Genomic DNA, 237,292 nt, shown 5'->3' on the forward strand with positions numbered 1-237,292 from the left:
TTCCCTTACAGATAAGTTACCACCTCTTCTGTGGCTAAAGCCTTTTTGGAAAAGATTGCCCCAACCTCAAACTTCAAAATATTTGAGCAACCCATTTTACTCATCAGGCACTTCAACAAGTCTGCACTGTCTGGCCAGTTCTACAGCACTTTCATTGCACTTACCACCCTCAATGCTCTCGTTTAGTCGAACACACTAACGGCATTATTAAGACTCAATTGACAAAATTTGTAGAGGCCCTCCAAATACCTTGGCCAAAAGCATTGCCATTGGTCCTTCTAAATCTCACATCTACCCCTTTTGGAATTTATAAACTCTCACCCTTTAAGAGTCACAGGACTCTCAAGGCACTTGGCTCTTCTGAACCACAACTAATAAAAGAAGAGATAGCCCAATAATGCAAAGGCCAAATTGCTTCTATTAAAAATAACAATGTTTTGGTAGAGCAATCTTTCCACAGTGCACTCTCAGGAAGTGAAGACCTTAACCATCACACTTTGTAACCTGGAGATTTCATCTATTAGAAAATACGCCTCCAGAAGAACTCTCTTCAACCTCAATGGAAAGCCCCCTATCAGGTAATACTACCCAACCAATGTGCCGCCAAACTCCAGGGGACACTTGGATTCACGTGACATATCCAAAGAAAGCACCAAACCCTGACTGGACAGCACATCATCTGGTGACCCAAAAGTAAAGATTTCCCAGAACTGAAGCAGATGACATCTGATGAGACAGCTTTCCAAGGATATCCAAACCAGGCCTGTTGGAAATTTGTCTGCCACACCTTTGTTGATGACATAACACTTCAGATGATCTTCAATGTCTAAGATCTTGATGACATATGGACTTTAGATAAAAAGTGCCTGAGAGTTCTTTCTCCTACTCCTCCTTGTTACTCAAATGTGACCTCAATAGTTTTCCAATCTGTGCATTTTCCCCTCCAACAAGGGACACTTCACCCAGGAAAGGCCCTTCCTGGCTTTAAGGGACAGAAAGCTGCTGAAATTGGAAAACCTGACTCTTGATGAGTGATGCATTCAGAGAAAGACCTTGATCAAAAGGAGAAAATGTAAAAATTAATAAACAGAAACCTCAATTATAACAGAGTTAGGAGGCAAGAAGAGCGAGCTCTCATGCCCTATGAGACAACAGAGCCCAACAGGAAGAAGAAAGAGCTCCTCTTCTTGCTTGGCAAGAGCTCAGCCAATAAAAAGCCATGATACTTCAAATTCTCAATTCCTCCATTGAACTCTTTGTTTACCATAGCCCTTTAAATTTCCTTTCCCTGGGCTTCCCTGGTGGCACAGTGGTTAAGAATCTGCCTGCCAATACAAGGGACACGGGTTCGAGCCCTGGTCCGGGAAGATCCCACATGCCATGGGGCAACTAAGCCCGTGTGCCACAACTACTGAGCCTGTGCTCTAGAGCCCGTGAGCCACAACCACTGAGCCCGTGTGCTGCAACTACTGAAGCCCGCACGCTCTAGGGCTCGTGCTCTGCAACAAGAGAAGCCACCACAATGAGAAGCCCACGCACCGCAACGAAGTGTAGCTCCCACTCGCTGCAACTAGAGAAAGTCCGCGCGCAGCAACAAAGACCCAAAGCAGCCAATAAATAAACAAATAAATAGAAAATAAATAAATAAATAAATAAATTTCCTTTCCCCGCTATAAAAGAAGTCTTCTCTCTCTGTTGTGCAGGACTTGCATGTGGCTCACCGTCGTTGCAGACTCTGAATTACAGTTCTTTGCTTATCCTGAATAAACCCATTTTTGCTAGAGAATTAACTTGCAGTCTATTTGTTTAAGGTCAACAAAGGGCAAAACAGATCTCTATTAGCACAATCTTACATCAAATTATTATATAGATTGTTCGTGATTATTTGTTTACTAGAGAAGCAGTATTTACTAGTAGCAATAGTCAACACAGATTCTTTCCAAACAAGTCATGCCAGAATAACCTCATCAACCTCATTTCCTTTTTATAATAGGTCAGCAGAATATTACATGTCTCTAGAAATGTAACTGAAATAAATTTGAAATTGACAAAAGCTAACTGCAACAAGATGATTTAAAAACAGGTAAATGTTAGGCCTTGCATTTAGACTCACTCAGTCAAATGAAACAGAACAATGGGAAGTTCAGATGAAAAACTCAAGGCTTTCAGACAACCACAGCTCAACTGAAATAAAATAATGATGAGTCCACTTAACGCAATAAATTCTAGATATCATTAATAAAAATGATGTCCAGGGATTTCCCTGGTGGCGCAGTGGTTAAGAATCTGCCTGCCAATGCAGGGTACACAGGTTCAAGCCCTGGTCCGGGAAGATCCCACATGCTGCGGAGCAACTAAGCCCGTGCACCACAACTACTGAGCCTGTGCTCTAGAGCCCGCGAGCCACAACTACTGAGTCTGCGTGCCACAGCTACTGAAGCCCGCGTGCCTAGCAACACGCGCAGCAACAAAGACCCAACACAGCCAAAAATAAAAATATATTAATTAAAATTTTTTTAAAAAAATGATGTCCACATCATGAAATGTAATAGGTTCCATTCTCTACATTTAGTCAGACCCACCTGCAGACTGACACCTTTTTAAAAGGAACACTAGAAAAATACAGTAACTAGAAACTTTGGGCAAGCTATTTAAACGCTCTGTATATCAACTTCCTCATTTATAAAATAAAGAGAACAGACTAGCTGCTAAAACTTCTTTCAACACTAAATTCTAAGAATCACTACCTTAAACCCTTAAACTTTTCTACATCTAATACACAATGTCTAATTTTTCGACCCTTCTATTTAACCTGTAAACTAAAGAAAATAATAATGAACTTGAGTATGCAGGCGTGTGAGAAGCAGCACAGGGCACTCTGGAGCCAGCCTGCCTTGGCTTGATTTCTAGCTCTGCCATTTATGTATGACCTTAGGCATCCATCAAGCCATTTAACTTGTTGATGCATTTCAAAGTAAACTGCAGACATCAGTATATTTCCCCCTAAATGCTTCTGGATCCTTATTACTTCTTAAATTAGTGCTATTTGAGCCCTCTTCCCAGGCCCTAAAAATAACGCCCATCTGGCAGCCCTACTGTGATGCTCCAACATCTGTTACACTCTTAACACCTACTGCTTCTGTTCTCCCAAGTAAAATGGCAAATCCAGGCTGATGACACATCAGAAGGCCTACAGCACTTGGCAATTTAATACACTGTACTGTGTAATAATTAAGAAGACAGTTTTGGAGGCAAATGCCTGAATATAAATCTGGACTGACACTTCCAAGCATGTGATCTTGCACAGTTTACATAACCTCTTTGTGTCTCCCTTTCCTCATCTATGACAGACGGTTCAACAATAATTACTCATAAGATTGTTGGGAGGATTAAATGAAATACTTAAAGTACTTAGAACAAAATCTGACACACAGTAAGCACTCAATGTTACCTGTAATATTACTATCTATGATAATCATTATTAGATGTTTAATACATAAGGTCCTATGAGAGCAGAGTTTCTGCGAAGGGGGATAGCAAAGGATGAAGTTCGACAAAGGGGATTATGACCAGAATCTGTGGATTCGGTTTGGCTTTGAAGGGGGGATGGGGTGCAACCATCAAACCTCTAGGATGAAAAAAAAAAAATCTCTAGGATGCAAGAATGCAAATAAAACAGTCAAGAACCAGCTACCCACCTCCCCCTGCTGTTTCTGCTTTTCGCCTTCCAACTCCATTAGGAAGTAGTTATTTCGCTTCGTGGCTCAGGTCGCTCCTTTGATTTTGTGGCCCCGCTAAACCGGCCTACAAAAATCTTCCGTTACTTACTATTAATTAATACCGTGCAGGAGAGTGGAGATTAGTCCTGGGGAAAGAAACCCAAGCGCCACAGAAGCCGAGCGGGCTGACCGCAGTGCGGGCGCGGAAGCACCACCGCCCGGAGTCGCCTCTCGCGTCGGCCTCCCCACCACAAACACACCCCCACGGCGCGCCCTCCGCCACCAGCCACCCCACGGCCAGCAGCGAAGGCGCCCCTCACACTTGAGACCCCTCCGCGCTCCCAGACCCGCAGGAGGCGGCCACAGGAGCTCCGCCGCCTTCCTTCCCTCCTCCGTCGGAGGCCTGCTCCGGCGCCTCTCCCCTCTTTGGTCCACACAAGCCTACAGGCTGTCGCAGCCTCACAAGCCTCCCCCTCCAGGGACGCACCAGAGAGGTTCCGAAGGAAGCTGCGCCACCAGCCAGGAGGAACCGGGGTAGACAGCGCTCCCTCAACGCCAGAGCGGCTCAAGGTTCCCGCCTCGGCGCTGCCAATTGCGGACGAGCCCATCGCGCGTGCGCACTACCTTCCGCAGATTCCCCGACCAGCTCGACTCTGATTGGACGACCTTATCGAATCACTGCGCAAGCGCTTTTGCGTTTCTCCTTGAGCTCTTCCAAGTTTGCTTCGGGATTATGGTTCAATTCGAAAAATATTTATTTGCTGCCTACGGTCAGACATGATGTTCATGCTGAGGCTACAGACCACATCCTAGGACAGATGAGGCGTATTTCTTAAATCTGAGAACATCTACATGGATATGTTTGTGCAGTTTGATGGTCCGTCTGCATTGTAAAAATATAAAAATATAATGGATTTTTACCATATAGCTCCTAAATTATGCCGCATTTTAGGAATGAGGTAATTTCAACGACTTTGTTAATATGTTCCTTTTAGGTACCCAGCCGAAGTAAGTGAACTGACGTTTTAAAATTGGTCCAACACCTTTTAATATGGTGACTAGTTAGAAATACATAGGTCGTGGGCCCTTTAATGTAACAGTATCCCCAAACCAGGTCACCGTCTGTTAATATGTAGAAAAATATTCCGGTTTGAACACTTAAAAACGTGTGAATACAATAATTTTCATCATTTAGCATGATTTTCAAAAGCCATTAACTCTAAAAATACGTGAAGAATTACAGTATTAAATCTTACCAAATTGTAGTAGAGTAGCTTTTTTATATAATAAATTGTTATAATTTTTTGGACTTTATTTTGGTAAAATCAGTGAGGAAGTGGTAGCTGAAGCAGAGTGAGTTCAGAGAATAGTAGATGAGGTCAAAGAGATAACAAGGAGGGGGAAAATCATGTAGAAACTTGTGGCTTTTATTCTGAAATGGGAGGGTTTTGAGCTGTTAGGAGACTGTTTACATAATTGAGACGAGAAACAATGGTGGCTTAGCCCGGGTGGCTGCAGCAGAGGCGGTAACATTTGGAGTCAAGATATGTTTTGAAGGTAGAAGCCAGATCAGAGGTAGAGTGTGAGAGAAAAAGAGCAGATAAGAATGACTAAGGTTTTTGGCCTGAGAAACTAGAACCATGGAGTTGCCATTTATTGAGAAAAAGAAAATAGCAGAGGAGTAGTTACCATGAAGGGAATATCTAGAGCTCAATGTGGGTACATCAAATTTGAGGTGCTTACTAGGCAATGGTGGAGATGTCAAGATGCAAATCTGGGGCATCACAGGAGAGGTCTAGGTTGGAAATTTAGAGGAATCAGCATGTAGAGGTGCTATTTAAAGCCATGACCCCAAGAACAAAAACTTTTAAAAACAGACAAATAAAATAAAGCCATGACTCTGAATGAGAACAAGAAAGTGAATATAGTTTAAAAAAAAAAAAAAAAAAATCAATCCTGGGGAATTCCCTAGCGGTCCAGTGGTTAGGACTCAGCGCGTTCACTGCAGTGTCCTGGGTTCAAACCCTGTTCGGGGAACTAAGATACCTCAAGCCATGAGGCGCAGCCAAAAATAAATAAAAAATAAAAAATCTTCATCTAGGCAATTCTATGGATACAGATATCTTTGGAAAAAAAACATTTTGGTAAACTTTAGTTCCTTTCCTTTAATCATTAATTAAATACTAAAGTGTTATCACAATTAAATACTTTTTATAAGGACATTATACTGTGTCCTCAGGTTCAGTTAACTTTAGAACTACTGAAAGTAAAAGTTTCTGTAACTTTAAATTTTGAATTAACATTTGTTAATTGGGTTTTGATAATGTTGGCTAATTGATTAACCAACACCAACATCAGAGCTGAATGTTTCTCCTAGGGGGAATGGAGAGGAGAAAAAGAATTTGAATTCCTCCTTTTCGTGAGATTACCCTTCTTTTTTCAGTTGTGTTTATTCCACTTGTCTCTTAGCCACTACATTTCATCAATTTTGGACTGCTACTTTTTACTTCAACTGTTCAATAAATATCTGTAATAACATCTCTTATGATTCATACTCTACAGTACACACATTCTGAATCCTATTTTTTAAATTTATTTTTTACTGAAGTATAGTTGAATTACAACTATGTGTTAATTACTGCTGTACAGCAAAGTGACCCAGTTATATTACATATATACATTCTTTTTCATATTATTTTCCATTATGGTTTATCACCTGAATCCTATTTTATACTTAAGAATATATGAGAAAACAGAGGCCCACTGATAATTTAATTTGTTCATATCACATAGCAAGTTAATGAATAGGAAAGTCAGGACTAGTGCCTAGCCTTTTTCATTCCTAATTTTTATGCTTTTTCATCAAAATGAGTTTTGGAGATACAGTTATTGAACAGCTTTTTAAAATTTCACATGCTTATGGAGCAGCTTTGGATATTTGTTTTACATGACTTTGGCTTACAAGTGAATTCTTTCTGATTCCTTATTTAACTTAAAGAAAACAATGATTCCAGAGGACCCTAAATTGTTCTAGCAGAGCCAGGTGAAATGTTTAGTCAGAGTAAGTAGCAATTGTACTGTTCCAGGTTTACCAGAACATTGAAAAGCTTCATCCCTAAACAACTTAAAGCAGCTGCAGACTTAAGGGGGTCCATTAGGCCTGCTTTAGTTCAAACCTTTACCAAAATACTCCCAAAGCCTCTCTTTAGCAAACAAAGAGAACTTCACTGAGGAATAATATACAGTTTGTCAACACAAATCATTTTTTAAGATTTATTAACTTGAAGGACTTCCCTGGTGGTCCAGTGCCTAAGACTCCACGCTCCCAATGCAGGTGGAACTAGATCCCACATGCTGCAACTAAAAGTTCACATGCCACAACTGAGAATTCGCATGCCACAACTGAAGATCCTATGTGCCACAACTAAGACCCAGCACAGCCAAAAAAATAAATAAATAAATATTTTTAAAAAAAGATTTACTAACTTGAAAAAATTTTAAGAATTTTCTTTGGCTATTTTAGTCTTCTCCTTTGCTTTAGTCTTTGCTATTTTAGTCTTCTCCTTGCAATTCAGCATTATATTTTTCCAAATTAATACCTCAAAACATTATTCCATTTAAAACCCTTAGGGAATTCCCTGGTGGTCCAGTGTTTAGGACTTGGCACTTTCACTGCCGTGGTGTGGGGTTCAGTCTCTCTGGTCAGGGAACTAAGATCCCGCGTGTGGCTTGGCCAAAAACAAAACAAAACAAAATAAAAACCCAAGAATACATAATATGATAAACATACTAACCAGAATAGGGTCATTAAAAAACTACACTTTGAGGATACTTAGGCAGCATGAAACAATGCAGCATATTTAAGAACATCTTAGATATGAAAGAAGCAGATATAAGAACTTAGAACACAACAATCAGAAATGGAATTTCCAAAGCAGTCGGTAATCACAAAAAACACAACTAGATTCTGCAGTTACAATCTAGGACCACAAACCCAAAGGCAATCTTTATATGTAAACTATTGGCAAGAGGAGGGCTTTGGCGCACATAGCTTTTAGCAATCTCTTCTCTGTTCCCCACAAATTGAACATATTTCTTACTTCTCAGTCATGCTGCAAATAGCATTATGAATTCTGCGTACCTTCCCACAAATTCACACTCCAATATAATTGCCATGACAAAAGTTATAAAATCTTTCAAATTGCCAAATCTAGGGCATCTTTTCATCTTCACCTTTTGTGATCATTTGGAGCATGTGGCACTACTTACCACCCCTAAACCTCAGGTCTCTTGAGCTGCTTCAGTTCTGCTTTACTGACATGCTAACTTATTCCTCATCCTGCTCAAGCACCTGCCCGTCTCTTTTCCCACTAGAAAGTACTTTCAAACCAGTAACTGCTTCGTATAATTTTATGCCATCATGGCCTAATATAATTCTAGAGGTATTAGAGTGTCTTAGAAATATCTTTTCTATTTGATCCTTCCATTTCCATCACCACTATCTTAGCTGAGGACATTACTTTTCATCTAGGTCACTGGATCCAAACCTGGCTGATGAATCTCCTGAGAAGTTTTTAAAAATAGATTTGTAGCCCCTGGAAGTTGGATATTTTTTAACTTTTTATTCTATATTGGAGTATAGCTGATTAACAATGTGTTAGTTTCAGGTGTACAGCAAAGTGATTCAGTTATACATATACATGTATCTATTCTTTTTCAAAATCTTTTCCCATTTAGGTTGTTATGTAATATTGAGCAGAGTTCCCTGTGTTATACAGTAAGCCTTGTTGGTTATCCATTTTAAATATAGCAGTGTGTACATATCAATCCCAAACTCCCTAACTATTCCTCCCCCACCATCCCTGTAAGCATAAGTTCATTCTCTAAGTCTCTCTTTCTGTTTTGTAAATAAGTTCATTTGTATCATTTCTTTTTTGCATATAAGCCATATCATATGATACTGCTCTTTCTCTGACTTACTTCACTCAGTATCACAATCTCTAGGGTCCATCCATGTTGCTGAAAATGGCGTTATTTCATTCTTTAATGGCTGAGTAATATTCCACTGTATATATGTACCACATCTTCTTTATCCATTCCTCTGTCTGGAACCTGAATTTTTAATGACCTCCCCAGATGATTCCTAAATTTGAAATCCATTGATATACAAACTTTGGGGGGCATCAAACTTTAGCACAGTCGCTTGCAGGACTTGTCAAAGCACACATTGCTAGGCCCCACCTCCAGTTTCTTACATCTGGGGTGGTGCTTAAGAATATGCACATCTAATATATTCCCAGCTGATGCTGGGCTGCTGGGCTGAGAACCATTCTTTGAGGATCACTGATTTATCAACAGATCTTTGCTGTAATTGCTTAATTGCTCTTCCTGACTCAGACTCTTCCCTCTCTAATCTGTCCTCCCTGCTGCACCAGAGGAAGAGTGTTTCTAAAGCAGATGATTACGAGTTAATTTATGGAAAACACCTTTTATAGTGACTGGCTAGTAGTAGATCCTCATAAAAATGTACCAAATTTTAAAATGTCATTCAAATTAACAACAACCAAACTTTAGTTACTCCCTATGGCTTATATAGCAAATAATAAGACCTTTAATAATTTTCATAATTTAGGCCTAATCTCCAAGTACACCTTCCCTCCATTTCCTCTACTCCCACCCCTGCATTCTACACTGGCCAAAGTAGACTACTCACTGTTTTCTGCATTTTCATACCGTCTACAACCTTTTATATTTTAAAGTATAAATACTATATTTTAAAAATACTACCACATGCCCCAGAGTATCCTGGAAATTCTTAGAAAGTGGACTATTTTCACTTACAATCTATGTCTATAAGACCATTATAAAATAGTGCCCCCAAACTAAAAATCTCCCTAAAAAAACACATCTAAATTGTCTGGTAGAGCTATAAATTAGTATAATTCTACTAACTTACATGTTATTTCTCAAGCAGGCACTAATTCCAATGACTTCAGAAATAATTTATCAAGTACGTCATATATGGTATACATTTTTCCAGGCCAACATTTGAACCAATATTGCTCTACATATTTTTTTAAAAATCAAATATAGACTTTAATCTCCAAAATTCAGTGAGGTAGGAATAGCAGAGAGATTTGGCTCCAAAGTACTTCTCTACAGTATCACGTCCTATCACAAACTTACTCGGTAAATTTTACCATCTCAAATGAAAATAAGTTTTTATAGTAATCAAGTTCCAATTTCTAAAACTGATCTTATCTTCGGGCTGGAACCCTCTGGCCACATTTTGCCCTGCACATTTGCTTGGCTCATATAATGTTTTAAATTATTTAATTTCAATTGCCATACTTGAAAACTGATTACACATCAACAATCCAGATTTTTGGCTTCTTTTTAAGAGTCGAAATCACATCCATTAGGATGGATATTATTAAAATAAACAAAAAGAAAATAAGTGTTGGTGAGGATGTGGAGAAATTAGAATTCTTATTGGTAGAAATGCAAAATGGTGCAGGCACTATGGAAAACAGTATGGCGATTCCTAAAAAACTTATAAAAGGAACTACCACATGATGCAGCATTCCTGTTTCTGTGTATGTTCCCAAAAGAATTCAAAGTAGGGTCTTGAGCAGATATTTGTATATCCATGCTCATAACAGCACTATTCATAATAGCCAAAAAGTAGAAGCAACTCAAATGTCTATTGACAGATGAACGAGCAAAATGTGGTATATACATACAATGGAATATTATTCAGCCTTATAAGGAAGGAAATTTTGACATATGTTACAGAATAGATGAATCTTGAGGACATCACGTCATCAAATTCAGAGACAGAAAGTAGAATGGTGGGTGCCAGTGACTGGAGGAAGAGGGGATGGGGAAGTTGTTGCTTAATGGTTATAGTTTCAGATGTGAAAGATGAAAAAGTTCATGAGGTTGGTTGCACAACAATGTAAATATACTAAACACTACTGAACTGTAGACTAAAAAATGGTTAAGATGGTAAATTTTGTGGTTTTTTAACCACAAATAAAATTTTTTTTAATTTTAAAACTTAAAACAGTAAAAACAAATTTTTTTAGAAGATGCATCAGCATTGTATCTGTCCGTTTTCCAACATATCAATCAGCTGAAGCAGAAGAGTAGTTTAACACTGTAAGCCCTCTCCAGGGCCACCAGCTCCAACTCTCCAAGTTTTCTCCCTCATACCAAGGCCAAAGTGTCAACGGCCAACTCTTCCGCGGTTTTCACTGCCTATTCTCTCATTTCTGTTACTTTCAAGGCCATTGCTAGTACTTGAGTTTGCATCCTTTTCTCTGGCTCATGAATTTACAGAATGTTTATAAGATCTTGCTCATTACTTCCCAACCTGTCCTTTGAATTTAAAAATACAAATCACATGCATATTTTTTCCATCCTAACTAGCCTTTATAAAAAAACCATTTCAAAGATGTTATTTATGGTCTAACAATATAATTATAATGTCAAGTCTTTTCTTTTTTTCCTTCGGTTATTTTAAATATACACTTACTTTAAAAACTCCACAATAAAACCAGTTTGAAATGTACTAGTTGGATTAATCAAGCACTCCAAGTTGTTCCGTATTCATACACTCACCTATTTACTTTAAAAAAAAACTTGTTTACATGATTGTTTTCTCTATTAGATATGAGCTTCTTGAGGGCAGAAATTGCATCTTATTCATCCTTATATTCCCAAGGCTGTACTACGGTATACGGAACACGATACTTAGAAGACTTACTCTCGTTCCTACATTCTCTGTCTCTCTGTTTTTGCAATTTTTTTGCACTAAGCAATAAAACTAAACTGGACCTGGTACTGCTTCACACACCCTGATGACTACCATTGCTCTTAAATGAAGCACAGCAATATTTCAGAGCATTTTTTTCTTTGGGACTTCCCTGGTGGCGCAGGGGTTAAGAGTCCGTCTGCCAATGCAGGGGATATGGGTTCAATCCCTAGTCCGGGAAGATCCCACATGCCGCGGAGCAACTAACCCCGTGCACCACAACTACTGAGCCTGCGCTCTAGAGCCCGCGTGCCGCAACTGCTGTAGCCCGTGTGCCTAAAGCCCATGCTCTGCAACGAGAAGCCACCGCAATGAGAAGCCCACGCACTGCAACGAAGACTAGCCCCCACTCAATGCAACTAGAGAAAGCCCACGCACAGCAAGGAAGACCCAACACAGCCAAAAATTAAATTAATTAATTAATTAATAAAGCAATCATTTTTTTAAAAAAAATAGATCATTCTATCAACTCCTTGTGTTATAGATTAAATAAAGTTTTATTCGCAAAGGTATTCTGAGTTTTACATTAATCTCTAAACACCACTTAAAACTTTTCCTGAAATCTCTTGCGTAAAAAAGTTTTGCAAATAATACATATACCTATTCTACCAAAGTACTCATGAAACTGATGTTTATTTTTGAAGGTGTGTGGCCTTACATGCACATCTAAATGCATATGACAGCAACCACCCCCCAGTACCTATCTGGCTCACCTCTGAAATGACTAAAACAGACTGGTAGGTCTTTGGAATTCCATTTCCATAGAATAAATTAATCTGATCTCTAATGCCATTCAACCTAAAAAGTAGCTTCTTAGCTCTCCATGATGCAAAGGAGAACTAAAGAATTAGGAGCTAGCCAACCTGGTTTTAAATCCTGTTTCTATCGCTTTTGAGTAAAGCTCCTCAACTTTCTCCATCTGTGAAGTTAGGATAATACCTCTTTTGCTGGACTGAGTGATATATGCCTGGTATTAATTTGCTTCTACATTAATAATTTATTACTTTGGCTGGCCTGAATTACTGGGTGCTAACCTAACAAACAAGCAGAAATGGCTCTCTGATATTTCTGAGCTTATATTCAACCTAAAGCTTAAAAAAGAAACATATCTATATATGGCCATATATTCTTATTAAGAAATATAATTATTTAAACAATTATTTTTACATATATTGTGTCAGACATTAAGGACAAACTTCAAATTCTATCTACTGTGAAAAATGCATATTTAGAGAAAATGAGCATATTAGTTACAGGATTAGAAAGGGTTTAGGTTACCTTGGGTTTTTGAGGCCATTAGTTATGAAAAGATTTCTGTTACCTTCCACTTAAATACCAGAATCTTTAGAACTGAGCTTTTCCTCAAGGTTTTCCTAGCAAACAAACTTTCTATTCACTCACAAACAGTTCAACAAAACAGCATTATAAAGGGATGGAATGAGACTCATATACTCCTTTGTTGTTTAAGAGAACTCTATATAGGCTCAGTGTGTTAAGATATCTCTTGGGGAAAACATGACTATTTTCTCAAAGTATAAACTTCATTTCTGCATATAAAGTACAGAGTTTATTAGATGTTTCTGATTTCCAAAATAACAGTATTAGGATATGCCTCATTTTAGGCTTTAAAAAACTGCATAATAAAATAGTGTAAGTAGGTATAAAGCTAAAGCACAAAGCACGTATGTATTTCTTTCTAGCATAAAGGAGAAGAGTGTCATGTTTCTTTCTGAACAGCTAAAAGGTTCCCAAAATTGTGCACTAGGTCACCCTAGTAAATTAACACGAGTGCCATATGACATTTTAAATTTTTGAGAACACATCTGTTGGACACAACACAAAATGCTAGCTCGAGGTAGTTTACATTTTCAGTATTAGATAGCATTATATTCCTTCCCATGGCAGTGTATCTTTGCAAAACTGGATTTTCAGCAGTTGAAGTAAGTACTATGCAAAAAGCATAGTGGAACAGGAATACTGGCAGTGTTCAAGCTGATTCCAAGGTCTGAGAAGTTGTGCAGCAACCACCATTACTTGTTAAATTCTTATTAAGTTGTTTGGACCAAATTGCTTAATAAATGGAATCATTAGGCATTTCTTTTGGCCTAGGTGTATTGTGAAAAGACTACTGAAACAGTAAAGGGCAACATGAGCTGAGAAAGTATTGGGGACGTCTGTGGTATACGCAAGAAATACACTAAAACAAAAACGTTATTTCACTGTTCATTTTCTACCTAAGAGATTTTCTAAATAGTCATGTAAGAAGGGGAAAAAATATATACAAACATACAAAGTTTCGATTTTTATTGAAATCTTGTGTTAGGTATCAAACAAAATTTGCTTTCTTCAGATAAAAATATTCTCTCAGATGTATCCAGATAACTGCTAAGTCTAAATTGGTCCTCCAATGTCTTGTTTTATTTTTACTGTCCTCATGAAATGTTCATATACACTTAGGATGTTCCCCAAAAAATTTTTATCGTGTAAAGGACCGTACATGACGACCTCTACCACTGCCTCCACTAACAAACTTTCCTCTTGAGCCTCCACTGCCGCTATTTGCACTTGCCCAGGAAGGCCCCAGTCCCCCACGACCTCTGGAAGCACGGTCACGAGGACTTGGGCGATAGCCTATAAAAGAAAAGAATATAATTTTCAGTTGCAACATCCTTTCCTTTCCCATTACATAAATACTAATCTACACCACCGAGCTCAAACCAAGACAGGGATTACTGTTTGCTCCTTTAAAACCCAAGTGCAAGTTCTGTGAATGTGCTGAAGACCACTGGGTTGTCCACTTTAAATAGGTAAATTGTCTAAACATAAGAATTACATCTCAAATAAAGCTGTTATTTTAAAAATGTCCATTTGGGACTTCCCTGGTAGTCCAATGGTTAAGAATCTGCACTTTCACTGCAGGGGCACAGGTTTGATCCCCGGTAGGGGAACTAAGATCCCGCATGGTGTGTGGTGCAGCCAAAAAACCAAAAAATTTGCATTTGAAACCAAAAGCTACATCTGACCAGAATTTTGGACTTGACATAGGAATGTTTTAGGGGGGAAAAAAAGGTTATATGCTTACATACACAAGACAATACTGTAAACAAAAACAGAATACAGTGGACCCTTGAACAACTCAAGGGTTAATCCAAGTATAATTTATAATTGGCCCTCATATCCAGAGGTTCCTCTGCAACCTCGATTTCAACCAACCATGGATCCTATTTATTGTTAAAAATATCCCCATATAAGTGGACAACCCTTGCAGTTCACACCTTCATTGTTCAAGAGTCAACTTGTATACTCTATGAAGACATCTCGGTTTACTTTGGTCAAAAAGGTACCTTAAGGAATGATTTTCCTTCTTTATTGAACTATAAAAAAACAGCACATCAACATGGAACTACTCATTATACACACACTGTTCAGAATCTAAAATTCTGAGTATTTATACAGAAGATGTACACTGGGCACTCACTCACAGAAATAAAATTAAATTGACTTTAGAATTATATGTCTACATTCTAAAATATTCTCTCCCAAAATGAGAATATATGACATTCAACAATCTGAAAAGGATTCACCTCCCTCTCTCTCAGAATTATCAAGTAAGAACGTGTACCTGTAGAACTAAGTGGTCGTAATGGTGGAAGAGGGCCCCTGTTAAAATTGCTCTGGCCTCCACGACTTTCATTGTAAGTTCCTCGGGGAGTATTCTGAGCACTCCAACTGGAGCCTCTTGTTCCCTCCCGACGACTGTAGTTTCCTAAACATAGGCAACATGATCAAAATCTACTTTTTCCACAACTTCAACTGGATTAAGGAAGATATGACATGTTTTTCTTAATTTTCAAAAGCAACGGAAGAGAAACTATGAAATTTTGTACATGGAATAAAGGTAGAGGGGCAGCATCGTATGTAGTCAGAAGCAGAGGCTCTGGAGCCAGACTGCCAGGGTTCAAATACTGGTTCTGCCACTTAAATTTTATGTGTCCTGGTCAGGTAACTGACAAGTTTTCTCTTCTATTAAGTGGGGCTACTAAAAGAACCTATCTCATGGGGTTGATAAGAGTATTACATGCAAAGTGCTTAAAACAGTTCCTAACAAAGTTGTGTGTTTATTATTAATGTAAACACCTTTTCTCTTTTGCTCCCACCCTCTTAACTCAGAAGCATGAAAACATGTCATCAATCCACTAGTAAAATATAATTTCTGTAAGTTTATATTTTAGAACTCAGATTCTAAAATCTTGAAAAATTTAAAACAGATTAAATATAACATTAGGAAGCAAGTAGATAAGAGAATCAATGGTGAACTACACAGAACAATCCTAAGGGAACTGTTGATAAATACAACTGTGAAAATAATGTATGGAGTATGCATATTATTCAGAAAGGATAAACACAATTCTCAACGTAAAAAGGAAAATAATTAGCCAATACTTCTTTTAAAATCATCACTAAATATGCAATTAATCAAAAGTTAAATTAAAAAATGATTTTTTCCTATACAATAAAGGACTTTGCAAATAGTACCATTGGCCTAGAGCCAGATTAACTCTAGTAATAGAAAAATACTTTATCTGAATTGCTTCTATTCAAATCACGTCTATTCAATATTCTAATATTAGAATAATTCATTAGAAAACATACATAATTCATTACCTTTTGAAGCAGGTGGTGTAAAAAACCTATTCTGACTGTGAAAAGCACCCCGTCCTCCCCGATTGCCTGAAAATCCACCCCGAGAAGAAATCTTCTGAGATACTTTGAGTGGCCGTTTTGGTGGGGGTATTCCATCTTGAGGGACCACTTCTTTACTTTCGGCTGCAACAAAGTCATCCACATGCATAGATGGTGGTCTGCTTGTGTTCTGTTTTCTCTGACGAAAAATATCATGGGGTCGTATACCCTGTCCAAATCCTCCTCTGCCCCTTCCTCTTGGTGGTGGCACAACATGGGCTCGTTTGGCAGGTTCAATGTATTCAGATTTTCCACTATGAAAACAAAAATACTGCATGAAAACTTTCTCCTTTACACATTTCCAGTGAAAATATAAGCCAATCTTTGCAATACTGAAAACTACATATCAATTATTTCTTATCCCAATTTTGTTAAATTTGCAAATATCTCTATGACTTTCCAGGGAAATACAACAAAACTAGCTAAGAATGGTACTCACATTTTATTGATATGACTAACAATTTTTTTAAATAATCCAGTTTGCTCTTTTTCAAACCTTCTGAACTGTCATTAAGCACAACAATATAATAAGTGTACCAGGTATGTCCTGGCCAAATTACTATCTTTTAAAAACCTCAAAACAATATTCATGACTCAAGTATTATGTCAGCTTCCTTTCTCCTTTAATAGTCATGTGTCTATGAAAACACATTAAAATAAATAAGCTTACTCGACCCCAACCAAGATCTTTATTAAAAGAAATTTTACCTTGAAGTTATAAAGGTCTCATTCTTGTGCTTCCCAAGTTTGAACCCTTTAGTAGTCTTGGTTCTTCCTGGAGATGATGGTTCCGACAAAAACGAGCGCTCTAATTCCGAGTGCAAGTCAAAGTCACTACAACATTTTTCAGAGAGCTCAATCAAGTCAACCTTTACCTGCAGTCATAAAAATGAAACAAAATGAAAGATATATCTTAAATGTAACTGTTAATGTGACATTACACTTTAAATGTACTATTAATATATCATTTGATTACAGGGATTCTTATCTCCTATAAACTATATTTGAGTCTCATAATAAATAAATTATAGGTCCTTCATCGTTTCAAAAAGCAACACCATTGGTAGTTTTTAAAAAAATACCTTAGGAATTCAGCTGCTTTCACTTGAGGGTGGGGTGGGTAGCACTCCTCCTCACAGAAGGGCTATTAGTCTGGGAGACCTCTGCTGCCTGACAAGGATCTCAGCATTTCTCTATATAAAGTAACAATGGAGTATCTCCAGAACTTTTCCAAAATAATCTGAAAATAACATACTCCACAAGCCTTGTATAGTCACTACATATTATAAAAGGATTCTGTGCCACAGATCTCCTAGTTTTATGAATTTAATGAGGTTCCAACCTAAGCCAACTTTCAGAAGAATGAAAATTATGTTTAAGTGTTATTCAAATTAATCAAACCTAAAAGACCAAAAATTTCCCTAAACCCCAAAAGGTCATAACCATCATCTCAAGACAGCTGTGATTCAACATAGTTAGAACACAAATATTTTCAACCTGTGATGCCAAATATGGTAGCCCCTAATTACGAGTGCCTACTTAAATTTAAATTAATTAAATCAAAATAAAATTCAGTTCCTTAGTCATATTAGCAACATTTATTTCATTGCTCAAAAGTCACATGGGGCTAGTGGCTAACTGGACAGGGCAGATTACAGAACATTTCTCTCACTACAGTTCTAAAGAATCACTGAACAACTTACACTAAAGAAAAAAACTTGTTTAATGCAATTTTAATTCAATTGCATGTGATATTTTAAAGAAGGAAAAGGAGTCCTCAATACACCAAATACACCTTAAATGTGAAGCAAATCATTCTTTTAGCTTTATTGTACATAATGAATATTAGCATTTTTTGGACCAGGGAATATCCAAATATATTTCTTTCTTGGAGTATCCACTCTTCTTCTGGAGTACCCTTCCTCTTGATTTACAAATAAATCTGATGTTATCAAAAAAATATATATTTTTTTAAATCAAGAAAAAACAATATATGGTACAATAAGATGTGACTGAAATCATCCTCCCTATGAGAATCATTAAACAGACTGCATTAAAAGCTTTAACTATACTTTTACCTATTCAGTATTACGTTAAAGAATGTCAATTTGGATTCATACTATATTATTTTAACAAATATATTTTTTACATTTCCCCAAATTAAGAGCAGATACCACAACAGAGCAGATTCCTCCCCTTAAACCCAAATATAGGAATTAATTATAATTTTGTGGAATACTATTCTATACCCTACAAATATAAGAAACCAAAGTGCTTCAGAGTACTTATGCAAAAATGTGATTTTCCACTCATTCTCAAATATACAGATCACTAACTAGAAAGAGGCAAAATAGGTAGCATAAAAAAACGAAGAGTCCTGGACACCATTAAGTGGGCAACTGACATAAAAATAATGCAGTACTAGTCCCGAGACAGACTTTTAACAGTCATATAATATGTAATCTACTTTAGTCCTAACAATATGCAAAGAAACAAAAAATCAGCAGAATTTTTTCCTAAATATTTAGTAATAAAATTACTTATACCAAATCCAGATCTGTATCAATCTCTTCAGCCTGAAATGGAGTGAACCACATAGATTTCAACTGATCATCCATGACATCAGCTAGCACATATGCAGTTCTAGAATAGAGAAAGTATTTTTTAAAAAGCAGAATTCCAAAATTAAATATTTTAGCTTAACTTCTAAGTAAAACATGTGAACAGCACAATTAAAAATATTACCCTCTAAAAGTATTAGTAAGATTAGCACTTAAAAAGACTCCTTCGAGAAGCTATTTAAGAATTAAGTGTCCTTAAAAATCAGTAACTTGGAAATTAATCCTGTTGTGACAAATTTTGATCTTTCAATAAAATAAAACAGAGCCCTGGCTTTATTCCCAAAAAGCCAAGTTTATAACACTGTACCAATGTGTAATTTTTCTAAATTTAGAGAATAATTCCATCATACTAAATATTCATTCTGCTCTAAAAGGACAGTGCTCCAAAGATCAAGAGGCATATCCTCTAGACCAGGGATCAGTAAACTATGACCCCCCATTCTGCCAGCCTGTTTTTGTACAGCCTGCAAGCTAGGAATGGTTTGCACATTTTTAAAGCTTTTTTAAAAAAACAAAAGAAACAAGCAAAAAGCTATAGAAGTATATGCAACAGAGACTGAATGTGGCCTGCAAAGTCTAGATTTTTTATTATCTAGCCCTTAGAGAAAAATAAGTTGCTGGCCCTCTCTAGATCCCAGCCATTAAATATACAATATCTATTCAACCACAAAACATTGCTTGTTTTACCTATTGTTAAATAGATTCTGGAGAGATTCTGGAGCTGAAAGTACTGGTTCTACATCCTGGTCACCAAGAGGTAAAGGATCACCGGATGACTCCAGCATCTGCTTAAGTCCAACCACATTGTCCAACAAAGAATCCAGATTGTCATCATCTTTTGAATGCTCCTAGATACAAACAAAAGCAGAATAAGAAGGTGGAGGTAAAACCTGAACATTTATGCCCATCATCTACTGACTCTTTAGTAGAAAAGGTGGTATTATTTCACTACTAAGAAATTTGGAACACCATCAAGAAATTATCAACTTAACATTAAACATATTAAAATAAAACAAACACCAAAAACGACTGTTGTTATTTCTAAAGAGTGGTAGCAGGGGGCACCCTGCATTCAAACAATAGATAATTCAAAAAGTACTGCCTTCATGTACTCCTTAAAATTCATAATAGTATGGGGACTTCCCTGGTGGCACAGTGGTTAAGAATCCGCCTGCCAATGCAAGGAACACGGATTCAATCCCTGGTCCGGGAAGATCCCACATGCCGTGGAGCAACTAAGCCCATGTGCCACCAACTACTGAGCCCATGCGCCGCAACTACTGAAGCCCGCGTGCCTAGAGCCCGTGCTCCCCAACAAGAGAAACCACCACAATGAGAAGCCCACGCACCACAACGAAGAGTAGCCCCCGCTCGCCGCAACTAGAGAAAGCCCGCGCACAGCAACGAATACCCAATGCAGCCAAAAATAAAACATAACAAAATTTTTTTAAAAATTCATAACAGTATGGAAGACTTCACTCCAAATTATTAATTCAGAGTATAAATACCCAACTGAGAGTTCACTATTTTAAAAAGTCACTAAGAAAACTTGTACAAGTCAAACTGAGAAGAAAATATGTCTTGGGAATGAGCTCTTCTTATTTTGTTTTGTTTTGTTTTTTTACCAAAACAAGCTTCTCTAGTTCAAGGAACAAATTTTCTGGACTTTCTTCTTTGCTTTGTAGAAGCTGTTTTAACTCTGCAGCATTAATACTCATCGTCCGTGATGGATGAGCTCCCTCTACTTCCATGAGACCACTATCATCTCCACAACATCCCTGTAAATGTCACACACAAGTTAAATTTGAGAGCAGAGAAATTTGCAAAATGCTTCCAAACTTACTCAGATATTTAAGACTGCTGCAATCTTCCCCTCAATGTTTTGTTTTTACATCAGTATGAATGGCTAGTTTTAAGAATGCCAGCTCAAGGCTGAAACAAGTTTTCTTTGAGTTAAGACTCACAAAATAAATAGGTAAACACTTGTATTCAAATTACTGGCACCAAGATTTCTCAACAAAAATATCCAATGACAAATACACTGGCACTTGCAGGAAACTTAATACATTAATTGATACTCAAGTTAATAAAATGCCTGCTATAACAGAGAACTAATGGAAGCTGAATTTGTTTTTTTCTGGAGATAAGGCAAACAACTAAAGAAAACAGTAACTATCATATTTAAGACTATGTGCAGTCATACAGAAAGTTAACATTTTCTGCTTTAAAAAGTATGCCACATAATAAAATGAATATGGGAATGGTGAAAAAAATTCACCAGGCAAAACAAATCTCAGTTCATGACAATAAATCCATCCATATTGTCACATATGAAAGAACACTTTAGTTTCAAATCTTCAGAACACAGCCCTGTTTTAAATGGCTCAACATGAATATTGGTCCTACCAATACAGATGTAAGAGTCAGTATTTTTAAATTAACAGTAACAATTAAAATTTGTTTGTAACTCCTACCATTTGTCCTATAACTGGACACATTTTGGTGAAAACTAAATGAAAATTGTTCTTCACAGATTCCCAATCAAACTGATACTGTGCTTGAAGCACACTTGTTCCTTTCAGAAAACACTAGACTGAGGAAGTCATTTACACTGTACTAAGGAAGAGGACATACAGTTTTAATAAGAAATTCAATAAACCATTATGTCTACAAGGGTTTTAACTGCTCTGTTTGGAGGTAGCAATGAAGACTAGGTTGACGATGGTCTACTTCATGTTTTATTTTTAAAAAATTAAGTTAAATGGGTTAAAAGCAATCAAAATGCACTAACAGACTGTGAAGAGTTATCTTTAAAGGAACTGTCCCCTACATGTTGTTAAAATGTATGAATTACAGACTAAATTTATTTTATTGAAATAAGTATATTAACCAGAATACAAATTATCAAGGCATCTATCTGACTTCTTTCCTCACTCTTAGTTATTCTTACCACTTTAACCAGAGGTGGGAAGTTCAGTTTAGCTGAATCAGAAAGTATTATAATGATTATTATTTTTAAAGGTCAGGGAAAACAGAAGAAAATAATCAGTTTTTTAAAAGAGAGGGGAAAAACTATAAACTAATTAAAATATTTGGAATGATGTAAAATTTTCATCTCTCTCTACTACCTTGCTTTTTCATTATTATAAACAGAAAACAGTTTTAAACAACATAAAACGCATTTTAAATTCTAATCTACCTACTTGCTATTAGAAGTAGTCTTAGAAAATCTAAGGTCAAATTTAGCACAATTTGATGTTTTCTATATATACATTACTGTGAGAAGTGATAAAAGAATTTTTAAGGAGATTTTTTAAGCTACAAAGTTATTTCAGAAAAATGAAAATTCTATCAAATTTGTTTGTGATACCATTTCAAATCTCCTTAATCATTTGTCAAACGCTTCAACTATTAAACCATACAAGACACTGTACAATTACACTGGGAAAAAGCTAGTAAGACATGGTCTCTGACCTAAGTGACCTAACAGTCAGATAGTGGAGTAGGAAATGGTAAATAGGCATATAAATGATCTATAAAAAGAAATCATTCAATAACATGCTGTGAAGTGTACAGAAAGAAAAGTAATATCAAAAGGCTTCACAAATTGGGATGCATTAAAATAGGCACTACAGATAGGCACTATAAATAGGCATAGTTTGACCAGGGAGGGAGGGAGGGAGGGAGGAAGAGAGGGAGAGGGACAGGGAGAGGGAGAGGGAGAGGGAGGGGGGCGGGGAGAGAGGGAGGGAGAGAGAGAGAGAGAGAGAGAGTGAGAGAGAGAGAGAGAGAGAGAACAACAAACTAAGAGAAGCATGGCCAAGGAGATACATATAGTAGATGAGACTTACGGACGATGGCTCCCAGTAAGGGAGAAGTGTTTGCAAAGGTAGCTTTTTGGCCATACAGTGAATAGTCTTGAATGCCATGCTAAAAAGTTTGGGATTTATTCTACAGATATGAAAAGGTATTGTAGGGCAGAGTGATATGATCTGATGTCTGCTTTAGGAAGTTATGAACTCACACAGAACTATTCAGAATGTACCAAAGAAGTAAATGTTTGGAAGGAAACTGGAGAGAAGGCTGATACAGTACTCTGCAAGAAAATATCAATAAACAGCTAAGAGTTATACAAAAACTGAATATAAATTCTGGAGTGGAAAAGTACAACGAATGAAACAAAAAATTCACTAGAGGGACTTCCCTGGCAGTTCAGTGGTTAAGACTTTGCCTTCCAATGCAGGGGGTGTGGGTTCGATCCCTGGTTAGGGAGCTAAGATCCCACATGCCTCTTGGCCAAACAACCAAAACATGAAACAGAAGCATTATTGTAACAAATTCAATAAAGACTTGAAAACTGGTCCACGTCAAAAAAAAATCTTTTTAAAAATATACATTCATTCATTCATTCGTTTATTTATTTATTTATTTGGCTGTGTCAAGATCTTTAGCTGCGGCATGCAAACTCTTAGTTGCAGCATGTGGAATCTAGTTCCCTGACTAGGGATCAGACTCTGGCCCCCTGCACTGGGAGCATGGGGTCTTAGCCACTGGACCACCAAGGATGGGCCTTCCCCCAAAAAAAATCTTAAAAAAAAAAAATACACTAGAGGGGCTCAACAGCAGATTTGAGCTGGCAAAAAAAAAAGAATCAGCGAACTTGAATAGGGTCAACTAAGATTATCCATTTTAAGGAACAGAAAGAAAAAAGAATGAAGAACAAGCATAGCCTCAGAGACTTGTGAGGTACCATCAAGAGCACCAACACACACATAATAAAGAGTCTCAGAAGAAGAAGAAAGAAAGAGTCAGAAAAAAATATCAAAAGAAATAATGACTGAAAACTACCCAAATATGATGAAAACATTACACTTTCAAGAGGATCAACAAACTCCAAGTACAATGAACTCAAAGAGATCCACTCTTAGACACATCATAATCAAACTGTCAAAAGCCAAAAAAAAAAAAGAGAGAATCTTGAAAGCAGTAAGAGAGAGGTGACTCAACTAATAAAATATTAACAACTGATTTATTGTCAGAAACCACGGAAGGCAGAATGCAGTAGGAAAACATATTCAAAGTGCTGAAAGAAAAACACTATCAACAAAGAATTCTATAACTGACAAAACTATCCTTCAAAAATGAGGGAGAAATAAAGACATTCTCAATTCTTTTTTTTAAGTGAGAGAGAATCCGTCACTAGCAAACCTACTCTACAAAAAATACTAAAGGGAGTCCTGCTCGGTGACATGAAAGGACATTAGACAGTAACCTGAACCCACATGAAGAAACAGTGTGTCAGTAAAGGCTAGGTAAAAGGCAGTATAAATGTATTTTTGTTTGTAACTCTCTTCTTCTCCTATCTGAATTAAAAGACAACAGAATAAAGCAATAATAATAAAACCGTGAAGATGGGCTCACAATGTATAAAAATGTTAATTAGTATGATAACAGCACAAGGGAAGGGAACAAAGCTATATTGTAGCAGTTTTTGTATACTACTGAAATTATGTTGGGATTAATCAGAAAGAGACTATTAAATTAAGGTGTTAAATGTAGTATCCAGGGCAACCACTAAGAAAATAACTTTTTTAAAAAAGGTAAGAGAAAAAGGAAATTAAAACAGCACAGTAGAAAACATCTGTTTAAAGCAAAAAAAAAAAAAAGAGATAAAGAAAAACAAAAAGATATGTAGGAAGTAAAGAGCAAAACAGCAGACATAAATCCTACCTATCAATAATTAAACATAAATGGTTTGAATATACCAATCAAAAGGGAAAAATTGGCAGAATGTAAAAAAACAAAACAAAACATGATCCAACTATGCTGTCTATAAGAGACACACTTTAGATTATAAAATACAAATAGGCTGTACGTAAAAGGGCATGAAAAAATATACCATACAAACAACCAAAATAAAGCTAGAGTGGCTATACCAATAATACAAAATAAATGTTTAGACGAAAGCTATTACTAGAGACAAAGAAGGACATTTTATAACAACAAAAGGGTTGATCCATCAGGAAGATATAACAATTATGAACATATATGCACCTGACAATAGAGCCCGGAGATGCATGAAACAAAAACTGACAGAAGTAAAAGGAGAAAGAGACAATTCAACAATAGTTGGAGACTTCAGTACCTCACTTTCAGCAGTGGATAGGACAACTAGACAGAAAAGCAACAAGGAAACAGAAGGCTTTAACAACTATAAACCAATACTCCTAACAGACCTGTATAGAACATTCCTCCAAATGGCAGCAGAAGACACCTTCCTCTCAACTGCACATGAAACATTCTCCAGGATAGAAAATACCCCTAGGTTGTAAAAGTAGCCTCAATAAATTTAAATGGATTGAAATCATACAAAGTATGGTCTTTGGCCACAATGGAATAAAACCAGAAGTCAATTACAGGAGGAAATTTGGGAAATTCACAATTATGTGGAAATTAAACACACTCTTAAATAACGAAGGGGCCAAAGAAGAAGAAAAATTAGAAAATATTTGGAGATGAACAAAACCAAAAACATGACATACCAAAGGCAGTGCACAGAGGGAAATTTATAGCTGTAAATACTTATATTAATAATGAAGAAAGATCTCAAATCAATAACCTAACCTTCCAAGTTAAGAAACTAGCAAAAGAAGAGTAAACTAACCCCAAAGCAAGTAAAAGGAAGGAAACAATAAAGATTAAAGCAGAAATAAATAAAATAGAGACTAGAAAATAGAAGAAAACCAAAGAAATCAAAATGTGGTTATTTAGAAAGATCAACAAAACTGACAAACCTTCAGCTAGACTAACAAAAGGGGAGAAAAAAGGAGAGAAGACTTAAATTATTAAAATCAAGAATGAAAAAAGTGCCATCATTAACAACCTTACAGACATAAAAAAAGTTTATAAGGAAATATTATAAACATTTGTGTACCATCAAGTTAGTCATGTAGTTGAATGAAGAGAAACAAATTCTTAAAAAGACACAAACTACTGAAACTGACTCAAGAAGATACAGAAAATCTGAACAGATTTATAAGTAAAGCTATTTAATTAGTATCAAAAACACTTTCCACAAAGAAAAGCTCAGGTGGCTTTATTGATGATTTCTACCAAATGTTTAAAGAATTAACAACAATCCTTCACAAACTTCCAAAAAATAAAAGAGGAGAGAATACTTCCTATCTCACTCTACATAGGCCAAAGATATCACAAGAAAGCTACATACCTATATCCCTATTGAATATAGACCCCAAATTCCTCAATAAAGTAAAGCAAACTGAATCTAGCAACATATCAAAAAGATAGTACACAACGAACAAGTGGTATTTATTCCAGCAATACAAGGTCAGTTCAACATGTAAAAGGCAATCAATGTAAAATATAATACAGAGAAAAACAACATGATCATTTATTTCAATAGACACAGAGAAAGTATTTAATATCCAACATCCTTTCATGATAAAAACACTCAGTGAACTAGGAATAGAAGGGAATTTCTTTGACCTGATAAAGGATATCTATGAGTAACCATAGCTAACATCGTATTTAATGGTGAAAGATTGAAAGCCTTCCCCCTAAGATTAGGAACAAGACAAAGAGGTCAACTCTTGCTACTTTTATTCAACATGCAATGGAGGTTCTTGCTAGGACAATAAAGCAAGAAAAAGAAATAAAAGGTATCCAAATTGGAAAGGAAGAAGTTAGACTATGGCTATTTGCAGATGACATCCTTGTATTTAGAAAAGTCTAAGGAAACCACTAAAAACACTTTCAGAACTAATAAACAAGTTCAGCAAGGTTTCAGGACACAATATCAATATATGGAAATCAATTGCATTTCTAAACACTAGCAAAGAACATTCAGAAATGAAATTAAGGAACAATTCCATTTACAACAGCATTTTTTAAATTCCCAATTTAATTAGAGGCATAAACTTAACAAAAGAGGTACAAGACTTATACATTGAAAATTACGAAACATCATAGAAATATAGACAACCTAAATAAATGGAAAGCCATGCCATGTTCATGAATATGAAAACTTAATAGTACTAAGACAGTTATATTTCCAAAATTGACCTACAGACTCAATACAATCCCTATCAAAATCCCAGCAGTCTTTTTGCAGAAATTGACATAGAGATGGAAAAGGAGATTAGTGGTTGCCAGGAGCTAGGGGAAAGAAGGAATGGAGAGTTTCTGTTAATGGGCACACAGAGCTTCTTTGTGGAGTTATGAAAACATTCTGAAATTAGATAGTGGTGATGGCTGCACAATTCTATGAGTATACTAAAAACCACCAAATTGTTTAAAAGGGTGAATTTTATGGGATGTTATGAAAATGTTGAGCAAAAAGGAGAAACCAAGGTAACAGCAGTGAAATACAACATAAGGAATGAAGTATGAAAGGTTTTGTGAATGAAACTGACAAGAATGAGCAGCTGCTGAAGATGGTGAACAAAAGGGGGAAAGCTAGCCAGTGTTCATGGTTTCTAACTTGAAGGTCAGGAAAGATCAATGGTATAAAAGCAGGGCACATGAAAGATGAACCAAGTTCACGGGGAAAGGTAACAAATTTGATTTTTGATATTCAGAGATTCTATCCACTAGAACGCAAGGGTAGACAGGAGAGGGAAACACAGAAGAGGGAAAAGGAATCAGGCAGGTTATTAAAAGGGGTAAGATCTACCTCATAGATAGAAATGAAGTGATACAGGGGTACATTTTCCTCTGATTAAGGAAGAACACAACAGAGCAGAAAGAACAGGGAAAGAACCTAAGGGAGAGGGAAAGAATTTAGAAATTAAACAGGGTGGCATTGATCTTCTCAATGAAGGAAGTAAGAAAAGCAAATGCATTGATGAGGGATGAATAAAAGCATTAATTAGCAGTCCTGAGGGCCCAGAAGAACCTGGACAGCATGAATGAACACTGGTTAGTGGTTTCTGATTAGAAACTGTTTAACTGATGACATGTTTAAGAAAACTGTCCTGCAACAGGCATGGGTCACGCTCTCACTGGCTCCCTTTCTGCCACCATCTTGGTTCCACGTTCCCCGCACAAAATGCCTGGTGAAGCCACAGAAACCATCCCTGCTACAGAGCAGAGTTGCCACAGTCCCAGGGTGAGACAGGGTCTGGAACAGAATCTGATAGTGATGAATCAGTACCAGAGCTTGAGGAACAGGATTCTACACAGGCAACCACACAACAAGCCCAGCTGGCAGCAGCAGCTGAAATCAATGACGAACCAGTCAGTAAAGCAAAACAGAGCCAGAGTGAAAAGAAGGCACAGAAGGATATGTCCAAACTGAATCTTCGACAGGTTACAGGGGTTACTAGAGTCACTATCCGGAAATCTAAGAATATCCTTTTTGTCATCACAAAACCAGAAGTATACAAGAGCCCAGCTTCAGATACCTACCTAGTTTTGGGGGAAGCCAAGATCGAGGATTTACCTCAGCAAGCACAGTTAGCAGCTGCTGAGAAATTCAAAGTTCAAGGTGAAGCTGTCTCAAACATTCAAGAAAACACACAGACTCCAACTGTACAAGAGGAGAGTGAAGAGGAAGAGATTGATGAAACAGGTGCGGAAGTTAAGGACACAGAACTGGTCATGTCACAAGCAAATGTGTCAAGAGCAAAGGCAGTCCGAGCCCTGAAGAACAACAGTAATGATACTGTAAATGCGATTATGAAATTAACAATGTAACCATCTGAAAAGAGGGCCTTTTTTTGGTGTTTCAAAAGAGTAACTGCAGCTGGGTTGGAAATCTGTACTGTTTTTATCATTAATAAAGTTATGGCTTCTTGTTGGATGAAAAAAAAGAAAAAGAAAAAATAATCTGTCATACTGATTTATTAACATGTCACTTAGCATCTGGTAAAACTATTAAGTGGCCTTCCATCAAGTAAGACACTAAAATCTCTTTAGAGTAGCTACAGTCCTCCTGTTAAGTATACCAATCTTTCAGAATCAAAGCATCTGGTAAATTTAATCACTTTAATAAACTACATGACACAGAACAAACAATAATTTGCCAATAAAATTGGCACAACAATAACTACAAACACAACAGGCAGCCAAGAAGGGCTTACTGGAGGAAATATTCTCAATATAAATTGTATGCCTAAGAGAAATATACTAAACAGTAAATTTAATTTTTTCTTATGAAATCATCACATACATTTATTTTGGTAATACTGTACTAAACAGGTCCTCTATAACTCTTTCTAAACAGAAATCTTAATTATGAGCTGCATTTCTTAAATCAATGTTGACAGAATATCAAACCCATAGGATGTTAACAGCCACACACACACACATACACATACACACAGACGCACAAGTATTCTGCAGGCAATACATTTGGACAAAACTGGATTAAATTGCAGTAAAGCAAGTTTCTATTCATCCAGGGCCTTTTAGAGCTTTTAATATACTACTGTGCAGTTGAGCTCCATCTGGGGAGACATTTCCAAACTTATGTGACACTTTTTAAAGGCAGGCCTATTAAGTGGCTTCTAGAATTGTGTCCACAATATATACCACAATTTTGATAAATACTAATGAGAGAAATTTTTAATTAGATTTTAACAATAAGATTTTAAAGCTGGGGAAATAATCTTTAATTCGTATCTATGATGGATCCAAAATACTCCAGTATAATAAACTTTACATTCACCCCAAAAATCACAACATCCAAAACAGAGCCAGTAAATGTACAATTAAGTGTCAGTAAGTAAATACTTGATTAAGAGACTGATAAAACTTGACTATTCTGAGTGACCCTAGCAAGGTAACTCAATATAAAGAATTAGGTAAAAAAATAAATGCACTATAGGTAGTATTTTTCACTCTTTTAAGAAAATGCAAATCATAGAGTATTCACAAATTAATAATGATGCCTAATAAATTAGAGTTCAATAAATTCTACTCTTAAACATCTACTTTTTTGATAAATCAAAACCCCGTACTTATAGTGGGGTGAGGACATAGAAAAAAACAGTACTGTTAGTTCCAAGTTCCAAAAAACGTTATTCCAAGATATTTTTGAACCCAAGCGATTTTTTTAACATATGTAAAAGTTTATAAGAAATACCAAATACATATATATACTTACCATTGTATCAGAATTAAGAATTTGTCTCATAAATTCCAAAAATGAAGATGCAAGTTCACCTGTGTCTTTACTAAATGTGCTGACCACTCGTTTCAGTAAACTATGCAGAGCATTACTGTTTTTCCTTAAAGCACTGTAAATAAAGAAAATAGGCAATTTCTTAAAATTTGAGCATATAAATCTAGTATAAGAAATGAACTATCTCGGGACTTCCCTGGTGGCACAGTGGTTAAGAATCCACCTGCCAGTGCAGGGAATGCGGGTTCGAGCCCTGGTCTGGGAAGATCCCACATGCCATCGAGCAGCTGAGCTCGTGTGCCACAACTACTGAGTCTGCGCTCTAGAGCCCGTGAGCCACAACTTCTGAGCCCGTGTGCCACAACTACTGAAGCCCGCACACCTAGAGCCCATGCTCCGCAACAAGAGAAGCCACCGCAATGAGAAGCTCGTGCACTGCAACAGAGTAGCCACCATTTGCCGCAACTAGAGAAAGTCCACGCACAGCAACAAAGACCCAATGCAGCCAAAAATAAACAATAAATTAATTAATTTTTAAAAAATGAACTATATCAGTTCAGACAGCCTAAAATTTAGTAAAATTAAAATTTTACATTTCAAGAATGTAAAAAAGTACTTTGGTGTATCTGTCACACAAACCATTTAACAAAGCATTTTTTATAGTTGATATCTCCTTTTAAAGAAGATAAACTTCAAAAGCACTGAAAGAACAAATTTCCCCCAATAATAAAGCTATAAAACTTAGCAAAATAAACTTGCAGGTTCCCTTTTTTACACTTTTTATAACCTGAGGATTTCTCTAACGTGAGGTTATAGCTGTCTCAAAAGCCTGACCAGAAAACCTAACTTATGTAACTACAAAGAATAATTATCTTTATGACATTGTAATCTGACAGAAAGAAATCAAGGGTACAGAGTAGGCGTCAGCAAACTTTCTATGTAAAGAGCCTGATGATAAATATTCTAGGCTTTACGGGGTTATACACAACTCAATCTGTTTCTCTCTACACAAAACATCAGTCTCAGTTCACAACTACTCAACTGCTGATGTAGTGGGAAAGCAGCTGCAGACAACACATAAATACTGGCTATGTTCCAAGAAAGGCTGGATTTGGCCTGTGGCCCACAATTTACCAACCCCTGATATAAAGAGATTTCAGCATAAGAAACAATCATATGTATTCAAAATCATGACAATATACAGTCCTGCTAAAATTATCCTATGCATTTACACAGTTCATAGTTGATCAAAAGAAAATTTCAAGACTTGGGTAAAGCAATACAAAAGAGAGAAAGAAGACTCGTGCTCTTGAGAACTTTATAAAATAATGAAATGGACAAGGCACAACCAACAGGAATGAGATTAAATACAGAGATAATACAATTAATGGAAAAAGCAAAGGTTCAAAATTGGACTACACCAATTACTAGCCTCTACTTATAACCTTAAGAAAGTGAACCTTACTTAGACGGTCTATCAAAAACTGGGGTCCACTACACACCTTTTAGAATGTCTACAATAAAAAAAAAAAAAACTAGCAATACCAAAATCTGGCATTTTGTTGCTCAACTTACACAGAAGTTGTCTATAAAAGGGTAGCACACTGGACTGCTGGGGTGATGCAGATAGCTCTGCATGGAAATGAGATGCTAGACACATGACTCTACACATTTGTCAAAATCCACAGAACTGTATATCATAAAACATGGGTGAGGTTACAAAGAAAGGGGGAAAGCTAGAATCAACCTTCTGATACTGTATTAGAATCAAAGTATCTGTATGGACTCATTTTAAAAAATACATACATACAGGCACTTCCCTGGTGGTCCAGTGGCTAAGATTCCATGCTCCCAATGCAGGGAGGGGGCCCAGGTTCGATCCCTGGTCAGGGAACTAGATCCCACACACTGCAACTAAGAGTTCACATGCCGCAACTAAAGACCCCGAATCCCACAACTAGACTCCACATGCCTCAACTAAAAGATTCCACATGCCGCAACTAAAGATACCGCAACTAAAGATGCTGCAACTAAGACCCAGCGCAGGCAGGCAGGCAGGCAGGCAGGCAGGCAGGCAGGCAGAAAGACAGACAGACAGACAGACAGACAGACAGATAGATACATAGATAGATAGATACATAGATAGATAGATACATAGATAGATAAATGGAAAGATATTTTTAAAAAGTACATACATAAAATAAGTAGATGAAAAAATAAACGTAGATTTGTGTATACACATGATTTAGGACACATATATATTTCCCAGCTCTAGCCAACAAGAAGAACCAAAATCAGTAACATTAAGTTGAACAACAAAATAAAATAACAATAGTGTTCAATTATACAAGAAAAAATAGTCCACGAATCCATATTGACATACCCAAATAAGTAAATAAATGAGGGAAAAGTGATGAATTCTTTCTTACAGAAGGACAATTAAATGAGAAAGGAATGAGAAAAATAGGAAATCACTATTAGAACACCACAGTAATAACTGCCACATGCCAAGATTCACTGATGGATAGTAAAATGAGTGGACGAAAGTTTTAAGTAGACATAGGACATTTACATAGTCTCAAAGTATATTCTTCAAAATGTTTAGTACTTAAAAACGGAAAATTAGTAAGTTTACTGTGCAGAATCCTGGCAGACAGCACCTCAGTCAAGTGATCGAGGTTAATATCGTCACTAATACATGACGTATTTCCTGATATGATGTACTCAGAAAGGTACATTGCCTCTGTAGTATCCTTCTCAATAAAGCATAATCTCAATCTAATTATGAGAAAACATCAGACAAAACTAAATTGAGGGACATTCTACAAGCGCTCTCCAAAAATGTCAAGGTCATGAAAAATGAGGATACAGGAGACAAAGGATACATTAAAACTAAAAGCAATGTAGGATCCTATCTTGGATCCTGAAACAGAAAAAGAACATTACTAGAAAAACTGGTAAAACCTAAATAAATTCTGTATTTTAGTTAATAGTATTATGCCAAGCTTAGTTTCTTAGTTTTGGTAAATATTCAATGGTTATATAAGACATCAACATAAGGGTAAGTTGGATGAAGGGTATATCTGAACTCTGTACTATTATTTTTGTAATTCTTCTTAACGTCTAAAATTATCTCAAAAAATTTTTTTTCTTGAGTGGGGCCTTCTTCAGGACTAGATGAAAAGTATATAGTGATCTGTTTATTTTAAAAGCCAGATCATACTACACCTCTGCTCAAAACCTTACAATGGCCCTTATAAATAACTCTAGAGGCCCTTGATGATCTGCCCTCCCCACACCCACCCATTACTTCTCTGACCCTAGGCCCTATCATTTTTCTCCTTGCTTACTCACTTTAGGAGCAACCACCATGGCCTCAAGGCCTTTTCTCAGACAAGTTAGGCATGCTATTTGCAATTGCTCTCCCCCAGGATATTAACATGTTTCACTCACCTCCCTCAGTTCTTTGTTCAAGGGCTACCTTCTCTGAGGACTTCCCTGATCACCTCCCCATACTTCAAATGACAACTCTCACCCTCACTTTGGCACTCACTATCCCTCTGCCCTACTTTATGTTTTTCTGTAACATACTATGTATTTTATTTACATGTTTAGCATCTGTCTACCTCTAATAGAATGAAAGCATCAAGAAGACAGGGATTTTTTTTTCTTTTTAATTAAATCCCCAGCACCTAGAACAGTGTCTGGCCCAGAGAAGAGGGCATTCAATAAATATTTGTGGACTAAATGACTTGTATTCCTTCATAATGTCTACTATGAACCAGGTTCTAGGTGCTGGTGGGAGTACAGTCAAGAAAACAGTCCCTGTCCTTGTGCAGCTTACGTTCTAGTGAGGGAGACAACCAAATAAGCAATACGTCTACATAATGTAATGTCAAACAGTATAAATACAGTGAAAAATATAAGGGGAATAAGGAATGGGGACACAAAGGATAGGCTATTTTAGACAGGCATTTAGACAGGAAATATATTGATACAGATACCTGAGTGAAGTGAGGAAATAAGTCCTAGAAGAATCTAGGGGAAAAGCATTTAGGAAAAAAAAAAGTCTGGAGGTAGGAACGAGCCTGAAAGGGAGCAAAACTGAGGATAAAAGAGCTATGAGATAAGTCAAAGAGATAAGCAAGGGTCAGACTGTATAGAGGCTTAAAGATCATTATAGAGTTTGAATTTTATTTGCAGTGCAACAGGCAGCCCTAAGAAGGATTTAAGCAAAACAATGACACGTATATTGTTTTAAGTTTAAAAAGATCAGTCTGAGTGCTAAGAAAATGTATTTTAGGGGGACAATAGTTGAAGTAAGAAGAGAAGATTGGAGACTACTGCAATGGGTCATGAAAGAAAAGAGTGGACTGGATAGGGGTGGTAACTATGGAGGTGGAGAAGGGTCATCAGATTGAGGAGGTATTTTGGAAACATAATGAACCGGACTTACTGATGGACTGGATGTAGGGAGTGAGGAAAAGAGAAGAATCAAGAATCTTGAAGTTTAACATTTACCAGGACAAGCAGGACAGACACATGTTTGAAGCAAGAATATCAAGAGCTCTGCTTTAGGTTCAGTTTGGATGCCCATTAGATAGCCAAGTAGAGATGTCAAACAGATACATGGGTTACTTGGAGCTTAGCAGAAAGATCAGAGCTAAAGAAAGAAAAGGGAATAGGTTATGATGACTTACATGAATCTAGCAGAGCCAACGACATCACATATCATGCTACGGCACAGGTATGCAAAGGGTATTTGTGAGAGCACCTAACCCAGCTAGGAATGGAGGAATCAAGGAAAGCTTTTTGGTTTTCTTGTATGTGTAATGTATGAGTCGTAAAGGATATAGAGTAAATATCCAGGCAATAGGAAAAAGGACATTCAAGAAGTAAAATTTAAAGACTTTTTGGTGAGAGACTGGGAGGTGGTGGGAGGGAGAACTTGGATGTTCAGGAGGTGCCATCAACTGAGAGAGAATACAGGAGAATAGACAGACTAAGCAGGTGGAAAAGGTAGCAGCCAGCACCAAGCACAGTAGCTGGAACATAAGTTTTCAACCAATGTTATAAGAATTAATGAGAGGTACAAATACATGTTTCCTAATCCTTTCTATCTCATAATTCTACATACTTCTACAAATTCCAAGGAAAACTATGTAGTAGCCAGCTATCTCCCTAGTGAAGAAAAAGATGAGGGCATGGACAGAGAGACGGGAGCAGAAATTACACTGGAGAGACTGAGCAGCATGAGATTTACATCATTTCAAACAAATTTCATCTCAGCCATTCCTCTAGAGAATAAAAAACACAGAATCAGCACTTTCAGCTTTAGGGTCCATAATATCACACTACCGTCATCTTTGAAGAACTACAAGTGAATATACCAACAAAACAAATATCTTAGAGCATGAATTAATAACCCTGGAACAATAAGATTTCCTTGTTAAATACTGCAAGATGCCCACATTAATATGTCTATCTATTCAATTTATATTTTTAATCCTAAAGATTTTATTACTAGCACTTTTCATTGCTAATGAATCTTTTCCATAAATACGAAATTTCTGCACATGAAAGAAATCATACCTTCAACCTTCTACAACAGCTATGAATTAATATGGGGGGATTTAAATACAAGAGTATATAAAATTAGATAAAGCATTACCTTTTTAAGTGAAATAATCCATAATCATGCTCTGCAAGAAACATCATTGTTCTGACACATGTCAGTAAACAGTTGTAACTACTCTCAGAGTTAGCTAGCACAGCCAGGAGACAGTCACAGATTGAGGCCATCAATTCTTTGTTTGGTAGAGAATTGGAGAGCTGCTCCAGTTCAGAAATAGAACCTTCAGAAGAGTTTGGCAAAATTAGTGCAATGTCCTGTGAGGGAGGAGGGGAGTTGGGAAAAAACAATTTTTTTAAATGATTGTCACTATCACTTAGCGTTTTTATTTCTGAAATACACAGCAATTAGTAATTATCAAAATACTATGGTTACTGTCCCATCCCAAACATATATTCAAACACATTAAGAACAAAGGAGTTGTTTTGTCCTTCTATAAAGGTTAATACAAGGATACACACCTAAAGAAATAAAGACAAATATGTTGTTTCACAGTATTTTTACTTTATGAGACCGATGCCTTACCACTTGGCAACTGCGCCTGACTCACGGTATTCTTATTTTAAAAGAACATCTCTTTGAAAAATTTTTCCTTCTGGATTACACTGAGTGTAATTTCTATCTTCAGATGGTTAGGTTAGTACTTTTGGTACTAAAATATTTTAAATTACTATATTATTCATTCATTTGAATATTTTTAAATTTATAAAGAAAGCATCCGAGAAATAAATTTTAATAAATATATCCATATTTGAATTTAAAACATCACAAAAAGAAATGGATGGAGCAAAAAAAAAACATTCAGGCACAGTCTTCCAATATTTTCCTGTAGTTTTCATATATGTTTAAAATTCAAGTTTTTCAATGTCAGCAAGTTTACCTAAAAATAACTAAAAACTCACACTACTCTTTTTATAGAAGTAAAGCAGACATTACAGAAACATTTTTAAGTACGTGTTATCACCTTTAATCACTTCAACACACTGGAAACAAGTATTCAACTTGGGTTAGAACTATAAAACAAAGCTTGAACAAAATGGAAATATAGTAAGGTGAGGCCAGCCAAGAATGAGGTTTAAGTGATCAGGGCAGCTAGGATGCTAAAGCGTAACTCATCACAGTCATACAACCCACCGTGAATTATATTAACAAACACCAGTTGACTGCACATTCTGAGGTATAAAGACTTAAAATAAGCCTTTTTACCAGGTCCAAAACTATTTTCTACCAGATCCCCTTTTTGTGAAAACAAGTCACACCAAAAATGTTCCTTCTTGAATGTCAAATGTAACCAAACTGGATTTTGGTTAGCTAGAAAAAGGTAATCTTCCATGATGGGATCCTATTAAAATATTCTGCCTGGAAAAATCACATTTGATTGATTTAGATAGTAGGAGCATTTTGACAAGCTAAAATGCCATTAGACATAGAAATCTCCAAATATCGCAATAACAATGGGCTCTAAAAGTTAAAACAATTCTCATTAACTCATGGAACTATAAACTGGAAGTCAATAATATAAACAGCAGGAAGAAATACTACTACTTTTAGTCAACGTCTTTATAGATGTTTATAGCACAGTAGTCTGAAACACACCAAAATGTAGTAGCAGCCTGTGACGCCTTCAAAAGTTGTCCAGGGACTTCCCTGGCGGTCCAGTGGTTAAGACTCCATGCTTCCAATGCAGGGGGCACGGGTTTGATCCCTGGTCAGGGAACTAAGATCCCACATGCCATGGGGTGCAGCCAAAAAAGATTTTTTAAAAAATTGTCCAAACAAGAAATCATGGTATTAATTCGACCAATCACAAAACTACAATATTCAAGAGTGAATTGGTGTATAATATAATTAGAAGGAAAATGAACATACTAGACATAACCAACCCCAAAGAATACAAGGGCACGTAAAGTAAATATCCAAAGACAGTGTCTCATAAAGAAAATGAAAAGAGCTATTCAGAGAAACCTGTGAAGTACAAAGTCAAAGAAAGTTATATAGCACCAAATCATTTTATTGTTGGTTCACTGGTCAAATTTATCTCCCTAAACAACAGTAAGAGTAATGAAACAGATGTGATCTCTTTGTTAACAGCCAAGATTTACATCAAGAGAAGCTTTTAAAAAACACATACACACACAAAGAATTTATAAAAATAACTATAAATACCTGATCACAGAGAGACTGCAAAATGGATGTGATAAATTCAACACACTGTTGGCGAATAACACTGTCTCCAGGAGACCGCACCAAAGCCAACAGATCCTGGAATATTTCTGCATATCTTTCATCACCTTTAATAGTTCCATTAATTAGATGCAAAATAGCTAATTTACAAGCTTTGTGTGAAGCCAGAGCATCAAGAAGAGCAAGCAACCTGGTGGTTTGGCTAGTATACTGTTTTTCTTTATCTTCTGAAGTGCTGAAATAAAATCAACACATTTAGTAAACAAAATTCTTGATTTTAAGGCATTATTTAATAATTTGTTTTTCAACACATATCAACTTACACAAATCTTATATAAAAAAACTTCATTCCTTGGGTATGACAACTTCTCTGGAATTTTACAATTACTATAAAATTTTGTAAATTCAGGGTTTTTTTTTTTTTTTTTTTCAGGTTTTTAATAATGTATTTTCTTAAATCAGAGTACTTCATAGCTCACCTTTCAAACACCCCAAATCTTGAAACACTTCAAGATATCTTGCACATGAAATAATGAAATAAAGTTTCCTAATTAAAATTAATCTATATATATTCATGTGTCTGTGTGTCTGTATATATGTATATGTGTATATTTATATGTACACATATTATCTGAGCACACTAAACCCTGGTTTCCAAATTCTAAGTTAAGAAAAAATGAATGTGTCAAAAATAACTTGAGGAAAAAAATTTTTAATGCAAAATGAAAATACCTTTGCATGTCTTCTACAATCAAATCCAACACAGTTCTCATAATCAGAAGTGCAGTTGGTGAGGCAAGGTCAGACAATTGAACACAAATACGCCGTAACATATGTTGAATGGGCTGGCAGGTTGTGCCAGAGAAAGAGCGAACTATTTCTTGGAGCAACTTTGCTTGAACATGAAGGTGCATGCTCCACAATTTTCGGGTGTTGAGTGCCACTGATATATCATGTGACTCAATAACCTGTTAAAAAAGTATAATGTGTGTGTACATAGATTTTTTTAAATATTTATTTATAGTCACAAAAACTGTTCAGGAAGAACTGTTATGAAAAGAACATCTTTACTGCATGCTTAAAACATTTAATTTTCTGTTATACAATTAAACATTTGCTTGAATTCAATGCATCTAAAAAATCTTATTGTTCTCAGGTTAGCAGTCAGTAGAGCAGAGTCCATTGGTGAAGCAACCTAGTTAACGGCAAATTCTAACACATGATAAAGGTGGGGGGAAAGGATTTAAAAATAACAAAAGTACAAGTATACATAACAGCATAATAAAATTCACATTAACAAAAATTTATTTAAAATGTTACTCCCATATTTCCTTAATGACCAACTTGCTTCAGTTTTATCTCACCCTCATCCAGTTATCTTATGTCTTTCTTAGGGGAAGGAGATGAGGGTTTTTTAAACAAAATCACTGGCTTTTTAAAAAGTGTTATTGCAGTCATTTATAAGATGCATGTTATATGGAAGTGATACCTGAGTTGTTTGCATGGGTAATGGTAGAGGCAGCAGCTCTGAAAGGAGTATGAGTCCAGAAAAAAATCCTTCAGGAACCTTCAAGATCGAAGAAAGAACTTCTTTTAACATTAAAGACCAAGTATTGTTGGCCAGAGTCTCTTCTGAGATTGTGAGCTTTTCATTAACTCCTTGTGTAAAAGTCAGTAATATATCAATGATATCATTCTGAATTTTCTGTTCATCACTATCCAAACGACCTGAGAGAGGGATAGAGCACAGGAGCATGTGTAAAGTCACAAGTGCTGAAGGGACACGCATGTCCTTAAACTCAAAGGATCCACCTCTCAGGAGTTCCGTTAACATAGTTTTAAGAAGAGTAAGTGTGCAGCGAGCCATTGAAATAGTAGTAACTCTGTGAAGGGTAGTCCCCATGTTGACATGGAGTCTCCAAGGCTGAGTCAGAATACTGTTCAATTTTTGCAGCACCCGAATAAAGGTGTCCATTCCTTCAGCAGAAAAAAGCTGAATGACAGCAAGATTCCATTTCAGGTCTTTCTGTTGACCTTTATATAAATAAGGGAGAAAAAAAAAAAAACTCTAATTACTTACATATTAATCATTGGTTAAGATTTTGAATATTTTATTTAATAAATGATATTTATACTAGGCCTAAAAAACAGTAGTTTTTAAGTATAGTAGCCACATTACCTTCAACAGGAGGTGGTGGACATGCCACATTACAGAGAACACGCAAGGCAGTTGTAAGGCCAACTCCTTCTGGGGTCATCAAGTTATCAATATTCTTCAAAAATAAAAATAAACAGAAAGTTTAATTTCTTGGTACCTATCAGGCCCAGAGAAGGTATTAGTTAAAAATATGAGTTTCAAGTTAAGTGCTTACATCATTTTAAACTTCTTAACTAAATTTAAAACATGAATAAGGCTAATGAAGTTTATAAAGGTTATATAATCTTTGGCATATGTTGTACCATATATGACATTTTGAACATAAAATGAGTAATTGCAAACACAAGTATATTAAAAAGTACTGACTAAAACAAAGGCTACATACAGATTATGTATGAAACTCTCTGGATTAAGAATTTAAAATAGCTCCTTTTTGGATACTCTTACTATACATCCTCTTTCCCAAAAAGGAAGAAATGACTCTGATTTTACAAAGCCCTGTGGGTACTAAAGCTCTTTGAAAACTGAGGAAGCATGACGGAATGTTTTAACACTACATAACATACATTTTAAAAAATGCAGATACCACAAGAATCTAGTTATGATGGCCATTTGGGGCATGGCTAGAGGAAAAAGAAATACAGTTGCCTATGTCCTTAGCACCTGCCCACGCTATGCTTCCTGGCAACAAATAGTTATGTTTAAGTTGCTTTATTTTTGTAGTTTCCAAGGAGCAGCATACAGATGGTTAAAAAAACTTAAAAGAAATAGCACTTTAAAATGTTACTATTTCAGCTTCTAAACCTCAGAGGAGAAACCTAAAAATAAGAAAATCCTTTTCCTCATATGTTTCCCATCTTAGGTTATCTTTTCCTCTAATTTCTTCCTTGCTGCCTTTCAATAATTCACAAATTACATAAGGCAGCAGGGAGCCACAGAGTGAAGTTTCAGTCTTAGATCAACTGTCTTTAGTACATCTTAGAATGAGAGTCATTTATAATAACCATAATTAATGGGACAAGGATTTACATAAAAATTAAAACTCTTAATTACAGCATGTAATTCAAATTTCTAGTACTGAACTTTTTATTGGTTAAATACTTTAAGTGAAACCATCTGATATTTATTGGATACTTTATATATTCTCCTAACCATGCACAAGTACCCTAAATACCTGACCATCTAAATTTACAGGACACGACTGTACTTCCGCTAAATAAAAGACCGAACATAATGAAAAACTCTAGATATCATCTGAGGCATAAAGAACAGAAGAATATGATGGCATTATAGGAGGAAAAAGTACTCTTAGGGGAGATGGAGGAAAAAGAGAAGAGAGACAAGTTAGTGAAGAAAAATCTGAAGCAGATAAAACCCAAATAGCTCTTTGTTGGTGGGTCAAGACAGCAACAGATTAGATAATACATGTACATTACTTCAATAACACACTGCAGCTCCAAGACCAAGGTGGTTTACACACACAGACACACACACACACACATACACAACACATATAGCTTATCTGTTAAATGAAAAAGGAGATAACTCAAGGTCCATTCTGCCCCTCCAGTTTAAAACTTTTTATGCATCTATGAGCACTTTTAGCCCTTCCTCCTATGATACACATTGGATCAGCTAAGGAGCAAAGAAAACTTTTCAAACTTCCAAAACTAACAATGCAATGATTTTAATGAATTTTTTCATTATGAATTACTTGAAGTGTATATGAATTTTTCAACTGTAATATTATGAATTATATGATTTTCAACTCTCATTAATCACTTCAATTGCAGATTTAACCGTACCAAATTAACAGAACTAGTCCCCATTGCAATTATCTGGTACTGACTCTACCAATTTTCAAGTACAAATTTTGAGGGAAATTCTTTTCCACTAAAGTTTAACTATCATTATATGTTACATTATCATAGCATTTAACTTTAAAACACTTTGTAAATGTGATCAAAATGGTAGGTGATATTATTCCTATTTGAGAGGGAAAAAAGTAGGACAGAAGCTGGTAATAGAAAGCAATAAGGTTGTGTGCATCTGTGTTCATGTATACACACAATTACATACCCATCTATACCCAGTACCAATCTATACCCACAAGACTAGTAAATCAATCAAGTACACTTAACTGCATTACCTATACAAGTGATTTAAAACAGTATTACTAAATACTACCACACAGTTCTATAAAATCAAGGCACTTTTAAGTTTTACTTACCTGTTTAACATATTCAATTAGGTTTGGGATGCAGTTAATCTCAAATCTAAGGTTTTTCAGAGGTTCAAGCCACTTGCCAAGTTCTTAAAAACAAAAACAGTAATTCATAATATAATATTTTAAAATAAAAGCCTTTATAACAAAGCCTTTAAAACAAGGGAGGTAAAGGTATTCTTTTCCTGAGAAAAACCATGGTTTTAGATTATCAGATCCATGTTCACTTCAATAAACTAAATTCTATACAGGAATGAACTTATGTCTAATTATTTAAACAAGCTTCAAAATGAAATGTAATGTCCTACTATAATGGCTTAGAAATAAAACAACCCAATCCAAAAATGGGCAGAAGACCTAAACAGACATTTCTCCAAAGAAGATACACAGATTGCCAACAAACACATGAAAGGATGCTCAACATCACTAATCAGTAGAGAAATGCAAATCAAAACTACAATGAGGTATCACCTCACACCAGTCAGAATGGCCATCATCAAAAAGTCTACAAACAATAAATGCTGGAGAGGGTGTGGAGAAAAGGGAATCCTCTTGCACTGTTGGTGGGAATGTAAACTGATACAGCCACTATAGAGAACAGTATGGAGGTTCCTTAAAAACCTAAAAATAGAACTACCATATGACCCAGCAATCCCACTACTGGGCATATACCCTGAGAAAACCATAATTCAAAAAGAGTCATGTACCACAATGTTCATTGCAGCTCTATTTACAATAGCCAGGACATGGAAGCAACCTAAGTGTCCATCAACAGATGAATGGATAAAGAAGATGTGGCACATACATACAATGGAATATTACTCAGTCATAAAAAGAAACAAAATTGAGTTATTTGTAGTGAGGTGGATGGACCTAGTCTGTCATACAGAGTGAAGTAAGTCAGAAAGAGAAAAACAAATACAGTATGCTAACACATATATATGGAATCTAAAAAAAAAAAAAAAAATGGTCATGAAGAACCTAGGGGCAAGACAGGAATAAAGACACAGACCTACCAGAGAATGGACTTGAGGATACAGGGAGGGGGAAGGGTAAGCTGGGACAAAGTGAGACAGTGGCATGGACATATATACACTACCAAACGTAAAACAGATAGCTAGTGGGAAGCAGCCGCATAGCACAGGGAGATCAGCTCGGTGCTTTGTGACCACCTAGAGGGCTGGGATAGGGAGGGTGGGAGGGAGGGAGACGCAAGAGGGAAGAGATATGGGGACATGTGTATATGTATAACTGATTCACTTTGTTATAAAGTAGAAACTAACACACCATTGTAAAGCAATTATACTCCAGTAAAGATGTTAAAAAAAAAAAATATATATATATATATAAAAAAAAAAAAGAGGTTACCGCCCTTAGTTTTTTGGTTTCTGAAAACTTAAACGTTTACATGGTTAAACCATCTAACTATACTGAATATTTTTGCAGCAATCAACTTACATTAAAAAAGAATTATAAAATTGACCATTCATAAACCAATATAATAACATAATGTTTATTCACCTAATGCTGCCACTGATTCCCACACCCCCAAAAAAGCATACACAAAATGTATTCATTTCTAACAGGATCAAACCCATGGGGGGACATTTGCTGAGTGCCTTTTCCCTTATCATGAATTTTAAATTTTATCAATTTCCTAATTTGCCTTTACAAAGTTAAAAGTAATCACTATCGCCCCAAAACTAATAACAGCAAGCTTTGTTTATAAAAGAAACACATGAAATATACCATTTACTGCAACCGAACTCAAAACTCTCCTAGAAGCTATGCCATAAAACCTATACTTTATCACCAAAAATGTTTTTAGAAAAGCATTCTCACGTAATAAGTTCTAGACACTTTATAGGAATGACTGACGGAAACTGCAAATAGTAGTCACCCTTCCTTGGTACTACAATCCTGAGGATTACAACTGTTTACATCTGAGTATTTTCCTACGCATTTTTAAATTAACTCTTTCATATATGTAGAATATACAGTGCTCAAATGAAAGATATAAGGAATAATAAAACAAATACTAGTGTACCCATCACACAGAAAATGTAGTAAAGCATTAATAATACCTTTGAAGATGCTGCATACCCTCCTTTTATAAAGGCATACTTCGGGGGGAAAAAAATCTATTTTCAATATAGAAAGTTGAGTGCAGTACCCAACTTTTACTGGTGGTATCGCACATAAAATTTAGGATTAAAAAGAAAAGAGGCCTGGGACTTCCCTGGCGGTCCAGGGCCAGTGGTTAAAACTCTGCACTTCCACTGCAGGGGGCACAGGTTCAATCCCTGGTTGGGGAACTAAGATCCCGCATGCCATGCAGTGCGGCCAAAACAAAAAAGAAGGAAAGAAAAGAGGCCACATGCTATCATAACATTTACTCAATGTTATCAAATTTTCTACTTGGCAAGGTCAGAAAGCCAAGAACCAAAATAAAATAATAAAAAATTGTAATTAAATACCTTAAACTTTTCAAGACTGCCCACATAAGGTTTGCCATAAAAATGGATTTCTAAGTTGTACTTAGAACAGTGTTGTACTTAGAAATACATATATAGAAAACACACACACATGCAAACTATACACAAAACTGAACTTCTGAGTTCATCTTTAATTCTACTTTGATTAGGAACTTCAACCACCCACAAATTTCCATGGCTTTTCAGAAAAAGGTACTTTGAACAATTTCCTAAAAATCTTTTTAAGAACACCATATAAAATACCTCCATAAAAGGTATCTTAACTTTCAGAAAGTTAAAAACAGGGTATTACCAGGTATATAATCAAAACATGATAAAGTACTAACAACAGATATTCAAAGGCTTTTTTTCTTCACATATCATAAATGCTTAAAATAACTTCAAGTACCATACCTTGCAATTTAGCATTATTTTCATCTGCTTTACAAAGCTTCAAGAGAGATGCTGCATGCTGTTCTAGCATTTGGACATCACTGGAAGACTGAACCACCACCAAAATAAGTATGCATGCATAATTATAAGCTACTGACTTCTTAGACTTGGAATCACTGAAACAAAATAAGGTTTTAAAGTTTTTGAAATGAAAATAAATTTTTAGGAACAATTTTTAACATTTTTTTCTACTTGGTTTTAAAGGGATCAAGGAATTTCACAATGAAACATGACTGACTTCCTGAAAACGGGAAATCGCATTTTAAAGTTTCACCTTCAATTCACCTGACACCACTACTTAAAAGTATGTAATAACAAAGCGCATGCATCAAAATGGAAAGTGAAATTCTATTAAGAAATAAGATCAGAACAATGAAATATTAATAAGTGTACTTCGTTAGCAATGAAAGATTAGGAAGTACACTTCATCGGTCTCCTTTAAAATGGTTGTTCACTCTGGATAAATAGGAACAAGTGTGACGAATCAACCTACCACCATGATTATTCAGACTTCCACTACAGAGCTGTTAATATACAGCTAGGCATAGAAGTCACTGTTGTTTGCCTTTTATAGGTCCCCCCAAAAGATCCATCACTCAAGGAGTCATATCAAGATCCCGATGCAAAGGATGCCACTGCTTTGTATGGCATGAACCAGGAAGAGCATGTTTCTCTTCTCATACACTAAAACCCTCTGCCCTATAGGGCAAGTTCTTGAAAACTACTGTCATTCTCAATCCCCCTCATCCAGTCAAAACACTTCTGAAATCCGAGCACCATGAATAGCTTAGAAGGTGAGGGCAGAAGACAGCAAGATAGTCCTCATGACTCTTAAGGTATACGTATATTCCTGTACCTTAGGATTTCCCTCCACAAAAATTAGCAGGAGTACTACAGCTGCAATCTTTGTTAACACCGTGGGGAAACTGGAAGAAGCTGCTATTTCATTTCTTTATAGCCACATCTTAGAGATTTCATCATTCTAATCCTTAATTAAGAAGTTATGTGTTATGTCAAAAAATTACAGTTTTTATTTTCAAAACACATTCTTTCAAGAAACTACCCCATTAGTGATGTAGTTTTCCAATAAAATAGAAAATTTAAGGATTAAGCATAAAGTTACCCTAAGGCTTCTTTGGAATAGTACTCCATTAGAGTAATAAGACTTTGGAGATTTTTCTCAAGACTGAAAACATGGCCAACAGCTGATCTTCCCACAGGATTAAAAGTAATCAAGTAAAGATTGTGAAGAGTTCCCAAGAGATCTGAATGGTCAGTTTCTTCACTGGCTGTACAACGCTGAAAATGGCTGAACAGTTCTGTAATACACTGCAAAGTTTGTGTTGAGTCCTGTAGCCACAAGGCAAATGCATCATCAATAACACCATCAGACTGGAGACCGTCTTCTTCATCTTGATCATAAAGGTGACACAGAGCTCGGATCAACAAATTTGTTGCTTCATATTCTGACATAAAAAAAAGAAGACCCTTTTGTGACTGTGCAAGAAACTTTAAAACATCTTTTGTGGCTTGCAGCACACCAGGGTGTGCACTTGTTACTGGAATTGACAAAAGCAAGGTAACCAACTCCAGGAAGTGATGACTGTGAAGATACCTGTAGAAGAAGTAATAAAATATATGTTAAGTCAGTGTAAAACATTCTTCATTTATTCAGTATTCATTAGACAGGAGAGAGGTAAAAAATTTAATGGCAATAATCCTTATCTTCAGCAATATACTGCTTTAACTAAAATAGTACTGTAAGTAGCAAGTCTTCTATACACTAGGCCAAACAGAAGTGAAAGTTCTATAAGGCTTTTTCCTAGCATTCAAAGGATGTTTAATAAGTAACTGTGACAAGTTTTCTCTTTCCAGAATCAACCACGACTTTAAGATCTGGGACTTCCTTCCAGGCCACTTATCAAATGCTCCTTCCTTTTAACCATGGTCCTACTTGACCCATGGCATATCAGTATATCTGAATTAGTATATCTAGGGAGAATATAGTACATATACTATAAAAAACTTATAGTATATTCAGATTTACTATAGGTAGTATATCTGAATTAGTACCACTAGGGGAAAAAAACCTCAAATTATCAATATTCAGTATTTAATAAAATAGACTCTTTAATCAAATCCAAGAACCAGTTTTTTTTTTTTTAATTTATTTTATTTTATTTATTTTATTTATGGCTGTGTTAGGTCCTCGCTTCTATGCGAGGGCTCTCTCCAATTGCGGCAAGTGCGGGCCACTCTTCATCGCGGTGCGCGGGCCTCTCACTATCGCGGCCTCTCTTGCTGCAGAGCACAGGCTCCAGACGCGCAGGCTCAGTAATTGTGGCTCACGGGCCCAGCTGCTCCGCGGCATGTGGGATCTTCCCAGACCAGGGCCCGAACCCCTGTCCCCTGCATTGGCAGGCAGACTCTCAACCACTGCGCCACCAGGGAAGCCCCCAAGAACCAGTTTTTAGTACACGTAGTTTTAGTAGAAAAAGTCTGAATTTACCTAACACCCCTAAATAGACCCAACTGCTACTGACAGAGTACTTTCACTGTCCTAAAAATACTCTGTGCTCCATCTATTCATCCCTCCCTCCCTCCCAATCCCTGGCAATCACTGTCTCCACAGCTGTGCCTTTTCCAGAATGTCATATAGTTGTAATCACATAGCATAAAATTGCCTCTTCAATCATACTTCTGCTTAAACTCAGGCTTCTGTATCATGATAAAAACACCTCCACTAACTTCTTACCACAAAAGTAAACATTATTATGCTCTAAGAGCATCCTTAAGCACCTCATGGAACGTTCAGAAAATAGTTAACATGGCAGGCCTCAGAATGTTTATTCTTAGAAAGGCCTGCTGGCAAGGTTGGCCCTTGGCTGGCCTCTGGGGACTTGGATTTTGGGAGGGTTTCCGCCCACCAACTGGAAAGAATACTCACTGCACCTAAACTGTTTATGCAAATAATATGGTTTACGCTGAACACCTGCTTTCCTTCTGGGAGTCTGGAATTCTGATACATGCTAGGTACTGGGTGCCTACATGGCTATCCCCCAATAATAAGCTTGGATGCTGAGATTCCAGTGAGCTTCCTCAGTACGTAACATTTCACACGTGTCACAATTTGTTGCTGGGGGACTTAAGCGGGTCCTCTGTGCCTAAATGAGGAAAGGACTCTGGAAGTTTATGACTCGTTTCCCCAGGCTTCGTCCCATGTACCCCTTCCCTTTGCTGATCGTGTTTTGTATCCTTTTGATATAATAAATCGTGGTCGTGATTACAACACAGTCCTGTGACTCCATCTAGCAAATCTCGGGGGTTATCTTGAAGACCCCAACATGGGACATTAGAGCCTTGCCGTCACTTCAAACTAATCCTTCCAAAATGTAATTATTTCTCCTTTCAAAATTCACTCTCCCTCCTAATTTACCAGTTTCTGTCCATAAAACCACAGTTCCAATAATTACCTTGGCTAGAAACATCAAAGCTCCTTCTTACTTTCTCTTACTAGGTTCAGTTGCCAAGTCCTAGTAATGCTTTTTCACAAACTCTCAATATTAGCACAATATTTGTCTTCCCATTTTCTGTAAATGCCACTATATCAGGCCAAGTACTTAGCACAACACCTACCACCTAGAATCTTCAGACAGGCTTATCTACCTAATAACTCCAATTTCTCTTCCACTGTAATATATCTTGTAACTATAATATAATCTTAGAACACTACTTTGATCATACCAGATCTGTTACTCCAAAATATTCGAGATCTTCCCACATTCTAAAAACAAAATCCCTGGGAATTCCCTGGCAGTCCAGTGATTAGGACTCGGTGCTCTCACTGCCAGGGGCCCGGGTTTGATCCCTGGTCAGGGAACTAAGATCCCACAATCTATGCAGTGCAGCCAAAACAAATAAATTAAAAAAAAAAAATCCAAATTCCTTAGTGCACAGCATTCAAAGCCCTTTATTTCCTAAAGTCTGATACCCAAACATACCTCCTCCAATTATGGGGAGAAAAACAAGACTTAGTAGGCCATTAATTACTAGTTTCCCCTCAATGACTATTTGAGAGCATCACCCTTTTCTGACACTCAGTCATCCTCAGTGCATGACTTCAATTCCTACTTTATCAAAAATAGGATCAGTGAGAAGTGCCTTGTCTCCTCTACTGTCTCCACACTACAAAGATATCTGTATTTGTATACATATAAGGTTTCCTTTCTCTTGTTCAAAGCCAAACTCCTACTTTGTACTCTTGACCTCATCTCCTACCAGACCTTGCTTTAGCAATTACCATCTTACACGCCTGTAAGAACTCAAACTAAGGCAAGATCTGATATTTTCAGCTAAAAATAGGAATGGATAGGTACAGATTTTAGAATGGACAAGTACTGATTTTCTGTTAATGCACTATGTTCCAAAGCAAGGCAAAAAATACTCACAGAAATAAGGAATAAAATAATAAAAATGCAATTTTTGCATTTAGTTAAAAAATTATTTACAGGCAAAATGCCAAAAAAGAAACTCAAAAATTAAAACAAAATTTAAAAAATCTACTGTGGGTACCTAATAATGGCAAAACTGTACCAATAGATAACTAGAGAGTTAGACGGCAGAAACAAGTGGTAATTAAACCTTTAATATATCTTTAACCAGGTAATCTACAATGTATTACAGTGATAAGGTACAAAGAGGTTTACACTGAAAAGCTCTCTCCTTCCTGTTCCATGCTCTTTGTACCACCTTCCCAGAAGCCACTCAGCGGTTTCTCATTTATTCTTGCTCACAGACATGCTTATATAAGCACTGTTGTTGATTATTACTATCTTTAACTTAAGTTGCTATTACAACTTTAAGTATTAACTAAATATAGCTCACCCATAGTAACATACTTCTCAGTTCCACTACTACTTATTTTAAAATATCAAGTATCCTTGACCTACAGACAGAGTAAAAAAAAAAACCAACCACATAAAATTGCCTCTAATGACTGGTAAAATGTATTTCCCAAAGCCAAGAATGTCTTACCTAAAGAGAACAGGGTACGGATCATCCCTCTCTGGTGGTCCAGTAATACGTGCCATCGTTGGGAAAGACTTAACAGGAGGTTGGATCATTGTATGAGGTGCAGTTTCCATTAAATGAAAAACTTCCTCTAAGAGGTTAATAAGCTTTTCTATTTCCCCTTCACTTATATTTGAGGATTCCAAAAGATCCATATCCAATGAAGCCTCTACCTCATTTTCATATTCTGGGTTTGTTCTCTCAAGTCCAGTATCTGTATCATGATCAGGTTCACTGTGGTTAGGAACAGAAGAAGTCTTCTCTGCTAAATGGTCACCAAGTCTTTTAATCTCTGACAAAATTTCATAGAAATGGCATTTCTGAAGAATAGCTGAACCAGCAGTGACAACCCTCACAGTCTGATCTAAAAGTATGAGCTCCAGCAGTTTTTGATAGCCACTTTTTTCACTCTGCCTACTTCTTAAAAATGCTTCCATTCCTTCTGTCATACTAATGACACTGTCCAAAGCTTTAAATGCATTTAACTTAAGGGAAGATGAGACATGGTCAGCAAACAGGAGCTCAAATAATCCACTGATCACTCCTGCTTGCAGCAGTCCCATGACTCCTTGGGCCCCACATTCTGCTAGTGAGGATACTAATTTGGTCCCAGCTTTGAGCTGTCGGACATTTAAGGCAATGGGTTGGCGAAGGGCTACTTGTAAATTTAAAGCTTGCATGGTCCAGTCTATCAACTGGCCAAGGGCGTCTTGTTTTGTGTTTTTCAATTGCAAATAACTTAATCCTTTTATTATTAAACTTGGAATTTCTTCTAAAGCTGTTACCCATTTTGCACCTCTATCTTCTTGATACAAATCCAACAGTTCAGTTAACTTCACTGAGGCTTCTACTGCCCCTGAATTTTCTTTATCTGGACCTTGATCCTTCATTCTACTGATTTCAATTTCAAAAGTAGTCTTGTATGGACAGCTGAAGTATAAAAGTGGTACAAGCTCCCTGTCATATGGATCATACGTCATAGGAGGAACTGAAGCTAAGTCTTCAGCAGTGTATTCGACATCAAAGTTTGGATACTTAAATGTTTCACGTTCCAAGTCAGCAATTCCGTCTTCATCACTGGAAATTTGTTCATAACCATCATCCCCTGAAAATCAGTTTGAATAATATTTAGTTGTTACATCATTGTTGTTTAATGCAGAACAATCTGGTTTGTCAAAAAAATCATTTAATAGTGTGGCAAAAAATAAAAATTAATGATTTCCTCAACAAAATTAATTTCTGCCCCAATATCTTATCAACAATTACTAACATTTTATAGTTTCTAATAGAATAATTATGGAGAAACTTCATAAGTGAAGTCTTCTATTATATCTGTTCAGCTTTACAACTAACTCTGCTACAGATCTTTTCCTCACAAAATTAAATTAGAAATGCCTCAAAAAACAAACCAAAAATACCTCTCTCAGGAGGAAAGAAATTAAGCTTGCCCTCATGAGAGAGTATTTTTAAGATGGAAAAAATAAATTGATGGGCCAAAATTATTAAATTAACTAAGAATTAGTACCATAAATACCAAGCTACACCAAATATTTCCAGGAAGAACATTCTATGTTCTTTTTATAACACGAATTTCATATTCCTTCACTTTCACTTCTCTGTATTTACCTGTCACACAGTTTCCCCAGTTCTGTATTATGTTTTTAGGGAAAATTTGTTCATATAAAGTGCTCAGCTTTGCCAAAACAAAGAGTTTTCATATTATGACACGTGCAGCTTTTTCCTCTATTTATTAATACAGGACTAGAAGTAATACAGGACTAGAGACGGAAAACTTGTTGGTTTTACTTTTTAACACTACTATTACCTGGCTGTGGTAAAACAGAGATGTGCAATTACAGCCTATGAAAGAAAAGGAAATGGTTCCACAGTATTCCTCGAGTAACAGCCCTCTTTTGACATTCTTTAGCTCAAAACAATTTAGCCATAGCAATACACTCATATTTGAAAAGGAAGGGCCTATAGAGACTTGACTCTGGAACAACCACCAGATGTCTTCTGGTAAAAATCAAATTAACCAGCCTCATTCTCTCACCTTCTCTATAAAAATGTCATCTGATTAACAAAGCCTGCATGAAATCTAACTACTACTTGCCAGTCAAATACAATAAATCTAAAAAGGATTTTGTGGTAATATGGAAATGGGGTTAAGCTAAAAAGGTTATCACTCAATAACCCAATTATTTATATTTTGTAAAAGGGCCCCTGTGATACTAGAATGGTCCTCTCTCTCATGTAGAACAACGCTCACCCTTACTATCTTATAAAAGAACAAGGCAGATAATCTGTCATTTTATATAAATACTTTAACACTACATTCCATTTATTGGAGAAATTAAGAGCCAATTAGCTTAAATATCTCTTTTTGCTTTCAAAGGAAAAATAAAGCCTAACTAAAGGACTGCATAATGCTGCCATATGTCCCTGCGTAATTGAGATTTTTCCTTCTGAATTTCTAAAAATAATGTAGCATTTTGCCAAAATATCTAGGTGGCAGACATCTTTAGCAATTCCACCCAGCTTAAAACACCACTCCTTTACTCTCAAAACAGATCACCAAATCCCTAATCACCATGTATTTGCTGCATATCCCTGCTTCCCTGGACAAAGCTGATGGTATCAAGGGGCAGCTGATACCACAGCAAGCCAAACAGCATCTCTCTCTCCCAGACAACTGGATCTGGATCTGAGACACAGCCAGGTAGTTCAGACTGGCTGGTTAAAGAGAGATTAAACATGTGGGGTGAATAGAGATATAACAGTTAGTTAACAGAATATAAATTAGAAACACAAAACAAAGAAAAGATGGAAATCCCAGCTCTAGTCGAGTCTTAAGGCCCAGCTACAGTCTGGCTCTTAGGTTTCTTGAAAGCCATTTATCTCTGCTACAAATTCTTTTGCATTACTAAAAGCTACATCAAGCTAGTTTCTAGAACTTAAAACCAAAAAGTCCTAGCTAATTTAACCCACCTTCACCTTCTTCATCTTCTTCACCTTCTTCCTCTTCATCTTCCTCTTCCTCCTCAGGGATACTATCTACTGTATGGCGATCATCCTCATCCTCATCCTCTTCTTCCTCGACATCCACATCATCTTCATCGTCTTCTCCTTCTTCTTGTTGTTCCTCCTCTACTTCTCCTTCATCAGAATATTGACCTTCCTGGGGAACAGAATTCCGATCAGGAGAAATGGGCTCAAAGTAATCTTCTCTATGAGGAGCATCCTCTTCCTTGTCACCAGACACTGAAAAATTGAGGTTTAAGGCACAGATTATTTTGACTTTTTAAATAACATGAGGCAGAAGGATTGGATACTGCAACTACTTAATGACATTCTGGATGATTTAGCTCATAACACCCTTAAAAGAAAAAGTGGTCGAATTACTTGCTTTTAAAAAATATTGAGTATACAGTACACAACTTTATACAGTGAGAATTAACAAAGTATGCTATGTTATGTTCTAATACAATAATCCTCTTCTTTTTTAGTTATTAAGTAACTGTACAGATTTTTATCTCTTCCGATACCTACTGTTTATTTTTACTGGTGCTGTTCTGTACGTACCACTATAGCACATTAACATTTTATTTTCAAAGTAATGTTGCTTCAGCTTCGAATTAATTAACTGATTTTTTTTCTTTTAACAAATTCACTTGCCAACAAAAAAACACAAGAAAACACTGCACAGAATGGGGGCAGAGGATATTCATCAAGATTTGATTACCAGCATCTAATTTTTTTTCTTTAATCAAAAAGTACTATTAACATTAATCAAGAGGGGGAAAAAAAACTATCACTGATATTATTTCTACCTGGCAATGGCATGGGATCATCCTCATCATCATCAGGTGGAGGGGGTCCTGGTGGAGTTCTTGGTCCCCTTGGCTGTGGTCTCGGAGGGCTTCCATTAAACTGATCTTCTTTCTCCCCATCAGCTAATTTTATTAGAAAAAGAAAAAGAACTTTCAAATGACTTAAGTATAGAGAAATAAATGCACGACAAAAATGCTATTCCTCATTTGAGTTTTCATCTTCAGAATTTATTTATTTTATTTTTTTAATTTTTATTTATTTATTTATTATTTATGGCTGTGTTGGATCTTCATTTCTGTGCGAGGGCTTTCTCTAGTTGTGGCAAGCGAGGGCCACTCTTCATCGCGGTGCGTGGGCCTCTCATTATCGCGGCCTCTCTTGTTGCGGAGCACAGGCTCCAGACGCGCAGGCTCAGCAATTGTGGCTCACGGGCCTAGTTGCTCCGCGGCATGTGGGATCTTCCCAGACCGGGGCACGAACCCGTGTCCCCTGCATTGGCAGGCAGATTCTCAACCACTGCGCCACCAGGGAAGCCCCTCTTCAGAATTTATTAACTTTTTCCTTCCTGACATGTAACAGAAATTTTGCTAATTAGTTTATAATGGGAAAGTTAGAATTTCTGATGTCCCATATATCAAAATATAATGTATGTAACTCTTGGGCATTATCCCAGAGAAATGGAGACTTTGTCAGACGCTGTGATACCAAGCTACTATGAACAATTATACACCAACAAACTGGACAACCTAGAAGAAATGGATACAGCCCTAGAAACATACAACCTACCAAGACTGAATCATGATTAAATAGAACATCTGAACAGACCAACTACTATAAGGAGATTGAATCAGTATTCAAAAACCTCCCAAAAACAAAAGTCCAGGACCATACGTCTTTACTGCTGAATTCTACCAAATATTCCAAGAAGAATTAATACCAGTCCTTCTCAAAGTCTTCCAAACTCGTTTACAAGGCCAGCATTACCCTAATACCAAAACTAGACAAGGATGCCTCAAGAAAAGAAAGTTACAGGCCAATATCCCTGATGAACATACATGCAAAAATCCTCAACAAAATATTAGCAAGACGAATTCTATAATACATTAAAAGGATCATACATCATGATCAAGTGGCATTTATTCCAGGGATGCAAGAGTGGTTCTGCATCTGCACATTAGTCAATGTGATACATTAACAAAATGAAGGCTAAAAATCATATGATCATCTCAACAGATACAGTAAAATCATTTTTCAAAATTCAAAATCATTTATGATAAACACTCTCAACAAAACAGGTATAGAGGGAATGTACCACACCATAACAGGCCATATGTGACAAGTCCATAGCTTTAACATCATTCTCAATGGTAAAAAACTGAAAGCTTCTCCTCTAAGATCAAGAACAGAACAAGGATACCCACCTCTTGCCACTTTTATTCAACATAGTGTTGGAAGTCCTAGCCAGTGCAACTAGGCAAGAAAAAGAAATGAAAGGCAACCAAATTGGAAAGGAAGAAGTAAAACTGTCGCTCTTTGCAGATAACCTGATACAGGTATACCCTGCTTTTTGGAAGTTCATTTTATGCCATTTCACTTTTACAAAAGACCTATCTTAGTACCTGTTTTCACTAACCAAAAGAAATCCAAAGTGGATTTTCACTTTTACAAAAAAATGTGAAAAGAGAAAATAAGTGTTAAGCATTTGTTTTGCACTGAGCTGTTATAGAGGCAACATAACCTCAAAGAGTGAGAGTGGCACTGCCAAGCTCCTTCCCTGGCAACTACACTCAGCATCTCAGCATTTAGCCACCATAGCTTTGAACTATGTCTGTGAGCATCTGGGCTTTATCTCAATTTATTTTGTGCGTCCATTAGCAAGATGTGTCCTAAGGTAATTGTTTCTTTGTTTTATACCATTTTGGTGTATGAAAGGTTTCATAGGAACACTCTATTTCAGACAGCAGGGGAAACCTGTATTATATAAAGAAAACCCTAAAGACTCCATTAAAAACCTATTAGAGGGGCTTCCCTGGTGTTCCAGTGGCAAAGAATCCACCTTCTAACGCAGGGGACATTGGTTTGATTCCCTGGTTGGGGAACTAAGATCCCACATGCCGCGGGGCAACTAAGCCCACGCACCACAACTACTGAGCCCATGCGCCTCAACTAGAGAGCCACGTGCTGCAAACTACAGAACCCACGTTCTCTGGAGACCACGCACCACAACTAGAGAGAGAAAAACCCGCCTGCCACAACTAGAGAGAAGCCCATGCACTGCAACGAAGAGCCCGCATGCTGCAATGAAAGATCCCGCATGCTGCAATGAAGATCCCGCATGCCAAAACAAAGACCCAATGCAGCCAAAAATAAAAATAGATAAAAATTTTTTAAAAACCTATTAGAACTAATAAACAAATACAGTAAATCTGTAGGACACAAGATCAATACCCAAAAATAGGTTGCATTTCTATACACTAATAATGAACTACGAGAAAGAGAAATTAAGAAAATCCCATTTACAATTGTATCCAAAAGTATAAAACACTTAGGAATAAATTTAACCAAGGACATGAAATACATGTATGTTGAAAACTACAAGATATTGATGAAAGAGACTGAAGGAGACACAAATAAATGAAAAGATATTCTGTGCCCATGGATTGGAAGAATTAATACTGTTAAAATGTCCACACTAGGGGGACTTCCCTGGCGGTCCAGTGGTTAGAATTCCACACTTCCACTGCAGGGGGTCCGGGTTCAATCCCTGGTCAGGGAACCAAGATCCCGCAAGCCGCACAGCGTGGCCAAAAAAAAAAAGTCCATACTCCCCTAAGCAATATACAAATTCAATGCAATCCCTACCAAAATTCCAATGGCATTTTTCACAGAAATAGAACAACAATCCTAAAACTTGTATAGAACCATCAAAGACCCCAAAGAGCCAAAGCAATCTTGAGGAAGAAGAATAAAGCTGGAGGTATCACACAACGTTACAAACAACGTTACAGAGCAGTAGTACTTTAAACAGTATGGTATTGGCATAAAAAGAGACACAAAGGTCAATGGAACAGAACAGAGAGCCCAGAAATAAATCCATGCATATATGGTCAATTAATTTACCTGTGCTTAGCAGGTAAGATATAAGAAAAAAGATTAAACTACAGTGTGTGACCACCATCAGAGCAAAGATCTCACACCACACTATTATATAAGGATTTAAGAGAAACAATGGTCATTTTATTTGCGCTCATAAAATACTAATTGTAAAGCAAAATATTTTCCCCTATGACCTCAACTATAATTTCAAAATTTATTCCCAAATCTCCTTAGCTCAACAGCTTATGAGTAATACTAGAGTGAGGAAAAGAGACCCTGGAAAACATGTCTATAAAATGAAAGTCACTAAAGTTTATTAGAGGTTTTTTGTTTGCTTTTTTATAAAGTTGCTTGTGCTTTATTTTTATTTTTTTAATATTTATTTATTTATTTAGGCTGCGCCAGGTCTTAGCTGCAGCACGTGGACTCTTAGTTGTGGCATGTGGACTCTCAGTTGTGGCACATGAACCCTTAGTTGCGGCATGCATGAGGGATCAGTTTCCCGACCAGGGACTGAACCCAGGCCCCCTGCATTGGGAGCGCAGGGTCTTACCCACTGAACCACCAGGGAAGCCCCTGTTTGTTTTATTTTTTTTCTCCCCGCCATGAGGCACATGGGATCTTAGTTCACTGACCAGGGAATGAACCCATGCCCCCTGCATTGGAAGCGGAAGTCTTAACCACTGGACCACCAGGGAAGTCCCTAGAGTTTTTATTTTTCTTGTCTTGAGTTAATAAGCAAAAGGTTCTCAAAAGCAGGAAAATCTGCCTTAGCTAAGATTTAGACATCTAAGGAAATTTGAAATGCAGTCCTGATAAAACAAATGCCATTAACATGAGTATTCCAAAAACACCTACCAAATTTACTGCCTATTCTTCAATTCTTTGAAAGACAATTTTCATAGTAAACCATGAATAACCATGGATTATATTATCATATACATATTTTAAATGAAAAAAAAAACACCTTGGGTCAATTAAAAAAGCATTCTTGCAAAGTAGAGGAAGAAAATAAAATGCAACCACTTCAACATAAAAGACACTCTTATAGGAAAGAATGGGAGACTGACAGATAACTTGTCAAGCCTTAAACAAGGTTCAAAAAGTATAAGAGTCCTTTGAGTTACCTTTTCCTACTATAATGAACATAAGTGTCACTGATAAAAGCAAATTTAAAATTCTCACCAAGGGGACATCCCTGGTGGCGCAGTGGTTAAGAGTCCACCTGCCAATGCAGGGGGACATGGGTTCGATCCCCAGTCCTGGAAGGTCCCACATGCCGTGGAGCAACTAAGCCCATGAGCCACAACTACTGAGCCAGTGTGCCACAACTACTGAAACCCATGTGCCCTAGAGCCCATGCACCACAACTACTAGGCCCATGCACCACAACTACTGAAGCCCACGCGCCTAGAGCCCATGCTCTGCAACAAGAGAAGCCACCGCAATGAGAAGCCCGCACACTGCAACAAAGAGTAGCCCCTGCTCGCCACAACTAAAGAAAGCCTGTGCACAGCAACGAAGACCCAAAACAGCCAAAAGTAAATAACAAAAATTAAATTAAATTAAATTAAATTAAATTCTCACCATGTTTTGGATTCCTTTTCAAACTTGGCTGTGGCTGGGGAGGTGGTGGAGGTGGAGGTGGAGGTGGTGGAGAGTCTCTGTCATGACTTATGACTCTATCCACTGATCCATATATTGCCAGTGTCAGACAGTTGTACCAGCCTCTTAGCACCAAACCATCAGTATTCACCTGATTTGGGGGGAGGGGGAGGGGAAGAGATATCTTTCAAATGAATGTTTTACTATGTCAGAAGTAAACTGATATCAAATTAGTTTGTGGTTCAACTAAAGTATAAAAGTATGCTGAAATGCAAAGGTCAATACTGGTGGAAATTCACCCAGAGGCACAACTTTTGCATGGCCCTCCAGAGTTACCATACCTAAAACTGTCTCAGGACTACATCTCCCCAGTTCTATACTTTAGGCCAATCCTATTCAAAAAGCATAACCAGATTCCCAACCAAGAAAAGAGAAATGAGAAGGAAATTACGAGGGAGCTACTGCCAATTCATAAATTAAACCCAAATAGTTACAGGGGTCATGGAGATACACAAAAGTACAAATTGTGCCCAGTCTCAAGAATTATAAAGCCTATAAAATTATACAGCATTCTTTTTACATGACATGCAGGTATATTCTATGTATCTAAATTGTACTTAAAAAGTAAGGGTAACCAGAGGCATTAAACAAATTGTTTTTGCTAAGAAACTTTATCCTAAAAAGATCAAAGACTTTATCAATGCCATTAACCCTGAATATTTCCTTATAAAATAACTTTATGTTTTTCAGAGCTTATCTATTTATCACTCTATCTTCACAATAACTATGAGAGGTAATCAGAGCAAACATTATCAACAAATAAGAAAATGAGAGCGTCAGTAGAAAAATTTGGCTAGAAACCAAAGCCCCTGACTTCTGAGTTCTCCTCCCACTCTACAGTGTGGGTAAAGATGAAATAATAAGTGGTAATGGAACCCTAGAGGGTTCTAGAGGAAGAAAAAAATTATTATTCTCCTTGCTAACCTTAGCAAACTCTAGCAAAGGGAAATCGGGGACCAGAAGAAAGGCTCAAAGACTATGCCCACGGATGGACAAACTCTAAACAGAAATACCACTGGAAGGAAGATAAATAGATAAAGAATACAATTTTTAGTCTAAACAAGGTGCAGAGGATTAAATACCCATCCCCCACCAAAAACAAACAGCAGGCTGAGTAGTCCCATATTAGATCACCATTATTTTTGGATTTTGGCTCTTCCATGATTCAGATCTTTTATATGCTTTTAGAATGGCATTTGGTATCAAGAAAAAGACACTTTTGATATGCAAGGAAGAAGTATGAAATATGAATTTTTAAAGAAAACTTAATTAAGGTACAATGGTGTTTAATAATAATTTACCTGCCTGTCATCTTCTGAATTTGCCCACCTAAATGAAAAGAAGGAAAAGCACAGATGCTGGCTTCTTCCTGACCCAAGTATAAAATTAGAATAAAGGGCTATATGGGTAGATAATAGCATTACAACATCTTTGCTCCATTTTAAAATAGCTTCTGGAATACAAGAGGAATCAGACAAGAAATGATGATATTCTGCAGAACTAGAACCAAGTAAGTTGACATTCTGCATCACTGGTTTATCTGGATCAAAAACTCTGAATGGAGGTGAGAACAACGGTAGTAACAAGTTGAAAACTGACTTCTACAATTACCTTTGAGTTGGGTCTAAAGATGATGGAAGTATTCTCATCATATTCCAGGCTGCCAAAAGAGTAGGAATAAATATATAGGCTCAAACACTGAACATCACAGTTCATGAAGAAGTTTTTCTAGATTCATATATTTCAATCAAATGCTAGATTTGTGTTTTAATGAACTACAAAGTTTGGGTTTAATTTACTCTCCACAAAATGATATCAAGAAAAAGTATAAAACAAACCCCCCAGAGATTCTGGTCCAATTGCTTTGAGGTGTGTGTGAGAATCAATGTTTGTTTAAAAGCATCCCAGGTAATTCTAATGTACAGCCAGAGTAGAGACCCATAGCATTATAGTCTTCAAAAAAAATGTATACTGGGACCAAAATTTTTAAAAAGCACCTATTTTTATCAGGTACTGACATAAGAATAACATTCTATAATATTAAAAATTAGCTGCTTCAGATTACCTAGGTTCCCTTCATTTTAAAAAGAGGTTAAATTATCAATATGATTTAATAGTAAATGAGTGGAGAATCAATAAAAGAATAAGCAAAATCTAGAAAACTTAATTCCTGACAGGGACAGAAAATTTTCCATTTTTAAGCTGCCTTTAAAAAATTTTTATTTTATAAATGAGTTTTTATAAATGAGTAAACCCATCTGACGGTTAATTCATTTGTAGACATCAAAACAACTAGTGTTAGTCATATCTAGCATGTATCACGTAATTCAAAATAGGAGTAACTATTAACAAAATTCTCATTTTACAAAAATGTGACTATGGAATTTTAAATTATGTAGTAGTGTGATGGAAAAAACATAGACAAAATCTCAATGTGTTTATATAGGTTTTTTTAAGAATCAAAAAGTAATCTTTTCCAAATTAGAAGGGTATTATCAAATCATGTGATATGTATAATGCATACATCAATAAAAAGCAAACAAAAGATGGTTAATGTTTCACACATTTAAAATTTTATTTTATAAATAAACTCAACATGTTCTTAGGAGCTTGACATTTCCTTAATATTGTCAATTGAGAAAATTAAACCCTGAGTTCTTGGGTCTACCACCATACATAGCCTTTTCTTCTATCTAAAGAATAAAAAGGTTTTGCTTACTAACTTATGCGTTTCCGGTGAAATTACCTAGTAAGTACATACCTTCCCAACCTATCGAAAACTGGGGCACTTGGTTTGCTTACATTGTTAAAGAATAAGTCTAATTGAAATGTGTGCGGTGATGTCTCCCTGTGAATGAAACAAAGTTGAAACGTCAGCCTTTACAATAATCAGTTCCTAAATTAAAACAAAAAACAAAGTAAGTACAAATTTAAGAGCAATTCTAGAATTAAGATAAAATATTCCTAATATGTAAATAACAAAAACACGGAGTTAACTGCAATATTTCCTGTAATTTTATTCACATCCAATTCTCAAGTAGTCAACTATTCACTTTGAGTATTACTGAAAAATTTTTAGCCATAAAATATCTTTCGCCTGCTACTTGGACCATTTTAAAACACACAGATATTTAAATTTTTTAATGTATTTTAATGCAAGTGCTAATTAATCATGATATCTAGTTTTATAATTCCTTATATCATTATTCTATTAGCAAAAAGAATCAGGAGTTAACTAACTTTAAGTTGTAAATAATAATTACCATTTAATTTCAATTTAACCCACATTCATACAGGACTGTAATAATAATTTGAGCATCAGAGTCCTAAATTGTGACTTAAAGCCCAGACTGAAATTTGTATAGCACTAATTTACATAAATATTTTGATTTTTCTATAGACTTCTATAATCAAGATAAAGCCTATTTAATTTGCATTAGAATGAAACCTTGCTACACCCTTGCTGAAATTCCTTAGGCTCAACTAAAATCTTGATTTTTAAACAATGCATGCTTTGTTGTTTATTTATAAAAAATCCAAATGGTAAAAAGTGTAATGCCCAGAGTACTCTGAAAGAGATTCCCTTATGTATTTCTGGTAGAAGTACAAACAGGTACAATCATTCTGAAAGACAATATGGCAATAAAATTCAGGAGACTGAGAAAATGTTCACACCATTTGATCCAAAAATACTTTTCTCTACAAAGTGTTTCTATGGAAACACTAATATACAAAGACTTTTTTTCAAGAGGAGGTGCATTATACTAATAATTTGAAAACTAAAAACCATCTAATGGTCTCCACTTTAAGAACTAGCCAAATAAATAAGAGTACATTGATTTGTTAGATTATGCAGTCATTAGAAATCATATTTTCAAATAAATTTAAATGATGTGAAGTACTCCTGACATAATGTTAAATGAAATAAAGGAATACACAGAATAGCATGCGGTGGGATCAGAGCAGAATCATACATTTTATCTTACACAGATTCAACTATATGTGCTCAACAGCTCTAGCCTCTCTGTCCTATCCTTCCTCTTCAAACCAGACCCTGGCCTCCAATATCTCAAGGAAAGGAAAAAGGACTGAAATGCAAATTCTTTCCTCTGGAAGCACCAAAGACTCAGGTCCTGGTCACTGAAAAGCGATTTAAAGAATCAATGGTAATTTGACTCCACTAGACTTTCATCTTAAAACTTGTTGACTCTAAAACCTAACCTCACATAAGATACCACGTTTACAAAACACAAAAAACAAAATATATATACAAACGCACACATATAAATTTAAAAATACATGGCCTCAAATGTTAAGATTCTCTCAGAATGGAGGGATAACAGGGGTTTTAATTTTACCTGACATAGTTCTGAATTTCATAATGAGAAAAAATACTATCATAAAGTGTGCTGCACAAATATATCATCTCTAACATTACTTTCAACCTTGAGATTTCAGGCTTCCCAACATCTTACATATTTGTATTACTGAATCAATACCTTATTTTACTGTTCTACAACATACTGTGTATCAAGTTGTTTCTGATAATAATTTCATATTTGGAACTATTAAAACATGAACAGCCATTCACGCCCAGCTAAGAAAACTGAGAGAGATAAGAAGAGCGGAAATGTAACAAATACTCTTACCCACTGCAGCTAATGGCAAAGATTCATACTGCCTGCTGTGGTAGCCAGCCTCCAAAATGGCCCCCAAAGACCCCTGCTTCCTGGTATTCAAACCCCTGTGTAGTTCCCTCCCACACTGTACCAGTAGAATATGTAATCAACAGAATATAGTAAAAGCAGTATATTGAAGTATGTCACAGTATGCCATTTCTGATATTAAGTTATAAAATACAGCAACTGTGGCTTCCTTCTTGGGCATGCTCTCTCACTTTCATTCTTGGATCACTCACCCTGCAAAAATACATGCTGTGACATAAGCAACCCATAGAAAGGATCTCCTGGCAAAGAATTGAAGATCTGCCAACAGTCATGTGAACAGGCTTCTAAAATTCCCCAGCCTCAGTCAAATCTGAGACTGCAACCCAAAGCCTGTATCTTAGTTATAACCTTATGAGGGAACTTGAGCCAATCAAGCAGCTCCCAGGTTCCTGACCCTCAGAAATAGGGGGGGATTAGGTTGCTAAATTTGCTACAGTTTGTTATACAGCAACAGATAACTAATAGACATTTCTTGACCAAAAGCAGTACAGTTAGAGAAGACTGCTGGATACACTATCATTACTCCATCTTTCTCATTCTACACACATAGGAAAAGTAGAAAGAAATACAGGAAAACAGGAGTTTTTATTTCCTTACACATGGCAAAAAAGATATGAAGTCAATTACAATGATTTGTCATTATAAATACTAATCATTCTTACTGTTTTGTTTTGTATTTGTTTTACCTCTGAATGACCTGAAAACATTTGAAGATTTTTATATCTACCTCTACGAATAACCAACTACTTTTCACAATTATGAAGAAATGAGCCCTTAACTTTGAATCTGTACCATTAACAGTCACCCCTGTAGCTGGCTTAACTCTTTCAGGTAAGAGAAACTGAGCTATCACAGCATGGACATAACAAAATGTGGCACTGATACATAAGAGTAACACCTAGGCCATAAGCTAAAAACCCACAGATATATTTATTATACATATTCATGTTTCTATAACCAAAATTTAGCTTTCATCTCCAATTCATGTAATTAAAATCAGAAGAAGATGATTATTCATGTTACAACAAAGATCAAATTCCTCTGTTTTATGTCAGTTGTTAAAATTATCAACAACTCCACAACAGGGAATTCCCTGGAGGTCCAGTGGTTAGGACTTGGTGCTTTCTCTGCCATGGCCCAGGTTCAATCCCTGGTCAGGAAACTAAGATCCCACAAGCCGTACTGCATGGCCAAAAAATAAAAATTAAAAAAAGATTAAAAAAAAAAAAAAAAACAACTCTACATCAGGAACCATGTCTTACATTTGGTTTATTTCACAAAGAGCCTAAGAAAGAGAAATGATGCTCAAATAACTACGTGCTCAGTACAACTAATGGCTAATGTGAAGCTACATATTTATAAAAAGACACACATATCAGGCTAAGGAGATCACCAATAAGTCATGAAAACTGATACTATAAAATAATATAATAAAAAATGTAGCAACATAATAAAAGATATATTTCTAAATATTCAGACTCATTTTTATTTACTTTCAAGGAAAAAGTCACGTTAAAAATACTTCTTCTACTATACTGTGCCACCCTAGAATGGTTTGGAAAATATAAACCTATTTCCACCAATTAAAAAAAAAGAAATGAAGAAAGAAAAACTTAATCTAGTACTCAGGTCAAATAATGACTCTTCAAGTTTATAATAATATATGGATTATACAGAAAACCTAAAGTCAATTACAATGCAACATAGCATAACCATAACTGAATAAAGTTTTAGGTTTTTTGTTTTTTACTTACAAAATATTACCTTAAATTTTTGCATTTAAGAGTATGTTTCTAGATCAACTTTAGTCAAAAGTACTTTTAAAAAAGAAAACTGACTTACCCATATGCTCTACTGTCAGGCAAGCTGCTATGGGCTCTTACTCCTGGGGGTATGACTCGGACTTCATTGATATAAACCACACATGGAAAACGAACCACGTCTATATGAGAACTTTGCTTTAAGAAAAAGGGGGAGAGGAATATACTGTAAGCAAAACACTTTGTCTATTCAAAATTTATTCACTTCAATTTGTTTCATTCAGAATGCCACAAATAATTTTAAAATAAACACCACATCATTGAAACAGTGCTATTACATTATTTATAATGGTATTAAAAATCACTCTTAAAAATATCTGACGATCAAATGTACCTAGTTAAATTTCTCCATTTGTATAACAACATTTCCTGCATCTGCTTCCCTGCTGATGTTTTGCTTAGGCCAATATAGACCTACAATCCTTTACTGGAAACCTCTGGAGCCAGACACCGTTCAGAATCCTGACTTTTGGAATTCCTTGGCGGTCCAGTGATGAGTACTACGCGCTTCCACTGCAAGGGGCACGGGCTGGATCCCTGGTCAGGGCATTAAGATCCCGCACACCAGGCAGCGCCAGCCAAAGACAAAACAGAATCCTGACTTTTCAGATTTTTAGAAAGCAAATGATACAAACACTACATATTACTTAACACCCCCAGTGGCTTCTGGGGCAGTACCTTGTAACCAAAACATTAATACTTCTGCAGCAACATGTATAAACAGTCATACTAAATAAAGATTATAACTAGCATCATATCAGTTCAAATCAGAGCATGTGGCCAGATGTATTTAGGGCAGATTTTTCTGCCATTTTTGAATTTCTGAATTATAGATGAGAGATTGTGACTCTCTACTTAAATTAGCTTAATTTACCAAACTTACATACTAATATCAAGAGATCAAGGGAAGCCATTTAGGCACCGAACAGTTAAGGTAAACCCTCTCAAATTTAAAAAAGGAAAAAAAATCCACAAACTAAGAATTTATTATAATAACATAAATGGATAGCATAAATTTAGTGTACATTTATTTCTATGTATCATTTGACACAAGATTAGACAAATGTAGTTCTTGCGATCAATAATTTAAAAAGAAATTTTTTACATTGTTTTTGGACAACTGTTTTATATCAACTTTTCCTAGCAGTTCAGCTAAACATCATTACCTAGTGGTCAAAGTTTATAATAAGAATGGTTCATATTATTTGCATCTAGAAAGACTGAGTCCTAAGTGCCTCTTGAAGCTGCAAAGAATACTGTGCCTATCAACAGACCAAAAGACTAGTCAAATGAGTCTTTCCTAAAATGTGACAGAGGATGACTTTCCAATTTTGCATTTTAAGCTCAGAGATTAAATATAATTAAATATATAGGTATAGAAATCTTAACATAATGTTAACTATTCAAGTGTACTTTATACTCTCAAAGATATAAAAGAAACAGGATGAATGCAAAGTGTGGCTGATTGCTGTTTGTTTTCCAATACAACTCTTCTTCTAGAGAAGTTTGAGTTGGGCAAAAGTAAACTAAAAACTGAATTTCCCATATCCTGGGAAGCCAGTGTGAACATGTGATTGCTAGATTCTGATCAATGGGATGTAAATGGAAATGATGTAGGCAACTCTGGGTCATGTCCTTAAAGGGAAGATTCAGACTTCAGAAACTCCTGCCACCTCTTCTTCTATACTCTGCTGCCTTTCTAGAACACATGTTATGGTAAGCTGTCTTGGACAATGCAGGCAATTCCCTAAGAATGGGAGAGGAACCTGTCTCTGACAATGCAGAGCTGTCACATTAGCCCCAGAATACTTAAAACCAGATTGAAAGAGAAAACCCTATTTTATCTAACCCACTGTTATCCTGACTTTATGAAAGCAGCTGAAATTGTATCCTAATTATTACAAATATACTGTAGGTATTCAATAAATATTACAGTAGATTTATATAAAAGAAATAAGCATTCTGCCTCAAACTTTGGTTCTGTTTCCGTCCTGTAAAGAACTCCTCTACTTAAAACGTCTACTATACAGAAGCTCCTTTGCTTATATGGTTAAAAATTCTCATTAATATTTACAAAGGAAACTTAGAACAAAACTTTATTTATTCTAACCTCCTTCCACCCTGCCCCCTGCTAATTAATGAATGGTATTAGTAGTAGTTAGGGTGTAGTCACTGTGGACCTAAAAAAATGAACTTGAGGTTTTACAAATAGCCTTTCAAAATCTATTTTGTTTGTAAGTAGAAGAGTTTTTATATTAGTTGCTACCACTTTTATTCAACATTTATTTTGAAACACTTACTAAATGTCTATAATGTTCCAAGGTATGCTAGGTCCTGAGAATATAAAGACAAGACATAATCCCTGCCATTAAGGTACAATCTACTGTAGCAGATGAATAGATAAATTGCTATGATACAGACTCACACAGGAAACTATGAAAATTCAAAAGCGTACTTACCTAAATCAGACTGTGGGCAAATATTTGTGGGGAGAAAAGAAGAGTGTCAGGGAAGGCTTCCCAAAAGAAGTAGCACCTGATCTAAGTAAGTGTTTAAGGAAAACAAGAATCAGTGGAACAGAGGGAGAAAGAGCTTTCTAGGCAAAGGGAGAAGCATGTGCAAAAGGAATGCAAACAAGAACTTGGAAGGTTCAAGAAATTACAAGCATAGTTCACCAAGCCTAGAGGGCAAAATGTGGGAGGAAAATAGGGCAGAGTAGCTAAACACAATCAATAGAATTACAAGAAATAAGTTTTTCATTCACTGCCAGAAGTCAACTCGAAAAATTTGTATCGCCATTTAGGACCTCTCTCCTGAGCCCCAGACCACTATATCCAACTGTCAACTAGACATCTCCATTTGAATGTCCCTCTGGCACCAAAAACTCAACAAGTCCAAAACTAAACTGTCCTACATCAGTGATGGCACCACGATCCAGACAATGGCCAAGAGAGAAAACATTATCATCCTTGGATTCTTTCTCATTCTCTCTCACCTAAATAATTCCTTCACCCAAACATCAATTCCTACTGATTAAACCTCTAAACAGCTCTCAGATCTGTGCATTTCCCTCCACTTCCGCTGTCACTCCTCTAGTTCTAGACACTAGGCCAAATTCCTTGGTCTTATAAACAAGTATGGTCTCTTCTCACCACTCCAAATTTATAGCCCCAACATACCCTGGTTTTCCTCATCTTTATGCCGTCACTCATGCTACTGTCTCTGCTTAGAACCCTTCCACACTCCTCTCCCAACTCCTTTCAGATGTCAACTTTCTCTTAAAAGCTAAGTCAGATCAAGTCTAGATGAGTGCTTATCAAACTAAATTCTAATTGCTTCTTTTAACTCTCCTGTTGGAGTGGTATTTCAAGAAGACAAGAACCAAGTCTCAGTTTACTGTTATATTCATAATGCTGAGCATATTCATTTAATGAATGAAAGACTTTTTTTTTAACTTTTTAAAAATTATTTATTTATTTATCTATCTATCTATTTATTTATTTATTTTTGGCTGCGTTGGGTCTTCCTTGCTGCACGCGGGCTTTCTCTAGTTGCAGCAAGCAGGGGCTCCTCTTCATTGTGGTGCATGGGCTTCTCACTGTGGTGGCTTCTCTTTGTTGCAGAGCACGGGTTCTAGGCGCGCGGGCTTCAGTAGTTGTGGCTCGCGGGCTCTAGAGCGCAGGCTCAGTAGTTGTGGCACACGGGCTTAGTTGCCCTGCCGGCATGTGGGATCTTCCCGGAGCAGGGCTCGAACCTGTGTCCCCTGCATTGGCAGGCGGATTCTTAACCACTGCGCCACCAGGGAAGCCTGAAAGACTTTTAACAGGTGCTTAATAAGAGTTGACTGAATTGTGTTTTCAAAGTTAAAAATATTACAATGAAGCAGGGGCTTAAAATATCTAGAGTACCTAAACCTAGGAAGACAGGCTGACAGTGGGAAACCATGGAATGGAAGGATTATGATTAGAGAGGTACCTGTAAAGTGAAGGACAGACTGGTCAGGTTCCATGACTCAGCCACATCTATCTAAGGAAGAAGTCATTGTGTGTTTAAAGGTCACAGTATAGCTGTCTCTCCTTACTTTCCTATTCCTGCAACTATCTTCTCTTCCCTATCCTCTCCTAAGGGTAAACTAAGGCTATGTCATCTATTCCTGCCACTTCCATTATCACTGATGTTTGCATGAGTTCCAAATTGGCTTCCTAAACTCTAAAATGAAGTAGGACTTTCTAACATCAATCACCCTCGTAAGACTGAATTTTAAGCCGGCAATTTCACTCTGGAAAGTAATAAAGGACTAATTAAAGACATACAAAACAATTTAGCCTCAAGAATATCATATCACTGTAAAAAGTCAGAAGCCTAAATGTATGAGAATTTAATATATAAATAATAGCATTACCACTTAAAGAACTATTACACAACCAATAAAAAAGATATTATACAGAATATCTTGGGAAGAAAACAGGATGGCTTGGGACAGGGATAAAAGATTTACTTTTTACTGTACACACTTTTGAATTGGTACCTCATACGTGTGTTACCTAGTCAAAAAAGAGAGAGAATGTTTGAAAATGAAGCTTACTTTTAAAATGTTGTACAGGTGTACTTCTTCATTTATAAAGATGCACAACACATTGTTAGGTGAGAAGAGAAACCAGAAAACAGTATTATAGTTATCAGTACCTTAACGTGTGTGGTTGGTGTATACATTTAAGTGTACGTGTGTATGTACATATATATTTTTTTAATTACTAGAGGACTTGTGAAAAATTTAAGAAAGTTGTTAATGATAGATGAGACTACGAAAGATGGAACTATGAAAGCCTTTGCTTTTCTGTAAATTCTAATTATTCTATAATAAAATTAAAATTTACTAAAATAACATATTTTTTATTTTTTTAAAAGTGGCATACAAACCACAACACAATTTGTAATTCATTTAGCACTACTCAAACCCCTTTACATATTCCCCTTGTGAAACTTGAATAAATGCCTGTCTTCCCTACCAGGTTACAAATTCCTTTGAAAGCAAGTGCAGTAAATTTTGGGTTTTTTTGCTACCTGTTATTGCCCCTCCTAGAGCTATGCCTCACCTTCAAAAGTGTTTTTCATAAATAATTGTTAAACAGATTCCCAACTTCCTACTGTGAGAACCTATCTGGTGTCTGACTAAACAAATCAAAAACTAAAATATCTTGTTCCCATCAAAGCCACTTCAAACCCACTTCCAGACTCTTCTATGACTAACAATGGCCCCACTAGTTCTCTAGTTCCACCAGTTCTCTATAACTAGAATTCTATCATTTTTAACTACTCTCACACAATCAGTTGCCATCCTGTCAATTCTACAACCAAAATTTATATTGTACCTATTCCCTCCTCCTTAATCCCACTGGGACACAGCACTGCACCGGTTTAGAGCCAGGAAATGTGCATTGGTATGTCTTAATTCAGCTATGCCACTTTAGGAAAGTCACCTAACTTCTCATGCTCAGTTCCTTATCTATCAAATGGGGATAACTATCTTTCAAAATTGATTCATGAATTAGAGATAATGTATTTAAATTACCAAAGCACTGCGTCTTGCACAAAATAAGCATTCAATAAATGCTATTGGGCTTCCCTGGTGGCGCAGTGGTTAAGAATCTGCCTGCCAATGCGGGGGGCACGGGTTCCAGCCCTGGCCCGGGAAGATCCCACATGCCGCGGAGCAACGAAGCCCATGCGCCACAACTACTGAGCCTGCGCTCTAGAGCCCGCAAGCCACAACTACTGAAGCCCGCGCACCTAGAGCCCGTGCTCCGCGACAAGAGAAGCCACTGCAATGAGAAGCCCGCGCACCACAACGAAGAGTAGCCCCCGCTCGCCACAACCAGAGAAAGCCCGCGCACAGCAACGAAGACCCAACGCAGCTAAAACATTTTTTAAAACTTTAAAAAAATTAAAAAATTAAAAAATAAATGCTATCAATGATTACTGCCCATCTGCTAACTCAAGTTTTCATTATGTCTCACCTTTTCTTCTCAATTTGCCACCTCTAATTATTCTGAACCATTTTAGGCATTACTGATGTACCAATGTACTGGTGTACTAACCTACCTTAATTTTACTAATCATATCATTTGCCTGCTCAAAAACTACTTATTTCTTACAAAATAAAGCCCATACTCCTTTGCTGACCATTTAAGGAACTCTGTGATTTGGCTTCAAACTGCCTGTCAGGTGCCACTTCACACTACTACTTCAGCATACCCTTCCAAAGGACTGACTACTCCAGGAGAATGCCCTCCTTTCCTATATATAACTGTGGAACATATTCTCTTCCACCAAAGACCAAGTTCATATGCCACCTTCCTTGATGAAGTCTTCCCTGATACTCTCAAATGAAAAGTGATCTGTCCCTCCTCTGAAATCACGTAGCCTTTTTTTGTACCACCAAAGGGAGCTAAATAAATATTGACTGGGGTCCTAATATATCAGACACTCATAAGCATTTTGGAAATAAAGGAGACAAACCTCAAGAAATTTCTACTCTGTCTCTATGCACTCATCATAATCTAACTTGAATCATAATTTTGTGGACCTCATGTCCAATACTAGTTATAAACTCCTTGAGAACAAACATCCCAATATTCCATATCCCCAAAAAACCCCTACTCCTACTTCAAGACTCAGTTCAAATATGATCTCTACTAAGCCTTCCTCCATCAATGCCAGAAGGTATTTACTACCGGTCCTATCCTCTCCATAGTCCTCAATGCTTGCTTAAGAATGAATGAATACTAGATTTCTAAATATATGGTAAGTGAATGAATGCTAACTTTCCTGATATAGTAAACTACTAAACTAATTCATCATATGCTTTTTTTTCATTTTTAACTGTTCTCTATTTCTGTACGCATGATAGGTTTGTTCTTATCCAACTACTGCCTCCACTGTGAGTTTTCTAAAGCCTAGCTGGAACTGCAGTCAGAAAAGTATGGTCATTGAACAAACAGAGCTAATTGACCCACATGAAATGAGAGACCACAAGGTAATTCACTGTTAGTAAGATATGCTAAAGTTTCCAAATATTTGATTTTTATAGACCTATAAACCATTTGTTAAAATAATCAGAAGACCAAGGTTGTCAAACTTTTTATTTAACAAGTACCAAAGTACAACTGCTACCCACTAGCATCCCTACCTTTGAAGACAGAAAAGTTCTCTCTTAAGGTACAAACTACTGTATGTATAGAACAAATAAGCTACAAGGATATATTGTACAGCACAGGGAATGCAACCAATATTTTATAATAACTTTAAATGGAGTATAATCTATAAAAATTGTGAATCACCATGTTGTACACTTGAAACTAATATTGTAAATCAACTATACCTCAATTTTTTAAAAAAAGTTCTCTAGAGGACTTCCCTGGTGGTACAGTGGTTGAGGCTCCGCGCTCCCAATGCGGGGGGCCCGGGTTCGATCCCTGGTCAGGGAACTAGATCCCGCATGCCGCAACTAAAAAAGGACCCCGCATGCGGCAAAGAAGATCCCGGACCCGGCGCAGCCAAATTTAAACAACAACAACAAAAAGTTCTCTAAATTAAGTTTACACTGAAAGAGAAATGTGAGCTCTGGGGTTTCTTTGAATTTCTCTATGAACTTCATTGCTGTACGTTCTTGGCCGGTTGACTATTCAATTTACATATGGCAGAAACAGTCATGCATTCAGGGGCGCTCAAGTTCATACAGAACGATTACTCTACAACAGCCCACTCTCGCCCCTCAAAACGACAACACAATTGTCCTTTACAGTTTGACTACAATTCTCTCCTCTTCACAAGTATGCTGCACACAAAGGACGTTCTGTGTAAGTTCTTCTTGTCCTAACGTGTGAAATCTTTCCAAGAGGTAAGTTCTATTAAAGTTTCAGGACAAACTGGAGAACACCGCAATCCTAATCCGAATGAGTGTCACATCTGGGTGGCATAACTCCCGTTAGAAAAGAGACCTAGGAAAAGGGATTTGGGAACCAGGAAGCCAACGTGACCCGCTCGGTCACTAACACTACTGTCAAACACAAGGTGTCCGAGACCACTTCCAAAACATCACCTGAGGTAAACCTGAGAACCATGATCCTTTTCAAGGCCCAAAGCGGACCCAGGGGGTTGGGGAGGTGGGTGGGGGACCAAAGCAAGTAGAGCAGCCAACTCAACCAAAGACGACGCGGGGCCGAAACTACTGCAGGGAAATGTAGGGGGTTGGGGGTGGCAACCGCCACCCACCCCCCCCCCAGACGCGGCGCCCACACCCAAGCTAGGAGAAGGGAGGGTGTGTGTGAGGAATTAAAGCAGCAATCGGCACGAGGAACAGTCGAGACACGCCTAACGATTTTTTGTGAGAGTCCCCAATTCGAGAAAAAGGGTCGGAATCAAGTCGCGAAGGCTTACCTCAGCGCTCGGGTGTTTAAAAGTGTCTAAAAATAGCAGCTCCATCGCCGAGTCCACCGCCATGTTTGCCGCGGGCCGGGGAAAGGGGAGGACTTCCGGGGCAGCCCTCCAAGCTCGGCGACAGCGGCTCAGGAGAGGGAGAGACGGCGGTACTTCCGTTGACCAGAGCGCTGGCGCCGCACGCCTGAACCTATCGCGACGCGTCGCGCCTCCGGAAGTCGCCGGCCCAGCCTTCTCCAGCGCGGCGGAGGGCGCCCTCAGAACGCCGAGAGGGGAAGAGGAAGAAGGGGAGGGACTACGGCGTCTCCAGTGGTTCAAACCGCGTCGTTCTACCGCGTTTTAGAGCCACGACAGCCGCGGGGGTGGGGGGCGGAGTGTGGAGCAGGCTTAGGAGAGGCGGAGGAGGGGTGGGGAACGCAGCCAACTCAGGACTCCCAGCCCAGTGAACCGGCCAAAAAGCAACCTTTACAGGGCTGGCAGGAAAAAGGTGCAGTCAGCGAGGTTGGAAAGTAAGACTTTTTTTAAAAAAAAGAAAGGAAACTGTCTCAAAACGAAGAGATTTTTTGTTTCCTCATCTGGAAACGGTGCATTGTCAATAATAATACCTAATCCACAGGCTTATTGTGAAAATTTATTTAAATAAAATTCAAAAAATTGTAAAACGTGAAATGCCATGAACAGTTAAAATGTCGAGTGAAAAGTAAGCCTCCCTGGCTCCCTGTTGATGAACATTGCAGCAATTGGAATTATTTAGTAGTCTACATTGGCACAAGTGCTTGGGAGAGCAATTAGGAATTATCTAGTAAAATTACATGTGCCTACCCCACTTCTAGGAAAATTCTTGCACATGTGCCCAAAGAAATATCTACAGATACAAGAATATTCATGGCAACACTTTATAGTTTTAAAAAGCTGTAAACTTAATTGTCATTAATAAGAAATAATCAGTAAACTCTGATATATTTATGCAATGCACTAGTATAAAACATGTAGAAAGAATGAACCAGTGCTATATCTACTAACATGGATAATCTAACAAATGGTTAAGCAAACACTTATTCTTCACACATTGAAGAGTATATAGCATTTAAATAGTTCAAAAGATATAAAATAACAAATTTTTAGGAACATATATGTTATAAAATTAAAAAGAAATGCACTGGAATGATAAACACTGAAATTTCAAGATAGTGGTGAACCAGAGGGAGATGTAATTGAGAAGTGCACATGGGCTTCAAATGCTTTGGTAATGTTTTATTTTTTAGGTTGGTGGTTGTTTCACAGGTGTGCCTAACATTATTGTTTGTACCTTTTGGTATGTCTGAAATATTTAATAATAAATTAATTTTTAATTTTTAAAGTAAATCTCCCATCCACTTTCCTCTATTAGCTGTTTATCTCTTTTGCTATTTGTTTTTTTCAAAGAACCACTTCTTGCATTTATATTTATTACTTTTATCATTTTTCTGTTTTCTGATTCTTTAGTTTCTGCCTTTGAATTTGCTAATTCCTTCTTTCTGCTCTCTAGGCTTATATGCTGTTCTTTAATTTCTATGGTGATACTTAAGTTACTTATATTCTTATTTATTACTGTATATTTATGTCTTCCAACTCTTCCGTAAACTCTGCTTTAACTGAAACTAGTATACCATGTAGTGCGTTTATTATTGGTATTTTTTTACATAGTCTGATTTTCTTATCTTTGATTTTCTTTTTGACCTAAGAGTAGTGTGAGGTAGATTTAAAAAAATAATAATATTGGGGGAATTCCCTGGCAGTCCAGTGGTTAGGACTCCAGGCTTTCACTGACGAGGGTGCGGGTTCAGTCCCTGGTGGGGAAACTAAGATCCCGCAAGAGGCATGGCCTAATAATAGTAATAATAAACTATTTTTTAGAGCAGCTTTAGTTTTATGGGAAATTGAGCAGATAGTACAGAGTTCCTATCTATATATCCCCTTTTTTCTATCAAGGATTCCCCTATTATTATTATTTTGCGTTATTTAGGGGGGTACATTTATTTTATCTATTTATTTATTTATTTTTTGGCCGCACTGCGCCGCTCTTAGTTTTCCAACCAGGGGTTGGACCCGGGTTGCCACAGCAGTGAAAGTGCCAATTCCTAACCACTGGACTGCCAGGGATTTCCCAGGATGGTACATTTATTACAATTGATGAGCCAGTATTGATACATTATTATTAATTAAAGTCCATATATTACATTGGGCTTCACTCTTTGTGTTGCACATACATACCATGCGTGTATTTGAATTTATAGACTATCTATCTCTGAAATAATTGTGCAAGAAACTGATTGTTATTTTTGCCTCCAGTGATGGGAGCTTGATGGCTAAGGTACAGAAATAGAATTTATTTCCATGTACATGTATTACCTAATAAAAAATAAAACTTTTTAAGATGAATAAGAATTGAGTATAAAAAAGGTGTATAAACAACTTTTTCGAGAACTTTTGTTGCATAGAACAAAGAAATGAGGTATTCTTTCATGTGTTTGTTGGCAATCTGTATATCTTCTTTGGAGAAATGTCTATTTAGGTCTTCTGCCCATTTTTGGACTGGGTTGTTTGTTTTTTTGATATTGAGCTGCATGAGCTGCTTGTAAATTTTGGAGATTAATCCTTTGTCAGTTGCTTCATTTGCAAATATTTTCTCCCATTCTGAGGGTTGTCTTCTCATCTTGTTTATGGTTTCCTTTGCTGTGCAAAAGCTTTGAAGTTTCATTAGGTCCCATTTGTTTGTTTTTGTTTTTATTTCCATTTCTCTAGGAGGTGGGTCAAAAAGGATCTTGCTGTGATTTATGTCATAGAGTGTTCTGCCTATGTTTTCCCCTAAGAGTTTTATAGTGTCTGGCCTTACAGTTAGGTCTTTAATCCATTTTGAGTTTATTTTTGTGTATGGTGTTAGGGAGTGTTGAAAGAATGCTCAACATCATTAATCATTAGAGAAATGCAAATCAAAACTACAATGAGGGGGCTTCCCTGGTGGCGCAGTGGTTGAGAATCTGCCTGCTAATGCAGGGGACACGGGTTCGAGCCCTGGTCTGGGAAGATCCCACATGCCGTGGAGCAACTAGGCCCGTGAGCCACAACTACTGAGCCTGCGCGTCTGGAGCCTGTGCTCCGCAACAAGAGAGGCCACAATAGTGAGAGGCCCACACACCGCGATGAAGAGTGGCCCCCACTTGCCGCAACTAGAGGAAGCCCTCGCACAGAAACGAAGACCCAACACAGCCAATTAATTAATTAATTAATTAATTAAAGGTGCTAATAATTTTAAAAAAAAAACAACACTACAATGAGATATCATCTCACACCGGTCAGAATGGCCATCATCAAAAAATCTACAAACAATAAATGCTGGAGAGGGTGTGGAGAAAAGGGAACCCTCTTGTACAGTTGGTGGGAATGTAAATTGATACAGCCACTATGGAGAATAGTATGGAGGTTCCTTAAAAAACTAAAAATAGAACTACCATATGACCCAGCAATCCTACTACTGAGCATATACCCTGAGAAAACCATAATTCAAAAAGAGTCATGTACCAAAATGTTCATTGCAGCTCTATTTACAATAGCCATGACATGGCAGCAACCTAAGTGTCCATCTACAGATGAATGGATAAAGAAGATGTGGCACATATATACAATGGAATATTACTCAGCCATAAAAAGAAATGAAATTGAGTTATTTGTAGTGAGGTGGATGGACCTAGAGTCTGTCATACAGAGTGAAGTAAGTCAGAAAGAGAAAAACAAATACCGTATGCTAACACATATATATGGAATCTAAAAAAAAAAAAAAGAAAAATGGTCATGAAGAACCCAGGGGCAAGAGGGAATAAAGACACAGACCTACTAGAGAATGGACTTGAGATACGGGGAGGGGGAAGGGTAAGCTGGGACAAAGTGAGACAGTGGCATGGACATATATACACTATGAAACGTAAAATAGATAGCTAGTGGGAAGCAGCCACATAGCACAGGGAGATCAGCTCGGTGCTTTGTGACCACCTAAAGGGGTGGGAGAGGGAGGGTGGGAGGGGGGGAGACGCAAGAGGGAAGAGATATGGGGACATATGTATATGTATAACTGATTCACTTTGTTATAAAGCAGAAACTAACACACCATTGTAAAACAATTATACTCCAATAAAGATGTTTAAAAAAAAAAAGAAATGAGGTAATTGTTGGAGGGGAAATGGAATCAAAGAGTATTTTTAAGATGGAGGGTAATAGAGCATGTAGACTGCTGGGAATAAAGCAATGGAGAAACAGTGATGATGAAGAAAGAGGGGGGATATTTCAAGAAGCAATGTATTGAGTGGAGGGAGGGATGGTATCTGGTAGGCAAGTAGAAAGTGACCTTTGCTAGAACACCGGCTGCCTAGTAACCAGGGGCAAGAAGGAGTCCATGGGTACACAGCAGGTGGGAGTAATGATTTAGTATGTGGAAATAAGGGAGTTCCTTTTTGATGGTTTCTATTTTCTCTGTGCGATCATCAGCTTTGATTGAGAGGGCAGAAAGATGTAGAGGAGGTCAAAAAAGAGAGATGTATTAGCCAGACTTCTGGGAGAGCTCAGAATCCCTGATTGGCTATCCATCACCTCTCAGTGTGTAGAGCCCCAAATTCACTTCTCCTTGCTCACTCTTTCACCTCTTCCCACTCTGATGATTCAGCGATTCCCATTTAGAGATGGCTCCCTTAATCCAGAGGTATTTCACATCTCTGTGCCCTTGCTTACATGTTTTCCTCTACTTTGAATATGACTCCCTCAATATGGCTTTCAAAAACCTACGTACAGTTACAATAGTATCCAAAAGAATGAAATACCTAAAGAATGACAGAATGAGTTTAACCAATGAGGTGAATAGCTTATACACTGAAAACTACAAAATATTGCTGAAAAAATTAAAGAAGTCTTAAATAAATGGAAAGACATTCCATGTTCATGAATTGGAAGACTTAATATTGTTAAGATGACAACATTATCCAAAGCAATCTACAAATTCAATGCAATCCCTATCAAAAGTCTAACAGCCTTTATTTTTTTCCTGAAATGGAAAATTTGCCCCTCAAATTCATATGGGCAAGGGGCCACAAATAGCCAAAACAATCTTGAAGAAAAGGACAAATTTGGAGGATACACACTTCCTTATTTCAAAACTTACTACAAAACTACAGTAACTAAAGCTGTGGTAATGGCATAAGGATAAACATATAGACCAACAGAATAGAAGTGAGTCGGAAATAAAAAGATTCTCAACATCACTAATTATTAAAGAAATGCAAATCAAAACTACAATGAGGTACCACCTCACACTGGTCAGAATGGCCATGATTAAAAAGTCTACAAATAACAAACGTTGGAGAGGGTGTGGAGATAAGGGAACCCTCTTACACTGTTTGTGGGAATGTAAATTGGTGCAGCCGCTATAGAAAACAGTATGGAGGTTCCTCAAAAAGCTAAAAATAGAGTTGCCATATGATCCAGCAATCCCACTCCTGGGCATATACCCAGACAAAACTATAATGCAAAAAGATACATTCACCCCTATGTTCATAGCAGCACTATTTACAGTAGCCAAGACATGGAAACAACCTGAATGTCCATCGACCAATGAATGGATAAAGAAGATGTGGTACATATATACAATGGAATATTACTCAGCCATGAAAAAAGAATGAAATTATGCCATTTGCAGCAACATGGATGGACTTAGAGATTATCATACTAAGTGAGGTAAGTCAGAAAGAGAAAAATATCATATGATATCACTTATATGTGGAATCTAAAATACGACACAAATCAACATATCTACAAAACAAAAACAGACTCACTTATAGAGAAAAGACTTGTGGTTGCCAAGGGGGAGGTAGGGGAGGAAAGGATTGGGAGTTTGAGATTAGCAGAGGCAAACTTGTATTTTTTAATTTTTTAAATTAATGCACTTTTTTTTGGCCACGCCACGCAGCTTGTGGGATCTTAGTTCCCCAACAAGGGATTGAACCCAGGCCATCGGCAGTGAGATTGCAGAGTCCTAACCACTGGACCACGAGGGAATTCCCAAACTTTTATATGTAGTGTGGATAAACAACAAGGTCCTACTGTATAGCACGAGGAACTATATTCAATATCCTGTGACAAACCATAATGGAAAAGAGTATGAAAAAGAATATAAGTATATATAACTGAGTCACTTTGCTGTGCAGCAGAAATTAACACAACATTGTAAATCAGCTATACTTCAATAAAGTTTTTTAAATGAGTCAGAAATAAACCTTTACATATATGGTAAATTGATTTTCCAAGGGTGCCAAGGCCATTCAATGGAGGAAAGAATAATCTCTGCAACAAATGGTGCTGGGATAACTGTATGTCTATATGAAAAAAAGTGAAATTGGACCCTTAACTCATACCGTATACAAAAATGAACTCAAAGTGGACCAAGAACCTGAATATAAAAACTAAAACCATAGAAGTCTTAGAAGAAAACATATCGGTAAATCTATATTTCCTGGGATTTGACAATGGGTTCTTAGGACACAAAAAACTTGAGCAGAAGAAAAAATAAATTGGACTTAATCAAAATTAAAAACTTTTGTGCATCAAATGACACTATCAAGAGACTGAAAAGACAATCTATAAAATGTGAGAAAATATTTGCAAATTATATGTATAATAATGGTCTATTCTCCAGAATATATAACAAACTCTACAACTCAACAACGAAAAGACAAACCACCCAATGAAAAAATGGGCAGAGAACTTGAATAGACATTTCTCCAAAGAAGTTCAAATGACCAATACATACATGAAAAGATGCTCAACGTCTTAAGTCATTAGGGAAAGACGACTCAAAACCACAGTAAGATACTTCACACCCATTAGAATGGCTACAGGTTTTTTGTTTTTTGTTTTTAAATCAGAGTTGGTGAGGATGTAAAGAAATTGGAACCCTTGTACATTAGGAATGTATACTGGTACAGTCACTGTGGAAAGCAGTTTGGCAGTTTCTGAAAAAAAGTATAGAATTACCATATGACATAGAATTACCATATTACCACTGCTAGGCATATACCAAAAGAACTGAAAAAAGTACTCAAATACTTGTATATGAATGCTCATAGCAGCACTATTCACAATGGCCAAAAGGTGGAAAGAAGCCAAATATCCATCCATGAATAAATGGATAAACAAACTGTGATGTATATATACTTCCTGTACCACACGGCTCCCTGACTCCTCAGATTTGATATTTTTTTATCTGTACTTTGGAGTATATTCAACAGATTAAGGTCTAGTGCCCAACTAGCTTTTGCCATTTCTTCATAGGTTAGTGTCCCCCTTCTAGCCTATGAGCTGCTTCCAAAGTAGTGATAATACCCTGTTCCTGGCACACGCTAAATACTCAAAAATATTTATTGAATGAATTGATTTCTTTTTCACTATTTCAAATCAGATACAGAATTATGTTTTATGCATGTTTTATATATCAAATGCTTGGATTGTACTATTCTTTTTCTTTCATTTCTGTCTCTTTTGCTCATCACATTAGAAACTCCCCTGTAACAGTGCTCTGTAAACAGCCCATAGTAGCTATTGCTGTTTTACCAGCTGCAGTGTCTTTCCTTCTTTGATTTTCACCACCCTGCAGTGAAAAGAGCCATTTGAAGAAAAACAAGAATTGCCTCTAATGTGAAAAGCAACTTATGCAAATCTGAACACTTGCCAGGGTCAACGTGACAAAAAGGCAGAAGTGGTGGGAGAGAGCTAAGCAGCCCACAATAAGTCCATGTTGCATTCGTTTGGTAACAGATGAGCTCTTTTCCAAGGTGACTGACATGCACATCAGTACACAGAGCGGGAGGAGGGTTGGAGTGAACTGCCAAGCATTTCAGCCTCTCCAGAGAGCAAGTACATCAAGAACAACTGAGTTGGGAGTCTGGCAAACTGCCAACTGCACAACACCCATCCACCAGTGGGAACACAAAGGGCCTTCATTTTCCTCTGTCTCTGAGCACACTGATTAAAAGTAACAGCTGTCCCCTTTCTCCATGAGACTTTATTATGATAATTCCCTACAAGCCAAGGGCTTGCTGTGAAACTTCCACATCATTCTTCAGAACGTAGTCTGGAGATTACCTAAAGATTTGAGAAGCAGAGATTGTAAACCATTATCTACACAAACTATCTCGAAATAAGCACACCCATTAGTGCCAGTTGTTCAGAAAGATTCAATGACCCTAGCTATTTTCCAACTCTTTTCCAACCTCATAAAGGCATAACACTCTGGGATCCTGTCTATTTTATTTTATTTTATTTTATTTATTTATTTGGCTGTGTTGGGTCTTCGTTGTTGTGCTCAGGCTTTCTCTAGCTGCAGCGAGTGAGGACTACTCTTTGTTGTGGTGCGTGGGCTTCTCAATCCGGTGGCTTCTCTTGTTGCCGAGCGCAGGCTCTAAGCGCACAGGCTTCAGTAGTTGTGGTGCGCGGGCTCAGTAGTTGTGGCTCGCGGGCTCTAGAGCACAGGGTCAGTAGTTGTGGCGCACGGGCTTAGTTGCTCTGTGGCATGTGGGATCTTCTCAGACCAGGGCTTGAACCCGTGTTCCCTGTATGGGCAGCCAGATTCTTAACCACCGAGTGGGTGGTAATTTTTAAAAACAATCATTCACCACTGATAGTTTGAGAAACACTGGTCTGGAGGAATTCAACCTCTGATAAAACTTCAGCTTTACCTCGCTTCAGGAGAGAGCTAGGGAAAATGCATTCCTCAGTCTCTCTTTCCTCCCACACTCTGACCTCTGTTTCTCCCTGGGGCCAAACCCAATTAGAAGCCAGACGGCAGAAAGGCCCAGGTGATACAGTGTAGAGCCAACCAGGTCATGGAGCAGGGCAGAGAAGGACAGGAAGTGGATCTGGTGGAGCAAACAGAATTAGCTGTGCTCTGGGCTGTGACACTCATTCGCTGTGTGATCTTGGGAGAGTTACTTAGTCTCAGTGATCTTCAGTTCCCCCCATCCCATAAAATGGGGATCCTTAGACCACCATCCACTTATTCCACCACTCTTCATTCACTTGCTTAAGCCAGAGACCTGGCAGTCATTCAGGTCCCATCCAGTCAGTCCTGAGCATCTCACCTCCATAATGACATTCACACGTGGCCCCTCCTCTCCATCCTTACTGCCCTCCCTGAGCTGAGCTCCTCTGCCTTTGTCCATTGTACTGCAGCAGCCTTCTGACTGGTCTTGCTCTCCTCCAATGCATCCTCCAGACTGACACCTGAGGGATCTTTTATTTATTTTTTTTAAGACTTTTTTTTGATGTGGACTATTTTTAAAGTCTTTACTGAATTTGTTACAATATTGCTTCTTTTTTTTTATGTTTTGGTTTTTTGGCCCCCTAGGCATGTGGGATCTTAGCTCCCCGAACAGGGAACGAACCTGCACCCCCTGTATTGGAAGGCGAAGTCTTAAGCACTGGACTGCCAGGGAAGTCCCCTGAGGGATCTTTTAAAATACAGATTTGGCCGACTAATTTCCTAGCTTAAGTACAGAATTTGAGAGTGAGCATTTAAAACTACTTAAGTGTTTAGAATGCTCGAGTGGTTTCGTTTTGTTTTGGTTTTGGTCCTCAGGTTATAAATGTTTTCTTATGCTTCTAATCATGCTCTTTTCCTCTGTTTGAAATGCCCGTGCCCCTTCTTTGCCAGCTAACTCCCTATTCATTTTTTAGAACTTGGGGAAATTTGTCTGACCACCACACCCACTAAAAGCAGGGGGCTCCTAAATGCTCTTACTGTACACTTTATTACATCACTTATTCCTGCATTGTAATTAAACTTCCTTTTAGAAACTGCAAACCCCTTGAAGGAAGGAACTACACAATTTTTGTGGTTGTATTTCCTTGCCTATAGTACCTGAACACAATTAGTACCATTTATATACATATACACACACACACATATATATATATATATATATATATGTATATATATATATATACCCTCTATATATAGTTGAATGAGTTGTTGAATAAATGAGAATTGGGATGGTCAGCTAAGTCTTTATGGAAATGGAATTTGAGCTAAATGGTTTCTGAAGAATAGATAAAATTGAGATGGCCAAAGAGGAGGGGAGAGAGTTTCTGGTTGGTTTAACAAATTGAGCGGAGGCAGAAAGACCAGTGTGATTAGTGAGTAGATGAGTTTGAATGTAGGAGCTAAAGATGGGAGAGGTCAGTTGAGGTCCAATGGAGGATTGCCATGAATTCCACATTGGAATTTGTTTTGTAAACTGGGAGTGAACTGAGGAGTTGAGGTTGAGCCTTGATCTTTTTGAAAGAAGAATGAAATTATATAATAATGTGTCGGGAAGATTACTCTTCCTGGGATGTTTACAATGAATTGAAATAAAAGACTAGAAGCAAAATGGTCATTAAGAAAATTCTTAAGATAATTCATGTGAGGGGGTTAAAAGTCTGGATTTGGATTGTTTGCAGTGGATATGGAAAGGAAACGAATGAGAAGAAACATTAAAAAGAAATAAGTTATAGGGACTTCCATGGTGGTCCAGTGGTTAAGAATTGATCTTGCAATGCAGGGGACGGGGGTTTGATCCCTGGTCAGGGAACTAAGATGCCATATGTTACAGGGTAACTAAGCCCACGTGCCACAACTACAGAGCCCATGAGGTCTGGAGCCTGCGCACCGTAAGGAAGAGCCTCACGCTGCGATAAAAATCCCGCGTGCCTCAACTAGGACCCGACACAGCCAAAAAATAAATAAATAAATAAATATTAAAAAAGAAATTATAAAAATTTGTTAAAATAATGGTCTTTAATGAGTAGCATAAATGCATGGAACTCAATGTTTACTGATTATTCGACACTAAAATTCTAGTCAGTACTAACGACAGAAATAAAGACGGTACAAAACAATGAGTTAATAAATTCAGCTGTTTTAATAAAGTTTATTATTGTTATTACTTAAATTTAAAAAGCCATGTGGAAAATTTAAATCTCAGGCAAAGGTTTTACATTTTGGACTCCAAGGCGCTGTTACAATATCTACTGCCACCTGCTGGCAGAGGAGAAGTGACTATAATCTCCTAATTGCAAATCTACAAACTTAAGTCACGGTTAACGTTATACAGTCATCGAAATGTCAAGCAGCTAGATGGTATAAGGGTTTCTATTCTTTATTGTATGCTCTAATTGCTGTATCACTACCAGATCAAGAGACCCTGGAAAAAAAAAAAAAAAAAAGAGACCCTGGGAACCTGCTAATGGCTGATCAAGCTTGGTATCTTATCCCATTTTAATTTTACCCCTATTACTGAGTGGTTGTAGGATTTCCTTAGTTGTTTTTTTTTAAATTAATTTTTATTGGAGTATAGTTGATTTACAATGTTGTGTTTAGGATTTACTTAGGTTTACAGTTTCCTCACTTCTAAGATTTGAAATGGTGAAGCTTTTCTGGTTGCTTTTACAAGGTTATTGAAAGAAAGAATGGAGAAAAAACATGTTGAAAGGTAAAGATACTCTTGTTTGTACCAGGCATCAGTTTTGTTCTACAAATTGATTATTTTTTAATTTTTGTTCAATACCATAACATTTTTATTTTCGCCATGTTGTAGTAATATGTTTTAAAATCTAGTAGAGGGATACTACATTTAAATGAATATTGATATGTTAGTGTTGATAATGCTGGATCCATACACGTATCCTTAAAATAGTCATGCCCTTTGATCCAATACTTTTCATTTTGGAAACTTAAGAAAGCAATCACAAAACGGTGAAATAGCTTTATTTACAAAATTTGTATTGCATCATTTATAATAAAAAGAAATTGGAAATAATGTAAATGTTCAATAAAATAGTAATTGTAAACAGTGCTATAATCATAAAACAAAATATTTTACAGCCATCAAAATGATATTCATAAATAACTTAGAATTACATGTGAAAATTATTTTGTTTGGAAAAATGCGTGTTATGGTTGCAACTATTGTATATAAAACAAAATAAAATTTTAAGAATTCATGCATATAAAAAAACTAGAAAGCAATATACCAAGGGTCAGAGTTATTTGACTATGAATATCATTTTCTTTTCTTTTTTTTATTGTGTTAAAATACACATAACTTTTTTTGGCTGCGTCAGGTTGTTGAGGCACGTGGGATCTTTCGTTGCAGTGCTCAGCTTTCTCTTTAGTTGTGGCATGCGGGTTTTCTCTCTCTAGTTGTGGCGCGAGGGCTACAGGGCACGGGGGCTCTCTTGTTGCTGCACGTGGGCTCTCTCTTTGAGGCACATGAGCTCAGTAGTTGTGGCACGCGGGCTTAGTTGCCCCGAGGCATGTGGGATCTTAGTTCCCCTACCAGGGATGGAACCCTCGTCCCCTGCATTGTAACGCAGATACTTTACCACTGGACCACCAGGGAAGTCCCAAAATACACATAACATTTTAAAAAGTTATTATTATATTCTAATCCACCATTCTCCGTGGTGAATTACTAAAATCCCATATGGGTGCCTAACAAATATTACGTATTCAATAAGTATTCATTTCTTTCTTCTACCTAACCACTCCTGGGAGTGGTGAGAGATTATGTGTATTGCTTTATATTTTTATTCTTACTAATTTATGGAATATTTTCATCTTTTCATTATTTGATATTCCCAAATGAGACCATGTATTCTGAATCTGTGTCAGAATATTAGCCATGAATCCATAAGAATGTAAATAGGTGTGGCTGACTGACTGAGGCAAGAGTCATGGTGAGGTGCAGCATCTTAGCATGATCATTGTCTAGGTACTTATCTGCAATTAGGAGTTTGTCTTTGACCCCATAGGATTAGAAACTCTTGTTAACTGGTTCCCTCAGGAGTGATCAGAATAGAGCCATTTTAATCACACTCACAGGAGACTTCCCCGGTGGTCCAGTGGTTAAGAATCTGCCTGCCAATGCAGGGGACATGGGTTCAACCCCACATGTCATGGAGCAACTAAGCCCATGCACCACAACTACCGAGCCTGTGCTCTAGAGCCCGAGAGCCACAACTACTGAGCCCGCATGCTGCAACTACTGAAGCCCGCGCGCCTAGAGCCTGTGCTCCGCAACAAGAGAAGCCACCACAATGAGAAGCCCACGCACCACAACAAAGAGTAGCCCCCGCTTGCCGCAACTAGAGAAAGCCCTCGCGCAGCAACGAAGACCCAACTCAGCCAAAAAAATAAATTAAAAAAATTTTTTTAATTTAAGTTAAAAATAAATCACACAAATAAACTTACAAACAATTTCGATTTTTAAATTTTCATTGAAAAACCAGAACATATGTTAACTCACTGTGATAGACCTTATGGAATCACAGTTGTAGGAGTGATTAATGGACTCAGGAAACTCCAAAGCCCAGTATGAATGAGCTAGCTCCAAATGCCCTTTCCCTCTGTTGGGATATATCTAATAAGGGAGATGACAACTGTAGTAGAAATAGATGATTGCTTCTTCTGTTTTTTTTTGATCATGCTGTGTGGCTTTTGGGATCTTAGTTCCCCAATCAGGGATCGAACCCATGCCCCCTGCAGTGGAATCACAGAGTCCTAACCACTGGACCGCCAGGGAATTCCCATGATTGCTTCTTCTTATGCTGAGAATTCTAATTTGTTTAGGATACACATTCCTCATTCCCCTAAAACCATGAATTTTAGGAAAGCTGGCATCAGTTCTAGCCTGAGAGAACGAATCTTGTTTGGCCTAATTTCTTTTCATGGCTACTACCTTCTTTTTTTTTTTTTTGGCTACTACATTCTTCATGCTAGTGATTGATTTAGGGAGAAGCATGTGGTCACTTAGGCCAATGAGACATTCGGGGAAGTTGACTAAGTGGGCTTTCTTAGCTCTTAAATCTAAAATTATAAAACTCTTAGAAGAAAACATGGGGGGAAAGCTTCATGATGTTGAATTTGGCAATAATTTCTAGGATAAAACACCAAAGCAGAAGCAACAAAAGAAAAAAACCAGATAAATTGGACTGTCAAAATTTAAAATTTCTGTGTATCAATATGTCCGATAGGGAGTTAATATCCAGAATATATAAGGAACTACATATAATTCAAGAACAACAACAACAACAACACCAAAACCACAATTTAAAAATAGGCAGGGCTTCCCTGGTGGCACAGTGGTTAAGAATCCGCCTGCCAATTCAGGGGACAAGAGTTTGAGCCCTGGTCTGGGAAGATCCCACATGCTGTGGAGCAACTAAGCCCGTGCACCACAACTACTGAGTCTGTGCTCTAGAGCCCGCGAGCCACAACTACTGAAGCCCTCACGCCTAGAGCCCATGCTCCACAACAAGAGAAGCCATGACAATGAGAAGCCTCACACCACAACAAAGAGTAGCCCCCGCTCACCGCAACTAAAGAAAGCACGCCTGCAACAGCGAAGACCCAACACAGCCATAAATAAATAAATAATAAAATTAAAATTAAAAAAAAAAAAGATGCTCAACGTTGTTAATTATCAGAGAAATGCAAATTAAAACCACAATGAGATAACACTTCATACCTGTCAGAATGGCTATCATCAAAAAGACCACAATGGTGATCCAGTGGTTAAGACTCTGCGCTTCCACTGCAGGGGGCATGGGTTCCATCCCTGGCCAGGGAACTAAGATCCCACATGCCACATGGCATGGCCAAAAAAGAAAAAAGAATTATGTAATAAAAAATCATTTAAAATAAAATAAATTAGAACAAAAAAGACTACAAGTAACAAATGTTGGTGGGGATGTGGAGAAAAGGGAACCCTCATACACTGTTGGTGGAAATGTAAATTGGTGCAGCCACTGTGGAAAACAGCCTGGAGGTGCCTCAAAAAACTAAAAATAGAACTACCATATGATCCAGCAATTCCACTCTTGGATATACATCCGAAGAAAATGAAAACACTAATTCAAAAAGATATATGCACCCCAATCTTCGTAGCAGCATTACCTAAAATAGCCAAGATGTGGAAGCAACTTAAGTGTCCATCAACAGATTAATGGATAAAGAAGAATGTGACATATATATATACAATGGACTACTACTCAACCATAAAAAAGAATGAAATTTTGCCATTTGCAACAACATGGATGGACTTGAAGGGTATTATGCTTAGTGAAATAAGTCAGATAGAGATATGATATCACTTTTACGTGGAATCTAAAAAATAAAACAGGGCTTCCGTGGTGGCGCAGTGATTAAGAATCTGCCTGCCAATGCAAGGGACACAGGTTCGAGCCCTAGTCCGGGAAGATCCCACATGCCACGGAGCAACTAAGTCCGTGCGCCACAACTACTGAGTCTGAGCTCTAGAGCCCGCAAGCCACAGCTACTGAGCCCACATGCCACAGGTACTGAAGCCTGCGCACCTAGACTCCGTGCTCCGCAACAAGAGAAGCCACGACAATGAGAAGCCCGCGCACCCTAACGAAGAGTAGCCCCCGCTCACCACAACTAGAGAAAGCCCGCGCGCAGCAACGAAGACCCAATGCAGCCAAAATTAAATAAACAAACAAATAAATAAATAAATTTATATAAAAAATAAAACAAACTAGTGAGTATAACAACAACAAAAAGGACACACATATAGGAGAATAATCTACTGGTTACCAGTGGGAAGAGGGGAAGGGCAATATAGGAGTAGGGGATCAAGAAGTCCAAACTACTATGTATAAAATAAATAAGCTACAAGGATATATTGTACAGTACAGGGAATATAGCCAATATTTTATAATAACTAAATGGAATATAGCCTGTAAAAATTATAACTATGTTGTATACCTGAAACTTTTTTGTTGTTGTTGTTAAATTTATTTATTTATTTATTTATTTATTTATTTATTTATTTATTTATGCTGTGTTGGGTCTTTGTTGCTGCGCATGGGCTTTCTCCAGTTGCGGCGAGCGGGGCTACTCTTTGTTGCGGAGTGCAGACTTATTGCGGTGGCTTCTCTTGCTGCAGAGCACGGGTTCCAGGTGCGCGGGCTTCAGTAGCTGTGGCTCGTGGGCTCTAGAGCGCAGGCTCAGTAGTTGTGGTGCACGGGCTTAGTTGCTCCGCCACATGTGGGATCCTCCTGGACCAGGGCTTGAATCCGTGTCCCCTGCATTGGCAGGCGGGTTCTTAACCACTGTGCCACCAGGGAAGCCTCCTGAAACTTATATAATGTTGTACAGCAGCTATATCTCAATTTTAAAAATATTTTTAAAAATCAAAACAAAACCAAAAAATGCAGAAAGGGCTTTAGACATTTCTCCAAAGACAATATGGCCAATAAGCACATGAAAAGATGCTCAATACCACTAATCATCACAGAAATGCAAATTGAAATCACAATGAGATATCACCTCACATTCATTAGGATGGATAGTGTAAAAAAGAAGAGACAGAAAGTAGAATGGTGGTTGCCAGGGACTCGGGGGAGTGGGGAGCGAGGAGTTACTGTTTAATGGGTACAGAGTTTCAGTTTTGCAAGATGAAAAAGTTCTGGAGATGAATGGTAATGATGGTTGCACAAAATGTGAGTGTACTTCAAAAAAGTGGTTAAGATGGTGAATTTTATGTTATATATATTTTGCCACAATTTTTAAAAAGAGAGAGACCCAAGAATGAAACAGTTCCTTTTCTAACTCCAGTTTTTAATGTGGAGTGATGCCTGGAGCTGCTGGAGTTTCAGTAACCATCTTGCAACCATGAGGGGACTACACAATACTCTGAGGGGAGCAGAGCATAAAGACAGAACCTGGGCTCTTGATGATAGGCTTAAGTCCCTGAATTAATGATCCTTGGTACAGCTATTCTTCCAGACTTCTTGTTTTATAAGACACTACGGTATCCCTTTTGTTTAAGTCCTTCTGAGATAGGTTTTCTGTTATTTGGAACTGAAACATCTTAACAGATGTAATAACATTGTTGTCAGTCGGTTAGCACACCATATTCCCCAGGCAGGGCTAGGTCCACAATGACCAATTTTTCTCTAACTTTCCTTATCTAAACCCTTCACCAAGTGTTAGAAACTTATATTAATACAATATCACCTCATGACCCACTACAGTTTTCAAGATTTCTAGCTTTAAGGTGACAGAATACCAGGTCAATAGTTTCCCCGCAACCCCCTATGGCTATTCCCTGAGGATGTCTGCAAGAAACAAAAGTACCTCTCTGTTACCATATATGTGCAATTCCCTCTTATGTGAATGATTATTGTGCTTTCTTATATTAAGATAGTATTACACTATAGGGATGAAGCTACATTCTTGCAGGTCTCCCAGGAAGGGTGAGGTCATTTCTGATGTCAGATACTGAAGAAAGAAGTCTGTTTTTCAGTCAGAAGCTTGAAGCAAAGAGGGCAGTCCAAGATAAACAGTTAATGTGGTTTTGCTGAATGAAGGGTCAAATGCCTAGAAACCAAAGGACACCATCAAGAAAGTGAAAGGGCAGCCTACAGAATGGGAGAAAGTAATTTGCAAATCATATATCTGATATGCGTCTACTATCCAGAATATATAAAGAACTTTTAAAGCTCAACAACAACAACATAAAACAAACAGTTCAATTAAAATATGAGCAAAAGACTTCAAAGACATTTCTTTGGACATCTGCAAATGGTCAACAGGCACAGGAAAACATACTCAACATCACTGATCCTTAAGAAATGCAAATAAAACGACAACGAAATACCACTTTGTACTCAATAATATGTCTATAATCAAAAAAACAAAAATAAGTGTAAGATGAAGTGAGGATGTGGAGAAATTAGAACCTTTATATGTTGCTGGTAAGAATATAAAATGGTGCATCTGCTGTGGAAAACAGTTTGGCAATTCCTCGAAAAGTTAAACACTGAATTACCATATGACCCAGAAATTCCACTCCTAGGTATATACCCAAAGAAATGAAAACAGAGACACAAATACTTGTGTACACATGATCATAGCAGCCCTGTTTACAATAGCTCAAAAGTGGAAACAATCCAAATATCTATCAATTGATGTATTGATAAACAAATTATGGGGAGTTCCCTGGTGGTCTAGTGGTTAGGATTCTGCGTTTTCACTGCCATGGCCTGGGTTCAATCCCTGGTCAGGGAACTGAGATCCCGCAAGCTGCGCAGCGTGGCCAAAAAAAAAATTATGGTATATATATACAAGGGAATATGACTCAGCCATAAAAAGGAATGAAGTACTACTACATGCCACAACATGAATGAATCCTGACAACATTATGCCAAGTGAAAGAAGCCGCATACAAAAGACCTCACATGATTCCATTTATATTAACTATCCAGAGTAGATAAATCCACAGAGTTAGAAAGCAGACTGGTAGTTGCCAAGGACTGAGGGTAGGGGAGAAGGGGGAATGACCGCTTAATGGGTACAGAGTGTCTTCCGGATTTTTTGCTTTTTTTGGCCACACCACTTGGCTTGTGGGATCTTGGTTCCCCGAACAGGGATCGAACCTGTGACTCCTGCAGTGGAAGAGAGGGGTCCTAACCACTGGACCACCAGGGAATTCCCAGGTACAGAGTTTTTTGAGGTGTGATGAAAATGTTTTGGAACTAGATAGGGGATGATGAAAATGTTTTGAGGTGATGAAAATGTAGTGGTTGAACAACATTGTAAATGAACTAAAAGTCACTGAATTGTTCACTTTAAAATGATTAATTTTATGTTATTTGAATTTTACCTCAAAAAATAAAGTAATAAAATAAATAAAACCAAGATGCCTAGGAAGCTACTTCTGGGTATTAAATGAAGATGGCTTCTTCCATGGAGAGAAAAGGGAGAGCCAGGAGGTGAGGGACCCAGACAGTCTACTTTGGGCCAACTCTTTGGAGCTAGATTGAAAATATCTCAAAAGGGCAAGCAGAATGGGAAGAGATTACCTGTGCTAAATGTGGAAACTTCTTTGTAAAACAGACTGTTTATAATGCTTCCAGTTTCTACGTTTATTTCCCACAATTTCAAGTAAAATTATTTGTAAAGTTTGGGAAACTATCTTAGGCTGTGAGTTTCTTGAAAGTCAAGAACTGTCATATCTTTGAACCCTTTTAGCCTGGTACATAGTGGGTTCTAGAAATGCTGATTTGATGAAATTAGAGCAGGAGGTTTTGATTACACTTGTGTAGGAGTGTAAAAATGGGAACAATACACTTTTTTGGAACATCCTTGTCATAGCAACAGTAAACAATTACAGATCACAAAGCAAAGTGAGACTCAAATTCAACTGGAGGGACAAAGGAGTAAATTTTTTTATGGTTAAATCAATATTTGGTTTCTTAAAAGAAGTGGTAACCCCTTATAGTATATGTCTTACTACAGTAAGCAAACTCTACCAGGAGGCAGGAATTTTGTCACAAATAATAGAAAACCAAACTCAATTGGTTTAACAGTAAAGGGAATTTACATACAAAATGCCCAAAGGTAGGGCTAACTCCAAGCCTAACCCTGAGGACCAGTTTCTTGCTGTTTGTACACTGCCTTTTCTGTAAAGTTCCTGGGATAGCTTGCTTTCTCACATCCAGCAGGAGGAAGCCAACACAGTTCTCCCATCAGCATTTTCAGGAAAAATTCTGATTGGACTGGTTCTGTCAACTGCCTACCCCCAACCAAGCACTGTAGCCTATTGGATGGAACACTCCCAGGCTTAGCCTAGGTCATATGTTTCATCCCTGGGTTCAGGATAGAATCAGTCTCCCCAGAACCTTGGGATTCCAAAAAGGAAACTGAGGATTGGAGGAAAGGAGAGGATGAGAATACTGCTGGGAAGGCAACTGACAAAAGTCCACGACATAAACTATCTTAAAGCTACATTTTAAAATCCACCTCACGTTTATGGTCTAAAGCCCAAACTCAGTTATACTTAATATTAGTCCAGTGGGATGCTCCTCAAAGAAAAAGTCCTCTGATCAAACAAAGCTGGCAAATAACGTATACTGTAACCCCCTCTTAGAGGTTCCCTTTGCTCACTAGTTTAGCGAAGGCTTTGAGAAATGCTTTGGCAGAGAGGCCGATGAACTTTGTTTAGTCAACTGTTTCACAAGCTTCTTTGACTGAAGGAACCTCTTTTTGAGCAACACCTAATAACAGCCATGGAACAATGGAACATGTTTTGAAAAAGACTGTGTCATTGCAGAAGTCTGACGTCTTCAGACTCAGCTCTGTCTTTGGTGGCAGCAACTTCTTTCTACTTAGTCACCAACTCAACAATTACAGAGGGCTTCCCTGGTGGTACAGTGGTTAAGAATCCGTCTGCCAATGCAGGGGACATGGGTTCGAGCCCTGGTCCGGGAAGATCCCACAGGCCACGGAGCAACTAAGCCCGTGCGCCACAACTACTGAGCCTGTGCTCTAGAGCCTGCGCTCTAGAGCCTGCGAACCACAACTACTGAGCCCGTGTGCCACAACTACTGAAGCCTGTGCACCTAGAGCCCGTGCTCTGCAACAAGCACTGCAATACGAAGCCCACGCACCACAATGAAGAGCAGCCCCCGCTCACCACAACTAGAGAAAGCCCGCACGCAGCAACGAAGACCCAACGCAGCCAAAAATAAATAAATAAATAAATCTATAAAAACAAACAAACAATTACAGAAATTACAGAGCCAGGAGTGGTTTTGCAACCAGAAGATTTAATGCTGTTTTACAATTTTTTTAGCAATATGAGATTATTGTGCAACAATTTCACGAGCCTTTTGTCTGCCAATAATTGCCATGCTTAATCTTTACTATCTCGTTTGTGACACCGTGGTTAGAAAGAAATGAAACAGTATTAAATAGGTATCTCTGGGAATGGCAAACTTTTAAGGACACTGTCACAGGGTAAATTGTAGACTCTAAAATCACAAGAGCTTTACAAGAAAATGACACCCAGACTTTCCAATATTCCCAGAAAATGTTCCCTGTTAAAAACTGTCCTTAATTGTCATGAAGAACCTAGGGGCAAGACAGGAATAAAGACACAGACCTACTAGAGAATGGACTTGAGGATATGGGGAGGGGGAATGGTAAGCTGTGACAAAGAGACAGTGGCATGGACATATATACACTACCAAACGTAAAATAGATAGCTAGTGGGAAGCAGCCGCATAGCACAGGGAGATCAGTTCAGTGCTTTGTGACCACCTAGAGGGGTGGGATAGGGAGGGTGGGAGGGAGGGAGACGCAAGAGGGAAGAGATATGGGAACATATGTATATGTGTAACTGATTCACTTTGTTATAAAGCAGAAACTAACACACCATTGTGTGTGTTATACTCCAATAAAGATGTTAAAAAAAAAAAAAAAAAAACCTTCCTTGTTCCACTCCCATCCCTATTTCACAAAGTGAAGAGATCTCACACATGTCTTGATAAAACATCTTGTGAGAATGTTCCCTTTATTAAAAAAAAAAAAAAAAAAAAAGGTAGATGCTAAATATGCCATTACCATTAGTAAATTTTCTCCCAAAATATCTCACGAATTTAGAGGGCATTGGAGAAAAAAAGTCCAAAAGTGAGTAATGTAAAAGAAATGTGAAAACTATGATTCTTTATCAAAAAGTAAAAGAAATGTGGGCACAGATGAAATTCCCTTTGATATCCAGTGAAGGGCTTGAATGGTGTCAGATTCCCAGTGGTTAATAATCTAACCTGCTTGGGGCCTCATAGGATTCTTTACTCCTTTCCTGCCCTCACCCACTAGCTTTGTTTAGTTCTCCTCATCTTGATACCTCAGTCTTCGGTAATATATTTATACGAAATGCCCAATTTCAGACTAAACGCTGGTTTCAGAGACTTTTTAAAACATATTCCAACAAATCAATCAAGTGCCCAGCAAGGTATACGGTCTTTTACAGGCAACACAGCTGCAGATTTGCTTATTTCTGCACAAATCATTGCTTAGTCGATAGGCCATTTGGCTTTAGTTTTTTTTATTGCAATGATCATTTAAACAATCCTTCTAAATCTATATTCTTATCCACAACCCTGTGGTCCAGGAAAAGCAAAGGAAAGATGTTTGTGGAATGAATTATGGTCATGTTAAGCAGATTTTCTTTAGCAGCAATATATATTCTTGCTGTATCTTGCATGATGTATTTGTAGAGTTAGCTTCTAGAACTCCAGTTTGTATTATGATAGTCACTAGAAATGTGGTTCTAAAGCCAAAAGGTGGAGATTTCATTGGAATGCAGAAGAGAAAAAATAAATGTAGCTAAATTTGTAAATATTATTTGAGTTGATTCCATGTACCAGGAATTATACCACGCACTAGAGATTCAAAGATGAATAAAAAATATTTTTTGTCTCACCCAGTTCAATCCCTCGTCATCTTTTCACCGGACTGTCACGTTAGTATTTTGACTAGATTCCCTCCCTCCAGGCTTACCCCTCTTTAAGCCTTCGGCTACACTGCAGCACAGCAGCCCATCTGAAATGTAACTCTAACCTGCATTTAACGCAAATTCTTTAGCATCATAGCCAAGAATGTCAAGACACTCCTCTCTCTTTCTCCTGTCACTCTTCAGCTTGACATTTATGTTCTAACTGTATCCAGCTCCTTGAGCTTTCTGCGCATGTGCCACATTAATTTACACCTCTGAGCCGTTGCTCGGGGCCTGAGCCTCTGCCAGGCTTGCCTTTCTCAGCGTCTTCTTCCAGCTCAGTTTTGTTCTTTCTTCAAGGTTCAGCTCATTTCCTCCATGAAGCCTTTCCTGAATGTGCTGGGTACTCTAAGTTCTCCCCTATATCTGGGCAATCTTCTAACATGGCACCCTGCATATTATATTAAAATTATGTGTATGTTTCTTCCCTCTCACAATTGGCTCCTTGATGGCAAAAACTGTGCCTTGGCTCTGCCCTGTGCCCTGGTTCATCTTTGTACTCCCAGCTTTCAGCACAGTCCCTGGCCTGTAGTCTACCCTCAACTATTGTTTATTGAATAAAATACAACTGAATTGATCATCTTAAGTTTTAAATTTTACATTTGCTAAATGAAATTAAATTTTGCAAGTAAGTTTTTATACAAACTAACACAACCTACCAAACTCTAGAGAAGAATTTTTAAATAGTGGAGCATTATATAAATTCACTATGGTTTTCTTCTGTTAAGGGACTTTCCTGGTGGTCCAATGGTTAAGAATCCGCCTTCCAATGCAGGGGATGCAGGTTCGATCCCTGGTCAGACAACTAAGATCCCACATGCCATGGGGCAACTTAGCCCATGTGCTGCAACTACTGAGCACACGAGCCACAGTTAGAGAGCCCACATGCCGCAACTACAGAGTGCACGTGCTCTGGAGCCCATGCACCACAACTACTGAGCCCAAGTGCCACAACGAAAGATCCCACGTGCCACAGTGAAGATCCTGCGTGCCGCAACTAAGACCCGACACAGCCAAAAATAAAATAAATAAAAAATAAAAAGTCAGATATGCTATTTCTAAATAATAAGATAATGAACATAATTAATTTTGGAGATACCTTTCCTACCAAACATAAATGTTATCGTGTAAGAAAGTCTCTTCAGTTTCACCACAAACCCTGAGATCCATAACGATGCAAATTACAACTTTATTCTTTTTATGATTTCATAAAAATAATGAGTAAATCCAGCAGTATTGTCATTTCCCAAATGAAGACAATCCAAACTTAGGCCCCACAAGGCTGTTCACAGATAACAATCATTTTGAAAGGAAACCTGAGTGGACAGATGTGACTTATCTGCCCAATATGCCTTCCTTTGGGAACCACCCATTCCTCACTCTTTATGGTCCAGGTGGGAGTGCAATCATTGAACCCCATGCCCTAAAGGATACCTTTGGATTAACCTGTCCACATGGCAACAGTGACCGCTTCAGAGCTGAGTCCACAACCCAACCTGGGAGAGCCACAGCCCTTCCCATGACTACCCACTCCTATGATGCAGAGCAGCTGCAAGCACATGAAACTAAGAAAGTCAATGGCTATCAAACTGAGTTGCCATGACTTGCAACAAAAAGAGTTTTGTCTAATATAATAACCTTGAGTATTTTTAAAGCAGACTATTTCCAATAATGATATAGTCAGCAAAACAACCTTCTACAACATTTTATAACTGTACACACAACCAACCTTCTACACTTAATAACCATAACAACATTCTAAAGCATTTTATAACTGTAAGCAAAAGAACTTTATGTAACATTTTACAACTAAAAACACAACCAATCTTCTATACTTTATAACTGTGAACAAACTGCAACATTTTATAACTGTAAATGAAACACCTTTAACAATATTTTATAACTTCAATCACAAGTTTAACACGCCTGGAAAGTCCTGCCACCTGTTTGACATTTTGAACACATATAAAGGTTTGAAAAATACTGGCTTATTTATCAGTTAGTGAACAGTTTCAGATACTAAAATTTTGATTATTTAATTCATTTAGTTTTTTTTAAGCACACAATCTCTCAGCATACATCTCAGTCACTATCATTTGTGTCATAAGCATAAATTTATATAATAACTATAATTAATTCTGGTTAATTAAAAAATTCACCAATTGTTTTTAAATAACCCAGAAAATCCAAAGAAAGATTAAAACTACAAATTTTAAAGAATTTTTTAGTGACTTATCAAACTGAATGAAAGTAGCTATATCTTCCAAAACATGTATTAACATGTCCTAATCTTTTTTCTTTTTGATTTACAAGTAAAACCAGAACATGACTTTTAAAAAATTAAATTATTACTTTTTTTTTTTTTTTTCTGATATGGCTGTGTCCTCACCAGGATAACAGGCTATTTTGGCCAGAAAATTTCACAGAATATTTATCTCTATACAAAGGGTCTTAAAATTGAGAAGGTTATTAAGGCTGAAATATATATATGTATATTTTTTGTTTGTTTTATTTTTTGATTTTGGTCACATCACACAGCTTGCAGGATCTTAATTCCCCAACCAGGGATTGAATCTGGGCCCCAGCAGTGAAAGTGTTGTGTCCTAACCACTGTACGGCCAGGGAATTCCCTAAGACTGAAATTTTTATCTTACCAGCATATAAAACCCACAAATGACAAATCTGTCCTGAATTACTGAGTGCCACTCCATACGTTTGTCTTTATATTTCACTAGACTATGAATAAAGGAACTACAGTGACAGGCCAGTCCTAGCATGGTTATTGCCCTGTCAGGGACCAAAGCTGACCCAGGCAGCAAGCACAGGGTAGAATATGGAGAGGCCCAGGTGTATGAAGATGAAAACAGCTTATTGTTTATGGAGACTTCAGCCAAGACAGCTATGAACGTGAATTATTCCTTCCTGGCAACAGCTAAGAAGCTGCCAGAATGAACCCTAGAATCTGGGGGCGCCTCGGGCCAAAGCCTGGGTATGGATCTCCAAGAACAGTCCCAGCAGAATAAGAGCCAGTGTTGTAGCAACTGAGCAGGTGGCTAGCAGCAAACAAGTGTAGAGCTAGCATGAGAACTAAGAAATAACCTCCATCCCCACCACTCAGCACACAGCCCCCACAGTAGAAGCACACTAAGCCCTGGCTCCCAAGGGCTGCCTCCTAACAGCTCCATCATGGCACTTTTTACCACTCTAGCAACCAACATCAGGCAGCTGTTACCACTGGCCTCCAGCCCCTACCCTGGGGCTTGGGGGTCAGATCCCACAAGACTCACCTTCTAAAACAAACTTTCTTTACTTTGCATTATAGGTACAAGACAGTGACCTACTTATCTTTCCTCCTCCTCCCCATTTTTTCAGAAAACACTTTTTGTCTCCTGCCCCTTCCCATCCTGCTTTTGGTCAATCTGCATCCCCTTTTCCTCCTCTCCCCAGGATGGAGAAGGTGGTGAACCCAGGAACTGAGGAAGGAGGTTTTCTGTTCAATGACATTAAAGGCCCTGGCGGAAGGTAAAGCTCAGAGCAAGAGGGAGTTTTTGTTTTTATTTGGTTGGAGTTTCTCATCTTTGAAAACACTGCAGTATTCATGAGCTGGCCATGTGGAGGGTGTTTCTAAGTAGAGGTGAGAATGGGAAGAAAAATCTTGGGCACCAGGTGGGAGTCATGTTGTTAGTAACTGGGCAGAGGTGGAAGCGGTGGAGATGCAGTGTCATCTGTGCCTCTGGATCTCTTCCAAGACCTAGTTTCCCCTCACCCAACCTCTTAGATAGCTTTTCCCCCATAGTGGGGGAGACTCTGGACCCCAGAGTCCTCCAAAGAATCTTCACTGGTTGCCTGAATCTTGGGTGCTGCTGTGATCTAATTGGAGGAGGGACAAGTTTCTGATACCCATACTCTGATTTATACATAAGCATTTTTTCCCCTCTGACCTGCAGATGGCCTTAGCCCCAGCCACTAAATCCCCCTGCACTTTGTTCTTTAATGGTAGTTCAGTTGTGATAGTTGTTTTATGAGGGTTCTGATTGATTTACCTGCCTTCTTACCTTTTTAATTAAATGGAATCCAAGGTGTATTTGAGGTTTGGGGAGGGGCTGTAGAAAACAGTACGGGCGGCAGCTACTCCAACCCAGTCTCCACTGTCAGCTTCCTCCAATTCTGATTCTTACTTCACCTATATTCTTGCCAACCCAGCTCTTGGGTAGAGGTTTGCCTTTCCTGGGGAATTAACTGAGCAACTGGAGAGGGATCTCAGGATAGTGTAGACCACAGTAGGGGAATGAAGAGGAGTCAGGCAAGAAGGAGGGGTTTCCTATCCTTTCCCAGGGTTCACATTCAGTTTGATCCACTGATTACCAAGCTTTTTCTACTTCCCTGTAAATAGGTATGATCTTCAGTTCCACTGTACAGGTCTGTTCTGTCCCCCACCTCCCATGAGCCCTATTTCTTTCCTCCTTTGTTAGTAATTTTAGTTTGGTCCCTCCAGGCTTACGCCTAAACCCACCCACCATGCAACCAGTGGTTTAATCCTTGTACCACTGCGGGTAGCACCACAGAAGCCTACTTGTGGCCCCTTATATCGTAACACGTGTTCCTGTGGGCAGGGAACAACTGGCACTGAAGGTCCCCAACAGCTGTCTCACAGCAGCAGATTTAGAGATTTCTAAATCTCTAGCCTCTCTTCACATCCCTCATCAGGTATTTTAGGATGTCTTTGGGAAGCCATCAAGGCAAAAGAGAACTCTCAACTCCTTTTGTTCCAGCCCAGAGTTTTGAGAAAATTGTGGGAAGTAGATAGGAGGGACCACAGTGACTTAGGATGGAACTTTTCTGCCTTCTTGGCCTACAGACTGCCTTCTGTCCCAGAGCAGCTGAGCAAGCCATAAAGCTGAACTTCTGAAGGACCCAGCTTAGGTTCCCCCACTTAGGCCTTCAATTCCTTTCCTTTCCAGGGGCAGCCTTAGTGCCCGTGGCCCTGAAACACACATACATTTCCCCCTTCCTTTCCTGGCACCCAGAGTGCATCCTTACAAGTGGAAGAACTAGGATAGCTCTCAAATTTCGTAAAAATGAAGTTTTTCTCTGTGCTGCTTTCTCCGTGGAGCAGGAGCAAAGATGTTTCATTGCCTTGGGACTGGGAAACCATTTCTCCAGGCTTCTTGTCCCCTCCCCCACCCCCCTTAGGAACAGGATTGGCCTTAGCTTCTGGACCTATCTGCTGCCTTCCTTCTTTTTCTTTTTTTTTTTTTTTTTATAAATTTATTTATTTATTTTTGGCTGTGTTGGGTCTTCGTTGCTGTGCACAAGCTTTCTTTAGTTGTGGTGAGTGGCGGCTACTCTTCGTTGTGGTGCACGGGCTTCTCATTGTCGTGGCTTCTCTTGTTGTGGAGCATGGGCTCTAGGCACGCAAGCTTCAGTAGTTGTGGCTCACGGGCTCTAGAGCTCAGGCTCAGTAGTTGTAGCGCACGGGCTTAGTTGCTCCATGGCATGTGGGATCTTCCCAGGCCAGGGCTCGAACCCATGTCCCTTGCATTGGCAGGCAGATTATTAACCACTGCGCCACCAGGGAAGCCCTGCTGCCTTCCTTCTGCTCCCTACAAGCTCTTCTGCTTTCCGGTGAGCTCTGTTGGGCTTGAGGAATCTCAGTGTTTATTTCCCAGCTCTTCATTTTCTTTCTTCTGCTCAGTTTTTTTTTTTTTGGGGGTGTGTGTGTGTGTGTGTGTGTGTGTTTCTACTAAGAAAGCATTTGACTTTTTCCCCCTTTCTTCCTCTTCCAACATAACAATTGTAATGGAATTCAACTGCTGATTTACTGCTGCATTTACTGTAAGTAAAAAAGGAAAAAGAAAAAAGAAAGAAATTAAATGAATGATAGCAATGACCAGAAGAGAAATAGAGACAATGAAAAATTTCTTCTACTGAACTTTATATGTGTGTGTCTGTCAGTTAAAAAATAATAATAATAATTAATTAAATAATAACGTAATAATAGTAATAAAGTACCTACCGGTTTTTTTTTTCCCCAAGGTAACAGTAGTGTTTGTTTTTTTTTTTAATTGCACACAGGTCTATAAACCTACTAAACAGGTTTTTTCTATTTTTTTTTATACAGCAGGCTATTATTAGTCATCAATTTTATACACATCAGTGTATACATGTCAATCCCAATTTCCCAATTCATCACTCCACCGCAACCACCCCCCCGCGGCTTTCCCTGCTTGGTGTCCATACGTTTGTTCTCTACATCTGTGTCTCAATTTCTGCCCTGCAAACCAGTTCACCTGTACCATTTTTCTAGGTTCCACATATACGTGGTAATATATGATATTTGTTTTTCTCTTTCTCACTTACTTCTCTCTGTATGACAGTCTCTAGATCCATCCACGTCTCAACAAATGACCCAATTTCGTTCCTTTTTATGGCTGAGTAATATTCCATTGTATATATGTACCACACCTTCTTTATCCATTCGTCTGTCGATGGGCATTTAGGTTGCTTCCATGACCTGGCTATTGTAAATAGTGCTGCAATGAACATTGGGGTGCATGTGTCTTTTTGAATTACGGTTTTCTCTGGGTACATGCCCAGTAGTGGGATTGCTGGATCATATGGTAATTCTATTTTTAGTTTTTTAAGGAACCTCTATACTGTTCTCCATAGTGGCTGTTATCAGTTTACATTCCCACCAACAGTGCAAGAGGGTTCCCTTTTCTCCACACCCTCTCCAGCATTTGTTGTTTGTAGATTTTCTGATGATGCCCATTCTAACCGGTGTGAGGTGATACCTCATTGTAGTTTCAATTTGCATTTCTCTAATAATTAGTGATGTTGACTAGCTTTCCATGTGCTTCTTGGCCATCTGTATGTCTTCTTTGGAGAAATGTCTGTTTAGGTCTTCTGCCCATTTTTGGATTGGGTTGTTTGTTTTTTTAATATTGAGCTGCATGAGCTGTTTGTATATTTTGGACATTAATCCTTTGTCCATTGATGTGTTTGCAAATATTTTCTCCCATTCTGAGGGTAGTCTTTTCGTCTTGTTTATGGTTTCCTTTGCTATGCAAAAGCTTTTAAGTTTCATGAGGTCCCATTTGTTTATTTTTCTTTTTATTTCCATTACTCTAGGAGGTGGATCAAAAAGGATCTTGCTGTGATTTATGTCAGAGCGTTCTTCCTATGTTTTCCTCTAAGAGTTTTATAGTGTCCAGTCTTACATTTAGGTCTTTAACCCATTTTGAGTTTATTTTTGTGTATGGTGTTAGGGAGTGTTCTAATTTCATTCTTTTACATGTAGCTGTCCAGTTTTCCCAGCACCACTTATTGAAGAGACTGTCTTTTCTCCATTGTATATCCTTGCCTCCTTTGTCATAGATTAGTTGACCATAGGTGTGTGGGTTTACCTCTGGGCTTTCTATCTTGTTCCATTGATTTATGTTTCTGTTTTTGTGCCAGTACCATATTGTCTTGATTACTGTAACTTAGTAGTATAGTCTGAAGTCAGGGAATCTGGTATCTCCAGCTCCGTGTTTTTCCCAGAAGACTGCATTGGCTATTTGGGGTCTTTTGTGTCTCCATACAAATTTTAAGATTTTTTGTTCTAGTTCCATAAAAAATGCCATTGGTAATTTGATAGGGATTGCATTGAATCTGTAGATTGCTTTGGGTAGTAGAGTCATTTTCACAATATTGATTCTTCCAATCCAAGAACATGGTATATCTCTCCATCTGTTGGTATCATCTTTAATTTCTTTCATCAGTGTCTTATAGTTTTCTGCATACAGGTCTTTTGTCTCCTTAGGTAGGTTTATTCCTAGGTATTTCATTCTTTTTGTTGCAATGGTAAATGGGAGTGTTTCCTTAATTTCTCTTTCAGATTTTTCATCATTAGTGTATAGGAATGCAAGAGATTTCTGTGCATTAATTTTGTATCCTGCAACTTTACCAAATTCATTGATTAGCTCTAGTATTTTCTGGTGGCATCTTTAGGATTCTCTATGTATAGTATCATGTCATCTGCAAACAGTGACAGCTTTACTTCTTCTTTTCCAATTTATATTCCTTTTATTTCTTTTTCTTCTCTGATTGCTGTGGCTAGGAGTTCCAAAACTATGTCAAATAATAGTGGTGAGAGTGGACATCCTTGTCTTGTTCCTGATCTTAGAGGAAATGCTTTCAGTTTTTCACCATTTAGAATGATGTTTGCTGTGGGTTTGTCATATATGGCCTTTATTATGTTGAGGTAGGCTCCCTCTATGCCCACTTTCTGGAGAGTTTTTATCATAAATGGGTGTTGAATTTTGTCAAAAGCTTTTTCTGCATCTATTGAGATGATCATATGGTTTTTATTCTTCAATTTGTTAATATGGTGTATCACATTGATTGATTTGAATATATTGAAGAATCCTTGCATCCCTGGGATAAATCCCACTTGATCATGGTGTATGATCCTTTTAATGTGTTGCTGGATTCTGTTTGCTAGTATTTTGTTGAGGATTTTTGCATCTATATTCATCAGTGATATTGGTCTGTAATTTTCTTTTTTTGTAGTATCTTTGTCTGGTTTTGGTATCAGGGTGATGGTGGCCTCATAGAATGAGTTTGGGAGTGTTTCTTCCTCTGCAATTTTTTGGAACAGTTTGAGAAGGATGGGTGTTAGCTCTTCTCTAAATGTTTGATAGAATTTACCTGTGAAGCCATCTAGTCCTGGACTTTTGTTTGTTGGAAGATTTTTAATCACAGTTTCAATTTCATTACTTGTGATTGGTCTCTTCATATTTTCTATTTCTTCCTGGTTCAGCCTTGGAAGGTTATACCTTTCTAAGAATTTGTCCATTTCTTCCAGGTTGTCCATTTTATTGGCATAAAGTTGTTTGTAGTAGTCTCTTAGGATGCTTTTTATTTCTGCAGTGTCTGTTGTAACTTCTCCTTTTTCATTTCTAATTTTATTGATTTGAGTCCTCTCCCTCTTTTTCTTGATGAGTCTGGCTAATGGTTTATCAATTTTGTTTATTGATTTTGTTCTCAAAGAACCAGCTTTTAGTTTTATTGATCTTTGCTATTGTTTTCTTTGTTTCTATTTCATTTATTTCTGCTCTGATCTTTATGATTTATTTCCTTCTGCTAAATTTGGGTTTTGTTTGTTCTTCTTCTCTAGTTCCTTTAGGTGTAAGGTTAGATTATTTATTTGAGATTTTTCTTGTTTCTTGATGTAGGCTTGTATAGCTATAAACTTCCCTCTTAGAAGTGCTTTTGCTGCATCCCATAGGTTTTGGATTGTCGTGTTTTCATTGTCATTTGTCTCTAGGTATTTTTTGATTTCCTCTTTGATTTCTTCAGTGAGCTCTTGGTTATTTAGTAACGTAGTGTTTAGCCTCCATGTGTTTGTGTTTTTTACGTTTTTTCCCCTGTAATTCATTTCTAATCTCCTAGCGTTGTGATCAGAAAAGATGCTTGATATCATCTCAATTTTCTTAAATTTACTGAGGCTTCATTTGTGACCCAAGATGTGATCTAGCCTGGAGAATGTTCCATGTGCACTTGAGAAGAAAGTGTAATCTGCTGCTTTTGGATGGAATGTCCTATATATATATCAATTAAATCTATCTGGTCTATTGTGTCATTTAAAGCTTCTGTTTCCTTATTTATTTTCATTTTGGATGATCTGTCCACTGGTGTAAGTGAGGTGTTAAAGTCCCCCACTATTATTGTGTTACTGTCGATTTCCTGTTTTAAAGCTGTTAGCAGTTGCCTTATGTATTGAGGTGCTCCTATGTTGGGTGCATATATATTTATAATTGTTATATCTTCTTCTTGGATTGATCCCTTGATCATTATGTAGTGTCCTTCCTTGTCTCTTGTAACATTCTTTATTTTAAAGTCTATTTTATCTAATATGAGTATAGCTACTCCAGCTTTCTTTTGATTTCCATTGGCATGGAATATCTTTTTCTATCCCCTCACTTTCAGTCTGTACGTGTCACTAGGTCTGAAGTGGGTCTCTTGTAGACAGCATATAGATGGGTCTTGTTTTTGTATCCATTCAGCAAGCCTGTGTCTTTTGGTTGGAGCATTTAATCCATTCACGTTTAAGGTAATTATCAATATGTATGTTCCTATGACCATTTTCTTAATTGTTTTGGGTTTGTTTTTGTAGGTCCTTTTCTTCTCTTGTGTTTGCCACTTAGAGAAGTTCCTTTAGCATTTGTTGTAGAGCTGGTTTGGTGGTGCTGAATTCTCTTAGCTTTTGCTTGTCTGTAAAGCTTTTGATTTCTCCATCAAATCTAAATGAGATCCTTGCTGGGTAGAGTAATCTTGGTTGTAAGTTCTTCCCTTTCATCACTTTAAGTATATCATGCCACTCCCTTAGCCTGTAGAGTTTCTGCTGAGAAATCAGCTGTTAACCTTATGGGAGTTCCCTTGTACGTTATTTATCGTTTTTCCCTTGCTGCTTTCAATAATTTTTCTTTGTCTTTAATTTTTGCCAATTTGATTACTATGTGTCTTGGCTTGTTTGTCTTTGGGTTTATCCTGTATGGGACTCACTGTGCTTCCTGAACTTGGGTGGCTATTTCCTTTCCCATGTTAGGGAACTTTTCGACTATAATCTCTTCAAATATTTTCTCTGGTCCTTTCTCTCTCTCTTCTCCTTCTGGGACCCCTATAATGCGAATGTTGTTGTGTTTAATGTTGTCCCAGAGGTCTCTTAGGCTGCCTTCATTTCTTTTCATTGTTTTTTTCTTTAGTCTGTTCCGCAGCAGTGAATTCCACCATTCTGTCTTCCAGGTTACTAATCCATTCTTCTGCCTCAGTTATTCTGCTATTGATTCCTTCTAGTGTAGTTTTCATTTCAGTTATTGTATTGTTCATCATTGTTTGTTTGTTTTTTAATTCTTCTAGGTCTTTGTTAAACATTTCTTGCATCTTCTCGATCTTTGCCTCCATTGTTTTTCCGAGGTCCTGGATCATCTTCACTATCATTATTCTGAATTCTTTTTCTGGAAGGTTGCATATCTCCACTTCATTTAGTTGTTTTTCTGGGGTTTTATCTTGTTCCTTCATCTGGTATATAGCCCTCTGCCTTTTCATCTTGTCTATCTTTCAGTGAATGTGGTTTTTGTTCCACAGGCTGCAGGATTGTAGTTCTTCTTGCTTCTGCTGTCTGCCCTCTGGTGGATGAGGCTATCTAAGAGGCTTGTGCAGGTTTCCTGATGGGAGGGACTGGTGGTGGGTAGAGCTGGGTGTTGCTCTGGTGGGCAGAGCTCAGTAAAACTTTAATCCACTTGACTGCTGATGGGTGGGGCTGGGTTCCCTCCCTGTTGCTTGTGTGGCCTGAGGCAACCCAACAGTGCAGCCTACCTGGGCTCTTTGGTGGGGCTAATGGCAGACTCTGGGAGGGCTCATGGCAAGGAGTACTTCCCAGAACTTCTGCTGCCAGTGTCCTTGTCCCCACGGTGAGCCACAGCCACCCCCGTCTCTGCAGGAGACCCTCCAACACTAGCAGGTAGGTCTGGTACAGTCTCCCCTGGGTTCACTGCTCCTTCCCATTGGGTCCCAATGCACACACTACTTTGTTTGTGCCCTCCAAGAGTGGAGTCTCTGTTTCCCCAGTCCTGTCGAAGTCCTGCAATCAAATCCCACTAGCCTTCAAAGTCTGATTCTCTAGGAATTCCTCCTCCCGTTGCCGGACCCCCAGGTTGGGAAGCCTGATGTGGCGCTCAGAACCTTCACTCCAGTGGGTGGACTTCTGTGGTATAAGTGTTCTCCAGTCTGTGAGTCACCCACCCAGCAGTTATGCGATTTGATTTTGCTATGATTGCGCCCTTCCTACCGTCTCACTGTGGCTTCTCCTTCGTTTTTGGATGTGGGGTATCCTTTTTGGTGAGTTCCAGTATCTTCCTGTTGATGATTGTCCAGCAGGTAGTTGTGATTCTGGTGTTCTCACAAGAGGGAGTAAGAGCACGTCCTTCTACTCCGCCATCTTGGTTCAGGCTCTACCTACCAGTTTTAATTTTAACCCTTTGGTTACATCCTGATACAATAATATTTTTGTAAATAATTGTCCGGTAACTAATAAATACATTTTAAAAAAATCAAACCACCTGCAAAAGATACAATTTAGACAACTATACTAAATTGTACCACTGATATAACTTTGTGTTTCCTTGATTCTTTTTCTAGGTTTAAAACAAACAATAATCTTATTTTTATTTTTATTTTTTTTAAATATAGATAGTAATTTTTTTTTTTTTGACAGCTTTGGGTCTGTTGCTGCACGCGGGCTTTCTCTAGTTGCGGCAAGTGGGGGCTACTCTTCGTTGCGGTGCATGGGCTTCTCATTGTGGTGGCTTCTCTTGTTGCGGAGCATGGGCTGTAGCCAGGCGGGCTTCAGGAGTTGCAGCACATGGGCTTAGTTGGTCCACAGCATGTGGGATCTTCCCGGACCAGGGATCCAACCCATGTCCCCTGCATTGGCAGGCAGATTCTTAACCACTGCATCACCAGGGAAGTCCCAAACAACAATTTTAAAAGAATACTACTTTTTTTTTTTTTTTGGCTTTGCATCATGGGGGGCCTGGGATCTTAGTTCACCAACCAGGGATCAAACCCACGCCCCCTGTAGTGGGTGTGTGAAGCCTTAACCACTGGACCACCAGGGAAGCCCAAAAGAATACTACATTTCAATTATAAAGATATTATTCAAATTTGGCAAAATATTTTATATGTGAACTAAAACTTGCATTACCAAACCAAAATATCACAACTTGCAGTTTACACTCTGTTTTACTGTTTTAAATGTTAAACACAGATAACAAGTTCAAGGGGTCACAGTGAATGGCAGAAATGAAGTCATTCAAATTCTGTTTATCCATACAATTACTGTGCTATCATTATTTATTTTAATCTATTTTTTAAACACAAAATATCTAATAACACAAGGGGTGGAGACACGAACTAAGCTCAGAGTGAGCTCAGATCATGCTGATCCTTTATGAACTTACTCTTTTTTTTTTCCTTTGGTCACATCGAGGGCCTTGTGGGATACCAGGGTTGTGGCAGTGGAAGAGCCGAGTCCTAACCACTGGACTGCCAGGGAATTCCCATGAACTTACTGTTGAAATGAATTCATATAGTTGAGTGTATGCATGACAGGAACCAACTGTTTAACTGGGAGTTCTCCCAATTCACTTCCATGTAGAATACCATGTTTATTAAAAGATAACTAATAGTAATGTGTCAGTTTGAAGCTATTAAAACTCTCAACAGTAACTGCAGCAAGTCTTTAGAATTTAGAGCAACAAAAGATTTTTTAGAGGACCATGTTATTGCTTACATTGTTTAGAATTACTAGCACATAGTGATAACAAAACTCCAGCCAAAGTTTATTTTTGGCTTTAAAAATACAGACAATGCACCCCCTACATAATTTCAACTTGTTTGCTCTGTTGTTAAGTTTGCTATTCACTACAAAGTCTTTACCAAAGATTTAAGAACAACAGTTGGGAAATAAAGGGTAAATACAGCTAGAGAATGTGATCTACACAATCCCTGGAGTGCACAGCACACAACTATCCAGCTCATACTCTGCCTGCTATGGGCTGAACTATGTGTCCCCCCCACAAATTTGTATGTTGAGGCCCTAACTCCCAATGTAATTGTATTTGGAGCTAGGGCTTTTAGGAGCTAATTAAGATTAAATAGGTCATAAGGGTGGGTGTCCTAATTTAATAGGATTGGTGGCCTTATTAGAAGAAGAAGACGCGGGGACTTCCCTGACGGTCCAGTGGTTAAGACTTGGCGATTTCACTGCCTGAGCCTGGGTTCAATCCCAGGTTGGGAAACTGAGATCCCGCAAGCCACGTGGCATGGCCAAAAAAAAAGAAATAAAAGAGGAAGATACTTTCTCTCTCTCTCTCTCTCCCCTCACCCCCCGCCTCTGCATGCACAAACCGAGGAAGGACCATGTGAGGACATATCAAGACATCCATCTGCAAGCCAGGAAGAGAGCTCTCACCAAGACCGAATTGGCGGGCACCTTAATCTTGGGCTTCCTAGACAGGAGTGAATTGGGAGAATTTCCAGTTAAACAGTTGTCTCCTGCCACACATGGAATCAGCTATATGCACTCATTTCAAGAGTAAGTTCTCTATGAGAAATGAATTTCTGTTGTTTAAGACAATCAACTATGGTATTTTGTTATGACGCCCAAGCAGACTAATACACTGCCCCATGTAGTGAACTCCACCTTGCTCTGACAGGAGTTGCTGAAGATGTGGCTGTAATCAAGGAGGATATTTAATCCATGGTAAACAGAGGAAGAACTTTTGGGGCCTTAGAGTGCCCAGACTGGAGATGGCTGTGAACTTGGTAGATGGACTCCAGGGAGAAGAGGGACACATGAGACAAACTCCTGTGCTTGAGTGCCAACTTTCTTTTCACCCCCAATTTATGACCAGTTTGTGTGTGTGTGTGTGTGTGCACGCGCACACACACTAATGCATATTTTATTACGCCTCAAGTATCTTTGGAATTAAGACATTTTAAATATAGTTTAAAGTGAGTACAAGAAGAATGAAAGGGGAGGCATTAAAGAGAATAACCATAGAAAGCAAACAGAAAGAGGCAGAGAGAAAGAAAAAGGAGGAAATTAGAAGATGGGAATAAATGGTGGAGGAATCACGGATTACTAGCGTGAGTTCCCTGCATTCACATCAGTTGGCAACATGAGAAGTGACTAAAGAGACAGCAGGGTCAAGAAATATTCAACCACGGACGTAAAATGTTACACTGATTATCATTGGGAGAAGTTGGGTGAATGCATATAGGAACTCTCAGTAGTACTGTTTTTGCAACTTCTTGTGAGTCAAAGTATTTAAAAATTGAAAGTATATGGGGGCTTCCCTGGTGTCGCAGTGGTTAAGAATCCTCCTGCCAATGCAGGGGACACAGGTTCGAGCCCTGGCCCGGGAAGATCCCACATGCCGCGGAGCAACTAAGCCCGTGCGCCACAACTACTGAGCCCGCGTGCCTAGAGCCCGTGCTCCGCAACAAGAGAAGCCACCACAATGAGAAGCCCGCGCAACGCAAAGAAGAGTAGCCCCCGCTCACCGCAACTAGAGAAAGCCCACGCACAGCAACGAAGACAAAACACAGCCAAAAATAAATAAATAAAAATAAAAATGAAAAAAGAAAGTATATGCATATTTAAAATATATAAATATATTTTAACTTAGAAGAAGAGCTACATCTAAAACTCCACTGAGCAGGTAATATAACATACTGTCAAATAAGAGTATAGTTTATATCCGTTAAGTGATCTGTTGAATAAATATTCTTTTTTTTTAGTAATATTAAAGTTTTATTCGAGGGATAGACACCTACAAAATGTTAAAGGGCAAATGGCAGAGGTTCAGGTCTGATACTATTTAATTAATTTTAACTAATAACTAGGGGAAAATATGAAGGACATACAAAGAACAAAATATGGACATTTTCCACAGTTATGAAATTGAATAAATATTCTTTTATATAGATCTTGTGCCAACCAGTATGCTAGGAGCTATGAAGATAGAGGTGAAAAGATAAGGTCACTGTCCACAAGGAATTGATGGTTTAGTGGAGAAATAGACACACATAAAATAAATATAAATATATTTAATAAATATAATGTGACCACTATTTCAAAGGAGAAATGGACAAATTCTGTAGTGGACATTTGTTTGTTTTGGTTGGCCAGCTTCTAAATATCCTTCCTATTTGGAAGCAATCTCAAGACCAACAAGATGTAGGGCTTCACTGCCCAATATGGAAACCTAAAGGGGGCCCTGCCATTGTCCCCTATATTGGCAGGTGGATTCTTAACCACTGGACCACCAGGGAAGTCCCAAGTTACTGGTCATTCTTAGCTGTAGTGGTATGTTGGAGTCAGCTTGTACCTGCTCATGAAAGCTTATTGTAAATTATTCAGGAATATTGTGAAAATATTGTAACAATGCTGAGTGTATTAATTTCCTGTATCTGGTATAACAAACTGCCACAAACTCAGTGCTTTAAAGCATCACAAATTTATTACCTTATAGCTCTAGAAGTAACAAGTCTAACATTGGTCATCAGGGCTGCATTCCTTCTGGAAACTCTAAGGGAAAATCTGTTTGATTGCCTTTTCCTTTCCTTGGCTGTAGGAATTACCTTCATCCATCTTCAAAGCCAGCAGCATAGCATCTTCTACTCTCTCTTTTTCTGACCTCTGCTTCTATTGGCATATCTCCTTCTCCTCCCAGTGATTACATGAAGCCCACCTAGATAATCCAGAATAATCTTTCCATCTCTAAATCCTTAACTTAATCACATCTGCAAACTCCATTTTGCCATTTCAGGTAACATAGTCACAGGTTCCGGGGATTCAGCTGTAGACATTTTTGAGGAGCCATTATTCAGCCCGCCATTAATGATCAATCTTTCAATTCTTACTGAGTACAGACTTGGTCTCAGATTCCTAACACAAGCACTTCATAGCAATAGGTCTGAGTCAGCACAGGAGATAAAAACCTATATTCCTCTCTTTAGCCAATGTTAAATTTGCCCAATCATTCAACATATATTTATAAAGTTTTTACTATGAGTTATGTGTTGTGCTAGACAAATGTTGATGGAAATGGATGCAGACCCTGCCCTAGTGGAGGTCAAAGTCTATGGAGGAAGAGAGGCACTAACCAAGTAAGCAAACCAAGAAATACAATAAAAAAGTAAGAAGAGTGCTAGCAAGGGAACAAACAGGGTCCTGATAGAGAGCAGGTGTGATGGTCAGGGAAGTCGTGTGTAAGAGGGTAACAAGCTGAGGCTTGAAGGATTGGGAACCAGTGTTGTGAAGAGTGGGGAAAGATGTTACCAGCGAGGGGCCTCTGTGTGGGAAAGCTCTGAGGCCGGACTAAATGCTTTCATGCAACCAACACTGACAGTGCTGAGAGAGAATGCTGTGGCAGCCCCAGATTGCTTCCTTGAGGTACAGATTCTCTGAATAAAGCTGACACTTCCCCACAGAGGACTTACCATGGTGAGACTGTATTCACCTATGGCCAACTTCTGTCCCCACCTGGCCACACCCTTTGACTAGAGCCATCTAGCAAAGAAAGCTGTTAGAAAATAACCTTTGCTCTCATTCTTCACCTGTCCAGATTGCCACGCTGCAGCACTTGAGTTTGGCCAGAGTCTTTCAACAGTCTGTTTTTCTGTGTAGGAGGGAGAAATTGGACTTGTGCATTAGTTCAGAGGGATATAACATTCTAGACAAGTAGGTATTTCTTTTATTTTAAAAGAGCAACTAGTATGTTCTCTGCCCACGAATCTGTTACACACACTGACACTGTTAAACAGATACACTTTAACTGAATAAAAAAGGTACAGTTTTACCTATCTGTTGAATATTTGAAAATGTCGTAGTAGCTTTTTTTCTTCCAGAACTGCTGTTTCCGTCTTGCTTCATATTTCATGTTTGATTAATACTGTCATTGTTCCTAAATGCCCCTACTGTTAACTACGTTTTATTCACTGGAACTTCTAATTTGTCTTTTATTATTGTCCTTTCTGTTTTCAAATTAAGGTATTGATATTATTCCCACTTTTTTAACTTTTTTAAATTGAAGTATACTTGATGTACAGTATTACATAAGTTACAGGTGTGCGATATAGTGATTCACAATTTTTAAAAGTTATACTCTGTTTATAGTTATTATAAAATATTAGCTATATTCCCTGTGTTGTACAATATATCCTTGTAGCTGACATTATTCCCATTTTAGGACAGAATTCTTGAACTCAAAAACAGAAGCTTTAAAAATCTCTATTGTCTCTTGTCATGAAGAACTCTTTGGTAGGAATGTCTATTTTAAGGAACTTCAACACAGTACAGGGAGGGAAGGCAGAGTTTAATTCTGCAAGTTGCTGTACTGACTCCATATGGCCACCAGGGGGAGACAAAACTGTTGAAGCTCTTTTATCTCCAGAGCTTCTGCAGTATTTTTCTTTAGCTGTAATCTTTGCCTTTGACTTGTTCCAACCCAAACATGTACATAAATTAGGGAAGCAATTTGCATAAAGCAGCTCAGTCCTGTTTTCCTAATATAATATAATTCCTGGGAGCCTTTCCTATTTATTTACTGCTCCACCAAAATGGTTAAGGGGCGCATGTGACAAAGTGAGCTTTGTAAGCAAAAGTGAGGTCATGAGGATCCAAATTCTAACCACTACTGCGTGCAGACATGCCCCAGTAGATCATGTAGCAGAGAATCAAAGCGAACTCAGCTTTTTACACAGATGTGTGCATCTTTTACACTTCAGATAGAGCTCTCAAAAGTGGCTGAAAAAAAAAGGAAGGGGCCCTGGATACTGAAAGGGTAACAGTGCCTTAGCCATGCTAGAAGCAGCACTAAACTATAAAATGACAAGTGCAATGTATTCTGAGTGCTCCCTGCCACTTCACAGAAGAGGAACTGGGAGCATAATCTCATGTAAAGAAGTTCTGGACAATATTGCAGTCATTTGATCACTGACAGGCAGCAGGAATTATTCAAGCAGGTAGAAGTAGAGATGCAGAGGTGACAGGTCATTTTATAATGATCATCTAATAGATTTCATGAAAAAGTGCCTCTATTTATATCTCTATTGATGAATTTACTAAAAGGAATGTGCTCAAATTTATCAAAAAACTGATAGAGTCAATTCAATTTAGTGAATTATTGAATTATTCTAACCATGTCGTCTGGATTCTCTCCTAATGCTCCAATCACTCATGGACTCAAACAAACAAACAAAAAATGATTGGCACTGCCTTCTTAAATTTAGGTTCAATAGATGGGGCAATTGGGTTCAGATATCTAAATTTTTAAAAAGTTGTAGAGATGAGTTTGATTCATGGTCAGACCTGAGAAAAGGTGATATGGATTCACCAAGATGAATTCATTATTTCTGACAAATATGTCAAGGTGGGACTTCCATGGTGGTCCAGGGATTAAGACTCCATGCTCCCAGCGCAGGGAGTCTGGGTTCAGTCGCTGGTCCAGGAACTAGATCCCACATGCGGAAACTAAAAGATCCCACATGCTGCCACTAAAGATCCCGCACGCGGCAACAAAGTTCCTGCGTGCAGCAACTAAGACCCGGCACAGCCAAATAAATAAATAAATAAATAAGTATTTCTTAAAATGTGTCGGGACCTCCCTGGTAGTGCAGTGGTTAAGAATCTGCCTGCCAATGCAGGGGACACATGTTCGAGCCCTGGTCCGGGAAGATCCCACATGCTTTGGAGCAACTAAGTCCGTGCGCCACAGCTACTGAACCTGCGCTCTAGAGTCCTCCAGCCACAACTATTGAGCCCGCGTGCCATGACTACTGAAGCCCATGCACCTAGAGCCCGTGCTCCGCAACAAGAGAAGCCACCGCAGTGAGAAGCCCTCACACGGCAAGGAAGAGTAGTCCCTGCTCACCGCAACTAGAGGAAGCCCGCACATGGTAACAAAGACCCAACGCAGCCAAAAATAAATAAATTTATTTTTAAAAATGTGTCAAGGTTATGGAAGATGGAAGCTGGATGAAGGGTATACAGGAACTCTCTGTACTTTGCAAATTTTCTGTAAATCTAAAATTATTCCAAAATAAAAGTTTATTTTAAAGTTAAAAAAAAACAATAGATAGAACAAATTTAATTAAATAACCGTTAAATATTTTATCTAAATGTTTCCCATCAAAAGATATTAATTGTCAAATTTTTAAAAAAAGGAGATTGTAAAACAGTTTTATATGTATAATATAGATGAAATACAAGTAATTGAAAAGATGTATGTATAGTACATGTTACAGTTATCTCTCTTTGGAAGATGGGATTATATATGATTTTTTTTTCCTGGTTACCATTATTTTTAAAATTTTCTATAATAAGTAGGTGTTATTTTGGTAATGAGAAAGGTTTTGTTTTTTGGGTTTTTTTCAACTTAATGTTCTCCAGTATAACTCTAGAGAGGTCCCATATCAAGGCCAGTTATCATGCACAGCTCTGGGCTTTTTCCAAAGTTCTGATTCTTATTAAATAGTGCTTTCTAGGAAGTGCTGCACTTAATGACAGTAACTTGACTCCAGGCAGAGGTTGGAGAAGACAGATTCAATCTCCTCTAGGTCCTCCGAGTCAGAGCAGATCCACAGCTGGGTCAGAAAGCCCAAAGATGGCTCTCATTGGGAAAAAGTACTAGTCTTTTACATAACATAAAATTTACCATTGTAATCATTTTTAAGTGTACAATTCAGTGACATCAGGTAAGTACATTAGCAGTGTTGTGTAGTCAAAACCACTATCCATTTCCAGAACTTTTTCATCATCCCAAACTGAAACTCTCTACCCATTAAACACTAACTCTTCATATCTCCTTACCCCCAGCCCCTGGCAGCCCCTTTTTTACTTTCTGTCTCCATGAATTTAACTACTTTAGGTACTTCATGTAAGTAGAATCATACAATATTTGTCCTTTTGTGTCTAGCTTGTTTCACTTTAGCAAATGTTTTCAAGGTTTATCTATGTTGTAGCATGTGTCAGAATTTCATTCCTTTTTATGACTGAATAATATTTCATTGTATGTATATACCACATTTTGTTTATCTGTTCATCAGTCAAGGGACATTTGAGTTGTTTCCACCTTTTGGCCATTGTGAATAATGTTACTATGAACACTGGTGTACAAGTATCTGTTCAAGTCCCTGCTTTTAATTCTTTGGAGTATACAATAACAATAATTCTAGGAGTAGAATTACTGGGTCATAGGGTAATTCTATGTTTAACTTTTTCAGGAAAACAGCCAAGCTGTTTTCCTCAGAGGCTGCACCATTTCACATTCCCACAAGCAGTGCACAAGGAAGGGTTCCAATTTCTCCATACCTTTGCCAACACTTGCTATTTTCTGTTTTTGTTTTGCTTTGTTTTATCATAGTTATCCCACTGAGTGTGAGAACCACCCACATTTTATATGTCATGTGTATTCTTAGCAAGCATACTACCAACAAACAATTATACTTGTTTGTTAAGATTTGCCACAATAATTAATAATTGACCCAGGACAGTTGAAAAGCAAAGTTTGCTGTTTACTGTCCCATCTCCAAGACAGTGTGTCAGAAAACAGGCACGGGACTAGATTGCCACCAGAAAGCAGGACTAGAGGGGGCAGGAGGGCTTCTGTGGGAAATACTGGAGAGGCAACCAGAGCCCAGAGGAAACCAAGCAAAGCCAAAAGCACACAGCAGGGGGCGCTTTCAAGATGGCGGAGAAGTAAGACGTGGAGATCACCTGCCTCCCCACATATACATCAAAACTACATCTACATGTGGAACAATATCTACAGAACACCTATTGAATGCTGGCAGAAGGCCTCAGACTTCCCCAAAGGCAAGAAACTCCCCATGTACCTGGGTAGGGCAAAAGAAAAAAGGAAAAACAGAGACAAAAGAATAGGGATGGGACCTGCACTTCTGGGAGGGAGCTGTAAAGGAGGAAAAGTTTCCACACACTAGGAAGCCCCTTCACTGGCAGGGATGGGAGTGCATGGAGGGGAAGCTTGAGAGCCACTGAGGAGAGCGCAGCAACAGGGGTGCAGAAGGCAAAGCAGAGAGATTCCCACACAGAGGATCAGAGCCGACCAGCACTCACCAGCCCGAGAAGCTTTTCTGCTCACCCGCTGGGACGAGTGGGGGCTGGGAGCTGAGGCTCGGGCTTCAGAGGTCAGACCCCAGGGAGAGGACTGGGGTTGGCTGCATGAACACAGCCTGAAGGGGGCTAGTGTGCCACAGCTAGCCGGGACGGAGTCCAGGAAGATGTCTGGACCTGCCTAAGAGGCAAGAGACCATTGCTTTGGGGTGCGCGAGGAGAGGGGATTAGGAGCACTGCCTAAAAGAGCTCCAGAGATGGGCACAAGCCGCTGCTATCAGCATGGACCACTGAGACAGGCATGAAATGCTAAGGCTGTTGCTACAGCCACCAAGAAGCCTGTGTGCAAGCACAGGACACTATCCACACTTCCCCTCCCGGGACCCTGTGCAGCCCGCCACTGCCAGGGTCCCATGATCCAGGGACAACTTCCCCGGGAGAACACACAGCGCGCCTCAGGCTGGTGCAACGTCAAGCTGGCCTCTGCGCCACAGGCTCGCCCCGCATCCGTACCCCTCCCTCCCCCCGGCCTGAGTGAGCCAGAGCCCCCTAATCAGCCGCTCCTTTAACAATGTCCTGTCTGGGTGGGGAACAGACGCCCTCAGGTGACCTACACGCAGAGGCGGGGCCAAATCCAAAGCTGAACCCCAGGAGCTGTGCGAACAAAGAAGAGAAGGGGAAATCTCTCCCAGCAGGCTGAGGAGCAGCAGATTAAATCTCCACAATCAACTTGATGTACCTGCATCTGTGGAATACCTGACTAGACAACGAATCATCCCAAATTGAGGAGGTGGACTTTGGGAGCAACTGTAGACTTGGAGTTTGCTTTCTGCATCTAACTTGTTTCTGGTTTTATGTTTATCTTAGTTTAGTATTTAGAGCTTATTATCATTGGTAGGTTTGTTTACTGATTTGCTTGCTCTCTTTCTTTTTTAATTTCATATATGTATATTTTTTCCTTTTTCTCTTTTTGTGAGCGTGTATGTGTATGCTTCTTTGTGTGATTATGTCTGTATAGCTTTGCTTTTGCCATTTGTCCGAGGGTTCTGACTGTCCACTTTGGTTTTTTTGTTTCTTTGTTTGTTTTTTAGTATAATTTTTAGTGCTTTTATCATTGGTGGATTTGTTTTTTGGTTTGCTTGCTCTCTTCTTTCTTTCTCTTTTTTTTTCTTATTAATTTTTTAAAATAATTTTTCTCTACTTTAATTATTTTATTTTGTTGTATTTTATTTACTTATTTTTTCTTTCTTTCTTTTTCTCCCTTTTCTTCTGAGCCGTGTGGCTGACAGGGTCTTGGTGCTCTGGCCGGGTGTCAGGCCTGAGCCTCTGAGGTGGAAGAACCGAGTTCAGGACATTGGTCCACCAGAGACCTCTGGGCTCCATGTAATATCAAACGGAGAAAGCTCGCCCAGAGATCTCCATCTCAACGCTAAGACCCAGCTCCACTCAACAACCAGCAATCTACAGTGCTGGACACCCTAGGCCAAATAACTAGAAAGACAGGAACACAAACCCACCCATTAGCAGAGAGGCTGCCTAAAATCATAATAAGGTCACAGACATCCCAAAACACACCACTGGTTGCAGACCTGCCCACCAGAAAGACAAGATCCAGCCTCATCCACCAGAACACAGGCACTAGTCTCCTCCACCAGGAAGCCTACACAACCCACTGAACCAACCTTACCCACTGGGAACAGACACCAAAAACAACGGGAACTACGAACATGCAACCTGTGAAATGGAGACCCCAAACACAGTAAGTTAAGCAAAATGAGAAGACAGAGAAATACACAGCAGATGAAGGAGCAAGGTAAAAACCCACCAGACAAAACAAATGAAGAGGAAATAGGCAGTCTACCTGAAAAAGAATTCAGAGTAATGATAGTAAAGATATCCAAAATCTTGGAAATAGAATGGAGAAAATATAAGAAACGTTTAAAAAAGACCTAGAAGAACTAAAGAGCAAACAAACAATGATGAACAACACAATAAATGAAATTAAAAATTCTCTAGAAGGAATAAATAGCAGAATAACTGAGGCAGAAAAACAGATAAGTGACCTGGAAGATAAAATAGTGGAAATAACTACTGCAGAGCAGAATAAAGAAAAAAGAATGAAAAGAATTGAGGACAATCTCAGAGACATCTGGGACAACATAAAACGCACCAACATTCAAATTATAGGGGTCCCAGAAGAAGAAGACAAACAAAATAGGGACTGAGAAAATATTTGAAGAGATTATAGTTGAAAACTTCCCTAATATGGGTAAGGAAATAGTCAGTCAACTCCAGGAAGTGTAGAGAGTCCCATACAGGATAAATCCAAGGAGAAACATGCCAAGACACATATTAATCAAACTATCAAAAATTAAATACAAAGAAAAAAATATTAAAAGCAGCAAGGGAAAAACAACAATTAACATACAAAGGAATCCCTATAAGGTTAACAGCTGATCTTTCAGCAGAAACTCTGCAACACAGAAGGGAGTGGCAGGACATATTCACAGTGATGAAAAGGAAAAACCTACAACCAAGATTAATCTACCCAACAAGGATCTCACTCATATTCGACGGAGATATTAAAACCTTTACAGACAAGCAAAAGTTAAGAGAATTCGGCACCACAAAACCAGCTTTACAACAAATGCTAAAGGAACTTCTCTAGGCAGGAAACACAAGAGAAGGAAAAGACCTACAATAACAAACCCAAAACAATTAAGAAAATGGTAATAGGAACATACATAACGATAACTACCTTAAATGTAAATGGATTAAATGCTCCAAGCAAAAGACATAGACTGGCTGAATGGATACAAAAACAAGACCTGTACATATGCTGTCTACAAGAGACCCACTTCAGACCTAGGGACACATACAGACTGAAAGTGAGGGGATGGAAAAAGATATTCCATGCAAATGGAAATCAAAAGAAAGCTGGAGTAGCAATTCTCATATCAGACAAAATAAACTTTAAAATAAAGACTACGACAAGTGACAAAGAAGGACACTACATAATGATCAAGCAATCAGTCCAAGAAGAAGATATAGCTATTGTAAATATTTATGCAACCAACATTGGATCACCTCAATACATAAGGCAAATGCTGACAGCCATAAAAGGGGAAATCGACAGTAACACAATCCTAGTAGGGGACTTTAACACCCCACTTTCACCAATGGACAAATCATCCAAAATGAAAACAAATAAGGCAACACAAGCTTTAAATGATATATTAAACAAGATGGACTTAATTGATATTTATAAGACGTTCCACCCAAAAACAGCAGATTACACTTTCTTCTCAAGTCCTCAAGGAACATTCTCCAGGATAGATCATATCTTGGATCACAAATCAACCCTTGGTAAAATTAAGAAAAATGAAATCATATCAAGTATCTTTTCTGACAACAGTGCTATGAGACCAGATATCAGTTACAGGAAAGAATCTGTAAAAAATACAAACACATGGAGGCTAAGCAATACACTACTAAATAAGCAACAGATCACTGGAGAAATCAAAGGGGAAATCAAAAAATACCTAGAAACAAATGACAATGAAAACATGACGATCTAAAACCCATGGGATGCAGAAAAAGCAGTTCTAAGAGGGGAGTTTATAGCAATACAATCCTACCTCAAGAAACAAGAAGCATCTCAAATAAACAACCTAACCTTACACCTAAAGCAATTAGAGAAATAAGAACAAAAAAACCCTGAAGTTAGCAGAATTCATAAAGGTCAGATCAGAAACAAATGAAAAAGAAATGAAGGAAATGATAGCAAAGATCAATAAAACTAAAAGCTGGTTCTTTGAGAAGATAAACAAAATTGATAAACCATTAGCCAGACTTATCAAGAAAAAAAGGGAGAAGACCCAAATCAATAGAGTTAAAAATGAAAAAGGAGAAGTAGCAACTGACACTGCAGAAATACAAAGCATCCTAAGAGACTACTACAAGCAACTGTATGCCAATAAAATGGACAACCTGGAAGAAATGGACAAATTCTTAGAAAAGCACAACCTTCCAAGACTGAACCAAGAAGAAATAGAAAATATAAACAGACCAATCACAAGCACTGAAATTGAAACTGTGATTAAAAATCTTCCAACAAACAAAAGCCCAGGACCAGATGCATTCACAGGTTAATTCTATCAAACATTGAGAGAAGAGCTAACACCTATCCTTCTCAAACTCTTCCAAAATATAACAGAGAGAGGAACACCCCCAAACTCATTCTACGAGGCCACCATCACCCTGATACCGAAAGCAGACAAAGATGCCACTATAAAAAGGAAACTACAGGCCAATATCACTGATGAACATAGATGCAAAAATCCTCAACAAAATACTAGCAAACAGAATCCAACAGGACATTAAAAGGATCATACACCATGATCAAGTGGGGTTTATCCCAGGAATGCAAGGATTCTTCAGTATATGCAAATCAATCAATGTGATACACCATATTTAAAAACTGAAGGAGAAAAACCATATGATCATCTCAATAGATGCAGAAAAAGCTTTTGACAAAATTCAACACCCATTTATGATAAAAACTCTCCAGAAAGTAGGCATAGGGGGAACTTATCTCAACATAATAAAGGCCATATATGACAAACCCACAGCCAACATCGTTCTCAGTGGTGAAAAACTGAAATCATTTCCACTAAGATCAGGAACAAGACAAGGATGTCCACTCTCACCACTATTATTCAACATAGTTTAGGAAGTTTTAGCCACAGCAGTCACAGAAGAAAAAGAAATAAAATAAATCCAAATCAGAAAAGAAGAAGTAAATCTGTCACTGTTTGCAGATGACATGATACTATACATAGAGAATCCTAAAGATGCCACCAGAAAACTACTAGAGCTAATCAATGAATTTGGTAAAGTAGCAGGATACAAAATTAATGCACAGAAATCTCTTGCATTCCTATACAATAATGATGGAAAATCTGAAAGAGAAATTAAGGAAACACTCCTATTTACCACTGCAACAAAAAGAATAAAATACCTAGGAATAAACCTACCTAAGGAGACAAAAGACCTGTATGCAGAAAACTATAAGACACTGATGAAAGAAATTAAAGATGATACAAACAGACGGAGAGATATACCATGTTCTTGGATTGGAAGAATCAATATTGTGAAAATGACTCTACTACCCAAAGCAATCTACAGATTCAATGCAATCCCTACCAATCTACCAATGGCATTTTTCACAGAACTAGAACAAAAAATTTCACAGTTTGTATGGAAACACAAAAGACCCCGAATAGCCAAAGCAATCTTGAGAAAGAAAAACGGAGCTGGAGGAATCAGGCTCCCTGACTTCAGACTATACTACAAAGCTACAGTAATCAAGACAGTATGGTACTGGCACAAAAACAGCAATATAGATCAGTGGAACAGGATAGAAAGCCCAGAGATAAACCCACGCACATATCTTTGATAAAGGAGGCAAGAATATACAATGCAGAAAAGACAGCCTCTTCAATAAGTGGTGCTGAGAAAACTGGACAGTTACATGTAAAAGAATGAAATTAGAACACTCCCTAACACCATACACAAAAATAAACTCAAAGTGGATTAAAGACCTAAATGTAAGGCCAGACACTATAGAACTCTTAGAGGAAAACATAGGCAGAACACTCCATGACATAAATCACAGTGAGATCCTTTTTGACCCAGCTCCTAGAGAAATGAAAATAAAAAGAAAAATAAACAAATGGGACCTAGTGCAACTTCAAAGCTTTTGTACAGCAAAGGAAACCATAAACAAGACGAAAAGACAACCCTTAGAATGGGTGAAAATATTTGTAAACAAAGCAACTGACAAAGGAATAATCTCCAAAATATACAAGCAGCTCATGCAGCTCAATATCAAAAAAACAAACAACCCAATCCAAAAATAGGCAGAAGACCTAAATAGACATTTCTCCAAAGAAGATATACAGATTGCCAACAAACACATGAAGGGATGCTCAACATTACTAATCAGTAGAGAAATGCAAATCAAAACTACAGTGTGGTATCACCTCACAGCAGTCAGAATGGCCAAAAAAATCTAAAAAATCTACAAACAATAAATGCTGGAGAGGGTGTGGAGAAAAGGGAACCCTCTTGCACTGTTGGTAGGAATGTAAATTGATACAGCCACTATGCAGAACAGTATGGAGGTTCCTCAAATAGCTAAAATTAGAGCTAACATATGACCAAGCAATCCCACTACTGGGCATATACCCTGAGAAAACCATAATTCAAAAAGAGTCATGTACAACAATGTTCATTGCAGCTCTATTTACAATAGCCAGGACATGGAAGCAACCTAAGTGTCCATCGACAGATGAATGGATAAAGAAGATGTGGCACATATATACAATGGAATATTATTCAGCCATAAAAAGAAATGAAATTGAGTTATTTGTAGTGAGGTGGATGGACTGTCATACAGAGTGAGGTAAGTCAGAAAGAGAAAAACAAATACCATATGCTAACACATATATATGGAATCTAAAAAAAAATGGTTCTGAAGAACCTAGGGGCAGGACAGAAATAAAGATGCAGACATAGAGAATGGACTTGAGGACACGGGGAGGGGGAGGGGTAAGCAGGGACGAAGTGAGAGAGTGGCATGGACATATATACACTACCAATTGTAAAATGGGCAGCTAGTGGGAAGCAGCTGCATAGCACAGGGAGATCAGCTCAGCACAGGGAGATCAGCTCGGTTCTCTGTGTCCACCTAGGGCGTGGGATAGAAAGGGTGGGAGGGAGACGCAAAAGGGAGGAGATATGGGGATGTATGTATATGTATAGCTGATTCACTTTGTTATAAAGCAGAAACTAACACAACATGGTAAAGCAATTATCCTCCAATAAAGATGTTAAAAAAAACAAAAAGCACACGACAAAGAGATAAAAGAAGAAAAAAGGAGAAAGATTAAAGAGTTAAGGGGAGGGAGTAAGAGACCAAAAATTTAAAGGAGATTTTACCCAAACAGAAATATTACCAACTGCCACTCATCTGGATCAAGCCTACCTCCAGAAAAGCCAGTTTGGCAGGTTGGAAAAAGAAAAGGGTAAAAATCAAAGCTTCTGATTTGAGTGTTAAAAAAACATATCTGGACATGACCCTTTTATATTTTGATCCTTTTTGGTTACTTCTTTAATCCCCACCCCAATTAAATTTTGTAATTCAGAAATGAAGTGATTTCTGAAATTAACCTGGGCATTACATAATCACAAAATTATTCAGGCATCTGCAGTGAGACTCCTTTCACCAGTTTTTAAAAATAGATGTCTGGGTGTGTGCAATCAGGTAATTACCAAACCTGCATGTCTCATACACCATCCTGTCCCACAAAAGCATTTTGAAGATTGACAACACAGTTTATATTTTAAAAGATGTTTTCAATTTTTTTACTTCCTATTTTTTTCTAGAACTGTTTGGTTTTAATGAAAGCCTTCCATTTCAACTGTAAAGGATTAATCTCTAAGCCTTGAGTAAAACATTTTAAAGTATATATAATATTTTTGGTTGCAATAATTGACTCCTATTCCTAATGACTTGTTTCCTCCATTTCACACTGGAACTTGGTGATCTGAAAAGAGATTTTTTAAAAAAATCTTAAAATTAAAAACAACACTTGTGAAAAATATTCTTCCTGAAAAATATTTTAAATATTCTCTTGAAACGTTTGTCATAGAAAAAGAAAAAACTAAATGAAAAATAGAAAAATTCTAAATGGGACCTTATCTATTATGCTACTCTCCCAAACTAATTTCATTCCTAGGCACAACTAACTGGACATCTTTGGAGACCTTCAGGGAAAACCTACTGTGCTTCGGGACATAATATAGGTGATTTAGTAAAACAAAATTTCCTCGTGAGTCAGCAGTGGGACAATCTTGTTTATACTTAAAATGACACATAAGGCATAAACAGGAATCTCAGGCTGACCTTTTAAGGTGCCAAGTAGGCATTATCTTGTCTACTTTACTATATGTCATTTCAAGAACATATTTATTTACAACTTATCTTCTTTTTCTTAATTTCTGCTGAGGTTCCTTTTTTATACTGTCATTCAATTCCTCTATATCAGAGAAACAATCACACACTGTTTACTGAGCCTCTTTTGTGGACAGCACACTAGCAGACATCATGAGAGACAGAAATGAGGTAAAACATAATTCTTGGTCCTTAAAAGAAGTGACTTTTTTTTTAAGATTTCACGAGAGCTGTGTGGCCTGTTTGTGAATGTACGTTTTGCCTTCTGATATAATTAGTTATTTAAACATCTGTCTCTCCCAATAGACTCTACCTGTGAATTCCTGAAGATAGGAATAAAAACTATCCAGGAACCAGGCTTTATTCTTCCATGGATCCATCACAGTCCAATAAACAGATGGGCCACAATTTACAATATCATGTTTCTATAGTTTGTTAAGTTTCAGGAGCTCAGCACAAGATTTCCCATAGAAAATTTTAAAATTGGTGGTTCGATGACCAAACTGTTAAAAATGGGAGTTCAGTGGCCAAACCCACAACACTGGAAGTTGAATTTTGATACTATATTCTAGTATGTAAGATGTAGGAGAGCAGGAAATGTTTCTGTCTTGGTGTATCAGTGAGAATAATTTTGCTACAAAGCAACATGAATCAACTCTAGGGGAGCTTGACGTGTAAAGAATCATAATCAATGAAGCATATGACAGAGGAAGAGAGTAGATTATAAGAGCACACGTTAGAGAAGGGATTTGGAAAGTTTCCAAGAGGTTGTTTCATTTAAGGTGAATCTTGGAGGAACAAACACATTTCCAGGCAGAAGAGAAGAGAAAGGACTATCCCAATGGAGGTGGCAGCCCCTGCAAATGTGAGAAGGGGAAGTGAGAGGTTATTTGAGGCATCCAGGGAATGGCTGTTTAATAGGACAGGAAATAAAATTTTCAAGTATTCAGTCATTGATTCATATAAAAATATTTTTTGAGTGCTACTATGTGCTAGTATAATGAATGTTTGTTGTTTTTTTAGCTACCAGGTATCCGTTTTCTCTTCCCAAAATCATCTTATTTCCTTTCAAGAAATTGCCTCATCCCAGTTCATCAGTTATATGGTACGTCATCAGGGGCCCTGCTTTCATGGCTAGGGATGGGCATAGCTAGGACAATTGGATATTCCTTTCTTGAACTTTGCCCAGCCAAAGAGACAGAAAATTGTTGGAGTTCATCCAGTTTGCTCCAGCTACAAGACTGTTCTGTCCACTTCTGTTTCCTGTTTCTTAAGAACAGCCCTGGACCCTTCCTACTTCCAAATCTGGCTCTCCATCCTTCCCTTCTATGAACTGATATCCCTCCTGTAAATTCCCTTTGGTTTAGGTTAATTAGAGTTGGGCTTCCATTGTTAATAGCAGAAGACTCTTAACAGATACAGCCAGTCCCTATGTTAGCAATGAGAATATACAACTAAAAAAGTGGTGGTTCTTATTCTGAAGAAGCATATTTTGCAGAATGGGGTTGGGGTCGTAGTGAGGATTATATAAAGAAACATAACTGGGACTTCCCTGGTGGCGCAGTGGTTAAGAATCCGCCTGCTAATGCAGGGGACACGGGTTCGATCCCAGGTCTGGGAAGATCCCACATGCCACGGAGCAACTAAGTCCACACGCCACAACTACTGAGCCTGCGCTCTAGAGCCCGCGAGCCACAACTACTGAGCCCTCGTGCTGCAACTACTGAAGCCCATGCACCTAGAGTCCGTGCTCCCCAGCAAAGAGAAGCCACTGCAATGAGAAGCCCACGCACTGCAACGAAGAGTAGCCCCCACTCACCGCAACTAGAGAAAGCCTACACGCAGCAACAAAGACCCAACACAGCCAGAAAAAAAAAAATTAAAAAAAAAAAAGAAACATACTTGAGTTATGTAAAAGATATAATGAGAGCATAAGGAGAGCAACCCTACGTCTGTCTGGGAAAATCAAGACAGACTACACAGAAAAGGAAGCTCTTACTCTATCTGCTGAAGGAGAGGAAGGAATTTATGGATAGGGAATTGTGGAAGGACATACCAAGAAAAGAGAACTTTATGCAGGAAGGAAAAATCATGGCTTATTTGGGGAAACTACAAGTATATTTTAGAATGTGAAAAAGACCTTGTATAGGATGCAGAAATGTTTGCATTTTATCCTATAAACAGTGACAAGTCATTCAAGAAATTGTAGGCAGTAGAATTATATGACAGGATTTATATTTAGAAATATAACTCTGCAGAGTATTGAGAATAAACTAAAAGAAGGTAAGAGATGGGAAGAAGGAAGAAGTGTGAAGTGTGAGTAGGAGGGGTGGGATGGAGAGGAGGGAGGTATTAGCCTGGAAGAAGAAAGAGTTTACACAAACAAAAAGGTTATTTAGGTGAGAGATGGCAAGGGTTCAAGTCTAAAAATTATAGTGGGAAGGATTGAGTCTAGAGATATTTCAAAAGGTATTTGACAGACTTGAAACCTATTTGCTGTAGGAATTGAAGGAGAGCTGAGGGAGAATAGTATGGTCTAAGATAAGGGATAAATCACTGGGTAATTGGTAACAACTAAGATAAGGCACGCAGGGGAGGAGCAGATTTAGGAAAAGATGATGTGGCACGTTCAGGAGGCTATGATTGCATGTCAGGCCTAGAGTTCAGGATACATGGATGTGAGTCATCATGAACCAGTAATTAAAGACGTGGAAGTAGATGAAATTACCTGGGAGAGTATGTGGAATGAGAAGGAAAGAAGGAGGGCCCCAGATGGAAGCTTGATATGTAGCAAGTCTCCAAATATGGTCCCAGCGAACCACACCTCCCACTATGTATGCCCTTTTATAGTCCCGGCTTACATCAAGTTTGAGGTGTCAATGTTCTATATCTTGATCGTAGTCATGGCTACACATTGACATGCATCTGTCAAAACTCATCAAATTGTACACCTAAAATGGGTGAGTTTTACCATATGTCAATCATACTTCAATTTTTTTTTTAATTAAGAAGAGAAATAAAGCCAAGAGAATGATATTCTAGTTCTATTATCTCCAGTGTCCTTGAGAACCAGGATTTTTGGTGAGGAGAAAATAAGGCACAGTTGTAATATAGAAGGTTATATAAAAATCTCGTAGTCCTGAATTAGAATTGAAAATATCGTATGACTCATGAAGTATTTTATCAAAAAGAATGAAAGGAAGAAAGAAAAAGATAAAGAAAAAAACAGAAAAGAAATAATGACAAACTCAAAAGCAATTAACAACTCTAATACTCAAATGTGGTCTTGAAAATGCTTCTCGAGAGAAAAAGCTGATTCCAGGACTAAGGTAGTAAATGTGTAAGATGAACCTAGAAAATCATATCATACCAGAGAGAAAAAAAGATCTATCAAAAACTGATAAACTGCTGAGCCTGCACGTCTGGAGCTTGTGCTCTGCAACAGGAGAGGCCACGATAGTGAGAAGCCTGCGCACCGTGATGAAGAGTGGCCCCCGCTTGTCGCAACTAGAGAAAGCCCTCGCACAGAGACGAAGACCCAACACAGCCGAAAATAAAAAAATTAAAAAAAAAAAAACTGATAGTATGTTACAAGGACTTGGGAGCTGGGGCAGTTTGAGTATCAATAAAGATAACAATATGTTTAAATCCATGTGTTTCATAATAATAAAAAAATAATAAGTTAATAATAATATAATAAATGTTATAAAATAATATAAAATATGTTATATTTTAATATATTATAAATAATAATAAAATAATTTTAAAATAATCAATTTATAAAATAATAAAAGTTCAGGGGACTTCCCTGGCAGTCCAGTGGTTAAGACTTTGCCTTCCAGTGCAGGGGTTGTGGGTTCGATCCCTCGTCAGAGAGCTAAGATCCCACATGCCTCGTGGCCAAAAAACCAAAACATAAAACAGAAGCAATAAGAGGGAAGAGATATGGGGATATATGTATATGTATAGCTGATTCACTTTGTTATAAAGCAGAAACTAACACACCATTGTAAAGCAATTATACTCCAATAAAGATGTTAAAAAAAAAAAAGAAGCAATACCGTAACAAATTCAATAAAGACTTTAAAAACGGTCCACATCAAAAAAAAACTTTTAAAAAAAGAAAAGTTCAGTCATCTTGGGAGGATGATTGGGAACCAACTCTTTATTTTGAAAACGGTTAAATAAAGCGAAAGACTCAAGAATTATCTTCCTTTCCCATGAATATACCACCAGATAGCCAAATTACTGATGAAGAGAAGTTTCTCCTTATAGAAGCATTTCAAAACTACATGTGGAGGGACTTCTCTGGTGGCACAGTGGCTAAGGCTCTGTGCTCCCAATGCAGGAGGCCCAGGTTCCACCCCTGGTCAGGGAACTAGATCCCACATGCATGCCTCAACTAAGGAACCCGCTTGTTGCAACTAAGACTGGCACAACCAAATAAATAAATAAATAAATATTTTTTAGAAATGCGCGTGGCAGGGATGCTTAAACTGCGATATCATCATTTTGCATCCCCTGATGAATTGAGCCTCAGTGGCTGCTAGCAACGCAAAAAGAGCCACCTGGACACCATGTGCTTCTTGAGAAACAAGACAACACTACCTACAAAGGAGTCTCCCCCCATACCCCCCAATCAAGCCTGAATCTGATAAAGCCTCTAGATTCAACCATCAATTTGGGGGAAGTACAGAGGACAGACAGGGTATAATGATAAATAAACTGTTTTATAGGGTTGCAGTCAACAAAATCATGACTCTGGGAAACCTCTAGGACAAATGATCCAGTTTCTTCAACAAATAAATTGCAAGGGGAAAAAAGAGTAAAAAGGCGAGTCTATAGAGACCTAAAAGACATATTTCACAAAAAACAAAAAAAAAACAAACACATAACTGCAATGTTTAGGGATTCATAGTTGGATAAAACTGCAAATAAAAGAAGGTAACAATGAACATAGAAGTCAGGACGGTGGTTATTCTTTGTGGAGAGGGGGAGGATTTGTGTTTGGGATTGGCACAGGAATTGCTTCTGGAGTGACTGGCCAGGTGTCTTCTGGGTGGTTACAGGGTGTTTGCCTTGTAACAATTTATTAAAATACATATTATTTTTTGCTTTTTAAAATATTTGATATAACTAGATTTTATAGACGATTTTAGGTTTTAGATGGTGCAGTAAAGATGTTTCCATTCCCTTCACCTAAAACAATAATGATAATAACATAACAGAAAGACATCTATATGCCCTGAATTTTCCAAGCAATGATTTGTAAGGAGAACTAAACACATCACTAGAATAAATTTGAAATATTGTACCGGTTAACTTGCTTTTCCGCCTGAATCCTCACAGAACTGATAACAAATAAACAGTATTTTTTTAGAGAAATGAAAAGCCATGCCTTGTTAGAATTGATGAATCTTTTTATTATTGAGGTTTATTTGACTGATCTTGGGTGATTAATTTTGTGACCTGAATGTATGATTTGTATGATACAACTAAAAAAGGAGGCTCCAGCCCCAAGATTTCCAGTTGACAGTTTCCTGGAGTCTAGTGGTCACAAAAATGAAATTATTATACTGAATAAAGCATAGTGTAGGGCTAGTTACTGAGGGCAAGTGATTATATTATCTAAATTTTAAATGGTTTTAGGGGCTTCCTTGGTGGCGCAGTGGTTAAGAATCCACCTGCCAATGCAGGGGACACGGGTTTGAGCCCTAGTCCAGGAAGATCCCACATGCTTCGAAGCAACGAAGCCCGTGCACCACAACTACTGAGCCTGTGCTCTAGAGCCCATGAGCCACAACTACTGAGCCTGTGAGCCACAACTACTGAGCCCACGGGCCACAACTACTGAAGCCCTCGTGCCTAGAGCCCGTGCTCCGCAACAAGAGAAGTCACCGCAATGAGAAGCCCGCACGCCACAACAAAGAGTAGCCCCCGCTCGCTGCAACTAGAGAAAGCCCATGCGCAGCAACGAAGACCCAACGCAGTCAAAAATAAATAAATTAATTAATTTTTTTAAAAAAGTGTGGCACAGCCATTTAAAAAAAAAAAATTTAAGTGGTTTTATATGTCTCCCAAAATGTAACATGACACATCTACTTTGGAAAACTGGCAGTTTCTAATAAACTTATATATATGTCCTATGACCCAGAAATTCTGCTTCTTAGTAACTTCCCCAAAGAAATTAAAACATACATCCATGAAAAGAGTTGTATACAAATGTTCAGAGTAGCTTTATTCATAACAACCTGAAGAGATCTGGAAACAGTCTAAATGTCCATCAATAGGGGAATGGAGGAATTCCCTGGTAGTCCAGTGGTTAGGACTCCATGCTTCCACTGCAGGGGGCACGGGTTTGATCCCTGGTTGGAAAACTAAGATCCCGTGTGCCATGTGGCACGGTGAAAAAAAAAAATTAGGGGAGTGGATAAACAAATCTGTTATATCCATACAACGGAATAGCATTCAGCAATAAAAAGAACTATTCCATGCAACAGCATGGGTAAATCTCAAAAATGTGACGAGTGAAAGAAGCCAGACCAAAAAAAAAAAAAAAATCACATATTGTCTGATTCCATTTATATGAAGTTCAACAACAGGCAAATCTAATCTACGGTAATAGAAGTCAGAATAGTAGTTATCTCAGGAGGGCAAAAAACTATTCTTCCCAGGAAGTTTGGAAAAGTACATGTTATAAATCCTTTAGTCCGAGTCATTTTTATTAATAGAAAACTAGTTTCTCTCCACCCTCACTAAATAAATGTTGAACATTTGCAAAATATCTGTTATTTGAAGGGATACCAAATTCTCATTCCAGCCCTGGGAGTAACTGCCACCTGTATCATGAATAAGGGACATGGAGAAAAAAAGGAACCATACCATCGAGGTGTTGAGGGGGAGAGTGTAACTGAATACAGAAATACCTTGGCCTTCACCACCCCACAGAGAAAGCCAGTTCTCCTGAACCCCCCGAGTTGAGAGATTCTCCACTGCCTGGGTCCTTCTGGGAATGGAAGCTGATGATGGAGGGAGTTTAGAAAGAGGGAGTGTTGTCATTGCTGTCAGAAATGAGTGTTTTCAGTTTCAGCTGCTAGGGGGCAGAATTGCAGCAGCAGTAATGGTGGAATGTTTCCAGATACGGAGAGGCTGGAGGCCGAATTAGGCATCTAGCCAGTGAAAAAGCAAGAAAAGTTACAGGCCAGGAAAGGCACAGGAAACATAGGCTCAGCAGAGCTGGTAGGTTGGAACGAGGGTGTGGACGGACCAGGAGCATAATGCTGAGGTGGCAGTAGGCTGCTGAAAACTACTGAGATGCAGGGTGAGAAGGGCCCAACCAACCTCCAGAACCTGGCATTGCCTCTGACAAGGGTACCAAGGTGTAGCTACTGCAAGCAAGAATCCGTAAGCCTGGACACTTAAACATATATTGGGGGTGGGGGAAAACTAGAGGAACGGTTTTCAGAGGAAACCTCCCAGGAAAGTTAGAAGGAATCCAGAAGCAAGTACAGAGAGAAAATGGGGGTGGCCTCTGTGAAAATCGAGGTAGGATTTTTCAGGACAGTGGTGAAGAAATTCTCCTCGGTCAGTAAATTGATGATTGAAATCTCACTAGCTTGCTTCTTCTTTTTTTTTTTTTAATGAATTTATTTATTTATTTTTGGCTGCATTGGGTCTTTGTTGCTGCACGAGGGCTTTCTCTTTGTTGCTGCAGAGAGCAGGGGCTATGCTTCGTTTCAGTGCGTGGGCTTCTCATTGCTGGGGCTACTCTTGTTGTGGAGTGTGGGCTCTAGGCGTGCGGGCTTCAGTACTTGCGGCACACGGGCTCAGTAGTTGTGGCTCGTGGGCTCTAGAGCGCAGGCTCAGTAGTTGTGGTGCACAGGCTTAGTTGCTCTGAAGCATGTGGGATCTTCCCGGACCAGGGCCCAAACCCGTGTCCCCTGCATTTGCAGGCGGATTCTTAACCACTGCACCCCCAGGGAAGTCCCTAGCTTGCTTCTTCTTGATCTTAAAGCTTTGATCCCAGGTAAAATGCAATGCCCCCCAAAAATGGAATACTTGGAGTACTTGTCAGTCATCTGTACTATTGTGCAAATGACTGATTTATTAGACAAATGTTAATTGAGCATCTGCTTTGTGGGGCTAGAGCTTGCATTCTAGTGGGGCTGTACCAGCAATAAACAAGTAAACAGATACATAAATAAAAATTTCACATCATGAAATGGCAAAGAAGAAAATGAATCAGATACTGAGAAAGAGAAAGACTAGGCAGGTTGGGAGAATCTTCAGTTAAGGTGCTCAGAAAAGTCTCAAGGGTGATGTCTGAGGAGTACCAAGGAGTCTACAATGCAAAGATCTGTGGGAAGAACCTTCTAGGCAAGAGGGGACAGCAGTTCAAGGGTTCAGACTTTGTAAGCTCCAAAATAAGGGGTTGGATTTTATTCTACTTGCAATGAAAAGTCATTGGAGAGTCATAAACAGAAGAGTGGTCTAGCCTCATTTACATTTCTAATAGTGCTCAGTGAGACATCAACTCTAAGGAGGGCAGAATGGAAGCAGAGAGACCAATTAGGGACCAAGTGCAATAATTTCAGTGAGAGATGATGGCGGCTGAACTAGAGAAGAAGCCGAGGGATGGAGATGGGTAGAGGGGTATTGACTATTTTCTAAGTGAATGAGGGAGGTCAGCAGAAGCACGGATGATGGCTAGATGTTTAGCTTGAACAACTGCATGGTGATGGTGCTGTTAAACGAAAGGAGGAAGGCTGCAGAACCAGTCAGTGGTGGTGTCGGTTGGGGGGATCAGGGCTCTATTTTGGACATGCTGATTTTGAGATGCCTAACAGATATCCAATGGAGATGTCAAGTAGGCAGCTCTGGAGGAAGGTCGGGGTGGAACTGTACATGCCATTAGCATATGGAGAGTAGAGGTGCTAGCGTTTGGATGGCATTTAAAGCCATCTGCTTAAATGGGATCACCTAGCAAAAGAGTGCAGATGGGGCAGAAAAGGGAGCCCAGCCAGAGCTCCAGGCACGGGACCTGGAGGAATGAGGCCCGGGAGGTGGACAGCAAATGAGCTGAGAAGGAAGAATCTAAGAGGTAGGACAGCCCAACATGTGGAAATCAAGAGTTGGATGTGTTTCAAGCCCAAAGGGTGTGCCGCCGTGTCTAACGCTGCCGAGCTGTTGAGCAAGATGAGAAAGAAGTGATGATGACCTTGAAAAGGGTAGTTCCAGGGAGTGACGAGGTTGAAAACCCACTGGAAACAAGGTTGTGATAAAAGGAAAACTTTTTGAGGACAGAGCTTCCTGGAGAGAGGAATACCCAGAACTGTCAGAAAAAAGTCTACTGGGGGCACTGAAGGCAAATCCCAAACAGAAGAGGTTCCCAACCTGGCTGAATGTCAGGATCATCCAAGGAGCTTAAGGATATTTACACAAGTTTCCTGGTCCCCTCCCAGATCTACTGACTTAGTAGGAGTGGGAATTGGAATATATTTGTAAATTATTATTTTTATCATCGTTACTTTTGAACTTAGTTTTTACTAATTGAACCTATATTGTTTTAAAAGCTCCTCGGGTAATTCTGATTTAGCTGATTAGAGTAGAAGGTGAGCGAGGCAGGAATATTCCCACCAAAACAGGATAAACACTTTCTCCTGGTTTGAAAAAAAAAAGGTTTATTAACCTATAAACATTTTGGTAGAACTTTCAAATTTAGTTTATCTCCCCTAAATATTTCTTCTGCATTTAGAGCTTGCTGTCACTTTTCTTTTGATGACCTTTAGCAAAACACAAAATGAATATTCACAGAAAAACTCAGAAACAGGTAACCATACTTAGGCATCCTGCTCTTTTTCATGGATACGTCTGCTCACGACTGTGATTTTATACTGCATACATAGAATTAGAGGTATCTTTTTTCTGCCATTGAAACTGTTTTTTGTACTTAATAGTGGCGTTGTTTTTAGCAGTTTTGACAGTGTTATGCAAATTGCCATCAGAACAGGTTTGAGAATTGTTAAAAAGAGCCCTGAAATCTATTCATGCTCTCTCTCTCCCTTTTCTTCTCTAAATCTCTCTCTCCCTCTCTCTCTCCCTCCTCCCCCATTGTGTCCCCCCCCCCCCCCCGCCGCCCCACTATCACCACTTTTCTCTCGCTGTCTCTGCTCAAGTAAGCAATTTCCCCAAGGGAGGAAGGCCTGAAAGTTAAATTCCTGTCCCCCTTGAGTTCAGCCGGCTGGAAGAAAATCCCAAAACGGGAGTAACTTGATATGTCTGGAAGAAGCAGTAAAAACAAAATTCAAAGTAGGAGCTTCCCTCAAAGAGGCCGTTATAACGTCTATGTGCATCACTTCACAGTTCCCAGTGCATCACTATGTCTGTTACTTCGTCTGATCTTCATACCAATCCTGGGAGAAACTACGCTCTTAACAACCCCCCCCCCACCATTTAAAAGAAAAAACAGATGAATAAATGGAGGCTTAGAAGGGTTAAGACAGTTTCTGGGGGCCTTTAGGTAGAAAAGTACAAACTTCTAAGGGACTTTTTCACAATCACAGAGTGAAAAAGTGAATGAACTCAGCAATGACAAGGAACAAACTATTGATACATCCAACAGGTTGGATGACTCGCCAGGTAATTATGCTGAGTGAAAAAAGCCAGCGCCAAAAGATTACATACTCTATGATTCCGTTTATATAAACTGTTTGAAATGATGAACATTTAGAAACACACTAGTGGTTGCCAGGGGTTAGGTATGGTGGAAGGAGGTAGGGCAGGAGGGGGTGGGTGTGGCTGTAATAAAGCAACACAAGGGGTCTTTGTGATGATGGAACTGGTCAGTATCTAAACTGAGATGGTGGATACCTGAACCTGCACGTGTGATAAAAGTGCATAGATCTAAATACACACACACACACAAATGAATACGAGTAAAAGTGGAGAATTCTGAATAATAGATTATTTCAATGTCAACCTCCTGGTTATGATATTGCACTTTGGTTTTGCAAAATATTACCATTGGGAGAAACTAGGTAAAGGGTACACTGTATTTCTGTTTAATTTCTAACAACCGCATATGAATCTGTAAGTATCCCAATAAAAACATCAATTAAAAAAAAGAAATGAGTCAGGGTGTGTCCCTGGCTCCTGGCTCTTGTCTGTGCATTATTTACCTTCCCCAAGTGTAACGAAGTGAGATATGGCCTTGCTCTTGGAATCCCTAGTTTGACTCAATGCCCTTAGAGTGAGTGAGTTAGAGATGGGGTATATCCAAATTTGACCATGGAAGGTATTGTTAAATCAGGCAAGGAAATAGTTTCCCTAAATAATTAAACTCAACAACAAGGATTTACTGAGTAGCACAGGGAACTATATTCAATATCTTGTAATAAACTATAATGGAAAAGAATTTTTTAAAAGAATATAGATATAAACATACATATGTATAAGAATTTTTTAAAAGAATATAGATATAAACATACATATGTATAATGGAATCACTTTGCTGTACACTTGAAACAAACACAAAACTGTAAATCAACTATGCTTCAATTTAAAAATTAATTTAATAGAAAAAAAATAGGGCTTCCCTGGCGGCGCAGTGGTTGAGAATCTGCCTGCCAATTCAGGGGACACGGGTTCGAGCCCTGGTCTGGGAAGATCCCACATGCCACAGAGCAACTATGCCCGTGTGCCACAACTACTGAGCCTGCGCGTCTGGAGCCTGTGCTCCACAACAAGAGAGGCCGCGACAGTGAGAGGCCCGCGCACCGCGATGAAGAGTGGCCCCCGCTTGCCGCAACTAGAGAAAAGCCCTCGCACAGAAACGAAGACCCAACACAGCCATAAATAAATTAATTAATTAATTAAAAAAATAAAATAAACTCCCAGAGTGTTTCCTACATTGAGATCCAGAAGAACTTAGATTTTTTTTTTTTTTGAAAGTATGGTTTTGGTTCCGCCTCGCAAGATCTTAGTCCCCTGACCAGGGATTGAACCTGGGCCACAGCTGTGAAAGCGCCGAGTCCTAACCACTGGACTGCCAGAGAATTCCTAGGAGCCAGGAGAAGTTAGATTTTACACCGAGCATTGCAACATTCTAATTTTTCTGAGCTAGCTATTCCAACACATATATCCTGAGTTTTCCCTGACTTTGGGGGCTCAGCTATGGATAGGGGACAGTGGTAAGGGTAGAAAGGAGAGGATAGTAATACAGCCTTAGATCTGTGGGGTGCGGCAATCGGGGTAGGTGGTGGGAAAGGTGCTGCTTTCTAAGTGATTATCTGTGTGACAGACCCAGAAGCTGAGGGTCAGTCTGACCAACAGGCTGGAGCAGAATGCTCGCCTGTTCCATGCCTTAGATTTTATTTGCCCTTTTATTTCTCTTCTCTTCATGTCACATAAATTTAGTTGCTTTTCTCTCCCCTCTCCCCACTGCAACTTCTTGTCTGTCTCTTTCTCTTGATTTTTCTTTTTCTTTTTTTTTGCTACATTTTTCTACTAAGACCACATTTTAATTAATACACAATTTAAAAATATTAACCAAAAAAATCACAAGAGAGTGGCTGAAGGCTGGTACAGTTCTTGCCATGAGCTCAGGACGGCAGCTCCAGTCCTGAGCGGTCTCCACTGTGCAACAGCTCCCTGACACAGGTGTGCTTCATTGTGGGGAAGAAAACCTGAGTTACCACCTGGGCCACACCACTAACTGGCCACTTGACCTAGAGCAGTTTGCTTCCTCACCTACAGAACAAAAGGGATGCACTCAGAACTCCCTCTCCAAAGTCTCAAAGTTTTGTCTGAGTCTCAGAAACGAGCCTTTCTGGCCAGGAGTGGTGAAATGCTGCAAAAAGGCTGGCAGATGTAGGTGAAATTAGAAGGTCACTTCATTTGGAGCCTTTCCCGGAGGCTGGGTGTTCCTAGAGCCAGTAAGTTATGATCAAACCATGTGCCATCAACCCAGGGCTGTGCAGGCAAACGCTGTAATTACACTTAGGCCTTAATGGCCGGCAAGACCTGTAGGCATTGGACCACAGAAAGGGGGTGGGTCCTCAGGAGAGGAGGAGGGATCTGACCTGTGCAGAATGACTGTCGAACTAGAAAAGGGAGGTAATTCATTTCATGCATCTAGGCAAAAGTTTGGGTGGGGTGATTCAAACAGTAGCAGAGAGAAGGAAGAATTGGCTCTCCTTAGGGACTGAGTGAAGAAGAGAAAACAGAAATAGAGTCAACTAGTGGAAAACACTGAAGAAAGAGAAATGGCTATTCCCCAGGCTGATTCCCATAGCAACAGCAAACCCCAACCCCTAGGCCCTCACAGGTTAGGAGCAAAGTGGAGGAGAAATTGCTCGTCGGGGGCGGGATACACAAACGTTTATTGTGCTCTTAGTCTGTGCCAGGCACTTTCATGGGTGTTACCTCATTTATTCTTCACAGCAGTTCTACAAAATACAAATATCTCCATTTTACTGGAGAAGAAACTGACACTCAGGGAGGTCAAGTCACAAAGTAGGACCTTGGGCAGAGCCAGCACTGAAACTGGGTTTGTCTGAGTCCTAAGCCTGAGCTCTTCCTCGGGGAGAGCTGGATACTTCTTTTTAGGTCCTTTTTAGCAGCTGCCGAGCCACCACCTACTCTGAAGTCACTTCTCACCTTGCCACTGACCATACTTGCTCATACACTAATGATAGCTCTAGGAATGCCGCATTATCTGGCAGTGGGCAGGGAGCTGTGGCCCAGATTTTGAATCAGAAAATCCTGAATTTGAATCCTGACTCTGCTAACTTGGTGCCTGTGGGCAAGATGCAAAACTTTATTAAGCCTCATCATTCATTTCTTTAAAGAGGGACTACTAATACTAAAGTCCTAGAGTTGTTGTGAGAATTATATATAAGTGTAATGAGAAGCTCAATGCTTGACACATTATAAATGCTTAATAAATGACGGCTATTAAATTATATCAGCATGAGCTTAAGCAGGGGTTCTCAGGCTTGGCTGCACATCAGAATCACCTGGGGAGCTCTGGAAACACCGAGGCCTGGGCTGGCTCCACACACAGAGATTCTGGCTTAATAGGTCTGCGGCGCAGTCTGGGTTTGGGAGTTTTACAGACTCTCCAGGTGATTCTCCCATGGTTCTCAAGACTTCAGAGCATGCTTCAGGATCACCTGGAGGGTGTGTTGTAACACAATTTACTGGGCCCCATCCCCAGATTCTACATCTGAAATCTTAATTCTTTCAGACAACCTCCAAGTTTTCCAGCTTCCTTAATGAAAATAACATTTTGATTGACTAGCTATTTTGTGAGGTTGTATTGACTAGCTATCTTGTGCGGACATTATATTAACTCCTTTACAGGTAGTGCATCTCATTTAATCCTTACAAAAACCCTATGATTATTTTTCATTTTACACATGAGGAATCTGAGGGACTTCCCTAGCGGTCCAGTGGTTAAGACTCCGTGCTTCCACTGTCGGGGGCGGCGTGGGTTCAATCCTTGGGCGGGGAGCTAAGATCCTGCACGCCGCTGCTCGGTGCGGCCAAAAAAAAAAAGAAAAGGGAAAGAGGAATCTGAGTCCCTGAGTCTCTGAGAGGTTAGGTGACTTGTTCAAGGCCCCGCAGCTGCTCAGTGGACAGAGCCAGTTTGGACTCCCAAGCGCATCTTCTTAATCAAGACCCTGTAGGCCCTCTTTTCCCCCTAATGCAACTGTCCTTTGATCGGACTGAGAACTGCAGGCCTTGGCCTCTTGTTTCTCCCAGTCTCTCAGCTATCATCCTTCCTTCCTTCCCTCTCTATCCTCCAGCCATGCCAAGGGTGGAGCCTGAGAACTTGCATTTCTAACAAATTCCCAAGGTGATGGTGATGTTGCTGGTCAGAGGACCGCACGCTGAGAACAGCTAGCCTAAAGGAAGTGGGGAGGGGGTTGAAAGGTGGAAAAGCACTTGTTTTAAAATCCCACACCCAGGAATCATGGTTAGGTCTCCAGAGATTCACAAAGCATTTGCTTCCAGAAGCAGAACAAGGTTCTAAGCCTGGGTTTCCTCACCTGTTGAATGAGGTTGTTCAGAGTTGTTGGGAGATGTGGTTATAAGTGCCTGGGATCTGTGGGTGGCATCGAGTGGGCGTCCAACATCTAACCTGGTAACTGGCAGAAGGGGCACCTTAGCCCTAAGTCCTAGTATATTTATAACAGGTAGTCCCATCAGGAAAGGAAACGTTCTTACAAATTCTTTACACCCTGCTAGACAAAACCTCCTGCCCTCTGCACAGCTGTTCTTCAATGGCCTCACTCAGGGAGTCACATACAATGGCACTCAAACTCTGCACAGCAAAGCATCCTGGGTTTACTCTATGATCCCTCCCTCTGCAATTTAAAAGACTTTGATAGGGAGTGTGAAGTTAATCACAAATTGAATTACTATTAGATGGAACTATCTAGAGCTAATAAAAAAGCCTTTCATTGGGGAGATAGATAGCTGAGTTAGAAGCTATCGAGCTACCACCAGGCAGGGTCCTTCGCTCTGTTCAGTTTCCTTGTTAACTCAGCAGCAGTGTAGGGTCTAGACACGGGCTGACCTTGTCTGAGTAGAGGTTTAGCGAGGTCACTGGAGGGGGTGGAGGATGGATTTAAGAGGGCAACCCTGGAGCCAGTGTTCTGTTCAGAGGGTCTGAACAAGGCAAGAAGAGGCAGCCAGGGAGCGGAGGTGCTGGGCATGAGATTTTAAGGAACAAGAATCTGTAGGCCTTGTGATACACCGAGCATGAGGGGTGACATGGAAGAAGAAGGGTCTAGCATGATGCAGGATCCTAACTCCCAGAAGAGTTTAGAAAGAGGAGTGGGTTTACAGGTAGAGAAAATAACGAGTTTAGCTGGGGACACAAGCAATTGTATTCACGTGTTTGGAACAGCTGAGTGGAGGTATCAAGTAGCTAACATTTATTGATCAAAATAGATACTGTGATCAGTGCTTCACAAACCTTATTTCTCAGGTCTTTTGGAGAGGTACTTCATTTTCAGATGAGACAAAGAATTAATCAATAAGCTAAATAAATTGTCTAAGGTGGGTAATAGAATTGGGGTTGAAGCCCAGTCCCTGCACTGGGAAGAGATGTTTGCCCTGAGGCCCTGAGACTTGGGAGTGGAGCTGGAGTCACGGCAATGAGGGAGAGAAAGAAGGTGGAGGGAAACAGGTGTTCAGAGGATGAGAAACCTGCAAAGGCCACCGAGAAGGCCCTGCTGGAGAGGTAGGAGGAAGACCAGGATAGACTGTTCCCTTAAAAGCCAAGCAGGGCTTCCCTGGTGGTGCAGTGGTTAAGAATCTGCCTGCCAATGCAGGGGACAGAGGTTCGAGCCCTGGTCTAGGAAGATCCCACATGCTGCGGAGCAACTAAGTCCGTGCGCCACAACTACTGAGCCTGTGCTCTAGAGCCCACGAGCCACAATTACTGAGCCCACGTGCTGCAACTACTGAAACCCACATGCCTAGAGCCGGTGCTCCACAAAAAGAGAAGCCACCGCAATGAGAAGCCCGCGCACTGCAACGAAGAGTAGCCCCCGCTCGCCGCAGCTAGAGAAAGCCTGCATGCAGCAACAAAGACCCAACACAGCCAAAAATAAATAAATAAATAAAGAAAAAAGAAAAAAAGCAGCCAAGCAAAAGGAAGCGATGCATCAAACGAAGGGACTAAGTGCCATATAGGAAAGAACAGAGCAGCAGCCGTGGGATTTAGCAACTTCCCGTTGGTGACCTTTGCCAGAGTAAGTTTCAGCAAATTGTGGGGACCTAAAGCTAGATTATTGCTGCGTTGAAAGAGGCACAGAGGAAAGGAAGAGGAGAAAGATACTAAGTTTTTTGAGGCAGTGGCTGAAGAGCAGGAAAGAATAAAGGCTTTATCTAGAGGAGCATCCAAGAAAAGGTTTTCTTAATGAGAGGGAAGATTTGAAAATATAGTTTAAAAATACGTTTATGTATTTATAATCACCTAAACTTTTTTTTTTAAAGTAGGTGAAAGCTTTTGTTTTTGTTTTTAATATTTATTTATTTGGCTGTGCTGGGTCTTAGTTGCAGCACACAGGATCTAGTTCCCTGACCAGGGATCGAACCCAGGCCCCCTGCACTGGGCACGTGGAGTCCTAAGCACTGGACCACCAGGGAAGTCCCTAAACTTTTGCATTATGAAATATTTCAAGCGTACAGGAAAATTAATGATATTATATAATGAATATCCTCACTCACATTTGTCGTATCTTAATGTTTTGCCACATTTATATACATGTACACATTTCATGTTAAGAAATTAGCCACATCATGCTTAAGTTTTCAAATGGTGACTGTTATTGCCTGTCTTCTGAGAGACTGTTGAGATAATGATCTGATTTATTTTCACTTATTAAGTGCCAGGGCTCTTTGCCTTGTGAGATGCCTGTGGTACAAGCCTGCTTAGACAGGGTGGGGAGGCTTGACTCTTGTAAAAGAGTTGCGTTGTACCCACATTAAAAACAGGATCAACATGTAAGTTTTTTCTTTCTGGTTATTATTCTTGTCAGGTTTTTAGAATCAAAATCACATTAACCTCATGTTACTAAAAGGGTACAAACTTTCATTTACAAGATATGTAAGTTCTTGAAACCTAATTTACAGCATGGTGACTATAGTTAATAATTTATACTTGAAATTTGCTAAGAGACTAGATCTCAAATTGTTCTTACCACCCCCAGTCCCACTCCCATGCATATCCAAGCATGGTGGTAATATGTGAGGTGATGGATATGTTAATTTGATTGTGGTGTCAGGATGGCAGAGTGGGAGGACGCAGAGTTTGAGTCTCCCCACAACTAGGGCACCTACAGGATGCTGGAGGGGGGCCTCGATGCACAAGGAGACAGGAGGAACCCCTGAGCGACCAGGTAGGACATGGGGGGGAGTGGGAGGAGGAGAAGTGGAGGCTGGACAGGACTGGCTCCCCTGAGGGGTGGCTGTGACAGGGGGAGGGGTTCCCACACCTGGAGGGACCCTCCGGGGCTCAGTGGATTGGGGGGAGTGCGGCTAGCGTTTCCCCCACCCAGTCGGCCCTGGGAAGCCTGCTGGGCTCCTGGGCAGGGTCCTCCCCCTTCTGAGGCCCCCTCCAGCCTCCTGGGTCCTAGGGGCATAGGAGGGAGGGAGAGGGGGGAAGGAGAGGTGGATGGGGAGGGGCCCTCCGGGATTGGAGGATCAGGGGAGACACGACTAGTTTCCCCTGCCCACTCAGGTCCCAGGAGCCTGCTGGGCTCCCCGGCCAGGTCTTCCGCCTTCCAGGGCCCTCCCCAGCTGCGTTGGTCCTAGGGGTGTAGGAGGGAGTAGGGGGAAGAAGAGGAGGGGCCAATGGAGAGGGACCCTCCAGGATTGGAGGATCGGGGGCAATGCGCCTAGCACTTCCCCAGCCCACTCAGGCCCAGGAAGCCTGCTGGGATCCTGGACCTGGTCCTCCACCCTCTGGGGCCGGAGGCACTCCTGGGCCCCTCTGTGGCACTGAGCCTAAGCCCTGCCCCCAACACACCCGCTAAACCTCGCCCCTGACTAAGCCCCTCCCACCACAGCCAAGGCCTTTTCCAGCTTTTTTTAAAAAATTTTTTTCTTGCTGTGGTGGTTCTGTTTTACCTTACAGTTGTTGTTTCATCTATATTTTTATTTCTTCTAACATATCTTATTTTATTTTATTTTTTACTTTTTATTATTTTATTCTTATTTGATTTTATTTTTTACTTTTTATTATTATTCTGCTCCTTTTTTTTTTCATTTTTTTCTTTTTGCCACCCCATGCGGCTTGCAGGATCTTGGTTCATGAGCCGGGGGTCGGGTCTGAGCTCCTGTGGTGGGAGCTCTGAGTCCAAACCACTGGACTAACAGAGAACCTCAGACCCCAGGAAACATTCACTGGAGTGAGGTCTCCTGGAGGTCCTCATCTCGGCACCAAGACCCAGCTCCATCCAACAGCCTAAAAACTCCGGTACTGGAAGCCTCAGGCCAAACAATCAGTAAGACAGGAAAACAATTCCACCCATCAAAAACAAACAAACAGAAAAAAGCAATGAGACAACAAAAAAATATGTCACAGATGAAGGAGCAAGGCAAAACCCTACAAGACTAAATGAATGAAGTGGAAATAGGCAACCCACCTGAAAAAGAATTCAGAGTAATGACAGTAAAGATGATCCAGAATCCCGGAAATAGAATGGAGGCATGGATTGAGAAAATACAAGAAATGTTTAACAAAGATCTAGAAGAACTAAAGAACAAACAAACAGAGATGAAAAACACAATAACTGAAATGGAAAATACACAAGGAATCAATAACAGAATAACTGAGGCAGAAGAACGAATAAGTGAGCTAGAAGACATAATGGTGGAAATAACTGCCAAGGAGCAGAAAAAGAAAAAAGAAAGAAAAGAATTGAAGACAATCTCAGAGACCTCTGGGGCAACACTAAATGCACCAACATTCGAATTATAGGGGTCCCAGAGGAAGAAGAGGAAAAGAAAGGGTCTGAGAAAATATTCAAAGAGATTATAGTCAAAAACTTCCCTAACATGGGAAAGGAAATAGCCACCTGAGTCCAGGAAGTGCAGAGAGTCCCATACAGGATAAACCCTAGGAGAAACACACCAAGACACATACTAATCAAACTAACAACAATTAAATTCAAAGAAAAAATATTAAAAGCAGCAAGGGAAATGCAAAAAATAACATACAAGGGGATCCCCATAAGGTTATCAGCTGATTTTTCAGCAAAACTCTGCAGGCCAGAAGGGAGTGGCAGGATATACTTAAAGTGATGAAAGAGAAAAACCTACAACCTAGATTACTCTACCCGGCAAGGATCTCATTCAGATTTGACAGAGAAATCAAAAGCTTCACAGACAAGCAAAAGCTAAGAGAATTCAGCACCACCAAACCAGCTTTACAACAAATGCTAAAGGAACTTCTCTAGGCAGGAAACACAAGAGAAGGAAAAGACCTACAATAACAAACCCAAAACAATTAAGAAAATGGTCATAGGAGCATACATATCGATAACTACCTTAAATGTAAATAGATTAAATGCTCCAACCAAAAGACACAGACTGGGTGAATGGATGCAAAAACAAGACCCATATATATGCCAGCTGCAAGAGACCCACTTCAGACCTAGGGACACATACAGACGGAAAGTGAAGGGATGGAAAATGATATTCCATGCAAATGGAAATAAAAAGAAAGCTGGAGTAGCAATAATCATATCAGATAAAATAGACTTTAAAATAAAGACTGTTACAAGAGATAAAGAAGGACACTACATAATGATCAAGGGATCAATCCAAAAAGAAGATATAACAATTACAAATGTTTATGCATCCAACATAGGAACACCTCAATATATAAAGCAAATGCTAACAGCCATAAAAGGGGAAATCAACAGTAACACAATAATAGCAGGGGACTTTAACACCTCACTTTCACCAATGGACAGATCATCCAAAATGAAAATAAATAAGGAAACACAAGCTTTAAATGACACAATAGACAAGATAGGTTTAATTGATATTTATAGGACATTCCACCTGAAAGTGGCAGAATACACTTTCTTCTCAAGTACACATAGAACATTCTCTGGGATAGATCACATCTTGGGTCACAAATCAAGCCTCGGAAAATTTAAGAAAACTGAAATTGTATCAAGCATCTTTTCTGACCACAATGCTATGAGATTAGAAATCAATTACAGGGGGAAAAAAACTATAGAAAACACTAATACATGGAGGCTAAACAGTGTGCTGCCAAATAACCAAGAGATCACTGAAGAAGTCAAAGAGGAAATTAAAAAATACATAGAAACAAATGACAATGAAAACACGACCACCCAAAACCTATGGGAAACAGCAAAAGCAGTTCCAAGAGGGAAGTTTATAGCAATTCAATTTCACCTCAAGAAACAAGAAAAATCTCAGATAAACAATTTAAACTTACACCTAAAGCAACTAGAAAAAGAAGAACAAAGAAACCCAAAGTCAGTAGAAGGAAAGAAATCATAAAGATCAGAACAGAAAGAAATGAAATAGAAATGAAGAAAACAATAGCAAAGATCAATAAAACTAAAAGTTGGTTCTTTGAGAAGATAAACAAAATTGATAAACCTTTAGCCAGACTCATCAAGCAAAAAAAGGAGAGGACACAAATCAATAAAATTAGAAATGAAAAAGGAAAAATCACAACTGACACCACAGAAATACAAAGGATTATAAGAGACAAACAACTATATGCCAATAAAATGGACAACCTTGAAGAAATGGACAAATTCCTGGAAAGGTACAATTTTCCAAGACTGAACCAGGAAGAATTAGAAAATATACACAGACCAGAAAAAATATAAACAGACCAATCACAAGTAATGAAATTGAAACTGTAATTAAAAATCTTCTAACAAACAGAAGTCCAGGACCAGATGGCTTCACAGGTGAATTCTATCAAACATTTAGAGAAGAGCTAACACCTATCCTTCTCAAACTCTTCCAAAAACTTGTAGAGGGAGGAACACTCCCGAATTCGTTCTAGGAGGCCACCATCACCCTGATACCAAAACCAGACAAAGATACTACAAAAAAAGAAAATTACAGACCAATATCACTGATGAACACAGACGGAGAAATCCTCAACAAAATACTAGCAAACAGAATCTAACAACACATTAAAAGGATCATACACCATGATCAAGTGGGATTTATCCCAGGGATGCAAGGATTCTTCAATATACGCAAATCAATCAATGTGATACACCATATTAACAAATTAAGGAATTAAAACCATATGATCATCTCAATAGATGCAGAAAAAGCTTTTGACAAAATTCAACACCCATTTATGATAAAAACTCTCCAGAAAATGGGCACAGAGGGAACCTACCTCAACATAATAAAGGCCACAGCAAACATCATTCTCAATGATGAAAAACTGAAAGCATTTCCTCTAAGATCAGGAACAGAGAAGGATGACCACTCTCACCACTCTTATTCAACACAGTATTGGAAGTCCTAGCCATGGCAATCAGAGAAGAAAAAGAAATAAAAGGAATCCAAATTGACAGAGAAGAAGTAAAACTGTCACTGTTTTCAGATGACATGATACTGTACATAGAAAATCCTACAGATGCCACCAGAAAACTACTAGAACTAATCAATGAATTTGGTAAGTTTGCAGGATACAAAATTAGTGCACAGAAATCTCTTGCATTCCTATACACTAACAACGAAAAATCAGAAAGAGAAATTAAGGAAACAGTCCCATTTACCATCGTAACAAAAAGAATAAAATACCTAGTAATAAACCTACCTAAGGACACAAAACCTGTACTCTGAAAACTATAAGACACTGATGAAAGAAATCAAAGATGACATAAACAGATGGAGAAACATACCATGTTCTTGGACTGGAAGAATCAATATTGTGAAAATGACTATACTACCCAAAGCAATCTACAGCTTCAGTGCAACACCTGTCAAATTACCAATGGCATTCTTCACAGAATTAGAACAAAAAAATTCACAATTTGTATGGAAACACAAAAGACCCCGAATAGCCAAAGCAATCTTGAGAAAGAAAAATGGAGCTGGAGGAATCAGGCTCCCCTGACTTCAAACTATACTACAAAGCTACAGTAATCAAGACAGTATGGTACTGGCAGAAAAACAGCAATATAGATCAATGGTACAGGATAGAAAGCCCAGAGACAAACCCACACACATATGCTCACCTAATTTATGACAAAGGAGGCAAGAACATACAATGGAGAAAAGACAGCCTCTTCAATAAGTGGTGCTGGGAAAACTGGACAGCTACATGTAAAAGAATGAAATGAGAACACTCCCTAACACCATACACAAAAATAAACTCAAAATGGATTAAAGACCTAAATGTAAGGCCAGACACTATAAAACTCTTAGAGGAAAACAGGAAAAACACTCTTTGACATAAATCACAGCAAGATCTCTGTTGATCCATCTCCTAGAGTAATGGAAATAAAAACAAAAATAAACAAATGGGACCTAATGAAACTTCAAAGCTTTTGCACAGCAAAGGACACCATAAACAAGACGAAAAGACAACCCTCAGAATGGGAGAAAATATTTGCAAATGAAGCAACAGACTAAGGATTAATCTTCAAAATATACAAACAGCTCATGCAGCTCAATATCAAAAAAACAAACAACCCAATCCAAAAATGGGTGGAAGACCTAAGTAGACATTTCACCAAAGAAGACATATAGATGGCCAAGAGACACATGAAAAGATGCTCAACATCACTAAATATTAGAGAAATGTAAATCAAAATTACAACGAGGGTGCTTCCCTGGTGGCGCAGTGGTTAAGAATCTGCCTGCCAATGCAGGAGACACGGGTTCGAGCCCTGGTCTGGGAAGATCCCACACGCCACGGAGCAACTAAGCCTGTGCGCCACTACTGAGCCTGCGCTCTAGAGCCTTCGAGCCACAGCTACTGAAGCCTGCGAACCTAGAGCCCATGCTCCACAACAAGAGAAGCCAGTGCAAGAGAAGCCACCGCAATGAGAAGCCCATGCACCGCAACAAAGATTGGCCCCCGATCGCCGCAACGAGAGGAAGTCCGCGCACAGCAACAAAGACCCAACACAGCCAAAAATAAATAAATAAATAAATTTATAAAAAAAAAAAATTACAACAACGTATTACCTCACACTGGTCAGAATGGCCATCATCAAAAAATCTACAAACAATAAATGCTGGAGAGGGTGTGGAGAAAAGGGAACCCTTCTGCACTGTTGGTGGGAATGTAAATTGATACAGCCACTGTGGAGAACAGTATGGAGGTTCCGTAAAAAACTAAAAATAGAACTACCATATGACCCAGCAATCCCACTACTGGGCATATACCCTGAGAAAACCATAATTCAAAAGGACACATGTGCCCCAGTGTTAATTGCAGCACTATTTACAACAGCTAGGACATGGAAATAACATAAATGTCCAATGATAGATGAATGGATAAAGAAGATGTGGTACATATATACAATGGAATATTACTCAGCCATAGAAAGAACAAAATTGGGTCATTTGTAGAGATGTGGGTGGACCTGGAGTCTGTCATACAGAATGAAGTAAGCCAGAAAGAGAAAAATATTGTATATTAACGCATATATGTGGAATCTAGAAAAATGGTACAGATGAACCTATTTGCAGGGCAGGAATAGAGACATAGACATAGAGAACAGACATGTGGACACAGGGTGGGAAGGGGAGGGTGGGACTAATAGGGAGATTAGGATGGACATATATACACTACCATGCGTAAAATAGATAGCTAGTGGGAACAAGCTATAAAGCATAGGAAGCTCAGCTCGGTGCTCTGTGACGATCTAGATGGGTGGGATGGGGGGTGGGGGTGGGAGGGAGGTCCAAAAGGGAGGAAATATAGGTATACATATAGCTGATTCACTGCACTGTACAGCAGAAACTAACACAATACTGTAAAGCAATTATACTCCAATTTAAAAAATTTGATTGTGGTATCATTTCACAATGTACAGACATACCTTGTTCAACTATTGCAACTGGCAGATATTGTGTATTTTACAAATTGAAGGTTTGTGGAAACCTTGCATCAAGCAAGTCTATCTGCATTATTTTTCCAACAGCATTTGCTCACTTCTGGTAATTCTCACAATATTTGCCTCTGTGTCACATTCTGGTAATTCTCACAATATTTCAAACTTTTTCATTATTATTATTTTTGTTATGGTGATCTGTGATCAGTGATCTTTGATGTTATTACTATGACTTGCTGAAGGCTCAGATGATGGCTAGCATTTTTAGTAATAAAGTTTTTTTTTTTTGGCTGGGTGGCTTGCGGGATCTTATTTCCCTGACCAGGGATTGACCCCTAGGCCCTTAGCAGTAAAAGCACAGAGTCCTAACCACTGCAATAAAGTATTTTTTAAATTAAGGTATGCACATTGTTTTTTTAGACATTATGCTATTGCATACATAATAGACCACAGGAGAGTGCAAACATAACTTTTACATGCACTGGGAAACCAAAAAAAATTATGTTTTGTCTGTATTAATTATGGTTTTCACATTAATAATTACTTACTTGGGGGACTTCCCTGGTGGCGCAGTGGTTAAGAGTCCGCCTGACAATGCGGGAGACGTGAGTTCGATCCCTGGTCTGGGAAGATCCCACATGCCGCAGAGCAACTAAGCCCGCGTGCCACAACTACTGAGCCTGTGCTCTGGAGCCCGCACGCCTAGAGCCCATGCTCTGCAACAAGAGAAGGCACCACAACGAAGAGTACCCCCGCTTGCCGCAACTAGAGAAAGCCCACGCGTAGCAATGAAGACCCAACACAGCCAAAAACAAAGAAAGAAATAATTAAAAAAACAAAAAAGAGGTACCATACTTTGGGGAAAAAAATAAATAAATAATTACTTACTTGGAAAATAATGTTATTAGGTCCTGGTATTAAAAAATCATTGATGATTCACTGGTTTATATCTTCATTTACAGTTAACTTTACTAATTTTTACTTCATTTTGGATCACTGTTTAATAAAGATACTTTAACAAAGATACTCTTCTGTTTGTTTTAATGAGATATTTAGGGTTATAGAAATGTTTGCCCTAATAAAAGTCTACTTGAATATTGCGATATTCACTTTATTGTGGTGATCTGGAACTGAATCCACAAGATCTCCAAGGTCTGCCTGGTATATATGTGTATCAAGACATCATGTTGTACACCTTAAATATATGCAACTTTTATTTATCAATCATACCTTAATAAAAAATAACACATTAATCTCATAAAATAAGTAAAATTGTAAAAACATGCCCCCATCTTTTTTTTCTGGCCGCCCGACACGGCTTGCAGGATCTCATGTCCCCACCAGGGATTGAACCCAGGTCACGGCAGTGAACTCACAGAAGCCTAACCATTAGGCAACCAGGGAACTCCCAGCCCCCATCTTTTTTAAAACTGTAATGTAATTTAACATATGTAATGTAATATGGGGTTTGTACAGTTTTTAAAAGTTTGGAGAAGTCTTCTCAGAGTCTTTTGAGACAAGTGACCATTTTTTCCCAAATATCTTCACTGATTTTACCAATTTTAGTCACTGTAAAAAAATCAATTAGAAATGCTGTAAGTAAAAGAGAAATCTTCAAATCTTATTCATTAGAGATTACAGTTTCATACACTTCATCCTCCCAGTCTTTAGAAAAATTTCAAATTGGATTATATATATATACCTTTGTAATCTGTGTTTTTTCCTCCTATCAATAGATTTTGCCCATCACTTATGTCAATACATAGAAAATTATACTGTTTTTAATACCACATCAAATTTCCAAAATTTTTACTCTTAAAAACAATCTATGGGGCTTCCCTGGTGGCGCAGTCGTTGAGAATCTGCCTGCCAATGCAGGGGACACGGGTTCGAGCCCAGGTCTGGGAAAATCCCACATGCCGCGGAGCAACTAGGCCCGTGAGCCACAACTACTGAGCCTGCGCGTCTGGAGCCTGTGCTCCGCAACAAGAGAGGCCGCGACAGTGAGAGGCCCGCGCATCGCGATGAAGAGTGGTCCCCGCTTGCCGCAACTGGAGAGAGCCCTCGCACAGAAACGAAGACCCAACACAGCCAAAAATAAATAAATTAATTAATTTAAAAAAAAACAATCTATGATAATATTGTAAATCAACTATACTTCAATTTTAAAAATCCTTTGAATTATCATTAAAAAATATTTGTGATGAACAATCTCTCTTTCTCTCCTTGGAACATTCATATTCAAACATTTAGTAAATATTTAAAGTATAATTGCAGGTTCAAATATTTGCTCCCCCCCCAAAAAAATCTTGATATTTCTAAATGTTACTCCAGAAAAGTTCTACTACTTACACTCCCAGGAACAGTGCATGAAATGGTGGCTTGTCTGTTGTTGTTCTACTAATCATCTGGTAAGCGCCTGCTGCTTTCTCTGCTGTGTAGATCTTCATGGAGTCTCTTTGGCCACCTTGAGTTTGCTAACCTTACACTATCATAGGCAGTATCCTCTTCTATTTCTTTAGCACATTTTATAAGCTTGTGGCTTAAAATAACATTTCTGTCATTAAAACATATGTCTGAGTTATACCACTTTTTCTGTCCGTGATTTTGTTAATTTGAATTTTCCTTTTATTTTATTAATTAAGCTAGTGGTTTCAATACTTTTTTTCCAAGCCATACTGTTTGTCATCAATTACATAAAGGCAAAAAATAGAATTGATAAGCAAGCCAATATAGTTCTTTTAAAAATTAACAAAACTAATTTTTCAAATCCCTAATTTTATATGAAATATGTCAAAATGTTAAGGTATGGCTGAACTGGGTTGTAAATGAAACAGATACTTTGTTTCTTTTTATCATCTTTAGCAGAGACTTAATTCATCATTAGTTTCTTTCTTAAAAAAATTTTTTATGAATATTTAAAAAAATTATTTAAGAGCAAAGAGATTTTCTTCTAAATACTGACTTAACAATATCTGATATGTATTATACCTTACATTTTTATTTTTGTTCTTAAGAAAACTGATATTTTCATCTGGATTTGCTTTATTACTTAGGTCTTATTTAAGAAACTATATGTATATATACATATGCACACACACATTACACATACATGTATGAATGTACTGATTTGAAAAAACACTGCACTAAAAACATATTTAAATTTTGTTTTGTCATTGTCTAAGAATGTCCTATATAGAAATATTATCTTGAGATATTAACTGTATCTTTGTCCTATAATACAGGATAAAATTCTGTGAATGTCACAACTACACTTGCAGAGAGTGTGTTCCCCATGTTCTACCAGTAAGATCTTTTCACATGAAAGTCTACCATGAATTTTCCAGTTCTGTAATTTAAATTTTTCAGTATTAGGAGAGTGACATATTAACTTTTCAAGTATACTCTACTGTTATGGTTCCTTTTTATCTTTCACTCTGCCAGCTTTCCAATGGGTTTGGTAGCTTTGTGATTTGGTTCATCCAGGCAGTGGGAACAATGTGTACAAAGGAGGTGCCAGACCATACACTGGTGGGGTACCTGTGTGGTTTGGTGGGCCTAGAGGATAGAGAGTAAAGGGAGGAAGGGTGATGGCCAGGAGAATGGGGAGAAAAAGGAGGCCAAGGCCTCAGTAAGATCAAAGAACAGTTGCCTTAGGAGGAAAAGAGGCCCTATATGGTCTTGATTAAGAGGATGCGCTTGGGAGCCTAAACTGACTCTATTCCCTTAGCAGCTGTGGGGCCTTGAACAAGTCACCTAACCTCTCTGAGCCTCAGATTCCTCTGTAAAGTGAAAAATAATCATAGGGTTGTGAGGATTAAATGAGATACACTACCTGTAAAGCAATTAGCATAATGTCCAGTACATAATAGCTGATCAATAAAAATGTTATTTTCATTAAGGAAGTTGGAAAGCTTGGAGGTTGTCTGAGGTTTAAGATTTCAGATGCAGAATTATTCTTAAGTATAAGTAATTGTTTCCTACACATAAGTAATTTTTTCCTAATTTTGTTTATTAAGGAAATTTCCATATCATTATATCACTTGCCCATTATAGCATGTATTCACATTGTATTTTAATTATTTGCTTCCCTAATGTAAACCTGGGGCTCTGAAAGCTGGGATGGGCCTCATTCTTGTTTATATTCTCAGTGCACCAGGCATTTTGTCACTCCCATAACATTTGTTGAATTGATTTTGGAAGTCATTCACACAGAAGCTGATGACTAAGGTAAACAAGAAAGATCTCCAGGAGAGAACTTTGGGTCAGGAACTGCGCACTTTCCTAGAGACTAACAGTCTACAGATTTGATTTCTGTTCTCATTAACTGTGCACTTACAAGTCTCACAGAAACATATTTTCACAATGTTACCATCTGCTGCATTCATTACTTGGCTTCATGACTGCTGCCTGTTTATAAAATTGATAATAAGCACAGCGGTGATTTATTAAAAATTAAAAAAGAGCAAACGTAGGGACTTCCTTGGTGGCACAATGGTTAAGAATCCGCCTGCCAATCCAGGGAACACTGGTTCGAGCCCTGGTCCGGGAACATTCCATATGCCGCGTTACAACTAAGCCCGTGCGCCACAGCTACTTTGCCTGCGCTTTAGAGCCCGTAAGCCACAACTACTGAGCTCGTGTGCCACAACTACTGAAGCTCACCTGCCTAGACCCCGTGCTCCTCAACAAGAGAAGTCACCACACTGAGAAGCTCGTGCACCACAACAAAGAGTAGCCCCCACTTGCCGAAACTGGAGAAAGCCCGTGTGCAGCAATGAAGACCCGATGCAGCCAAAAATAAATAAATAAATTTATTTTTTTTAAAAAAAGAGCAAACCTAACAGTTCTCTGTTGCCTTATTGTTTACACATAGGTAGAGGCAGCTGCCCCCTAAGAAGTCAGACCTTCCTGTCTCAGAAAGGGGTAATGGAAAAGCAACCAATTAGAGGTAACAGCGGGGTACCCAAGCCGACTTTGCTGCGTACTAGCTGTGTGAATTGAAGGAATCATTTAACCTACCCAAATCTCACTTGCCCCATCTGTAAAATGAAGATAATACTTCCCCTACCCTTTTTAATAGATTTGAGTAACAAATGGAATATTGCATGTGAAATCCTTAAATACTGCATAGTTCTCTTCTATTTAAATGCAAGACGGTATCCTCACTCATTCACTGGAGCCTGGTTTTTAAGCTCTTTCTAAAATGTTGCTACTAATAGCCCAGTGGAAATGCTTCAACTCAACATTGGACGCTGTGACATATATTGAGAGCACACTTTACTTATTCACTGCCATATCCAGTGCCTGGCACAATGGCAAAAAGTAAGTGCTTGATGAATATTTGTTGAATGAAAGAAGGGAGGTATGAAGCTGGGCAAGTAGGTACAAACAGTAGGTTTCTGGCTTTAAACTGTGTGAAAGCAGGGCAGAGTAGTGTGAATGAAGCATGCTGATCACCTTAGGCTTTTTTTTTTTTTTGGCCACACCCAGCTGCTTTTGGGAACCTGTGCCCTCAGCAGTGAAAGCGCGGAGTCCTAACCACTGGACCACCAGGGAATTCCCACCTTAGGCTTTTTTTTTTTTTTCTTCTGTAACTTAGACAAGTCTTTTTCCTATTTATTTATTTATTTTGGCTGCGCTGTGTCTTAGTTGTGGCACTCGGGCTCTTAGTTGCAGCAGGCTGACTCCTTAGTTGCGGCATGCATGCGGGATCTAGTTCCCTGACCAGGGATCGAACCCGTGTCCCCTGCATTGGCAGGCAGATTCTTAACCACTGCACCACCAGGGAAGTCCCCCACCTTGGCTTTGAAAGCAGGATTTCCAGAGTGAACAGAGTTGGTTGTGGCAGACAAAGATGAAACTATTTTCCTTCTCTGTTTTGTTCCAACTCAAGCAAATTCCTTTGTACCTTTGTCTAACCTAAGGAGGTAGGAAAAGGCTTTAGGAGAGGGTTTGAATCAGCATTTTGTCTGAAAATATTTTTAGTTAGTGAAACACCATCAGTTAACAATATTTAACAATAATTAAAAATGGAACACACTTAGCAGATAGTACCGCCCTTACCACCCGTATCTAGACTGCTTCCTCTCCTGTGTCTCCCAGCCTAGGGAATTGCTGGCTGCTCCAACCTGGTGCTTTTCCTTCTTTATGCCTCTGCTCTGCCACCAATAATCTTTCCTTCCAACTGCCTGCTAAAGTCTTAAACTTCTTTCAAAGATTTCAAAGAATTAATTACTGGATCAACAAGTATTTATTGTGTTCATTGAGTACCTCCAATGTGTAAGGATGAAGGAAGTTCATAGTCTAATTCTAGTAGGGGAAGAAATACATATGAACACACAATTTTAATGCTATATGATAGGTACTTTTTATACACCAGCTTTATTGACATATAATTCACACACCATAAAATTCATCCTTTTACAGTGTACAGTTCCATGGTTTTCAGTATATCACAGAGTTATGAAACCAACATCACTATCTAAATTTAGAACATTTCATCACCCCCAAAAGAAACTCCAGGTTCATTAGCAGAAATTCCCCATTCTCTTCTCCCTCCCAGCCCCTGGCAACCACTAAACTACTTTATGTCTCTATGGATTTGCCTGTCCTGGACATTTCATGCAAATAGAATTATACAATATATGGCCTTTTGTGACTGGCTTCTTTCACTCAGCATAATGTTATCAAGTTTCACCCAGGTTGTAGCAAGTATCAGTACTTCATTCCTTTTTATAGCTGAATAATATTCCATGGCATAAATATACCACATTTCTTACAGTTAGGTCTATGATCCATTTTGAGTTAGTTTTGGGTACAGTATAATGGAGGAGGCCTAACTTCATTCTTTTGCATATGGCTATCCCATTGTCTCAGAACCACTTTTAAAAACACTATTCTTTCCCTATTAAATGGTCTTGACACCCTTGTAGAAGATCAACTGACCATAAATTTAAGATTAAAAAAAATTTTTTTTTAATTTTATTGAAGTATAGTTTACAATGTTGTGTTAAATTCTACTGTATAGCAAAAGGATTCAGTTATACATATGTATATTCTTTTTCATATTATTTTCCATTATGGTTTATCACAGGATATTGAATATAGTTCCTTGTGCTACACAGTAGGACCTTGTTGTTCACCCATTCTGTATATAAGAGTTGCACCTGCTAATCCCAAACTCCCAATCCATCCCTCCCCCAACCCCCCACCTTGGCAACCACAAGTCTGTTCTCTATGTCTGTGAGTCTGTTTCTGTTTCTTAGATAAATTTGTTTGTGTCGTATTTTATTTTATTATTATTTTTTAAAAATTTAATTAATTAATTTATTTTTGGCTGCATAGGGTCTTCGTTGCTGCATGTGGGCTTTCTCTAGTTGTGGTGAGCGGGGGCTATTCTTTGTTGTGGTACGTGGGCTTCTCATTGCAGTGGCTTCTCTTGTTGTGGAGCATGAGCTCTAGGCACGTGGGCTTCAGTAGTTGTGGTGCACGGGCTCAGTAGTTGTGGCTCGCGGGCTCTAGAGCGCAGGCTCAGTAGCTGTGGCGCACGGGCTTCATTGCTCCGCGGCATGTGATATCTTCCCAGACCAGGGCTCGAACTCGTGTCCCCTGCATTGGCAGGCGGATTCTTAACCACTGCACCACCAGCAAAGCCCTGTGTCATATTTTAGATTCCACATATAAGCGATATCACATGATATTTGTCTTTCTCTGGCTTACTTCACTTAGTATGATAATCTCTAGGTCCATCCATGTTGCTGCAAATGGCATTATATCATTCTTTTTTATGGCTGAGTAGCATTCCATCATATATATGTACCACATCTTCTTTATCCGTTCATCTGTCGATGGACATTTAGGCTGTTTCCATGCCTTGGCTATTGTAAATAGTGCTGCTATGAACATAGGGGTGCATGTATCTTTTCAAATTATCATTTTCTCCAGATAAATGTCCAGGAGTGGGATTACAGGATCATATGGAAACTAAGAGTTTCTTTTTTGATTCTCAATTCTATTCTATTGATCTATATGTCTATCCATATACCACATTGTCTTAATTACTATAGCTTTGTAGTAAGTTTTGAAGTTAGGAAGTGAGAGTACTCAAACTATTTTCTTCTTTTTCAAGATTGTTTTAACTATTCTGGTTCCTTGGCCTTCCATATGAGTTATAGGATCTGCCTGTCATTTTCTGCAAAAAAGGCCACTGGCGTTTTGATAGGCATTGAATCCATAAATCAATTTGAAAAGTACTGCTACCTTAACAACACTCAGTCTTCCAGTCTATAAACATGGGATGTCTTTCCATTTATTTAGGTCTTCTTTAATTTCTTTCAGCAATGTTTTATAGTCTTCAGTGTACTCATCTTACACTTTTGTTAAACGAATTTCTAATTATTTTATTCCTTGTGATGAGATTGTGAATGGAATTGTTTTTTAATTTAATTTTTGGGTCATTCAGGACTACTGTATAAAAATACAACTGATTTTTATATATTAATCTTATATGCTATAACCTAGTTGACAGTTTTTTTATTTTTTTTAATAACTTTTATTGAAATATAGTTGATTTACAATGTTGTGGGGTTTTTTTTCGTTGTTTTTTTGGTTGCATTGGGTCTTTCTGTTGTTCAGGCTTCTCATTGTGGTGGCTTCTCTTGTTGCGGGGTCTAGAGCGCAGGCTCAGTAGTTGTGGGTGGCGCATGGGCTTAGTTGCTCCGCGGCATGTGGGATCTTCCCCAGCCAGGGCTTGAAACTGTGTCCCCTGAATTGGCAGGTGGATTCTTAACCACTGCACCACCAGGGGAGTCCTTGTTGACAGTTTTTTAGTTCAATTTTTTTTATGTCAATTCCTTAGGATTTTCTATTACAATATCATGTCATCTGTGAATAGTTTCATTTCTCCTTTTCCTATCTGGATGTCTTTTATTTTCTTTCCTAATTTCTTGGGCTAGAACTTTCCAGTATAGTGTTGAATAGAAATGGCAAGAGCAGACATTCTAGTCTTGTTCCTAAACTTAGGGAGCAAGCATCCTGTCTTTCACCATTAAGTATGAGGTTAGCTGTGGGTTTTTCATAGATGCTCTTTATCAGGTTGAGGAAGTTTTCTTCTATTCCTAGTTTGTTGAGTGTTTTTATCGTAAAAGGGTGTTGGATTCTTTCAAATGCTTTTTCCGTGTTAATTGAGATGAGCATGTGATTCTTGTCCTTTATTCTATTAGTATGGTGTATTACATTGATTTTTTTGTATATTGAGCCAATCTTGCATTCCTGGGGTAAATTCCACTTGATCATGGTGTATAATCTGTTTAATATGTTGCTGGATTCAATTTGCTTTATTTTCTATATTCATAAGAGATGCTGGTCTGTAGTTTTGTTTTCTTGTGATTTCTTTATCTGGTTTTGGTATTAGGGTAATACTGGCTTCACAGAATGAGTTGGGCAAGTGTTCCCTCTTCTTCCACTTTTCAGGAGAGTTTGTGATGGATTAGTCACTTCTTCTTTAAATATTTGGTAGAACTACCTGTGAGCCATCTGGGTGGATAGGTTCTTTAAATACTATATGATAGGAAGTTTGAGCAGTTGTGGGAGGTTGGATGAACAAGTGACCAACTCTGCCTAGAAGAAAGGAAACTGGAAAAAGAGGAAACAATAAGAGTTTTATTTATATAGCTGATATGTTCAGGGTAAGGAGAATGAGAGGAAAGGGGCTGGAAAGACAGGCTGGAGACAATGAAGCAGGACACTGAATGTGTGATCCAGACCCTCACCAGAGATAATCTGCTACTTCTCCTATGTGGTTGCTCTTGCCATTGTTTTGAGGGCAGGGGAGGTAAGGGAGGTTAGTTGAGTTTTTTTTTTTTTACTAAAGAGCAGAGCCACTGACCAAATGATGGTGGAAATTTAGCTAGCAGACAGTAAAGATCACACTTCAAGTGGAAGAATGTAGTTGAAGCCTGAGTGTCCAATAAGGAAGATGGAGAGCTGATAGAGTAGGTACAAGTTGGCGGAGGTAACAAAGTGAGGATAGAAAATGGGTTAGCCACACTGGTGACCTAGGGGTTCAGAAAAGCATTCCTGTGCAGATCATCCGCTGCAACATCCTTATGCTTATGCTTTCTCTGGGCTAGGGCCATGTTCTTAAGGGGTCCACACCTCACAAAGCTCTTTGAACTTTGCCTGTTTTACCAGATTTCAGTCTCCTTCACAGCAGAGATCATGTCCTGTGTGTCTGTATCTTCTACAGAGAGATTTACTAAAATCAAAAGAATGCATCCATTAAAATTTCTTTGGGGCTTCCCTGGTGGTGCAGTGGTTAAGAATCTGTCTGCCAACTCAGGGGACAGGGGTTTGAGCCCTGGTCCGGGAAGATCCCACATGCCATGGGGCAACTAAGCCCGTGCGCCACAACTACTGAACCTACGCTCTAGAGCCAGCAAGCCACAACTACTGAGCCCGCGTGCTACAACTACTGAAGCCCGTGTGCCTAGAACCCGTGCTCCGCAACAAGAGAAGCCACTGCAATGAGAAGCCTGTGCACTGCAACAAAGAGTAGCCCCCACTCACCACAACTAGAGAAAGCCCGCGTGCAGCAACGAAGACCCAACGCAGCCAAAAATAAATAAGTAAATAAAATAAATAAAATTAAAAAAAAAATTTCTTTGGACAGTTTAAAAAAACAGAATGGCTCATCTAAAGTCCACCTCCTACCTCCTGCCCCACCATCAAAACTCTTCTGAATTCTCAATGTGTCAGGCACTAGCTCCAGAATCAGACTCCAGGAGAGTAAGAACTGTGTCAGCATCAGAGGTGGACTCCCAAGTCTTATTTCCATCCCCTAGGCTGCAATGAAGAAAGAGCTCTCAACCAAAATGTCTTTTCCCTACCAAAAGAGATAATTGTAACCAAAACCAGCTACACAGACATCTCTGAGTCCCATCTAGAAATCCTGTTGTATTCTCAGAGGGAGCACACTGTCTGGGTAGTCATGGACACAACAGGGAAAGAGCATTGGGTTGGGAGCCAGGAGACCTGAGCTCCAAGTACAGTCCTGCTGCTCGTTAGCTGTGTCACCTTGGTTGGGCAAGTCACTTAACTTCTTTGGCCTCTTCTGAAACAAGGATGTAGGAATAAAATTTTCAGAAGTCTCTTTCAAATATGAAAACAGTAAACTTTGATGACACATTTGATACTTATTTTAACTACCATGCTATTTATAACTATTCTAGAATGTTACTTCTTCTAATGGGTCTCAAGGATACTTTATAATTCATGATTATCTTGTAAACAAGCTGAAGTATAAAATGCAGGTTACTTTATAAAATTTAAGGTGTAATATTACTAAACTGTTAAGTCAGTTTACCGTAGCTTTGCTTTTGTGGCTTATTATTGGTCATGTGTATGTGTTGAAGCTCAACTCTCATAAGGAGATAGGTTTTACTCTGTGACAGTTTGCCTATTCCATTTTTTAAAAAAGATTTCTAAAGTATAAAAGTGGTTCACGTTGAGTATAGTATAGTGGCTAAACACAGTTTCTGGAGTCAGAATCCCTAGGTATAAGTCCCAACTCTGTCAGTGCCACTTGTCATTTTCACCAAGTTATTCTTTTTTTTTTTTTTAAGATTTATTTATTTTTGGCTGTGTTGGGTCTTAGTTGCCGCACGATGGATCTTCGCTGAGGCATGTGGGATCTTTTGCTGTGGTGTGCGGGTTTTCTCTTCTCTAGTTGTGGCATGCAGGCTCCAGCGCACATGGGCTCTGTAGTTCGTTGCACGTGAGCTCAGTAGTTGTGGCACGTGGGCTTACCTGCCCCGCCACATGTGGGATCTTAGTTCCCTGACCAGGGATCGAACCCGTGTCCCCTGCATTATAAGGCGGATTCTTTACCACTGGACCACCAAGGGAGTCCCTCACCAAGGTATTCTTAACCTCCGGTTTCCTCAGTTGTAAAGTGGGGGTTAAAAAACAGTACTTTTAAGTACCTGTGAGAATTAAATGAGATAATGCTTGTAATGGTGTTTGGTATGTAGTGATGATTCAATAAATAAAAGCTATTTTATTGTTGTTATTTATATACGTAAGGAGAAAGATCTCCTTTCTCTTCTCTCTGCCATCAACTTCCTCCCAGGGAGTAAGTCCAAATGATTTTTTTTTTTAAAGATGTCTTACATTTTTTAAAAAAAATTAATTAATTAATTTATTTATTTTTGGCTGCGTTGGGTCTTCGTTGCTGCACGCAGGCTTTCTCTAGTTGCAGTGAGCGGGGGCTACTCTTCCTTGCAGTGCACAGGCTTCTCATTGCAGTGGCTTCTCTTTGCTGCAGAGCATGTGCTCTAGGCGCGTGGGCTTCAGTAGTTGTAGCACTCAGGCTCAGTAGTTGTGGCTCGCGGGCTCTAGAGCACAGGCTCAGTAGTTGTGGCGCACGGGCTTAGTTCCTCCGCGGCATGTGGGATCTTCCCGGGCCAGGGCTCGAACTCATGTCCCCTGCGTTAGCAGGCAGATTCTTAACCACTGCGCCACCAGGGAAGTCCCCAAATGATTTTTTGTGTTGCCTTTCAGAATGAAGATGTGATTCAAAATATTGTTTGCAGAAATGAATTCTGATTAAAATCAGATATTTCCCCTACTAGCTAAAGCAGGGATACCAATTTGGACAAGAAAGGAGCAGCTCTTCTATTTCAGAAGTGTTTATTCTTCCCTCTAAGGCTAGCAAAACTGATAGATACCCTCACCAAATTTCTTTCCCAAGTTCTAAGCATGAGCAATTCTACTGGTTGTTAAACTGCATATAAAGAGAATTTAACAATGGGAATGAAACCAGCCATAAGGACAGTGACCAATAATTGAGAGTCTAGAATTTTAATAAAAGAAAGTCATTGTTCACGTGAAATAGATAATACAGCGCAGCATTTTAAGTATATAGTCTATAGTGGTAACCACTAAGGGCTTCGCTATCTGCGAAGCATCATAGATGGATCTGAGATGTTACAGATATACAAAGAGTATATATTTTATTCCATAGCTCCAGTTCAATTTGAAAAGGGGGGCAACACGACTGAAGTTGGCTTTTAGACTTTAAAAAATGGTGTTTAGGATTAGTAAGTACTTGTTATTTACGAACGAGGAGGTAACTACCAAAACAGAAAAACAGCTTAATGTGGATAGTAGCTGCCTCTGGGAAGCAGGAATCAGAGTGCAGGGGGAGTGCAGTTCTTTATCATAAACCATGTGCAACTACTAGATTTATAAAACGATGTATTTATATTACTTTGACTTAAATAAATATATATTAATTTTAAAACAAGTGAGTTTTAGGAAAATCAATTTGTTAATAATTTTCAGAAGCGATCAAGGCACTGGGCTACAAAACCCTGGCATATAATTTTCCCAATGTGAGGCTGAATGAGTCAAAAAAGGACAATGTGGCAAATTTTTCATAAAGCTGATTCATACAACTAATATAAAAACTGTCCTTTTTTCTGAGATGAGACTTTCTTTTTGGTGTTAAAATAGCCTTTCTTTTACGAAATAAAGGAGACAGTAAATGGTAATTGGTTTTGTTTTGTTTTAAAATACCCTTCTTGGGAATTCTCTGGTGGTCCAGTGGTTAACACTTGGTGCTTTTATTGCCTTGGGCTGGGGTTTGATCAGGGAACTAAGATCCCACAAGCTGCACAGCACGGCTAAAAAATAATAATAATAATAATAATCCTTCTTAGCAAAATTAAAAATTGAGGGACTTCCCTAGTGGCGCAGAGGTTAAGAATCCGCCTGCCAATGTAGGGGACACAGGTTCGAGCCCTGGTCTGGGAAGACCCCACTTGCCGCGGAGCAACTAAGCCCGTACGCCACAACTACTGAGCTTGTGCTCTAGAGCCCACGAGCCACAACTACTGAGCCCGAGTGCCACAACTACTGAAGCCTGCGCACCTAGAGCCCGTGCTCCGCAACAAGAGAAGCCACTGCAATGAGAAGCCTATGCATCGCAACAAAGAGTAGCCCCTGCTCGCCGCAACTAGAGAAAGCCCACACGCAGCAATGAATACCCAATGCAGCCAAAAATAAAATAAAATAAATTTTAAAAAAATTGAAATTCTTTCTATGGCAGTCACTGTTCCCTCCTTTTTGGTTTAGTTTTAAAGGTCTGTGAAATCCAGTATTCCTAGAAACTACTGGATGTGTGGGAAAGGTTAGAGCACACAGTGGACGGTTGCAGCCATTGGAAAGTTTCTGCAGTTTTGGCCCAGAAAAGTCACATGAGGAATGGAGCGGGAGTGAGTGTGGAGACTCCAAGGGACTTGGTGAAAACGTAGACATGGGGGGTGGGGGGGTGGGGGGGAGTCAAGGGTGATGCCCAAGGTCTTGCCTTCTCCTCAAGTACCCTCAGTCTTTATTTCCATAGCCAGCACCCTCCCATCATAGGCCTCTGCACACTGTGCTGCTGAGACAGCTCTTTCCCTCTTCCTTACCCGCTCCTACCTCTGCTTATTTCACTACTTGTGGATTTTAATTCAAATACTGCTGCTCATTGGCCTCTTTCTGGTCTCCCTGATAGTGTTTATGTCCCCTTGTGCAATCCCAGAGCACTGTGTACCTTAAGGACACTAAACACTGTTTGCAGTGATACATCTGTTTTTGTGATTATTTGTGCCCCCACTTAATATGGGCAAGGACCCTGTTTGTGTTTATTCCCTATTGATTGTGTTTCCAGTGCCTAATACCTTTCTTGCCTGGTGCATGGTATGGTGTCAGTACATAATTGTTAAACAAATGACTGAATGTATCCATCAGGACTGACACTTTGTATAGACTTTTATAGTCATTTAGGAATCTCTAGGTGAGAATGCACTGACATGCAAATGAGATATAGGCCTCTCATAAAAATTATCTTAATTGTCTTCAAATGGCGGTGTCCACCAAGTAAACTATCTCAACAGCACTTTAAATACTACAAACAGACACACAGCAGGGCAACAATGATTTCTTGGTCTTTGGGTTACATTTTACCAGAATAACAAAACTGGCCCTTTATCAATCAAATAGGTGGATGAGTAGGCAAAGTACAGGGGAAGCAGAGGAACTTAGGAAATAAGAGTAACAAAACTTCTTTCCTTCCTAAAAATCTTTAAACACTCCCATCAACCCACCTTGACTTAAAATATAAGGTCTGCTGCTGTTCTTTCCTCTCTGACTGGATTTTGAGAGAGGCAGGGAGGTACAGTCATCCCTTGGTATCTGTGGGTAACTGGTTCCATCCCCGCCCCTCCACATACCAAAATCTGAAGATGCTCAAGTCCCTTACATAAAATGACGATAGTATTTGTATATAACCTAGGGCAATCCTCCCATTTACTTTAAACCATCTTTAGATTACTTATAATACCTAACACAATGTAAATGCTGTGTAAATAGTTGCACTTTCTGGAATTTTTTTTCCCTAGTATTTTCAATCCTCGGTTGGTTGAATCTGCCTGTGGATGCAAAACCACAGATACGGAGGTCCGACTGTACTCCAGAGCAAAGGACTTGAGGCTGGGAGTGAGGAGGGAGGAATTCCTTAGGTGGCATCTTCTCCCTGGATGCCCAGTTTAAATGGATCTGTTCTGTGGTCCCCAAGGAGAAGACATGTCTTGCCCAGATTCATGGCACATTTCCCTAGGTGTAGTTTTTCTGTGCATTTTCCTACCACCGACAGTCAGTAAAATCTTATTTAATGTTTCATCCTCACTTGATGGTGTCTTTAGTCCAATCTAAGGCCAGAGCCTTTGTGGTTGTTGTCTGGAGAGACCCCTCCTATTGGGGAGATTCCTATTTTGTAGTAACCTTCCTGGTTCTCAAGTTTTTTTCTTTAAAGAAGACACTTGTTTATACATTTCCTCTCCCCTGAAAACCTATGAAGTGTACATTATCATAATCCCCATTTTTACAGGTGAGAAACTGAGTCCTTGTAAGGCTCAGGAACATGCCCACAGCCACGAGGTAGCACATGGCAGGGCTGATTATTAAACCCACACTTTGTCCACACAGATCACCTATAATAATTGCTATAATAAAGGTTCAGACCAGTAATTTGCTTAAATGTGTAATGCACTGAGTAATTCATAGAAAATTATATATAATGTATTTGCTTACCCTGACCATCATTTCCCCCTACCTCTCCACTTCAGAGAGATTGGATTAGTCTAGGGAGTATAAAATGTGATCTCTTTTACAACTTCATCCAATACAAATAACTAAGAAACACCAGTGGCTTGTGGTAGCCTCAGAATAGAGGCTTTTACTTTGATTTGCTCTTTTAAAAACTGAGATATAATTTACATACCATAATATTCACTTTTTAAACTGTACAATTCAGTGGTTTTTAGTATATTCACGTTTGTACAACCACCACCACTATCTAATTCGAGAACATTTTCATACTTTGATTCCTTTTTGAAGGCTGTTTTCTTACAGGTATAAGAGAACAACTGAGTACGTGCAAGTGAGAACTCCAAGAAAGATCTAGAGACCTCAAAACAAAACTGGGGCCAGCAAATGCAGTGCTGCTACTGTAGTCTTTAAAAGAGAGCTGCATTGCAAGTAATAAGAATATGACATCTAGGTACCACTGTGTCAATTGTCAGGCCACGGTGGACACGTTTGTCTTCTGTCTAGTTCAAGAGCTGCTCTCTAAAACTGGTAAGAGGAGAAGGGTCCAAGGAGCGTAATGAAGATAATTAAAGGATAGTAAGATTCATGATGAAAACTTTAAAGAGCTTGCAGTAATTTAGTCTAGTTATTTAAGAAAACCTTTAAGGATATGAAACGATTTTTATACAGAAAATAGTGACCTTTTCTTTCTCCTTCTTTCACTAAGGAAAAGACAAAGAAAATGGATTCATTCTGTACTATGGAGGATTAGGTTAACCTAGAAAGTCATGAGACAGACCCTTTGTTAAACACCAAATGACGGTGGCAGCAAAAAGTCCTCTGATGCTTTAAAAAAAAATTTTTTTTAAGTTGCAAAAAACAGTATAAAGAATTCCTTCACTCAGATTCTACAACATTAACATTTTACACATTTGCTGTATCATTCTCTCTCCATGTATGTATATCTATATATGTATGTATATATGTATACATTTTTTTCAGAATCGTTTGAGAATAAGTTGTAGACAATGATTTCCCGTTATCACTAAATACTGGGTACTTCCTAAAGCAAAGGATATTCTCTGCTGAACCACAGTCATATTACAAAAATTAGGAAACTAACAGTGATACAATATTATTATTTAATGTTCAGACCTTATTCGATTTTTTTCCTATTGTCCCAATAATGTCCTTTAAAGGAAAAAAGAAAAAAAAAGTTTGTTCCGGCCCAGGATCCGTATTGCATTGAGTTGTCATGTCTTGTAAATTCCTTTAATCTGGAATAGTTCTTCAGAAAATAATTTCAAGGTCTTTCATGACTTTAAGAATTTTAAGAATACAGGCCAGTTATTTTGCTGCCTGTCCTTCAACTTGGGTCTCTGCTGCTTTTAACAAAGATTCGCTTCTGTTTTGAGAGTTTTAGGTGTGGTCTTGAGTGAAGACCATCGGTAAAAGGAGCCTCTCTTCTCAAGGTTCCTCTCTCGTAAAGACTATTCCTGCTATATTAGAAATGTTTGTAGCTGGTGGGATGGACAATAAAACGTTTTTGTATTCGGAACTGATCTTTTTGTATTACATAGTTTTCTCAGCATCCCTGCATTTTACAAGAGTTTAATTTCTTAAACAGAAGCAGATCCGTCTGTTAGCAAAACAGGCAATAATAATAATTGTATAATTAGCACCTACTCTTTTAAAAAACATTTGAGACTTAAATTACCTGTAGACTCCCATTTTCATAATCTCACCGTTGCAGTGATGAACTATGCCCTAGCTCAGGAGACAAAGAGCTGCAAAAATGGGTGTGTGTTACTCATTAAAATCATTCAACAAATATTTGAGTACCTGGTGTATGTCAAGCTCTGTTCCCAGCCCTCGGAATACATTCGAGAACAAAATAAAACAAAAATCCCTGTCCTTGTAATCTAGTTGGACAAATTAAAATTTAAATTAAAAAAATCGCACACCAGGAATCCGACTTCTTAAAGAGGAAGAAGACAAGTCTCTGAGAAAAGGGACAGCTCTGAGGTTCGAGTCTAACGTGGATAACGCCGCTGAACCCCTGGCTGGTCATCAAGTTCTCAGTTTATCCAGACGCGCTACTCAAATGATTAATCCGAACACCAAAGACCTGAAGGGACCGGCGGGGCAGGACTTCCTGAGCTGTTCTAACCACTCTTTCAGCAACAGTCTGCCGCCCGGTGTGGGGCCTGACCGCCCCGCGGGGACCACGCACCTGGTCTCGCGCCCCTGCGCGGTGGTACCTCCGGCGCCCGGCAGGGCCGAGCACCTGGGAATCAGTCGCGCACCGAGAAAGCCCCGCGGGGAGATGGCTCTGGAGAAACGGCTCCTCCGGCGGCCTCGCCCACTGCAGTGCAATCTGGGTGGTTTTTCCAGGTCCCTCCCTGCCTCGTTCCGCGCCCAGCCCCTGCCCCCGCAGCGCCTGCGGGCCCGGGAGGGTGGCTGGGAGACACGAGGACTAGGCGGGGCTGCAGCTGCGAGCTAGCTGAGGGGCGGCGGGGGGCTCTTTCCGGCCCCCGCACCCTTAAGTCCAGGAGCCGAAAGCACGCGACGCTGGAACTCCAGCTGCGGACGACGGTGGTACCCAGCACCCTCGTGGGCCCTTGCAAAGCTGCCTGGCCCTGGTAGAGTCCGGCCTTCTCCCGCTCTCTGGGGACGCGAGCTGCGCTACCTGTGCCGCGACCGTCGTCGCCAGCACCCTCTCCAGCCAGGAAGCGCGGCGCCGTCGGCCTCAGACTCCTAAAACCCTTCCGCCACCACCCCACGCAGTCCGCGCTTCCTCCGCGTCAGGAAAGCCGCATCTCCAGCTTCCCCTGACATGCGTCCTGAAAGGTTCTCAGATTTGCACCTGGAGTGGGTTACTGGCCTGATAGGTGTCTGGTTGCCCGTTTTCACATCAGGAATAAAGGGCTGGACACCTGGAGCCGAATTAGTAGTACTTCAGACGGAATTGTGTTCCCAAGAAGAGATCAGTTTCAAATATAAAAGCCGAAGAAACTTCATCTCTAGCGCTTTTCTCTCGAAAATGTCAACAGGACCCACCACACTGCCGTCCGACTTGGTGGCAGGGCGATGGGGGCGGTGGGTGGGGGGCGGAGGTGGGCGCTCAGGCCCCTGGGCAGATCTAACTGCGCTAGGTAGGGAGACCGCTCGGGAACTTGGCCAAATCGACACAGAAGTACAAAGGCGAAGGTATGAGGTAGAGGGCGGGAGATCAGAGCGGGGACCTGTGGAAAAATCTGGCTTTGGCCTGATTTAGGAAAACATTAGGTACTGTAGATACATTTCATTTAGGGCCCAGGGCAAATCAAAGGAAGTGGGCCCCTGCCCGGGAGGAGGCTTCAGTCTCGAGCTAGAAGCCAGGACCAAACAAGGAGTAAGCAATTAAGGGAGTAGTTGAGAGAAAAGGGCGTGAGTTCCATTGTGCCTGAACTTCCTCACGGGGGACCCCCTGCTGCTTTGCGCGCCGCAACTGAGTCCTCCGGCGTCACTTGGTGGCTGGGCGTCCAGCCCCGCGAGTTCCGCTCAGCCGCGCGCGGGGGTTTCACTCCCCAAGGTGGGCAGTACCTCGGGGTTCGGAGGAGCGGGCGCCCGGAGAGGGGGAGGGCCCGAAGGGTTTCGCCTGCTGTTTGCACTTCAAGGTGTGTTGGGCTCGGGAGAGGCTTTTCCGGTGCTTGGCAAGTGCTCCCGCCACCTCCCGGCTGCCGTTGGCCGGTCCCTCCCTCCGCGGTTCGCCCTCTCGGGGCGCCGCGCCCTGGGTAGCTCCGCACCCGAGCCACACCTCTGGCCTCCTTTCTCCTCCCCGCGCCAGGCCTTTTCGCTTGACCCTTTAGGACCTCCGGCTTCGCTCCCCACAGCCGGCATTTCTCCAAGACCCCCACAGCTCGGCTACTTCCAAATGAGTAACCCATCCCTGCGCGCCCTTTACCCCTCACCCTTTTTCCGTGCGGCCTCGGCTACCCTCTGGGTGGCAACCGCCTCTTCCCCGCCCCTCGCGTCTCCCCCTCCTCCCTTCTCGCCCTCCCCTCTCCAATCATCCAGCCATTGTCTCCCGACCCCTCCTCCCCTTCCCCCGGGCGGCCTCCTCCCCCACCGCTGCCACGTCGTGGTTTGAAGGAGCCAATGGGCAGGCGCCGCCAGGTGTCTCCTACCTGCACCACGTGGGGGAGGGGGAAGGGGCGGGCAGGTAGAGCCACATCCCAAAACAGAAAAGCTTTCAGCCATTGCGCGCGCCTCCCGCGGGTGCAGCCCTGCTCCAGGCTTTTTGCATAGACGCACGGGCAATTGAATACAAAAAGGGCAGGCCTCCTCCGCCCTCCTTCTCACCCCCCTTCCTGCCCTGGGTGTGGAGCTCGGGCCAGGTGTGGGCTTGGGTGGTTGGTTACCGCCTTTTGCACCAGCGGCGGCGAGGAGGGGGGGGGTGGTCGCTCTTTCTTTTTCTCTTAGAAGAAGTTTTAGCACAGGTTTCCTCGTTCTCACTTCCACCTCACCTCACCGCCTCCCGACCCCCCTTCTCCCCCTCCCCACCTATCGTCATGACGGCGTCTCCGGATTACTTGGTGGTGCTTTTTGGAATCACTGCTGGGGCCACCGGGGCCAAGCTGGGCTCGGATGAGAAGGAGCTGATCCTGCTCTTATGGAAAGTCGTGGATCTGGCCAACAAGAAGGTATTTCTCCACGTTTCTATCCAAATGATAGGAGTGGGGCAAAAGCTTGTAAAAGTTTGGGGAGTCGGTAAACAAGTGCTCTTGTTTGCCCACTTGGGAGGCTGCACCCGGGGCCTAGAGAATCCAGAATAAAACCAAACCTCTTGGCCAACCGCCTTGGAACCGTTTCAGTCCTCCAAAATCTGGCCCAGGTGGGGAGGCCGGGGGCCGCCAAGCCATGCCCTCTACCGGACGGGGGACGCCCCGGGAAGGCGGGGTGGGATCCCTGGGGGCCCAAGTGCTCACTTCCAGGGCCTTTCGGACCTGATCCGGGTGGGGGTGGGGCTGGGGGCTGGGCTGCGACGACCTCTCGGCTACTGGAGCCGCTGGCGACAAGTGAGCTTTGATTCTGAGGCCAGACCCGTCGAGAGGTGTGGGCCGCCCCAGCAGGGGAGCAAGGAAGGAGAGTGAAGGTAGAGGTTCCCAAACTGAGGAAGGGAAAACTGACCCCTAATTTTTTCCCCCGGAGGTGGGACAGTTGCACGAAGTACTAGTTAGACCGGATCAGTTGGAGCTGACGGAGGATTGTAAAGAAGAAACTAAGATCGACGCCGAGAGCCTGTCCTCGGCGCCGCAGCTGGACCAAGCCCTCCGACAGGTGACAGCCCTGGGCCGCGCCGCCCACCCCATCTTAGCTAACCGGGCGTCCCTCCAAGCCAGCCCAACCCTATCAGGTCCCACGCCCTCGACGGGCGGTCCACGCGTGTCCCCGGAGCGAGGGGGCGAGAGCCGGGCTTGCAGCCCCTGGTGGACTTTCTGGGAGGAGGTCGCCGCTCCTTTTCGCCTCCCAGCCCCCAGGGTCTTTGGGCCAAAACTTGCTAGCTTTCGAGTTGCTTCCTGAATTATTCCTGGGGCCAGAGAACCGGCCGAGTTTTACCAATCGAGTGATGAGCGGAGTTTGAATCCTAGCGCTCCAGCTCCAGGCCCAGACCCAGACCCAGACCCAGACCCCAGACACGCCAGTCCTCTGCCGGGTTTGGGTCTGCAGCTCAGCCCTGGGACAGGGGGCGCTGTGGTGTAGACGAGCTGTGGCGTGGTGGAGGCGGCCCCAGCTGGGTGGGAACCTGAAGGTGCCTGCTTGGGTTTAGGCTCCTGAACTCCCAAAGGCCCGGTTCCGGTTCCGCTTACTTCTTTAGTGGCCTTGGTCCTAGCGCCGGGAGGGTTTGCAGACCCGGACATGTGAGGCTGCTCCTTGGGTCACCGTGAAAGTAGTGGAATCCCCTTACTGGGATTGAGGTGACCTAAAAACCGGCTGCTCCAGGGTGCCGACGGGTACTGGATCGCGGATAGGGCGGGGCGCTAAACACCTGTGCACAGGTGAGTGTCCGGCGCTCTCACGGCTTCTGCCCTAGCACAGGAGTTGCGAATTATAGGGGAAAGTTATCATTTCTGGGGTGTGTTACAGGAAACGTATTACTAGATTTTCCAGAGGTCTGTATACACATTACCCACATTCGTATCAGAAACTGACATCTTTCTTAAGTCTAGAACATCCTAACATAAAAAAAAGTAACACCAGAGAATGATGTAATCAGAAGGCAACTTGCTGATGAAATGAGACCTCTGACTTAAAAGTCTCGAATGCATTTATCACAAAAATAGAAGGCGGTGGGTGTTGAACGGGAGGAAGAATGCATTTACTAAATTCTCCTGTGCGTAAACTGAGGATTGACTGGAAAGCTACCCTATATAAAGGAAGCTAGACAGTTTGTGGGAACGGAGTCTTTCTAATGTTGCCTCCAGCAGCGGTGTTCTTCACAGCAGTTAGCGTGGTTTTCTCAGGTTATAAGCAAGTGGGGCCACTTTTCAGAGTTTGTAAATCCTGCATCCATTGCATCCCTGGGTGTGTTTTGTTCTTTTCAGTTTAACCAGTCAGTGAGCAATGAACTGAATATTGGGGTAGGAACCTCCTTCTGTCTCTGTACTGATGGGCAGCTTCATGTCAGGCAAATCCTGCATCCTGAGGCTTCCAAGAAGGTAAGAGTGCTGGCTTCTCGAAAAAACGATTGGACCTTAGGGGTGACTGGAGGCTTAAAAAATGGTTTATCCAAGTTTCTCCATTTTAAAAATATGCATATGAGGAGTTAGTATTTCATGGGTACAGAATTTCAGTTTGAGGAGATAACAAAGGGATGGTGGTGATGGTTGCACAACAGTGTGGATGTACTTAATGCCACTGAATTGTACACTTACAAATTGTTAAAATGGTAAATATTGTGTTATGTATATTTTACCACAATAAAAATGTCACAACACTTTCAAAGAGATGTTTGAGATTACAGTCATTTTATAGATACCCTTTGGTGACTTAATAAAAGTTTCCTTTTTGTTTATGTCAAGTTTTTGAGATGCTTGACATTCTCCCTTTTCCAGAGCATATTAGCTGAATTTTTGACATTTAAAATAACTACAAGTAAGTTGAACTGTATTTTAATACATTGTAATATTCCCATCTGTGTGCCTTACCCTAGAAAGGAAAGAGCAAAGAAAAATCCAACTAAAACTTTTAAATTGCAATTCTAATAATTTCGTTAAAAAGTTTTGTACTCTGACTTAACCATATAACTAGTGAAATGTTAATTATAGCATTCTGTACTTTGTCTGACTTAAAGTAAATGTTCAAAACTGATTGAATTTTGTATCAAAACAATAGGGTCACCCCCATCTTTTACCTTTACTTATCTTTCTGGTATGGAAAAGAGTATGAAATGAGAAAAATACTAGCTTACTGTAGATGTGATTTCTCTCTCTGGGAAGAATACTGAGGGGCTGAGAAAAAATGGTGAGCACAGACAGCAGACCCAGTGTAATCAATCATTGCTAATATAGTTGATCTTATCAACTTAATTAATTAGAGCTGTAACTTTTTATTGTGGTAGGCAGATACTGAACTTGAAAAGATGGAAGTAAAATATTTTTAAGGAAACTTTGTGAGGTAAGTCTTGCAATGAAAAGTTTAGACTGGCAATTGATGTCATAAGTGAGTAGTCAGTGCAGATTTTCTTTCTTTTTACTCCAATAGGGAAAAGGGAAGAAATGAACTAAATGTATAATGACAACTTTAAAAGTTTGAAGGAGAAACTCAAGTTCCTATATCTGGAGGCTTGAAGAAAACACTCCCTTTTACAGCAACCTTAGTAATTATTTGATTAAAAGGGGGGAGTATTTTTTATTAATTAAATGCTAGACAAATTGCTATACCCTTAATCCAGAAATAGATATATATGAGAATTTTTTTTCCCCTCAAACTCATATAAGGGATAAAACTTAATTCTTCCCTATTGGGCTGGAGGAAAACAGCTATTTTTGTTATTTTAGGTACACTGCTTTGGATGTGGGAAAACCTCCAGAGAAAAATTGAGACATTTTCCTGAGCCACTTCTATTAGGATTTTGATAAAGAAAACTAAAACAATTAATTTAGTATCATTATGAAAATAATTCTGTTCATTATAGAAAAATAAGGAAATGGTAAAACATAAAAGAAAATAATCCTTCCAGTCAGAAAACATTAAAGTGGTTTTTTGAATGTGAACATAGTTGAATGTATTCTTTCAGAGTTTTGTACAAAAGCCTTACTTTTACAAGGAGCATTCATACTACACAAACCTTTTAGCCTACTTTAAATTTAATATAACATCAGTATCTTTTGTAAGCAGTAAATAAAATATTCAGTATTTTAAATGGATATACCTATTGAAACCAAACATTTATTGTTGGACATTTGAGTTATTGTCATTATAAACAGCTTTTACATAAGCATTTTTGTAGGTAATCTTGAAGATTCACAATTCTTTTGGTAACTGTTTTGGAAAATGTCACCATGATGTAGTGATACCTATTTCAAATATAGCATGAGTAGGTCACATCTAATAGAATCCAATAAAGGAAATTTAGATAGAGACATAATTACATAAATATTATGGGTCACAAACATTAAAAAGTATTTATTTCCTTGACTTTATAATGTACAAATTCCCCATAAGTGAATACAAATTATCTTGAAATTTTTAAAAAAATCTAAATTCAGTGTAACAAAATTAAACTTTGAAAATTATTCAATGAGGATTTTTTTTTTCAGGAAAAAAAAAAGTGGCACAATAGTATAATATTTGCTCTGACAGTTGAGCTTTGTTTAATTACCACAAGAGTGATGCTAATAGCTAAGAACGACTGGTAACAATTTCTCCTTTGCCGTTGAGATTTGTGATATATTTTTTTTAAGTGTAATTTGAGTTCTCAGGTTTAGCCAAAATAATAATGGTCAGGAAAACTAATGTGGGACTATAATTTGGCACAAAAATAATCCTCTTCAGGTAATCAGGAATTTACTATCTTAATCTAATTTTAATACACAGAATATGTATTATTAGAACCCAGTATTTTAAACTACTAGGTTTTAATAGAAAACTAAATTTTGATAAACACATAGAATCCTATGTCTAGATATATATTGTAAACATATGAATCTGTATGAAAACTGAGAGGGCTAATATTGCTACGTGAAAATACAGATGGTCTAAAATAATTATGGCTAGACAAAGTACATAATGTTATCAAACAGAAAATATAATAGCCCAAATGTTTTATAGCTTCAGAATTGTTTTGAATGGAATACATAACGGAGCACAAACATATACTCTATTGCCTTAGAATAATATGAACTTTTTTTCCATGAGACTTTTATGTAGGATGTAATACTGTAACAGAAAATGAAGACACTCTAATGTTTAATTTAAAAATATTTTTTTAAATTGTGGTAAAATATACTTACATTCAATTCTTAGGTTCCTAATTGTTAGGGAATCACTGAACTAAATTTATCTAGTTAACAGTGTCTACCTTGTCCTTCCTCAGAATGTATTATTGCCTGAATGCTTCTATTCCTTTTTTGATCTTCGGAAAGAGTTTAAGAAGTGTTGCCCTGGTTCACCTGATGTTGATAAACTGGATGTTGCAGCAATGACAGAGTGTATCCTTTAAGTGATGACCCAGGAATCATTTGAAAAGACAGCTCCAGAAAAAAATGGCAATTCAAGAAACTTTAAAACATTTTTAACTTTGACAGTGTATGAAAATTGACTTGTCCAAAATTTGTCTACTGTGCTAGGAAAAATGGTGTAATTACTGGCATCTTTCAAAGTAGTTATAATTTACTGAATTTGAATAGTGATTTAGATGGATTTAGACATGGATTTTTGTTAGGTGAACACATCTAAAATAGAATTCAATTTTGGATTATGAGAGTGGTTTTGTTTTGTTTTTTCAGTTGATGACGAATTGATGAATGTGAAGACCACATTCTTTGCCAATTCTAAGGCCGCTTGTTCTGATTATCTTGGTTTTAGGGTTTATTTCATCTTCTTTTTTTTTTTTTTTTTTTTTTTTTTTTTTTTAATTTAATTTAGTTTTATTTATTTATTTATGGCTGTGTTGGGTCTTCGTTTCTGTGCAAGGGCCCTCTCTAATTGCGGCAAGCGGGGGCCACTCACCACCGCGGTGCGCGGGCCCCTCACTATCGCGGCCTCCCCCGCTGCGGAGCACAGGCTCCAGACGCGCAGGCTCAGCAATCGTGGCTCACGGGCCCAGCCGCTCCGCGGCATGCGGGATCCTCCCAGACCAGGGCTCGAACCCGTGTCCCCTGCACTGGCAGGCAGACTCCCAACCACTGCGCCACCAGGGAAGCCCTATTTCATCTTCTTTTGAATGGATAAGAATTTTTTAAAGTTTGGATGTATACTCTTGACAAACAGCTGTTCATTGGCACCCCTTTTAACCTCTGGGTTTGTCAAATACATGTAGATTGTGGTAATTATTACAAGCCATCTTTTGAGATGATAAAATGAAGCTGAGATTTTACCCCAAATTCTTTCATAACCAAGATAATATATCTGATGCATTATGTATTGTAAAAGTAAATTTTATAATCACAAATCTTGTCATGAATGACCCATCATCTTTCATCCAGTAAGTCTTTAAAGTGCTAACTAATAAGAGTCATGTGCTAACATATCAGATGTAACACTGAGTAATAGAAGGGTTGGGGACTCGCCCAAAGCCACTATGAGAATCATCATGAAGTCAGATTCAAGTTATTTTCATGAACGTGGGGGTATAGATGTTCATTCTAAAAATTTCTCATCCAGTTTCAGGAGCTAAAGCTTGATTTTTGTTTTATTTCAAAATTTCTTGATGAAAAAGATTGTTTGGATATTTTTCCTAACCATTTGTAAACAGATCAAACCCATTTTATTTGCCTTCTTCTTGGAAGTAGGTAGCTAGAATTTTGGTGTAGCTGATTTAGCTACTAGTTAATTACTGGTTTAGCTCCCAGCAGTGCCGGGAGAAGGGTAGAATAAGCTCATTTGAGTGAATTCTTACAAGAGTTTCATTAGAAGGTTGGGACAGTAGAAAAAGTTGCTATGTGTTTTGTTGGTTTAAATGCTGTATGAATTAGCTCAGGCTGCCATAACAAATACCATAGACTGTGTGGTTTATTAGCAACAGATATTTATTTTCTCACAGTTCTGGAGTATGGGAAGTCCAAGATCAGGGTGGCAGCATGGTTGACTTCTGGTGAGGGCTCTTTCTGGCTTTCAGATAGCTGCCTCTTCCCTGTGTCTCAAATGGCAGGTAGGGGGAGTGGCGTGGCTAGGAGTGTTGGGAGAGATATCTTTCTTTTCCTCTCTTTATAAGGCCACAGACCTAACAGATTAGGGCCCCTTCCTTATGGCCTCTTTTAACTTTAATTGCCTCCTAAATACTCTATCCCCAGATACAGTCACATTGGGGGTTAGGGCTTAAACACATGAATTTTGGGAAGGGACACAATCCCATCTATAGCAAATGCTAAACCATTTAATGTGCTGGTACAAAATAGAGAACAAAAAATTCTGGCAAAGTATTAGTAGATATTGAAGGGAAAGTGTAATAAGTTATCTTAATTTAGAAAAAGACAACTTGAGTAGGAAAGACAGTATATTAAGAACTGTTTATCCCTGACTGCTGTTTTCTCTTTTAGCAAAGAAAATCTTTCCCTAGTAACTGTAGGTCAGATATTAGTAAAAATTTCCATAGCTACAAATAAGAGGTTCTTATATTTAGGTATTTCAGTTTTCTCAGTGTGTTCACAGTTCAGAGAAAGCTTGTTAAAAGCTTACCTATTTTTTTTCTCCTTGGTTTCTTCTTAAGAGCTTCACATATATAAGATTTGAGGTTATTAGTAAACATCTTCAGTATGGTAACCTGGGCTTTTTCCTTGCTCTATGCTGTATTATCTACACAATATATACGTACTTTTTTAAAGTACTATATACTTCTATATAGTTTTTGCATTATCTGACCTTAAAGGTGACCTAAGGTGAATGGGTAAGATGCTATGCTGATTTTTTCTGTCATTCCTTTTTATCCTAGCTCTATAACTATTTGTTGGCAGTTTTTTTTCCAAGTACCATGGAGATGAAAATCAGAAATATTTGACTACAGTAAACAGGTGAATTGTGAATAAAGCTAAGCTGGGCTTCATTTCAGCCATATAACACCTGACATTTGAGGAAGGATCTCATGACCATTAAGTAATGCATTCATTGAAAAATTAGGGAATTTTTCTGTTTATTTTAAAATAGCCTAATGTTAGCCTAGTTTCTTTGGACTTACATTGGAAGTCTTAGCTTTTATAGTTTTATTGCCAATCAAAAAGTGGATTTTTGTTTTTGTTTTATTTTTTTGTTTTTGGCCGCACTGCATAGAACGTAGGGATCTTAGTTCCCCGACCAGGGACGGATCCCATGGCCCCTGCAGTGCAAGAGTGGAGTCCTAACCACTAGACTGCCAGGGAATTCCCCCAAAAGTGGATTTTAATCTTAAATGTTTTTATTAGTGTTTTATTTGCATACTTCTTTCCCATTTAACAGGTAAGAAATGTTATTACGCTTTTCTATCTGTGGTTTTTGTTTTATGTTGCTGCTGTGATCAATTACTTTATGACTCCTAGTCAGAGGATTCATTATTTCCCTGACTAGGCCATCAAACTAATTCCTCAGGTCAAAGACAGTCATACCAAATTTGACTGTGCAGAGGATTTCTACAATGTCTGAACTAAAGAGCTGTCCAATTCTCAGACGACTAAACATTTTCCTTTCTAATATGGAAATGGCACTGGATTTGGAAACATAAAGATACTCATTACGCATCCTTGATGGTTTTGCCAAGTAGATGGAGAGTCATTTGCTCCAGAGGGATTACCTGTTCCACCAGGTAATCAGCGGGGGAGGGAGAGAGGCTCTTGCCAACCCTCAGAAAGGAACAAGTAAGAGAATTTGCAGCTTTGCTTCCTTGGGAAAGTTACTGGCCTTCTCCAAGCCTCACTTTTATCTCAGGTAGTCCCCAGTGAAAGTTTTGTGAACCGTGGGTGCTATGTAAATGAAGCAGTACGACCACTTTGATAAAAGAAAAGGTTTAGGCATTTCTTGAATGCAGTCTTGGTTCATATTTTAGCACATATTTTCCTCTTTTGTCTTTGTGTTGGTTCTAAAACCATTTCTGGTGTTAGTGTTGATCCTCTCTGAGTTATTCCTGCTGCAGTTTTGTTACCTGCTTTGAGTTATGCAGTCCTAGCTGGAAAGAAGACCTCATTTAGCAGGTGAACTGTGGGTGGCATTTTGTAAGCTTTTTACTTAATCATGTGAGATGGTGAGGGTGTGATGATAGGAATTGGGGCCCATGTGATTTTTTTTTTTTTTAAAGGAAGAAATTTATCATAGATCCCTTGGGGAAATTAATGCTAGTTGTCCCCTGCTGAAAGTACATTTTGATTATGAGGCTATTTGTATAATGACTTATCTGTTTTTTTAAAAAAACAAACCTATTTCCCCCACAGTATTGGATGGAATTACTTCCTCCTGGTTTCTTAACCTATTTTTTGTTAGCTTTGTAACTCATGAGCTGATTTATTCTCCTTAATCAAGACCTCTACCGTTGTGTTTATTTCATTTTGCCAAGCCTTTACTAAGAACTCATTTTAAATGAAGTATGGCCTTCTCCGGAGAGCAGGTGAAAGAAGAGAACTATCTGTCAACTGGGTGCTTACTATTTATCCCATCAGTAGCCTCCCAAGAGCCCAGTGGAGGAGGTATTGCCCCCTTTTCATAGCTAGGAAAACTGAGGCTTAGAGATTTTATCTTAAGTTAGAAGTGTCAGCATTTGAACCTGAGTCTGAGTGCAGACAGTCTGCTTGTTAACTAGGGGATAATGTTCTAGAATTTATAAAGATTATTTGAGGGTGGGGTTGGCTATTTAAATAGATTATCTCCCTTTATAAATTTATAGTCTGTGTTTCCTGAGACTAAATATTCAGGAGAAAAGGGAAGTTAATTTTGTAAAATTTCAAAGTTTTAGGGTATTGCATCCATATGTGCTGTTTGATATTATAAGCATATGCCGTTTCACTAGTGCAGCTTTCCATTAACAGGGCAAAAAAAAAAAAATCACTAAACCACTCTTGTCTACCCATCCAAGTGTTAGTAGGGGTGTGTGTGTCTTTCCCTGTGTTTGTGTTTCACCACTTCTTGGTGGGGGTATACGATATGTGCTTCTGTGGGCGTGCTACTGACACAGTGACGAGGGCAATTTTTTCCCATATATTAAAGATGGAGATAATAGCCTTACTAGCAGAGTGGTTAAGAACACGAGCTCTGGAGTCAGATTTACTGGGGATGAATTTACTGTACTTCTCAGCCCCAGTTTTCCTATCTTAAAATGGGCATAACTATTGCAAGGAATAATGAGCTAGTACATGCAACCACTCAGCCACTGCCTGCCCTACTGTGTGCTGTCCAGTGTTGACTGGGTTGTAGCATGTCTCCAAAGAAGAAAGCCATCTGCCAAAGACTCTGAAAGGACTTCCTTATTGATTTAAGACCTTATCTAAACTATCTTACACCTAAAAATTTTTCTTCTAATCTTTCATGAGACTGGTTATAGACCTTTTAAAACATCAGCTACATGTTAGTACAGGTAAGCTTTCAGGGTTTAGCTTCTCCATTTGTAAAAATAGTGTGTGCAAGTGTGGTTCATTCTGCACTTATGTGCTTATTTGTTATGACTAGTTGAACTGGGCCTTTGCAGTCGCAAAACTGTCATTGCTCTTCTTAAAAAATGGAGGCAGATGCTGAATCCTCCTTGGCACCTTTCTGCGTATGAAAGGGATTTTAACTATCACCAAGTGTACAGTTAAGTTGGGTTAGTAGTTGACCTTGTTGGCTGGAGGGGGGAAGAAATTATCTTTGGCACCACATTGGTATGATGTGAGCCAAACTGGCGAATACTCTGGTATGTGGTCTGTAATACGTTAGGTGACTAGAAATACTGTATATTCTTGGCCAGCACTCAGAGTTGTTATGTTAATTTTGTGTGGTTTATTTTGATTATAAAATAATTTACTTTTAAAATGTGAGTTTGGGAATTCCAGGATAGTTTTTTTGTTTTAGAAGGCTTTGGAAGACATTATCATGGAGTCTCCCTTTCCTAATTTATTTATGCCATATAAATGTCTTTTTCTAAAGTAGAAATTTTTATCTTTTTTTTTTTTTACATTAGTTCCTACTTCTACCTTATTTCTTCGAAGGTATAACTGACTTGTCAGTTTTGCGCTTTGTTAACAATAATACCTCCTGAAGTAATATTTGTTAGGATAGATCTCGCTTTTTTTGTTTGTTTTTCCCCCTCTTGGAAAGAGTAAGCTTCTGAGGAATAGAGTTAAAACTATGGTTTTAGATTCCCCAGCATTTATTACTGGTATAAAGAAAGTTTTTGTTGCTTTGGCTCTTAGTTACATTCTTTTACACTGGCATTCTTGATTTGCTTCTTTCAAAGCTCATTTTAAAAATATAGCAGGTTATTTATAGAACCTGTTTTTTATTTTTGTATTTTATTTATTTGGCCATGTGGCAGGTTTGAGGGATCTTAGTTCCCCTACTAGGGGTCATACCCCTGCCCCCTGCAGTGGAAGCATGGAGTCCTAACCACTGGACCACCACAGAAGTCCCTAGAACCTGTTTTTTTAAATTATACAACTCCTATAAGGGTAATTTATCACTTTCTGTTTTCTCCTTCACATAATTGTAGGAAATTCAGTTCTTAGTTGGAGCACGATTTCAACTTTTCTCATGATATTTTATGCTTGCTATTCCTTTGTTCCTTTAGCATAGGAATTTTATTGAAAAATGTCTGGCAATATGGGCAGTTATGTTACTCTTATAAAAGAGTAAACAGAGTAGAAGGGGAAGAAACAAACTTGTTGTCCTGGGGGGGGGGGGGGCGGTGTTTATTGGTAATGAAAAATGGCTTTGAGTTGGAATTTTGAATTGGGATGCAATTTTAACATAGTTTAAACTTAATTGCTCCACAATGTATTTATTTTATATGTGTGCTTCTTTTATTTTTATTTATTTTTAAATTTTTATTTATTTATTTATTTTGGCCATGTCGAGTCTTAGTTGTGGCATGTGGGATCTTCTCTAGTTGCGGTGTACAGGCTTCTCTCTAGTTATGGTGCGTGGGCTCCAGAGTGTGCGGGCTCAGTAGTTGCGGCACACGGGCTCCCTAGTTGTGGCTCGAGGGCTCAGTAGTTACGGCGTGTGGGCTCAGTTGCCCCGCGGCTTGTGGGATCTTAGTCCCCACAACCAGGGATTGAACCTGCATCCTCTGCACTGGAAGGTGGATTCTTAACCACTGGACCACCAGGGAAGTCCCCTACGTGTGCTTCTTTTAGATAGAAACTAAGAACTTAGTTTTAAAGAGAGGTTTTACTAGGGAAAATTGAGTGTTCTGAAACCAAATGTGTCCATTTTCCACAGTCAGAAAAGGTAACTTCTTTTGAATGGATAAGTTAATATTGATGGACTTTGTGGCACTAAGGAAACGTTCCTTCTGTTCAACTATAGGCGAAGTCTCTGGACTTCTGTAAGTTCTGTGTAAATGCAGCAATTTGCTCAGTTGTATCCTGACATGCTCATTTTGTTCCCACCATGTCTGGCTTTACTCTTCCTCGTTTCCTCATGGCGTTTCTCATTTGCAAAGCTGGCTAAGCCTGTTGGTGCTGTTGTGGCTGCCTCAAGGGCAGAATGACTAAGTTGCATGACAACCATAAATCAGGAGGCACAGACTTGTCTTTCCTTCTCTCAAGATCAGACGTGCAGCAAGTAATTCAATATATAATTATAAATTGATAGGAGAAAGAATTGGTACTAAAAGTTTTTTCTCACTTCCGTTTATTTGTTGTTCATGCTGCATTCTGGTAAGAATTATGAAAAACTGAATGAATCTTCCGAAGACAGTGGTGTGAGTGAGTGGGTGGGCGGTTTGGGCATGCAGGAGGTTGGGTGACTTTTAAAAGTTGCTGGGAGCTTAGAGCTGCTGATCTTCCTGGTGTGTGATGACTTGAAGGGAAACATGTTGGGACGTGTTACGTGGGACCAAGTTAGCCAAATGTCTAGAACATATTCTTAATTTAAAAAGTAGAATTCAGTAAAAATAATTCTTCAGCTACAAATCTATTCTACACAGACAGGATACTTTACGTTGTTGCTTTTGAGCTACCTTTTTCACTTGGCTTTCATATCATACATGTAGAAAGCTTCTCACAAACTATTGCTCAAAACAAAACAAATTAAGCAAAGCTTCTTATCTTGGTTCAGGGAATTACAGACACATTGTCAAATCAGAGCTGGGAAACTTGAATGAGTTACAGAACTTCTCTCAATCCTAGTTTCTTCATCTGTTTGGTTTTACTGTTATCTACCTGGCAGGGCTACTGCAAAAATAGGAGGAAATAGACAGTGTTTGGCACAAAATGGTGTGTAGTAAATGCCATCATTTATGTCAGTAGAGTCTTAGAAGTAATAGGTGCTGTGGTAGATGGAAAGAGATGAGAGGAAAGCGGACCTGTGCTCAGGAAATGCATAATACAGTTGAAGAGAGTAATATTTTATAGGAATAGTATCTAATCAACTCTTAACTTGATGGTTGTGACCTAGAGCAGTTAGGGAAGGCTTTGGTGCTGAGTGGGAGTGATCCATGGTCTAATTTGGTTATGGGATTAAGAAGATACGAGGGTTTTATAGGGGAATTACCTGAGCAAAGGTGAGAAGGCTTATGCCTCTTGTCATTGATAGAGGAGAAAAAACTGGTTTGAATTGAATATAGTTTCCAGTTCCTTCAAAGCTTAATTTTACCCCCAAGATTCTGTTTTGGGATAGAAGGTTACGATGTGGCGAACATTGCTGTGGCATTCTCTATTTTTGGCAATTTTCATTCCTCTAGGTCAGAAGTCAGCAAACTTTTTCAGTAAAGGGCTACAGAGTCAATGTTTTAGTTTTTTGCAGGCCACGTACAGTCTCTGCTCATTCTTTTTTTACAATCCTTTAAAAAAATGTAAAAGCCATACTTTTCTCTGGGCTGCACAAAAATAGGGTGAGGCTCAAGGGTTGACTCTTGCTGTGTTTTCATCCATGTTCCTTACGGTGTAGGGTATGCGTGTGTGTGTGTGTGTGTGTGTGTTTGTCTCTGCTGATAGGGGTTTTGCCACAGCATCAGGTTGGTCCTTACGCAGTGTTTCCTTGGTCAGATTTCTTCAAAATTTCTGTCTAGTAATGGTCTCCTACATGTAAAAGTTTTCTCTGAATCAATAGATGGTAAGGGGTTAAGTTGCCCCTCTTGGGAGCTGTCGGCTTATACCTGCGGTTCTCAACCTGGGCTGGGTTTTGCCCACCTGGGGACATCTGGCCATGCCTGGAGACATTTTTAATTGTTATTCCTGGAGGTAGGTAGAGGTCAGCATGCTACTAAAAATCCTATAGTACACAGGACACCGCCCCACCCCCCAACAAAGAATTATCTGCCCTATGTGCCACTAATGCTGAGGTTGAGAAACACTGGCTTATACGATGGCATTGGTCTCCATTTCTTGGATATGTTTCTCTTTATTTCATTGTACGCCCTTACAAGGCTGAAAGTGTTATTAGAATTGCAGGGTTCCAGACATTTGGTGGCAGAGTTTACATGATAAACTATAGCTAGTCACAGCTCTTCTTTCTTAGTTCTGTAAGGATCCATAAAGTTCCTCCCATCTCCCCAGAAAACTTAGGGCAGTTGTCTCCCTAAAGCATCTTCATCCTTTGGCTCTAGTTTTTCTGTCCTATCATTATGTTCTTTGAAAATGGCGCTGAATTAATAAATACTTTATAGTACAGCTTTCCAAGGAAAATCATTTTAATGACCCCAGTCAGTGGTCATTGCTCTGTTGCTTGAACATCTCCTGGGATAGATTTTCTAATCCCTCAGTGGGCAGCAGATTTATTTCATCACTAGATGATTGATGTAAAGGGCGGGATTGCAGGGGGAAATGCAGAAATTATCCACCATTTTAGCTTGATGATTATCCTGTGAGCATACAAATAGGCATCTGGTGAGTTCAGATTTTTTAGTCATAAATGTGACCCTCTTAAAGTGTGATTATCATAAGTTATGAAAGTTGGTCACCTGAGGGTTCTAGGAAGAGCGGGGAGAGCATCACGTATTAAATGCCTGCGTTGTGTCCTGGGCTTGTTTTATCTCATTTAATCTTCACAAGAGCCCAGGGAGGTAAAGATTATCACAGCTTTGGCTTTACAGATAAGCTGAAGTTTAGTGGGGTTAAGTAATTTGCCAAGGAACATATGGCTGCCTTTCTACATGTAGCATATTTAACTACAAAGAAATGTAACCGGTTGAGAGACGACACAAAAATGAATTTGCTTAGCATGTCTCTTTACTGGAGAAAGACAAGAGGAAGCTGTGGGGATGAAATAGAAAGGAATTTTGAATTGAGAATAGAATAGAATATTACTCATTCAGAAGACTGGCTATAATTCTTGGTGGGGAGAAATCTCTGAGTTGTTTTTATATCGTATCCTCTTTGTTTGCAGTAAAATAGTACCTACCGACTTTTTCTTAATACTTGTCTTCATTTATTACCCTTGTTACAAAATACCAGTCAGGAAACATTTTTATAAAATAAGGCAAACATCTTAATAACCACCACTCAGATGGCTGTTTTCATTTTAAACTCGAGAAAAGATAGAGTCCCATAGTAATATTTGTTATGTGCATTGTACTACATTATAAAACTTATGCAAAACTTGATGGAAATCTCTTCTGGTTGCACCCTCAAACCCAACTTGAGCCATGCATTTCTTGAAAAGCCATGTTTCCTGGCTTACCCAAACAGTGTACTCACTTAATCAAAAGCTACATTGGCCATTGTTGGCTCTGAGTGCTTGAACCGTTTCTACACATCTACTCTAAAAGGACAAGCATTTGCTGCCATCCAAGATGGCTGTGTTATGGGGTTCCAAAAATCTTCTAGAAGGGAGTTCTGAATAAAAATGGAGTCATAGATACGTCTTCAGTAATCTGAAGTGTTCTGAACACTAGGCTTAAAAAAGTCATTTAATACCTTGTGGTCTTGAAGGATGTAACTGTATCTTTAGGTCAGCATGGTAATTGCCTTGTGTGTGTTGTAAAGACAGGATAGGGATTCTGTTAACTTTGTTGTACGCTTCATGGTTTGATGCTAAAGTGCTCAGTAGTCATGCATTTGCTACCACTCAATAAACATTTTATTCCTGGTATTATTATTATTATTCCTGGTAATCCTCAGGACATCCTTTGGCCATCTTAGCCCAATAGGGCAATTGGACACTTCAGGAAGCCTGGGTGAAGTCCAGACTGATGGGAAGCAGCTATTTTGAGATTTCAAAGAATTGTCAATCTAGATGCATTTTACTTGGCTTCTTGGCTCCATGAGAGTTTAATTTGGGGTAAAAGCAACCTCATTTTACCTCCCCAAAATGTTTCCTTAACTTAATCTCCCAGGTTTAAATTTTGAGAAGAATAGTTCAGCCTCCCGGTATGGATCCTGTCAAGTTGAAGATATGGGAAATATAATTTTAGCAATGATTTCAGACCCTTATAGTAAGTATTGGTGTTGTAACAATGCGGGCCTAGTATCTGATCCCATCCACTTTCCCTCGCCTATACTTCTGAATCACCACCACCCGCCCCCTCAGCTTTGTCTCCCTGATGGCTAAGACGATGACTTGTATGTTCTCATTTTAGATCACAGGTTTTCAGATCCAGAAAGAGTAAATTACAAATTTGAAAGTGGCACTTGGTAAGTACTTGAATACTATTCCATTTGAGCCTTTTAATGTGTTTTTATTCATATTGTGATATTTAACTCCTGTTATATTTTAGTAACTTTACTAAACCTTTTGGGTATCCATTTTTAAATATTAGGTCATTTGTTAAAGAAGATTGTATTTTAAAGCAAGCTTGGATGTTGGGATTAACATTTAATGAAATATTTGTATCCTTAGTCACTATGACTTTAGGTACCTCATATGTTTGTGCTGTTTGTGTCTGCGATTCTGATTTTAGCCTCTCTGAACTGTCCATCCTCACTGGAAAACTTCCAAAGGAAAAAATCATAAGCTTTAAAAGAGTTCACAAGGTTTTTACTGAGATAATTTTAAGTATGTTCTATCAGCTCCTACTTTAAAGCAAAGGAAATAACTGGGGAGAAGTATGAAATGGTGGTATCTCTGTTTGTGATCACAAGTAGACCTATTTAAGTTTGTAAATCACTGCAGTGAATTGCATGAGATTGCTTGGTGCCTGAAGTGAACAGAAACTTCTGACATGTTTGCCCATAAGAGAGATGTTGAGGCCTATTTAGTTGTGGAGAAAGTGACTCATTAGGAAATGTCCTAGGAGTACTGAAAATATAAATATGGGAGGAATAGAACATCAGAAGGTGTCAAAATATAGAATAGGTGATTTACAAATGACTCATTAAGGTGTGGGAACTCCCAAGCATTTCCATAAACACTCTCTGTGATGCCTCCCTGTTTGATAGGGGAGATATTTTAATGGCAGACTTCTGACCATGTGCACACATTACCGATGTGGGTTCATTACCAGCTTTAGATGGATCTTAAGTTTTGCTGTCAAACTGGATTTAAACCCCACTGGTGTGCTAGCCAGATCAGAGAATGAATTTAAACCTTCTCAGCTGTAGGAACTTACAGGCCATGAGAGTATTGGGAGAACTTTGCTTCCTGTGAATTGTTGCTGCGTTCTTTTGAGAACAAGGAAGCAGCAACTCAGCTGATAGGTGGTTTGCTGGGTGAGCAAGCTGTGCTGAACTGGCATGGGCAGTTGCCTCTGTATAAGTAAACCACCTAAAGAATACTTTGAACTGTGCCCAGATAATTTTTGAGGTTATGAAGTAAGTTGGGCAGTACTACAAGTCTGTCTGAACTCCAAATAAATAATACCTCAGGTGTAAATAGGCCAGTTGTCTTATGGGGATAATAGGTCAGACTGCCTAGCATTAATCATGCAACCTGACGTTTTGCTTGAATCCGCAGCAGCAAGATGGAACTTATTGATGACAACACGGTAGTCAGGGCACGGGGTTTGCCATGGCAGTCTTCGGATCAAGATATTGCAAGATTCTTCAAAGGACTCAATATTGCCAAGTTGGTTTTCCTTAATCTCTATTTTATTTAACAATCCCAAAAGGATAATAGATTTTCTGTCATTTTCTCCTCACTGTTTGTTTTTTTGTTTTTTTCCCTATTGCTTTCTGTTCTGTTATTTTCAAAGGGGAGGTGCAGCACTTTGTCTGAATGCCCAGGGTCGAAGGAATGGAGAAGCTCTGGTTAGGTTTGTGAGTGAGGAGCACAGAGACCTAGCACTCCAGAGGCACAAACATCACATGGGGACCCGGTACATTGAGGTACGTCCTCACAACCTGACATGTGACACCCTGACAACCCTGGCATCTTGAATGAGTGTTCACATCAGAAGGCTCAGAAACTGTATTTAATTTCCCTTTCTTTTCTTAGGTTTACAAAGCAACAGGTGAAGATTTTCTTAAAATTGCTGGCGGTGAGTACCTTTTATATAATGTGGCTATAATAAGAAGAATCTAAAATTTTACTTATATAGCAAAGGTAGATAAATGGAGTCATGAACGGTAGATAAATAGGGTCATTTTATTCCCAATGAAACATAAAAGTTGACTTTTTTTTTTTTTAATAGGAGGAAGAAATATCCAGTAGTGTCAGTGTAATGTGTAACGCTTGCCCTAAGGCTTGAGTCAGCCAACTGTAGTTAAATAGCCATTAAAAATAGTGCTATACAAAGGTCAAAGGGTCATATAAAGTCATGTACAAAGGGAAAGAGTAGTTCATGAAAGAAATTAAATGGTCTGAAAACTACTTTCAAACGGCCATATCAGAATATCTGGAATTGTTGCATATCTGCTTCTATTTTTTCTCTTAACTTTTTTACTCATCAGTGGCTGGGAATATGGTAGCATTCTGGCGTCTAGTATTTTAGAATATATGGTGTTTGTAGTAATATGGTCAGAAAGAAGTGGGAACAGATAAAGTCATTATCTAATTCTTGAGTGATTCATAACTTTAAAACCTAAAAATAACAGATGCATAAAAAATGTTAACTGTGGTTTGTCCAACAGATGTTTTTCTATATGTGTACCTACTCTGTAAGTGTCTATTTTTCTGCTCATATTGTTTTAATTTCCTTTCTCCTTTTAGTATATTATGAATATCTTCTTATGCTACTCAAATTTCTTAAATGTTAAATGCTGTACAGTATTATATGTACCATAATATTTTAAAAAAACAATCCTATTGGGCATTTAGAGCTTACCTCCATTTCACTCTATGTTGCAGTGAATATTTTTGTATCTCTGTATGTGCCACTCATTAGGATAAATCTCTAAAAAGAGGATAGCTAATTCAAAGAATGTGGGTGGACCTTTTAAGGGGCTTTTGACACCTATTGCCAAAATATACTAAGGTGATTTTCACCTAAATACAGAGAATATTTATATCCCTTCATTATATAGTCCTGATAAAAATCTTTGCAACTGTAAAACTTGTAGTAACAACATCCTGTTTATACAATGTGCTGGTATATTTCTTGCACTTTTTTCTTGAGATAAACCAAGGCTTCCCAATTCAGAGCTTCAAGGTTAATAGTGTTTCCATTGTTTGATATTGGTTGGAGATAAAGTATATTTGGAGGTGCTGTGGTCCTGAGGTTCCATGGCAGATAACATTGTAGATGGCAAAGTTAACTAATGTCCACATCAGTGCCTGGGACTTCATGGTATATGGGCAGTATGATAAGAATTTGCGCTTAGGGAAAATGTTACTAGTAAAGGATGTATATTTGAGTATTTGCTGCAGCATTGTACAAAATGCTTTATGTCTGGCAGAGTGTTGATAAGTGTTGAAACTGGCTGCTAAGTATATTCATTATTCTCTCTACTCGAGTATGTTTGGACCTTTCTTAATAAAAATTAATCAGGAAAATAATACCAAAAATCACTAAAGAGCTTTCTATGTAATAACTTATTCTCATAATTTATGAGGTAGGTAATTTTACTCCCACTTTACAGATGAGGAAACTGAGATACAGAGGTTAAACTTGGCTGAGGTCATAGCTTGGTAAATGGTAAAGCCACATTTGCACCCAAACATTTCTAGTTCCAGGGCGTGTGCCCTTAACCACCGTGATGACTAGTTGCCTCTCCTTGAGAAGAATATGGTGGTTGGTCCATGATGTAACTGTATGGCTACCTTCCTATATTAAGAGGGGTATTTTATGAAAATGGTAGGGGGAACGTTTTAAATTTATGGGAAGAGAATTCTGATTCCTGGGATGTTATTATGAATTCATATGGGAGTGTGGGACTTACGAATTAAAGACATTGCCAAAAATTTTACTTTTTTAAATTTGGTAAAGTTGATGTCTTAACCATTTCTCCCTGTGCTTCCTGATATTTGTGTTCCCTAGGTACATCCAATGAGGTAGCCCAATTTCTCTCCAAGGAAAACCAAGTCATTGTCCGCATGCGGGGGCTCCCATTCACGGCCACAGCTGATGAAGTGGTGGCCTTCTTTGGACAGCATTGCCCCATCACTGGGGGGAAGGAAGGCATCCTCTTTGTTACGTACCCAGATGGTAGGCCAACAGGGGATGCTTTTGTCCTCTTTGCCTGTGAGGAATATGCACAGAATGCATTGAGGAAGCATAAGGACTTGTTGGGTAAAAGATACATTGAACTCTTCAGGAGCACAGCAGCTGAAGTTCAGCAGGTTGGTTTTTAAGAGCATGTTGGTGGCTTTGCGTTATTTCTATTCTTTCTTTTTTTAAATTAATTTATTCTTTAATTGAAGTATAGTTGATTTACAATGTTTCAGGTATACAGCAATGATTCAGTTATACACACATATATATATTCTTTTTCAGATTCTTTTCCATTATAAGTTATTACAAGATATTGAATATAGTTCCTATTCTTTATTTCTGAAAATAATACATTATTCATTGTGTTAAAATAAAACTTGGAAATTACAGAAAGTATAAATGCATGAAAAAATATCTATTCTGTAACCAAATGATAGCCACTGTTATCTTAATATACACACAGAAAAAAATACCGTGTTTTTATATAACTGGAATATTGCTGTAGATATACTTTTGTATTCGGTTTCAAAAGTTTACTCATGTCTGAAAATTTTAATCTTTAAGTTAATACTATGTTTCACAGGGGCATGTAATTTATTAATTCTATTGTACATTTGGGTTGGGTTTTTTTCTATCATAAGAAATTTCTAGGTAAACATGCTTATCTGTCAATTTCTTCTTTTTTTAAATTAATTTTTATTTTTGGCTGCATTGGTCTTCGTTGCTGCGCGCGGGCTTTCTCTAATTGTGGCGAGCGGGGGCTACTCTTCATCGCAGTGCACGGGGCCTCTCATTGCGGTGGCTTTTCTTGTTGCGGAGCACGGGCTTTAGGTGTGCAGGCTTCATTAGTTGTGGCTCGCGGGCTCTAGAGAGCAGGCTCAGTAGTTGTGGTGCACGGGCTTAGTTGCTCCGCGGCATGTGGGATCTTCCCAGACCAGGGATCAAACCCGTGTCCCCTGCATTGGCAGGCGGATTCTTAACCACTGCGCCACCAGGGAAGTCCCTATCTGTCAATTTCTCATTGATTTCTTTAGAACTGGATATAGAGTGTGAGCTTTTAAGGTTTTAATGTCTTGCCAAATTTATTTCCCAAAAGGCTTGATCAGTTCCATATTGCTGGTGACAGTGCAAATTGTCCTTTTGTCCTGTTACTACCTTTCAGAATTCAGCGCTGTTTTTGAGGCACAGATGGGACAGCCAGCTCCTGAAGACACACTAAGATCCAAGCATAAAACCATCTGTAGGGTCTCAAGCCTTGCAGCTATTCTTCTTGACTTACCAGCTGAACATTTCTCTTCAAGGGTCAGTTAGTATTACCTTTGCACCTGAGATCCTATAGACTGTTTCACATGGCTCTTCAACTTATTTTACTTGGCTCCATAGTAGAACATAGTCATTTCAATGATTCCTTTGGTCTTTTGCAAGCAGTTCAGACACTGACTCTGTTCTGTTTCTTTTTCTTCTTTTTTTTTTTTTTTTTTTTTGGCTGCGTCGGGTCTTCATTGCGGCTCGCGGGATCTTCATTGTGGCTCGCAGGCTCTTTGTTGCAGCGCTTGGGCTTCTCTGTAGTTGTGGCTTGCAGATTTTCTCTCTCTAGTTATGGCGTGCAGGCTCCAGAGTGTGTGGGCTCTGTATTTTGTGGCACACGGGCTCAGTAGTTGTGGTGCACAGGCTTAGTTGCCCTGTGGCATGTGGGATCTTAGTTCCCTGGCCAGGGATCGAACCCATGTCTCCTGTATTGGAAGGTGGATTCTTTACCACTGGACCACCAGGGAAGTCCCTGTACTGGTACTCTTGAACCCTAAGCTATGAGCATACTTGTAGTTTAAACAATTTTGTACTTTGTTGAAAATGAGTATCATAAATTCTGAATCTCTAAGATATGCTGAGCATGCTTAAGACTTCAAACACCCTTCCCAAACTAGAGGGGGAAAAATGAGATTTTTATTTTAGATCTTTAATTCGAAGAACAGTTTCATGGAAATCATGCCTTAGAATGGACTACCCCAGAGCCTTGGCTACTGTACATTAATTGGCTTGGTTGTAGAGTATGCTTTTTCTGTTTGACTCAGCCATAGGTGGTTTTGAGTGTGGGTGAACTTTTCGCTTTCCAGCCTCCCATCTCTAATAATTTATTTAATAAGTGTTGAAGTAGTCATAGACTTTGCACTGTCTTCTTTTCATTAATAATAATCATTTCTTTCAATAACTTTTTACTGATCTCCTATTTGGCAGGTACTGTAGGTGCTAGACCTTTTCCTGTCCCAAGTTTGTTTATAACATTTATTTTCTATTCGTGTTCTTCCCCCTAATGTTTGTACTGTGTCTGAATTGTTCATATAGTTTCTTAAAGTCTTGCTTTCTCTTTGGCTGTGTTGTGTTTACTCTTTGATTGTTGCCACCTCTTATTCAGATAGCAACTGGACAGGGTGTGAGTGAGGAAATTAGGGCAATTTGCGGGGAGTTCATTGATTGTCTTATATTTAGTTATGAACTGATAAAGGCTGCAGTGGTAAATGGTTGAGAAATCCTGGGGATTCTGCACACGGCATTTGCACAAAGGCCTCCTCGTATTATCAACTAGTAGGCATATTCTAAACTAAGACAAAAGTCGACAACAACCTTGTAACATGAGTTTTGCCTGGGAGCAATTCGTTCTCCAAAATGTACCTGATCTCGCATCCATTCTCAAGATAGCAGGATTCCATGAATTTAAAAGGTAGCCAAGGGACTTCCCCAGCAGTCCAGTGGTTAAGACTCCGCCTTCCAATGCAGAGAGGCATGGGTTCGATCCCTGGTCGGGGAATTAAAATCCCACATGCTGTGCAGTGTGGCCAAAAAAAAGATAGTCAAGATCCCCTGTTTTGCCACTGTCTCAAATTCACATGATTATTTTTATTTTCACTAATTGATTTTTTTCAGGTTTATGTTACCCAGCCATTCTGCCTTCTGCTTTATTCGTTATAAATGTGACATATTTTAATATAATACAGTCACTGTTTGACCGTGGTTCCTTTGCTGGGTCATTTTCTTTATATTTCTTGGGTCTGGAGGTGGAATGTGAAGACAACATTGAGAGAAACACTAGTGAAATGAAATCTAATAGGTTGTACATAAGTCCACATTTTAACAATATGTCCCGATTCTTATAAAAGCAACAGACTTTAAGGATAGTTGTCTCACGGCAGATAGTGAGACATTTGCCCAGGTGGATAAGTCCTTAATCTAAGTGCATTGTGTTGTGTGTGGTGTATATCTCAGCAGGCGTCTCACAAAAGTTGGTATCATGCTTTCCCAGCTGAAAACCATGAACAACTTTCTCCAAGAGTGCTTCTCAAACTTTATCATGCTTGTGGATCACCTGGGGATCTTGTTAAACTGCAGATTCATATAGACTAGGTCAGGGTGGAGCTGAGATTATGCATTTCTAGCAGTTCTCCAGGGATGCCAGCACTGGTCTGAAGACAACATTGGAGTAACAGGGCTCTAAACCACTTCTATTTTGCTTTGAGTACAGGTGCTGAATCGATTCTCCTCGGCCCCACTCATTCCACTTCCAACCCCTCCCATTATTCCAGTACTACCTCAGCAATTTGTGCCCCCTACAAACATTAGAGACTGTATACGCCTTCGAGGTCTTCCCTATGCAGCCACAATTGAGGATATCCTGGACTTTCTGGGGGAATTTTCCACCGATATTCGGACTCATGGGGTCCACATGGTATTGAATCACCAGGTAAGAAAGTCACTTACTGGAAAACTGACTTGCTTATTCTTATTAAATACACCCTTCCAATAAAAAGGTAACAAATGTTCATCAGTTGTATAGTAAGTCTTAAAGGAAAGATTTAACTATAAATGCATGGGGTCTTTAAGATGAACTCCAGAAAGAATGCTATCATTGGTATGGTAATTCAGATTCACCTGATTCCATCATCACATATATCCATCAAATTATCAATAGCATTGGGTAGGAGACAAATACATTACCAGTCTAATACAACATTTTACTGTTGCAGTTACTGAAGTCTGCAGCTCTGCTGCTGTAGTGTGAAAGCAATCATAGACAATATATAAACCAATGAGCATGTCTGTGCTCCCAAGTATTTTGTATCCATAGACTGTTTAGAAATGACTTATTTTATTTCACATATATATAGTAGATATCAAATTACATTCAGTAGAGTGCAAACTCAAAAAGAACTTGTATATATACCACCTAGAACAGTATGGGATTATAAAAGGCGCTCAAATGTATTAGTGAATTAATTGTTGAGAATCCTCTATCAAAATCTAATCAGATTCTTATAGTATGCAGTATATATTCTAAGCATATTAAAAGTAGTTCCTGGCTTGGTATCTCTCATTTTTTAAATAAAATTAATTATATTAGTTGCTGGGCAATTTGCCAGTATTTTGTGCCATCATAAGCAGGACAGAACTTTAAAAACCCATAAATCACGTAGCTGTAATTAAAATTTTGGAACTCTTTATTAAAAGCAAAGTTGTATCAATTTTTGAAAATAAGATGTTTTCTGTGCATCATAGTCTGAATATAGGTTTGTATTAAAAATACCAATTTTTTCTAAACTGCTAGTTTCCCACTTTCTCTTTTCATGTGATGATTTGGTCACATTCATAACCATAATCCTGTCTCACTGGAAAGTGCATGCCACTGGGTACAAGGAATCAGAAAACATTGAGCCCCTGTTTGGTGTTCCACACCAGCACATGCTCATTCTAACTCTCACGTCAATATTAAGCTATGCAGCATTTTATCTGACTAGGAATCCTCTCAGCATGCTTCACTGATGGGATTCGTTTTGAGTAAAATTCCCCACAGTTCAGCATCACCAGGGAATTGTTCGGGTTCTCTCTGAGTCACCACTTCTAATAACCTAGGGGCTATTATTACTCTATGATTAACAACAGTGGACAGATTTGCCTCTCGTTGACCCTTGTGACCTATTGTGACTACACTTGGGAGAAATGCTTCTTTGATGATGGACAAGCTCTTAGCTGCCTCGAAGATGTTAGTTTTCCATCTTGGACTGGGTTTCCCTGGTGTCCTTAACTTCCCTGGTATGGTAACTCTTATGGTAACTTGCATGGTAATAATTTGCAATAACTAGTCCCTTAGAGACTTTAAAGAAATCCATAAAATAAAAAAGGAGTCTTATAAGCTGGTTGTGCCTTTTTTCTCTCCCATAAAATGTCTGTGCTAAATAAAACTAAGGCATTCTGGTTCTGTGGAGCAGAAATCTACCAGCTTTGTTTTAAATAGGATCTTTAGCAAGCTATTAGTAACAGAGGAAATGTCTATAAACATCTGTCGGCCAAGGTTTAAAACAGAGATGCAAGGGAAGAGGTGAGAGAAGGGCTCCCAAGCAATGCTGATGATAACAGCTCTCACCACCCTTCACTGTGCTTTGCAACTCCCAATTCCTCTCCTCCTTCCCTATCCACAAGCCACGTCCCAATCTAGGCTTCAGGGAGAAGGGGAAGGGATGTTGCAGGTCAGTGAGAGACAGACTTGAAAGACAAAAGAGAGCACTGGTTTGTTCAGTTTCATGTAGGAGGATGCATAAAGCTCTAATACTGGTTCTGTTACTAGCTTTTCTCAATTTTTTTCTCAAGATTTAATCAGATTTTTCAGAAAGGAAAAACCCAGTATACAAGCCTATACTTTGAAACTGCAGTCACAAGGAGACGCTTTCAAAAGTCCATAAATCTAATTCTAATTGATAAAAAAATCAAAAAGGATCACATTCAGCTATGAGCTCTCAAAACTATTTCTTCAAGGTTTTGTGGGCAATTCTGTTAATTAGGTGATGAAACGTAAGTCTGATTTCAGCAGATCATAGTGTCACCCAGATGTTATGGCCAAAATGTCTGTACTGTGGGTGATTGTCACTGTGCATGTTTTGTAAGCAACCACTTCCTTGTTGAAGGAGACAGTCTCCTTTTGTTTTTATTCTTCCCCCACGTGCTCAGGGACGCCCATCAGGAGATGCCTTTATCCAGATGAAGTCTGCGGACAGAGCATTTATGGCTGCACAGAAGTGTCATAAAAAAACCATGAAGGACAGATATGTTGAAGTCTTTCAGTGTTCAGCTGAGGAGATGAACTTTGTGTTAATGGGGGGCACTTTAAATCGAAATGGCTTATCCCCACCGCCATGTAAGTTACCATGTAAGTTTTTCTTGGGTCTTGGCGCTATTCTACGCTATATGCTGGTAGGTGCTTAAGCTGCTTTCATAACTTTCTGTGCCCCTGGTTCTTTCTAAGGCAGGTGAGGTGGTTACCTAAGGCTTTCCCATCTGAAATCGGTAGTATCTGGTAATCATTTAAGACCTTGGTTGTGGACACCCATAATTAGAGATTCTACAAATACCTCCTTTCAAATTATATTCTTGCTTTTCCAGTGATAAGCACTTGATTTCTGAAGCTTAGTGTGCTCAAGATAAGCACTGACTCTGGGAGACAACCTGGCTATGTAGATATTTTAATACATAATAAATATTACATATTAAATACATAACATTTAAAGGTAAAATAAGTATGGACAGATCCTTTTTTTTTTTTCTGCAACACATTAAGCTTTTTTGTTTTGTTTTTTTTAAAGAAGGGTGAGTTGATGCCCGTTTTGCATTTTTAATTTTTTGAGCAGTAAGTATTTTTGGGGAAGGGTAACCTGAAGAGCATCCCTCTTGCTCTCCAGGATATCTGGAATGAGCAAGTTAGTAAAAAAAAGATATAAATGCGTAAATAAATTAGCCAAAGTTACCATTGGATCGCAGGATCAGTGCTTAATATCAAGCCATGCTCTTGCTCATTGGCACCTGGGTGCACGCCATCTGGAATCCTGTTTGAGAGGAATAAGCCCTTTAGTCGGGAGACCAAGTTCTGGTTTGTGACTAAGGAACATTTGGGGATCTGATGTTTAAAACTTGAATTTTCTGACCAAGTTTTCACTTTTGAGTAAGACATACCTTGTTAGGAAGCATGCTGGTTATGTTTAAAGAAAGTAGCACTTGGAATACAGTCCAAAGATAACTGAGAAAGTAAACTGGATTATGTGCTTGATTCCAATAAAGTGGGGAATGTTAAGACATCACTTTCTGGTAAAGAGGGATCTATACCAATAAACCTATTTGATAAAGTATTATTCATAGGACATTCAGTAGGGCTTAATCCTTTATTTCCCTTGGAATTCCTAACTGCTAATGTTCCATTTATCTGCTGCTTGCTGTTGGTGGATATCTAAGAGTTGATCATTAATGAGTATCAAGTTGTAAAAATTCATGATTGGGCTTAAGTGGATATCTTAATGTAATCTTAGTTGTAGGTTTCCTGTCCATAAACTACTGATAATATCAGTAACTTTTACAATTTCTCGTACTGATAATCTGTCAGGCATTATGAGATAAGGGAATTTCTCCATCATGTGTAACCCAAATTCTTTTGCTGTGATATCCTTTTACTCCTCTCTTCCTGGTGGAAAAGTCGTCATTACAGACTTTGTAAGACTTTTACTTCTTCCCTTTTCCCCCTCACAAGCCCTAAAATAATAATAATTTCCCTGTTGGTCCAGTGGTTAAGACTCTGCACTTCCACTGCAGGGGGCACGGTTTCAGTCCCTCATTGGGGAAATAAGATCCCGCATGCTGAGCAATGCGCAGCCAAAAAAAAAAAAAATTTTTTTTTTTTAAATCTAAATGCATTTTTACATAAGATATATTTCCATATCTTTTAATACTGTCTAAAAATTTTATTTAAAATTTGGCCATTTGTCAATTTAAGTGGAAGAGTTCACTCATTAAAAAATCAGAATTCTAATTTATGCATGCTAATATGTTTCTTCTACTGGACTTTTTTTTTTCCTGCCAACTCGCTTTAGGCAACAATCTCTTTATGACTTAGGTGCCTCGGTTTGTTCTGTTTGCCCTTTTTGTGGACTCTTTTAGGCCAGGGATTATAATTTTAAAATTATCTACATTAGGTATCTACCATGTAGCAATTTTTGATGGGTATGAAGGAGGTACCCAAAAATTGAATATGAAATCAATATGTTGGTCTTGGGGTTTTTTGTTTGTTTGTCTGTTTTTGTTTTTTTTTTGGCCGTGCCGCGCAGCTTTCAGGACCTCAGTTCCCTGACAGGCGTTGAACCTGGGCCACAGCAGTGAAAGCCCTGGAATCCTAACCATTAGGCCACCGGGGAATTCCCAGGTCTTGGGTTTATGTACCCATATTCAGCTGACTGACTCATCTCCATAGACATGTAGAAACTCATAAGAAGAGCAAAAGAGACAGTAGAGATTTTCCTGTGAAAATTATCCAGTGGGCTTCAGCTATTTGCAACATATATTAGGTGGTTCTAGGTTTGAAAATTAAAGTCAGGAATTCCAAATTCAGGCAACCTCTCAGTTATCTCTTCTGTTGGGTGCAGATGGCTTGGAGAGTTGTGTTCATCCTACACATTAAAGCCAGTGACCAGCAAGTGGTCTGACTTAAGTGAGTTACTGGGCCTTGAAGATGTTGCATAACCAAAAGACAAAGGAATTCCATCCTTTCTATTTTCTATTTAATCTGAATCAGATTTTCATCAGCTGATTCTCCAGAAGACTTGCACATATATTTCTTCAGGGTTATCTCCCAGGTTGGATTTTTTTATTTTTTAGACTGGTCTGAAGATGTAGATTAGCATCAAAAACCCATCTTCCGGGTTGCCTTGAAGTGTACATGATCCAGAGTTAATCTACTCCTTTTCGGTCAGTTTACTCTGGCACAGTCTATGCTTTGGCCTAGTACATGGTCCTGGTGAATAGTGTTTTATCATAACTGTCTTCATGTTGTACTATAGAGTAGGTAACAACACGAACTAGCAGCATAGTGCTCAAAGGGGGAAAAAACCCAGCTTTTGGTTTGAAGTTACACTAAATGTCAGTCTGTCCCATGTTTCTTTCCTCAAAGAGTTAGTTTGTGGTAACTGGCACTTAGGAGTGGGGGAAAAAAAATCACATGTCATGAAATGGTTGCAAAGACTTGAAAGTCCACTTGATACTGGTTTTTCCAAATTTCAGACTAAGAACCTTTCTTTAAGTTGACAGAGTGTGTGAGATTTGAGATTGCTTCTAGGTGTTATCTGTATAACCAAAAGGAAGATGCTTGGGATGGTATACTGAACTGGTCTCTTTCTTTCAAATGTATATAGGGAACAGCGACCTTGTAGCTTTAGTGCTAGCACATGTATCAACTACTACAAATATATCTCAAGGTCTCTCTCTTTGCTTATTTAGGCCTGTCTCCTCCCTCCTACACATTTCCAGCTCCTGCAGCAGTTATTCCTCCTGAAGCTGCCATTTATCAGCCCTCTGTGCTCTTGAATCCACGAGCACTGCAGCCCTCCACAGCATACTACCCAGCGGGCACCCAGCTCTTCATGAACTACACAGCGTACTATCCCAGGTAAGGCTCTGATGGAAGTGGAAATGAGGGACAAAAACAAAGGACTTCTTTAATAGCCGCTGCCTGAGTTCACAAAAGAATGTTGTCTGCCACGTTGAAGGTTAGCATGACCGGCAACGGTTTCTGGTCATATCTCTGACCAAGAAGGTTGTTTCAAGACAAACCAAAATGTTTATTTTTTAACCATCTATTGACAGCATGATCTTTTAGGTTACATGTGTATACAACTTGCCATTTTTCCTTCTATTTTAGGGTTGTTAGTGAGTAGCACAGTAATCGTTGTAATAGGGTGGCAGTATCATGTGAATGAATTACAAAACGGGAAAATCCATGGTGAGGACAATTATATTTTTAAGTAACATGAGTTCATGTCAACCCACAATAAATAAAAACTGTTGCTTTAAATTTTATAGGGCTTGTATTCTTTCCCCTCTAAATCTTTACTAACAAGTCCAGAATGAGATTATTCAGTACTTTATTAGAATCAACATATTTTAAATCTGATTATTTTTAGTTGTCCTCAATTTCTTGGAGGCAACAGGATATAATGGAGAGAAATTTGTCAGTCTGGAAATTGGGAGACCTGAGTTTTGGTCTCATCTGTTCTTCTACCTGAGGCAATTCACTTGACCTTTCTGGTTGTTACAAGATGATGAGATCAGCCAAGCTTTTGGAGTCCCTCCCAGGTCTGATTGCCTGTGATTCTAACTTGGATATATAATAACCTCTCGTTCTCAATTTTCTTTTCAAAAAAAAAATTTTTTTTTTTTGTTAAAGTCTTTGTTTGGACTTTCCTGGCGGTCCATTGGTTAGGACACTGCACCTCCACTGGAGGGGGCCCAGGTTCGATCCCTGGTTGGGGAAGATCCCACATGCTGCAAAGCCAAAAAAAGAAAAAGTCTTTGTTTAGCTACTAACCAGTTCACTTTATTAAAATAAAATTTTACTTTGGCACAAACAATATTGCTCAAAAAATTTTTAAAGTATACCAGACCTTGTTTTTTCCTTCTCAAGCTATTTAAAATAAATGTTTTGAGTACATCCACCAATGTGTATGTGAGGTTTCTGATAAGTGGCCTGGAACTTACCTATCTGATCTCTGTGTGGTGTTTTTTTTGGGTTTTTTTTTTTTTGTTTTTTTTGGCCTTGCTACGTGACTTGCAGGATCTTACTTCCCCGACCAGGGATCGAACCCAGGCTCCCTGCAGTGGCGGTGCGGAGTCCTAACCACTGGACCGCCAGGGAATTCCCTGTCACACTGTATTTTTTATTCCCTCTCCATCTACAGTTTCCCAATAGGGAGCAAGAACTTTGGAATCTTGGTAGCAGTGAAGCTGGTAGCCACTATTAATTAAATTTGTTTAATTTTTTTAGGAATTTTAAAAACATTCATTAATGCTATTGAAAATAGCATTATTGAAAATAGCATGCTATTGAAAATAGCATTTTTGTTTGTTTGTTTTGTTTTGTTTTTTGAAAATGTTCTTTATTCTCCTGGGGAAGGAGAATAGGGAGAAAGCCATGATAATCATCGGCTGGCCATCTTTTGAAAACTTGAAAGGGCTCAGAAGCATGAGTAATTGTTCATGGTTGAGTACTATGTCAGACACCCAGCCCAATCCCAATCTGTCACCTTCTCTAGACCCTGTGACAGTCACTTGCTGGTAGTGGCTCTGGTTATAAGAAAGATCTCTGTCTTCCTGTCTTACACCATCAGAATGTCAGGAGTGGAATGCTTTGTGCCACTGGATGCCTGGTGCAATTTCTTGTGCCTATAATACACTTGCAAAGTATCCAATTCCACCATTGCCTTGCTATCTGGACACTGTTAAAAGAAGGAATCTCTTAGAAATAGTTTTCCATCATAGTGAGACGGGAACTTGAGTCTTGAATTGAAGCCCCAAAGGCAAGGGGGAACTGACATTTATGGCTCAATAGCTCCTGTAATTTTGGGCCCCTGCTTGTATGTTAATTTTTTTCTACTAGTAGTTTTAAAGTTTGTAATGTCCTCATTATTAAGTCTAAGAGGATAGAAGTAGTGAGTAAAAGTAGACTCCCATTTTACACAACACCAAGGTCAAAAGTAACCACTACTATCTATTTGATAACATACACGTATCTGTGTGCTTGTAAATAATGTGGCGTACTAACGTACTGCCCACTGGTTTGTTTTGTCTGTTTGTTTGCTTTAACTTGCCAGTATGTCATTGACTTCTTCCCTAAGGAATATCTGAATATTTACCTCACTCTTGTAACTTCCATATGATATCCCAAGAGTGAAAATATATCATAATTTAACAATTCCTTTATTTTTATAGACATTTAATTTTATTTTTCTGTTAAACAAAACTCGTATTGATCTTTAAATACTGCTATTTCTGTAGAACAATTTCACAGGAGTGGGATTTTTAAATCAAAAGTCATGTGTGTTATATTTAAATTAATATTTCCAAATAACTCCTAGTATGGTTCACTCTCTTAATTTACATTTCCCTAATTCTAGTGAAATTACTGACACAAAGTGTTCAAACATGGGGATGTGCTGTTAACCATACTTAAAATCTGTAATAATTTAAAAAGCAAATTCCAAAAATGATAAAATATTATACAGTTTTGGGAGAAAGCCATTAATTTCTAACATCACATGACTGTAAGGCATTTGAGGCTCTGTAACGTAAATGTTTAAGTATATTTTGGCCTATTCTCTGATACATAGGAAAGTGTGAGATAGCATACTTTAGGCTAAAACAGGATATTAAATCAGAAGCTCTAGAGTTTGTCCCTTTTTAAATTAAAAAAAATTAAATTCCCTCCATTTTTTTTTTGTATTTCATTGAAGTATATTGATTTACAGTATTGTGTTAATTTCTGCTGTACAGCAAAGTGACTCAGTTATATATTCTTTTCCATTATGGTTTATTACACAATATTGTGCCTCCACTTTTTATTTTAATTTTTAAAAAATTTTTATTGGAGTATAGTTTATTTAAAATGTGTTATCCACTTTTTAAATGAAATATGTCTGTTTGACTTCAGATCAATGCAACATGTTTATTACTTTAAAACATCAAGATGCTAACATTTTGCAGACTTTTAAAAGTATGCCCCTCAAAAAAAGTGACTGTTTTAACTGTTTTTAACTTTGAATTTATCTGGGCAAACTATTATTTAGTACCTCTGTGTGCGACATATTGGGAATATTAGGGTTAATAAAATATGGACCCTTTCTGGTGTAGAGTAACTGACAGAATTCATCCCTGTGCAAAGTCAGTGACTTCAAAGGGCTCCTTCAGCTAGCGGGCATTTGTTCTTATTTTATTTCCTCTAACTTGGTATATTTGGAGATAGAACCTATGATGGGTGTTTCATCATAAGGATTTGGGTTACTTGAGGAACATTTAAGGAGAAAACAGTGAATCAGTGAATTACTTTTTTTTTGTTTATTGTTAAATGAGTTTTTAGCAGTCTAAATGTGTGGCTGTAAAAACAGCATCTTGAAGAGCAAGTGAAATTAAAGCAAGTGGTTCTATTTTCTGCTTATGAACATTGGTTTTTCCTTTCACCCTTTGGAAGAAGATTTCGGTTACCCAGTATCCCAGAGCTTAGCCCAGGGTACAAAACAATTAGAAGGGACTATCTGTTCATGCCCACCCTGCTTATTACTCGGAACTCTGTTTTATCACACCTTGTCTCTCCCATTACGTAAAGTCCTACCTTTTGTTCTGACCTCTCATTTTTCTTAGAAAAGAATATTCTCTTTTGCATCAAAGCTGTAGCACAGGTAAGAAACATGCTGGGTCTTCAATGAAATGTCATGTAATTTAAAGAAAGATGGATTAACATAAATGTCTTTTGTGTATCCATTGCCGCACCTTTTGTAGGACATTATAAATAATAACATATCACCTTGAACCAGAAGAGAGGGCAAGGGATGTTTGACATTTTTAATGAGTGATGCTTTATTTGCATGCCCATGAGAAAGGTTTGGGAGGTGTAGGAGGGGACTTTTATTTTTTTGATAACCATTACTTGTAAAATCATATTCTTTCTACCCAAGCAATGAATACATATATTTAGTAATATTGAGGCATTCTGCAACGCTTGGTTTGTTGTGTGGTGTTTTTGTATTCTATTCTGAAATTCTTTGCACTTGAGCCAAAAGAAATACCAAGCCTCTGAGAGATGCATGCATTTCCTATTTTGAACACTTGGCTTTCTTATTCCAGTTTCCTTTTGTTATTGAGATAAGTATAGGTTCACAAGCGGTTGTAACAAACAGTACAGAGGCATCCCATATACACTTTAACTAGTTTCTCGCAATGGTAACATTTGACAACCAAATGTAAAGTTAAATTTTCTTTCTAATTTACTCATTGAAGGCTTTCTTTTTTTTAGTATATATTTTATTTATTTATTTTTTGGCTGCATCAGGTCTTAGTTGCAGAACGCAGGGTCTTCCTTGATGCATGTGGGATCTTTCGTTGCAGTGCAGGCTCCAGAGCACATGGGCTCTGTAGTTTGTGGCATGCGGGCTCTCTCTTTGAGGTACAGGAGCTCAGTAGTTGTGGCACAGGGGCTTAGCTGCCCTGCCGCATGTGGGATCTTAGTTCCCTGACCAGGGATCGAACTTGCATCCCCTGCATTGGAAGGCGGATTCTTTACCACTGGACCACCAGGGAAGTCCCGAAAGCTTTCTGATAGGACTAAGAAAAAGAAAGAATTCTTGTTTTAAAAAAATTATTTTTATAACTTAAACATTTAGTGCCACAAATGCAAACTGGAACTCAGCATGCAGTGAAATTATACTAGAACATTGTAACAATGCAATATTAATGCCATATCAGGCAATGTTGTTATAATGGAGAAGCACCAGATAACTTTTGTTGGTGGGAACAACCCTTTTTTTTTTTTTTTAGTTTGAATGACATTGCTAAATGATGTAAGCAGGAACTGCTGTGGGCAATTCAGTCTATACCGTCAGTCCCTGAGAATTCAGTGTAGTTTCATGGAATAGTCATTTGTTAGTCTAAAGACCTTATTCATATGATGAGCAGTTCAGGGAATTTAAAATATGCTTAAAATTCTTTTTAGCACTGTAGAAAATTATCAAGTGCAGTGAACTTCAAGGAAAAAATTTTTCATTACCCAAAACACTTGATTGATTTCAATGTATAAGGTTTTTTTCCCCTAAGGATTTTTTTTCTTACAAAATTGGGATGGTATTATACATGTTACTTTCAAGCATAACTTTAAAAGAATCTGTTACAGAAATTTTCAAACTAACATAATTTGTGAGAATATCTATTACCCAATTTCAACAATATCAATATTTCCCAATCTTGTATCATCTGTTTCCATGTGTACCCTGCTATACCCTTACCCGCAGAACATTTTAAAGCACAAAAACCTAGAGATCATTTCTTTCACCTGTTGCTATTTATGTGCCCAATATTATCTTTAAATTAAGCACCTTATTCTTAAGCATTAATGACTTTAGTCAAAGCAGAACTTAACTAAAACACATGTGCCAATCTTGATAAACCTATTTTGCCTCCATTGCCCTATTTAAGCATTTCCTTGGTATATCTTTAAGACATTACCTTGAAGTAGGCTTAAAGGAAAAATTGGCATTTATCTATGAATTTTATCTAATAATACAGAGTAATGACTTTTGATTTTCTTTACTGTGTGTTATGGGGTCTTTTAAGTTGCCTTTTTTTTCTTTTGGCTGCTTTGGGTCTTTGTTTCTGCACAGGGGCTACTCTTTGTTGTGGTGTGCGGGCTTCTCATTGCGGTGTCTTCTCTTGTGGATCTCGGGCTCTAGGCTCACGGGCTTCAGTAGTTGTGGCTTGCTGGCTCTAGAGCGTGGGCTCAGTAGTTGTGGCGCAGAGGCTTAGTTGCTCCGCGGCATGTGGGATCTTCCCGGACCAGGGCTCAAACCTGTGTCCCCTGCATTGGCCAGGCAGATTCTTAACCACTGTGCCACCAGGGAAGTCCCTAAGCTGCCTTTTTTAAAACCAAAAGCAAAATGGCTTTATTAGCAAACATTTTCCATTTAAGTTCAAAATAATCAAACCATAATAACCACGAAGCTAGAATGGGATTGCTTCTGGAGAGGTTCTGATCTGGAGGGGGAGGGGTGTGATGAAGTCATACTGCTGGCTCTGTATTTGTACCTTTCAATGTTGTATGTTATTTCTATTCCAAAACAAGACAAAAGCGCATTTAAAAAACAGAAACGCCAAAATAGTTTACAAAATAATAACTTCTGTAAATGTGCCTCTCTGGAAATTGTTGTCTTCTGTTACTTCTGTTACAAATGTCCATGGTGTTTAACAGTGTGTTTTGCTTCCTTCTTCATCTAGATTTTTCATCAAAATATTACTTTTAAAAATGTCACTGTTTTCTAAACATGTAAGATCAGTTGTTATCATTTTATACTTTAAATCAAACAAAAAGATTACTTATAAAATAATTTCTACTATAGGATTCAGTTTTCAAATTTAAAATGAAGCTTTGTGAGGACAATTCTTGTTTTGAGTAAGCAGTCTGTAACTTTACTATGTATTTGGAGCATATTATGATAACTGTAGTAGGGGTTTTTTTTGTTTGTTTTTGGTAATCTTTGACATAATTAGGGTAAGTTAAGTTTAGTTATCAAACTATTTTGACAGTACCTAAATTTGCTTACTATTTCAGTGAAATAGATTCTTAGAAGATTTCTTTATTCCTTCCAAAGTGTTTTTATATTTGTTGGTTGCTTAAACTTTCTCCAAGAGGTAGATGCACATGCACAGAGCAGCTTGTACAGCCTTTAGGAAGAGCTAACAGAAATTGAGAGTCCAGATGTGATCATCAGTCCCTCTGCCTCAGTATTAAACTCAAAAAGAATGTTGAAAAGTCATCCTTCTTGAGATTGCTCATTTCAGATGAACAAGTTAGTTCAGAAATTTCCTACATGAAAAGTGACTCCAGCTTTTGCACTTGCTAGGATTAAAACATTGTTTCTCCAGTCACTTTCCAAAAATATATGGTCTTTGTAACACTAGGGGTGTTAATAACCTTAATACAAAGGCTTGGTGCAGTAATTTTGCAAGAAGTGGAAACCAGATTTCTTTTTGCAAGACTTCTCGGCATGTTTTCTACGTTAATGTGTTTTTATGTGTTTTAATTTTCTATGTTTTTTGTGTGTTTTTTAATTAATGTGTTTTAATTTTCTGTGTTAATGTCCTCTCATCCAGAGGAGAGAATATAGTCTTCTATTCTTCTTTTCCTTTAACCTCTTTTTCTAATAGGACAGATAATGCTTTGATCCTCTCTCCTCTAGAGAAATATGGCAAGTCCTCAAATTATGAATACTGTCATGCTATGACTACTTCTATTTTGGAATGCTACCTGATAACATCAGTGTTACCAGTGTTTAGTAATTTGTAATTATTAGATGAAAGGGTGTTATGAGAATTGTTTCCGATAAAGTATATATTGTGTTGTTAGACACCCTGGCCTTCAGTATTTTCATCTTTCCCTGCTCTACAAAGAATTTTCTACGAGTTATTAGGATACATAGAATATTATAAAATTAGATTATGTAAATTAGGAGTTGAAAAAATATAAGATAGGAAGAAATGTTTGATAGTCTGACAACAGAATCTTAGGCAATTAAATTAATATTGGCATAACAATCATGGGCTCTGAGCAGGAGGAAACTTGAATTACAAAACTCATAATTTCAAAGGAAAGAAAGTCATTAATTCTCAGGGAAATACAGTTTTCCTCTACATTGGGTTTGAAAGTTTTTACCCAAATACGTAGAGAGAACATGGAGTACTGCCATGGAGGAAATCTTCACCAACTTTATAATGTAGTCACTGGTGTGCTTCATTCAGTAGTTTCTTTCTTTTTTTTTTTTTTTTTAATAAATTTATTTTTTTATTTTTGGCTGTGTTGGGTCTTCGTTGCTGCACGCAGGCTTTATCTAGTCGTGGTGAGGGGGGCTACTCTTCGTTGCTGTGCATGGGCTTCTCATTGCAGTGGCTTCTCTTTGTTGCAGAGCATGGTCTCTAGGCGTGCGGGCTTCAGTAGTTGTGGTGCGTGGGCTCAGTAGCTGTGGCTCATGAGCTTAGTTGCTCTGCGGCATGTGGGATCTTCCCGAACCAGGGATCAAACCCGTGTCCCCTGCAATGGCAGGCAGATTCTTAACCTCTGCACCACCAGGGAAGCCCTCAGTAATTTCTTAATGCAATCTCAGTGTGACTTGCTGAATGAGTCTCAGCAGTAATGTCTTCATAACTGCGATGCTCTAGCCGTTTTCTGAATATAAACCTTTGGGGAGACCCCTCTTGTGCTATTTAGTTTTTCTCTTCATTTCCTCTCATCTCCCTTCAGTTCTTTGCCCATTCAGGCAACTCCAACAGGGTTTCTTACCCAGCTCAAGTGCATCCTTGTTAGTTTATGTGATGCGGTACAGTCCCTCCATGCACGGTAAGACCTCGGAGTTCAGGGTTACATTGACTCACTCATTTGGCCCCTAACCCTTGGGTTCCTTTGTAGTTCTATCAATTTTTGAACCTCTGTAGCTTTTGAGTAGCGGTTACATTATTGTTACCATGTACACCTGAGACTGATAAATACTGACACTTGAGAATCTGAAACCTAACTGAAGATATAATGGAGGTAAAAACCCAAAACAATGACTTAAAATGAATGTTAGGATGAGCTACTGGCATAGTCTTGTTTTGATGGACAGTTCTCTTTTTGCCATTATTTAGGGTGTGGTTAAAAAATTCCTTATCTTTCTCTAAACCACCACCACAAAGCAAATGCACATAATTTTTACATTATCCTTATTCTGTGGTGATGGCATAATCCATTTATTCTGTGGTGATGGCAGCATCCATTTATACTTTATACTTTGAAGCTATTCTTATGTTTAAAATTGTTTCCCTTATAACATACAGCACTCCCTACCATTCCTTAAATTACATGGGATTTGAAAAAGGCTAAAATTTTCTGATAACTGAGTAACTTTACATGGAAAGCATTAAATATCTCAAACATTGACTGTAAATTGTACTTAACTGAATTGGATTAGTTGAAAAGTTAACTTATTTACTTATTTTTTAAAATAAATTTATTTATTTATTTATTTTTCCCTGCATTGTGTCTTCGTTGCTGTACACGGGCTTTCTCTAGTTGCGGTGAGCAGGGGCTACTCTTTGTTGCTGTGCGCGAGCTTCTCATTGTGGTGGCTTCTCTTGTTATACGGAACATGGGCTCTAGGCATGCGGGCTTCAGTAGTTGTGGTGTGTGGGCTCAGTAGCTGTGGCTCATGGGCTCTAGAGCACAAGCTCAGTAGTTGTGGTGCATGGGCTTAGCTGCTCCTCAGCATGTGGGATCTTCCTGGACCAGGGATCGAACCCATGTCCCCTGCATTGGCAGGAGGATTCCTAACCACTGCACCACCAGGGAAGTCCTAAAAACAGCTTTATTAAGGTAGTTTACATATCATAAAATTAACCTATTTTAAGTATACAATTCAGTGGTTTTTAGTGTATTTACAGAGTTGTGCTGCTAATTTTAGAACAATTGTGTAAACTAATTTTTAGATAATATAACAATCTAATTTTAGAGTAATCCATTACCCCCAAAGGAAACCTGGTGTCCATTAGTAGAAACTCCCATTCACTTCCACCCACTTTGCTTGCCCCTCCCCCATCCCTAAATAACTATCAATCTATTTTCTGTTTCTGTGGATTTGCTTTTTCAGATATTTCATATAAATGGAATCATACCATATGTGGTCTTCTGTGACTGGCTTTTTTTGGGCAGCATTGGGTCTTCATTGCTACATGCGGGCTTTCTCTAGTTGTAGAGAGCGGGGGCCACTCTTTGTTGTGGTGCGCGGGCTTCTCATTGCGGTGGCTTCTCTTTTTGCAGAGCACAGGCTGTAGGCACACGGGCTTCAGTAGTTGTGGCATGCGGGCTCAGTAGTTGTGGCTCGTGGGCTCTAGAGTGCAGGCTCAGTAGTTATGACGCACGGGCTTAGTTTTTCCGCGGCATGTGGGATCTTCCCGGACCAGGGCTCAAACCCGTATCCCCTGCATTGGCAGGTGGATTCTTAACCACTGCGCCACCAGGGAAGTCCGGCATGAGAACTCTTAGTTGCAGCATGTGGGATCTAGTTCCCTGACCAGGGATTGAACCTGGACCCCCTGCATTGGGAGAGCAGAGTTTTAGCCACTGGACCACCAGGGAAGTCCCTGCACATTTTTTAATTGAGTTATTTTTCTTACTGTTTTTTAGTTGTAAAATTTCTGTATATATTCTAGGTAGGAGAGCTTATATGACTTACAAATATTTTCTCCCAGTCTGTGGGTTGTCTTTTAATTTTCTTGATGGAGTCCTTAAGCACAAAAGTTTTAAATTTTTTTTTTTTTAAAGTTTTTTTTTTTTTTTAAACTTTGGGTTTATTTATTTATTTATGGCTGTGTTGGGTCTTTGTTTCTGTGCGAGGGCTTTCTCTAGTTGCGGCAAGTGGGGGCCACTCTTCATCGCGGTGCGTGGGCCTCTCATTACCGCAGCCTCTCTTGTTGCAGAGCACAGGCTCCAGACGCACAGGCTCAGTAATTGTGGCTCACGGGCCTAGTCGCTCCGTGGCATGTGGGATCTTCCCAGACCAGGGCTCGAACCCGTGTCCCCTGCATTGGCAGGCAGATTCTCAACCAGTGCGCCACCAGGGAAGCCCAAAAGTTTTAAGTTTTGATGCAGTCCAACTTATCTATTTCTTCTTTTCTCACTTATACTTTTGTTGTCAGATATAATGCAAGGTCATGAAAATGTATTACTGCATATTCTTTTAAGAGTTGTGTAGTGTTAGCTCTTACACTTAGGTATATTATCATTTTGAATTAATTTTTTATATGGAGTGAGGTAGAGGTCTAAATTCATCCTTTTTGCATGTGAATATTTCATTGTTCCAGCACCATTTACTGAAAAGACTATTCTTTCCTCATCAAATTGTCTTGGAACCCTTGTCAAAAATCAATTGACCAGGGAGTTCCCTGGCTGTCCAGTGATTGGGACACCACGCTTTCACTGCCGAGGGTCCAAGTTCGATCCCTGGTCGGGGAACTGGGATCACGTGGGCTGTGCAGCGTGGCCCAAAAAAAAAAAATCAATTGACCATAAATGTAAGGGTTTATTTCTCACCTCTCAAATTCTATTCTATTGATCATTGCCTACCCTTATGGGAGTACCACACCATTTTGATTACTGTAGCTTTAGAGTAAGTTTTGCATTTAGGAAATGTAAGTCCTCCTACTTTGTTCTTTTTTAAGAAAGTTTGGCTATTCTGGGTCATTTGTATTTCCATATATGTTTTAGCTTTAGTTTTGTCGTTTTCTGCAAAAAAGCCAGTTGGAATTTTGATAGCTATTGCATCGAATCTGTACAATTTAGAGATAGTATTGCCATTCTAACAAAATTAAATCTTCTGTTTATGAACATGGGCTGTCTTTCCATTTATTTAGATCTTTTATTTTCTAACAGTGTTTCATAGTTTTTAGTGTACAAGTCTTGCTCTTCCTTTGTCAAATTTTTTTCCTAAATATTTTGTTCTTTTTGATGCTATTGTGAATGGAATTGATTTCCTAATTTCCTTTTTGGATTGTTCATTGTAGTGTATAGAAATGTAGTTAATTTATTTTGTGCATTGATCTTATATCTTGTAACCTTGCCAAACTGGCTTATTCTAGTAATAGTTCAGCAAACTCTATTCGATTTTCTACGTATAAGTTTGCCTTGTCTCTATACTATCATTTTTACTCCACAAGTTACTTTATTTCTTGCTGTTTTTTATTTCAGTAATCTGAAAGACCTGGAATTTAGGTTGAGAGAAAATTCTTATTCTCATGCCCTGTCAGGTAGATACAGATTATTTAATTTTTCTTAAGATATCTTGTCTACAGCAGGTAATCCTAGTGCAAAGAATAACGATGTGAATCCCAATTGTATTGTGTTTTGGCTTCATTGGACTAGGCGCTACCCTACAGATGCTGAACATAATTGCCATTTATAGCCTTAAATTTCCAGTTAGATAACTTTTATTTTATCTTGGTTGTATTTTGAAGGTATTGGGTTGGCCAAAAAGTTCCTTTGGTTTTTAAGTGAAAATAAAAGACACATTTTTCGTTTTCACCAAGACCTTTATTGAACAACGTATTCACCGTTTTGTTCCACTACCTTCTGCCATTTTTCAGGCAACTTCATAATTCCATCTTCCCAAAAGTTTTTATCTTTTTGAGCAAAGAATTCTGAGTGCCTTTTACAGTCTTCCAGGGAATTGAAATTCTTTCCATTAAGAGAGTTTTGTAAAGACCAAAATAAATGTAAATCTGAAGGTGCAATGTCTGGTGAATACAACAGATGAATCAGAACCTCCCAGCCAAGCTGTAACAGTTTTTGCCTGTTCATCAAAGAAACATGTGGTCTTGCGTTATCCTGATGGAAGATTATGCGTTTTCTGTTGACTAATTCCGGACACTTTTCGTCGAGTGCTGCTTTCAGTTGGTCTAATTGGGAGCAGTACTTATTGGAATTAATCATTTGGTTTTCCGGGAGGAGCTCATAATAGAGGACTCCCTTCCAATCCCACCATATACACACATCACCTTCTTTGGTTGAAGACTGGCCTTTGGTGTGTTGGTGGTGGTTCATTTCACTTGCCCCATGATCTCTTCCATTCCACATTGTTGTACAGTATCCACTTTTTATCACCTGTCACAAATTTGTTTTAAAAATGGAACGTTTTCATTATGTTTCAGTAGAGAATTGCATGCACAAATATGGTCAAGAAAGTTTTTCTCACTTAACTTATGTGGAACCCAAACATCAAAGCAATTAACATAACCAAGCTGGTGCAAATGATTTTCAACAGTTAATTTGGGTATTTTGAGTATGTCGGCTGTCTCCTGCATGGTGTAACATTGATTGTTCTCAATTAATGTCTCGATTTGATCGCTATCAACTTCAACTGGTTTTACCCGACCTTGGAGCATCACCCAGCTCGAAATCTCCAGCACGAAACTTCACAAACCACTTTTGACACGTTTGATCAGTCACAGCACCTTCTCCATACACTGCACAAAGCTTTTTTTGCATTTCAGTTGCGTTTTTACCTTTCTTGAAATAAGAAAGCATAATATGCCGGAAATGTTGCTTTTTTCCCCCCATCTTCAATATTAAAATAGCTACACAAAAATCACCAATTTTGATAAGCTTTTTGTTTTTTTGTTTTTTTTTTTAATGCACGCTGATATGACAGCTGTCACAATGCAATCTGACAAAGTTGTTTCAAATGAGGTTAAGACAACTAAGCGCTACTAGGGCCATCTTACAGAAAAAACTGAGCGAACTCTTTGGCCAACCCAATACTAGATACCTAGATTTAATTTATAAGAGATCTTTAACCAGAGACATAGAATATGCCAGGTCAGAGTCATAGAATTGAGTTGTATACTATGGAAATGATCTGATTTTCATATCCAGTGTGGAAAGCCTGAGTAACTAAACAAAATACACAGAAGTCTTGATAGTCTTTGAGTATTAGTGTTACTGTCTATCAGGCATTTGACATGAGCAAATATGGTCTTTGAATGAATGGTGCTTGTATAGGGGGGAGATACTGAAGTAGAAGTTGAGAAATCTGGGTAGTTCTTCAGTTTTGTGAAGAGCTAACTGGTTGTGTGACCTTTGGGAAATTATTTAACTCTTAGTTTCCATTTCCATCTCTGTAAAAGTGAGGAGGTGTGGCTAAATGATGACTAAAGTCCTTCTCAGGCCTTAAGTTCAGCATTCCCTCTCTTTGCTCTGACAGTTACACACAGATTGACTCTTGATCTCTAAAGAGACTCTCCTCAGAGAGTTGTAAAAATCTCATCAAGTGACTCTAATATGCAGACAATTTGAGAATCACTGTTTTAGAGCCTTAACAGGTTATGGGCAGCTTGATGTCAAGTAATATTTTCAGGCTCCCATATTTTAGAAGTGAAATGGAAGAATGATTATGGAAATAGCAAGAGTGAGAATAATAATAGAACAACAAATTATTGCATTTTATGGTTTGTGGAGTAATTTGATATGTTAAATCATTGAAGCTGAAGAACAATTCTGTGAAACTAGGAAGTGTAATCCCCATTTAACAAATGATAAAATTGGAATTCAGAGACATTAAGTGACTTGCTCAAGGTTACTGTGCTACTAAAATGGAGTCTGGGACTGGATTCACCATCTGGTATCGTTCCTATTAACCCATCAGTTACGATTATGTAGGATAGATAATCCCAAAGATTTTTAGTCCCTTCCATTATGTGTTTACTTGTCTTTGAAATGGGATAATTACCCACTTAGAATGATTTATAAGAGTTAATAATCTAAAGCTGTGGGTCTTTATTGCTCTTTAAGCTAATGACTACTTTAAAAAAAAAATTTTCCCTATGCGTATATATTTTTAAGTATGGGTATCTAGCAACTAACTGTGGTGGGAAACAGATTGCGTAAGGGACAGAATGAAACTAATTTCATAATATAGTAATTAGTTGAGTTACCACGTAAAGAATGCTTAGGGGGACTTCCCTGGTGGTCCAGTGGTTAAGACTCCGTGCTCCCAATGCAGGGGGCCTGGGTTCGATCCCGATCAGGGAACTAGATCCTGCCTGCCGCAACTAAAGATCCTGCACGTGGCAACGAAGATCCTGAGTGCCACAGCTAAGACCCAGTGCGGCCAAATAAATAAATAAACATTTTTTTAAAAAAGAAGAAGAATGATTAGGTATTCATGTGGCTTTTGTTCCTTGGAGGTAATTGCCCCAGATACACAAAGAGGACCCATCATTAGTTTCCCCTCGTGTTAATGGTGGGTGATGTAGTTTGATGCACCCCTTCCAATTTACTTGTTCCTCCCCACTCCCCACACTTTTTTTTCAGTCAGGTTGGAAGCAATAACTCATGGGTGCTATAGTACTTTGCTGTCTTATTATGCTGTACTTACTGTGTTGTACACTTGTGTATAGGAGTAAAACAGTCTATTCTTTGGAGCAATCATTTTGTATACTTTTTGGTCTCTGTGGCTATGGTTTCTATTATTCCTTTGTGTTCATGCCTTTTCATGCCTTAGTATTCCTGATAACTAGCCAGTTAATCATCAATAAGCTAGGCTTTGGAAGTGGTGCTTTGTGGTTGAGTGGCTGCAGAAGTTTCCTTCTCTCCTTCCTTCATTTAGGACTCTCAGAACTGGATCTTTGGGGAAACCCTGTATTTAACTCTGCATTAACCCTTCTATCTTTAACTTTTGGCTTTTGTGGAACTGTGGGACAGAATAGCTATGGTGTACTTGTCTTGGGAGAGATAACTCTTAAGAATTCTAAGAAAGATCACCTTGAGAAAGTCTGTTTCCTTAAGTAACTAATGTTTTTAGAGTAAATATTAGACATTGTCTATTTCTATTGGTTCACTGTGCTTTCTCTCCCTTTAGCCCCCCAGGTTCGCCCAATAGTCTTGGCTACTTCCCTACAGCTGCTAATCTTAGCGGTGTCCCTCCACAGCCTGGCACGGTGGTCAGAATGCAGGGCCTGGCCTACAATACTGGAGTTAAGGAAATTCTTAACTTCTTCCAAGGTTACCAGGTCAGTACCTTGAAGAAGAAAAATACTCAGTGCCCTTATTACTTAAGTTGATGTGCCTAAAGAATGCAGCCAGGAAAGAAGCAAATTCTCTGAAACTCGTGTGTACAAGTGTTAATAAATAGATTTTCTTTATGAAGAACCAGAGTCAAAGTCAGGGGGACTAGTTGTCTGAGTGCTAACTTCAAACTCATCCCTTTAATAGGATTGGGGCTTTTCCATGCTGTTTTAATTACTTCAACTTAATCTATTGATGCTTTTTTTTTTTTTTTTTCCCAATTGGGCTGCTTTGAGAAAGCTCTTTAGGGCACACAGTGATGTGGGTGTTTCCATCTATAGTAAGATTGGCTAAGAAGGAATTTTCCTCAAACGTGGAGTTGGTGTATTTAAAAAGTAGTCCGAGGCCTCTCTGTCTAATCTGGAAAAATAAGGGTGACTCAGTGAATCTTTAGATGGTAACTCCTTAAAATGAGCTGTAAGATATTCAGTGAGCCTTTTATGATCTGTTAATTCTTGTGAAACTGATATTTACTCTTGTCAGTTTTTCTACGACTGCCTGTGTCCATCAATTGTTCTTTGACTTAAGAACAGCTTGGTAAGAGCTCCTTAACAGCAAGCAAAATCTTCTCATTGTCATCTCACCTGAGCGGACACCTTTCCTTCCTTAAATCACATGGTTAGAACCCGAACTCCTTCCTTTCCTGCAACGTCTGAAAATCAGTATCTTGCAGTCTTTTAATTGCACTAAAAGCCAAAATGGTCTTTCCTCCTGGAGCTGAGCCGTGCTTGAGTCTTCAGAGTTGAGAAGCACTTGTAGGCATAATCGTCAAATCCTAAAATAGCCCTTGAGCATTTACAGTACAGCATGATAAGGGCTGTGCCTGCAGGTGCCGTTTCACTCTTAGAACAGGTTTACAAGCTCTTGGTATCCATGAATCATGGAGGATTGTGTACCTCAGCTAAAATGATGTCAGTGGGGATGCCCCGAACCTACCAAGTTACCATCAGGGGATATTTTTGGACAAATGAAGAAAATCTGTGTGATAGTGAAAGACTGAATGAAGGTGGACAAAAGTTATCTTTTGTTACTGCTTGGCTTAGCACATTCTTTCCAGAAGTAAGCTATTTTTCAGAGATCAGTAGATACTTTACTTCTTCCCTAAACAATTATGCTGCCTGTTGGAAACCCCTGCAGGAGTAAAAATGTTACTTTCCGAACTTTGTATCTGATTCGCTAGATTATGAAAAGAGTAGAGAATTTTACTGAAGGCTATTGTAAAGATTATTTAATCTCATGGAGAATACATTTGAGTTTTGTATTTTCTCCCATGGTTTTCCAGTTCTAGAAAGTATAAGCAAAGTTTCAGGTTTTAGTAGTCAATTGAATTAATTTATTTTGTTTTGACTAATTAACTTTTATTACCTTCACACTGAATAGAATTAAGTGGTCATACACATATATTGGTTATGAGAGTAAGCAGAATTGCTCTTACTCTGAAGAGTGCCATGGCTGGCTTTTGTGGGTATTTATTATACCACAGACACGTAATAGCAGCTATTTCTAGATTTATGGCTAAAAGATTGACATGCTTCAAAATTAAGATAAACTGCTACAGACTAAAGTTATTTTATTTTATTTAAAAATTTTATTTACTTCTTTAAAAGATTTTTTTGATGTGGACCATTTTTAAAGTCTTTATTGAATTTGTTACAATATTGCTTCTGTTTTATGTTTTGGTTTTTTGTCTGTGAGCCACGTGGGATCTTAGCTCCCCGACCAGGGATCGAACCCATACACCCTGCATTGGAAGTCTTAACCACCAGATGGCCAGGGAAGTCCCTGAAGTTATTTCATCTTCTAGTAGCTTCTAGGGAATCATTCAAGGTTGGAGCAGACCTAGTATAATCAGAAGCACAAAGATTCTGTGAAATTATTTTGTCTCAAGGCATTTGCCTTCATTTCTGAAGTGCTTGGAATTTATGAACTGGATCAATAAAGTAGGATTACATAGGAACCTGAATTATCTAATTCAGTATATCATATTATTCTTCAGTAGTTTGAGCTTTAAGGTAGTTACAATGCATACTTTCAAAATCTTTTGTATATAACCTAATTTCATGTCACTCTTACATAAAAGCTTATATTTTCTACTGCCTTTAAGAGTCCTTCCTTGCCTTCTTATTTATTTTTGCCTGTTCTCAGTTATTTTAGTAATAGCCGCTAACCATGAGAGTCTAGATTCTTTTAGATATGGCTTTGTCACAAGACAAAAACCAATGGATGGCTTTTAAAAAAAATTGTTCTCAAATGTAATCTGTGTCTATCTTTACCTATGGTGATTTTATTGCTGTTGCTGATTTCATGGGAGGTTTTCATTTGATTTTTGGTTATTTATGATTCATCCTACATAATTATGTAATTTACTTATGTAATTAAGCAAATCCTTGGTAATAATTGGTTAAATGAATGAAATCTCTTAATGGTTTCTCTTTCTGTCTTTTAAAATATATATATATTTTTTATATATAAAATGGCATATGTCATCTTTATAAATGTTATTTTTAATTTTTGGATGTATGTTTCCTCTATCCTCAGCAAAATTCTTTCTATAAAACTACTCCCACTTAATTTTTCCATACTTCATTTGGGGTTGAGGGGGCTGTAAAGTTGGAAAGGGCAAGGATTTACAAAAAGGGAAGAATTCTGATGCTAAAGCAAGATACAGGACATGGGTTCTGCTATCAAATCTGCATTCTTGTAAAGTAAAAGTACCCGAGTTAGGCCCATTTTGATAAATGAGAGTAATAGAATGAGGATTGAATTTACGAAGGCAAAAAGACTACTATAAAAATATTTGGTGATGAGGATGTCATTCTGGTCATGGAAGTAAATCTATGTCTATATTTTAGTTGATGGGCCTCTTATTCTGAAATGGGCTGTTAGGTATCCTTATATAAGTCCTTTAACTTTTTCATTTGCTCTTTGCATTAACCTTTACCGTCAACGGCTTTGCATTTTCAGTAGTGCTAGTTTTTGTTTCTCCTCGAAGTACTGACTTTATTCATTATCTCCTTGGGCCTCTCACTGCTTTTTACTTGCTGCACTGCTGAGAGAATTAGGTTGATATTACAAATATATCTCATACTATTTAAAGTTCACCAAGTTATATAGAGAATTTGGGCTTATTGTAGAATACCTTGAAAATAGTTGGTGCTCAAATATTTGATATCTAGTCACACTTGTGGTGTGATGGAAACTGTACTATTATCAAGATCTGAAGTGTTTGGTGGCGTTGCAGTACGATGTTCTTTTTCTATCCATGTGCTCAATCTAACTTCCCTCCTAGTAGGGATTTTTATGGTATTTAGACGTGTTAAGTAAGAATTGATGACTTGGGATTAGCAGTTACATATGTGGCTTGTATCAGCGTTAACTTGTTTCCTATGGTCTAAATGTCCTATAATTCAGTTGGTAGATCTATTCAGTTGAAATACTAACCATCCATAGTGACAGTTTGTCCATCTTTTGATCCTGTTTGTTTTAACTTGCATTTTAGTATGCAACCGAGGATGGACTTGTACACACAAATGACCAGGCCAGGACTCTATCCAAAGAATGGGTTTGTATTTAAGGGCCCCAGCAGTTAGACCATCCTCAGAAAAGAAGGTAAGGCTCTATGATGTGAAAGTTAAACTATAAAGGGCCAAACAAATAGAGGTCAAAAATCTCAAAGTGTTTTTTAGAAGTCAGGTGGCAGATGCCATCTTCCCTTTATGTGATGTAAGAATGTCAGAAATCCTAGAAGGAATGGAGACTGGAATTAAGGTTGTCATCTAAGTAGATAGTATCTAAGCAACATATATGGAAATACTTTTCCATTTGGAAATTTATTTATATCATGTGGAATACAGGTTGGGTATGCTTTCTTTCTTTCTTTTGTTAATTGAGGTAAAAACCACATAACATAAAATAAATCATTTTAAAGTATACAATTAAGTGATTTTTATCAACTCTGAAAGAAAATCCTATACCCATTAAGCAGTAGCTCCCAATTTCCCCTCCGCATAGACCCAGGCAACCAATCTGCTTCATTTCACGTTTTTGATGTTTATCCACATTGTAGTGTGTATCAGTACTTCATTCCTTTTTGTGACTGAATAATATTCCATTGTCTGGCTATACCACATTTTGTTTCTTTCATTTATCTGTTGATGGGCATATGGGCTATTTCTACCTTCTGGATATTGTAAATAGTGCTGATATGAACAATTATGCACTAATATTTGAGTATTTTAAATTATTTTGGGTATATATCTAGGAGTAGAATCACTGAGTCATATGATAATTCTATCGAGTTGGTTACACTTTTTTGTCCTAGTTTCTTTTTTTTTTTAATGTTGTGGTAAAATAATACATAATGCCATTTTAATCATTTTTAAGTGTATGGTTCAGTGGCATTAAGTACATTCACATTGTTATGCAAACTTTACCACCATCAACTTTTTCACCTTCTCATACTGAAACTCTAAATACATTAAACAATCTCCTTTCCCTCTTTCCCCAGCACCCTGGGAACCGTTATTCTCTTTTCTGTTTCTATGCATTTGGCTATTCTAGGTACCTTATAAATGGTATAACACAATATTTGTCCTTTCATGACTGGCTTATTTCACTTAGCATAATGGTTTTAAGCTTCATCTGGGTATACTTTGAAATATGCTCCATTCCAAAATGACTGTGAGGTTTTTGTTGCATGTCTTTCTTCTCTTTTAAACTAAATCTAGAAGAAAGGGATCCTGATAGTTCTCCCCACCCCCCACCCCTGCCCCCCATTAATCTATAAACTTCCCTTAAAGGATACTGACATTGCCTATGAGTCTCCTCAAAAGAGATAGAGTTATAAGGACATGGTCCGGAATTGGTGTGGCTTATTTCTTCATTTTTTATTATTGGGTTTGCTGAAGTTGGTTTGCTGGCGTGTCATTTTCAAATTTTGTAACCATTTTCATGGCCAAGGACCATGTGGGCTTCAACCACATGGATTCTGAATTAGAAAAGAGGTTGCCAGTGCAATGTCATCTTTGAGAAATGACAGTTATAGACTTAGCCTCTCATTCTGAAGTTGTAAAAACCCCCATCCTGGGTTGGAAGTGTTGATTCTCTGCCATTTTCAGTGAGGTTTCAAGATATCTTGGTACTATCAAAGAGCATGCCCAGATACGAGGTAGTATGAATGGGGTATTTTCTAGTCTAGTTCACAGTGATGAGAGCACATTATTCTAACCTGCTGGTGTTATTTTTGGTTCATACTTTGTCTTTTCAAATGTTCTTTATTCAACCCCTTGATGCTGTCTGTGAACTTGACAAGCATATTGTTCATATTGTAAAATGAGTATTTTGAATAAGAAATGACTAGAATTGGGGAATTCCCTGGCATTCCAGTGGTTAGAGCTCAGCGCTTTCACTGCCGGGACCTGGGTTTGATCCCTGGTCAGGGAACTAAGATCCTGCATGCCTCGCGGTGTAGCCAAAACAAAGCAAACGAACAAAAAAATCTGACTAGAAGTGGAACCTTTTGAAATTACATTAGAAATGTCCTAAATTGACTATGACCATTACTCAATACCTCTATTTCTATCTTATGTATTGTATATTTGGGATCATGATAGGATAACATATCAGCTGCTTTGTTAAAATCCAGACTTTTGCATTTTCTTATAACATCAGATTAATCTGCCTTTATATTGAGGATTTTTAAAAATTCACATCGAGTACTATGTGAAATACTGAACATAAGTTATCTCATTTAGTTAACAACCCTGGGAAGTAAGGATCATAAACGTATTGTGTGCTTATTATAAAGAATTTGGAACATATAGACAGGTACAAGGAAATCACTAATAATCCCACCATCCAGAAATAACCACAGTGAATAGTTCCTTTCAGCTCCTTTTTTTGTATGCCCTCAAGGAACTTTAGACCTGTTTTTTTCCCCTTAACCTTATATTGTGACTGTATATTTATATATTTTTTCTCCTCATCCGTATGAATATCAAATTCATCGTCACCAGTCATCTTTGACACCAATAGAGTGGCTTACGCTCTGAGAGCACTTTTATATCTGCAGTCTCCTTTGAGTTTTACCACAGCCCTGTGAGGTATCAGGACAGGTACCCTGACCCCATTTGACAGATGAGATGAAATCCAGAAAGATTAGACAACTTTCACAGAGTCATACAGCTAGTGACCAAGCTGATAAAAAGACCGATAACTTCTAGCTTCAGTCTTGGTGCTCTTTTCCTTTGGGCAAATAAGAGCACAGCAGAGTAAGTGCTTGCATTGAACTGAACAGTGACCGAAAATATATGTCTACATCCTAATCCCTGGAACCTGTGACTTTTGCCTTACATGGCAAAAGATATAAATTAAGGATCTTGAGAGGAGGAGTTTATTTTGGATTACCTGTGTGGGCCCTAAGTGCAATTACAAGAAAGAGGCAGAAAGAGATCAGGTAGACACATATAAGAGAGGAGGTGGAAGTGTAACTACAGAGAAAGAGATTGGAATGATGTGGACACAAGCCAAGGAACACCTGCAGCCACCAGAAGCTGGAAGAAGCCAAGAGTAGATTATTTCCTACAGCCTCTGGAGGGTGTGCAGCCTGGCTGACACCTTGATTTCTGACTTCTGGCCTCCAGAATTGTAAGAATAAATTTATGCTGTTTTAAGCAACCAAACTGTGGTAATTTGTTATAGCAGCCACAGGAAACTAATACAGTGCTCTAAAAATTTATTGAAAGAACAGTGTCACTGCTGGTTATAGAATCAGATAAGGGTAGCCAAAGCCCATGGTGAGGTCTGGTAAAAAGTCACACTGGGGCTTCCCTGGTGGCGCAGTGGTTAAGAATCCACCTGCCAATGCAGGGGACACGGGTTTGAGCCCTGGTCCGGGAAGATCCCACATGCCGCGGAGCCTGTGCGCCACAACTACTGAAGCCCGTGCACCTAGAGCCCGTGCTCTGCAACAAGAGAAGCCACCGCAACGAGAAGCCTGCACACCGCAACGAAGAGTAGCCCCCGCTCACCACAACTAGAGAAAGCCCACGCGCAGCAACAAAGACCCAACACAGCCATAAATAAATAAATAAATAAATAAATAAAATAAAAACGTCACACTATCTGTCTTCTCATGTAGCCTTGTCCTCTCACACCAGCCAATATTTGTTGACTGCCCCAAGAATTACTGTAGATATGCCTCTTTTTTTGATCATAAAAGACCCCCAAGGACAGCTCACAGTCTATTAAAGATGCCCAAGTTTCCCTCCAGAGAAGGAGATTGTGATGGCTGGCTGGAAAGAATGCCTCCTCAGACAGCCAGGGTTCTGGTACCCCCCACTTTCACTGTGAGTTCCAAGTCTCATACTCCTAGGATCTCAAAGGGGCAGGATCAGCTCATAAATTTAAATCTGTCAACAAGTGCTTCTTAACTATATTTACAACTATATTTTGCATACATATGGAGATGATAATTCTTTAGAGGTGACATTTCCCTTCTCTGTAAAAATTGGGAAAAAATCTCTTCTACATATGTAACATTTTTGGGGGGTGAGAATTAGGTGGATTAATGAGTATAACGTTATACAAACTAAAGTTCTTTACGTATACAAATAACTATTTTGTTGCTATGATCACAATAATCATTACACGGGCAATGTTTTTGACTACTATCTACATTTCAGACATTATTCAGATTTCACCAGTATTTCCATTAATGTCCTTTTTCTATTCCAGGATCCAGTCTAGGATTTCACATTTAGTTGGCCTGTCTCCTTAGTGTCCTCTGGTCTGTGTTAGTTTCTCAGTCTTTGCTTATTTTCTAGACCTTGACAGTTCCGAGTTATGCTGCTTTTGAAGTCTTATGGGCTGTCCTTTAGTTTGAATTTGTTTAATGTTTTTCTTGTGATTAGGCTGGGGTAATGGGTGTTAGGAAAGAATACATAGAGGTGAAGAGCCCCTCTCATGAGATCTCGTGATACATAATATCTGTTGTACTATACCCACATGACCTCCCTGGTGGTATTAATTTGATCACTTGGTAAATGGCTTCATCCATTCAGGCTGTCCTAACGCAATTCGATTTCTCACAGTTCTGAAAGCTGGGAAGTCAAGATAAAGTGTTTATAGTTTTCTTTGCTTTTTTGTGAAAACTTTTGTCTGTATACTAGGTATTTTTGGAGATTCTTGCAATATATTAAGCCTGGTATTCTCACAACAGCTAAATTTTATGCAAAAAACAAAACAAAACAAAAAATCTCCATGTAACTCTCATTTGAAGAGTGTTTTTTATACTTGGTCTCTTAAGTGTATAGTTTAGATTACTTTGTGGATTGAAAAATCTTTTTATTTTTTTTTTGGATCAATATTTTAGTTTTTGGCCAAAAAATTCAAGGTATCTTTTGTTTGTTTTTGTTTGCTTGATTTTAGAGATTTCAGTTTTGTTTTGTTTTTTAAATATTTGTTTGTTTGTTTGTTTGTTTGTTTATCTGCACCTGGGTCTTGGGCACCCAGGGTCTTCGTTGCGGCATGTGGGATCTTTAGTTGCGACATGCAAACTCTTAGTTGCGGCATGTGGGATCTAGTTCCCTAATCAGGGATTGAACCTGGTCTCCCTGCATTGGGAGCATGGAGTCTTAGCCCCTGGACCACCAGAGAAGTCCCTCAAGGTATCTTTTGGATAAAAAACGCAGCTTTCAAAATTAGACAAAACTTCTGTCTTCCTCCTCCAACTAGTATTATAAAAATGGGCAAGAACAACAGATAAATGCTGATTCTATTGATTTAAATGACCAACAGGCTTTCTTTGATTAAAGAATCTTGAGTTATGGGTTTTATTTTATCTTTAATATAAGGAAGAAGAAACTGTTCTTCTATCCTAACAAAAAAATCTCACCTATGAATTATACTTTTCAGAAAAGAGGTGTCAGAATTACTGGGAGGAAATAAAATATTACAACTAATCAGAATTGCAAGCTTTTTTTTTTAAGGGGTTTAGGTTCATTCCATAGGGCATAACAACAGTTGGTGAAATCCAGATATCTTAAAAGAATTCTTTGTACATAGTACTTTTAATGACAGTTTAGTGCAAAATACAACATTGTATGTTTTAACACAGACCTTACTAGAAAGGAAAGACTGATTTGTGGATACTTGCAGTTGTAGCTTCAAAATTGTCTTTGCATAATAGTGTTTGCTTTTCTGCAGCTAAAGGGGAATAGGAAACATTTTCTCCTTATTTGTCTGAGATTTTCTATTTTTTGCTGGCAGCTAGTAATGTGCTCATTGCTAAATGCTAAAATTCCATTGGATACCACTGGGATTAAAAGGCAGGTCTGAGAAGGTTAAACTTTTAATTTCTTCTGAACTCTTCCACATTTTGACAAAATATGAAGGTATAATTTCCAGCATCTACAATGGTTTCCTACTAGAATACTAATAGTATGGGCTGAGAATGAGGAAGGTGGAATTCATTGACTCTGATAACAGACAGGTCCAGAGTTGACTGACTTGGCTGGATCCAAGGGCTCACTCTCAGCCAAACTCTCTCCATGACATACCCTCAGCAACTCCTGCCTTCCCACCCTTCCATTGCAAGTCCAGAGGAAGCCAGGAATTCAGTGTCACTGGCCCCACTTTAAGTCCATCTCTGAAACCACTGTGGCCAAGGACATGCAGGGCTCTTATTGGCTATATCTGGGTCACTTGTTGGGCTCAGCAGTAAAGTTGCCTCTTTATGGCCTTGAGATTGGGTGATGGGCAGTCATTTAAGGAAAATCTGTTGCTTTTGCCAAAAGGAGGACAAAATAGTTATTGGGCAATAATGTTGTTGGGTCATTGATAGAGATTTTCTTGTCTGTACCAGGGAGGAGGTTTCAATGCATAATGTTTAAAGCTAAATGTTAACTATGGTCACTTTGTAAACCACATTTTAAAAACGAATTCTAACAAATAAATGTTTCTCTGTTCTTAAAGTACCTGAATCTAAATCTGTACCAATCTTGGAATCTGTTCTAAAAGCAAATCTAGTCTTAACCACAGTTACAAACTGGCCATATGAATAAGGCTGAACTCTGAACAGCTATCTTTATTTCTATCTTCATTTCTGTTTCTCATTTACATGTCAGAGTATACACATGCCTAGTTACAGTTTTCATTTTAAAGATTTCGTGTGGTGTATAAGTAAAGTAGCACAGTGGAACCAATTTACATTCAAATTCTAGATCTTCCAATTATTGGCTTAATTGCTCTGTGCCTCAGTTTCCCCATCTGTAAAGTGGGGATAACATGGTAATATAATAGGGTGGTTGTAAGGATGAAATAATCCACATAAAGGTGGCTTTTATCGATTAGTCACTGACATGTAGAGCTCATGATTGCTACAGTGTCAGTGTCATTCCTCAGTGCTGCTTTTTTTTCTGGCCGCCCCACACGGCATGTGGGAACTTAGTGCCCAGACCAGGGATCGAACTTGCGCCCCCTGCATTGGAAGCGAGGAATCCTAACAACTGGACTGCCAGGGAAGTCCCCTTTCAGTGCTTCTTACTGATACAAATATTCTTGTTTGAAAATTTTTTAAATTTCTTATACTAGAATTTAATTTAAAATTTTTGTCTTAATGGTTTAATTTATTTTTAAAATGGTATTAAACCTCTAGTATCAGTAAAATGTTCTGATAACTCAGGGACCCAGAATAAGGAATGAGGAGAATAGTCTCTTCACAAAAGAGTTAAGTGGGGAGGTGAAAACACACACATTATCCCATGCATGATAATACAAAGGGTAGGGTATTGTGGAAATGCCAATTATCACATAAACTTCACTTGTCAGCACTGTATTCCCTGAGAATTTGCTGTGTAAATCCCAATTACGTCTGTGTAAAATAAAAATTTGGACTACCTAAAGGCTTTTTCAGACCGTTTAGAATTCAGAATCTCTTTTTTTATGGCTACTAAGAATTGTAAAATTTAGAGACTATAATTTTTCCTTTTGTTCATTTTTTTCAGTGTTTGAAAGGTGTATGGTGATCCTGAAACCTTCAGACATAAGACAACTTCTAGCAACTTCAGGAGAAGTTTGTCTACACTCAGGCTGCAGTATTTTCAGCAAACATGATTGGACAGTGGGCCTGTGCCCTATCTTTTGGTGGAGTGAAAAATTTGAGCCAGTGAAGCCAAATTCTTATTGCAAGCAGCATGCTTGGCTCCTTGCTGATTGCAAATAGGCATTTAAAATGCGAATTTGAAATCGGGTGTCTCCATTACTACCAGCTAACGTGGCATCATAGGTGTTTCCTAAGTTTTAAGTCTTGGGGGAAAAAAAAACCACTCCACTAGTGTCTACTATCTCCATCAGGAACTCTGTTATGGAAGCTTCATTTTTGTGTGTTCCAACTCTTTTCTCCCCATCTCCTGCATAATCACGTGCTCTTCCCAAGTAACTCAAGAATAAGGTCCTGGAATACTTAAGTCACAAACTTACAAAAAGAAATAAAACTAATATTTTCCCAGTCTCTTGGCCATCACAATGTCTTACAGTTAAAAGCCACCAAAACTATTTTTAAAACACCTTGGAAGAAGTGAGAAGAAATGGCACACCCACCACAAAACATACATAGTTAAAATGTTGGATTTTTTTCTCAGTAGGTATCAGTTGTAAATAAGAATGAACTAGGGGCCAAAATGTAAAACCAAAAATGAAGCAGCTACGTGTAGTTAGTAATTTCTAGTTTGAATTGTAATTGAATATTATGGCTTCATATGTATTATTTTATATTGTACCATTCCCATTATTGATGGTTTGGACTTTAATAAGGAATTCCATAGTTTTTAATATCACAAAAATGAGATATTTGAACAGTGTATTCTAGAAAGCAATATACTAACTAAAGTGAATGCTTGTATATATTAAGATAGCCTTAAAACTTTTTCTCTAATGCCTTAACTGTCAAATAATTAAAACTTTTAAAAGCATAGGGTTATAGTCAGCATGCTAGACTGAGAGGTAAACACTGATGTGGTGAGAACAGGTACTGACGCTGTCAGTGTTTAGCACTATGTGTTTAGCTGTGTTTATGCTCCAAAAGTGCAATATTAGACACTAGCTAGATAGTACTGCTGCCTCATGTAACTCCAAAGAGGAAACAGGATTTGATTAACTGAGTGCACATGTTTCTTTAATTTACTCATATTGTCCTTAGCTTGGATGCAATGCCATGCAGATTTATGTGGCTGCTATTTTTATTTACTTTGCATTACTTTAACACCTTGAATGGAGAGCCAAACATTCCCTCTTCACTGACCAGCAATGGCCCTTTAACTGCAGTAGGAGAAATAAAAAGAAAAAAGAAAAACCATTTTGTGTGAAAATTGGTGATAACTGGCACTTAAGATCAGAAAAATAGTTCTTTATACTTGGCTACCTTAAGATGCTGTCTGCCCAAAGCTCTGAAAGACTTTAAGATAGGCAGTAATACTACAATACTACTGAGTTTTTGTAGAATTGTTACATTTGATAATAAAACTTGCCTGTTTAATCTCCATGTTTGCATTCTGTTTTGTTATTAGAAGACTTAAGGGTAATGGTGGAAGGGTGTGGTGGGTAAAGCCTTTTTTTCCTGAGGTGGTAGGATATTTACCTAAGTTACTATAAGTATTTGTAAAAGCTATCAATGATTAATGCACTTCAGATACAGATCAAACAACCATCCTTAGAACATAAATCACTGAGACTTTGATTTTGAAATTCTTAAGTTATGGTAGTGATAGATAGATACTAATATGTGGTCCTTGCATCTTATTACTAGAGCTCTATTTGCTTGACAATTTGAAAACCTATTCAAGCCACATAAGCCTTTTTTTTTATGGATTTTTTTTAAATTAATTAATTAATTAATTTTTGGCTGCGTTGGGTCTTCGTTGCTGCGCCCGGGCTTTCTCTAGTTGCAGCGAGCAGGGGCTGCTCTTCGTTTTGGTGCGCAGGCTTCTTATTGCAGTGGCTTCTCGTTGCAGAGCCTGGGATCTAGTCGCCCGGGCTTCAGTAGTTGCAGCACGTGGGCTTCAGTAGTTGTAGCACGCGGGCTCAGTAGTTGTGGTGCACAGGCTTAGTTGCTCCACAGCATGTGGGATCTTCCCAGACCGGAGCTCGAACCCGTGTCCCCTGCAATGGCAGGCGGATTCTTAACCACTGTGCCACCAGGGAGGTCCAAGCCATTTCTTAAAAGCCATATAATAAGAGCTAGAACTTTAGTGTTTCTGAATCCCACATGCTCCTCCTTTATTCCAATCACTCTCTTTGCTAAGGCTGAGTTCTCCAATATTCTCTCTAAGCCAAATTTCTTTAGGACCCTGGTTAAGTCTTGTGTGACTTACACCACTTTAGAGTTACATATATTGTCAGTATCACTTATTTGATGTATATACTCTATTGAGTTCAATTCCAGATTTAGGCTATAACCTCAAGGGCAGCAAGTACCTGTATTTCCCTCAATGTCTAGTACATTTCTACATACATGTTCTTGTTAAGCATTCACCAAATGAAGTTTAGTTCACCTGGACAGTTTTTCAGTCTCAGTCCTTGCCAATGTCATTTATAAAAATGAAGCAATTTCTTTCAACTTTGTGCTTCAGCTTTGGGTCTCTGTTATCTGCGAGGAGGCAACAGAGTTCTCGGGGCAAGCTGAGGTTCTGCTGCACGTTCCTTTGCGCTTTGATGTCTCTGGCAGGCATTTAATGTTGTCCAGGCTATTCCTTGCCTTCAAGAAAAACAGGTTGCGTGGACTAAGGGGATTTCCTATTTATCTCCTTGAAATAGCACCTCATGTAGCTGCCCTCCTCATGGCAGAAAAGGAACACGGACAGTCAGGAGGGTATGGAATTGAGTAAAGCTGGTGGGGAAGGAAGAGAGTGAGAATAGAGCGGACTTGAATATATTAAAAAATCTTAAAGGTCCACCTCTTTGGTTTATAGTTGATTTCACAACTTCTCTTCCTCTCTCTGCTTCCCCTAGCTCTTTGGGGAAAAATTTTTTTAACATGTACAAAAATAGAATAATGACCACCATGTCTCTTTCCAGCTTCAACAATTATGAACTCAAAGCCAATCATTCCTATAGATTGATTATGTAATCAATTGTATAATCTGTTATATATAGGATTATGTGTAATTATATAGATTATCCATATTCCTTTCCACTTTCCCCACTGCTGTATTATTTTGAAGCAAATTCTTTGGGTCATGATTAAAATGGAGTTCCAGGTTTAAAACTGGGCCACGGTAGGAAGTGCTCTTATTGAGAAGAGGAAAAGGATAAATAGGACTGAACTGGTGGAAGTAATTCAGTTTCCGGATGTCTTCTGTTTCAGGTTGAATCTCTACAGTTGTGCTCAGTACTCCATTCCCTAGCCCATGTGCTAATATGAGACACAGACTAGACAGGAGGTGATGTAAACTTTGAGGACTGGAAGGCCACCAGGGTGAAATTCAGGAGTAAGAGAGCACTGAGTGGGTGCCATAGGGAGAAATTGTTTTTCGACATTTTTGCTGCCTCCTTTGTGTTATGTGAGATCTTGAAGGCCAAGATCCCAAGGTGTAGCCTGAGGGATAAAAGGTTCAGAAACAAATGGCCTGACTTGCCCCTAGCTTAGACCTAAGTTAAAGGGCAAATGTCCTTATTTCAGTGTACTTCCCCTCAATTCCTTTATGTGGAAGGTGGAGGGATATTTCGGGCCAAAACCCAAGCTGGTAATCATTACCTTGGCAGAGTATATTATAAGCTACAACCAAAAAAACCACCGAGAATATGTGTGGTCAACAATAAAAAGCATTGTATTGGTTAAATGAATCTTCACAACAACCTATTACAGTAGGTACCACTATTATTATTTTTATAGACCAGGAAATGAAGAGTAGGTTAAGTAACACATGTCACGGTTGCACAGAAAGTACAGGAAAGGATCTAGACTATAAAGATCTGGATACAGGTTGATGTGATTAGTGCTCTCCTAATTGCTTCTTAGCTGCTCTGGCTCTTTTCCTAGCATTGCACAAATACAGTCCATTGTTACAGAGTCACAGAGTAGGGCTTCATAGTGTTCCTTTGGTCTGCCTTTTTACTTTATTGCCAGTATGCCATTAATTCAGCTGCTGAATTATTCAATAGCTATGTATTTTTGCTGTACTAAAAGTGAATGTTGATAAATGGGTAACAAAGCTGCTTATTACAGACTCGAATTTGAGCCAGTGTTTTATAATGCATATAAAGCCAATATGATAGTAGAGTTAAACACTAGAAACAATTTTTTAAAAAAATCAATGTGGAATTCTCAGCTGGTTCTGGACGGTTCTCATCCTGTGTGTGTGTGTGTGTGTGTGTGTGTGTGTGTGTGTGTGTGTGTGTGTGTGTGAGAGAGAGAGAGAGAGATTCATCCTTCCTTACCTGATGGTGTTTCTCATGATTTCTTCCTCAGCCACCTTCTCTATCTGTTCTCTGGGCAAACTCATTAATTTACTTCCACACGCTTCTTTGGAGCTACCGGCTTCTAAACCCAACAATGCAATAGATAGTTCCATTTGGAGGTGTCCCTGGGCGTTTCAATTTCAACATGTTAAAAAAGAACATATCTTTCTGTGTCCAAAAACCTGCTGGTCCTTTTGTTCTCTTTACTTCAGGAACCAGCACCCCATACCACCAGGTATTAAAGGTAAGAAAGCCATTCTTAACTTCCTTTCCTCACCATCCTAGTCATCAGTAACTCTCACCAGTTCTTTGCCTCAGTATTGGATTCTTTGTATCAAATTCTGCTTTCCTCTATTGCCAGTATGCTTTTTTAAAAGAACAATCTTTTAAATTAAAAACATAGATCCGATTACATGTTTTTTAAACCACTTTACTGAGGTATTATTGAGATATAAAAAGCTGTACTTATTTAGCATACACAACTTGGTGAGTCCTTGGAGATAAGTCTACACTAGTGAAACCATCACCACAATCAATGCCACCAATATCTATCACCTCCAAAAATTTCCTCCCACCCTCTTTATTTTGTGTGTGCATGTGTGATAAGAACACAACAAAGTGATTATGTGCCCTTAAAATCTTTTTATTAAAGGTTTCCATTTGCTGTAGGAAAAAATACCCAAATGTACGACTGCATGCTATTGCATGAGCTGACTCTTGCCTACCTCTTGAGCTTTTTTCAAGGCACTCTTCCTCTCACGCTCTACACTTTGTTGTACTTTTTCCAGTTCTTTGCAGGAGTGATGCACTTTTTGTTTCCTCTGCCTGAAACACATTTTTTTCCTGTTATTCCTCTCTTCACTGACTAACTGCTATGCAGAAATCTTACTTTCTGAGGAAGGCCTTTCCTGACTCACTAGACTCTGTAAGATCTCCCTATAATCTGCTCCCCATGTTGTAACTTCCATCAAGGTAAAATGTGTCTTCTTTCCCCCTGTATCCTTAGTGACTAGCCAGCCCTTGGGATATATACAATAAATATCTATTGAATGAATTAATGTATGTTCATTCCTGCAGGTGAAAACTAATGTGCTTTATACAGTTTTCTTTTAGAGTTGTTTATAAATTTAAATGTTAAAAATCAAAAATTGTTTTTCTTTAGCACCGTTTAAAAATATTTAAAATGTTAGTATTAATCTAGTTATTAAGAGTATGCTTTTTACACTGAGGTACAAATTCAGAGAGTTGCATTTCACATTGATATACACATCCAAAGAGAGAGTTTGGTGTGAAATTTACCTAAACATGATTTCGGCTGCTTCTGCCATTTCCAGGACTCATAGTACTACTGGCTTTTCAGGGTCCTATTCTCAACCAGAGTGCCTATCTAGGATTCTAACAAGATTTTAAAAATATATCTATATTTAAATCATGTCATAATTGATGAATAGGTTTTTGTTTTTTTATTGTATTAAAAAAGTATATCATGGCCATTACTCTGTTACACATAAATTGTTATGGTGATTAAGTCATAATTGGTGGGAAATATTTTCCCCCCACAATCACTGTATGCTTTTGGTTTTAAGATACCTAGACTTTGGAAGTGTGATTAGTCCTCCAAACAGCAGGTCTAGATATGCCCAGTCAATCATCTGCACTGGCTGGTTGACTAAGAAGCAGTTCAATGGCAGCTCCAGGACTGCACTAGACCCATCCAGTTCTAGCTGGAGCCCTTTGTAGGGTGGGAAGACAGCAGAAGCAATTCCATGTATCAGGGCATTAGGAATGGCAGATTCTTTCCTGAATTAATAATTGAGGTACTCAGAATCCATCTGCTATCTAACTACCTTTCCTCTATCGTGAGAAGAATTCAATCTGTTATTTACATGTGCCCAGAAGGCCTAAGAGTAATCAATGCTAGGGAGCTCCTAGCATTGAGGGGGCAGTCTCAATCCATAAATAGGGTCAACAGAGGAACAAAAAATCAAACCAAAAGCAGGATACTCAATTAAATGGAAATTTCAAATAAACAACGAATAATTTTTAGCTTAAGTCTGGCCCAAATATTGCATAGAACATATTATACTGAAGTGTCCTATATTACCTGGCAATTCTAATAGTCAATTCAACGAAATTTCACAAATATTTGGAGGGCTTACTTATCTGAAAGAAGAGAGGATGGAAACTTGGTCCAAAGTCAGCAAACTTTGTCTACTAAAATAGCTTTGCCTGGGAAAATCTTGATAATAGGCCGCTTAGTACCAACAATGTTTTTCTTTATTTATGAATATTATTTCATATGATCAATTTGGTAAAAAAAAAAAGTCTCTTCCTGGAGGAGTTTTAACTGTAGGAAAAAAACATACTTTAGAAAATGTCCTAAGATGCTTAATATGTTAATTCAAAAATATCTAAATAGAACACACATTGTTCAATGTGTCCCACTAGGGAGGATTGTATGGTTCCCAGTTTGACTCTGTTGGTTTGTATGATTGTAATTCTCCCAGTCAGCGGAAAAGGAAGACAGCAGATCCTTATGAGTGATAATAGAGCAAATATACTCAGGAGGCACTGACGCATAGCTTCAAACAATGAGGAAGAAGTGAGGCCTGCTTGAGAAATAACTGCAGGAGCAACTGACAGTGTAGCCCCTTATCCCCCTTTTTACAGAAAAGGCATAGAAAAAAATTAATCCATAGTCACAAGTAGAACTAGTGACAAGCTAAGACAAAACGGCTTCAAATCATAGTTCTCGTTGATAGTGCAAAATATACAGCTTATCACGTTGGTCTTCTAAGACACCCACAGCTAATACTATTGTCAATAACTTTTAAGTCAATTACCAAAATATTTGTCTACAGTGTGTTTCAAAGAGTTGAAAGAATGGTATAAAACATTACCAAAATACAAGCCAGGATATAATGGTGGTAAGAGTGTTATGCGTTTTCAAAGATGAATTGATCATATTTGGTTCAGACTTCACAAAGGAGATGGTGTTTGAAAATAATTTAAATATGTTAATCAATGGATAATTACAAATTTATGACATAATAAAGATGAAACAGAGTTCCATATCTTTAACAGAAGAAGAGCTGAACTAACGCAAAGATTTCACACTAATTATTGTTACTAATAATAAGGTGAAGCATTGGATAGGAGAATGCTTTTAAAATAGACTTTGCCTGTATTTTTTTGGTTTCAAGTAGGTAAGTCTTCAGGGGCTTTTGTTTTATATTTGTCTCATATCCTGGTAACAAACTACTTGGCACACAGAAGACACATAATTAATTTTAAGATAGAAACCTTAGGAATCATTTCAACTCATCATTTATCACATCCAATTTGTCACTAGGCCCTGTAGATTTACCTCCAGCATCTTTGAATCCCTTCTCTTTGAACATTTTTATTTCCATTGCCTTATTTCAAGACTTTATTTTTAACCCAGTTTACTACAATAGCTTCCTAATCTACATTTTCTTAAAAGACTTACAACAAAGCATTTCACATCAATCCCTAAAAATATCTACAGCATACTAAAGGGGTCCTCAAACTTCTAGAGGAGGCAGAAAATCATATTGTTCTTTGAGAGTGGACTGTAAATAAAAGACCATTTGAGAAAATTTGAGGTGTTTAGGATTGGTCACGATGAGGCAAAGGATAATGAAATAACCCTTCAAATTCTGGATGGGAAACTAGCAGCCCATGGTTTGCAGTCGTAAAATGGTCAATCAAGCTCTAATCGGAAGTTATCTTAGGACCATGTGTCCACTAGTTATGTGCATTACTATCTGGAAGCAGCTGGTCTTATGGAGTTATAGAATGACTTACTGAATGCTCAGCTATACGGCCAGCTGCAAGGCAACATATTGAGCAGTGAAGAGTACATCTTTTTGGGTAAGTTGATATTTTGAACAAAAAATGTCTTATTTTTCTCATAGCAAAATTACCCATTTCAGGGGTAAAATGACCCATTCTCATTACTCTTATGTGGAGGTTTAGGGTTCAAGGGAAGAATGTTTCTACTAGGGAACACAATCATGATTCCACTGATTAGTATCTAAAGACTGAATAACTATCTCTCTTCTTTCATGTTTCCATTTGATTTTGAGAAGCTATTTTTTTCCTCTGTCTCCACTACTGTATAGAGCATGCAGTATAATTTAAATTATACCTAAATTTACAATTAAGTCCTTGAGGTGATCATGAAGGAACTATAGGAGGAATGGTCATCACCTCAAGACCCTAGACTTGGAAAACAGTGGCCCTCAGTGGCCACTGTATTGTTCTCGCATGAGGTGGAGCTCTGCCTGCTTATCATCTGATAAGCTGGGCACTGAAATCTGCTGCTGTGTACGTGGGCTCTTGTGGTTTTCAAAGACCAACAGTTTTGTTCTCTCTGCTTTGACCCAGGCCTTTTCTGGGCAATTGGTATCTTCCACCCGTGTTTCTAACTCCTGGTCCAGTGCTGTTTGACAGGCAAGACATATTTACAAGCAACCAAAGGCATAAAAAGAGTTCCTGGAACTGTTTTTGCACAGCACTGAAAACTGATAGCTTCTCCCCAAATATCCTAACTTGATAAAGGAAGGAGACTCTTGCTGCCTGCTAAGAATGGGACAACCTTAATAACCCCATGACTTCAGTGAGTTCTTGTGCCTTTTTCCTCTCATTCTATAATGGGCATTTTGTCAGTTCCTATATTACTTCTTAGTACTGTTGAGGGAGATAGATCCTGGTATATTTGGAGAATGCCAGATATAACAAAAGTGAAGACAAACAGTATAACAAGTTAAAACTATGTTCCATTGTTGTGGAATATCTAAACGCACCCCCTCCCCCGCACTGACCATAGTATTACTGTTTTCAAAATAATATCATGCAAATACATTTGTTTAACCAGTTTGGGTGGTTAAAAACACTAAGTTCCAAGTACAAGCTTCTTTCCTGTAGATGTCTAGCGGCTTACTAAACCAACGCGTCAACCCAGAGGGTTTTGCCTCGCTCTGAAAGCACCCGGAGGACGCAGGAGCCCTGGATTCCAGTTCTGGCTCCGACTAGCTTTGTGACTTACACTCGCTGCACCTCAGTTTCCTCTCTGTAAAATGGGGCGGGTATGCGGGCTGGATCTGGATATTCTCTGACTA

At 38.7% G+C, this 237,292-nt stretch overlaps 3 protein-coding genes, 4 long non-coding RNA genes and 1 pseudogene across 29 annotated transcripts in view; 5 read left to right on the plus strand and 3 right to left on the minus strand.

Moving 5' to 3' along the window:
* The window catches only part of RAD54B (RAD54 homolog B), a 131,915-nt gene extending 125,462 nt beyond the window's left edge, over positions 1-6,453 (minus strand). For 3 of the 5 annotated variants that reach the window (XM_082433412.1, XM_082433409.1, XM_082433408.1), the window contains exon 1: positions 4,207-6,453. The gene's annotated coding sequence lies outside the window, so the exon portion shown is untranslated. Of the gene's footprint in view, positions 1-3,698; positions 4,069-4,206 lie in introns of those variants that run through there. The other 2 variants (XM_082433410.1, XM_082433411.1) reach the window with 2 other exon arrangements.
* LOC309646800 overlaps positions 1-43,327 on the plus strand; it is a 186,897-nt gene extending 143,570 nt beyond the window's left edge. The window contains exon 2 of the long non-coding RNA XR_014255586.1: positions 43,137-43,327. This is a non-coding gene — a long non-coding RNA (uncharacterized lncRNA). The remainder of the gene's footprint in view (positions 1-43,136) is intronic.
* On the minus strand, positions 13,825-74,098 carry VIRMA (vir like m6A methyltransferase associated). Of its 4 annotated transcripts, XM_082433405.1 has the most exons (24): positions 73,816-74,098; positions 65,399-65,514; positions 61,591-61,677; positions 60,441-60,489; positions 58,752-58,920; positions 54,068-54,190; positions 53,226-53,498; positions 50,202-51,342; positions 46,291-46,782; positions 45,129-45,283; positions 42,247-42,329; positions 40,038-40,131; positions 39,348-39,892; positions 38,591-38,826; positions 37,841-38,093; positions 35,714-35,931; positions 30,025-30,157; positions 20,525-20,677; positions 19,587-19,747; positions 18,825-18,921; positions 16,987-17,153; positions 16,201-16,532; positions 15,158-15,301; positions 13,825-14,166 (listed from the first exon to the last, which is right to left on the minus strand). In XM_082433405.1, the coding sequence occupies exons 1-24, from the start codon at positions 73,876-73,878 to the stop codon at positions 14,012-14,014; spliced, it is 5,439 nt and encodes a 1,812-aa protein (XP_082289531.1). In that variant the 5' UTR covers positions 73,879-74,098; the 3' UTR covers positions 13,825-14,011. The 4 variants fall into 4 exon arrangements, with proteins under 4 accessions (XP_082289531.1, XP_082289530.1, XP_082289532.1 ...); XM_082433404.1 differs by lacking the exon at positions 20,525-20,677 and having other exon boundaries at positions 73,816-73,995; XM_082433406.1 differs by lacking the exon at positions 73,816-74,098 and having other exon boundaries at positions 61,632-61,677; positions 65,399-65,464.
* On the plus strand, positions 27,889-28,745 carry LOC309646796 (nascent polypeptide-associated complex subunit alpha pseudogene; annotated as a pseudogene). Its single transcript has one exon. The product of its transcript is annotated as a nascent polypeptide-associated complex subunit alpha pseudogene (transcript).
* Positions 74,099-90,263: 16,165 nt separating the features above from the next.
* LOC309646797 lies at positions 90,264-169,870 on the minus strand. Its single transcript, XR_014255583.1, has 4 exons — positions 168,899-169,870; positions 113,387-113,467; positions 98,121-102,069; positions 90,264-98,025 (listed from the first exon to the last, which is right to left on the minus strand). It is a non-coding gene; the product is annotated as an uncharacterized lncRNA (long non-coding RNA).
* On the plus strand, positions 109,241-115,781 carry LOC309646799. Its single transcript, XR_014255585.1, has 2 exons — positions 109,241-110,376; positions 113,414-115,781. It is a non-coding gene; the product is annotated as an uncharacterized lncRNA (long non-coding RNA).
* A 363-nt stretch (positions 169,871-170,233) lies between the features above and the next one.
* ESRP1 (epithelial splicing regulatory protein 1) lies at positions 170,234-229,231 on the plus strand. Of its 15 annotated transcripts, none has more exons than XM_082433440.1 (17): positions 170,234-171,350; positions 171,859-171,987; positions 173,253-173,366; positions 176,246-176,360; positions 187,301-187,399; positions 187,544-187,598; positions 188,857-188,967; positions 189,095-189,227; positions 189,337-189,379; positions 191,318-191,619; positions 195,009-195,227; positions 197,450-197,672; positions 200,792-200,960; positions 204,704-204,741; positions 216,490-216,640; positions 220,195-220,304; positions 227,699-227,832. In XM_082433440.1, the coding sequence occupies exons 1-16, from the start codon at positions 171,219-171,221 to the stop codon at positions 220,283-220,285; spliced, it is 2,124 nt and encodes a 707-aa protein (XP_082289566.1). In that variant the 5' UTR covers positions 170,234-171,218; the 3' UTR covers positions 220,286-220,304; positions 227,699-227,832. The 15 variants fall into 15 exon arrangements, 13 of the variants coding, with proteins under 13 accessions (XP_082289566.1, XP_082289563.1, XP_082289571.1 ...); XM_082433435.1 differs by having other exon boundaries at positions 170,265-171,350; positions 197,450-197,684; XM_082433443.1 differs by having other exon boundaries at positions 170,268-171,350; positions 197,486-197,672.
* LOC309646798 lies at positions 176,367-187,300 on the plus strand. Its single transcript, XR_014255584.1, has 2 exons — positions 176,367-176,737; positions 177,074-187,300. It is a non-coding gene; the product is annotated as an uncharacterized lncRNA (long non-coding RNA).
* Positions 229,232-237,292: the final 8,061 nt, after the last annotated feature.

This window comes from Balaenoptera physalus, assembly GCF_965194825.1.
Source record: "Balaenoptera physalus genome assembly, chromosome: 17".
In the NCBI taxonomy this organism is placed as follows: Eukaryota; Metazoa; Chordata; class Mammalia; order Artiodactyla; family Balaenopteridae; genus Balaenoptera; species Balaenoptera physalus.

Coding starts and splice junctions, on each gene's coding strand:
- VIRMA (XM_082433405.1), bottom strand. CDS start 73,878: ATGGCGGTGGACTCGGCGATGGAGCTGCTATTTTTAGACACTTTTAAA. Junction 38,827..39,347: donor TACCCATGCAAACAACTCAG/GTATCACTTCCA, acceptor CTTTTTTAACAG/GTTATTGAGTCACATGATAT. Junction 35,932..37,840: donor TGCAGTCTCTCTGTGATCAG/GTATTTATAGTT, acceptor CCTCCCTCACAG/GACATTGCACTAATTTTGCC.
- ESRP1 (XM_082433435.1), top strand. CDS start 171,219: ATGACGGCGTCTCCGGATTACTTGGTGGTGCTTTTTGGAATCACTGCT. Junction 187,400..187,543: donor AATGATTTCAGACCCTTATA/GTAAGTATTGGT, acceptor TTCTCATTTTAG/ATCACAGGTTTTCAGATCCA. Junction 187,599..188,856: donor AAATTTGAAAGTGGCACTTG/GTAAGTACTTGA, acceptor TTGAATCCGCAG/CAGCAAGATGGAACTTATTG.